This window comes from Dreissena polymorpha, chromosome 3 (genome assembly GCF_020536995.1).
Source record: "Dreissena polymorpha isolate Duluth1 chromosome 3, UMN_Dpol_1.0, whole genome shotgun sequence".
Taxonomy (NCBI): Eukaryota; Metazoa; Mollusca; class Bivalvia; order Myida; family Dreissenidae; genus Dreissena; species Dreissena polymorpha.
Window position 1 is genome coordinate 136565048 of NC_068357.1, and position 288358 is coordinate 136853405.

The 288358-nt window shown below is 35.5% G+C and overlaps 6 protein-coding genes and 3 long non-coding RNA genes across 17 annotated transcripts; 5 read left to right on the forward strand and 4 right to left on the reverse strand.

The window, feature by feature from the left end:
• Positions 1 to 4052: 4052 nt before the first annotated feature.
• LOC127871604 (uncharacterized) lies at positions 4053 to 5697 on the reverse strand. Its single transcript, XM_052414700.1, has one exon. It carries the CDS (start codon positions 5573 to 5575, stop codon positions 4337 to 4339), a length of 1239 nt encoding a protein of 412 aa, XP_052270660.1. The 5' UTR covers positions 5576 to 5697; the 3' UTR covers positions 4053 to 4336.
• Positions 5698 to 13504: 7807 nt separating this feature from the next.
• Positions 13505 to 183974, reverse strand: LOC127871600 (kinesin-like protein unc-104). 6 transcript variants are annotated; one of them, XM_052414691.1, is made up of 45 exons: positions 183888 to 183974; positions 137861 to 137962; positions 129319 to 129424; positions 128138 to 128229; positions 121805 to 121984; positions 121129 to 121191; positions 119984 to 120162; positions 119296 to 119407; positions 118534 to 118677; positions 116285 to 116305; positions 108215 to 108293; positions 107074 to 107152; positions 105874 to 106013; positions 102745 to 102913; positions 99334 to 99489; positions 96999 to 97090; positions 95942 to 96130; positions 95075 to 95226; positions 89921 to 90038; positions 87915 to 88066; positions 87450 to 87622; positions 79070 to 79210; positions 78070 to 78191; positions 76430 to 76518; positions 75552 to 75663; positions 74642 to 74819; positions 73305 to 73395; positions 72480 to 72607; positions 70349 to 70447; positions 69068 to 69130; positions 67182 to 67202; positions 66444 to 66515; positions 64636 to 64787; positions 62657 to 62774; positions 60944 to 61046; positions 59895 to 59980; positions 54982 to 55088; positions 51070 to 51215; positions 46256 to 46603; positions 30045 to 30154; positions 26579 to 26717; positions 26129 to 26245; positions 25489 to 25608; positions 20762 to 20880; positions 13505 to 20185 (listed from the first exon to the last, which is right to left on the reverse strand). In XM_052414691.1, exons 3-45 carry the CDS (start codon positions 129416 to 129418, stop codon positions 20149 to 20151), a joined length of 5208 nt encoding a protein of 1735 aa, XP_052270651.1. In that variant the 5' UTR covers positions 129419 to 129424; positions 137861 to 137962; positions 183888 to 183974; the 3' UTR covers positions 13505 to 20148. The 6 variants fall into 6 exon arrangements, with proteins under 6 accessions (XP_052270651.1, XP_052270649.1, XP_052270650.1 ...); XM_052414689.1 differs by having other exon boundaries at positions 54982 to 55100; XM_052414690.1 differs by lacking the exon at positions 183888 to 183974 and adding an exon at positions 165887 to 166038 and having other exon boundaries at positions 54982 to 55100.
• Positions 142677 to 147017, forward strand: LOC127871612 (uncharacterized). The gene is made up of 3 exons (XR_008045474.1): positions 142677 to 144214; positions 145190 to 145290; positions 145631 to 147017. It is a non-coding gene; the product is annotated as an uncharacterized LOC127871612 (long non-coding RNA).
• Positions 148934 to 151752, forward strand: LOC127871610 (uncharacterized). Of its 2 annotated transcripts, XR_008045472.1 has the most exons (3): positions 148934 to 150432; positions 150754 to 150944; positions 151281 to 151752. It is a non-coding gene; the product is annotated as an uncharacterized LOC127871610 (long non-coding RNA). The 2 variants fall into 2 exon arrangements; XR_008045471.1 differs by having other exon boundaries at positions 148934 to 150944.
• On the forward strand, positions 183801 to 208546 carry LOC127871606 (solute carrier family 25 member 35-like). Of its 2 annotated transcripts, none has more exons than XM_052414703.1 (8): positions 183801 to 183866; positions 188390 to 188499; positions 189479 to 189546; positions 192991 to 193141; positions 194483 to 194575; positions 196854 to 196968; positions 199852 to 199955; positions 202866 to 208546. In XM_052414703.1, exons 2-8 carry the CDS (start codon positions 188419 to 188421, stop codon positions 203184 to 203186), a joined length of 933 nt encoding a protein of 310 aa, XP_052270663.1. In that variant the 5' UTR covers positions 183801 to 183866; positions 188390 to 188418; the 3' UTR covers positions 203187 to 208546. The 2 variants fall into 2 exon arrangements, with proteins under 2 accessions (XP_052270663.1, XP_052270662.1); XM_052414702.1 differs by lacking the exon at positions 183801 to 183866 and adding an exon at positions 187724 to 187778.
• Positions 208547 to 209296: 750 nt separating this feature from the next.
• On the forward strand, positions 209297 to 228880 carry LOC127871608 (plasminogen-like). Its single transcript, XM_052414705.1, has 5 exons — positions 209297 to 209463; positions 213468 to 213621; positions 223415 to 223509; positions 225265 to 225364; positions 227953 to 228880. Exons 1-5 carry the CDS (start codon positions 209379 to 209381, stop codon positions 228209 to 228211), a joined length of 693 nt encoding a protein of 230 aa, XP_052270665.1. The 5' UTR covers positions 209297 to 209378; the 3' UTR covers positions 228212 to 228880.
• On the reverse strand, positions 210656 to 212693 carry LOC127871609 (uncharacterized). The gene is made up of 3 exons (XM_052414707.1): positions 212492 to 212693; positions 211728 to 211876; positions 210656 to 211531 (listed from the first exon to the last, which is right to left on the reverse strand). The coding sequence occupies exons 1-3, from the start codon at positions 212596 to 212598 to the stop codon at positions 211356 to 211358; spliced, it is 432 nt and encodes a 143-aa protein (XP_052270667.1). The 5' UTR covers positions 212599 to 212693; the 3' UTR covers positions 210656 to 211355.
• Positions 228881 to 257159: 28279 nt separating the features above from the next.
• LOC127871601 (C-type lectin domain family 4 member F-like) lies at positions 257160 to 259459 on the forward strand. Of its 2 annotated transcripts, XM_052414696.1 has the most exons (2): positions 257160 to 257843; positions 258072 to 259459. In XM_052414696.1, the coding sequence occupies exons 1-2, from the start codon at positions 257324 to 257326 to the stop codon at positions 259127 to 259129; spliced, it is 1578 nt and encodes a 525-aa protein (XP_052270656.1). In that variant the 5' UTR covers positions 257160 to 257323; the 3' UTR covers positions 259130 to 259459. The 2 variants fall into 2 exon arrangements, with proteins under 2 accessions (XP_052270656.1, XP_052270655.1); XM_052414695.1 differs by having other exon boundaries at positions 257160 to 259459.
• Positions 259460 to 273900: 14441 nt separating this feature from the next.
• Positions 273901 to 275269, reverse strand: LOC127871611 (uncharacterized). Its single transcript, XR_008045473.1, has 3 exons — positions 275157 to 275269; positions 274480 to 274620; positions 273901 to 274031 (listed from the first exon to the last, which is right to left on the reverse strand). It is a non-coding gene; the product is annotated as an uncharacterized LOC127871611 (long non-coding RNA).
• Positions 275270 to 288358: the final 13089 nt, after the last annotated feature.

Sequence of the window (288358 nt, forward strand, 5' to 3'; positions counted from 1 at the left end):
TGGCGATCGGATTGACATCTTAACACGATCTGTACCCGATCCGCTCGACCTCTACCCGAGTTATTTTAGATCGCAACACGATCCACTCGACCTCTATTCGATTTGATGTACAGATTTACTAGAATGCTTCCCGGCGGCTACTCGACCGTACACGATCATTTCCCGATTGCTATTCGACCATACACGAGCTCTGTACTGATCCGCTAGACCTCTACCCGAGTTATTTTAGATCGCTTTGTACGTCTGTAGTACGACCATTACGATCTGGTCGTGTGAAGATCTGGTGGCGATCGAGCTGAGGTCCACTTGGTCGAGCTTAGATCGTATAGGGATCGCATATAGGTCGAGATGATCGAGCGGAAATCGGAAGGATGGTTGAGTGGACGTCGTGAATGAGTCGTGTGGGGGTCGTGTGTTATCGACAAGAGGTCGAAAAGAAGTCGTGTATACCCTTTTTAGTCGAGCTTGGTCGGCTTTGGTCAGGAAATTTCGGTGATCGGGATGATCGACTTGATCGGATCGGCAGTGGGAACCCACCTTAAAGTGTTATCCCAGATTAGACTGTGCAGTCCGCACAGGCTAATCAGGGACGACACTTTCCGCCTAAATTGGATATTTGCTAAGAAGAGACTTCATTTAAACGAAAAATGTCATAATAGCGGAAAGTGTCGTCCCTGATTAGCCTGTGCGGACTGCACATTTACGCACATGCATTATGCCCAGTTTTCCCAGAACGCGACTCATTTAATCATTTTGGTAGAATTTACTTTATATAATATATTTAGAACATAGATATGTTGCAAAGAGATTGAGATGATAACCTTCGAGAAAATACTCATAAAAATGTGCCGTGCTCTGTGAAAAGGGGGTTTAATGCTTGTGCGTAATGTGTCACCTAAGATTAGCCTGTGTATTCTGCACAGGCTAATCAGGGACGACACTTTCCGCTTTAATGATATTGTTCGATTAAAGAAAGTCTGTTCTAAGAAAAAATGCAGTTAAGGCGGACAATGTCGTCCCTGATTAACCTGTGTAGATTGCACAGGCTTATCTGAGACGACACTTAAAGCACTGAAAATAACTTACATATTCCGTTAGATGTCCGACCTAAACCGAAAAGCGATGTAGGTCTTTTCGACAACTTATGCCTTTCCCAAAACTATTTTATTTCCTTTGCGTAATCAAGTGTGAAGCCCTCTTTGCACCTCTGGTGATGTATCGTTACGCATAAGCTCACACATTTTTTTTATAGAGAATATGCCACGTTTGATGTCAATGTTGGCCATTACCAAGCAACTAATTTATTACTAATGATGGTTAAAAAGATCAGGCCACACACTTTTGAAATAACACCATATAAAAAGGTTATATACGTTGTATCTCAAAATATTTTCCGGCAAAATAACACACCAGGTTTTGTCGGTTTGTTGTTGTTGTTGAGCATGAATAGGACAAAATATGTTAGGCAAAAAACACCACAGCAACAAAAAAGTGCCGATAAATGGCTGTTGTTCATACTTATAACCTATGTACCTATAATTTGAAAAAGTCATACCATTTAAACTGTATTTAAACAAGCATAACCGTATGGATTGTTTATTGACGCACAAATATATAAAAGGGCAATTATACCATATGTATGATGTGTAGTCTTTACATCGATTAAAGTTATATAGAGAATACTAGGTTAGCGTTGAATAGAGAGAAGTTTATGTTGCAAGGCTTAGAACGCCGGGAGCGCGAGCCTTGGCGAGCGCTTTCGGTGTTCGAGCCGAGCAACATAAAATTCTCTCTATTCAACGCTAATCCTAGTATTCTATTTATCACATCGCATTTTTACTAATCATGAAAAATAACAAACAAACTAGGCATGTTTGGAAAAAATATCGACCTAATTGAAGCGCATATCGCATGGCGTCATTTGAAGAGTGGTCCGTGCACGCGACAGGTCTATTCAACAAGGAGGGATAGAGTCTATTCCATGGTGTGTTATACCGTCAATGTCGCGGTGAAGACGGGATACAAATTTGTTCTAATTAATTGTTCTATTGTAATTGAGTATTAGGTAAAATTATTTTGCGCTTAATATACACCTCACGTTAACTTGCAATTAAGTACATCGGACCACATGTATTAAAGTAATATACACAGTGAAATATTGGTGATATATTGAATATATATTGGAAAACCACAATTGCTCAGCGGTTACATGTACACTGACTTACTTGTTCCGAAAATGTTATTTATGAAATGTTTTGAATTAAAATAATTTATTTAATGCTTTCCGGTGGTTTATAGAGAAATATCAGTGATTTAAAACTGATAATTTCACTGTTTCAAACAGTGAAAATTATCAGTGAGAATTATCGATAATTTTCATTGTTTACTGTGAAATGACGTCATTTTTTTGACGAAATGACGTCATTATCCCAGCAAAATTCGTTAGCTGAACTCTTGAACAATGTATATAAACTGTAAAAAATGCATTAAATAAAAAGAAAATTTGTTGGATTCGGTGGATTATCGATTTTCATTCACTCGTGATCAGAGAAAACAAATATGTTCACTCGTGGCTGCGCCACTCGTGAAAATATTATTTTCTATGATCACTCGTGAATTAAAATCGATAATCCACCGGATCCCACAAATATCCTCTATATGATTTTCATTGTGTTATTTAAATATGTATCTTTAATCATACCTGTGTATACGTTAGCGTCTCATGATATAACATCATGTTCAGTATGACGGGATTTTAGTTAATAACAGTTTTTTTATTTTATGCTTTCCGGTGGTTTATAGAGATATATCAGTGAATTAAAACTGATAATTTCACTGTTTCAAACAATGAAAATTATCAGTGAAAATTATCGATAATTTTCACTGCTTACTGTGAAATGACGTCATTTTTTACGAAATGACGTCATTATCCCAGCGAAATTCTTTAGTTTAATTCTTAAACAATGTATATAAACTGTTTAAAAAAAGCTTTAAATAAAAAGAAAATTTGTTGCATTGGGTGGAATATCGATTTAAAATCACTCGTGATCACAGAAAAAATATATTTTCTATGATCACTCGTGAATTAAAATCGATCATCCACCGAATCCAACAAATATCCTCTATGTTTTATATACTCTGAGTTAAGACAAAATTATTTCGGTCAATGTTTGGCTTTCTAGTTGTCATATCATGCAGATCCTTATCGTATTATGCAGTATGACAAATCGTTATCTGCAGTGTGAAATACCGTTAGGTTCAGTACGAAATATCTAAATCTGCAGTACGGAAAGCCGTTATATGCAGTACGAAATGCACCGGATAAGCGACATCTTCCTTTTATCAACGCGCTTGTGACAGGATTTTTTGTCAGCTTTAATTACTTTTAGACCGAACACAATTGCAAAATATAATGGTCAAAACAACAATGTTTCTAAACATGACAGTCAAAGCTCTATCTTGATATTCTTTTATCAAGACATATCAATATATATATATATTACCATTTTATTTGTATAATCAAAATGTTAACTTTGTACTATATTATTGAATCGTGCCTTCGGGTTCGTTAAAAAAGTGAGATATCTCGGTAATAAATAGTATTGGGATTGCTTTAGAATTGTGTTTTTTTTTCTCCATATAAATGAAATAAATGTATAATATAAAGGTTAAGTGTTTGCGTGTTGTATGTAAATAGATTTATCTTATGTATAAGGATAAACACGAATAAGAATTTCAGCATGATACTCGCTGATCTCCATAATTGTATACAAAGAATACACTTAGCGTTGTAAAACTTCTCGTACACAAAACAGAAAGTAGTCCTGAACCTGAACGCTGCATAGTAAAATATAGTTCACATTAAAATTGCACCTAGAAATATATGACCTTAGAAACTTAACACGGAATCATGGGCAGATATTCAAGACACGATCAACACTAAATGTGACATAACTATATATACAGTTCTCTGCATGCTCTGTCTACTGTGACAGAAATACCATTAGATAGTATCCAATAATATTTTTAAACAAATAAACAATTGAATCGTATAAACAAGATACATTTTAATGTTCATTAAGTCATTTATCAGATAAATACATGACAATAAGGTAGGTAATTCAATCAATTTTAAAGTTGCATGAATTGTCCTTCCTGTTCTCATAAAAATGTAAAGAGTTTGTGCCTTGTAGTACAAATCATTCTATATTCTACTAAGATTGAAAAGACAATAATGCGACCAACGAAAACCAAAATCACGTTTGAGTTTGAGTGATCTATACACTTATACATATTTATGTTTACGTTGTCATCCTGTCTTCGCATAACAGACATTTCAAATGTCTAATTCACACTCGAATTCACAAACAATAATCTTGGAACGTATACATTTTATATCATTCCAGCGATAATGATTACCCTTCTCTTGTATCTCTAAACAGTCCTCTCCATCATAATTATCGGTCGGATACTGACGCTTAAAATCGTTCGGTTCCTCATGATGCCAGTTTGTATACATGACAAACTGTCCACTGTGGTCCCATAGAAAATGTGATTTAAGCTTATGGTTAGTCGCACCAAGAAACATTTCTCCGTATTTGGAGAATGTGGATGTGAAGAAGTCATTTTCCCCCGAGCTGGTCACTTCTGGTAGGGTAGCGCCGTACTTTTGGCATTCTCTTCTTCCATCATAAAAGTCCATGCTGCTGTTCAGTTTAAAGTAGATTGAATTACCATATTTATGAGTTGTAAACGAAGCGAATTTGCTATTCGAAGTCTTGCAATCGTCGATCGATTTTAGAATTGGGGCTAGCTTTGCTTTATCAACTTTTGCTTCAATATCGTTTTTGTTTTTGTTGATTTCCGTATTTACTAACTGAAACTTTGCAAGTGCCTCGGATTTGATCATGAATCTTCCAACAATATCCGCTAGATCCTTCTTTACGTCGTTTACGTTTTTCATAACTTTTGCTTCAATATCGTTTTTGTTTTTGTTGATTTCCGCATTAATTAACTGTAACTGTGTCAGTGTCTCGGATTTGGTCATGACATTTCTCGCAATATCCGCTAGATCCTCCTTTACGTCTTCTAGTTGACTTTGTACATAAGACACGCTTTGTTCTATAATCGAGAAACTCTTCTTCAATGCCATTTTCTCCGAACTGAATCCACGTTGAATTACTTTATTCACATCTTCGGCTGCCTGAATCTTGCTTTTCGGATCTTCGCCCATAGTATTGGCTATTTGGAATGTGTTAATGTTACCGTTCGTACCCTGAAGTTCGCCAATTACACTCATGGTTACGTTTTTGACAACCATCGCAAGGTCTTGTTTAATCATCTCTATTTTAATGTCCATCATAACCTCAAGTGCGTCGATTTTCTTTTCCAAAGCATAAAATTGCCTTGATCCGACCGTAAAGGTTGCCAATAAAGTCATACTTAAAACGAACAGATTTAACACACACCCCATTCTGTTACTGGTGCTGAACGGCCTGAATAGAAAAAGTGTGTGAGAGCAAAATAAATTCCTGTACAAATATATACGGAACAATCGGCCCTTCAATGATGACATTCAACATTTTCCGATTGTAACGCCCATTTATAAATCACACTTTTATACTTGTTCGAAAATAATTTGGATTCGTCGGACAAAAAGCTTTCAGCCTTCAGATTAAGAGAAGGTATTAGATATTCATACATGATTGTATTGCCTTCAGATTAAGAGAAGGCGGAGTTCAAAATAGCCAATAACCAGCAAGACAAACTATATGTTAAAGACACACGAACATGTTTACTCAAGAGGGGAAGAACTCACACTGCATTGGCTAAATTAGGAACGATTTATCAAGAACGTTTAAGTGGATAAAGAAAATCACTGCGCGCACTCGTGTCTTAAGTTGTTTTGAATGTATGCGATATCGTTAAATGGTTCTTGCTATTTTACTTATAACAAGAGTACGTTCTACGAATTGTGGACGCTTGACTTTTTCCTACGTTTAAAAAGCCTTTGCCTTCATAGTGAAATACATGTAGCTTCATTGTAATGACAACTCAATACCGGTCACAGTTTCCAGTATTTGGTCTATAGCGATGTTGTGTATACAATGAAACAAAAACCATGTATTTAATCGTCCCAACTTTATTATTTTTGAGCTACGTTGAAATTGACCCTAACTTTACCCACTAATTATTAAATCTATGACGAGGTCAGAATATACAGTAACCATGTATTTTAATTCATGTACTATTACTACAACAATAACTGATACTGCTATTACTACTAATACTAATGCTATACATAGTACTGCTACTACTACAACAACTACTACTGTTATTATTACTACTACTGCTATTACTACTACTACTACTACTACTTCTACTACTACTACTACTACTACTACTACTACTACTACTACTACTACTACTACTACTACTACTACGACTACTACTACTACTACTACTACTACTACTACTACTACTACTACTACTACTACTACTACTACTACTACTACTACTACTACTACTACTACTACTACTACTACTACTACTACTACTACTACTACTACTACTACTACTACTACTTCTACTACTACTGCTGCTGCTGCTGCTGCTGCTACTACTACTTCTACTACTACTACTACTACTACTACTACTACTACTTCTACTACTACTACTACTACTACTACTACTTACTACTACTACTACTACTACTACTACTACTACTACTACTACTACTACTACTACTACTACTACTACTACTACTACTACTACTACTACTACTACTACTACTACTACTACTACTACTACTACTACTACTACTACTACTACTACTACTACTACTACTACTACTACTACTACTACTACTACTACTACTACTACTACTACTACTACTACTACTACTACTACTACTACTACTACTACTACTACTACTACTACTACTACTACTACTACTACTACTACTACTACTACTACTACTACTACTACTACTACTACTACTACTACTACTACTACTACTACTACTACTACTACTTCTACTACTACTGCTGCTGCTGCTGCTGCTGCTACTACTACTTCTACTACTACTACTACTACTTCTACTACTACTACTACTACTTCTACTACTACTACTACTACTACTACTACTACTACTACTTCTACTACTACTACTACTACTACTACTACTACTACTACTACTACTACTACTACTACTACTACTACTACTACTACTACTACTACTACTACTACTACTACTACTACTACTACTACTACTACTACTACTTCTACTACTACTAAATCTACTGCTTAATTGTATGTCTCACAAAATAGCATATGATAATTTAATTTCATATATAGAAGTATATAAAACTGATACAATGTAAATAATTAGAACTGAGTTAACGTTATCTACAGCCGGGTCATTAAACTGATCGGTTCTTATTTATAATTCCTTTCGCATTGTTTTCGGTCATATTTATTGGTGAAGTTAAACAAACATTATGCACGGTTTATATGGGTTTCATTAAAGGCATGCATGATATTATAAATGTATTTAAATTTTGATAATTATTGAAACTGTCAAATGACATTGCAGTTATTAAATTAGGACATCGCAACAGTTTTTATTACAAAATGTGTTTCTATTTGCCTTGAGTTAAATATTCTTTTTCCTTGTCAACAGGTATTTCCTCCACTCTTTGGTATGTCAAATGGTTTTGTGGAAAAACTTAAGTGCACACTTCCAGAGCTCAACAATTATTACACTTTGCCTTCAATACTTGAAATAGATACACGTACGTTGTTCGACAAACTGGCCGTGAGAAGTCCTCTCTAATGAGTAGCTTTTGAGAAGTCCTCTCTAATGAGTAGCTTTAAGTGTTTACGTGTCATCCACGTGCAACTGAACTTAGTAAAACGCTTAACGTTATTCTCTGACACTACCAAGATCCTTTAAGTATTTAAGTGTTCTATTTCTACATACTTTCTTCAGTATGTTGTTGAACGTTTCATAGAACAATTACACACTTCCTAACATAAATATTAATGAATCAAATATGAAATGGTATGATTTTATATGATAAATGAAGTGGGTATTATATTATAATTGTTATTATAATTAATGACGTTAACATTAGATTATAGATATTGTACGTATAATATTTTCACCATAAAATTAAATTGTATTAATCAAATGCATTTTGTTGTTTTGATAAATCCTAAAACCATTTTATTTAATACTTCTTTTTATGATGTTGAGATATACATTTTCCAATATTCTCTACTTCATTACAACTATAGGTGTCAATGCGATATTGAGCTTCCCCGTGTTTCCTTTTTTGCCTATTGATTAAAGGTGGCGCTAAGGGAAAAATGTGACTGTGTTATGATAGTGTTTCGTTTAAGCCGCTCGATGGTTCACACTTTCGACGTCTGCATTACAACCGCGATAACGCGATGCGATGAAACGAAATCACGATTCAAGGTAACCATTATGATAAGGCAAAGTATTTATATCGCAATCGTGCATCTTCATCTCGTGCCCTCACTATCGTATATTGAAACTGCCCCTTTTTAACTAAAAAGTTGGAATAACCGAAAAAAGCGAGATTGCAAACTTGAATCTGATATATAAAATTGCACGTTAACATCGTAGTTTTGTTGCAACATCGCATCGTCAGTTCTGACTTTCGACCGATGATTTGTAAGAACGCGAAATCGCTATGAGTTATGCCGAAGATTGCGTAATGATATATCGCGATATCGAGTCGTGTTTTACCGATTTTGTTTAAAACAGACTGGGAGACTTATTTCGCACTCTTGCATGTGGGTTAAAGTTGCACTGGTACACTTATGGATAACAGTATGCTACGGTATGTGGCATATTTGGTTTCCGCCCACTTTAAATCTTAGCCGTGGATTTCTTTTCAACGAAAAATGCAATGAAAGAGGAAACTTGCCACTTTGACGATTCTTAACACAAATGCATTAAATCCCGTTGTCGAGGAGCGAGGCTCATCCGCAAAATGCTACTTTCTGAACTGGGACACTTATGAGCCTGCAACGATAGTTGACACTTCAGATGGTGTATAGGAATAATGGGTCTAGAACCTGCATACTGTAAAAAAACAATCCAGATAGTGTATAGGAATAATGGGTCTAGAACCTGCATACTGTAAAATAACAAGCCAGATGGTGTATAAGAATAATGGTCTAGAACCTGCATACTGTAAAATAACAAGCCAGATAGTGTATAGGAATAATGGGTCTAGAACCTGCATACTGTAAAATCACAGTCCAGATGGTGTATAGGAATAATGGGTCTATGACCTGCATACTGTAAAGTCACAATCCAGATGGTGTATAAGAATAATGGTCTAGAACCTGCATACTGTAAAATCACGAACCAGATAGTGTAAAGGAATAATGGGTCTATGACCTGCATACTGTAAAATCACAATCCAGATGGTGTATATGAATAACGGGTCTAGAACCTACAAACTGTATAATAACAATCCAGATGGTGTATAGGAATAATGGTTCTAGAACCTGCATACTGTAAAATCACAATCCAGATGGTGCATAGGAATAATGGTTCTAGAACCTGCATACTGTAAAATCACAATCCAGATGGTGTATAGGAATAATGATTCTAGAACCTGCATACTGTAAAATCACAATCCGTATGGTGTATAGGAATACTGGTTCTAGAACCTGCATACTGTAAAATCACAATCCAGATGGTGTATAGGAATAATGGTTCTAGAACCTACATACTGTAAAATCACAATCCAGATGGTGTATAGGAATAATGGGTCTAGAACCTGCATACTGTAAAATCAAAATCCAGATGGAGTATAGTAATAATGGGTCTAGAACCTGCATACTGTAAAATCAAAATCCAGATTGTGTAAAGGAATAATTGGTCTAGAACCATCATACTGTAAAATCACAATCCAGATGGAGTATAGGAATAATGGGTCTAGAACCTGTATACTGTAAAATCACACTCCAGATATTGTATTGGAATAATGGGTCTAGAACCTGCATACTGTAAACTCCGAATCCAGATGGTGTACAGGAATAACGGATCTAGAACCTACATACTGTTAAATAACAATCCAGATGGTGTATAGGAATAATTGGTCTAGAACCTGTATACTGTAAAATCGCACTCCAGATAGTGTATTGGAATAATGGGTCTAGAAACTGCATACTGTAAAATCGCAATCCAGATGGTGTACAGGAATAACGGGTCTAGAACCTACATACTGTATAATAACAATCCAGATGGTGTATAGGAATAATTGGTCTAGAACCATCATACTGTAAAATCAAACTTCAGATGGTGTATAGAAATCATGTGTCTAGAACCTGTATACTGTAAAATCACAATCAAGATGGCGTTAAGGAATATTGGGTCTAGAACCTGCATACTGTAAAATCACAATCCAGGATGGTGTATAGGAATAATGGGTCTAGAACCTGCATATTGTAAAATCACAGTCCCGACGATGCATATGAATAATGGGTCTTGAACCTACATACTGTAAAATCACACTCCAGATGGTGTATAAGAATAATGGGTCTAGAATCTGCATACTGTAAAATCACAGTCCCGATGGTGTATAAGAATAATGGGTCTTCAACCTGCATACTGTAAAATCAAACTCAAGATAGTGTATATGAATAATTGGTCTAGAACCTGCATACTGTACAATCACAATCCAGATGGTGTATAGGAATAATGGGTCTAAAACCTGCATACTGTTAAACCACAACCCAGATGGTGTATAAAAATAATGGGTCTAGAACCTGAATACTGTACAATCAAAATCAAGATTGTGTATGAGAATAATGGGTGTAGGACCTGCATACTGTAATTTCACAATCCAGATGGTGTATAGGAATAATGAGTCTAAAACATACTGTAAAATCACACTCCAGATAGTGTATAGGAATAATGGGTCTAGAACCTGCATACTGTAAAATCACAGTCCAGATGGTGTATAGGAATAATGGGTCTAGAACCTGCATACTGTAAAATCACAATCCAGATGGTGTATAGGAATAATGGGTCTAGAACCTGCATACTGTAAAATCACAGTCCAGATGGTGTATAGGAATAATGGGTCTAGAACCTGCATACTGTAAAATCACAATCCAGATGGTGTATAGGAATAATGGGTCTAGAACCTGCATACTGTAAAATCACACTCCAGATGGTGTATAGGAATAATGGGTCTAGAACCTGCATACTGTAAAATCACAATCCATATGGTGTATAGGAATAATGGGTCTAGAACCTACATACTGTAAAATCACAGTCCAGATGGTGTATAGGAATAATGGGTCTAGAACCTGCATACTGTAAAATCACAATCCAAATAGTGTATAGGAATAATGGGTCTAGAACCTGCATATTTTAAAATCACAATCCAGATAGTGTATAGGAATAACGAGTTTAGAACCTACATACAAATGAAAAACCTAGAGGCGCAAGTCTCAAAAAATGCAATACATCAAGAGCGTGTAGAGTGGCAAAACAAAAGGTCAAACCTAAAGATATATAACATAGATCAATCCCCAAATGAGAGTGCTGATGAAACAGAAACAAAGGTAAAATCCTTCCTCACACGTGATCTTGGTATTCCGGAGTCGGAGATTAACATGGAGCGCGTTTACCGGCTTCCCTCACATAACTCGCCAAACCCCGTATTTATTGAACTCAGCAGTGCCAAAACAAGAGATAAAATTTTGAAAATCTTCAAAGATAAACGCAAATGCGGAGCAAACATATCGATCCGTGTCGGCGAGGACCTCCCACAGCGCATAGCCCAGGCGCGATCCGGCCTTTATCATCTAATGAAAGAGAGTATCGACAATCAAAAGCAGGCCTATTTCAAGTATGACTACCTTATTGTAAAAGGTAAAACGTACGTTTTTGATCCGTTACTCAAAATACCAGTACTCGTCCCGGAACCGCGAAAAGAGAGGACAGCGTTTATCGAACCGGGTTCGAATGCCGAAATTTCAAATGCATAGGGTGCCGGCCAACGTCCAAAATACAAGCTCGAACTGTGCTCCTTGAACATAAGAGGATTAAATAAATTTGTAAATAGTTACACCTTTGTATCATATTGTGAAGGCTTTGATATTATCACATTAAATGAAACTTGGCAAATCGAACGCAACAAATTCAAAGATTTGTTACCGGGGTTCGTTAACTTCGAAAGTATTAGACCGGCTGGTAAAGGATGCCGTGGTTCTGGAGGAATATGCGTGTTCGTTAAATCGTGGCTAGTTGAAAATAAACTTATAAAACAAATATACAGTGAATTCAAAGAATGTGTTGTATTACTTATAGACAAAACCCTTAACAATAACAAAACGGATATCGTACTATACGCCACATACATTGCTCCTGAAGGATCGCCGATATATGACTTCCGGAATGGAAACGGTATAAACATATTACAAGAGAAATTGACAGCTATTACATCTGACTTGCCAAATACGTCGTTTGTTATCGCGGGAGACTTAAATGCGCGCGTGAAGGATTTAGAGGACTATATTCCCTCTGATGATTTAGACTTTATTTTTAACGATTCCATTGATTATCCCAGTGATACTTTTCAAATTCCGAGAAAAAGCCGAGACACAGTGCTTAACAGTTTTGACCAGTCTTTAATTGAACTTTGCTGTACTCACGACGTTCATATAGTAAACGGCCGTACTAAAAGTGATCCGAACGGAGATTATACGTGTTCCGCCAATCAAGGGAATAGTGTTGTGGACTATTTTCTTATGTGTCTAGAACCTGCATACTGTAAAATCACAATCCAGATGGTGTATAGGAATAATGGGTCTAAAACCTACATACTGTAAACTCACAATCTAGATGGTGTATAGAAATAATGGGTCTAGAACCTGCATACTGTAAAATCACAATCTAGATGGTGTATAGAAATAATGGGTCTAGAACCTGCATACTGTAAAATCACAATCCAGATGGTGTTTAGGAATAACGGGTCTAGAACCTACATACTGTAAAATCACATTCCAGATGGTGTATAGGAATAATGGGCCTAGAACCTTCATACTGTAAGATCAAACTTCAGATGGTGTATAGGAATAATGGGTCTAGAACCTTCATACTGTAAGATCATTTATATTCGTCGGCATAAATTTCGAGTTTGAAAAATGACTTTTTTGTGAATACGGGGATTTCTGATATAGCAAAAAAGATGAGGAATTTTCGTTGGTCATTTTCCGATTTGTTTATGTTAAATTCGTTGAACGGTAAACACCCACGAATTAAACGACAAGTAATGGTCAAGAAATATTTATGATTTGACAGTAATTGCAGCTACGATTTAGAACCCCAGACATGGGGTGTAGCCGGTGTACACTTCAGAACACAATGCTGGTTCTAAAATACGTTTGATGAAACCACTGATGCGTTAACACGGAACATGATAGAGGGCATTAAAGAACAACCTTCAACACATTTTTGTTGTTTATTTTTTGTTTGCATGTTCTTGCGTTAACATTTTCACTAACAATGAAAACAGAGAGCTTTTACAACACGGCAACAATAACTAAGCAGCAAGTGTTAACTAGCCAAAAGTATGCTGGCAACAAATAAACATACATTTATCAATGTGGGTTTTACGATTTCCATACCACGACAAATGTGTATACATAATATACTTATTGTATTTTTAACAGCAAAAGTCATGTGAATGACCATTATTAGATAAGACACTGTTCATACTTAATCAATCTTTTTTAATAATGAACACTTTTCTTATCATATGAATGAACGTAATAACATATTAAATTTAAATATAATGGATTATAAAAAATGTACATACATGTATATGATTAATATTTATTACTTACTCTACTACCAATACCATGTATTATATGACGTTTAAGGATCTATATGGTATTTATGTTGTGTGTTCAACATTTTCTCAAGGAAGTTTTACATTGTAAACACACAGAAAAAATACAAATGTGAACATAGAAATGTTTATAAAACATTACGGAAAAACATCCAACTTCAATAAGTGACAAACATGGAAGGACACGATACGTATTCTGATTATGTCTTTTCAGAATGCAGATTTGATGTAAGCGTTCATATCATCATCTACTTTGAACTGAACTTCACTCCCTTACATTTTTGCCAAGAAGTTGGAACTATGCCAGATATTTGACACATTAATTATGACAATAGATCTTACAGGAACTGAAAGTTTAATACATTCCTGAGAGAACATTAAATATCCTATCTTTGTATCGAAACTGAAAGAAATAGGATATTTAAGATACCACCCTATCAGAGTACTCGTAATGTAGGATATATTTTTTATCACAAACTGCATTTTAAAAAGGAAAGTGTACAAAACATTTTAGTCCATCGGATTTCACAAGGATTTCAAGGAATCGTCTTGAAACGTTTCAACAATGCAAACAATTTTTTTAGATTTAAAAAAAACATAAAATGAGAAAGAACATATATGAAAGTGAAAATAAAAATAAATATCACAGACTTAGTACAAGTATACCAATAGTGTACAGGTTTTGACTTCAATACAAATCAACAGTGAGTGTAATACTATCTTATAATTAAAGTTACTTGTAAGGTTGTATTTTATACCAAGGATGATTTTCAACTTTCAATACATTATTGTAAACAATAGCAAACAATTAAACTCCAGAAGCTCTATCAGGGGAGGAATTTTTGTTTCTACATGGTGTATTAATTTATTTTATAACAGAACATAAAGTATAAAACAAAAATAATGAAAAATAGGATCAAAGCATTAAAATGGCCAATGCAAAGTATTATGGTTAAAACGGGTTTGAGGGCTTTGTGTCAGTAGAAAACGCGTCTATATGAATATATCTGATTCATAAATATGATGTATAAATAAATTTGTTCCAAACTTATACACATTGCTGGTTTCATAGCTGAACATCATATAAATAAATGCTGTTCAATTCAAATATAAACATTGATAGGTAAGTTTTACTTCTTTACTAAACGAAGAGATCTGTAAACAGTTCTGTGAAAACCAACCAACATCAAGCTTTGATCTTCTGTTTTGACTACCAATGGTCAGGTCTATACCAATCAGTGGAGAATCAGTACATATAACATAACGTAGAACAATTATATGCATAATACCAACATATTAATTTTTGTTGTTTAGTATCATTAAATAAGTCACATCTTGTAAATGAAAATGACTTTCAATTAAGCACAATTTATCTTATCTGGTTTTATTTTGTTCTGCAAGTATCCAGATCTTTTTGCCTTGCAAACTACAAATATATATATACTTTTATTTCATTTAAAAAAAAAATTTTTTTTCGATAAAATTCATCAAAAATGTTCAGTTAAGAAGAAAGTAAAACATAAAATTTTGAATTGATTAGATCATGAATACCATTGACAATAAATAGAAAAATATGTAAATGAAGTTTTGTCTATATTAAACATAAACGTGAAAAACAGGCCTAACAATAATAAATTTAATGACCTATCTAAAAGCTTACTATAAGGTAGTGTTTGAAACCTTTTGGTATCAACAAAATGACCTAGACGCAAGAATCCAGATGTTTAGGCCTTGCAATTGCTAAAATAATGTTCTACATTTCATCACTTGGAAATTTAACTGTAAAGTGTATATAGCACATGACATAACCACCTTTGGCTTACAAGTTTCTATCTAACATATGTTTGAGAGGCAGATATGTGATTGGAATCCAAGTCCTGCCATAGTTCTTGGAAGCTCTTAAGCCTGTTTTACCAAGATTAGCTAAATCTTAATATTTTCATATTGCAATTAAGTTTGCTATTATAATGATTCTAAGTGAAATGACATATGTAATGCAGAAACTGTTTGTCTGATAATCACACTTTCAGATATTTTGGGCCATTGACCTACAAATAAACTATTGCAATTGTCATACGTAGAGATACATTGTTTTGTAACAGAACATTTAATTTATTGATGAAACAAGACTATTGCCAAGCAATATAAGTCCCCTACCGGTGAAACTCCACCATTTCAGCAATATTTCTAGTCTATTTGTTGCCATAGCAACCAGAATTCTTGACGTAGGAACAAAATGAAATGACGTGCATAATCTCCATATTGCCATCTATCCATGTTTCAAGTTTCATCAAAATATATGACAAACTTTTAAAGTTAATGCAGGATCCACTATTTTTAGCAATATTTCTAGTCTATTTGTAAAATATTTCTAGTCTATTTGTTGCCATAGCGACCAGAATTCCAGACGTAGGAACAAAATGAAATGACGTGCATAATCTCCATATTACCATCTATCCATGATTCAAGTGTCATGAAAAAATATGAAGAACTGGTCATATCATCTCATCATTTCTGTGATGTTCAAGTTATGTTGGAGGTAAATATTCACCATTGCAGACTAAATAATTCCAGCCAATTAGGTTGTCTGAGACCATGTTGTACATGACATAAATAAACCACCATGTTACCCTTATCATAGATGTCTCAAATAAATTAACATGTGTGATTTATCACATTGTTCATTCATTGCCGATTCATGTCTATGATTACATGATATACTACCTAAATAATATTGCACAATTATGTTTTGAAACTTTTGACAACAAGCAAACTGACATATATATGAAAATAAATGTAATAAAATTGTCAAAAAGTCTTCAACAAGAACATATGTACACATTCAGTTAACAGTTCATTCTTCCAAGGAAATTTTGATAGATATATATTGCCATAAATGAGTGCCTTACGCAATATGAAATGACATATCCAGTCAAGAGACATGACTTTTCTAATACCGGGTACCTGCATTTTTGTTCAAGATGCAATTGCTTGAATTTGCGTACAACGAGCCTTTTTGAACTCAAGTTATGGTTTAAAATAATATACAACAAAATCAGGTTAAAATGAACCTTATTTGTGATGGAAGAACTTTAACATAGAGAATTGAATCGCTTCATATAAAATTTTCAGATTTTTTTAGCATGAAGCATTAAAATTGTTATTGAAGCCTGACACACCTTTGAAATGTTGTTATGTTTTGTTGTTGCCTAGAATTATTTATGAAATTCGAATCCATTTTTATGGCACGATAACTTGTTCATGTATTGCAAAGAAAATGAGGATGACCAAATGAAAAATGAATGGTTTTTACATGGAATGTTGAAGACTAATGCAAACACATAATTATGCGCAATTCAGCGAAATTTGGGTTTGATCAAATCACAAATAATATCAATATCCGGAAAACACAACATAAACAAGAGCTAAATGGTGATGGCATGGACAAAGAAATCATTTTTGAATCATAACAGTCCACTTACAGGTAAAGAACTTTAAAAAAACAAAAACATTAACACTCTGTCAACAACTCTCAGAAAAATTGATTGAAGTATTAAATGTAAATGTAGAGAAAAATAACATATTCCAGCAAATAGTCAAAGAAATGGGACATATCAACCCTTTTAAGAAATGCATGCACAAAAATGATCTCTTTATTTGCCTATGATTTTTTAAAGTGTATTTTTAGACAGTTCACTTAAAAAAGTTTTTTGAGACTGAATATTTTTTGTTGCGACTAAAATTAGTTTGTATGATTATATATACAATTTTGTTCAATAACCCATCTTTTTATTTTCAAGCAAGAAGGTGAAAAGTAATATTTTTCATGAAACCAAGTATCCTTCAAAAGCTGCATAACTATCACACATCAATTAATACATTGATTTAATGTATGAACATGAACAAGCTTAAAAAATGTATAAAAACAAATTCGAATAATTAACATGACAGTTTTAATTCATCAAAAACAAGCAACAATTATCATAGAAACCATCAGTAATAATTTGTAACACTAATATAATATAATTATAAATAAATAAATAATTAATAATTATCTTACACTGACTAAGTTACATAATGAAGTGTATATCATACAATACATTCATCGCTATAATAAGCAATCCATATATTAATTACATAATAATGAACATAAAACATGTTCTATTGCACACACATTTTGGAATGAAAGCTTAAAGGTCACATGACATATCATGATAGCTTAAAATACACCAATATTTTACCAATACACTGGCAAGCTATAAATAGCACACCCATTACAATGACACAATGCTTAATTATGACACTCACTTAAATGTCACAATTCACAACAAATTATGATTTCTAAGGTGATTGTATCATGAAAAAAAACACAAACTGGCATAATAAGTGCACAATCAGTAAATATATAGGACTGTACATAAGTTTGCTGCTTATAAGAATTAAGTAGTTTAGTTTGAACCTATTAATTTTAGGTTGACTGCATTTAAAGTACTTACTACTTATTGGAAACGCTCTCGAATCTGTTTCCTGGGCCTAGAACCAGTACTTAAGGGGAGATCTAGCGACTGCTCCCACAGTGGCAATGAACCAGTGACCTCCCGGTTGCTAGGCCGACATCATATCCATTGCGCCATGGCGACCTTCTTAAAGTAGTGTTTTGTACTCATTTTATGATTATTTATATAAGGGCAAGGCATTTTCCATACCATTTTAATGCCAAAATATAACATTTAATACCTTAACTACTCAAAATGTTGTTAAGTTTCAAAATAATCCTAGTTCAATAATTACTCAAATTAAACATTAATTATAATTGTGATAACACTGCTGACTCCAACATCAAAGGCATGATCTTAATGGGAGGTGACATGAAAGCTATTTATCTGCAAAATACCAGTAAAATACAGCAATATGCATATTAAACTTCCATGCAAGATGAAAACATTATTGTTTTTTAGGAAATTTTGTTAAAAATAAGCCTTCCATGATTTTACATTGATGATCTTTATCTGGCTTAAATTGTTCACAAAAGTTTTACAGATATTACACAAGTTTACATTAAGAAGACAATGCATACAATTATATTAAGTCACATATGACCATTTCTAATCAAAACAATACATACATACATAATTAAAGTAAAATAGCAGTCGTAAGTTGGTGTCAGCCTTTCAATGTATAATGTTTTTATTGAAATAAAAATGGTTAAAGAATTAGGCTTATATTTAGACAAACAATAAGTGTATGACTGTATGTATATTAACACCTTACAAACATTACTTTGCTACCTGCTAAACATCAAAACATTAATAGCTGTAATTAATTCAAATTTCAAGCACATTTAAACTTAGTCACAAAGTACTTCTGGATGAGAAAAATATGCTGAAAGCTGCTCTTTAAGCACTAAAGTTTGTTTTACCAATATTCAACATGACATCAAAATACAATTAAAGTTAAATAAAATATCATCTGTTTAAATTTTGCCACAAAGTTAATACAAAAGCATTTGCTACAATTCTTCTTAAATTAACCAGTTAACAAATGTAATCAGCCACCTGCAAAAATCATGACGGCATGTAATCACAAAAACCATTCAATTTGTTATTTTAATGCACACCAAAATGATCAGAAAATTTCTACAATCAGAATAATCTATACTGTACATGACAAATTGGTAAATCATGAGCATTCAAGATCAATGCATGTTCATGTTAATTAAAATGTATGTTAAATAGAAGCTTTGCCAAATAATCACCTCAAAAGTAAATTGATTAATCTTCTTACATTGGGCCTGAATGTCTAAAAAAAAGCTTTACACATGACATAAAAATATATTTAAATAGCTATGACCAGATTCCATTGCCTTTGACATACTTAAATGAACCAACTTCACAAGTGTTTTAAAAAAGAACTTACACATCAATAACAAGCAACACATGGGTGTGAGTGTCTATAAATAGCTTGACAGCTGTACTGAATGTCTTTAAATAGCTTCACCTATACACTGAATGTCTATAAATAGATTCACAAAGGAACTGTATGCACATACGGTAAGCAGCTTAACATATTTTCAGATTGACTAGCTCAACATTTGACCGTGTAATATCCATAAGCAATTTATTTAACAATATCTTAAGGTTATTTAAAGAACTTTACATCTGATGTACATAATCAACTTTGGACACGGAAGTAAAATCGTCTTCGGAAAATTTCAATGTCTTGAACTGATTATTTGTGTCATTTATATGGGAACCTGCTTCCTTCTTGCCAATTTTGATCTGAAAGAAAACACATTTTTTGTTAATAATATATATTATAATGAAAATCAATTTAAAATGCTGTCATTATAGAGGCATGATTATATAAATGGCTACGTACGCCAGAATATATAATACATTATATTATTACTAATAGGCTGTTGTATCAACACTTTTCCATCATTGTTTATTGTAATATTATGTGTTTAATAGTATGTTTTCTGTATATATTTTCCCTCAAACGAAATAAAGTTACTGTATGACATTAACTTCACTTCCTATGATTTTGTTTACATTGACACTACTGATAAAGGCTATGACAAAAACATGTTTAGTGGTATAAAAATAATTAATTAATAAACAAAAGTAACTTTTTTGCATGGATTATTTTATTTTATTGCCACTGTTATGGCAGCTTTCCTAGAAAGAATAATTTTGGAAGGGAAAACATACAAGTTTTATTTATATATTGAAGAAAAGAAATTTCAATGTTCTTGAAAAGCATAACTTGAGAATATATTGACCAAGTTAAAGCAGTGAAATTACTAAGAACAAGTAACTACTACTACAAATATAACAAACGACACCAATATGTACCTTATTTGTCCTGCTAGCAGTGGGTTGATGGCGTACAACCAATCATGGAATTCCTTGTCATCAGGTGTCTGCAGGAGGAAGCCACGGTAACGGGTCAGCACGGTGAATGTGTTGCGGGCCTGAAATCAATGTGATCAACTCTTAAAACTTTTTTCCCGCTCCAATATACATTTTGACCTGTTTATAGTCAGCAAGAAAATCTAGTTAACTTTTTCCCCCAAAGGAAGCAAAGTGAAAATGGCTTTAGCAACCAGCATAAAACCAGAACAGACTGCGAGTAACTCGCAGTCTGTTCAGGTTTAATGCTGTTTGCTGCTCATCAGTATCTAAGGGTTGGAAAAGAAGCCTTTAAAACTTTAATCTTGTAGGAAAGGTCTTCAATTAAATGTAACTTTTTAAGGGACTACAAACATGTCAAAATACGTATCTATGTTGTAAATGGTTAAATTAGAGACTTTTCTTAATAGATAACTTTTAAAGGCTTCATTTCAAACCATAGAATACTGATGAGCAGCAAAGAGAAACCTGAACAGGCTGTGAGTAATTTGCAAGCTGTTCTGGTCTGTGTTGGTTGCAAAAGCCATTTTCTGTTCGTTTCTGAGTGGGAAGGAGTTTATCAAAGAAGATCATCTGCCATGATTTACTCAAAATTTGTGAAATGTCATTATTTTGGTGTCATCACATAAAAGCCATGCAATGCTAGGTCGGCATCTAAGCTACCAATTCAGAATATTTCAGCACAACTTCCCAACCAAAACTCAAGTTTTTGAGCGGAAATATGGAACGCCGTCACTGACTTCATATGACTGTTGTCGTTGTTTGCAGTACATTAATCATTATTTTCAGTGGAATATACATTATGCTTTGTGCAATTTTCTTAACGTTCGGTACATTTGTCATTGTATGCAGTTAAAACATTACGCAAAGTAGTAACAACATTATGTTCTGTCCAAACTTCTTGACATAATGTGTAGTAGTTTTATCATTATGCGCTGTGCAAACGTCTTTACGTTCGGTACAATCGTCATTACGTGCAGCAGTTACATCATAATGTGCAGAAGTAACAACATTACGTGCTGTGCAAACTTCTTTCCGTTCAGTACATTCGTCATGACTCATTATGTGTAGTAGTTTTATCATGCTGCGCTGTGCAAACGTCTTTACGTTCGGTACATTCCTCATTACGTGCAGCAGTTACATCATTAAGTGCAGTAGTAACAACATTACGTGCTGTGCAAACTTCTTTCCGTTCCGTACATTCGGCACAAATGTACCGAACGTAAAGACGTTTGCACAGAACATAATGATAAAACTACTACACATAATGAGTCATGCCGAATGTACCGAACGGAACGAAGTTTGCACAGCACGTAATGTTGTTACTACTGCACATAATGATGTTACTGCTGCATGTAATGACAAATGTACCGAACGTAAAGACGTTTGCACAGCGCATAATGATAAAACTACCACACATAATGAGTAATGACGAATGTACCGAACGGAAAGAAGTTTGCACAGCACGTAATGTTGTTACTGCTGCACGTAATGACGAATGTACCGAACGTAAAGACGTTTGCACAGCGCATAATGATAAAACTACCACACATAATGAGTCATGACGAATGTACCAAACGGAAAGAAGTTTGCACAGCACGTAATGTTGTTACTACTGCACATAATGATGTTACTGCTGCATGTAATGACAAATGTACCGAACGTAAAGACGTTTGCACAGCGCATAATGATAAAACTACTACACATAATGTTGAATGTACAGAACGTCAAGAAATTTGGACAGAACATAATGTTGTTACTACTTCGCGTAATGCTTCAACTACTGCATACAATGACGAATGTACCGAACGTAAAGAAAATTGCACAAAGCATAATGTATATTTCACTGAAAATAATGATTAATGTACTGCAAACAACGACAACAGTCATATGAAGTCAGTAATGGCGTTCCATAGAAACCATTTTTCTATTATTAGTGACAGTGACCATGCCCAAATAGACCTTAATAGAATTCCAAACTTAAACTATTGAGCAAAAGCCGTGTTCCTAGTTTTATTGACAGTCACCATGACCCAACTGGCCCCAAATTCCATCACATACTATTTTAAATTATAAGCTTGTTATATCCAAAGTTTTGTTAGGTTGGCAAAAGCAAAATTAAATTATCTACCCAAAGCCATCTGTGCTGATTTTTATGTCCCCCACTATAGTAGTGGGGGACATATTGTTTTTGCCCTGTCTGTTGGTCTGTTGGTCTGTCTGTTGGTCTGTCTGTTGGTCTGTCTGTTTGCGCCAACTTTAACATTTTGCAATAACTTTTGCTATATTGAAGATAGCAACTTCATATTTGGCATGCATGTGTTTCTCATGACGCTGCACATTTTGAGTGGTGAAAGGTCAAGGTCATCCTTCAAGGTCAGAGGTCAAATATATGTGGCCAAAATCGCTCATTTTATGAATACTTTTGCAATATTGAAGATAGCAACTTGATATTTGGCATGCATGTGTATCTCATGGAGCTGCACATTTTGAGTGGTTAAAGGTCAAGGTCATCCTTCAAGGTCAGAGGTCAAATATATGTGGCCCAAATCGCTTATTTTATAAATACTTTTGCAATATTGAAGATAGCAACTTGATATTTGGCATGCATGTGCATCTCATGGAGTTGCACATTTTGAGTGGTGAAAGGTCAAGGTCATCCTTCAAGGTCAGAGGTCAAATATATGTGGCCCAAATCGCTTATTTATATGAATACTTTTGCAATATTGAAGATAGCAACTTGATATTTGGCATGCATGTGTATCTCATGGAGCTGCACATTTTGAGTGGTGAAAGGTCAAGGTCAAGGTCATCCTTCACAAGGTCAAGGTCATCCTACAAGGTCAAACATCATATAGGGGGACATTGTGTTTCACAAACACATCTTGTTTCCATTTTAAGCAACAGTTACCTTCACGTTTACACATCTAAACCCAAATGCAAAGTTAGGTCAGCATGAAAGTTACCTATAAACTCAAGTTAATGAGCGGAAACCATTTTTCCAATTTTAGTAACAGTGACCCTAACCTTTATCAGACGAGGCACATATACTATGCCAATCTAGGTCTCAATTGAAGCTTGCTTTATCCTTAGGTTCATCAACATTGGAAAATGCAAAGATAAGTATTGGCTAGAAACTTTAAACTGTTTGACCAACTAGCTAAACTTACGATATAATCTGATCTTATAAACCATGACTTTCAAAGTAATTGAAATCCTGATTAATAAAGATACCTAATGATAATCTACACACTAAATACTCTAAGAAAGCGGTCAGATATTTTTAAATTAAACAACACTTGTGGAGCCACAGTGATGAACACACATAATAACCCAATACAACAAGATGTGTTTGTGAAACACAATGTCCCCCTATATGACGTTTTACCTTGAAGGATGACCTTGACCTTTCACCACTCAAAATGTGCAGCTCCATGAGATACACATGCATGCCAAATATCAAGTTGCTATCTTCAATATTGCAAAAGTATTCATAAAATGAGCGATTTTGGCCACATACATTTGACCTCTGACCTTGAAGGACCTTGAAGGATGACCTTGACCTTGACCTTTTTCACCACTCAAAATGTGCAGATCCATGAGATACACATGCATGCCAAATATCAAGTTGTTATATTCAATATAGCAAAAGTTATTGCAAAATGTTAAAGTTGGCGCAAACCAACCGACCAACCAACCAACCAACAGACAGGGCAAAAACAATATGTCCCCCACCACTATAGTGGGGGACATAAAAATTATTCAAAGCAAATCCTGCTTCTTATATACCTGAGACCAAGAAAAAATATGCCAAAACTGCCTATATGAAACCTCCAATGTGAGCAAGCCAGTTAAATATTTACCATATCAGGGTTCCCAGCTTTTTGAATGAACAAAATTCCCTGACTTTTCCCTGATTTTTCCCTGATGAAAAATAAAAATTCCAGGATAATAATTTCGACCTATTTCTTGTTTTAGACACCCTCAATAAATAGCAGTTGCAGACAATAACATGTCTTATGTAATTTTATTGCAATGGCCTCCCATCTCCCCTCACAGCCATCCTAGAAGAAGTAGGTATTTACTAATAGTACACTAAGCTACATGTATACTACAAAGCCACCATGGCCATGCAGAGGAATCGATTTGCTGTTTTAATTGTATGGACTTTTCAACACAAGTCGAGAAAGTCTGACAGAACAAAATTCCCTGATTTTTCCCTGATATCAGAAACTTTTCCCAAATTCCCTGACTATTCCCTGACTGGAAAAAGGAAAAGTCTTTTTCCAGGTTTTCCCTGATTTCCAGGTTGGTTGGGAACCCTGCATATAAGGGAGTGCTGTATTGTGCTAATGAGCCTTGTGCTGGAAAAACTGGGCTTAAGACCTGTGTGTAAAGTGTTGTGTTCAAAGAGAGTTAATCCCATACGAAAATCCAGTCTAGGCTGGAAGTGTCATCCCTGATGAGCAAACTGCACAGGCTATTCTTAGAGGACACTTTACGCACATGCTTTGCATGCTGGCAGGCTTGTGCTTTCTATCACAAGAGACAATGTAGTACCTTCAACAAAACCCAGTTTACAAAAATGAGGACTCAATTCACCATTAAAGGGGTTGCGGACTTTTGAGCTAATTTCAATGACTATATATCAAAAGAGACATATGGCGTACCTTGAGGACTGACTGCTGGTCCTCGCTGTACTCTATCTGGGCGGTGGTGAGGTTGATGACTCCTCGCTCCATGGGGTCCCTCTCTGAGTTGTAGATGAACACAAACGGACGACGCACAACCTGAAGATATCATGAACATGAAAACTCTGGTAGTTTAACCCTTTATCACTTAGATACGCATTTTGACTCATGTGTGGTCCCTTAGAAAGTTAAATTTAATTAAAACCTTTCTTACTAGATTCTAGTTTTAAAGGCTTCATTTCTAACCCTTTGATTATGCTGAGCAGCAAACAGCATAAAACCTGAACAGACTTTGAGTTACTCGCAGACTGTTCAGGTTTTATGCTGGTTGCAAAAGCCATATTTACTTCCCTTTTTATGGGGGAAAGGGTTAAGGCTTGACATGTTCGTCCTACCAAAAAGTTAAAAATTGCTGTTGGCCCGAGTGCTTATGATTTTATGCTCCTTGTACACAATTTTAAGTTTTATGTCTTCTGAGTGTATTAAACACAAAAGGTTTCCTTACTTTTTCATAAAGTTTTTTTTTAGCATGTTTGCTTGAAATCATCAGTGCTTTTCACTTAACACAAACTTGCAAACCAATTAATCTAGTTAAAAAAAACTAGTATTTTTCACTAACCACAAACTTGCGGACCCATCCGTTAGACTTCTCGTCTAGAAAGTTCAGGTAACCTTTCCTGGCCACTACCGGACTCACACGGACCTCCTCAATGTCTGGCGCAAATATCAGCTTGTCCTGAAAACAGTTGTGTGACAAATGTGTATCCCTTCATTAGGTGTAAATTTCTTCAAATACTGTAAAATCAAAATTGTTCGTGTACAATAATTTTTGTTGATTTCGAGAGTTGAATCATCCACAAATTTAACACAAAACCATCACAAAATGACAGAAGCATTTTCCGATTTTTTGCCCAAAATCAGAAATCTACAAATTGACATATCATGAAAAAAAAGCACATCTTAAAAAAAGCTGTCACATGCAGTAGAATGATTCGTTACTGACTGTTTTGAAAAGGAAAATATTCAAATTTAATTCTTCCCCAGTTAATCAATATTATCTAGCTCTTACCTGGTCCGGTCGTATACTCTGCAAAGGGAGGGTCAACTTCCTGTCTGCTTTTCCTGGGGATGACCTGCCATTCTCTGACGTACTGGACAGATTGTCAGAGGACTTTGATTGCTTCACTTGGGCATCAGAACTCATCGACCTTAGGGGAAATTAGTTAAAGTTTGAACCCATTTATTTCAGCTCAATTTGATCAAAAGCCAAAGGCTTATTGAAAAGCTCTTGAGTCCATTGCCTGGGTTGAACTAGTACTTGAGTCCATTGCCAGGGTTGAACTAGTACTTGAGCCTATTGCCTGGGTTGAACTAGTACTTAAGTCCATTGCCTGGGTTGAACTAGTACTTGAGTCCATTGCCTGGTAGAACTAGTACTTGAGTCCATTGTCTGGGTTGAACTAGTACTTGAGTCCATTGCCTGGGTTGAACTAGTACTTGAGTCCATTGCCTGGGTTGAACTAGTACTTGAGTCCACTGCCTGGGTTGAACTAGTACTTAAGTTCATTGCCTGGGTTGAACTAGTACTTGAGTCCATTGCCTGGGTTGAACTACTACTTGAGTCCATTGCCTGGGTTGAACTAGTACTTGAGTCCATTGCCTGGGTTGAACTAGTACTTGAGTCCATTGCCTGGGTTGAACTAGTACTTGAGTCCATTGCCTGGGTTGAAATAGTACTTGAGTTCATTGCCTGGGTTGAACTTGTACTTGAGTCCATTGCCTGGGTTGAACTAGTACTTGAGTCCATTACCTGTGTTGAACTACTACTTGAGTCCATTGCCTGTGTTGAACTAGTACTTGAGTCCATTACCTCGGTTGAACTAGTACTTGAGTCCATTGCCTGGGTTGAACTAGTATGTGAGTCCATTGCCTGGGTTGAACTAGTACTTGGTGTCTTTGAACGAGACCAAAAGAACACTTAACTGGAGGAAATCAAAATTGGTGACTAAATGTACATGTGTTATATAAGCATGATTATTTGTGGGCATTTTCAAAAGAAATATCATTATATTTGATTTCATTTTGTAATTTTAAGTATTTGTTTTATAATGATGATACCAATATTAAACCATTCCCCACCCCCACTTACATAATTATTGCCATAGAAATATGTTGGTGTAAAATCTGTTTTTGATCAGAACTTGGGAATACATTGACGTTTGTGAATAAATGCATAGGCATATGCATTTTTAACCAAGTAGCTTTGGAAAGAAGAAAAATTTAGATATGAATTCATGAAGTTTTATTTTGTTTGTATCTACAATCTCTTTAAAGACATCCTTCCCACCTCACATAATTACTGCACAGAAATATGTGTGTACAAATGTTGTTCTCTTTTTCTCTTAAGAACTCACTGACCTTTGTATAATTGGTAGATTGAATTACAAATGCAGGCAATTTCTCATGGATGTTGTAAGAAATAATTATAATTCTATTTGAATTCATTGAGTATCTCTTTGTGTTTCTATCCGCAATATTGAAACTGGTATTCCCCCTAACATAATCATTGCAAAAAGAATTTGTGCACACTAATCTTTTTTTCTGTTTTTAAAGTAATAGTCACCAGTTTGGCTTTATTTTCTTTTTAATAGGCAGAAATCTTTTTGTGGAAAGCAAAATCAGGCTAAACCAATAACTCATTACTACAAAGAAAAACAAAGCAACACTATAATTGGCATTTACTTAAATTTCATTTAACATAATTGACATTTGATCACCGTGGTATCACTTGTGGTTGTAAAGCCTTACTGCGCAATAATCAGTATGCTTATAAATGAGCCTTGTTCTGAGAAAACTGGGCTTAATGCATGTTCGTAAAGTGTCATCCCAGATTAGCTTGTGCAGTCCACACAGGCTAATCATGGACGACACTTTCCGCCTTAACTTGATTTTCATTAAGAGGACTTTCTTGAAACTAAAAATACTATAAAAGCCGAAAGTGTCATCCCTGATTAGCTTGTGCGGACTGCACAGGTTAATCTGGGAAGACCTTTACGCACATGCATTAAACCCAGTTTTCTCAGAAGGCCGCTCAAATACAGCTGCTTTCTTAAATACAAATAACACATGTTCAGTCCACTTTAACCTCAATATATGGGCTTATAAAGCAACTTATTTGTTTAAAGAATGGTTTTGTATGACTTCACCCTTGCCTTCTCAGAAGCAAAGTGAAAATTTCTACACTGTAACTCCAATATAACGCGGATGACGGGGTCCAAGCCACGCAACAGCGTTATAAACGGACAGCGTTATAAAGTTTGAGCTTATTTATTTATATTGTCATGCTGTGTTGTCATCCGCAAATGCATGCATATAAATCGAATCGAATGATAACAGTATATATACCGCTTTTCTAATCTGCACATTTGTCCAATAATCCAATATAATTACAACATCACTTATACGAAAAAATAATGTTAAACATTTATTACAAGAAATATGTTTACGAATTTTGTTATCAAATTCATATGCCTACGCCATTTTTCAGAAAAAATAGTACAGTGCATTATGGGACACAGCTTTCATTGGACGAGCGAATTTAAATTTAGATTGAATGCTATACGATACATGTACAAAGTAATGTTTTATTGTGTCATACGCAGCATGTAAAAACGTGCTTTCCGTGGACTTTCTAATAACGGGCAAAAATTTAAGTGAATCTCTGTTAACAATTACACTGCGTTAGCATGTAAATAAATCTTCAGGATTTTTTAATTTACTTTTCGTATACGTACTGATACATTAAACATACACAAATCTTTTTATGTATCAAGCTTGTATAGCATATAATAAACGATAACACACTTACACAGCCATAGTTTATACAATGAAATACAATACACGATAAATATAAAACATAAACAGGTAATCGTTTTAAATAACTTTAATTTGATAATTATTACGCTTGCACTTACCTTATTGAAATTAGCGCACCGAACTGCTCTGATAGGGAATACATGTAATAAACACGGACTTGCGAGTTTTAACACCTTTATTGACATTACACAACAGATTAACACCAATTAGTTGTCGAGTGTCGTTTAACCTCTAATCGATTAAAATCAGTTAAATGAACGGATAAAGCAATCAAGCTGTGATCGCCGGCTTCTTTGAATTTTCTGAATATACAAGTAGTTGCATAACATGGATTTGAATCAGAAATGGAAGGTTGGAGAAAAAAAGGGATCCAAGCACCCCCCGCGTTATATTGGACACAGCGTTATAACGGACCGCACTATATTGAGGTTACAGTGTATATACAACCAGCATGAAACCAGAACAGCCCATGAGTAACTTGCAGTCTGTTCAGGTTTTATGCTGTTTGCTGCTGTATATACTGGTTGGAAATGACGCCATAAATCTTGAATTTTTAGTACGAAAGTTTTAATTTAATTTGACTCTTTAAAGGAACTACAAACAGTACCTCAAAGAATGTATGCGAGTAATAAAGAGTTGAATAATGAATCGAGACTCACTTGAACATGTCCGAGGTTGATGACATCATACTGGATCCCATGGACTCGGCGCTGGCTGCGTCACTGTCAGAGGACGACACCGAACTCACCACCGACTCTGTCATCGGTGTCTATAATGAGCGTAAACATAAAATGTTATTTTCAAACAGGCATTGTTGTCTTCAATAATCAATGCAATTATTTTCACTAAATGCTATAAAAATGTAGTTTCTTTTTTTATATGTATAATCAATTTTTAATTACAATTGATCTTTGATAATCAGTGCAAAAAATTGATTATATATATATAAACAAGAGCACCGCATAACGGGTGCAACGCTCGGCTGCGAAAGCTTTCAGATTTTTTTTTAAAGAGGTCACAGTGACCTTGACCTTTGACCCAAAAATGGGTGTGGCGTGTAGAACTCATCAAGATGCATCTACATATGAAGTTTGATAAGTTGTAGGTGGAAGCACTTTGATTTTAGAGGCTATATTAAAGTTTTATATTAGAGGTCACAGTGACCTTGACCTTTGACCTAGTGACCCAAAAATGGGTGTGGCGTGTACAACTCATCAAGGTGCATCTACATATGAAGTTTCAAAGTTGTAGGTGGAAGCACTTTGACTTTAGAGCCTATGTAAAAGTTTGATATTAGAGGTCACAGTGACCTTGACCGTTGACCTAGTGACACAAAAATGGGTGTATCGTGTACAACTCATCAAGGTGCATCTACATATGAAGTTTCAAAGTTGTAGGTGGAAGCACTTTGACTTTAGAGCCTATGTAAAAGTTTGATATTAGAGGTCACAGTGACCTTGACCGTTGACCTAGTGACACAAAAATGGGTGTATCGTGTACAACTCATCAAGGTGCATCTACATATGAAGTTTCAAAGTTGTAGGTGGAAGCACTTTGATTTTAGAGGCTATATTAAAGTTTGATATTAGAGGTCACAGTGACCTTGACCGTTGACCTAGTGACACAAAAATGGGTGTATCGTGTACAACTCATCAAGGTGCATCTACATATGAAGTTTCAAAGTTGTAGGTGGAAGCACTTTGATTTTAGAGGCTATATTAAAGTTTGATATTAGAGGTCACAGTGACCTTGACCTTTGACCTAGTGACCCAAAAATGGGTGTGGCATGTACAACTCATCAAGGTGCATCTACATATGAAGTTTCAAAGTTGTAGGTGGAAGCACTTTGACTTTAGAGCCTATGTAAAAGTTGATATTAGAGGTCACAGTGACCTTGACCTTTGACCTAGTGACCCAAAAATGGGTGTGGCGTGTAGAACTCATCAAGGTGCATCTTCATATGAAGCTTCAAAGTTGTAGGTGGAAGCACTTTGATTTTAGAGCCAATGTTAAGGTTTTAGCACGAGGCATGCGGCGGATGATCTGGCTACGACAATACCTCGGGTTTTCTCTAAAAACAGCTGAGCTTAAAACTACATTTTTTCAAAAATGTATATACAACTTTTATGAACATTTAACAAGTGTTCAACACACAAATATTGCTGGAATAATGATCTCAAGATGTGAAAAAAAGACTAAATATCATAGTAAACAAGAGAGCCAAGATGGGCCTGAATCGCTCACCTGATTAACCTTGCTATACAACTTAAATTCTATCAGACCCATATACAATCCCAAGCCAGATTTCATTAATAAATACATTCTGACAAAATTTCATTAAGACGTGATGAAAACTGTGACCTCTTGATTTGTTTCTCAAGAGTAACAAGAGATGTGTTTGTCAAAAACACAACGCCCCCTATTGCGCTGCTTTGAAGCCATGTATTTGACCTTGACCTTTCACCACTCAAAATGTGCAGCTTCATGAGTTTCTAGCAACCCCTTTTAAATTTTAAAATTTCTCATACACATGTTTTATTAATTTAGCTAGATAGATATTTCAAAAAGCTTTCCAAAACAGTTTTAATTGTTAAAATATCCCCTACCAAAAGAGAAGTTATGACAATTTTTGTCATTGAAATTTTGTCGATTTATTGGAAAATATTCGTACTTATTACTACATAGTAAATGCGTTAAATCACAGCACCTTCGCCTTATGTTATTACAGAGAAATTGACATAACTTTTGTTCTAAAGAAGATAGAGAGTTCAAATTTGGTAGTTTTATGTATTTTTTTGCATAGTATGAACTATAATGAAGATAATTACACATTAATATCACAAAAAAAATATTTTTATTTTTGACTTTTTTTCTCAAATAAAGACATCACAAAATACAACAAAACAACACAACATGTCACTAATATAAACAAGAGCAACGCATAACGAGTGCCACGCTCGGCTGCGAAAGCTTGTCAGAATTATTTTGTTTAGAGGTCACAGTGACCTTGACCTTGACAAGAGATGTGTTTGTCAGAAACACAATGCCCCCTACTGCGCCACTTTGAAATAAAATTTCTTCTATTTATCATTTGGCAGGTATAGACATCATCTCCCTTTAAAGCTTTATTACTTCCCTTGGATTTTGTCCAATCCGGGGGGGGGGGGGGGGGGGGGTCTGCAGACAGTCAAAAATGACCAAGTCAGACATCACTGACAATCAAGGCCTGTGGTTTATCAAAGAGATCATAGCCAGAGTTCATCATGTATGTATGGACATAAGTCCACTGGTATTTAATAAAAACTAGCATTCACAAATTATAACAGGTAAGAAATGATAATTATATCAAGAGATGTGTTCGTCAGAAACACAATGCCCCCTATTATCATTTGGCAGGTATAGAAATCATCTCCATTTAAAGCTTATTACCTCCCTTGAATTTTGTCCAATCCAACCGGGGGGGGGGGGGGGGGGGGGGGGGGGGGTCAGGAGGGTCTCACAGTCAGTTATGACCATGTCAGACATCACTGACAACCAAGGCCTGTGGTTTATCAAAGAGATCATAGCCAGGGTTGATCATGTATCTATGGACATAAGTCCACAGGTATGTACCGAACATCAAAGAAATTATAATTATATCATTTAAAAAAGATAATTAATTAAAGCAAAGTTAACAAGAGCACCGTCTTGCAGGTGCAGACCGCTCATCTATTTTCTTTTAAAGGTGAAGGGACTCTCAATTTCAATCACAAAAAGGGAGGGGTGGAGTGAAGAGGGGTGTAAAGTGTGGGGGTGTGGACATTTATTACATTATCTTCCAAAAATGCGAAACAAAAATGCCAAAAAAAAAAAAATCGGGGGTGGGTGGGGTGGGTGGAGGGGAGGGGATTCTTGGGTGCGATGGTTGGACGGTATTTCAAAAATAAAATAATAAAAATAAATATTTGTGTTTTTTAACCGTTTCAAAAAAAATTATTTGGGGGTGGGGTGGGGGTAAAGTGTGGTGAGGGTGTGGTGGTCATTTGTGAGATGATCTTAAAAAAAAAAAAAAAAAAAAACAGGGGGAGGGGGGGAGGATTTGGGGGGGGGAAGGGGGGGCACGGGGGATGGTTTGGGAGGAGGTTTGTCAGGCAAGAGTAGTTTTGTCAAAGTATCAATCAAATCTAATCATAAATAAAGAAGTTATGGCAATTTTAGCAAAATTTCATAATTTGACATGGAGAGTCAAGGTCATTCAAAGATCAAGGTAAAATTCAACTTGCCAGGTACAGTAACCTCATGATAGCATGAAAGTATTTGAAGTTTGAAAGCAATAGCCTTGATACTTTAGAAGTAAAGTGGATCGACACACAAAATTTAACCATATATTCAAAGTTACTAAGTCAAAAAAGGGCCATAATTCCGTAAAAATGACAACCAGAGTTATGTAACTTGTCCTTTTACTGTACCCTTACGATAGTTTGCGAGTGTTACAAGTATGAAAGCAATATCTATGATACTTTAGGGGTAAAGTGGACCAAAACACAAAACTTAACAAAATTTTCAATTTTCTAAGTATAAATGGCCCATAATTCCGTCCAAATGCCAGTCAGAGTTACATAACTTTGCCTGCACAGTCCCCTTATGATAGTTAAAAAGTGTTGCAAGTATGAAAGCAATAGCTTTGATACTGTAGGAATAAAGTGGACCTAAACACAAAACTTAACTAAATTTTCAATTTTCTAAGTATAAAAAGGGCACATAATTCTGTCAAAATGCCAGTCAGAGTTACATAACTTTGCCTGCACAGTCCCCTTATGATAGTTAGTAAGTGTTGCAAGTATAAAAGCAATAGCTTTGATACTTAAGGAATAAAATGGACCTAAACACAAAACTTAACCAAAATTTTTAATTTTCTAAGTATAAAAAGGGCACATAATTCTGTCAAAATGCACGCCAGAGTTATCTTACTTTGCCTGCCCAGTCCCCTCATGATAGTAAGTAAGTGTACCGAGTTTGAATGCAATAGTATTGATACTTTCTGAGAAAAGTGGACCTAAACGCAAAACTTAACCGGACGCCGACGCCAAGGTGATGACAATAGCTCATAATTTTTTTTCAAAAAATAGATGAGCTAAAAATGATTCTGTGAATTGCAGTGGAATTGTAAACTTGTTAAAATCCACTTTATACTGCAATTTGAACCAAAATGTTTGCTCATGCCATTTTAATAAGGCAAAAGGAAATGATTGCTTATATTGAGGTATAAAACCATTGAAAACAAATGATAAAAAATTTATATGCAGAAATATGCAAGTACTATACTGCCATAGATGATCTTGGAGATAACATAGCACATGTATGTATTCTATATGATTAAACTATATATGTCAGTCAATTACAAATAATTTGCAAAGTATCTTGTTGAGCTTGCTTAAAATTGTATAATAAGTGTACGAACTCAATGTTCTAAAAACAAACCTCTTTAACCATTGGTGGGTTTTCATTCTCAAGATACTTTTTCCAAGTATATAATCACAATGATGGTATTGTTAAGTTGAGTGTGTCTTTCAAAAATCACTTTAGGTTTCAATTAAGCATTTCTCATTATGAATATAATCTTCCTTGTTGAGGAGAACACTTCTAGTTATTAACTAGTGGTTGAAGTATGCATTCATGACTCTGTATTGAACCACTTGAGAACAATCTACCATTCATCCTCCTCAAGTCTGAATGTTAAATTATTAAAAGTGTTTTTGGAAGAGAGCAAAACAAAATTGCCAACTTATTTTTTTTTATAGATTAAACAATGTCTAGCATTAATATTTCATGTACAGTAAATTGTGGCCTTCAATTGTTTGCGTAAAATCTACTTAAGTTTACATGGAAGGTAGATTGTTTGCGTGAAATCTACTAATGTTCACATGGGAGGAAGATGCAAATAGCATGAACATACAAAAAACATGAACATGTGCGCAATTATATCTGCCATCAATTTTCTCGCTGCATACAAGTATGGAAAGGAATCTAGGTCAAAACCTCTGGATAAGACAGCTGCAGTAAATAAGAAGGTCAACACACACCCTTGTTGACTGTGAGTACTTAAATAGTGGACGGCTGGAAATAGCAATTAATAAAAATTGCATCCGTTTTCTGAATGAGTGGCTCTTGACTGACTTCATAGAAATATATGTTGAATGATATTAAGCACGAATCTTTCTCCACTGTCATGTCTTGATAAAGATACATAATTGTGTATATTGGGCACCTATTATACGTATTTCCATGTGAGCTGGTAGGGTGTTGATTGTGAAGACAGCATACTTTTCACATGAAACAGATTTTAAGATACGATGTTTAGATCAGGATTGTAAAGTTCGTAATTAGTCACTAGCCTTAAAGGGGCAGTCAACCAGATTGACGAAAAAAGAAAAGTTCTAAAATACCGTTCTAACTCTAACCCTGCGAGTAACTCGCAGACTGTTCAGGTTTTAATGCTGTTTGTTGCTAATCAGTATCTAAGGGTTGAAAATGAGGCCTTTACAACTTGCATCTTGTTAATTTGGAATTTAATTTAATAGTATTTTGTAAGAGACTACAAATGTGTACAAATATGTATCTAAGTGGAAAAGGGTAAAACAAGAGATTGGACTCTGCATTAGTCTGAACCAAATGTAGGTCAGCGTCAACAGCAACATGAGATAAGGTTAGAGTGGGTGTGTTGATTGTGTTCAAGGACAACATCCATGCAAGTAAGAAAACTTTGTAGGAAACATTATTGATATTCTATGGAATGTGCCATTTTGTGTTGACCATGTAGAGATGGAAGGATGAGTCAATCATTATATACCTCTCAGTCAGTCAATGCCGGGGCAAACACAATATTTTCGGATTGGGTCTACTTTTTAATATATTACTGTAAGTACCACATACAATTTGGTGTCACAATCAAGATCAACGGAAATAACTACTTGTGAGGAGCGGCAAGCAGATCTGGTAAACGAAAAGGCATACTTAAATGTTGACTGTGAAGGACCGATAGTTAAGTATTGCTATTATGAACATCATAGTTCATAGATACAATAACAACCAAATTAAACACAATAAGAGTTAACAACTTAACAGATATATCAGATAGTCACTAACAAATTGTCCTATGTATATTTCGCTCCGGATTCATACAAACATTGTTAATTTTGACCGGAAAACACTATTGGACTTCCACGATCATGCTGACAAGTAAAACTTAGAAAGGCAATATACATGTTATATTATTATCTGCAACATAGCACTTTTTTAAATTGCCATACCCTTAAGGATGTTTCCTATTGATTGTTTATATTTGTATGACACGGAAGTTTTGCCTAACTGCTCCAGATGTATTTTTGTTGTTGTTAAAAAACAATAAATCAAATAGAAATGTAATGAAATAGATTGTGGGTAAATGACATGTATTATTTTACAAAAATTAGGTCTAAGCCCTGCAATGTTGTTACCTTCTAGCACTTAAATAATATATCAGAGGAAGATAAAACGCTGCAATTTGAAAAACTCTGATATCAATAAGAAGAGCAAATGAACAAAAAATCAAATGCATACATTGTTGTAAAAACTAATTTCTTTGTCAAGGTATGAATGGCCATGATTTAGTTTTATTATGCAGAGAACACACTGACCTGATTGTTGTATAAAGCAGGGAGCACATTTACCTCAGTGTTGCATTACACAGATAACACATTGACCTGATTTTTGTATTATGCAGCCAACATATTAACCTGATTGCATTACGCAGGGAACACATTTATCTGATTTTTTGTATTATACAGCAAACATATTGACCTGAGTTCTTTGCATTTTGCAGCCAACGCATTGACCTGAGTGTTGCATTATGAAGCAAACACATTCACCTGATTTAGTTGTGTTATGCAATGACCACATTGACCTGATTTAGAAGTATTATGCAACAATTACATTGACCTGATTTAGTTGCATTTTGCTTCAAACACATTGAAGTGAGTGTTTAATTATGCAGCATTCACATTCAAGTGATTTAGTTGTTTAATGAAAAACAACACATTGACCTGATTGTTGTATTATGCAGTGAACACATTGACCTGTTTGATGCATTATGCAGTTAACACATTGACCTGATTGTTGTATTATGCAGTGAACACATTGACCTGTTTGTTGCATTATGCAGTGAACACATTGTCCTGATTGTTGTATTATGCAGTGAACATATTGACCTGTTTGTTGCATTATTCAGCAAACAAATTGACCTGATTGTTGCATTTTAATGCAACAAACACATATATATGAACGTTGCATTATGCAGCGAACACAATTTGATCTGATTGTTGTATTATGCACCAAACACATTGAACTGATTTAGTTGTTTTATGCAGTGTCCTGTTTGTTGCAATATGCAGCAAACACATTGACCTATTTGTTGCGTAATGCAGTGAAAACATTGACCTGTTTGTTGCATTATGCAGCGAACACATTGATCTGAATGTATTATGTAGTGAACACATTGACCTCATTATTGCATTACGCAGCAATTACAATTTGACACGATTTAGTTGTATTATGCGGTGAACACATTTACCTGATTTAGTTGCATTATGCAGTGAACATATTTACCTGATTGTTGTATTATGCAGCAAACATATTGACCTGATTTATTTGTATTATGCAGTGAACACATTGACCTGATTTGGTTGTATTATGCAGAAATCATATTCATGTGATTTAGTTGTTTTATGCAGCAAACACATTGATGTGATTTAGTTGTTTTACGCAGCGAACGAATTGACCTGGTTTAGTTGTATTATGCAGCAAACACATTGACCTGACTTAGTTTTATTGTGCAACAAACACATTGACCTGGTTTAATTGTTTTATGCAGCAAACCCCCCCCCCCCACCCCCGCCCACAGCATAAGACCACACCAAAATTGAATAACTTTCAGTAAAACCTAAATACATATGTAGCTGGAAACTGAAGCTTTAACATGTTACTATTTTTTTATACCAGACAATGGGTATACAATGTATTAAATATTATAGTCTGATTGGGATATATGTTCATCCAACCTCATTCATATTCACATAATTCAGGGATTGTTTTCAATATTTTACAATTGCCATTAACGGGGGATGTGCCAAGTCGTGTAAGGACAAACTCATCAAAGCGCAGAGCTATTTCCAGAGTATATCACTTAGATACGAAATGTGTTTGCAAAGCTTTCTTCCAGAAGACGTTAGCTATTGGTGGCAGAATGATAGATACAGCACTGAAATCACTATCTTCAGGAACATTTGCTTCCTTTGACAGGCGTGGAAAGCACACTCCCCATAACAAAACCCCAGATGCAATCATAGAAGATGTTCGTAATCATATAGAATCATTTCCTACTGTAGAAGCACATTACACATGCCAAGACACTTAAAGGCGTTTTCTACGATCTGATTTAAATATTAGTAAATTGTATTAATTATACAAAGAAAACTGTAAAGAAACGAGCAGGCAATAACATATCAAGTTCAATGTATCGTACAATTTTCTGTGAGGAGTTTAACTATTCATTCAATATAACCAAGAAGGACCAATTTCAGACGTGAGCTGTGTATAGAAATAAGGATATAGCAGGAGAGCTAACCACTGATTTGAAAATTGCTTTTGAATACCATATCAAAAGAAAAAACAGAGCTAGAGATAAAAAAAAAAGTTGGATAAGTCTCGTGCAAAACAAGACAAGTCATACCATGTTGCAACATTTGATCTAGAGGCTGTTTTACCGATTCCATGTTCTCTTGTGCGCAAAGTTTATTATAAAAGAAAGCTCAATTGTTACAATCTTTCCTTTTATTATTTACAAAACGCAAGTTCGACATGGTTTTTGAGGAATGAAACTGAAGGAAAACAGGGCTCTTGTGAAGAGGGAACTTGTCTTTTGACTTACATGAAATCTTCTCCTATCACAGTAGAGAATGTCTGTTTTTATTCTGACTGTTGTTGTGGTCAAAATCGAAATAGGGTTGTTACTGTTGCATTTATGCATGCTTAAGAGAAATGTAAAAACATAGAGACACTATTGAACAAAAGTATTTAGAAAGGGGACATACCCAGATGGAGTTGTGATAGTGTACATGCTTCCATAGAACGAGCAAAGAAACGTACATCGGTATATGTACCAAGCCAGTGAGAAAAATTGTGAAGGTTGCACGAAAAAGAAATCCGTATGTTGTAGTGCCGATGAAATACTATGACTTTAGATATCAAGCATGTAGTCAAATATGTGCTACCGTTTAACGTTGTAAATGTAAGTGGACAAAACGTTTTATGGACAAAAATAACATGGATAAAACTGCAAAAAAGTGATCCAATGCGTGTGTTTTTAAGAGCAGTTTTGATGACACCGGTTTTCAGTGTGTGCAACTTAAATCCTCAAGGAAAGGACCTTCTATAAAATGTGACTTAAAACCCTTGTATGATGCCAAACTTCCAATTACAGTAGCAAAGAAAAAAGACCTGCTATCACTATGCTCTGATGAATAATTCCTTCAGAATATGACCAGTATTTCAAGGATATTCCATCTGATAAGACAACTAGGGACAGTCTTCCAGAACCAGATACAATGGAAGAAAGTGAAGATTCAAATGTGGAATAGAAAATCTGAATCTTGACTTTCTTCCATTGTGAAGGTTGGAGACAAACAAGTGCATACTGATTGAAATATATGTATTGTTACATGTGTATGTCCTGTTAAAATCTAGAATGCAAAAGGAAATAATGATGTACTTCTGTATAATAATATCTTGTATTATGAATATTAATATGAACTTGTGTTAAGTGCACATGTTTCGTTCAGTCTCTCAAAACAGATGCATAGCACACGGCTGTTTGCCTTAAGGGCACTTAGACCTGTAAGGCATAGGAAAAGCAGGGTACTGTTCTTATGCTAAGTAGCACCAAGTGCACTTAACACAGTGGCACACAGAAAATATATATGTTTTACCTTTATGCCATAATGAAGTAAGTGCTATTTTGAATACAAAAGCATTAAATATTGTATGCATTTCTATGATATGTAAATAATGCCATAACAATACTTTTACCTAATATTGTAACATAATATTATGCTCATATTCATATTCAAATAAAAGTTGTAGTTTGTTAAACCTTTTGCGTTTTTCTCCACTATTTGAAAAATGGACTTATTACGTTCTGGCTCTAACCCCTCGATATGGGGGACATATTGTTTCACAAACACAACTTGTTTAAGACTCCTATAAAAGCTGAAATAGTTTCAACAATCTTAATGTACAGCACCGTTTCATTTGCAATCAATATTTAAATAATTCCAATTGTGTGCTTCATTTAATTACAGTGTATAATTCTTTTTGAAACAAAAATGATTTGTTGCCCACATTTTTTTATGATTTGATTAATTAAACGCTTATATTGTGATTCTCTCATGAACCTTTTATTATCGATTGTAGAATAAATAGAATACAATGTTAATGTCTGTCAGTGTTATACTAATTCCTAATCCGATTTCATTGATATTTTGATAACTTTTAATCTTATACCTGGGTCGAGTTCAACAATTGTTCCGTCCGCTTAAAACCATGGCCGTTAGGGGCAGGGCAGTTTTCCTTACATGGGTATAGTAAAATGTTTTTGCCACTCTAGAAATCACCTTTACTATCTATCCTTCAAGAAACTTGGTCAGGTCATTTGTTCTAACGATATCTTGGCTGATTTGTTTATGAATATTTATCTTCAAAACTAACATTGGGCATATAAATTAAGCATTTATGTTTCATAAAGTACTTTCATCTTTTAGCTCGGCTGTTTCCGGAGAGAACCCTAGGTATTGTCATAGCCAGCTCGTCGTGTCGTGTTTTTCTGCCGTCCGGAGTCCGCCATGCTAAAACCTTAACATTGGCTTTAAAATCAAAGTACTTCCACCTACAACTTTGAAACTTCATATGTAGATGCACCTTGATGAGTTCTACACGCCACACCCATTTTTTGGGTCACTAGGTCAAAGGTTAAGGTCATTATATGACCTCTTAAAAGAAATATTCTGACAAGCTTTCATTATTCAAAACTGCACCCGCAGCCGAGCATCGGAATCCGTTATGCAGTGCTCTTGTTGTGATAATAGCTTAGTTCCTTAGAGTCTCAGGTGAGTGCCTTTGGGCCCATTGTCCACTTGTTGGGATACTAACGCTGAATGGGTCAAGGTCCCCCCCAGATACTACTTCCCGTACCCCGGTTACTTTGAAGTATACTTCACCATACTCCAATTTTCAAATGATACTTTTGGGTACCCCGTTATACTTACAGGTACCCCATCTTTCCTTATAAAAAAAAATTGTACCCAAAATAGTTTGTACCCAATTTTTGTTCATAACCAATTGTTTTAGTACACACATTTTTTTTTTAACCAAAATTTTCGTACCCAATTTTGTTTTCCTACCCACATTTTTTATTACCCACAATTTTCATACCCACATTTTCTTTCGTACCCAAAATATTTTTGGCATCAATTGTTCGTACCCAAAATTTTCGTACCCACATTTTTTTCCGTACACATATTTTTCTTACCAAATTTTTTTTCCTACCCAATTTGTTTTGGGATTATTTTTTGAACCCAAAATTTTCGTAACCACATTTTTTTCCTATGAAATGAGTGATATATTGGACGTCATCTATTGATGACGTTCAATTGAATGAATGATAATGGCTACTAAAATTCGTTAAGCTCCTGGTTATAGCCGCCATTTGACTCTATTGGAAACTGGCTGATAACTTTTGCTGAAAATTGACATGTATATGGACCAGAATGCGATCTACACGATGGCATATTTGTCATTACTGGGAAAAATCTAGTTTTTGATAAAATGACAAAAAAGTGGTGTTTTTTATTGCGCAAACGCTATAAACACATGGCTTGGCCGGAAGTACATGTAGCATTAATAGCAACCCCAAGACAATTCACCCAATTCACGTGCTAGATAATTCAAATTTGATTTTAAATATTTTTTTTCATACCCAAAATATTTCATACCAATATTTTTTTCGTACCCAATTTGTTTTTCATAACCATTTTTTTGTACCCAAATGTGTTTCGTACCCAAATGTGTTCATACACTAATTTTTTTTGTACCCATTTTTTTCGTACAAAAATGTTTTTCGTACCCCTTTTTTTTTCGTACCCATTTTTGTTCGTACCCATATTTTTTGTACCCAATTTTTTCTTGTACCCAAATTTTTTTTTCGTACCCAATTTGTTCGTTCACAAATGTTTTTCATTCCCAATTTTTTTCGTACCCAAATTGTTTTTTGTACCCATTTTTTTCATACCCAAGTTTTTTCGTACCCAAATTTTTATTCGTATCCTTTTTTTCGTACCCAAATAGTTTTTCGTACCCTAATTTTTTTCGTTCCCTATATTTTTTCGTACTCTAATTTGTTTTTGTAATCAAATTTTCTTTGTCCTACCCACATTTTTTTCGTAACCAATTTTTTGGGGAAACAAATTTTTTCGTACCTAATTTTTTATTTGTACCCATTTTTTTCATACTCAACTAGTTTTTCGTACCCTTATTTTGTTCGTACCCTTTTTTTCGTACTCAAATTTGTTTTCGTACCCAAATTATTTTTTTTCGTACCCACATATTTTTTTGTACCAATTTTTTAAAGAAATAATTGATTTTCAATTTGATTTGATCTCTCCACTCATTCCTTCCAGCGAAACCCTTAAGGTGTCGCAACTCTAGTATGGTTTTAGTTTTCAATGTTTAATCACAGGAGTTTAAAATGCTATCCATAAAGCTTATCTTATGGCTAAATAAAAAAAATATATACCCCTATATAATATATAGACTATACTTTATAGGGGTATATTTTTTATTATTTAGCCATTAGATTGGCTTTATGGATAGAATTTCAAACTCATGTGGTTTGATGTAATATAAATACAAAATTCTAGGGTTTGTTAAATTAAATCCTTCAATGTAAACAATTATTTGTCTAAATTCCTTAACCACCAATTATCAGTTACAAATACTTTGAACACTGTAGTCAGTACTTATTCTGAATGTATTTTAAAAAAAACACAATTAAATTAAACTGTAACAAGGCATTATTCATTATTTAAAATAACGATTAACGTTGTTGTTTTTTTAATAAATATTTTCTAAAATAAAGAAAAAACTTTCGAGACTCAACAAATTAAACAATAAAAAAATTAACGAGAACAAAAACACAATGCCAGTCAATGTAACGAACATACTGAGTTCAAAATAAACTAATTAAATCAAGTATTTCATACGCATTAAACATTACAATTATAGGTCATTTTACAATAAATATATACTTAGAAACACATTAAAATACTTTGGTTGTGTTTATTTGCATTAGGTTTTACGTATTTTGCAACATAAATGCAATAAATAGAGGCATTTTGACAGCTGACTGTTGAAACTCGGTACAAATACCCACACGACCAATCTGAATGAAATTTGAGCGTCTGTTTTGTAATGAATAAAGGGAAATCAACATAAAAAATGATATAATTAAAATAAAAAATAACTTACCATTTGATTGCTATTGTTTTTCTAGGTTTATATCAAGTAATTTTTTTAAGAAATCAAGGTAATCGATCACGCTATCAGCTTAATCAAATTTTTCATTATGGCGCCGCTATTTCGACCTCTGGCCTCGTTGAAAATACCCGTGCTTTTTAATGATAAATGCGACGTACTTTATATCGTTTCCGATTTATAATTCTGGTACTAAAAGAAAGATCAGAGCTTATATTTTTTTGATTTTCTATGGGAAATCAAAAAAATAACATTACTTTTTGAAGAAACTTTCATAGACTTTTGAACTACTTTTTGTCGCGTAGACTTAACATAGCCCAATTTTGCAAATATCATCGGAAACGTTTTTTATTGGTGAACATAAATATATCAACATCATTTATATTCAAATAACCTTTTCAGGTCACAAATGTGTTGTAAACAACCGGGGGTCAGCGCAGATACTTGAAAATGCAGTAAACAAAGGAAATGGGACACAGACATTGTACTTGAATCCAATAAAAGTTGTTAAGCAGCGAATATAAATTAAAGATTATTCAAATTTATATCATATTAAAGAGAATTTATTTTTCTTTCAATCTGCATTTATATTAATTTGATTTTAATAAAGATGTTTTATTAAAATAACTTGTAATAGAACCACTATGCAGATAAGCTGATTTTCTTAGATCTTCCACTGATAAGATAAGATCTGCTGGGGTTGCTAGAGTTGCACATGTATGCCAAATATCAAGTTGCTATCTTCAATAATGCATAAGTTATTGCAAAACTTTAACCAAGGTTAAAGTTTTGGGACACACAATGAATGACAGACAGATAAGATTAAAACTATGACCTCTATTGTATACACAAGGTTTTTCTATTATTTGACTTATAGTGACCTAGTTTTTGACCCCAGATGACCCAAATACAATCCCAACCCAGATTTCATCAAGATAAACATTCTGACCAAATTTCATAAAGATTGGCTGAAAACTGTGACCTCTATTGTTTACACAAGATTTTTATATTATTTGACCTAGAGACCTAGTTTTTGACCCCAGATAACCCAAATACTATCCCAAACCAGATTTTATTAAAATAAACATTCTGACCAAATTTCATAAAGATTGGATGAAAACTGTGACCTCTTTAGTCTACACAAGCTTTTTCTATTATTTGACCTAGTGACCTAGTTTTTGACCCCAGATGACCCAAATACAATCTCAACCCAGATTTCATCAAGATAAACATTCTGACCAAATTTCATAAAGATTGGATGAAAACTGTGACCTCTATTGTCTACACAAGATTTTAAAATTATTTGACCTAGTGACCTAGTTTACCTATAAATAACAGAAAAGGATCAAATACAACCAATATCTTTACTGAATTTTTTTTTTAACTTTGACATAGTGACCTAGTTTCTGACCCTAGATGACCTAAATTCAATCCCATCCCAGCTTTTAACAAGACAAACATTCATGACCATATTTCATTAAGATCTGATGAAAACTGTGACCTCTATTGTCTACACAGGGTTTTTCTATTACTTGACCTAGTGACCTAGTTTCTGAACCCACATGACCCCAATACAATCCCAATCCAGATTTTATCAAGATAAACATTCTGATCAAATTTCATAAAGATTGGATGAAAACTGTGACCTCTATTGTCTACACAAGGCTTTTCTATTATTTGAAATAGTGACCTAGCTTTTGACCCCATATGACCCAAATACAATCCCAACCCAGATTTCATCAAGATAAACCAGGGCTCAACATTAACTTAAAAACCAACTTGTCCTACCGGGAAAGTACTTAGAAAATCTACTTGCCCTGAACCCAAAGCTACTTGCCCAAACATGAAAGATCACATTAACTGTAAACCTCATATTTTTTTATAAAGATCAAAATGATACACCACAAAACCTTTTTTATTTTTGCACATTTAACAAAATGATTACAGCAATTAAAGTCTAATCAAAGTCTAAATTTAATGCTCTTTGTTCTTTTTTGCACTTGCCTGGATGGACAACTAGATTATAAATAAATTGCCAACTTTTACTTGCCTGGGGCAATAGGACAACTGTTAATGTTGAGCCCTGTAAATATTTCGACCAAATTTCATTAAGATTGGATGAAAACTGTGACCTCTACTGTCTACACAAGCAAATTGTTGACAGACACACGCACACACGCATGCACAATGGACGCCAGACATCACACGGTCACATAAGCTCACCATGTCACTTTGTGACAGGTGAGCTAAAAAAAGAGCACATAGTTGTAACCTTGATCACGCTCATCTGCGCCACGGGCATACGGCCCTGCATTATCAGTCGTAAACACTTGGCCGCCAACATTTTCTCTGGTTCCCCATTCGTCTGCAGGTTATAGTAACTGTCGTCACGCAGGACTGAGAACCGTCCTTTCTCAGTTGTATCATCCTCTTTCTCTGTTATGCTCTCTTCAAGACGTTCTTTCGTGTTCGTCACATCTCTACTCGAGGTTTTTCGTCTCTCTGCCTGGGCTTTCTTCGACATGTTTGTGATTTCTTTGTCCATTTTGCTCAATTCCTGTGTTTTATTTTGTTCTGCTAGTTTTTCCCGTAAGAGTAAGACATGTCTGCAACGTTCCACCTACAAATAATAATGAGCCTTGCCCTAAGAATACAGGGTTTCATGCATTTTGTGCGTTAAGTACCTCCCAGAGTAGCCTGTGCAGTCTGCAAGCTCTAGCCTGTGCAGTCTGCAAGCTCTAGCCTGTGCAGTCTAAAAGCTCAAGCCTGTGCAGTCTGCAAACTCTAGCCTGTGCAGTCTGCAAGCTCTAGCCTGTACAGTCTGAAAGCTCAAGCCTGTGCAGTCTGCAAGCTCTAGCCTGTGCAGTCTGCAAGCTCTAGTCTGTGCAGTCTGCAAGCTCTAGCCTGTGCAGTCTGCAAGCTCTCTTAAAATACGTGAGGTCAAAATAGATCTTATAAAACTGGGGATCTTTTGAGCCTCCTACTGAGAAAACAGGGCTGAATAGATGTGCATAAAGTGTTGCCTCAGATTAGCCTCTGATAGGCAGTCCTCACTGGCTAATCAGGGACTGGACTGGATTAGCCTCTGATAGGCAGTCCTCACTGGCTAATCAGGGACTGGACTGGATTAGCCTCTGATAGGCAGTCCTCACTGGCTAATCAGGGACTGGACTGGATTAGCCTCTGATAGGCAGTCCTCACTGGCTAATCAGGGACTGGACTGGATTAGCCTCTGATAGGCAGTCCTCACTGGCTAATCAGCGACTGGACTAGATTAGCCTCTGATAGCCAGTCCTCACTGGCTAATCAGGGACTGGACTGGATTAGCATCTGATAGGCAGTCTTCACTGGCTAATCAGGGACTGGACTAGATTAGCCTCTGATAGGCAGTTCTCACTGGCTAATCAGGGACTGGACTGGATTAGCCTCTGATAGGCAGTCCTCACTGGCTAATCAGGGACTGGACTGCATTAGCCTCTGATAGGCAGTCCTCACTGGCTAATCAGGGACTGGACTGGATTAGCCTCTGATAGGCAGTCCTCACTGGCAAATCAGGGACTGGACTGGATTAGCGTCTGATAGGCAGTCCTCACTGGCTAATCAGGGACTGGACTGGATTAGCCTCTGATAGGCAGTCCTCACTGGCTAATCAGGGACTGGACTAGATGAGCCTCTGATAGGCAGTCCTCACTGGATAATTAGGGACTGGACTGGGTTAGCCTCTGATAGGCAGTCCTCACTGGCTAATCAGGGACTGGACTGGATTAGCCTCTGATAGGCAGTCCTCACTGGCTAATCAGGGACTGGACTGAATTAGCCTCTGATAGGCAGTCCTCACTGGCTAATCAGGGACTGGACTAGATTAGTCTCTGGTAGGCAGTCCTCACTGGCTAATTAGGGACTGGACTAGATTAGCCTCTGATAGGCAGTCCTCACTGGCTTATCAGGGACTGGACTAGATTAGCCTCTGATAGACAGTCCTCACTGGCTAATCAGGGACTGGACTGGATTAGCCTCTGATAGGCAGTCCTCACTGGCTAATTAGGGACTGGACTAGATTAGCCTCTGATAGGCAGTCCTAACTGGCTGATCAGGGACTGGACTAGATTAGCCTCTGATAGCCAGTCCTCACTAGCTAATCAGGGACTGGACTGGATTAGCCTCTGATAGGCAGTTCTCACTGGCTAATCAGGGACTGGACTGGATTAGCCTCTGATAAGCAGTCCTCACTGGCTAATCAGGGACTGGACTGGATTAGCCTCTGATAGGCAGTCCTCACTGGCTAATCAGGGACTGGACTGGATTAGCCTCTGATAGGCAGTCCTCACTGGCTAATTAGGGACTGGACTGGATTAGCCTCTGATAGGCAGTCCTCACTGGCTTATCAGGGACTGGACTGGATTAGCCTCTGTTAGGCAGTCCTCACTGGCTAATCAGGGACTGGACTAGATTAGCCTCTGATAGGCAGTCCTCACTGGCTAATCAGGGACTGGACTGGATTAGCGTCTGATAGGCAGTCCTGACTTGCTAATCAGGGACTTGACTAGATTAGCCTCTGATAAGCAGTCCTCACTGGCTAATCAGGGACTGGACTAGATTAGCCTCTGATAAGCAGTCCTCACTGGCTAATCAGGGACTGGACTAGATTAGCCTCTGATAAGCAGTCCTCACTGGCTCATCAGGGACTGGACTGGATTAGCCTCTGATAGGCAGTCCTCACTGGCTAATCAGGGACTGGACTGGATTAGCCTCTGATAGGCAGTCCTCACTGGCTAATCAGGGACTGGACTAGATTAGCCTCTGATAAGCAGTCCTCACTGGCTAATCAGGGACTGGACTGGATTAGCCTCTGATAAGCAGTCCTCACTGGCTAATCAGGGACTGGACTAGATTAGCCTCTGATAAGCAGTCCTCACTGGCTAATCAGGGACTGGACTGGATTAGCCTCTGATAGGCAGTCCTCACTGGCTAATCAGGGACTGGACTAGATTAGCCTCTGATAGGCAGTCCTTACTGGCTAATCAGGGACTGGACTGGATTAGCCTCTGATAGGCAGTCCTCACTGGCTAATCAGGGACTGGACTGGATTAGCCTCTGATAAGCAGTCCTCACTGGCTAATCAGGGACTGGACTGGATTAGCCTCTGATAGGCAGTCCTCACTGGCTAATCAGGGACTGGACTAGATTAGCCTCTGATAGGCAGTCCTCACTGGATAATCAGGGACTGGACTGGATTAACCTCTGATAGGCAGTCCTCACTGGCTTATCAGGGACTGGACTGGATTAGCCTCTGATAGGCAGTCCTCACTGGCTAATCAGGGACTGGACTAGATTAGCCTCTGATAGGCAGTCCTCACTGGCTAATCAGGGACTGGACTGGATTAGCCTCTGATAGGCAGTCCTCACTGGCTAATCAGCGACTGGACTAGATTAGCCTCTGATAGGCAGTCCTCACTTGCTAATCAGGGACTGGACTGGATTAGCATCTGATAGGCAGTCTTCACTGGCTAATCAGGGACTGGACTAGATTAGCCTCTGATAGGCAGTTCTCACTGGCTAATTAGGGACTGGACTAGATTAGCCTCTGATAGGCAGTCCTCACTGGCTAATCAGGGACTGGACTGGATTAGCCTCTAATAGGCAGTCCTCACTGGCTTATCAGGGACTGGACTGCATTAGCCTCTGATAGGCAGTCCTCACTGGCAAATCAGGGACTGGACTGGATTAGCGTCTGATAGGCAGTCCTCACTGGCTAATCAGGGACTGGACTGGATTAGCCTCTGATAGGCAGTCCTCACTGGCTAATCAGGGACTGGACTGGATTAGCCTCTGATAGGCAGTCCTCACTGGCTAATCAGGGACTGGACTGGATTAGCCTCTGATAGGCAGTCCTAACTGGCTAATCAGGGACTGGACTGGATTAGCCTCTGATAGGCAGTCCTCACTGGCTAATCAGGGACTGGACTAGATTAGTCTCTGGTAGGCAGTCCTCACTGGCTAATTAGGGACTGGACTGGATTAGCCTCTGATAGGCAGTCCTCACTGGCTAATCAGGGACTGGACTAGATGAGCCTCTGATAGGCAGTCCTCACTGGATAATTAGGGACTGGACTAGATTAGCCTCTGATAGGCAGTCCTCACTGGCTAATCAGGGACTGGACTGGATTAGCCTCTGATAGGCAGTCCTCACTGGCTAATCAGGGACTGGACTGGATTAGCCTCTGATAGGCAGTCCTCACTGGCTAATCAGGGACTGGACTAGATTAGTCTCTGGTAGGCAGTCCTCACTGGCTAATTAGGGACTGGACTGGGTTAGCCTCTGATAGGCAGTCCTCACTGGCTAATCAGGGACTGGACTAGATTAGTCTCTGGTAGGCAGTCCTCACTGGCTACTCAGGGACTGGACTAGATTAGCCTCTGATAGGCAGTTCTCACTGGCTAATCAGGGACTGGACTAGATTAGCCTCTGATAGGCAGTTCTCACTGGCTAATCAGGGACTGGACTAGATTAGCCTCTGATAGGCAGTCCTCACTGGCTAATCAGGGACTGGACTGGATTAGCCTCTGATAGGCAGTCCTCACTGGTTTATCAGGGACTGGACTGGATTAGCCTCTGATAGGCAGTCCTCACTGGCTAATCAGGGACTGGACTAGATTAGCCTCTGATAGGCAGTTCTCACTCGCTAATCAGGGACTGGACTGGATTTTCGTTTAGATGATACTCCCTTGAAACAAAAAGTCCATAAAGGCGGAAAGTGTCATCTCTGATTAGCGTGTGCAGACAGCGCAGGCTAATCAGGGACAACACTTTACCCACACGAATTTAAGCACAAATATTTCCAAAACAAAAACTCATTAGATCCACATTTTCATAACATCTATTCTTACCTCAGTCATTTCAAAGAGAAAAGATTTCGAGATTGTATCACAGTTTTGTTAGCTTATTGTGTTTCTTTTGACGGTATTCAACAACAAAAAACAGACACCCTTTAAAAGAATAGATTACATAATGCATATTTTAAATGTTCACACATATTTATACACATTTATAAGACTGCAAAATAAACTCTTTTAAATATAGCCTACCAGTTCAAGCCTGGTAAGTTTCTCCAGCTCCCATTGGTGGTCTATGAGCAGAGAGTCTCCGCGTGGCCGCCACCCATTGAGGTTCTCCTCCCCGCGCACGTATGTTGACGATGTGTCCAGCACCCGTCTCTGGCGTCTCTGAACTCCTGCAACAAAAATAAAACTGCCTTTTTCGGACTCTGAATTTTGGGCAATATTTTTAAGTATTTAATTTTTAGGTCAACAAATGTTTTTATTATTTTTAAGTGTCAGGAGTCATTACAGTACTCTGTTAATGAAATGCTTAAACATTTAATTCATATTACTATATTAAATGCTCAAATGTATGTACGTAATATTCAAAGGCGATATAACATGTTTAAGGCAGAAAAAGTCCTTTAAGTCTCAATGAATAAATTTAAACTTAAAAACAAGATGTGTTTGTGAATCACTATGTCCCCCCCCCATATATTTGACCTTTGACCTTGAAGAATGACCTTGACCTTTCACCACTCAAAATGTGCAGCTCCATGAGATACACATGCTTGCCAAACATCAAGTTGCTATCTTCAATATTGCAAAAGTTATGACCAATGTTAAAGTTTGACGCAAACAAACCAACAAACAAACCAACCCACAGACAGGGCCAAAACAATATGTTCCCCAGTAAAGACTGGGGGACATAAACATTAAAATAAATGGAAACAAGAAACCGTCGGAGACGGGTGATGCTCTCTAACGTTTTTTTTGTCACAATATTACACTATATATTCAGATGAAAGGAAGCGTCTTGAGGGGCATAACTTTGGACAAAATAATATGATGGATGGTTTAGCAACTTCAAAATTTCAAAGGGCCATAAGTCTGTGAAAAATCATCGGACCATAACTGGCTGATAATATGCACATCTCCTTTTGGTAGTGAAGCTTCCAATAAAGTTTCATTGAATTCTGGTCATTAGTTGCTGAGAAATAGCCCGGACAAGAAATGCACTATATGTACAGTTAATGGAAAATTTCAAAGGGTCATAGCTCTGTGAAAAATCATCTGACTAGAACCCGCTGATAATATGCACATGTCCTCTTGGTAGTGAAGCTTCCCATTAAGTTTCATTGAATTCCGGTGATTAGTTGCTGAGAAATAGCCCGGACAAGAATTGCACTATATGTACAGTTAATGGAAAATTTCAAAGGGCCATAACCATACATGCCATAATTTTTCAGACCAATTCCGGGACATTGAGTTAAATTGTCCGGGACTTTTGCCGATTTTCCGGGACATGTATAAAATATAGCGATATATATAGACATATGCATTTTTGGTACGTTTTTTTTTGTTTCGCATCGTTAATTGCAAAAGTTCGAAAGCCTATCCGAAATACACTTGATCTATTAACGTCAAATTAAACATTACTACTTCCGTTACTAGATACTAGCCACGTGTTTTCAGTGTAAGCGTTCTAAACATAGATGGTGACGTCACTGCGTTATTGTTATTAAGACAGGTGTGTAACGCATAGTTGTTGATACGCCTTTATTCATTTATAACATTTATATAATAAAAAATACAACAATACAGTACCGTTAGATCGTCAACTCAAATCAATTCAGTTTTTATATGCTTACTTTTTTACTCAACTTCTTTGTCGGTTAAACGTGTGAACTGCTTTTAATTTTTTACTCAGCGATGTTGGACTTCAGATGTGTGAACAATTATCCTTTGCCCTTACGCAGCAGGAAATAATGACGTAGTAGATTAAAGTCAATTAACAACCACATTAAACAATGCCGCCTTTTCGGTTTGACCGCGAACGTGAGACAATCAATATGATAACAGGACCCCTGTTAATTGATCGATTTTGACACGTAGCGTAGTCTGCCTATTCGGGTAGGCATTGTCATGGAGACGCTGCAGATATACACAGATTCGAGGTGCAATGAAGCCTAAGATAAGGTACATGTATATATGGATTTTGTAAATTCCGGGACATTTGACAGATTTCCGGGACAGCGGGACAAGTTCTTCATTTCCGGGACTGTCCCGGACAATCCGGGACGTATGGCATGTATGCCATAACTCTGTGAACAAGACTATAGTCAAGCAATATAGTCCCCTACCGGCTCCACCGTTGTCAGAAATTCCACCATTTTCAGATAATTTTTTTTATATATTTGTTGCCATAGCAACCAGAATTTTTGACGTAGGAACAAAATGAAATGACGTGCATAATGTCCATATTACCATCTTTCCATGTTTCAAGTTTCACGAAAAATATTAAGAACTTTATAAGTTATCGCAGGATCCAGAAAACCACCATTTCAACAGTATTTTAAGTCTATTTGTTGCCATAGCAACCATAATTTTTGACGTAGGAACGAAATGAAATGACATGCATAATGTCCATATTGACATCTATCCATGTTCCAAGTTTCATGAAAAAATATTCAGAACTTTTAAAGTTATCGCAGGATCCAGAAAAGTGTGACGGACGGACGGACTGACAGACGGAGCGCAGACCATAAGTCCCCTCCGCTGAAACCGGTAGGGGACTAAAAATCATCGGACCAGAACCGGCTGATAATATGCACATCTCCTCTTGGTAGTTAAGATTCCCATAAAGTTTTATTGAATTCCGGTCATTAATTGTTGAGAAATAGCCCGGACAAAAATTGTGCACGCACGGACACACGCACGGACAGACCAAGCGGCGACAATATGCTCCCCCCAAAAATTAAGGGGGAGCATAAAAAATAAATAAGATAAATTAAACATACATTCATTACTGCTAAATAACACAAAGTAATAGAGCATTTCATCGTTTAAAGTTAAGCAGTTTTTGACAAATTATGTTTCTTTAAGCATGCTACAGTCAAAAACTAATAATGCATGTGGCTTGCTATAAGCTTTACTTATTTGAATGTGCGACTAACTTTTCGGCAAGTGAGAAATGAGCAATAATTAACAAGCAGACTAATTAAATAAACAAATATGGTACATATGTACATAATAAGACCATTCAGTTTTTTTCTCTCGTTATTACATCGATCAAATTAAAATTTATACCAAATAAGAAAGGACTGACCACAAAACTGCCATTGCCATACATTGTATTTAAAGAGGTATTAATTGTCTACATTATATGAGCAGTTTTGTGATCAGGCCAGGCAATAGAAATGCCATGCTAAGCTGGCGACAAGAAACTGTGCAGGGCTCAGGAAAACACTGGAATGCTTAACTTTTTACCACTTAGAAACGCACTTTGACACATTTGTAGTCCCATCGAAAGTTAAATTCCTTTTTTACTAAATTCAAGTTTTAAAGGCATCATTTCCAACCCTTAGATTCTTATGAGCAGCACACAGCATAAAGCCTGAACAGACTGCGATTACTCACAAGCTGGTTTGGTTTTGTGCTGGTTGCAAAAGTCATTTTCACTTTGCTTCTCATGGGGGAAAGGGTTAAAGAAACTAGAGCAATGTCAAATTCTAAGAAATACTACTAATTAATGGTCACCTTACATGACCAATAGAGTAATGTTACAGTCAGGAAATATGAATGTTTCATAATGCATCAGCTGGGTCTAATACATTTCAAGAAGGAAAATCGCTCTACTGGGTCTTGCATTAACAATTTTTCTTGGAAGGGATGTGACCTTATCTAACCATTCTTGAAAAAGTGTTTTTAATGGGCATGAAAAGTGCATTTTATACATTGTACACTTTTTCTGTACTTTTTCGGCATTTGTTTACAAAAAAAAAGTGTATTATTACTCTTAAAATGCATTTAAGCATACTGATTTTGTTTTAAGACCATTTTTTTAACTCTGAAGAAATTCTGGAAAACACTCTAAAAACAGTCAAAGGATTTCTCAAGCCCTGGGTTTGGTGTACTTAAAGAAAACAATAAAGAAGCAAAAATGTTTCATTCACAAACCTGGACTACCTGACTCGTACATCTGTCGCAGGTACATCTCGTAAATGCCACTGACCCGGTTACAGTCTGAGGACTTGGAACTGCCCCCGAACAAGGAGCGCAGCGACCTGAAAGGACTACTGTCGTGGAAGACAAGAAAAAGGAAGCGATTAGTGTACAGTTTCATGACTGAAGGGAGCTAACTCTGATTGTATGCTCTCTTCAGTCTGAAGTTGTTGCCCTTTGATGATCGCTGATTTTTGTTGAAATTGCTTAACAATTCTCACCATGTCAAACACTTAAGATTGAACTGTGTAGAAAAAGTTTCAAAATTTTCTCCAAGGCTTGAGGCACAATTGAGCTTAAATAAATTAAGTAGGTTTAATGACATTGAAATTGTATCAGTGACTGGTGTTAGCATTTAAATGTTTGGATTTCCTTTCATTACAACACATTTTAAACATGTTATAATAACCAATATTTTACCAACATCATTTTTTTTTTCAATTATCTGCAACCCAGACATTTTTTTGCTATCCTTATATGTGCTTCATTGAAGGAATGACCAGGTTCTACCAATAAAGTGATTGCTAATAATATTACAAAGATTTCAACAGAACTGCCAATACAGACTTTTAACATTAAAGCATGCATGGGAAAAATAAAGACTAACATTAATACACCAACATAGGAACGCTTAAAAATAAAAATAAAATGTGGACAAGCATTGGATACATGGAAAAACTATTCAATCACAATGAGTGAAATGGTTTCTTGTAAGTTATAGATGAAAATTATTTGCCTAACATGAACTTTTTGTAAATACTCCAATTGTAAAAACATATGCATTTAAGAATAAGACATGAGGATTTGAACACAGTAGATTAATAGACCAACACCTATGATTTGGGAAGAAATAGTAAATGACCATTCATAATTGGTTTAGCAAATATACACCACAACTGGTGAAATAACAAACAGCCATTATTGGTAAAGTACCGTATTTTACCATGTATAGCGCGCTCCCATGTATAACGCGCATGCGATTTTTTAAAGCAAAAATGGAGAAAAAAAAGAATTCAAGATCAAAAACCTGAAAATTGGGCCGAAAATGGCCGCCATTCTTATATTGCGCAATCATTTAATCTGAGTTTTTCGGGTGCTTAATGTTTTGTTTTAAAGTAGGGAGCGTTTATACGATCAGGAGCATGGGTTGCAAAGCACTATATTTTCGACAATTTTTAAGATTATTCTCTCGAGAACACCGTATATGTCCTTATTGTCGCGCACTGCACGTGTTTTTTCAAGACCCCTGCGCGTTAAGTTCGAACCACTTTTACCTATTCCTCACATATGAACAGTGTAACATTTTCATTACCTGCCGCTCACAACATCGTATGACATAGTCTTCTGCAGACCCGCAACATCACAATGTCCAATTTTACGCAAATCGTCCGTGGATCCCATTTTATTTTTCATCGACTTAAATATTTCCCCATTAAGAGATGCTCCCGATTTAATCCAGTTTGACCCGGTATTTCGCGCCGTCACTGCGTCTAGTTGATCGGTATTTATAGTTAGTCAAACAATACACCCGAACGCTCAATTCCATACAGTTGGTGTTATCGGCGTAAAGCCATTAGACAAATATCATTTGTTTGTCTCTATTGAAAGAAACTAAAATGAGTCTATATCTCTATTGTTGGTTTGTAACCTACGTAGTATACTCGCACGGTAGCATATTAATGCAGATATCGGAAAATCATTGATAAATGTTTTCGTCGTTTCAATGCTTAGGGCCGAGAAATTTCGGCAAATCGGAACTCAACTAACGTATAACACTTGCTCAATTAACCGTTTAACTCCACCTCCGTTCTCTGCAAAAAGGTTCGAAGGCGGAGCTTTGCACGTGCTATTATTTAATTGGACGATTGCCATTGAGGAACAAACACACGATTGGTTCGGCATGTTGATTGCTAGACAAAGGAAGCCAATTTTGTCGGCGAGAAACTTGTCGCTTTATTGCTTCAGACAGGAAGCGGCTTTCCTTTGATGACGTCAAACTGTCAATTCACATAGAGTGCAAATTTTCGGAATTGCTAACATTAAAATTTGGATTAAATTATCAAAATAAAGCAAAAGCCAAGTTGAGAAATATGATTGAAATAATTAGCGTCAGTTCAAATAAGACGTTTTGCGTTGTAAATCAACAAGTTTTCATGACAACAAAAACTTAAACAAACAATACAGCGACGACGCGGGGATTGATATACCTCGATTTCTTTTAATGAACAATCAATAAAGAAGTGTTAAAACACCAACAAAGACATTTTTTCATCTTTTAATTTTTGTCAAAACTGTTACTACCCCGTTCATTCCTACCCTTTCCTGCTTTTTGTTGTTTCGACAACGGCCCTTTCAGTCTATAACATTATAGGGTGTAGTTTTCTGCAATAAAAAAATGGCGGCAATTGTGAAGATTTACGATTACGAAATGGATTTTTTGCAATTTAGCAACCAGGAAAGCGTTGTGTCAATGTATTACGCGCACTGAATTTTTATTTTAAAATTTGAAGGTAAAAAACTGCGCGCTATGCATGGTAAAATACGGTACCTGTAAATTAACACCCATAATTGGTGGAAGTAAATGATAACGAGGAATTCGTAAAGTATAAATACATCCATGATCCTTGAATGGCGAGGTAAATATACATACACAATCAGACAAGTATTTGAACACCCAAAATCTGAAGAAAATGAAATCCACAATTGAAGAATTAAAAGCAAATTATCAATTGATGAACTAAATGACCCCCTTAGCTGTGGAATTATACTTTAATTGAACAGTTTTGACTGTAACTGCAATAATTAATTGGTAATATAAGTCCCATGGTTGAATTAAAATAAAGAAATATCAAACAACTGAAATATACATGTAGTGGCCAGGCAGTGTACATAAACTACTCGTAAATTAAATGAACACAAAACCAAAAATCAAATTTAAAGATTTTTGTGTGAATAATTTATTAATATTGACATCAATAAATGAAATGGAATCACCATCTTGCATTGGGAATAACTGTTGGTAAATGATATCATAAATGCCCATACCCAAACAATTCCCATACACACAACATCTGTTTATGGCATAATGAAGCAATGGTGTCGTACACGTGAGGGGGTTGGGTATAATCAACACTGCTACACCAAAAGGCAAAACTTAAGACTTTAAGAAAGCATACATGACAATGTACATAAATACTACATTCATTTAATATCCATTGAGCTGCTTCGTACAAAAATGGGCCTTAAGACATATCGGAACAGTGTAACTCCAGCAATTCCTTTGCATCTGAATACTTTGATTAGACTTCATGACGTTTGCTACCAGACCACACAACTTTACGTGTCTATAGCACACAGGCTAGCCTACCAGACCACACAACTTTACGTGTCTATAGCACACAGGCTAGACCAGACCACACAACTTTACGTGACTATAGCACACATGCTAGCTCCTGAACAGACTGCGCAAATGCACAGGCTGGTCTGGAGCTATGGCACAGCATATGGCATAAATCCCATGGCTTAAGACCCATTTTCACATGACGCGGCTCATTTAATATTATTTATCTATACAGGAACATTTGCTACCAGACACATATAATTTATTTAATGTATTAAAAATAATATATAATAACATGAGAATCATCAAAGCTTATCTTATACTTAAATATAATACAAGTATAATGGATAGAAACTAGAATAGAGCAATGCAAAACAGTCCAATTAAGCACTCATTTTTTTAATGTAACAGTAGCTTTTTTTATCGTAATGAATTAACAGCTGTTATCACAAATACATGTTGCAATGAAGTGTTGACATTTGTCTTAAAATAATTGTTAGAGAATCTTACAGCAATTGAACATGTCATAATTGTCTATAAACATCTATGGATGAGTTAAGTTTCGAGGAAACACATAGCTTTAAATAGAAATGGAAGAACTTTGCTAAAAGGTAAATCATTGAAGCAACTCGTTGATATTGTTTGGAATGCTTAGGAATTTTGATGATGTATGAAATTTGCCAATGTAAAGTTTTGTAGTTTCTTTAACCAGTAACGTCTTAACATGCATTTAGTTTCTACAATACTGCACAAATATTCATAATTTTGAAACACCTTTAACATGACTGAATTGTACTTTTGCCCATTAAAATCAGAACTTTGAAATAAACACCATAGTGCAACAAATTGTCAATTAGAGTTCTGGTAAAACTGTCACAGATTCATCCTACAGTGAAATATAACATTTCACAATTTGGTTTATTAAGTCCCATTCTGCAAAACCTGGGCTTAGTGCATGAGTTTAAAATGTCATTCCAGATTAGCTTGTGCAGACCGCACAGGCTTATCAGGGGCGATACTTTCCACTTCAATAAATTTTGCCCTTTAAGCAGGTCTTTTTCAAGCAAAAATCTAGTCTAGGTGGAAAGTGTTATCCCTGAATAGCATGTGCTGACTGCACAGGCTAATCTTGAATGACAGTTAACGCACATTCATTGAGGCAAGTTTTCACAGATCACCACTAAAGTTAACCCTTTGCATTCTGGGAAATTTGTGGTCTGCTAAAATGTTGTCTGCTGAACTTCTCAAATAAGCATTTTCTTCATTTTTTTTCAACAAAATACTATTAAAATAGCAAATAGTTTGGATCCTGATGAGACGCCACGTTCTGTGGCGTCTCATCTGGATCCAAACTGTTTGCAAAGGCCTTTAAAATTCGGTTCCAGCACTGAAAGGGTTAATAGAGTTATAGACAGTTAAGAGTTATTTTTAGAACTATCTAAACTGCCACATGTCCACTGTACATTGTAACATTTCAAAATTTTGCATAAAAGAAGCACATTTATAGGGATGCCAACATGTGACCTACTTTGAGGCGGATATCCGTGTATCCCTCGAGTGCACCACCATACTCAGATCCTTGGTAATACACGCTGGCTGAGGACTGTTGTCCACCTGGCAACAAACACAGCATCACAGTATTACATTACCAACCTAAAGTGTTGTGAAGCGCCACTTTGCCCTTTTCGAAGGCAAAAGCCACCAGGCGCCCTTATTGATAACATCTTTTGTGCCCCTTGACAAAACATGTCCACCTAGATGTTGTCACACTCCGACTGTGCTAGATTTACTCCTGCATGTCTAATCGGTTTTGTCCAGATTTTCTGTTTAATCATCATACAGTGTGATCACTGTTTTATTAATGAAACTTTTAGCCCTATTTAAAAGATTTCAATGTCCTCTGTGCTACAAAGTTCATACAAAATCATTACACCTACGCTTCCCATGTGGATGATGTGTCCTTGTACATGTGCAGCATAGTTTTCACGCACTTTGTATCAGGACAAAGGATCAATACAAAATGCATGAGCACTATTTCATTGACACTTCAACTTGTTACTGTTATATATGTTGATAACATAAATGTAATTGTATAGGATATCTCTTCCAAACAATGTATTTAACCCTTTGCATGCTGGGAAATTTGTCGTCTGCTAAAATGTCGTCTGCAGAATTTTTAAAATAAGCATTTTCTTCTATTTTTTTTTCAAAGAATACTATTAGAATAGCAAACAGTTTGGATCCAGATGAGACACCACATTCTGTGGCGTCTCATCTGGATCTAAACTGTTTGCAAAGGCCTTTAAAATTTGGTTCCCGCACTGAAAGGGTTAATAGATGTACTCAGAGAAATTATCAGCTCTAGAAGCATTAAAAGTATGACTGGAATACTGTTAACCAGTATTGAATATGGCAGTCAGATAAAATATTGGACAAATTTGATCAGCATAGCTTGGATCAGTGAATATCCAAAATGTATCATGGTCTGAGTTTCTTATAGTTTAATATAATATCATAAATCTAACACTGACCTACATGTGTGCCCAATTTAGATAACAGGGAGTTAACTCTACCCACCTCAAGATAGGCCGACAGGGTGAGGTAGATTCTCTCCCCTGATGCAGTGACTCGGTTCAGTAGCGGGGAATTGTGTAATGAACTATCCCAGGCTGCCTCAAATCTATAAATAGAACACAGACTGAATGAAGGTTAGAAATTGCAACAAGGTAACTTCACACAAACACAACTATTTTACACATAAGCTGTTATTCTAATGGTGTAATTGTTTAGAATATGCTGTTCATGCATGTACAATGGCATGGGCACAAAATCAAATGAGTTAAATGCATTTGAGTTAAGTGTTGTCTCAGATTAGCCTGTGCCGTCTCCACAGGCTAATCAGGGACAACACTTCCCACTTTTATGATATTTTTCAAGAAAGACTCTTCTTAGCAAAAATCAAGTTTAAGTGGAAAGTGTCGTCCCTGATTAGGCTGTGCAGTCTGCACAGGCTAATCTGGGACGACACTTAATGCACATGCATTAAACCCCCTTTTCACAGAGCACTTTAATACATTACATGAGCAGCACTCTGGGGAAACTGGCTTAATGCATGTGTGAACAGGCTAATTAGGGACCACAGTTTCCACGGTTATGAACTCTTAATGCATGTGTGAACAGGCTAATTAGGGACCACAGTTTCCACAGTTATGAACTCTTAATGCATGTGTGAACAGGCTAATTAGGGACCACAGTTTCCACGGTTATGAACTCTTAATGCATGAGTGAACAGGCTAATTAGGGACCACAGTTTCCACGGTTATGAACTCTTAATGCATGTGTGAACAGGCTAATTAGGGACCACAGTTTTCACTGTTATGAACTTTTTTGTTCAAACGAAGTCTCTTCAAAACGAATATAAAGTCTAGGCAGAGAGCGTCATCCCTGATTAGCCTGATCAGACAGCATATGCTTATCTGTGAAGACAGTTAGCGCACATGCATACAGCCTAGATTTCCAAGGGTGCAATTCATATAATAACTAAACACATTAACTGGTTACTTAGGATTGCAATTGGCATCAGTTACAAGTTTAAGTTGTATCCAATATTTTACTCACTTCATTCCTGGACACATTTCCCAAATTTAATGAAAAGATAAGTTATTCATTAGGATATACTTGATATTTTATCTGATATAAGCATGAAAATTGATGTACCTAGTCATAACAGTATTTTAAAATATTCATGCATAAAAGACAAAGCCTCAGATCAATTTTGGCAATCTTTATATCAAACTTTAACACACACAAAAATAATGATTAGAGCCAGGTTTAAAAGCATTTGCATGAAAGCGTTGTCCAAGATTAGACTGTGCAGTCCACACAGGCTTATCAGAGACAACATTTTCTGCTTTTCTGGAATTTTTCGCTTAACTCTTTCAGTGCTGGAACTGAATTATAAAGGCCTTTGCAAACAGTTTGGATCCAGATGAGACGCCACAGAACGTGGCGTCTCATCAGGATCCAAACTGTTTGCTATTCTGATAGTATTATTTGAAAAAAATTGAAGAAAATGCTAATTTTAGAAATTTAGCAGACAACATTTTAGCAGAAGACAAATTTCCCAGCATGCAAAGGGTTAAAGGATGTCTCTTCTAAACAAAAATCCAGTGCAGATGAAAAGTGCCGTGCCTGATAAGCCTTTGCAGTCTGCACAGGCTAATCTAGGACGATAATTTATGCACATGCATTAAGCTCCACTTTCACAGAGCAAGGCTCATATTTCTTTACCTGAAGAAGACTCTGTCATCGCTGGGCTGCTGAATGTAGCATGCTGGGAACAGGCCAAGGGAGAGAACTGTGTGCTCTGTGTCGTAGTCACGGAAATCAGGGGTTGTCCTTATTCGACCTTTTATGATAGGAGACCACATTATAAGTTACAGAGAGCAAGAGTTGTCTCTATGCCACCTTTAATGATATCAGCAAAAAATTAGGAGTTGTCTTTATGCAGCCTTTAATAATAGGAGACATAGAAATGGTCATATAGTCATGGAAATCAAAAGCTGGCCTTAGGACCTTAAATGATACAGGACAAAGACATAGTCACAGAAGTCAGAAGTTGTCTAAATGTGACCGTTGATGATAGGGGACAAAATAATGGTCACACAAGTCAAAGTCACGGAAAAGGAGTTGTCCTTATGCGACATTGAATGATGGAAAACAAAGTCATAGTAATAGAAATCAGGATTTGTCCTAATGTGACCTTGGATGACAGCAAACAAAGTCATAGTAATAGAAATCAGGAGCTGTCCTTATGTGACCTCGAATGATAGCAAACAAAGTCATAGTAATAGAAATCAGGATTTGTCCTTATACGACCTTAAATGACAGGAGACAAAGAAATGGTCACATAGGTACTTTCATAGTCCTAGAAATAAGGAGTTGCCCTATGCTACCTTAATTGATAGGAGAAAAAGAATTGGTGACAGAAATCAGGAGTTGCCCTATGCTACCTTAATTGATAGGAGAAAAAGAATTGGTGACAGAAATCAGGAGTTGCCCTATGCTACCTTAATTGATAGGAGAAAAAGAATTGGTGACAGAAATCAGGAGTTGCCCTATGCTACCTTAATTGATAGGAGAAAAAGAATTGGTGACAGAAATCAGGAGTTGCCCTATGCGACCTTAATTGATAGGAGACAATAAATTGAAGATTTTGTTTAGGAGACTTGTGAATATGGGCCTAGTCAATACCTTGTCATGCAACACAAACATTACCAAATTTTGTATTGAGTTTATGTTTTAAAATTATACATATACAGTACATCACTTTTGTTAATTTAATTATATGAATTCGATGAAAATTAATTTCAAAAGATATAATTGGTGGCAGTCATTTTGCATATGGGTAAAAAATAAAATTTCTTAAGGATTAACTAATATAAGACATTTTAATGTAAGCATTACAATTAAACATCAACAAATTTTATACTGTGGTTTGGTAATGCTAAGAAACTTTCTGAAATGCTTGCCCAGAACTCCAACATTGATGATGCATTATGGATGTATAACAAACCTTTTTAAATAAATGTACATCAAAAAACTTTAATAAGAGTGCACTGTTGTTTTTACAAGATATCAATTATACGCTTTTTGAATGGCTTATTTCAATATCAATAGTTTTAAAGTTAGTTTCAGGGATGACACTTTCCGCTTTTTTGACATTTTTTATTTGAAGGAAGTCGCTTTTAAACAAAAACCCACCTATGCTGAAAGCACCCTGTCCTGACTGCAAAGGCTAATCTGAGACAACAATTCAGGCACATGCATTAAGCCCAGTTTATCCAGAGCACTACTGAAATGTAACCATTAACCTATCAAAGAAAAAAATCCTTCAAGGGGAAAGTGTCTTCCCTGATAAGCCTGAGCAGACTTCACCCGCTAATCTGGGACAACGCATCAGACACATGCATTAAGCCCAGTTTTCCCAGAAGCCGCTTCAAATTTGTACGCGTCTCATCAACAATAAACGACATGACAATTATACGATTTCTGAATGTTTAAGCACAATATCAATCGTGTTAGAGAATGATCAATAATACACAAAGTTTTATAGTGTGCATTCATTTCAACCTAAAGATATCCAGAAAAACAAGACCCAGCTTGATTCAGCTGTTTTAATGGCTAAACACAATTTCAATCAGATTTCATCATTATCCATTTATTCACAGAGTTTTAAAGTGTCCGAACATAATTTCTGTATAACTCACCAACAACGAGTTCTTTGACGTCTTTCCAGAAAAAGTCTGGCCCCTGCTCGTGTGTGATGGTGATGGCTAGCCTGCGCTGTATGCCCTGGTGCAACATGAACGTCCCGGAGCATGGCATGTCCTCACTATGGTCCACCACTGCTGGCACATACCTAAGGGAGGCAAATCTTGTTAGGATCGTTTACAAGGGGAAAACACTCTTGTTAGCATGGAGGCAACGCTGATTAAGATAAAGTAGTAATGTGACACTACTCTACCTACACTTGGGAAGCAAACTTTTGTTAGCAGTGTGTCCTATGGGACACAACTCTTGTTAGGATTGTGTAGCAAGGTAGACAACTCGTGTTATAATTGTGCCCCAGGGGACACAACTCTTGTGAGAATTGTGTTATAAGGGGACATAATTCTTGTACATAATAATTGAAGAAATAGGAATTATTATTTTTTAGTGACCAGACCTTTGACCTCTTGTAAACAAGAAACCGTCGGAGACGGGTGATGCTCCCCAAAGTTTTTTCTTGTCACAATATTGCACTATATATTCAGATAAAAGGAAACGTCTTAAGGGGAAAGTAGTTGGGGGGACAAGAAATTTTTTATAGAAAATTTCAAAGGGCCATAACTCTGTGAAAAATCATCCGACCAGAATCCGCTGATAATATGTACATTTCCTCTTGGTAGTGAAGCTACCCATAAAGTTTCATTTGCTGAGAAATAGCCCGGACAAAAATTGTGCAGGCACACATGGACAGACGAAGCGGTAACTATATGCTCCCCCCAAAATAAATTTTGGGAGAGCATAAAAAATGTGTGCATAATACCAAAATGCTTTTTTAAGAAACCAAGCACCCTAAATAAATTTGTAGACACCATAGTATCCATTCTGAGCACATGGGCGGACAGGGGGGGGGCAGATTTTGGGAAACCTTTAAATCCCCTCCGAGTGTTTTTTTCACCGTTTTGGGAATGGGGCCGGGTCCCTTTGGATTGGGAAAATTAACGACGTTTTGACTAAAATTGGGAAATTAATGATGTTGTTGTTTTGCTAAAAAAATGCTTCAAAATTGAGAATACAAGCGTGTCCAGTATTATATTTACTAAGAAAGAACTTATGGGAGACGAACATAATATCGAGATTTAAAAATGAAAAAAAAAAATTGGGGGAAACCTTCCATTGGGAATTTGAAGCTCCCATTTGGGAAAAATATATACTTTTTTCCATTTGGAATGGGTCCGATTACCAGACCCAATTTTGAATGAAATTAAAAACACTGCCTCCAGTGAAAGTATAAATGGCCTAAAATCAATAGAGTCGCGCTCAAGGAAAACATGCACTTTAAGCTTAATGCATGTGAGAAAAATGTCATTCCACTTTAGCCTGTGCAATCCTTACAGGCTTATCAGGGATGACACTTTCTGCTTTAATAGAATTTTTCTGTTAAAGGAAGTCTCTTCTTAAACAACAGAGCACCGCATAGCGGGTGCCAACGCTCGGCTGTGGGTGCAGTTTTAAATAAATGAAAGCTTGTAAGAAGTGACCTTGACCTTAGACCTAGTGACCCAAAAATGGGAGTGGCGTGTAGAACTCATCAAGGTGCATCTACATATGAAGTTTCAAAGTTGTATGTGGAAGCACTTTGATTTTAGAGCCTATGTTAAGGTTTTAGCACGACGCGGATGGCAGACGGGAGACGCCCGACGACAAGCTGGCATGACAATACCTAAGGTTTTTCTAATCTAGGATGACACTCAATGCACATGCATTTAATTTGTTGTCAATGTTGAAACCATGACAGTGCTATACTTACTCTCCATTAGGAGCCAGTTCACAAATCTCAAACCAGACCAGAAGGTCATAGCGCGAGTGTACTGTACTGGAACTGAAAATGAAGTAAGAAAACAAATATAAGAAAATTTGCATTTAATGATTATACAATTAGTCATAAAACATTGACTTCTTTTAATGCACTTGTAATGAAAGACAGCATTTGTTAGATAATATTCTTTTTTATGAAATGGAGGTCACCCCATGTACACAAATAAGTTTGCACCAGTTGGTAAATTGTTAAATTTATTTAATTAAAATATAATGCAAATCGTAACGAACATTCTTGTCATGTTAATAGACTTAACCCTAAATTCTTTAAAACTAAAAATACATTAGTCAGATATAGTGTATGCATATTAATATTAAATATTAAATCAATCCAATGAACTAACACTATAATGTACAATACAAAATGATACACATTTAATGGCAAGCACATCAATTACAAAGGTGAATACACAAGTGCAGGATAGTATTGGACAATACAAATACATTTAGATTGCTGCATGTTACTGTATCTAGGGTTTGTATCTGTTACACTAAGTAATTATCTGAATAACAATTCTAATTCAGTACTTTGTGAGAGATTTATTACTAAGCATGTTTATTGAAAAATGCAAAAATCAACAAAATCGCCAACTACACGAAAATGTCTTATTATTAAAGGAAAAAATGGTCAATAGGTAATGGAGAAAGGGAAATAAGTAAAAGTAATTACACATCTTCATCCAGTAAGGCACTGATAAAGCCAGTTATAAAGGAACAAAGTGAAACAATATACTTGAACCTAAAACATTTGGTCAGTTCATTATATACATATCTTCGCTGTCGTTCTCAAACCTCGTAGCTACAAAATGCCAACTTTTCAGGAGAGAGAAAAAACCGTCTCATTTTTTATAACAATGTTTTAGAAATTGAAATTCTGTAAAAATACCAAACAAATGAAGTTGCAAAATACGGTATAAGCCGTAGACGCGTAAGTCATACTGACAGTCAGACATGGTAGCTACGATATTTTGTCACCACAGTTTTGTCATTTTTACGAGGTACGACAATTTGTCCTGATAGGAAACCTCGTAGTTGCAAATAAAAAAATATATAAAAACGTTTTTGTCAAATTTGTCCAAACGAAACGACGTACCTATAGGTGGAAAACAACGTACCTATAGGTGAAATGGCGTCGCTACGACTTTTCGCCGGGAAAAAAAGCCAACAATAATTCAACAACATTTCGTCACGTGGCTTTTTCAAGGGCTCTGATTGGCGTAGAGCTACGAGATATAGCACAAAACACGCGCCAGACTTAATATATTCGGAAAAGACGAAAAAAATATTTTGAAAATTTTGGAGCTACGAGGTTTGAGAACGACAGCGACGATATGTACACTAATGGATGTTTAGATAATTTATAGAAGAAAACACAATTAAATGGAGTATAAGTCTTACATTTGCCAAATCAATATGATTTAATGACGGTAGTTTTAATGTATTAAAAAATGCAATTGGAGCCAATGCGTAGTTAAGCAAGTAAGTCCATAACATTCTTGCACAATTTTTCAGTAATGATAGATAGAAAAAACTACAGGTAATTGCCCTATTGTTATGTGATAAAGCCAAGCCATTTTTTAATCAACATGTTTATCATTCCTGTACTCCCCCATTTTTTAAGAAATAATAAAATATAATCTCGACAACTCTGCCTTTTTAGCCTGACTGAATACCCAGTATGCTGTCTGACATTTTACTTGTTTATAACGTCATGTGCACCTGCACTTAATATTGTTTTAATGTCATTTACTGTGTATGTTGCTATTTGTTTCTAAAATTTAATATAATTTGGTATTAAATAGTTTGTTTTGTAGAAACAGATTCATTTCTACTTAAATTGATGCTTGATTGAGAGTAATTTGCAGAGCCTTTGAACATTGATATAAACTCCTACTGAACTAACAAGACAAATAAATCAGCACCTATTAACCCTTTACCACTTAGATGTGTATTTGATGCATTTGTAGTCACTTTTAAAGTTAAATTTAATTAAATACCTCTCTTAATAAATTCAAGTTTTAAAGGCTTCATTTTCAACGCTAATTTACTGATGAGCAGCAAACAGAATAAAGCCTGAACAGACTGCGAGTTACTCGCAGGCTGTTCTGGTTTAATGCTGTCTGCACATAGCAATTTTTACTTTGTTTCTGAGTGGGAAAGCGTTAAAGTAACCGCTAGTAAGACGGGTTAAACAATGAGTAAGATGTATTACAAAAAGAATTAGCAAACAATTATAAAGTTACTGAGTTATGGATTTTTATTGTAAATAACTTTCACTTGATAAATTGAAGCATAGATATGTAAAATGTTTGTGCCGTTATCCAATCATGGATATGTAAAACATTCTTTGATTAATTAAAGCATGGATATGTAAAACATTTCCTGGTTTATTGAAGCATTGTAAAGTAAAACATTCCCTGGTTAATTCAAGCATGGATATGTAAAACATTTCCTGGTTTATTGAAGCATAGCTATGTCAAACATTCCCTGGTTAATTCAAGCATGGCTATGTTAAAAATTCCCAAGTAAATTCAATAGTGAACAAGTAACACTTACTCTTCTCCTTTTGCTTTGCTGATATCAATAATCAACTTGCTGGGACTTATAAACTCTGGTTTGCTGAGGAAATACACATATATTACTGATACAACATAGATGGGGAAAACATTTGAGTCGCGTTCTGAGAAAACTGGGCATAATGCAATCCGCACAGGCTAATCAGGGACAACACTTTCCGCTTTTATGACATTTTTCGTTTAAATGAAGTCTCTTCTTAGCAAAAATCCAATTTAGGTGGAAAGTGTCGTCCCTGATTAGCCTGTGGGGACAGCACAGTCTAATCTGGGAGGACACTTTACGCACATGCATTATGCCCAGTTTTCTCAGAATGTGACTCATATATAGATAGGAAACCAATAAAACAGTGTGAGTGTACAAATAAAAGATGAAATTGAGTAAACAAAAGATAAATCATGAACAAAATACAAATTACTACATACTGACATAAATATTAAATAATGAAGACAATACATCAGTACAATCAAACAATTCCCAATTTCTTGATATCTCTTGATATAGGGCTCAGATAAATAGATTGCAAAATTACACAACACACACTTCTGGTTTTGTACAAATCACAAGCTTATTAACAAATTCCCTTTAAGCAGGCATCATCATATTTAAATGATCCTGAAACATCTGTTGGTTTTAAAACAAAACTTAATTTTTAAATAAATATTTGTTGCATGATAAAATAAAAAGAAAGAGACAACATAAAACAATGGTGGAGTAGTGGAAAGTAAAGCCACAATAGGAAACAACAATCAAACATCAAAAGCTAATTGGTATTATTCCTTTCCCTCTGAGAAGCAAAGTGGGAATGGTGATATGCAACCAGCATAAAACCAGTACAACCTGCAAGTAACTGGTATGTTCAGGTTTTATGCTGTTTGCAGCTCATTAGTATTTAAGTGTTGGAAATGAAGGCTTTACAACTTTAATCTAGTGCAAACAATCTTAAATTTAGCTTGATTTTCTAATGGACTTCAAATGCACAAAGGTGGGCATCTGAGCAGGAAATGGTTAAACCTTTGCATGCTGGGAAATTTGTCATCTGCTAAAATGTCGTCTGCTGAATTTCTAAAATCATCATTTTCTTCACTTTTTTTCAAAGAATACTATCAGAATAGCAAACTGTTTGGATCCTGATGAGACGCCACGTTTTGTGGCGTCTCATCTGGATCCAAACTGTTTGCAAAGTCCTTCAAAATTCGGTTCCCGCACTGAAAGAGTTAAACCAATTTATGTTTATAAAGCCCTAACAATCACACAATATACCTGGTGATCTGGGGCGTAATCACTCCAAACTTGGGAGACGGGACTGGCTTCGAGATTGGCAACAGCATCGGGAACTTTTTACTGGAAGGTCTTCTAACTCTATAAGACAAATCAACACAGTTCTACATAAAGTCGGGTTCAAGGGAAATTAATATTGTACTCACTGAAAACGATTTTCAGACTGATTTGTTTTTTAATAAAGTGCTTCAGACAACCAACAGGAAATTATTATATGATCCACACTTATATCTGATAAGGAGAAGTTCAGTACTATACAAAGTCTTTGCATAGTTGAGTAATATGTTCAATTACAGCAAACATTCACAATTACTGTTTGTTTTGTACTTAGCCAGAGTTATTGAGAAGATCACCCTAAACCTTTCAAGATGGCGGCAACTATAATACAGTTACTTCGGAGACATATGATGAAAACCTTGATGGTATCCTCGTGGAAAGTGTGAATTTCATGCATAATTCATTTAAATCCAAACATTTATTTTTACGCATAATATGATTTAAAACAAACACACAAACTACTTGTATCGTTATCGTCTTTAAAATAATTAATAATTGAAGCAATAAAAGAACGCGGAAGATCGGCAATGTAAATATAACAATTTTCAGTTAGCCTGTGGTACGGAATTTTCCCCCTGATTTTTTTGCTTCAAAAAGTTTTTTCCCGATTTTTTAGCTTAAAAAAGTAGATGCGCGTTATACATAAATGCGCGTTATACACAGCGTTTTACGGTACTAAAATTGATTATGCTTGATAAAACGTGAAATAAAGAACATACTTTTGCTAAATAAGGCAAATATTAAAGAGGTTGTAGACTACAATTTGTCAAGCAATGTTTGTTTCATGTAACAGATGTGAAAGTTTTTATGAAGTATATAATCGTTAAACACTTTTATCATTTTTAGAACCATCATATCTCGTAACTCTTGTAGAGTTGTTTTGTACATATATATAATGAGTTTGTACTGCTTTACAGTGTTTTTATGTACAAAAGTGAGACGTTAATAAACTTTTCTGTCAGTCTGTCTGTAATAAAACATATAAATGTATTATAGTAATATAAATCTTTTATCACATGCCATACCCTGTTTCCTATGTAATATAACCATTACATATTTTTTTATATTACACATGTGTAATACAACATTTTAAGCGTTTTTATTGGCTAAGTTTTCGTTTATTGACCAATAGCATTTTGTTATTTTACTGAAATGACGTTGTGATGTCATTATTTATGCAAAAATAATCATTTATAAGCATAAAATAAAAAGATTTTTTGGGGGGATGTAGTGGAATATCAATTTTAATTCACTCTTCATCATAGAAAATTTTGATATTCACTCTTGGCTTTGCCACCAGTGAAAATATTATTTTCTATGATCACTTGAGAATTAAAATAGATATTCCAACAAATCCAACCAATATCCTTCAGGTACTGACAATCAAAGCCTGCCTTTTTGGTTTAGCAAACTACCTCCTGAGTGCACTTAATATAGATCAGAAGCTTTTGAAGCCAATCTACCATTCAGTTAGCAAATCGCAATCATTTGCCTTAACCCTACCCACTCCGAAGCAAAGTGAAAATGGTTATGTGCAAACAGCATAAAATAGGAACAGCCTGCAAGTTACTCGCAGTCTGTTAAGGTTTCATGCTGTTTGCTACTCATCAGTACCTCAGGGTTGGAAATGAAGCCTTTACAATTTGAATCTAGTAAGAAAGGTCTTTAATACAACTTTACTTTCTAAGGGACTACAAATGTGTCAAAATACGTATCTTAGTGGTAAAGGGTACGTATCTTAGTGGTAAAGGGTACGTATCTTAGTGGTAAAGGGTACGTATCTTAGTGGTAAAGGGTACGTATCTTAGTGGTAAAGGGTTAACTGGGGGCACTAATGGGGCACTTAAAAAGGTCTTTGTGGTGTTACGGATATGGTGTCCGCCTAACACTGGGAGGTCATGTGTTCGATCTCCAGCGAGGGAGCATTCCTTGGATCGCTCCCAAAGACACCAAGGTTCTAGGCCCAGGAAGCAAGCTCCAGAGTTTTTATTAAAGCCTTAGGTTTTCGATGCAATCAAGCTAAAATAAATATTTTTAATACTACTGTCGCACTTACATGGGCTGGTTTTTGGAGTCTTTGGCCTGCTCATGTAGAGGATGTTGTTGGTAGTGCCCAAACACTTCAAACACAAGGGGCTGGTTCTTGATGTAGTCGATGAACGACTTCGTGACCGTTACTGTGAACTGAAATATAAATCTGATACATTTCAAATACAATCTAATAATGCATCTTTTCTATGTGTTTGGAAATGAAGTTTCCACAATGCCAGCAAAATCAGCTGATGTCGTCCCTTGTGTCTCAATATTTTTGGACTATAAGAAGTATTTATTATTATGCTGTTAATAAGATTTTAATTTGCAATTAATGTTACATTCACTATATGCTGAGGATTCACAAGCAATCATACTGTTAAACAATTAAATATCTATGCGTTTCATAGACCGTGCAACAACAAAAGTTTGATCCATCCGCAATGCTTTGTTTACTGGCATGAAATTGGAGCCAAGCGAGTTCGAGCCATAAGTTTTCGACTGTATTGTGTTTTCTTTCCTTACTTATCTAGCCTTGACATATAGTGTTTTCTTCCTTACAAAACTAGCAATCTACAGAATTAAGCCAATGGTGTTACTTACATTATAACCTGAAGTTTTCACCCTTTTCTTATAAAATAACCTCATATATGTAGAAACATAACACTGATCCCTAGTAATACCACTATAATGAGTTTCTTCTATTTATTAGACAGGAGCAAGACATTTATCGCACAACATGGTAAAACACCAGACTAACATTCCCTATATTTTTGAACACCAGACTTACATTCTGTACATGGTAGAACACCAGACTTACATTTTGTACATGGTAGAACCCAAAACTTACATTCTGTACATGGTAGAAGCCCAGGGGTGGCCCCTTGCCTGAGTTCTTGAGGGGTTCAGTGGAAAATGCCTCATCATGGCGGTGTAGGAAGCTGAAAGATTAACATGCCCTGTGTAAAAATATTTTAGATAATGTTAATAATTGAGCCTGTTTCTAAGACAACACGACTTTATGCATGTGCGTAAAGTGTCGTCCCAGATTAGCCTAAGCAGTACGCTTCTTAAATCATAAACACTTTTTTGGGTGTAAATCTGATTTAATACTTTATGAACATACATGAAACTGTATTTTAATAACTGCTTCAGAAGATTTTCCCAATATAATAATGTTCAGCATCACCATCAAATTCCTTGTTTTTCTAAGACCTTTAACTTTCATTTTAAATTTCTGTAAAACACTGTTTCCAAAATTTGTAAAAAGGTAAGTACAGACAATTAAGCAGCCAATAACATGTCTGTTTATTCTGGAAATATTGCAGACATATGTTTCAGCATTCTAGGTTGCTTTCAAATAGAACAATCAATGTTCATTAAAAACCAAACACTTTTGGCAAGTTTTACGGGCAAATGTTACATTAAAGTTTGTGACATAAATGACAAATATTGAAACTTCCTGGCAACAGAAATTATTTTCTCATGATTTTAGAATATAAACTACATTTTAATCAAGATTTGAGCCATTTAGTCAAATATAAATCTTTTATAGCATATGGACTTAATGCATGCCATTTCTTAATTCTGGTTGTTTAAACAGTACCTTCTAAGAATCTGTAGTAAACACTACCATATTAAGAATGCTACAATACATTTTTTTGAGCAAACAAAAATGAAGGTACTATTCTCAGTTAGCAAGAAACATGTTAAGCATAAACATATTTTTCTAAGAAGGGGCTCACTTCACTGCTTGTTCAGTCCTTAATATGTTCCCTTTATTACTTAAAAAACAAATGTGACAGTTAATCAATAGCAAAAACTATGGAGCGTATAGATAACTGCCAGCAAACACATGATAAATACCCACTGAAACTGGCAAAAACAGTCAGTAATTTCAGAAAATACACAGAGGTACTTACTCAAAATGGGCAAATAAATGACCGCATATTCAGGGTAAATCCTTGAAGCCTGAGGTAACTTGAAACTGATAAAGATAACTACCACAAAACAAACTTTAAAATACTTGAACTGGCAAAAAATGTCAGCCTATTTTGTGGAAATCCCAGATGACCACTCTGGTAAGGATACAAAACTAACAGCAGACACATGAAAATACCTACTTGAACTGAAAATAAAAGTTTGCATATTCTGGATAAATACCAGAAACCCCCCAAAAATACTTACTTGAACTGGCAAAAAATGTCTGCGTATTCTGGGGAGATCCCTGAGGCCTGCAGTAGAGTGACCCGGAACTGGAAGGTGGCGCCGACCTTGAGGTGGGTGGGGAGGTCACTGACATCTATCTCTGTGAACCGATCAGTGTCTTCGTCCACTTTGTTTTGCTCAGCCAATTTATCATTATCTGCAAAATGCAATTCAAATCATTTCCAATTTTTTATTATCTGTAAAATGCAATACAATTACTTGTACATTTTTTATTTACTTCAAAATGCATACAATTAATGCGTTTCATCTGTAAAATGCAATTCAATTAATTTGCAAAATTGATTTTTCTTTATCTGTCAAATGCAATTCGATTTATTGCCATTTTTGTATTATCTTTAAAATGCAATGTAATTAATTGCTAGATGTATTCCTCATGTTAAGTATTCAAATTTGTCAAATTTATTGAAAACTATCCATTTTTTCAAACATTGTCAAATTTCTCTTCGTTTCCATTGATGCTATGTCCATTGTCTGTAAAAGGTCAAAATAATGGTAATAGGGTCCCAAATCTTCAGTTGAATTATACCCCACACTTAAAGCTTCTGTTAAACTACATATAACTGCGGACTGCCACAGGCTTATCAGGGACAACACTTTAAGTACATGCATTAAACCTTTACCACTGAAATACGTATTTTGATGCATTTGTTGTCTCTTAGTAAATTTAAATTTAACAAAAGACCTTTCTTACTAGATTTGATTTTATAAGGCTTCATTTCCAACCCTTAGATACTGATGAGCAGCAAACAGCATAAAACCTGAACAGACTGCGAGTTACTCGCAGGCTGTTCTGGTTTTATGCTGTTTGCACATAGCCATTTTCATTTTTCTTGTGAGTGGGAAAGGGTTCAGCCCATCAAGTTCCTACCTTTCTGGTCTGAATTATCAGGGGAAGTCCCCTCCCCCTCCACTATCCGCAGCTCCTCGGTGGATGAAACTGGTGTCTTCTTGACCGCAGTCTGGCCAGAGCGTAGCATCTTCTGAAAACATCCCATAAACTAGATAGTAGTTAATATAAGAATGCTTATCATCACTTTAAGCAGAAACTTAAATGCCACATTCCTTGCAATAATCAGCATTTAGGTCATGGACTAAGCCAAATTCCTTATCAGCATAAATGTCATGTACTTAAAAGCCAAATTCCTTATCAGCATAAATGTCATGTACTTAAAAGCCAAATTCCTTATCAGCATAAATGTCATGTACTTAAAAGCCAAATTCCTTATCAGCATAAATGTCATTTGCTTGAAAGCCAAATTCTTATCTACACTTGAAAGATTGGACCGTTGTTAAATATAAATGTAAAAGGGAATTTCAGAATTGAAAAGCTTAAACTAAGGACCAGTGCTGACAAATATCTAATACCAGACCTGAATATTGAGAAAGGCAAGCCTGTGCCTATCTGAATAAGTTTCACACGATTGAGCCCACTAATGCGAAAAAACGTAATGTTCCATTAGTGGCCAGCATAGCCCCAGACCAGGGTGCACATTCTCACAGACTGTTCCAGAGCCATCCAGTCCAATATGAAGAATGCAAGATTTTTTGGTCGCGTAAGCGGACACAATATCTCCTTATCAGACTGCCTGAATGCACAGGCTGGCCTGAAGCTACCCTGAATGGATATGGCATAAAATTCATTTTTGCAGCATGCTGCTTGATTATTTATTGGTTATTTTAATAAACAAGGACTAATCATCTGAAAACTAGTTGAATCATCCACTTTAATGTACGAGATAATCCTACCTTCTGGAAGTACTCCTCGTCATTGAATGTGATCTTAGCGTTACTCGACTGCCTTATTCCTGTTCCGAATTCTGGGGCTTCCTCTTTATCTAGATGGGAAATAGATGAACTGATACAATATCAAGGATCAAATGAATTTCATTACACTGGTAAATAGATGAGAGCTTGATTTTACAAAGATTAAAACAACTTCTCTTTTTGTTAAATTGAAATTAACCAAGAATGCTTGTTTAGATTCAAATTATTACTAAAACTAACTAAATGTTACTTTTAAATCAATATTTTCATACAATGACAAAGGCATACAAATTTGAAATCATATGTTGATTAAGCAGAACAAAATATTACTTTAATAATACTACAGCTGAGAGATATAATCAGCTAACTAATGTCCTTCAATACAAGTTATGAATAGAATTATTTATTTTACCCATCTTGTAAACAGCACAAGTGAAATCATACAAAAGTAACTGTATAAAGAGCACCAAACATAGCATGTACAACAAGAGATGTGTTTGTCAGAAACACTATGTCCCCTTCTGCGCCGCTTTGATTTAGTATTTTTGACCTTTGACCTTCAAGGATGACCTTAACCTTTCAACACTCAATATGTGAAGCTTCATGAGATACACATGCATGCCAAATATGAAGTTGCTATCATCAATATAGCAAAAGTTATTGCAAATGTTAAAGTTGGTGCAAACAAACCAACAGACAGGGCAAAAACAATATGTCCCCCGCTATAGTGGTGGGGGACATAAAAAGAATTATATTAGTCAATATAAGACTTCATTATCCCAGGGTCAAAATTAAGGACATACTACACTACTTAATTAAAACCCCACATCACTTTGTGAGCTATATTTAAGGAATAATCGACAGGTAACAGTTGGTTATTGCGGTAATAACCAACGGTTACCCATCGATTATTTCGATTCTAACACGATTTCATTAATAAGATATCCACAATTTAAAGGTTATAAATGAGAATTATATTAACCGGACGTCCTCAATTTTTTCCGCGAAAATGTGACGTCACCACAACAATGAAAATCAAATGACGTCGTCTTCATTCATAAACAGTGCACGGACAATCAAAGTGATGTCACTTCACACAAACGTTGGTATATCAAGGTAATAACCCACTGTAAGCTCCCTTCTCATTCTAATGTGCATGCCTGTGCAACTGTGGTAGAATTGAGGGTAATATAAATCAGAAATGTGTGAATTTCTGAAAGTGTCTTGCACCTGTAATTTCATATTGATGACATGCTTGAAATTTCACATAAGCTGTTAGCTCAACACACTTATGAAAACAGACCTAATGACCGAATAACCAACATAATGATGACAATTAACATCTCCTTTGAATGAACAATTCAAACTTATTTATTCAAAATTTAGCCTTGCGTTGGGAAAATAGGGCCTTATGCATGTGCCTAAAGTGACATCTCAGATAAGCCAGTGCAGTCCGCTTTTATGGTATTTTTAATTTAAAGAAAAATTTTCTTAGCAGTTCACACAGAAAGTGTAGTGACGGCCGTTTTCCCTAAATCCGGCACTACATTTTAGGCACATGCATTAAGCCCCCTTTTCACAGAGCAAGCATCATGTTTAAACAATTCTCAATCCCTGCCTACCTGATAGTATGGCCTGCACAGCGACCCTTAGGAATCCCTTTACCTCTCCCTTCTCACTCACCACGGCGACCCGATGAGTCAACGGCACCGGGTAGAACAGGTTACTTAGATACACAAACGTTCTGCAAGAGTTTAAATATACGGTGCTTAAACAAGATAAACATCCGGCTAAAATGTTAATTTATTTAAAATGTTGAGGTTTTTCTGGTGTGTGTTATTTTTTAACACAAAACCTGCATACCTGTTTAAATAATGTTAAAAGTTTGATTGAATATAATGTTTTTATGGTTAAATGTATTTATCCCCCCCTCCTTAATGCTGCTTTAAACAATAAGTGTCAACCAAAGTCAACAAAAGAGTCTGACCAAAACAAGCAATATGTTTGATTCTTTAAGTTTGATATCTTACAGTAAGTTCAATTGCTAAATCAAATTTGGAGACTGAGAGCTTTTATAAGAGCCTTGTTCTGAGGGAAAAAATGTGCTAAATGCATGTTCTTCCAGATAAGCCTGTGCAGTCTTCACAGGCTAATCAGGGACGACACTTTCCATTTAGACTGGATTTTTGTTTAAAAAAGACTTCCTTTAAATAAAAACATCCACAAAAGCAAAAGATGTCATCCCTGATTAGCCAGAGTGGATTACACAGGCTAATATGGGACATTACTTTAAGTTATGTTTTAAGCCCCATATTCCCAGATTGAGACTCGTATTCTTGAAGCCAGGAACTTTTCTACATATAACCCTTTCCCCCATAAAAAGCAAAATGAAAATGGCTTTTGCAACCAGAATAAACCAGAACAGACTGTGAGTAACTCAGTCTGTTCAGGTTTTATGCTGTTTGCTGCTCATCAGTATGTAAGGATTGAAAATGAAGCCTTTGAAACTTGAATTTAGTAAGAAAGGTATTTAATTGAATTTAACTTTCCATGGGACTAAAAATGCGTCAAAATATGTATCTAAGTGGTAAAGGAATAAGCAGCTAAAAACAAACAAACCACCTTCCAACAAGTCTGAACCATGGGAAGCGATCGTAAAATGGGTCTGTTCCGGTCATGGAATCAAGGTTCGGGTGTTCGGGAGAGGTGGGAGACAACTCTGCCTCATTCTGGTACATCTCACGCATCAGCTCAAGCCTTTGTCTGGAAAATGTGCATATTTGTGTGTGAAAATGTTTGTATTTGTGTGTGAAAATGTTTGAATTTGTGTGTGAAAATGCTTGTTTTTGCGTGTGAAAATGTCTGAATTTGTGTGTAAAAATGTTTGTATTTGTGTGTAAAAATGTTTATATTTTTGTCTCAAAATGTTTGTATTAATTTTGTGTCTGAAAATGTTTGAATTTGTGTGTGAACATTTGTGTGTTTGTGTCTGAAAATGTTTTTACTTGTGTCTGAAAATGTTTGCATGTATGTATGAAAATGTTTGTATTATGAAATATATTCATTTATGCTACCGCTATATGATTTTATGGAAGGAACTTTTACATGTCATGTAAATTTGTGCTTTACACGCCTAGTATGCTTCAGATGCCCACTTTATGTATATAGTGTTTTATTTTGTTTTCCGTTCAATAAAACATATCAATACTTGTACTTCAAAATCTCATCTATCAGCACAAGCCTTTGACTGGAAAATGTTGATATATGTGTCTGAAAATGTTCATATTTGTGCCGTAACATAACTGTATGTGTGCCTGAAAATGTTCATATTTGTAACTGAAAATGTAAATATTTTTTGTGACTGAAAATAATTGTATGTGTGTGTAAAAATGTTTGTATTTGTGTCTGAAAATGTTCATATTTGTGACTAAAAATGTTCATATTTGTGACTGAAAATGTTCATATTTGTGCCTGAAAATGTTCATATTTGTGCCTTAAAATAATTGTATGTGTGTATGAAAATGTTTGTATTTGTGTCTGAGTATGTTCATATTTGTGACTTAAAATGTTCGTATTTATGTCTGAAAATGTCATGTTTGTGACTGAAAATGTTCATATTTGTGTCAACATAGGTTTATGTTAATTTTGTGTCTGAAATATTCATGTTTGTGTCTGATTTTTTATATATGCGTCTGATATTGTTGTTATTTGTGTTTGAAAATGTTCATATTTGTTTCTGAAATAGTTTATATTTGTCTCTAAAAATGTAAACATTTGTGTCTGAAAATGTTCGTATTGTGTGTTTTAAAATGTTCATATTTGTGTTTGAACAATGTTTATCTTTATGTCCGAAAATGTTCATATTTAAGTCTGTAAATGTTCACATGTAAAACACCAACATTTTAACATAAAAATTTATACAATAAAATAGAACACATAAAAAAGAAAAAATCTGTGATGCATAATATGTATATATATAAAGTATTGGTATTTTTTTGCACAAAATATTAAGATGGATCTTTGTAAGCTTCTTTTGAAAATAACAAACAAGAAATAGATGTCAAAGGTCGCCGTGGTGTAATGGATATGGTGTCCGCCTAGCGACCGGGAGGTCACGGGTTCGATCCCCACTGTGGGAGCATTCTTTAGATCTCCCCAAAAGACACCAAGTACTGGTTCCCAGGAAACGGACTCGAGAGCGTTTATATAAGCCTTAGGCTTTCGATGCAATCAAGCTAAAATAAATAGGTTTAAACTAGAAATAGGTGTACTTTCCTTAATTAAATAATAAACAAGGGCTGTTTGTAAAACATGCATGCCCCCCATATGGGCTGTCCATTGTAGTGGCAGCCATTGTGTGAATACCATTTTTGTCAATGTGACCTTGACCTTTGACCTGCAGTGGCATAAAAATCAATAGGGGTCATCTGCGAGTCACGATCAATGTACCTATGAAGTGTCATGATCCTAGGCAAAAGCGTTCTTGAGTTATCATCCGAAAATCATTTTACTATTTCGGGTCACCGTGACCTTGACCTTTGACCTTGTGACCTCAAAATCAATAGAGGTCATCTGCAAGTCATGATCAATCTACCTATGAAGTTTCATGATCCTAGGCGTATGCGTTCTTGAGTTATCATCCGAAAACCATTTTACTATTTCGGGTCACCGTGACCTTGACCTTTGACCTAGTGACCTCAAAATCAATAGGGGTCATCTGCGAGTCATGATCAATCTACCCATGAAGTTTCATGATCCTTGGCGTATGCGTTCTCGAGTTATCATCCGGAAACCATTTTACTATTTCAGGTCACCGTGACCTTGACCTTTGACCTAGTGACCTCAAAATCAATAGGGGTCATCTGCGAGTCATGATCAATCTACCCATGAAGTTTCATGATCCTAGGTGTATGCGTTCTTGAGTTATCATCCGGAAACCATTTTACTATTTCTGGTCACCGTGACCTTGACCTTTGACCTAGTGACCTCAAAATAAATAGGGGTCATCTGCGAGTCATGATCAATGTACCTATGAAGTTTCATGATCCTAGGCCCAAGCGTTCTTGAGTTATCGTCTGACAACCACCTGGTGGACGGACCGACAGACCGACCGACATGAGCAAAGCAATGTACCCCCTCTTCTTCGAAGGGGGGCATAAATATAAGTGAAGTTTAATTTATGTTGAAATTTTGAAAAATATGGTATGCAGTTTTAATGAAAGACGCTTATTGGTTGTAAATGAAATCAAGAAAATAATAACATTTATATATATATATTATATAGAGGCTTGCGCAAATAAAAAATTAATAAGACTTTAGTGTCCCGATGATGATTTTGCTGACCAAAATGTATTTACATAAACAACAACAACAAATATTTAAAAATAAGAATACAAACCCTCATACTAGCAATTTTAAAAAGGTTAATATAAATTGTATAAAAATATTTGAAATAAAGAAAATTCTCAAAGGTTCAATAATGTCCTGTCCTTGGCAAACATACAATACTGTTCTGTGACTGAAAAACTCTTGGTGAAGAAACAAAATCAAATAATAATGCAATAAATAAACTAAACACAAACACAAAGATTGCACTGAAATAAAAAAAATCAAATAATAAGTAAAGACCTGTTCTGAAATAAACAAGACAAACCACATAATACTAAAAGCAACATGTATACTGTAATTTGTCCCAAAGCGAGCTTAACTAACCTTAAATGGCAAATAAGCAGTATTTCAAAAGACTCTTTTTTTAATCAAATGCCATAAAGGTCTCATGTTTCCATCAATAACTTGATATGTCTCATGTTTCAATCAAATACTTCATATGTCCTAGGTTTTAATCAAATACTACATATGTCCCAGGTTTAAATCACATACTTTATACGACTTAGGTTTTAATCAAATACTACATATGTCCGAGATTTAAATCACATACTTGATATGACTAAGGTTTCAATCACACACTTAATAGAACTCAGGTTTAAATCACATACTTTATAGGAGGCACGTATGAAACACATACTTAATATGACTTGGGTTCCAATCACATACTTAATATGACTTGGGTTCCAAACACATACTTAATATGACTCATGAGGTTCCAATCACATACTTAATATGACTCTGATTCTAATCACATGCTTAATAGGATTATGGTTTCAATCATATACCTAATATGATTAAAGCTTCAATAAATATTACATATTTAATATGACTTGGTTTTTCATAACCTACTTAATAGCACTGGGGTTAAAATCACATGCTTGATATGACTCGATAGGCCTCAGGTTTCAATCACATGCTTGATATGACTTGATAGGCCTTAGGTTTCAATCACATGCTTGATATGACTTGATAGGCCTCAGGTTTCAATCACATGCTTGATATGACTTGATATGCCTCAGGTTTCAATCACATGCTTGATATGACTTGATTAAGGCCTCAGGTTTCAATCACATGCTTGATATGACTTGATATGCCTCAGGTTTCAATTGCATGCTTGATATGACTTGATATGCCTCAGGTTTCAATCACATGCTTGATATGACTTGATTAAGGCCTCAGGTTTCAATCACATGCTTGATATGACTTGATAGGCCTCAGGTATCAATCACATGCTTGATATGACTTGATAGGCCTCAGGTTTCAATCACATGATGGCTATGACTTGATAGGCCTCAGGTTTCAATCACATGATGGTTATGACTTGAAAGGCCTCTGGTTTCAATCACATGCTTGATATGATTCAGGTTTCAATCACATAAATGTACTAAATAAGACTTATTTTTCCAATCTCATAGTTGATAGGATTCAAATTTCTTTTAACTTTTGTTTAGGAGACAGGTTTTGGAAACATGCTTGATTAGACTCAGAATCATTGCTTGATTAGACGCACATTGCAATTATATTATTGACATGACTTTAGATACAAATATGTTCTTTATTTTACACTTAATTAAATCATATGGGGACAAATCACAGTTAAGATGGACAAGGCCCAAAACCTAAAAGCTTCTTAGTAAAGACTGAAACTTATATGCAACACTAAATATGGTGATATAACAGTAATTGCATATAAAACACAATTTTTGAATGTAAACATAAATAATAAATAAACTGGGCTCAGGGAAAACGTGAGATAAGGCATGTCTGCACAGGCTAATCAGGGATGGCACTTTCCACATAAACTTGATTTTTGCTGTAAGAAAGACTACCTTGAAATGAAAAAACCCATACAAGCGGATAATGTCATCTTTGTTTAGCCTGTGCAGATTGCGCAGGCTTATTTGGACGACACTTTATGCAAATGCATTAAGCTCCATTTTGGCAGAGTGAGGCTTAATTTTTTTTTTTATCGTTCCATTTAACAGTCCAGTTTTTAATACGTGCAATCTCTGTTTCATCACCATTTTCCCAAAGCATGGCTTTTTTTATTTGAATCGTGTTCTGAGAAAACTGGGCATAATGCATGTGCATAAAGTGTCGTCCCAGATTGTGCAGTCCACACAGGCTAATCAGGGACGACACTTTCCGCTTTTATGACATTTTTCGTTAAAATGAAGTCTCTTCTTAGCAAAAACACAATAAAGGCGGATATGTCATCCCTGATTAGCCTGTGCAGACTGCACAGGCTAATCTGGGACGACACTTTACGCACATGCATTACGCCCAGTTTTCTCAGAACGCGACTTATTAAACCTCCAAGACAAAATTTCTTTCATTCCTTATGAGCTTTTGAGATCTGGGCCTAAGGCAGCAAAATAAAATTTAAAAAAAGTGTACGAGAAACATCCGACAACAGCCCACCACGAACCTAGGTCGCACCAACCTAGAGGGCATTAGGTTGACAAAATTGAAATAGCTCTGGTTGCCACAACCCGACAGACAGGAGATAAAGTCCTGCCTGGCCTCGGGTGTGTCTGGAGACAAGTCGTCATTGTAGATCGCTCGCATGAGTTCCAACCGATGTCTAAAAATAGCCCCCGGTTTACCGGGGGATAAAAATAGATTAGCATTTAAGTCTGTCTAAAAATAGCCCTGATTTTTCCTTGGAAAAAAAGTGTTAATATTTTAGTTATGAGTGAATGTTATTAAGTGTTGTTAATGGTAATTTTGAAATTCTGTTCTTCAACAACTTTTAAGACAATTTATCTTGTCAAGGTATCATTCATGAATGATAGAAACTAGAAGGAATACATGTACTTGAGGATAAAGATGTGTTGAAAGTGATTTACTGTAACTTAAAGTTTTACTGAATTATATAGGATACAATTTATTTCGATGATATAATTTATCTATTTTTTGCAAATATAAAACATTTATAAGTTTATGCTAATATATACTGAATTTAATTAAAAATAATGGGGTCATTTTTTTCAATGCAATCAATGTGTTTTAATTGAAAAAAAAAGCCTCTTTTTTAAGAAAGTCGTAATATTGAATCTAATAAAGTTAAAATACAAGCAAAATGTGTATTGCAGACTAAAGGAAATTAATAGGTTCAAATATAAAACACAGTAAATGCCAAAAAGTTGTTGAAGAATACATACTAGAATCATGTTAAAACAAGAATTAGACAAAGTTGGAACTCGTACAAACTATCAACAAATTAACCGTGTAATATTAATAAAACAATTTCTAAGAAATCAGTTCTAGTAACACTGAAAAATAATTTTTAGAAAATAAAAAATGAACCATTTCAATTTTGTCTACAACCTAAGTCAATGAATCCCAACTTTGCCTGGTAATTCCAAAAACAATTCAAACACACCCCATGCTAAAAACTAACCATTTATACCCTATGAGAACAACACATTTAAATTTTGAGCAATTGTGACAAAATTATGTATGAAACATTAATTTCATGTTACAGATCTTTACAGTTATGAATGAAACTTTCAATAATTGAACAAGCACTTGCTATCTTATAAAGTTTATTTGAAGATTTGTTGATAATTTCTGGTAAGTTTCAGTGCTTTAAATTAACAATACACATTTAAGAAGTGTATTTTTTAACACCTAACAAAAGCATGAAAATGTGCATGCCCTGAAACTTAAAATAAATGCAAGTGTTTCAAACTCAAAAAATGTGTTCCAACATCTTTTTTCACAGTCTGAATACGCCGAAAAAACTTCAGATATAAGGCCAACAAAACATGAAGGCTCCTACATTCCAATTCTGTCTAAAATCTCTAGCCATGTCAATAACAAGCTGTTTTATGGCTAAACTTAACCTTTGATATATGAGTGTGACCTTGACCTTTGTTGTAGAAAGAAGGGTATCACACAAAATATTGTCTTGTATACGTTTACATGTTGTCTTGTAAATGTTTACATTTGTGCCAAGTTATTCAAAAAGCCAATCATCAGCAAAGTTTAAGAAGAGACAGGAACTTTTATGCAGTTTTATTGCCAGATTTGACCTTTGGCCTCTTAATACCCCTTTGACCTTTGAGGAAAGGAGACAGTTGACACACACGAAACATCATCTCAAGATTGTTTACATGTGTGCAAGGTCATTTCAAAATCCATCAATATATGGCAATGTAATGCCCAAGATGTGAATTGTTGAACCGACATCTGTTCTGAGAAACTGGGCATAATGCATGTGCGTAAAGTGTCATCCAAGATTAGCCTGTGCAGTCTGCACAGGCTAATCAGTGATGACACTTTCTGCCAAAAGTGGATTTTTGCTAAGAAGAGACTTAATTTAAACAAAAATGTCATTAAAGCGGACAGTGTCATCCTTGATAAGCCTGTGCTGATTCCACATACTTATCTGGGACGACACTTTCCGCACATGCATTATGCCCAGTTTTCTCAGAACACGACTCATTTGGTGACAATCAGATGAAAACTGGTCATACAGACACAGACATGCTGACAGCAAAATGGACACTGCAGTAACTATATGCATCCCTTCAGCGCCAACAAAAACTGAAGGGCAAAAACCTTACTTTGAAGTTCCCTGTGTTCCTAAAAGCATGTTGTCTAATTTCTGCTTTTATCTATTTGAACAACAAAACCATGCTTATGCAAAAGCCAAGAAAGTTATATAAACAAGAACATGTGTTGATATATCCTGCGAAAAATAAATTGAGTGACAGACAGACTGACGGATGGACGGAAAACGCCAATTTCTATATCCCTCCGCCTTTGGCAAGGGATTAACACATGTTTTTCCAGACTCAAGATTTTTACCATTTTTTTTAGTTGTAAAGTTAATTGGCTAAAACACAAAGACAAACCCGACACTAAAGTTTATTGAAACTCCAATGTCACTTTGTAATCAATGTCAGTGAACATGCAGATAAAAACAAGAACATGGATGATTAACTCTTTCCCATCCAGAAGCTTAGTGAACATTGGTATGTGCAACAAGGATAAGACCAGCGAGTAATTCACAGTCTGGTCAGGTATTATGCTGTTTGCTGCTCATCAGTACCTTAAGAGTCGAAAATGGAGCCTTTTAAACACGAATATATTAAGAAATATCTTAGATTTAATTTGTTTTTCTCAGGGACTAAAAACAGATTAAAATCTGTATCTGAATGGTAAAGGGTTAACCCTTTGCATGCTGGGTAATTTGTCTTCTGCTAAAATGTCGTCTGCTGAATTTCTAAAATTAGCATTTTCTTCGATTTTTTTCAAAGAATACTATCAGAATAGCAAACTGTTTGGATCCTGATGAGAAGCCACGTTCTGTGGCGTCTCATCTGGATCCAAACTGTTTGCAAAGGCCTTTAAAATCCGGTTCCAGCGCTTAAAGGGTTAAGCTGAAAGCAGTACCGTACAGTTAAAAATGAAGCCTTTAAAACTTAAATCTAGTGAACAATATCTTAAATTTCATTTTTCTCTGTGCCAACAAACTCGTCAAAGTTTGTTTCTGAGTGGTAAATGTTGAAGAACTACCTTAGTTTTTCAAGACACAATACTTGTCCCGTGATCTTTGTTAGTAAACATGCAGATAAAAACAAGAACACAAATAATTAAGAAATACCTTAGTTTTTCTAGACTCCAGAAGTGGGTGGCCCCATTCTTTGTGTCCTGCACCTCTACGGCGACAACAGTACGAGGAAAAGGCCGGGCCAGGTCCCTCTCATGGGAGGGGACGAGGTCAGGGGGTAGGGGTGAATAGAGACTGTCAGTCAGCAGGATGAATTGGAACTGGACCTGAAAGAGGCACAATGAAATGTTGATTTTAAACAGAAAATGTTGTCCCTGATGACTAGCCTGTGCACACTGCACAGGCTAATCTGGGACAACACAAAACGCATATAAATTCGAACTGCACCTGAACAATCACAATGAAATGAGCCAATCAGCGATGACACTTTCTGCCTCAAGTGTTGTTTTTTTTCAAAAGACTATCTTAAACAAAATTATTTAATTTAAGCAAAAAGTGTCATCCCTGATAAGCCTTGTTTTTCCACAGCGAGGCTTTTTTCGATTCCCAGATCCAAACCTTTTTATTCAGTTCCACACTGATCGCATTAGCCTCCTTAAGAAAGATGGCATTTCCCCAGAGGTCATCACGTAGCGACGTGAACTGGTGGTACTTCCACTTACGGAAACCCCAGGCTGCCAGACCATAGTCACGATCAGTCCACACACACTCTGAAAACAGAGGCCTTGCATTTAATTTACATGAACCGCGCTCTTGGAAAAAGAGGTTTAATGCATGTGCGTAAAGTGTCATCGCAGATAAGCCTGTGCAGTCTGCACAGGCTAGTCAAGGACAACACTTACAGGCTTATCTGGAACAACACTTAACGCACAGGCATTAAGCCCAGTTTTCAGTATATAATCTCAATTTGTCAACACAATCTGAAAACAGAGGTGCTCATTTAATTTGAAATAATTTTGTTGATTCTCGGATCTGTTAGCAAAATGTTAGCAACATGTTTAATAACATAATTATCTTATTTAAAAACAAGAGCACCGCATAACGGGTGCCACGCTCGGCTGCGAAAGCTTGTCAGAATTATTATTTTTTATTTTTTTTAGAGGTCACAGTAACCTTGACCTTTGACCTAGTGACCCAACAAGAGATGTGTTCGTCAGAAACACAATGCCCCCTACTGCGCCACTTTGAAATAAAATTTCTATTTATCATTTGGCATCTCCGTTTAAAGCTGTCAACCAAGGCCTGTGGTTTATCAAAAAGATCATAGCCAGAGTTCATCATGTATCTATGGACATAAGTCCACAGGTATGTAATGAACACTACTATTAACAACTAAGTACATGAAAGAAATGATAATTATATCATTTAAAAAAAACCTTTGACAAATCAATCATTTGAGTTATAAATAATCAAAATAATAAATCTGTACAGTAACTGTGAAAAGAACTTCAATTCTTGGTAAGGAAATATATAATATGAGATTTATAATTATATAAATTACTTCCCTCTATTTTTAGTAGCAAATAATTAAAAGCCACAACCGTGACTGTAGATTCACCAATTAAAATGTGCAGCTCCATGAGATACACATGCATGCCAAATATATAAAGTGGCTATGTTCAATATTGAATAATTATCTCCCTTAAAAGCTTATTACTTCCCTTAAATGTGTATTTTTTACCGTAGACCTTGAAGAATGACCTTGACGTTGACCTTTTACCACAATGCTTTTGTCAGAAACACAATGCCGCCTACTGCGCCGCTTTGATTTATTGAACAAAAATATATACGTGGGCAGGTCAGTTAACTATGTCCATTTAAAGCTTATTACTTCCCTTGACTTTGTTTTTTCGACCCTAGACCTTGAAGGATGATGTTCACCTTGAAATTTTACCACTCAAAATGTGCAGCTTCGTGAGATACACATGCATGCCAAATATCAAGTTGCAATCTTCAATATTTAAAAAGTTATGGCCAATGTTAAGGTTTTAGCACGACGCCTACGGCGGACAGCGAACGGCAGACGGCGGACGACGAGCTGGCTATGACAATAGCTCAGCCGCCTAATAAAGCAATTTTTATGTTTTGGGCTATACCCTACTCTCCAGGTTAAACTCTAACTTACTGTTACAACCTCCACTCATGTAAGTTTGAATCCATTAATTTAACTTCTCTTTAATAAGAACCAAATATTACTTTTAGGCCTGCCACTTGAAAGTGAACACGAATGTTAAACTCTATCTTATGGACTAAAAGCATACACTTTTTATGGTAGCAAGTGTGATTTGTTATGCTATATCATAGGAACAAAATACTTCAAATCATGCTGTCAACATGCTTTACTCAACTTTGCAATCACCAAGGTTACACTCTACCTTTTGAACACCAAGTTAGCACTCTATCTAGTGACCACCAAATTAGCACTCTTTCTCGTGACCACCAGGGTTACAATCTATCTTGCCAGCACAAAGGTAACACTCTACCTTACTATTAACAATGTTATACTCCACACTGTGAACATCAAGATTACACGCTATCTTGCAAACACTAAGGCAACACTCTACCTTGCTGTTGTAGCATGGCCTCCTCCTCGGACACAAGGTCAGACACAGTGATCACGCTGGACATCATGGAGTGTCTTTCCACCTCCTCCTGAAGAGTCTTGATGCGGATCTCATAGTCCTGCAAAGAGTTGTGCCCCTTGAATGATTAAACCTTTACCACTTTCATGTAGATAAACTCTTTCGGGATTTTTTGTCAAATACAATTTAGGTTCAATCTCTCTAAATTTAAATTTTTCAAGCCTTAATTTCAAGACCTGAGATACTGATTAGACGCAAACAGCATAAAACCTGAACAGACACTAACTGAATAATTTGAGTTTTATGAACATTACCTTTATGTCAAAACTGAACTACATAAAGGCCACACTGCTAGGGGTAATAAGGGTTAATAATTGAACCATTTATGACTCCATAAAAGTTGTACATGTTTCACTCAAGAAAGTACACTCTTTTCAATTAAATGTTATCTCTGGCCGAGTCTCTCAGTAAAAGACAATAACTCAATAAAGTTTTATGAAAAGAAGTTTAATTTCTAAAAGGGAAACTGATAAGTTTATTGAGGGTTTAGCGTTGAACGATTGGATTGGCTGAACATTTCTTGTCATAACAACTACAATAACTTCTTGCCCATCATGAGAGTGAAATTAATGAAGGCACTGACATAAGTATATATATGAGCATCGTGCTGGGAAAACTGGGCTTAATTCATGCATGCTCCAACAGCTGGTCTACCCCATACCTTTCTCTGCTGTTCAAACAGCCAGTCTGCAGCCCTAACTGTCTATACTGTTGAAACAGCTGGTCTGCCCCTTACCTTTCTCTGCTGTTCAAACAGCTGGTCTATTTCCCTAACTATTTTTGCTGTTCCAGACAGCTGGTCTACCCCGTACCTTTCTCTGGTCTGCCCCCCTAACTTTCTCTGCTGTTCAAACAGCTGGTCTGCCCCCTACCTTTCTCTGCTGTTCAAACAGCCAGTCTGCCCCTACCTTTCTCTGCTGTTCAAACAGCCAGTCTGCCCCCTACCTTTCTCTGCTGTTCAAACAGCTGGTCTTCCCCTACCTTTCTCTGGTCTGCCCCTTTACCTTTCTCTGCTGTTCAAACAGCTGGTCTGCCCCCTACCTTTCTCTGCTGTTCAAACAGCTGGTCTGTCCCTACCTTTCTCTGCTGTTCAAACAGCCAGTCTGCCCCTACCTTTCTATGCTGTTCAAACAGCCAGTCTGCCCCCTATCTTTTCTGCTGTTCAAACAGCCAGTCTGCCCCCTACCTTTCTCTGCTCTTCAAACAGCCAGTCTGCCCCTACCTTTCTCTGCTGTTCAAACAGCCGGTCTTTCCCATACCTTTCTCTGCTGTTCAAACAGCTGGTCTGCTCCTAACTTTCTCTGATTTTCATACATGTACATCTTGTCTGCCCCTACCTTTCTCTGCTACTCAAACAGCTGACTCCCCCCACCCCCCCCCTCAAACTTTCTTCAGGGTTGCCACCAACCTGATGAAACAAAATTCCCTGATTTTCACTGACTTTTCCCTGACCAAATCTTGGTTTTCACTGACTAATTTCGCGACATATTGGGCATCCTCCTCCCCATACAGCCGACCAAATCCATCCATTTAATGTTTATTTTATTCTTTAACATGAAATAATTAACAAATAACAAAGCAGTACTACTTGTACAATAAATTATGCATGATGCAAGGCTATATAGTAAGTACCACAAAACCAAAGATAAACAAGAGGGGCAAGATGGCCCTAGTTCGCTCACCTGAAAGGAGTCGGTTCATTCAATCTTCAACTAATGTCAAACTTGACCTAGATATTGACCAGACAAACATCCTGGTCAAGTTTCATCATTATTGAACCAAAACTCTGGCGTAGGGAGTGTTTTTGTTTTTGTAAGATTTGAAATGGTGACCTATATTTTGAGATGACCCCCCTTACCAAACATCAAACTTTGCTTACAAGGATTTTGTAGCATATAATGAAAATTTTGACAATCTAAGGGTAATAATTATGGTATTAATTATGTAATTTTGCTCATCATCAAACTTGACTGAGATCTTTCAGCAACTTTGATAAAGAATGCTTGAGAAATGTGAATGCTAGAGTGTTTACAAACCAAATGTGGATGGACGGACAGCGGACAAAGACCAATCCTAAAACCTCACCTGAGCAATCAGGTGAGCTAAAGTGTGTTTCACCTATCTGAGCCATTTTCCAACTAGTCCAAGAACTCAATAAAACCAATGTATTGACTAAGTTTCACGATGATAAGGCAAAATATGTGACTTCTATAGTGTTCAAAACAAGGTTTCTCTATATAGTCACATAAGGAAAACTGCCCCAACCCCCTGGCAGCCATGTTTATTGACCCATCGGGACCATTTGCAAACTCAAAAATATATAAAACCAATCTTTTCACCAAGTTACATGACGATTGGGCAAAAAATGTGACTTCTAGAGTGTTCACAAGCTCTTTTTTACTATATAAATATAACTGCCCCCCACCCGGCAGCCATGTTATTCAACAGACCGAAACCATTTTCCAACTCAACTCTCGTATCAAGGAAACAAAAGTTCTGACCAAATTTCATGAAAATTGGGCAAAAAATGTGACTTCTATAGTGTTCACATGTTTTCACTATATACATGGAGAAAACTGCCCCGCCCACTGGCGGCCATGTTTTTCAATGGACCGGAACCACTTTTGAACTCAACCAACATATCATTAAGACAGACATTTAGAGAAAGTTACATGAAGATTGGGCATTAAATGTGACTTCTACAGTGTTTACAAGCTTTTTCTTTTTTTTTGACCTAGTGACCTAGTTTTTGACCCAGCATGACTCAGTTTTGAACTCGATCGAGATATCATTGGGCAAATCTTCTTACCAAGTTTTATGAAGATCGGACAATAAATGTGGCCTCTAGAGTGTTTACGAACAAATGTGGACGGACGGACGACAGACAAAGACCGGTTACAACAGCTCACCTGAGCAATCAGGTGTGCTAAAAAAACATCCAACCTCAAATAACAATTAACACATAAATGATACACCCAACTATTATTATTATTAAAATATTAATAATCAAAGGGGAGTAACTACAGTAAACTTAAATGCAATATTTAGAAGAGTTGTCTCACATGTTACATGACCTTAATTCATGATTGTTTAAAAGACTTTTTACTATATTAATATAAGGAAAACTGCCCCGTCCCCCTGACAACCATGTTTTTCAATGGACCGAAACCATTTTCAAACTTAACACGCGTATCTAGGAAACAAAAGTTCTGACAAAATTTCATGAAAATAGGGCCAAAAGTGTGACTTCTAGAGTGTTCCCATGTTTTCACTGTATACATATAGAGAAAAATGCCCCGCCCACTGGCAGCCATGTTTTTTTTACTGATCTGGACCATTTTCAACTCGTCCAAGAAATCAATAAAACCAATGTTTTGACCAACTTTCATGATGATTGGACAAAAATTGTGACTTCCAGAGTGTTTACAAGGTTTCTCTATAGCCAAATAAGGAAAACTGCCCTGCCCACTGGCGGCCTTGTTTTTCAATGTTTTTCAAAGCGAATATTTGAAAACTCTTCGCCAAAATTGCTTCGATTTAGCCAATTTTTATGACACTGATATTCAATGCGAAGAACTGTTTAATGAGATTCAGGACTGTAAAATGTTACTAACTCTGAGAGGTGATTCCTTACCATCAACATCTTTGGAACTTATATCTTTCATTATGTCGTATGGTGATGATGTATTTCCCAATTTGCGTATTGCTCTGCAAATCCTTTTAACAATTGCGGTGTCAATAGCCAGTTGCGAGCGTTCCTTCAGCAAGCTGAAGCTCATTCTCTCATACCTAAGGGCATCAATGGGACAAGATCGTCTCTGTGATCTTGCACTTCTCAGTATAGAGAAGGAAACGGTTGAAAAAATAGACTTTGATGCTTTCATTGACAAGTTTGCTGTCATGAAGGCTAGAAAAATTTAGTATGAAGAATTTTTGGAATGGGAGCATTGGGTGTTTGATGATAGTGGTATTATGTCATGTTGCTTATCGACTTATGTGCTCTTATTTTCAATTAGACCGAATACTGCACTCCAATGTTTCACAGGGAGAAGGGGTGCACAATTTATACATTGTCCCCGCGCCGAATAATGTTGCTACGCCTCTGACCACCACCACCACATATAAGACAGCGTGCTTTGTTTTCATTTTTAGAGTTTTTGCCAGCCCATGAGGAAAACTCAGGGTCTTTGAGCCAACAATCATTAAATAATGTCTGTTTACTCATGCTGGTAATATGTCTATGTGTACATTATATTTAAGCTGAAATTAGAAGAGCAAATCAATTTGTGATCTGTGATATATGGTAGGTTAATACATGAAAATCATGCAGTTAGGAGCAGAAGCAGGTCTTCTTGATAACTGAAATAAATAAGCAATTTAGTATAGCTCTTGCATGCTGTCATCTCTAATGATCATGCAAAGCATAAAATATAAAATTAATCAGCTATAGGGGCAAGGGTTGCAAAGCCTTTCATCCTTCAAGGATACAAAAAATTGATCAAAGATAAAAAAAAGATAAATTTACATTTTTGAACATGCTTTACACATGTTAATGTTTTATGTACATAGAAATAGTCAAAACGTTTCAAATAAAAAATATACTGTTGAATCTACTATTACAAATGATACCTGAAGACTGCCATAGCCATGAATAACTTATGCATTGACCCAAAAATTTATTTTCCCTGACTTTTCACTGACTTTTCTGAAATTTCATTTTTCACTGACCTTGAAAAACAATCAAATTTCCCTGACTTTTCAAGTTAAGTGGCAACCCTGTTCTTTTCTGTTCAAACTGCTGGTCTACCTCCCTTACTTTCTCTGCTGTTCAAACTGCAGGTCTGCCCCCTATCTTTCTCTGCTTTTCCAACAGCCAGTCTGCCGCCCTAACTTTCTTTGCAGTACCAACAGCCCGTCTGCCGCCCCAACTTTCTTCGCTATTAAATCAACTGGTCTGCCCCCTACCTTTCTCTGCTGTTCCAACAGCTAGTCTGCCCCCACCTTTCTCTGCTGTTTCAACAGCTGGCCTTCCCCCTGAACTTTCTCTGCTGTTCCAACAGCTGATCTGCCCCCTACCTTTCTCTGCTGTTCAAACAGCTGGTCCGCCTCCTCCTTCTCCTTTCTGTACTGTTCCTCCAGGGCCAGCAGCTTGGACTCCATCTCCTTACGAAGGTCCACACCCTGCTTTTCCAGAAGTTCCAGCTGGGCGTAGGTCCAGTCCACCGGCTCTGTAGAGACATATATACAGATCAAAGTTAATTTGAATACAGAGGGAAAAGATTATCCTGAAAGCCACTTCAGTACATTTCTGATGTATTAAATTCTTTCTCCGCAGAAAGTGCCGCCTCAAGACTCCACAAGCTAATCTGGGATGGCACTTTATGGCCATGCACTAAGGGTTGAGGCTACACACTACCGAGCTTTTCAGGTTTTATGCTGTTTGCAGTTGGAAATGAAGGCTTTAAAAAATGCAATAACTAAAAACGACCAAAGCATCTGAGCAGTAAAGGGTTTATAGGCCTAAATGTTTCAATGCAAGTATACAAACGTAAATTTGCATAGGTTTAACCTTAAGATAACTCAAGCCTGTTCCTACCTGTAGAAACATCTGACATGTCGGATAGTAAGACTCTACTCTGGCACGCCCATATCGGGTGGTTGAACCTAAACATGTGGTTCTTAACCCTTTACCACTTAAATATGTATTTTGACGAATTTGTAGTCCCTTAGAGAGTTAAATTGAATTAAACAACTTTCTTACCAGATACAAGTTTTAAAGGCTTCATTTCCAACCCATAGTTACTGATGAGCAGCAAACAGCATAAAACCTGAACAGACTGCGAGTTACTCGCAGGCTGTTCTGGTTTTATGCTGGTTGCAAAAGCCATTTTCACTTTGCTTCTGAGTGGAAAAAGTTTAACAAACACTAAAGAGCAATTCTACCTGTTGGTAGGTCGGACATGTCCGAGAGCAAGACGCGGCTCTGGCGGGCCTGTATAGGGTGGTTGAACCGGAACACGTGGTTCTTTCCCAGGATGACTCTTGCCCCAGTCTTCAGTTCCGTAGGTCCGCACAGCTTCACGCCGTTCACGTAAACGATGGCATCGCCACATGGGATGATGGTCACCTTGCCTGGGAAATATAGTTGAACAATTTCCAGTTCATAATTATAGAAACATCATAGAGAAACATTTACCCTAGATGATTTATAGTAACAAACACATTCATAACAGAGTAAAACATTTAGTACTTCTATATGTTTATCACAGCACATTTGAAACATGTCCGGTTTATAAGCACAGTCACAGGCTTATCTGGGACAACACTTAAAGTGCATGCATTAAGCCCAGTTTTCCCAAAACACAGCTCATATTTAATAGATGCATTAAGATCATTTAAAAAGCATTGACAGTTGATATATAAAATAAATAAACACAATCAGAACAATTTCAAAACATTTTATAAGGATTAGAATTTATTAATGGATTCACAGCACATTTGAAACATTTCCAATTTATGATTTTATAATCTTATACAATTTAATCAGAACAAAATCCAAACATTTACAGTTTAAAATTAATAAAATGTATAAAAAAATGCAAAATGAATTTGAAATATTAACCATTGAAAAAAAAAGACAAATGTAAGTCAATAATTTACCGTTTATAAATATTAGAACATATACCTGTAATAATTAATACTCAATGTAAAGCAAACTTTATTTTCTTTACAAAGAAATAATCTAAATCTAACAACACTTTAAAACTGCTTAGTTCAAAAAAAGCTTTTATAAAGTTTCTTTAGTTTTATAAAAACAGAAAGAAGCCATCAAACAAAAAAAGATCTGAACCAGTTCAACATATGAAAGCCACTTGTAGTGTTTTCAGAATCTGCCTTTACAGAAACACAATAAATAAAATATTACATGAATTAAACCATATAAATTCAAAGGAGACAAGGGTTGACCTTAATGTTGTAACTATTACACATCGAGTCTTACCATCTTCATTTTCAAACAGACAGTGCTCTTCCTTTATATATGTCCCATACAGTATCACATCTTGTTGATCTTTCCCTCCCTCACGACCGACCCTGCAATGAGTTCAAGGTAACAGCAATAGTGTTAGCAACAGTCACAATATCAAGGTGTTTTAATCAGTGTTGTTAATGTCATGCAATCAGGTAATTGTCATATCGTTAGTTTAAGCATCGGTCACAATATCAAGATCACAAAATCAGCCTTGAAAATGTCAGTTTTTACACTGGCTTTTTTAATTTAACTGATTTCAAGATGAGTTTGATAATGTGTGCATTGGGTTACATTTTGATGGATGTTGCTCATTTATTGCTTCCAGAAAAAAAAATGGAATTGTTAACATTTTTTTAATATTTGAGAACAATATTGTTTCAATCTTAAATTAAAATATCTTCTCATACAAATATTGGAAACTCACTTTTCATAATATGTGTCAGATCACACAAAAATATTTAATTACAACATTTTGGAAACATAATTTATAAGGACACTTTGATTAACATATTTTCATCATAAATAGTGTTGCAATCAACACTATGCTTTTTCATTATTTATTCTCCCTCATTCTCAAAATTGTTAAATCTGATTATAAACATGATTATAAACATAGAAATATTGTGCTTCAAACTGCTGGCTATTAAACAAGCCATTACTATCACAGCATTTCTCAGAAATCTATAAAGCTTCCATTAGACCATGCTTTATTTAAACACCTTTGTTCCTGAATAGTTGTCAATAATAAATGACAGACCTTGATTTTCTCTCCAATCCCTTTATAGAGTTCCTCATATAAACAATACATTCACAGTTTTTCTTTAACAACAATCCCTGGAACCTACTGCTGAGGAACTAGGAAATACTACTAGCATTGTAAGGTGATGATGTGTAACCTGATGACCTGTAACCTGAGGATGTGTAACCTGATGATGTGTAACCCAACTTAATTGATTAATTTATTTTAAACATGAACATGACCGGTTTAAAGACAGCATATTTGTTCTTTCATAAATCTTTGTCTGAATTATGGGCCATGGCTAGTTGCTTCCAATTAAACAATTCTAATAGTTCCAGCAAAGTCAGTGGTCATAAAAATCGGAATACCATGGATTTCATGGATGTCTTTGGGAACACTGGGATTTCATGGATGTCTTTGGGAACACTGGGGTTTCATGGATGTCTTTGGGAACACTGGGGTTTCATGGATATCTTTGGGAACACTGGGGTTTCATGGATGTCTTTGGGAACACTGGGGTTTCATGGATGTCTTTGGGAACACTGGGGTTTCATGGATGTCTTTGGGAACACTGGGGTTTCATGGATGTCTTTGGGAACACTGGGGTTTCATGGATGTCTTTGGGAACACTGGGGCTTCATGGATGTCTTTGGGAACACTGGGGTTTCATGGATGTCTTTGGGAACACTGGGGTTTCATGGATGTCTTTGGGAACACTGGGGTTTCATGGATGTCTTTGGGAACACTGGGGTTTCATGGATGTCTTTGGGAACACTGGGGTATCATGGATGTCTTTGGGAACACTGGGGTTTCATGGATGTCTTTGGGAACACTGGGGTATCATGGATGTCTTTGGGAACACTGGGGTTTCATGGATGTCTTTGGGAACACTGGGGTTTCATGGATGTCTTTGGGAACACTGGGGTTTCATGGATGTGTCTATTTAATCCCCACACTAGCCAGTACAGTCTGCTCAGGCTAAATCAGGGACCACACTTACTGCCTAAAGTGGATTGTTGATGAGACAAGACTTCCTTTAAATAAAAATTACTATAAAGCATTAACCCTTTGCATGCTGGGATATTTGTCTTCTGCTAAAATGTTGTCTGCTAAATTAAAAAAATTAGCATTTTCTTCGATTTTTTTCAAAGAATACTATCAGAATAGCAAACAGTTTGGATCCTGATGAGACGCCACGTTGTGTGGCGTCTCATCTGGATCCAAACTGTTTGCACAGGCCTTCAAAATTCGGTTCCCGCACTGAAAGGGTTAAATGAAAATTACTATAAAGCATTAAGTATCCTCCATGATAAGCATGTAAAGAATGTACAGGTTTACCTGGGACAACATTTTACAGAGATGCATTAAGCCCCATTTTCCGAAAGTGATGCTTATTTGTAATTTGGCGAAGTAAAGTCATTATAAATTTGGGAATAAAAATATTCATCTATTTTTCAAAACTTGATTTGTTATACCATCATTGTTGTAATAGAGATGACACATCAGTTATTTAGTTCTAAGTACTTTGTTACACAGTCTTTGATGTAAAAATTGCTCAGTACTCACTTTGTTATACCATCTTTGATGTAATATATCAGACACTCAGACATCAAGGGGTCCTCGTTCAGATTCACGAGGTGTGGCGTCTTCTTTGGAGAAAACACGCCAATTGTGCCGCCATCTTGTTTAATTGCCACGCCCATCTCTGCAAGCACTGCCTCTCTGTAAGCATACATCAATATTTTAATTGTTATTTTAACTTTATAAACATGGACTGGATTTATTTTCAGACTCAATTAAATTACAAAAAGTGGCATTGTTTAATTACCACAGTTCTATTTTCAAATGTTTTCATAAACTTATATACAGACTGGCACTTTATTAACCCTTTGCATGCTGGGAAATTTGTCGTCTGCTATACTGTCGTCTGCTGAATTTCTAAAATTAGCATTTTCTTCTATTTTTATCAAAGAATATTATCAGAATAGCAAACAGTTTGGATCCTGATGAGACGCCACGTTCTGTGGCGTCTCATCTGGATCCAAACTGTTTGCAAAGGCCTTCAAAATTTGGTTCCCGCACTGAAAGGGTTAAAATCTGGACAAGAAGCTTTATGACTTGAGCCCAGCATGAGCTACATCTCTTACTCAGCTATTTCAATTTCCTCAAACATTTGAGTCATGCTATTGAAAAGGGGCTGAAGACATGTGCATAAAGTGTCAACACTTTGAGTTTTATAGAAAAACAATCAATAAATGAAAGCTCTTTTAACAGAAATTCAATTCAAGGCAGAGAATGTTGTCATTGATACGCCAGTGCAAACTGCACAGGCTAGTCTGCAATTACACTTAAGGCACATGCATTATGAAAAGAAATTGTTCATCAATCATTCTCCAAAACAGCCCTAGAAGTCCCAGCAATAAACAAGGTTGTTTCAAAAGTTGGAATATTAAAACAAACAAGGTTTTTTCAAAGGTTGGAATATTAAAACAAACAAGGTTATGTCAGCCAAAAATCTGAAAATTCAGCCTTCTCGATAAATAAATGGTATATATCAGTTGAAAAGTGCTTAAACAAGAGCTGTCAGAGGACAGCGCGCTCAACTATTCGAGTGCTTGACAGTATAACGTAAGCCATCATGGGGAAATTGTTCATATTCAATAATTTATAAGACGATCTTTCAAAAAAAAAAATTGGGGGGGGGGGTTTAGAGGGGGTATAATGTGGGGTGTGGTCATTTATTAGACGATCTTTCAAAAATAAAAAAAGGAAAAAATAAAATTAAAAAAATTGGGGGGGGGAGTAGGGGGGGTAGGGGGGGGGGGGTTGAGAGGGGGGTATAATGTGGGGTGTGGTCATTTATTAGATGATGTTTAAAAAAAAAATGGGGGAGGTAGGGGGGGGTAGGGGGGGGGTAGGGGGGTGGGGGGGGTAGGGGGGGTGGGGGGTGAGAGGGGGGTATAATGTGGGGTGTGGTAATTTATTAGATGTTTAAAAAAAATGGGGGGGAGGATGGGGGGGGGAAGGGATTCTGGGTAGGGGCGTGGGGTATTGTTTGGGTGGAATCCATTGTGGTATTCAGGTAAGTGTTGTTTTGTCAAAGTAATAATAAAATGTGATCATAAATAAAGAAGTTATGGCAATTTAAGCAAAATGTTCATTTATCTAAGTGTAAAAGGGGCCATAATTATGTCAAAATGCTTGATACAGTGGTCTACTCTTGTTTATAGGTTAAGGTCATATTGGTAAACAAGTATGCAACATATAAAAGCAATATGTCAAAGGATATAGGAAAACTTTGGGGTAGTACACAAACTTTAACATAGATTTATCAATAATATGCATATTCTAAGTATAAAAGGGGCAATAATTATGACAAAATGCTTGATAGAGTTGTCTGCTTTTGTTTATAGGTTGGGGTGATGTATGCAAAATATGAAAGCAACATGTCAAGGGACGATGATGATAAATGGAGTAGTACGAAAACTTTAACATTTGCTGCATATTCTAAGTGGAAAAGGGGCCATAATTATGACAAAATGCTTGATAGAGTTGTCTGCTCTTGTTTATAGGTTGGGGTCATGTTGGTCAACAAGTATGCAAAATATGAAAGCAATATGTCAAGGGACAATGAAAATAATTTGGGTAGTACGAAAACTTTAACATTTGCACGCTAACGCTAACGGAAACGCCGACGCCGGGGTGAGTAGGGTAGCTCCACTTTATATATTTCATGTATAATAGTCGAGCTAAAAATATGATGATTCATCCCATTTGCGATCCAAAAGCACATTTTCTCTATGCCTCTATTACAAGCCTGTGAACAAATAAACATCAGGAAACCAATTGAATCTTTGATTAGCTGATTCGGTCAAGTTTGGAAGATTTTTTAAAATATCGGCAAATATAAATGAGGGCTAAAATGCATTAAAGAACATTATATTTTACTTGAATATGCTCGAGTTTTTGTTATACCGGTATTGTGTCTTAATCAAATTCTTTGAATATGGAAATATAAAAAAACATGTTTGTTATATTTTTTCTGTGTTTTAAAGATATAGTGGTTTTTAATAAAACTTGTTTAAATGTTTAGCAAAAACCAAATAATCATTTGTCATTAAGGTTAGTTTTGTGCTACATGTATTTGTTTTGAAAAAAATCTTGATTGTATCTGGTTTAATTAACTTTATGCACATGTATTTGTAGAGCCCATTTCTATCCCAGTTATAAATAATTTGAGGTTAAAAAAATAATATAAGACGCATTCTGAGAAAACGGGGCTTAATTTATGTGCATAAAGTGTTTCCCAGATTAGCCTGTGAAGTCTGTGGTGGAAGAAAAAGTTTTCCCTGATTAGATTGTGCAAACAACACTGGCTAATCTGAGAAAACATTTTACGCACATACATTGAGTCTAAATTCTGCAGAACACGGCAATAATAGACCCTCTAAAGCTGATCAATAACCAAATCTGCAGACACGCCAATGATACACCGTTCTAGATAGATTTTCTCTGTTAAAGAAGTAGGTACTACAAATTTTTGCTAACAAACTCCGCAAACATGACAATCATGCACTGCTCTCGCTTAATTTGAAAACCCTCAGCAGAAATTTATCTGGGGGCTAACATTACAGTGGATTATTAATCCATTAATTCCTCGTATTCTTTTGCACATTTTTGGGCGGATTCTTCAAATAACAAAATCTGTAAACATGAAAATCACACACAATTTTCTTGCATTATTTCCTCTGTCTTAGAAATAAACCCTATAGATTTTCACTAACAAACTCCACATAAATGTAAATCACACACTGTTCTCACTTGATATTAAAGAAATATACGATATTTTACAACCTTGGCTAACAAACTTCACAATTATGACAATCACATACTGTTCTGGTTTGATTTCAAAGAATTATACAATTATTTTTAAACCTATGTTCAACATTAAACTGCACAATTAAGAAAATCACGCACCGTTCACGCTTGATTTCCTCAGTCTTCCTCAGCTTCTCCTCCCAAGACTGGTTCAGCTCTGCAATGAGTTTCTCAGACAGCTGCAGTCTCTCAACCGCGTCTTGGCCCTCGATAGTGACCGAGGACTTCCGGGAACGACCAGAGGGTGCTGGAGGGATCCCATGCAGACCTGGAAACGTGAATTGTCTACCTTTCAAGTGAATTATCTCCCTAAAAATGTTAATTGTCTCCCTTGCAAGTGTGAATTATTTCTCTTTAAATGTTAATTGTCTCCCTTGAACGGTTAATCCAATAATTGTCTTTCTGAAACATTAATTGAATCCATTGAAACAGGCATTGTCTCCCTTGAAACAGGCAATTTTCTTCATTGACAATTTATGCTTTATTTAATCACACGAAAAATCTCAGATATTATTTTATTAAACCCTTAACCAGTCACATTTTGATGCCTTTGAAGTCGTTAATATAATCATATTATATTGATGACTTTTCTTACTAATATAAAGTTTAAAAGCCTTCATTTCCAACCCTATGATACTGATGATCGAGCAACAAACAGCATACAATCTGAAAAGACTGCAAGTTACAATGCTGGTTGCATTTAGCCATTTTCATTTTGCTTCTGATAAGGAAAGGGTTTAAGATGTGTTTTCTTATACAATAGTAACTGTTGTATACCGGTACTTTGTACTCAAAACAAAGTGTAAATATACAGTAGAAGTATAATGTTATGAATTGAGTTGGTTGTGTTAAGTTTTATTGTATTGCGTCTAAGAGGAAATGAACAAAAAAAACACCAGTACCTGCTTCTTTATTTCTTGCATAAGAATATTGAGGTCAATAATATGTTGGCAGAAACCAGGAAAGGTATATAATACAGTGAAGTGCAAAGGCCTCTGGTGAAACTGAGCTAAATAAAAGGTATATAATACAATGAAGTACATAGGCCTCTGGTGAAACTGAACTAAATGCATCTGTGTAAAGTATTGTCTAGACTTTCAGCCTTGACTAGATTTAAATTTAGTACAATCATCCTTTAACCCTTTACCTCTCAGAAGTAAAGTGGCAATGGCTATGTGCAAACAGCATAAAACCAGAACAGCCTGCGAGTAACTCACAGTCTGTTCATATTTTATGCTGCTTGCTCCTCATCAGTATGAAAGGGTTGGAAATAAAGCCTTATAAACTTGAATTTAGTAAGAAAGGTCTGTAATTAAATTTAACTTTCTAAAGGACAGCAAATGCATAAAAATATGTATCTTAGTGGTAAAGGGTTAAACAAAAAATTGTATACGGAATGTGTCGTTCCGGATAAGTCTTTGTGGACTTCACCGGCCACTCCGGGAGTAAAATTTAAGCACAAGTATAAAGCCTGGTTTTCCCAGGGCATGACTCATTCATTTCAGCACAAGGTCAGTGTTATAACTCAATAAATGTTTGATTTCTGTACAGCAAGTATTGAGTTACTGCTACATGTATAAGGGGACATCCTTAGTACCATGGCCAGACCTGCATAGAGAATTGTGATACTGATAATTGGCACCAATTTCTTTTGATATTTTAATTGTTTTATGTTTATATAATTAATTTATTAGATAAAAAATAGTAATTAATGTTTATAGTATAGATTTATTTGTCAAATAATTCTTAATTTCATTTTTCATTAGTATATTTCAGAATGGGCAAATTATCATTGATCAAACCAAAAAAGGAAGTTTAAGTTCTGAAAAGCATAATTTGTACATGTTTAGTTAAGCATTTCAAAGGAAAGTGCAGGTTAAAATAAAACCATATTTAGTTACTTTTCACAATAATTTGCAATTATACAGGACTGTGATCTTTCAGACATTTCACACATGCCGGTAGATAAAACAAGAGCATGTATAGGAAAATATTTCCAAGGCTTGCACATCTAGCATTGCAGGAAAAGTAGCTTTTTAACCCTTTCAGTGCAGGAACAGAATTTTGAAGGCCTTTGCAAACAGTTTGGATCCAGATGAGACGCCACAAAACGTGGCGTCTCATCAGGATCAAAACTGTTTGCTATTCTGATAGTATTCTTTGAAAAAAATCAAAGAAAATGCTAATTTTAGAAATTCAGCAGACGACATTTTAGCAGAAGACAAATTTCCCAGCATTCAAAGGGTTAACAGACTGTCAATATGAGCCTCACTCTGAGAAAAGGGGTTTAATACATGTGTGAAAAGTGTCGTCCCAGATAAGCATGTGCAGCCCGCACAGGGTAATCAGGGATGACACTTTCCGCTTTTATTGTATTTTATGTTTAAAGGAAGACCCTTCTTGATGTAAATCCAGTTTAGGCTGGAAGAGCAATCCCTGATTAGTCTGTGCAAACTGCACAGGCTAATCTGGGATGACACTTTCACACATGCATTAAGCTCCCTTTTCACAGAGCAAGGCGCAAATATAATTCCATATTTCACCATTTTCCAAAGTGAAGGTAAACCTTGAGGCATGCATATCTAACATAACAGGAAAACAGCCTATACATTATACTGGTTTTTCGGGAGTAAATGAAAACGCTTGTTGATTTTGAGGTCAACAGGGAATGGTGGGGTTGAATGGACTCACAAGAAAGGTGAAGGGAACTAAAACACGCAGTGACTTTTTTTTCTAAAATATTTTAAAGCCTGTGCCTTAAAGATTTGGAAAAATAGCACGAAAGCACATGAATTGATAAATAATAGTGTTCCAATTGTGAAGAAGTGCATGTTTTACTGCATTTATAATTTATTTTATAAAGTGATACAGAATTATATCACTGTATAATATAAACTAAACAAACAATTATTGACTTTATTAGAAAAGTTTGCCCATTTTTTTTGGGGGGGGGGGGGGGGGGTTTTGTCAGTTTTGTGGGAAAAGAAAAAAGTTACTTTTTGCCATTGGGCAATAGTCTGTTATTGGCTGCATTTATTTTGTGCAAAAAAAATCACTGACATGTTACTACATTTCCACTGTTTCCCCCCTCACTGACATGTGACTACATTTCCACTGTTTCCCCCCTCACTGACATGTGACTACATTTGCACTGTTTCCCCCCTCACTGACATGTTACTACATTTGCACTGTTTCCCCCATTGTAAGTACCTCTAAAGACCAGCATACCTTCCCCAATCATTATGCCCTCATGGGAGAGAAGTTCTCGTAACTTCACAACCTCCTCCTTTAGTTCTCGGATTATCTTTGCATTGGGATCCTCGTTAACAATGGCCTTGCACACGATCTGCTTGGCTCGGTCGGCGTATCTGAAGTATACCATTATCAATAGGTCATGTCTTATTGCTTAGCAATTGTAAATACAGTAGTTATTTCAACATTCTAAGCGCGAGAACTGTGCCAGAATTCACCAACCCATTGTTTGACTTAAGAAAAATACCCAGCCCCCAAATTTGTCCTGCCTATGTTCAACAAACAAAAGAAACAGTGCCTAACAGTGATAATGAATTTTACAAAATTACAGCCGGAATGTATGTTTTAATCCCATCTAAGTGTGCAGAGGGTTTCAACATAATGTTTAATACCCACTTAAGTGTGCAAAGGGTTTCATAATAGTATTTTAAACCTACCTAAATGTGCTGAGGGTTTCACCATGTGTGTTTTAAACCCACCTAAGTGTTTTAAGGGTTTCATCATAGTGTTTTAAACCCAACTTAAAGTGCTGTGGGTTACGTTTTAGTGTTTTAAACCCACCAAAGTGTGCTAAGGGTTTCATCATAGTGTTTTAAACCCACCTAAGTGTGCTAAGGGCTTAATCATGTGTGTTTTAAACCCACCTAGGTGTGCTAAGGGTTTCATCATAGTGTTTAAACCCACCTTAGTGTGTTAAGCGTTTCATCACAGTGTTTTAAACCCACCTAGGTGTGTTAAGGGTTTCATCATAGTGTTTAAACCCACCTAAGTGTGTTAAGGGTTTCATCATAGTGTTTAAACCCACTTAAGTGTGCTAAGGGTTTCATCATATGTGTATTAAACCCACCTAAGTGTGCTAAGGGTTTCATCATATGTGTATTAAACCCACCAGAGTGTGCTAAGGGTTTCATCATAGTGTTTTAAACCCACCTAAGTTTGCTAATGGTTTCATCATGTGTGTTTTTAACCCATCTAAATGTTCTTAGAGTTTCAACCTGTGTGTTTTAAACCCACCTTAGTATGCTAAGGGTTTCATCATAGTAGTTCAAACCCAACAAAGCGCTGAAGGTTTCATCATGTGTGTTTTAAACCCACCTAAGTGTGTTAAGTGTTTCATCATAGTGTTTAATTCCACCTATGTGTGTTAAGGGTTTCATCATAGTGATTTAAACCCACCTAAGTGTGCTGAGGGTTTCATCATAGTTAATGTCAGCAGGACTCAGTGCGGCCACCATAGCTGTCTTGGAGTTTCCACCTGTAAATGAAAAAAATACCTTTGTAAAGCCATCAATCAGATTTGTCAGTCTGACTTCAATATTGTAGATATATGTGTATTTACATCAAAATGAAAATAATAAGAACATTTAGCCTGTGAATTCTGATCTAGAACTTTGTTATCTCTAATTCACTTGTCAACTTTTAAATTATTCTACAACCTTCAGTAGCTTTTTTATTATCTAAACATGAAGAGGTTGTTGATTTATTCATGAAAGCACACATTTCATGAATAAACACGATATATGAATATGATAATAACAAAGCTGCTTTTCTTTCTGATAAGAATGCAAATCTGATGAAAATCTACCAATGAAAAGACATATTCAATTACGACTTTGGACCTATTTGATTTATGAATCTTTTTTTTTATTTACAAGGGAAATTAAACAAATGAGCCTAACTCTAGATAACCAGGATTTGATGCATGTGTGAGCATTGCTGTTCAACATTAGCCTGTGCAGTCTGCACAGGCTAATCAGGGACAACACTTTCTGCATTTAAGAAGCTTAAGGTCTCTTAAACAAAAAAATCCAGCCTTGCAAAAAGTGTTGTCCCTGATTAGCCCATGCAGACTGCACAGGCTAATCTTGAACTAAACTGTGTGAACATGCATTAAACCCTGTTTTCCTAGACCAAGCCTCAAATAGATGTCTCTATTGTTCAAATCATTTTCCTGTAGATTTTCATGTTATTGTGAAGTACTTCTATCAACTGAAAACTATTACCATGTTTGTTCATTTAGTGCTCAATCAGTGAAAGCCAATTAAATTAGCGAAGGAAATGACATGCAACTTGTTCCCATGGAAACCAATCAGATATCCACATTTAATAGCTTGTCAATTCATATTTGAGCATCGCTCAGGGAAAATGAGGTTCAATGGAAGTGCAAAAAGTGCCATCTCATATTAGCCTGTGCAGTCTGCACATACCCTAGTTCTCAAATTCACATTTCCGTTATCACGTACCCAAATTCTCAAATTCACATTACCATTATAATCCCCTTCCCAAGTTATCAAATTCACATTTAATTATCACTTACCCAAGTTCTCCCTCAGGAGCCAGGTAAGTACTGAGTCCCTGTAAGGGATAAAATCAGCCTTCTTCTTTTTCTTGGTTGCCTGAAACAACCAAGGAAATTCAATGCCAGTCTTTCCAGTGACCCACATCATGCGAAAAGTGTGTCTAATGCCATATGCTGCCAGAGTAGCTCCAAACCAGCCTGGGCCATCGTGCAGCCTGGTCAGGAGCTACCCTGTCTATTATAGTCATGCAAGGTAGCTTCACGCCCCACTGTGCAATCTTGCAGTCTGATCTAGGGCTGCATTGGCAACATATAGTGTAAGACCCATTTTTGCATGACACAGAAATATTGGCACAGAAAAATGTCAATTATTTTAGTGTATGCATAAGTTTAAGTTTATTAACCATAGAGCATTTTGCAAGGTAAGCTAGACTTTCATATCATTACTGAGGTATTTTATTTATTATTTTTTGCAAAAATAATGTCACTTAAAAAGTTGATAATGACAAAGTTGACAAACCTTTGGTCCCATCTTACATGTACCGGTAACAAGTTTAATTTTCAAGTCTTGAGAGAATGCAAGTTAAAAAAAATAAACTTCAAATACATCTTCGTGAATTATGAAATATTCAAGTTTGACTGTTGAAACTTGATAAGTGTAGAAGGGCTTCATTGGAAAACTCTAACTATTTATAGTCAGACATACATACTTCTGAATAGAAAGTGTGTTTTTTTCAACACTTTGGGAATGGATCCAGGGCCTTTAGGATTGGGAAAAAATCACTGTGTTTTGACTAAAATTTGGAAATTATTGTTGTTGATATTTTTTTTTATAAATGCCTCAAAAATGATAATAAGTGTTTTCGACATCATTAATTCACTTAGGTTCAACTTAAAGAGCTGGATAAGAAAAAAATATTAGGATAAAAAAAATATTTATATAAACAACAACCTTACACAGGGAATTTTTAGCTTTTATTTGGGAAAAATATATACTTTTAAGATGGGCGCTTTAGCGCCCGTCTAAAGTGCTTAGTGTGAAATTCAGGTCGATACGACTAGGTATGATTAACCCAATACCCGCTTGCGTATCCGCGCAAGAAAGAGTTGTATAATTTATGCAAGAGGTTTGAGTTCTCCAATTATGTGTATTCACAAATGGCAACATTATATTAATATCGTGTTACATTCAATATTTTCGAACGGTGTTTTATAGAAAAGAATCAATGAACAATGATCGTATTGTACGTGTCGCGGAGGAGATTGTTTATGAATGATTAAAATAGTCCACTTTCTGCTGCGTGTGCGTGACGTAGTATTTTCGCTCAGCTCATTCATAAATCTGAGGCTGGCGATAAACAAAGGGGAGTCTGTGTGAGAATAACGCAGTAGTATAAGGTTACGCTTGTTTATATTCACAGGTCTCAATTAATACAAATGTAATACGTTGACCACGAGTTCAACAATTATTACAGGGATACGATAGACAAGATAAAAAAATGTTTCATTATCGCTGAAACTGTTAAAAAAAACATTTAAATATAACAATAATATTCTCTAAAAAATGTAGTCTTGCTGTTTTGAAATAAGGTTTGGAATTTTGTTTTCTAAATAACTTAATTCAAAACAAAAGTTTAATTATAATGTTTTTTACTTGTTAGTCGCATATTTACCGCATTATAATGTGTGTTATAATAGGCAAACCACACATTATTAAAATTCAATCTGCCTTCGCACATAGAAGGAATGGGTCAATTAGGTGCTGCGTTTCCTTTGCTTACTTCAGTTAGAGGTCAATTATTTCAGTAATAGCAATCACAAGGCTCCGACTTCAAAGGAATTGCGGAGCTTTCTTACATAATAAAAGTCGTAGTCGCATGGTATTTGCGTTTTGCGTCCTATTTGGTCATGTGGTTCTTTTTCCCGGTTGTTTTGGCATTCATGATATATGAGGCTATTAATAGATGCGTCTGTCGATAAACAAAGGAAAGTTTACGGGTTATAACAACGCAATAGGTTACGCTCTCGCATACAACTCAATGACGTAGTACAGGTCGTAAAATGAGAGATTCGGGAAAAAGTTGACGCTTATTTATATCAAAGACCCATATTATCTATAGGTCTTTGTTAATATTCTCAATTTATAAAACGTTGAACATAAGTTCAACAATAACTTCAGCGATACGATAGACAAAAAAAAGTTTCATAGTTGCTAAACCCGAATATAACAAACAATTTATAATAATAATACGAATGCAATAGCAGAAGGTTAGTAGAAGGTTGAGCTTGTTTATATTAACAGTTCTCAATACATAGACAGTTGGATATGAGTTCATGAATTACTACAGGCATAATATAGGCAACCTCGAAAATGCTTTTTAATCGCTAAAACCGAAAACAACCTAATATATTATATTAAATATATTTATCACAATAAATGTCTTTTAAAAATGTAGTCGGCGTATACGCTGACTTTGAAATAAAATTAGCAATTTACTTTTCTAAATAATTAAATACAATTAAACAAAAGTGTAACTATTGTGTTGTGTTTTTCACTTGTAAGCTGCATATTCACCGCATGAAATGTGTGTTAGCATTGTCAAACCACACATTAGTGTGAGTAAAATAAAAAATATACTACGGGAGAGCACTTCATATGTGTCCTCATATGCCTTGTTATGAGTATCTTTCTTCACTATCAAAATATATTGTATGTTTATATTTGATTTAAACGCAGTTTTCTTTCAACACATTTAAATCACACGTCAATAGCACCGTCATGCGAAAATGGGTCTTATGCGTTTCGGCAAGCGTTTGTTAAACCCAACATGTGCTTTTGCGCAGTCAGGCCATAGGCGATGCTGTTCGCTTTAAAATCACTCAATATGTTATGTTTCTCCTTACCAGAAGGAGTGATAGCTGAGTGGGCTATTTATATGATGGGCGCATATGGAATAAGACCCATTTTCACATGACGAGGGTCATTACAAATCTCATTGCGAATTGAAAATGCCACATTTAAGAACAATGCTTTTTAATACAAAATTGATTTGAAAATAGCAGACTTGTTAATAATGGCAGCCTATCCACACATTAAGGAATGATTTCCAGACGTGCTGACCAAGTACGGCAAACATTGTGGTATGATAATTAAATGATTTTCTCTTATCGTGACACTATACTATTTCGCTAATGATTGTTTTCTCATCTTGGAGGCGAAAGTGAAATTCTGCGAGATGGATTGTAACGCGTAATTGTAACAGGGCCACAATTTGTGTCGTTTGAGCATACAGAGAGTAGTCCGGAATTCCTTACACTGAACAGTGCTACATCCTTTGAATTGAGCACATACGCAGTGATGTAGCAAAAATTCAGAGGTTGTATCTCGAATCAGCTTATTAAATATTCGAAAATATTCATGCTTGTCTGTTGGCGTTATGTAAAAGTCACTAAGATGAAAACTGAAACAGCTACGCCTAAAAGCGCATGAGTGCTCTATACCTATGTTTATGTTAGCGTTGTTGACACCGTGTGAACTGCTCGGGTAATAAGTAAAGCATAAACAGCAATGTTTATATACCTTTATTCCTCCATATACAAGATACGAAGATTGTTGTATATTTTGAATTGTATATGGTGTCAAAAATCAAAAGTTTTGTACACGGAACTTTCATTATGAATTTATATTCTTGGTGAGATAGTCATTTGATATAAGAAAAAAATATTCCTTTAATATGGTGACTGCAAATTTTCTTTATATTAAGTTATCATTACCATTTTCATAATACTTTCTATGCTTTCAGAACTTCCAAAAAGCATGTTGTTTTTATTTTGTCTTAGTTATTTCTATGAAATAATAAGGATGATAAAAAGTGCACACAAAACTCGACCCGTGCGCTATGACACACACTTTATAAAGTTGAATGGCGTGTGTTCATTTCAAACTTGCGATTGATTTTCAAAAATGAATTGCGTGTTGAATTATGCAAAAGCGAACATCTTCAGTGCCTTCAGCGCTTTGATTTCAATTGGGAAAGGGGCTGAATACTAGCTGCAAATTTAAACAAAAAAGGGGCAGATTACTGCACCCAATTTTGAATGAAAAAAAAACCACTGATACTGAATTGACAAAATTAACCCTTTGCATGCTGGGTAATTTGTCTTCTGCTAAAATGTCGTCTGCTGAATTTCTAAAATTAGCATTTTCTTCATTTTTTTTCCAGGAGTACTATCAAAATAGCAAACAGTTTGGATCCTGATGAGACGCCACAAAATGTTTGCAAAGGCCTTCAAAATTCGGTTCCCGCACTGAAAGGGTTAATGCAGTACTAAACCCTGTGGTACTGTATCCCCTTAACAGGTCTCATGAGCATTCAAACAGACAGACAGACACAAATTTTAATGTTGACAGAGATTCCAGTTTAACTTGTCACATGTATGAAACTATATAGGTCATTGCTTCCTATAACATGACAAAAAAATACTGTTAAAAAATATCAGAAAGAATAGTTTTGTATTTTATAACTCATAAAAAGTAAAGGTCAAATGTTCAACATCACCTAAATTATAGAAACCAAATTAAGCAGCCTTTCCTTAAATCTGTAAAATACAGGAGAAATCTTTATTAATGTGGAGATTAAATTACAATAGATTAACAGGTCAATAATGTATTCTGTCTTGTGGCAAAGATATTTATGCGTCTGTTTTTATACTCCTGTTATTTGTCAAGTTCAAAATGAATCAACAACATTGCCATTTTGAGAAGATAGCAGCTGATTCAGACAGTGTTGTCAGATACAACAGTTTACCACTTGATCTGTTTGCGTGACAAAACAGTGGGAAGCTACTTTATGAAGTACTTGAAAACGTCACTCGCTATTTTCAGATTTGAGTGAAAAAATGTCTCATGAAATATGATTCTGGTTTTGTAAGAAAAAAACAACACAATTCATGGAACAGTGTACCAAACATTTAGCGAGAAAAATCTAAATTGAACTTATATTGATTTTCTTTTGTATTACTAATAAATTCACTAACAATTATGACCATGTTGTGAATCATAAAGCTGCTAGCAGCTTTTAAATCATTACAGTAACTTTGTATAAATGGATGGAAAATGTGAGCGGTAAAGCAAATGAACAGAAAAAGGAATTCATAAACAAGCCACAAAACAAATGACTAATGAGACGCTTTCTGTGAAAACTGGGCTTATTGCATGTGATTTAAGTGCCATCCCAGGTTAGCCTCTGCAGTCTGCGCAGGCTGCCATCCCAGGGTAGCCTCTGCAGTCTGCGCAGGCTGCCATCCCAGGTTAGCCTCTGCAGTCTGCGCAGGCTGCCATCCCAGGTTAGCCTCTGCAGTCTGCGCAGGCTGCCATCCCAGGTTAGCCTCTGCAGTCTGCGCAGGCTGCCATCCCAGGTTAGCCTCTGCAGTCTGCGCAGGCTGCCATCCCAGGTTAGCCTCTGCAGTCTGTGCAGGCTGCCATCCCAGGTTAGCCTCTGCAGTCTGCGCAGGCTGCCATCCCAGGTTAGCCTCTGCAGTCTGCGCAGGCTAATCAAGGATGGCACTTTCAGCTTTTTAGGATTTTTTTTCGTCTTAATGAAAATCTTGTCTTGGCGGAAAGTATTGTGCCAAAGTAGCCTGGGTACACTTCAATCAGGGACGACACTTTGTACTCTTTATCATTAAGCCCAGTTTTCCCCCATAAGAAGGCACAAATGTATGCATCCATGAATTTAAAGCTGGAAAAAAGGTGTTTAAATATTTTTGTATGTATACAATTAAAGCATGTTCAGGTTACAAAATTAATGGCTAACTTAGCCATAACACAAGATAAATACATTGTATTTTTTCTATATAAAAAAGGTAATAATTGCCCCTTCCCCTATTTTTTTTAAATACCTAAAAATTAAATCCTACGTTGATGATTTAATTTACTTAAACAGTCAATTCAAATACATAAATAAGATAAATCTTAAACTAAAATGCTTGAATATGAGCTAATAAATGTCCCACTTCCCATCCCTAAGGAATATGTAATGTCTACAGGGGAGTTTATTTGAGAATAAATGGTAATCTGACCACACTAAAACAAATACAAAACCATGGGGACTTCATTTGTGGTTTCTAAAAGGCTTTAGGATCAATGTGACTGTTTGCAAGGTGTGTAGTTACATAATGTAGCCGTTTTACTAGCAATCTAAGAAAACTGACATTGGGTGTTTAAACTCTTTCAGTGCTGTAACCAAATTTTGAAGGCCTTTGCAAACAGTTTGGATCCATATGAGATGCCACAAAACGTGGCGTCTTATCAGGATCCAATCTGTTTGCTATTCTGATAGTATTCTTTGAAAAAAAATATAAAAAAATGCTTATTTTAGAAATTCAGCAGACAACATTTTAGCAGACAACAAATTTTCCAGCATGCAAAGGGTTAATGTATGACTCTGGTGTTCTGACATCACTGGTGATGTATTACATGAAACAGGGTAGTTATACAGAAATGTTTGCACAGCAATTTTAGGTGCAGTGTTGGGAGATTTAATATATTTCTTTATGTCAATAAAATTCTTGCCACAGTTTTTTTCTCCAACATGTTTTTCCCAGACATGTAAACAAATAAAGGTAAATTATAGTCGATCAGTATTATTTCAAATGGTTAATCCAAATTCCTCTTTCTTTCAGAGTAATTGTTTTCGGTCCCAATTATTTCCTTCTTAATTGAAATAGAAATTTTATGATTACAAGAGATGTGTTTGTCATTAACACAATGCCCTCTACTGCGCCGCTTTGAATAAAAAAAAAAAGATTTGTTATATCCCTTTAAAAAATATTACTTCCCTTGTGTAAAATGATCTCTACCTGCCAAATGATATCAAATATAAATTATCTCCCTTTAAAGCGTGTTACTTCCCTTGGATTTTGTTTTTTTTACCTTGAAGGATGACCTTGACCTTTCACCACTCAAAATGTGCAGCTCCATGAGATACACATGCATGCCAAATATCAAGTTGCTATCTTCAATATTGCAAAAGTTATAGCCAATACTAACGTTTTCGGACGGACGCACAGACGGACGGACAGTTCAACTGCTATAATGCCACCCTACCAAGAATTGTCTGTTTGGTCTATTGTTTACTTATATAATCATGCAGATGACATACACAACCACATGCTGAATACTAAATTGTACAACAAGATAAAAATATAGAATCAATAAATTCACCACAAGACAAAAAAATCATCTAAAGTATGTTCATAGAAGGAAATGAGGGAGGGGGATTATTTAAAATAAAACTTTTATTCAGACAAGTGTAAATACTAGTTTGTGTGCACGTTATTGTCATAAGTAAATTGCTTTGTTTATAATCAGGGATAAGTGCTTTATATTCAGTTTACAGTTCTGTTGAATGTCAAATTAATATCAGAATGACAAACATGTTAACTTTGTTCATAAACAACTGAGTTTTGTAAACAATAATTTATGTGATCTATTACCTTTGCAAATAATTGTTTATTTGCCAATGAACAACTTGTCAGGGAAAAATTTCTCAATTAACCCTTTCCCACTTGGAAGCAAAGTTAACATGACTATGTGCAATAGCATAAAACCAGAACAGCCTGTGAGTAACTCGCAGTCTGTTCAGGTTTTATGCTGTTGGCTGCTCATCAGTATGTAAGGATTGGAAATAAAGCCTTTAAAACTTGAATCTACTTTGAAAGGTCTTTGATCTAATTGAACTTTCTAAGGGACTACAAATGTGTCAAAATAAGTTTCTAAGGGGTAAAGGATTACAATACTAGTACACACAAAAAGAAAAAGGACAATATAGAAAAGAAGTAGTCAGGATATAAAAAAAAATGTTTTTGTTGCATATATTTGGTACATGGTCATTGTAATATGGCATAGGGTAATATGCATACATAATACTATCATAGACTTTGATAGAACCTTAATTTTGCTATAAAATTTCAGAATGTCTACCATATTAGGACAACAGTGGCAAACCAAGTGACTAATAGGGCAAATACTACATTCTAGGTAACAGAAATGGCGAATGGTGACATACAACACAGGGTTTTACTTACACTCACTTTATCCATGGCGCTCTTCAAATGCAATACAGTAATCATTTATTACAGACTAGTGATGCTGCTATATTTGAAGTTGATTAAAAACATGCCTTTAAAGAAAAATGCAAATGTATGGAAGTGCTCGGGAAATTTTTCACCATTTTGGGAATATGAACTATACGAATGAAATTGGATTTTTTGCTTCAATTTACTTAAAATTGTAGAAAAAAATATTGTTGTTTGATTTATAATTTTAGAATTATTATTGATAAAACTTACATACAACAGATGAAGCTAACCATAAAGATACCACTTAAATGGATCTTACAACTTCACACTTATTTGTTATTTGTATAAGTAACAGCACGATTCCCAAAAATCTGAAAGTGAAACAATCAATTTGGGAATTTAGAGAATTGATTTTGTTTTAAATTATACTTCTTTCCATTGGGCAATCTGACCTAATAATTGCGGTAGAATAAACCAAAAAAGCTGTGGTGGTTGATTTGTATGTGTAAAAAGAACATCCAATTTTTCAAATAAAACTATGAAGAACAACTGAAAAACGAGATGCTGCATAAAATAAATGCATATGCCCCCGCAGGAAGCCCTGTCAGCATTGATCAATTTTCCCATTCGATATGTCATTGCCGAAAAGAAGGTAAATGTTCTAGTCAACATAAGGTCAAGTAATGAAGGGAGGTTGAGTATCTATTGATAGCATCAATAAAAGTATCAATACTTTATAATAGAAACAGTATAATTGATAAAACAAGTAATGCGTCATTTTAGAGCACAGAATAGTAAAATACTGATTTTACTTCATTTGCTATAATTTAAAGACTTAACATGTCTATATATATTGTCCAATTAAAGACTAAAAGAATTAAGGTCTTGTTTCTTATTCAAAGGTCTGTAATGAATAGCGCTGTCTTCCTCAATAGACAGGTTTCGTAATACGCAGCCAATTCTGAAGTTTAGAGATTTACAAGACCACGCATGATTACATTTCTTCTACAAATTGACATTTCTATAGAATGCGCAGTAAATAGGGCCTTTTATCTATGACATCAAACACATACAAAAACCTGAATTTCTCTCCATTCTATGACAGAAATAACCAAATTGAGGAAGAATTCTTGGACGTCAGTGTTTTCCCATAATGGTGTTTTTTCGAAACAAGATATTATCAGATCAATAACGCTTACTTTAAAATCTGTTGCCTTGGCAACTAGAATGTAAAGCATGTCCCATTTGATACAGTGTGTCCGCCAGACCACGAAATGTAGGTAATGTAGATGTGTGACACTTAGGTTTTGATCACCATTTTACAATTTAACCCTTTTTCCTCATAAGAAGTAAAGTGAAAATGGCTTTTGCAACAAGCATAAAACAAGAACAGCCTGCGAGTAACTTATGCTGTTTGCTGCTCATCAGTAACTAAGGGTTGGAAATAAAGTCTTTAAAACTTGAATCTAGTAAGAAAGGTCTTTAATTAAATTTAACTTTCTGAAGGACTACACATGCGTAAAAATACGTATCTAAGTGGTAGATGGCTAACTGAAAACATTAAATAGAAATGAAAAATGATTCTTTTTCTGGAGAAATGACATCAACCGCAAAAGTAAAGTACATGTATGTTGCTGACACTTTAAAAACAAATAGTTGACAATAACAATGAAGATAGCTGATGATAATTTTGATTAATTGGTGAGGTATCTTTCCTAGACAATTCGTTAAGTTAAGAACAGAAATGTTTCTTGATAAAGAAGCTTGTTAACACTGAACAGTTGGTCCAACTACTTAAATAACAAACTTATATGGCCTTTCCCACCACTTGAAACAACCAATTTTCATGAATTAGAACCGCTGTCAATCAAAACAAAAGTTCTTGAAAACATAAATGAAATCAGTTTCAATGATGTAAAATTACATGTATTTAAATAAAACCTAATTGGTGTGAAAGAAATACATGCAATAATGTTTCTTTTTCATTAGTGTTCAGTCCCGATGGAATAGATACTTTACTGACCATTTGGTATAAACATAGTGTACCTTCTCAATTTACTCCAGACTGTTGCTTTAAGAATGAAAGAGTTGCACATAGGAAAATGGGGCTTAATGTCTGTGCATAAAGTGTCATCCCACATGAGCCTGTGCTGTTTGCACAGGCTCATCAGGGACAGCACTTTTTTATTATATGGTAATTTTTGTTCAAACTACTTTTTCAAAGAGTTTTTGAACAGATGATTGACCATACTTACCACTTCAGCAAGTGCTGAAATGACTTTTCCCAAAGTTGTCAAGGACTTGTTGATGTTGGCCCCTTCCTTAAGTCGCTTCCCTTGGGCCCCTGTTGAGTCGGCCCTTTCTGACCCTGCAAGGTCAACCAGGCTGATCTTGCTCACCTGGAAGGTCAATTTAGTTTTGATCAAAGGTTGAGTGAAAATACTGTAGAGACTCTTGTTAGATATTTTCTGGAGATTCTCACCCTTTTTTAATGTCATATAATCTATTTACTTACAAAAAAGAGATTTGGAATAATCTAAATTAGGTTAAATTCAGAAAAATGGTGAATGGAAATATAGTACATAGCAGCTCAAAGTCATTTTGCTTCTGTCACACTCTCAGAAAGATCAGTTTTGCATCAATATAGTAATCCGTCTGTGTTGAAATATTTTATTGTCCTATCACAAGGATTATGGAAAACTTGTCACTGCGATATCACACTCACTAATATGATATACAAAAATTGCCTAATCATCCCACTGCAATCGGATTGCAGTGATAAGTGCAAGAGGCGCAAATGAATTTGGGCAGTTCTGTATTCACCATTTTGCCGTGGCAGATATGTCATGGTGTCTGCCTAGCGATCGAGAGGTTACAGGTGGGAGTGTGCTTTATATCCCCCACATAGACACCAAGTACCTGTTCTACCAGAGAAATTGACTCCAGAGCATTTCAATAAGCCTACCGCTTTCTATGTATTCGAGGTACAATAAAAATGTTTAAACTAAATTATTCACCTTTTCGCCAGTCATGTTGGTCTGCTCGTCTTTACGACGCTGTGAAAACACTATGGTGAACACTGCGTGGGAACGGGAACTTGTAGCATTCATATTGGTGGAGGCCACAGTTCTGTAAGCATAAACCATACACAGAATGATACATAATGAATGAATAAGAATATCCACAGATCTGTAAGTATTAACCCTTTGCATGCTGGGAAATTTGTTGTCTGCTAAAATGTCGTCTGCAGAATTTTCAAAATTAGCATTTTCTTCCATTTTTTTCAATGAATACTATCAGAATAGCAAACAGTTTGGATCCAGATGAGACGCCACGTTCTGTGGTGTCTCATCTGGATCCAAACTGTTTGCAAAGGTCTTCAAAATTAGGTTCCCACACTGAAAGGGTTAAGCATTCAAAGCATGATATGAGAAGCTTTCTGGGAAATCAGGGTTTAATGCCGAAGCCTAAAGTCTTGTCCCAGATTAGCCTGCGCTGTCAGCACAAGCTAATCAGGGACGACACTTTCAGAATTTAAGGCATATTATGTTTAGGTTTGGTAAAAGGTGTCTCCTAGCAAACATCCATTTCAGTCGGAAATTGTCCCTCCTGTGAATTGCACAGGCTAATCTGGCATGAAACGTTGTGCTAAAGTCAGAGGAAATTCCATAATCAATACATGGCGATACACAAGCATTCACGTACCTGGCCTTGTTTCCCTCATCAATTAGGTTATTTATATCTTCAAACGACTGCACGGCAAGCTTTGACAGGTCCTCTACGTACGGACCCAGCAGCGGGTGTTCTCTTACTCGGAGGTTGTCCTTGTTACTGGGGTTCAAAAGGTCCTTCACCTTCTCGCAGTAGATCTCAAAGTAGCTCACCTGAAATAAGCGTGCTAATCCTTTACCACCGAGATAAACTTTTTGACGTGTTTGTAGTTGGTAAAAAAAATCAAATACAATTTATGACCTTTCTTACTAGATTCAAGTTTTAAAGGCATCATTTCAAACTCTAAGATACTGATGAGCAGCAAACAACATAAAACCTGAACTGACTACAAGTTACTCGCAGGCTGTTCTGGTTTTATGCTAGTTGCATATAGAAATTAATTTCTACTTTGATTCAGAGCAGGGCAGAGTTTAGTGTAGTAAGGGACTTGGAGTGGGGTCAACATGAAATAGTTATCAAATCTGTAATGGCAGAATATAATTGGTCTGTGCTCTGTGAAAAGGGGGTTTAATGCATATGCGTAGTGTTGTCCCAGATTAGCCTGTGCAGTTTGCACAGGCTAATCTGGGACAACATTTCCCGCCTCAACTGAATTTTTGCTTAGAAGAGACTATCTTTATACGAAAAAACTATAAAAGCGGAAAGTGTCATCCCTTGCAGTTCGCACAGGCTAATCTGGGACGACACTTTAGGCACATGCATTAAACTCCTTTTTCACAGAGCATGGCCCTATTATATTTAAAACTTTGTCTGGTTAAGCTTGTTCCGAAGTGCAAATAGTTCTGTCAGTAACTGACAACTTCCGTCACTGGAACAGAGGCAGGGGAAGAATGCCTATGGAATTATTTTCATGACAAATCAAAACACAAGTTATTTTGTAGGGTCACAAATCAAACTGTCCAACCACAGATTTGTAGTCCAGTTTTTTTTAACCCAATTGAGCTTGTTTCTGAAATGTCCTTGTATATGGACTGCACCCACAATTCACGACTTTTGCTCTGTCAATCATCCTAAGTCATACATTCTTTAGTTTATAAATACAAATTGTTTGAGGGGTTTTATTTTGACTTACTTACATCTGAAGCGTTTCAGGACTACAAAGTAAACTGTTACATTACCTCCACTGAGTATTCTATGTCTTTGCCTCTTTTGTGTATTCTATCAAACAGGTCTTCACATAACTGCAAAACAAAACAGTACAACACTATAATTCAGCTGTGAATATGTAAGAGTGTTTTTCAAAATTGACATGGTTTGGCATAAATTTGTGTTTGAAATGTGACTACACCAAACAACACTTCTAAATATGCAATTGAAATCATTGTCATATGTGCAAAATATATAAAGTGTATACAAAGTATATTCTTGTATACGATTCATTTAGCAAATTGTTAATATTTCCAGAAAAATTTGGGTAAATCACATCATTTAATTTACGTCATAAACAATGCAGTTCATGGCATTACAACACTAGTTATGCAGTGCACCTGCTTTCAGTGGTAAAAAAATAAATAAAGTGAGCCCGTTGTTCCGCTTGACTACCCTGGCAAAATAAAATTGTGTTTTATCCTTGGACTTGATAGATTCTGTGTGCAACAAATTTTTGTCAAATTTTACTAAGACAGAATCCAAATCATTATATATGAAATGGATGTGTACAAGTTTTGTTCAGAGTTTAGATAACTAGAAAGTGGTATCTTCCAATTATAAATATCAGTATAAAAAATACTTTAAACTTGAATGGTGATTCACGTTAATATCATATTGTTTCTTGCACATTTAGTGGTTTCTAACCTGTGGAATGATGCCCTCCTGCCCAGGCTCATTGCGACCCATCATGGTGTAACTTTTCCCGGAGCCCGTCTGCCCGTATGCAAATATGCACACATTATAGCCCTCAAAGGCGTGTTCTAACATCTCCAGCCCAATGTCATTGTAAACCATCTTCTGTGTGGAGAATTGTGGGTCTTCTTCCTATAAATAGAATTGAAAACAAATGAAAACTTGGGTCTTCTTGCTTTAAATAGAATAGAAAATATTGCCTTTTTCTCAGTTTTCAAATGCCTGAAAAGTATGTTTATGTATAAGCATTTTATAAATATCAAGGCAAATGTTGGTGCCGCACGACGCACAATGGACGACGGACTTTTTGCATTTTTCTATTTGCACATTTTGTACAATTGAAAGCCTTACCTTATCTCGTTCGAATCCCTTACTTAAAACATGTATTATGCAATTATATACCACAAATATTCCGAACACCTTTTGTTAAATAATTGACAGAGAGAAAAAAATATTGTCTGCAAATACCATAATACTGCAAGTACCTTTTGTTTAAGGTTTGGCAAAGAAAAAAAAAATGTGTACAAATACCATAATACGTTCTGCAAGGGTTGATACACTTTGCCCAAATCGGACAAACCAAAATTGCCATAATAAAAACTTATTAAGCAACAGTGAACTACAACTGTTCATACAATGCTGGAATGCAGAAAAATAGAAAAATGCTTTAAAATTCTTAAATTAAAAAAAAAATTGGCATTTTAAAGTACAAAATAGACCTTTGAATAATTTAGTGCCTTTTATTGATTGTATTAATGGTGAATCTGATATAATTCAATAGAGCTGTTATAACCTATGTTTCATTATCAATTTTTGCATATGATTTTAATTTCTGTAAGTGTTTTAGATTAGATTGTGGTAATTCTCTAGATGAAAAATACAAACTTGTATATTGTAATAGTCTCCAGACAAAAATAATTTTAAAAAATTCTTTAATCATGGAGACTTTTAACAAGTGTCATATTTAACAACATGCCTATTATGCAGTCATATAAAAGCTTGGATCCAAATCTGTGATAAAACTCTAATAAAGAAACTACAAGCAGATACACGGCTTTCATGACAATTGCTCAATTTCATGCCAGAAAACATATTTTATTACATTGTTTGTAATGTGGTCGATATTGGCCAGTGCTTTCATGCCAAGATGGCGGCTGGTATTGTGTTATTCACCACTGAGTGAGTCAGATATTTCATCAATAGCAATAGCTCCAGACCGGATCAATATGGCATCACTGAACAAACCTGTCAGCCATCAAAGACGATTTTCACTCGGGCATTCCTTTACATTGTCATTTGAATGCCGATTTTTACTTGGGCATTCCTTTACATTGTCATTTAAATGCCGGTCCAAAATGGTGGAATAATCTACCTGAGTATCTTAAGTGTTGTCAATTTGAAGCCAGTTTTAGGTCAAGTCTGAACACACATCTATATGGACTATTTTACAAACAATGAGTGTACTTGTCAGATTAATATGAAGTCTGCATTTTTATTAACTATAATAGTAAATTCATTGCAAAGCGAAATATAATATGTAAAGAATTTTTGCGCTATATAAATGCTTTGTATTTGTATTTGTAATGCAAAAAACAAGGACAATATTTTGCCTTCAATTATGAGCCAGTTCATTTCTATTGGATTGATTGTTACATGTAATAATCAGATTATTTATTTATGGCAAATTAGAAGCATTATGATTATTCAGTTGGCAGTAGTTTTTAAGTTTTTAACTTTGATTTCACTGTATCAATTGCCAATTGCATTTATTACGCTAAACAACATTTCTCTTAAGCAGTAAAGTGATTGTCATCAATTGAATGTTGGCAGAGTAAATAAGTGTGATAAGTAAATGAGTCCTATATTTTTTGCTTTAGTGGATTTTAATTTTAACCATGGAAACGAAAAACAAAGCTGAAACTTTTTTTTTTTTTTTAATTCCTCGGCTGGTTTTGGGCTACACTGGCAAAATTAGACATAAGACCCATTTTCCCATGCTGCTGCTGGTATTATCAAGCATAAAATAATGTGTGTCCAATAACCTGACTGCCCCTTGGTTTTTATAACAACCATTAACTGTCAGAAATCCTGGTGGACATCATTTGCATGCAAAAATTAGTGTTTTTCATAAAGTTATCTTTGCTGGATCACTATATACTGGATGAGTGAAGTATTACATTATATGAAGAAGAATGCTGCAATATAATGGCCCAAAACGCATGCAGTTGGACGTGGTAAAGGGCAAAAGTGTGGCACAAAACTATCGCCATGCAACTGAAATAACGTCAGGCTTACGAATTGAAACAATGTTAAAAAGAAACGGAACAACCATATACAACCAACTTCTAAAAAAGTATTTAAGTATATGACAAAATAGGCAGTTTAAATTTCAGAATAAAGTCAGTTTGAGTATAGGCAGTATAGGCATTTACAATTGCAGAATAAAGTTTGTTGAGGTTTTTTGATGTTGGATCATTGATATCATCAGCAATATATCCTTTCTACATGTACTAGCAGTAATTGTGATATATCCAAATTATTTCATCAAGCTGCCAGATTTTTTGACACATGTATTTGCTTGGCGCAGCTATTACCTCAGAAGATATAAAATAAGATGTATGATATCAATTATTCACGACCTACTACGCTTCTCCGCTGACTAATAAACTGATTATCCTGTGCCAATATTGGACAATAGTCTAGTATCGACTGGGAACAGAGAGAAACAAACAACACTTTTATGACCTCCATCACATATCAGCAATACATTTGTCGCAAGTCCACATTAGAGTGCAGATGATTTATTGATGCTTATTATTATTATCATTATTATACATTTGTAATTTTACTGATAATGGTTTTGCTGCTGCTACTGGTGATGATGATGGTGATGATTATTATATATTGATGATGATGAAAATGATAATGTTATTTGATGATGATTATGATAATCATGATTATGATGATAATGACGACGACAATGACGACGATGATGAAGATGATGAATAAAGCAACAGCCATCTCACCGAAATCATTAAATTATAAATTTCCAACAAAGCACTTTCCAGAAACTGTGTCTACAAAATACAAGTATGAACTTCGGGTTATTATGAAATCCAATAGAAATATGGATTTTGTCTGCAAAAATAATTGCCTGGAAACTTTATATTATAAAAATAGCACATCTCTTGAAAGCGCATGAAATATCATACAAAAGCAAATAATGTTTGAGACCTCTTAACATGTCAAGCCTTATACAAACTGACAAGTATAAACCTTTAGCCATTTGTAAATCAATCAAACAATAGATTGTGTCTGCACAAGTAATTACCTGGTAGTAAAAAATTATATAAAAATATCAGTTTAAATTTGAGACTTATTTGAGAATAATCTTTAAACTGATCTATTTAGAATTTGACTCTTTGAATATAACTTCTTCCTAAAAAGGCGCTTTCATAGAGGAAATTTCAAGTAAAACAACACATTTCATATTATATAATACTTTCATCAAATTTAATTTTAAATCAAACAAGAACATGTAGAATCCAAATGCAATTACAGTTGCAGGAAAATGTATTTCAATATAAGTTATAGGTTATATAGAATCTCAAAGAAGTGTTAAGCTATGCACCTTTATGTTTTTTATTGCTTTATTTTTACCCCAAATCAGTACAAAAAATATATCATTCAAAATTTTGAGCAAATATACATCATTAAAAGATTTTCTAGTACCATTTTCTGAATTATTGATCTCTGTCAACAAATGCTTTCAGATAAACCCATTAGGGTCAGACAATTACATTTGCTGGATATTAAATATTGAAACAATTCTGATCTGCAAACTTAATAACTGAAATATGATAGCAAATCAATTAGATACATCGTAGCTTGGTTAGCATGTAACAAGTGGAATTAGAGGAATAGTTCCAGACTGGACAAGTTGTTTATAGCTTTATCCATTCAAGTTAATTGTAACCTTGGATCAATACTTTTCTCATTTCTTCTTTGCTGTTGTTTTGTGTTCTATGGTGATCAGGTTTGTGTTTATGTCCAATGACACAAGTTGGTTATCACACTCACAAATAGTTATAAATTATTTGTACATGTAATTATTCTTAAAAGAAAGTAACAATATTAACCCTGTCAGTGCTGGAACCGAATTTTGAAGGCCTTTGCAAACAGTTTGGATCCAGATGAGACGCCACAGAATGTGGCGTCTCATCAGGATCCAAACTGTTTGCTATTCTGATAGTATTCTTTGAAAAAAAATCGAAGAAAATGCTAATTTTAGAAATTCAGCAGAAGACATTTGAAGACATTTGAGCAGACGACAAATTTCCCAGCATGCAAAGGGTCAATACCTATATGAGCTTCACTCTGGGAAAATGGGGCTTAATGCATCTAACTAAAGTGTCATCCCAGACTAGCTTGCTCAGTCTGCACAGGCTAATCAGGGACGACATTATTAAGTCTCCGCCTCAACTAGATATTTGCTATGAGAAGACTTTCTTTAACCCTTTACCACTTAGATACGTATTCTGACGCATTTGAAGTCCCTCAGAAACTTGAATTTAATTAAAGACCTTTCTTACTAGATCCAAATTTTAAAGGCTTCATTTCCAAACCTTAGATACTGATGAAGCAGCAAACAGCATACTAACTGAACAGACTGCGAGTTACTCAAAGGCTTTTCTTGTTTTATGCTGCTTGCACATAGCCACTTTTACTTTGCTTCTGAGTGGGAAAGGGTTAAAATAAAAATACAAACGGAAAGTGGCGTCCCTGATTCGCATGTGCATGGGACAACAGTTACTGCGCATGCATTAAGACCCATTTTTCCAGACACTGGCTCATATTTAATTAAATCAGGACCATGCTGTTTTCAATGGTTTTACTTACTTACTTTACTTAATAAATCATCTTTTTTTTTTAAATCATTTAATTATTTAAAACTGACAGACAAAACAGGTAACAACAAGGCTATTGTCAAGCAATATGGTCCCCTACCGGTGAAACACCACCATTGTCAGAATTTTTTATTTGTTGCCATAGCAACCAGAATTTTCGACGTAGGAACAAAATGAAATGACGTGCATAATCTCCATATTGCCATCTATCCATGTTTCAAGTTTCATTAAAAAATATAAAGAACTTTTAAAGTTATCCCAGGATCCAGAAAAGTGTAACGGACCGACAGACTGACTGACACACAGAGCGCAAACCATAAGTCCCCTCCGGTTTCACCGGACAATAAACACAACCTTGAACTCCCATACCCCGTTTTGGTTCTTCAATTAACTCAGGATGAAGGAGGTAAACTACTGTACTTCTTGAAGGAATTATAATTAGATACAACTGTTTGACCTCAGCCATTCAGATGTACTCGGATCAAGACCCATACAAGAATAGCAAGTTCATTAAATTGTCAATCATTTTCCGATTAATCCCTAGAATCGCCTTTGAATGCTGTTTCATCCCATTTGATGTTTTTCTCCTGGTCTGTAAAAATCAATGGCTGTTTATGGTGTTTTGCAACCAATAACGATAGCAGCCATGTTGGCAAAAATATCTGAAACACTTTAGAATGTTGTCGTTTTTTCAACACGTTTCTAGTTTAACCTTCTCATCCTACCCGCTCAAAAAGGTTCTGATTCATAAGGTCATTATCCTTACCCTATTTTTTCAATTCTTACTTAAATGCGAACAGTGCAAAATGTGTTATATGCAACATGCTTAAACCAAAAGGAAATGCTCTCTCTCTTCCTCAATGACCTGAATGTTTGCTAGGCATGCACTGTAGTCCAAAAAGTATGAAGTAAACAAAAATTCAGGTCGGTCCACAAGGCAAAATTTTAGCTGCTAAATTTGTAGATTTAGGGCTCTTCATAATGATAAAAAATAATTGCATGGGAAATTGGGTAGTCCCATTAGAAATGTAAAAATACTTTTAAGGGGTGTAAATTGAGCTGATAATTATCTGCTAAATTTGTGCATGGCGTTTTGATGTGACTTCAATAGCTATAATATATATCAGCTGGGTTTTATCAATGTCTGTTATGTGACGTCCCAGATTAGCCTGTGCAGTCGTGTTGTGGGAAGTCTCTTCTAAGCACAAATCCAGATTAGGCGGAGAGTGTCGTCCCTGATTAGCCCATGCGAACCGCACAGGCTAATCTGGGACGACACTTTATGCACATGCATCAAGCCCCGTTCGCCCAGAGCGAGACTCATATACTTACAGTAGTATGTGACCTATACTTACAGTGGTATGTGACCTATACTTACGGTGGTATGTGACCAGTATGAGTAGTCAAAGGAGAAGTTCTTGTATTGCTCTTTGGAATCCTTTGGTCCACATGGCTTTGGATTTTCAATAACTGAAAGAACAAGCATTTCTTTGTTCATATGGCAAATAATGAGCTTCGTAACTAATGAAGAAAGTTTTTTTAATCACAAATGTCTTTCATAATTCTAACTATTTCCCAAAAAATTGAAAAACATATTTGATCATCTTTGTAAATGTTGTTAATTCACAAATAATGACCAATGTCCCAGTTTGGCTTCCATGCCCTCTAAAATGCAGATGAAAACAATGTCCCTTTTTGTGTTACATAGAATACATAGATACATATAGGAATTTTTTAAGAATGAGTCAAATTATTATGAGCAGTGCTCAGTAAAAAGGGTGTTTAACCCTTAAAGCGCTGGAGCTGAATTTTAAAGGCCTTTGCAAACAGTTTGGATCCAGATGAGATGCCACAAAACGTGGCGTCTCATCAGGATCCAAACTGTTTGCTATTCTGATAGTATTCTTTGAAAAAAATCGAAGAAAATGCTAATTTTAGAAATTCTGCAGACGACATTTTAGCAGACGACAAATTTACCAGCATGCAAGGGTTAATGCATGGACTTAAAGTATCTTCCTAGGTTATCCTGTGACGTCCGCACAGGGTTTTAATGGATGACTAAACTAGCTTTATGCTAAGAAGTGAGCAGAAAGTGTCGTCCCTAATATGCTGCATAAAAAACCCTTTTCATAGAGAAAGGCTCTAATGTATGTTTTTTATGTGCATAAATGTATGACAAAAAGTCGCATATTGGAAACAAAATGCCCACAACCAATGGGGAATGGAAAAAGAGACCGCTGTTGTTTAAGATCTTTAATGGGAATTACCCATTATACAAACTTGTCTGACCTATCCCTCCCTACGAGAAATGCATAGCTCCTGGTAGCATTTATACTAAAGAAATTCTTCAGAAAAAATGTCTCTCAATAAAACTAGTCTACAAGACCCCACACACACCAAAAAAGGCGTTATTACTTCAGGTCTCACTGTACAGTATAATGGCTGCGTAAAACATATGCCTTAAACTTGTACAAATGTATCGCCCACAGAAGGTGTGCAATTGGGAATTATTTTACAGCATAAGGTCTATTTATAAGTGTAATGACCACTGATACGTACTGGTTTCATTGCCGTTCATAGATATGATGCACCTGGAGTTGGCGTTTATCTCCCGTGTGTTGAACGGCCGCACACGCACTGCCACCTTCACCGACGACATTGTGACCTTGATAATGGAATAGGAGAACAAAAATAGCATTACTTGTTGTTCATTCAATTTTATTAATTTTGAATAAAATCTTAATTTTAAAAAGACACTGTCACCAACAGCATCTTAACCTTAACAAAGGAAAAAAGGATTTACTACTTGAAATTGTTAGGACCCTCCTTGCAATGTACGAATGTTCAAATATTTATTTTCATACTGTTAAGTGTTTAAATTATATAAATTAACTATTACATTTAATTTAAAGTGGTTAATCAGAAATAAATTGATTACAGCTTGATAAATTATGCCTGAAAAAAAAAACTAAAACAGAACGTCCTTTTTCAATCCTTAGCGCTACTGTAAACGTATAGAAATTCGTCGGTATGAAATTTCGTGGTTTAAGAAAAAACAACTTATTCGTTGACACGTAATTTCGTGGATTTCAAATTTTTGGTGAAGACTAACAATCATAATAATTAAACTTTTATTAAAACAACCAGAGTAATAACGAAGCATAATCTGCTTATCTGTGTTCACAGCAAGACTTGAGGTTGATATGCACTGAAGCATGACATTGTTGCCAATAATTGTCGATAAGAGCGATAAAGCGGTGCACTCGTGGTCCCCGTTCGCTCATTGCCATCAATGTTGTTTTGACAATATTTGCAATTCTCTGCGCAATCGGTCCCCCAGTAGTAACAATTGAGTAATAAGGTCCCCAAAATACACGTGTGAAAACCATTATGTCTCTTTTAAGTTTAATTGGCACTAATTGACATATGTGATAAATCTGCAAACTGTTAATTTGACGACGTCACGTAAAAGAGAACAATCGTTGATATTCAGTTAAAATACTTTGCTTGATTTAAAGGGATCTTTTCACGTTTTGGTAAATTGACAAAATTGAAAAAAGTTGTTTCAGATTCGCAAATTTTCGTTTTAGTTATGATATTTGTGAGGAAACAGTAATACTGAACATTTACCATGGTCTAATATATCCATTATATGCATCTTTTGACGATTTAAAAACCTGAAAATTATAAAGCGTTGCAACGCGAAACGATTGAATAATTTGGAGAGTTCTGTTGTTGTCGTTTAATTTCGTGAAACTACGAAGATTGCTTATAAAGGTATAAAATATGTCACGTATAATTACTTGGCAGGATAGCCGAGCGGTCTAATTGGTTTTTACTCCAGGACTCTGGGAGTCACTGGTTCGAGCCCTGCTGCCGGCTGCTTTTTTTTCCTTTTTTTAAATTTTATTTTATATTTTTAACTGGAGCTATTTAGATCCAATGTTTACATTTATCAATATAAATCATTTAATGACAAACTTCAAAACATGCCAAAATCTGTGAAAAGGCCCCTTTAAAAAGTATTATTACTCAAACACTTATCAAGAAAACAACATATTGTATTAACTAGCATATCTCAATCAAAAATCGGAAATGACAGATTTTGGATTAAAAATGTATAAATAATCGTTGGTACTTGAATTCGTGGTTCAGCTGACCAACAAAATCCACGAAAATTCGTACCACACGAAATTTAATGGTTTTACAGTATTTTTTGTTATGTGGATGAAACATGCATTTATATTTTTCATACACAAACAATCAAAAAACTCTCTTCACGACCACCTGACGTAATTACAACCCACTCGCTAAGAAGACCAGCATTTTCAGTCCCAAATGTTTCTTTCTACATGTTGATGGTTATTACGCTCACTAATCCGACCAATCCGTTCATCTGCTATTAGGACCATCTTAGTCAGTACCGCCGTAGTAAATCAACAAAATTGCGATACATTTTCAGACCTTACTTGATTCAAGGATGTGGTTCGATAGGGTTTGTGTACAAAGCCATTGTGACCCAATTAAGAGTTAAGTTTAAAATAAAATATTGATTTAATCAATGCGAGTAATGGGAAATCTTAACAGGCATTTGGCCCATTTTTTCTGCATTTGAAAGATGGAGGTGTGTTAAATTTTGAATTTTTCCATCCTTCCAAAATGTTATTTGCTTGGCTCTGTTCTGTCAGCATTTCCTTTGTCAAACTTTGAAGTGATCAAAATCCGGTTATAACCCAGTTTTAAACCGGGTTAGACCATGCGGTATTGGCACCGAACTAAAAGTGAGTCTTTTAGACACACTTTTAGCTTACCGACTTGGTTTTTTAGCTTAAAACTTTTTTTTTTGTAATTTAAACTTTGGTTTAACTGCTTAAAGCCAACATAGTGGGTTTTTCAATCATCTTAAGTGGGTTCAAAGTGAGTTTTCTTCAACTGTGTTAATTTTTGCGGTATTGGTACAGTGCTAAAAGCGAGTTTTTCAGACACGCTTTTCACTTAAGATGATTAAAAAACCCACTATGTTGGCTTTAAGCTACTTAAACCAAGATTTAACTTTAAAACAAGAGGGCCTGAAAGGCCCAAAGTCGCTCACCTGAGATAACAAGATATTATTGGGACAAATCTTCTGACCAACTTTCACAAAGATCGGAAAATGAATGTGGCCTCTAGAGTGTTAACACGGTTTTACTATAGCCATATAAGAAAAAATGCCCCACCCCCTGGGGGCCATGTTTTTCAACCAACCGGCATCATTTTCGAACTCGTCTACGATATTATTGGGATGAATCTTCTTACTAAGTTTCATGAAGATTGGACAATAAATGTGGCCTCTAGAGTGTTAACAAGATTTTACTATAGCCATATTTAGCCATATAAGGAAAAATGCTCCGCCCCTTGGCAGCCATGTTTTTCAAGCAAAGGTTACCATTTTTTAACTTATCCAAGATATTATTGGGACAAATCTTCTGAGCAAGATTCATGAAGATCGGAAAATAAATGTGGCCTCTAGAGTGTTAACAATTAAGGTTTTACTATAGCCATTAAAGGAAAAATGCCCCGCCCCCTGGTGGCCATGTTTTTTAACCAACCGGCATCATTTTTGAACTCATCCAAGATATTATTGGGATGAATCTTCTGACCAAGTTTCATGAAGATCAGACAATAAATGTGGCCTCTAGAGTGTTAACAAGATTTTACTATAGCCATATATAGCCATATAAGGAAAAATGCACCGCCCCTTGGCGGCCATGTTTTTCAAGCAAACGTAACCATTTTCGAACTAATCCAAAATATCATTGAGACCAATATTCTGACATAATTTCATGAAGATTGGACAATAAATGTGGCCTCTAGAGAGTTAACAAGGCAAATGTTGACGGCGCACGACGCACGACAGACGACGCATGACACACGACGGACAAAAAGCGATCACAAAAGCTCACCATGAGCACGCTGTGCTCAGGTGAGCTAAAAAAACAAGTGGGTAAGCTAAAAAACCAAGTCGGTAAGCTAAGTCGGTAAGACTCGCTTTTAGCTCGATGCCAATACCGCAGGGTTAAACCCGGTTTAAACTGGCTTAAAATTTTGATCACTTTTTTGACGAGGTATAAGCCTTCACCAATGAAATCATTATAAACCTCTAATAAATGTTGAGGCAGTCAGTAAAAAACATTTGTACAATTTTTCCCAATTACTCAATATTATTTCCTCTTTTTCCATAGCTTACCAAACAAAAACTTAATTCATCAAGTCCTCACAAATATGCTGCCATTATATTTTTGGAACAACAAAATCCACTTGGACTTACAGAGAGCCCTAACAATGTTGTATTACAATATGCAAATACACTAACATCTGTCTAAGAAATGTTTGCATAATAATATAGTGCAGATTTATTGATTTGCATAAAACTATATATAAATCACCAGATAATTTGCCCCCCATTATGTTATTTCACATCAGAAGCGATGAAGAGCCAGTTCTTTCCATGATTTAGTACCGATAATTGGTCCAATAATTGAATTCAAGAATTAATAAGCATTGATTCCTTTACAAACAGAAGCTGTATGTTTGCTTTCCGATATTGAGGTAGGAAACTTTATTGTCTGAAGTGGTTACAATTATATACAATTTCAGTCTTACTCCTGTTTCTATTTACAATTATTTTTGAAATCTATAATCAATAAGTTTTCTTTCTGCTTGATAATAGCGACACATATATTACTGATCTTATTTTAGGGAATTTTACCCGCAGATACAAATTAAAACAAGCAAATTCGTTGAATTGATATCCTCCCCTAAATAAATTTTGTTCAATGCATGGTTCATACAGATTTTCTCTAATGAAATTCAAGCACTTTTTAAGCACTTTTCAAGGGAAAAAATCCAAATTCAAGCACTTTCTTAGTCCGACCTACTGAAATCTGTATATTATTATGTGTCCAATACTGACAACATTTTTGCTAAATTGGTCTTTTCTTGCTTCACATTCTATATGACTAATACAACAGTCTGCACTTACCCTGCTACAGTAACTGTTCAATCAAAAGTAAGATACTTCATTATGATTTAGTAATTGATCAAAGGCATTACACATACCAAAACAAAACCTATTACTTGAATTGAATATGTATTCTATACATGTATGTTTATTACATACATTCCAGTGGTATAATATAGCTTCTACAAAGTGTTTAAGATAATTATGCACCTGCTACAAATTAATTCTGAAGAAAAAATAGAAAACTAAAAATGTACAGAATCTTGCAACTGCCTTTAATTAAGTTAAGTTCAACCATAATATAAAATGCCATGTATGAATTGAAGCTTGTAAAAAGTATAAAAGTTTGGCACTCTTCTGGTGGCTTTTCAACGCCGATTCCTCCATTCTAGTGATCTCTATATCTGTTCTGCATGCTTTGACTTTAGAATTGGTGGTGTCAACAACCCAAGGGCACTTCAAAAGCCACCCTTTCTGAAAAATGCACTTATTCGCTGGCATATTTCAACTTGTCAGCACCATAATGGCATAATGTGTACAAAAAAACACCGAAGTAGACCAATTGGCGGAAGATTAGTAGTAGTTGCCTCCCTTATGTTCTAAAACCCTCACTGACCCGTACTAATCCAGTACTCGCCAGTATGAACAGATCGGAACCGTCATAAATCGTGAAAAACAAAAAATACTACTTCGGACTCATGGCAATGCTATGACATTATATATTTTTACCCTTAGTACGTTTTTCAAGCACTTTTGAAGCCCAAAATAAGCACTTTCTTAGCATTTTAAAGTTTTTATATGCAAATAAGCACTTTTTAAGCACTCCACAGCCTTTATAAGCACTTTTCAAGGAGAGCATTGAAATTCAAGCACTTTTCAAGGTCTGTGCTAACTCTGCAATGATGGGTGCAAATCCTATCTTAAAATGTTATTAAGTTTATGGCAATTGTTTTAATGCATTGCAAATCACCTCAGTGACATCGACACACCCATGAAGTTTCATGTTGAAATATATTGTAGCGTATCTGAAATATGGCCCTGAAAAGTAACATCATACAAAAACTATAAAGGGAAATAACTCTTAGTTTAGAAATTGAAGGGTTATTGTTCTTGCATACAACACATCTTCCTATTGATTTCTACACACCCATTAAGTTTCATGTTGTAATCTTGTAGCCTATCTGAGATTTGGCCCTTAAAAGGGAAATAACTCTCAGTAAATAAAGTGTAGGGTTATTGTTCTAGTGCACTGCACTTCTTCGAATTGATTTCTACACATGAAGTTTCATGTTGAAATCTTGTATCTGAGATATCGCCCTTAAAATACATAATACAAACACAACAAAACCCGGGGCAACAACTCTTATTTAAGAAAGTGTAGGGTCATGGTTCTTTTGCAAGGCACTTTGACTGCTTAATATCTATACACCTATGAAGTTTCATGTTGATATCTTATATAGTTGCAGTGATTTTTTGGCCCAAAATAACAGCCTTTAACAGGCTGTTTCCCAAGCAAAACTATACTATTTATTGAGTTAATTATACAGCAATTTAATTCCCTAGCACTTTATGATATCAATTTTAGAAAGCAGTTGAACATGCACTTATGGATATTTGGTATACTCTTATTAATAATTATATTATAAATGTTTAATTTTCACAATTTCCTGGTCTATCAGGCTTTTTTCCCCAATCAAAAATGGTACAGGCTGTAAAATATAAAGCATTATATATTACATACACATACTTACATCAATTATACGTTTATTAGAAATAAATTTGACAAATTCTTACATAAAATATATTTACAAAATGGCTTGAGACATTTTAACCCTTTCAGTGCCTGAACCGAATTTTGAAGGCCTTTGCAAACTGTTTGGATCAAGATGAGACGCCACAGGGCGTGGCGTCTCATCAGGATCCAAACTGTTTGATATTCTGATAGTATTCTTTGAAAAAAAAAAATGAAGAAAATGCTAATTTTAGAAATTCAGCAGACGACATTTTAGAAGATGACAAATTTCCCAGCTTGCAAAGGGTTAACATTCCACTTCTATGATAGGGCAACAATTTTCAGCGTAAAAATGTTTTCAACATAATCGTTTAGTATATTATAATATTATGCCTTAGATACTGACATTTGAACAATTTTCAACATGAACGCTTCATATGTTAGAACATTGAGTTTCACTTTAGGTTTGGCAGCAATCTTATTTGATTTAAAATAGGGAAAAAAACATGGACAAATATTTGTCAACACTTACATTTGGGCATTCACAAGGGTCCACAGGGGGTGACTAAAGTAAAATATTGCCCCAGTTAGCTAACTTCGTTTTTTTCAAAGACCTTGGAGAAATTTATTTTGGTCTAATTTTCAAATAAATTTATTTTAAAACAGTACAGCTGAACCACCTATTTACATTCCAGTAAACCTAATTTATTTCTGCACATCTGTTTAAAGACCAAAGCAGTAAATCTCTGATATTTTTCCCATCCTAAAGTATCCTCATCACGCTAATTACTTAATGCTCTATGGACAGTCAGTGTTTTTTTCACAAATAAGGGAATGGTGGCGGGGCCCGTCCAAAGGGGAAAAACGCGTCGTTTTTTAGGAAAAGGGGTAAATTAAAAATTCACTCTTTTATATTTTCTGAAATTTATTATATGAATACACATGTTTGTATGAATGTAATATTCACAGCTGAATTTCTCTGTCCTTTTTCTAAAATATATACCAATGATTTTTTCAACATTAGTTTCAGACAGTTAAGCCTTCATGCACAGTCTCAGTTTTCCTAGCCATTTTGAGTCTAATAGGGACTTTCTAATCGATAAAATGGCAAATGTTAGCATTTTTTTTTATCAATAAAATGGACCAAATTAAAATGTTTTTCATCAAATATTGACACAATATATATAGATACATCAGGGGTTTACCTGGCCATTTTGGGAAAAGCATGAAATTCATATGAAAAGTACACTGATTTGGGAATTACTAATTTAATGTAACTCTTTATAATAATTCAAAATCATATAATATTATTAATTTGTTATATACTTTGTTAGTTGTTATGAAATGAATATTTATCATAAGAGAGTTCTTTCTAAAAAAAAACAAAAAAAAAAAAAAAAAAATTTTTATTCTGGAGGGTTTTTTTTTATTTTAAATCGGGGAAAAATATATACTCTTTTTTTTAGCGGAATGGGGCCGAATATCGGCCCCGAAATTGCCATTAAAAAACACACTGACAGTGCATGTATTGGGGTCAATGACCTTTTCATTTTGTCAGTCCCACACAATTAATAAATGTAAACAAGAGATTGCCAAGCAATATTGTCCCTTACTGGTGAAACTCCACCATGGTCAGAATTTTTTTATTTGTTGCCATAGCAACCAGAATTCTTGATGTAGGAACAAAATGAAATGTCATGCATAATCTCCATATTGCCATCTGTCCATGTTTCAAGTTTCATGAAAAAATATGAAGAACTTTTAAAGTTATCCTACGATCCAGAAAAGTGTGACAGACAGACTGACTGACTGACAGTCGGTGTGCAAACCATATGTACCCTCCAGTTTCACCAGTAGGGGACAATAACAACTTGAAGATTTTTAGACAAAGGTTTATTAAAGATGTCACATGCTGTCATTCCTTATACTTGTGTGATTATAAAGGACTTGTGTTTTGAAAAGGTTTCATTGCTGTTTATTGAATATATGTTGTTTATGTTTAATGTTGACCATAAGCATTTTTAACCAACATGAATTGATTTTGAAGCACTTTTCAAGGGCTGTGCCCACCCTGAAAATAACATTTTGAAAAAAGGGTCTTTCAAAAATTGTAGGACCAATGGGCTAGTGGGCCCCTAATAATAATCCATCCCTGTGCACTGTAAATATTTTTGGTCTAAAGTAATTAAAAGTGTGATTCCAGTCTGTGTCATTTACATTGATAAAATATTATTTATTCACCACTTTAATTTGCTGATGTCCTTGCATTTATAGCATTCACAATACAGATGGAAGGATTACTTTATGAAGTAACTTTTCTTTCATTGTACCTTTTAAACCTATAATTAAATTCACAGTTCAAATCTTACCTCTTTAGTTTTCCAACTCAGTACGTTTTAAGTCCTTCTTGTTCAAATCAACTGAAGACAGGTTTTCATGGTCTCGTCCATGTTGAAAATGTCTTCAACATTCTGAAAATCATAACAGATGGTGATTTATTATTTGTTTGCACCTCTTAAAATCTAAAACTCAATCCCTTCAATTTTCTATTTTCTTATATCATGTATTTGAATTGGCACCATATGAACAGAATCTACAGGTTCTCACAATATTACGCTCTCATTTATGCAATCAAGAGGAAATGTTACACTCTTTACGTCTCTGAATAACTTATGAAGATATGCGCGTTAACACTGTCTTGTTACGTCACTGTGACGATATAAATAGGTCCTCAGACTTGAAAATGATTTTGATCCATCTTGAGAATAAACAAGCTATTTCTTTATGTAAACAGGAGTGTGTACAGAGACCATAATCCAACAAGTGCATGGTTAAAACAAGATACCTCAACTTATAATGAACATGTCAGACAAAAGGCAATCCCTAAAATAAAATAATATAATGCACATAACATTACATAACTTTAATATTAAATGAACCTCATACAGATTTTAATATTCACCGAAACTTGTCCACAAATCAGATAACTTATCCAATATTCCACCGCACCAAGTTAAAAAATTTACTCCCTCAAAGAATCGCGTAAGAAATGTTAATACCAAATCATAGAAATTTTAGATTCCTCCTATATGTTCTTTACACTTATCAAGTAACGAATGACCTCAAATGACTTCTGCAACCAGAAAATGACTCAATGCGAAAACACTGGAACCGAGAAGCCACCAATGAAAATCAACCAATGCAATAATCAATAATGCCCCCCCTCTCTCTCACTGGAGAGTCTTGAATTGATGAACATAATATCTGCAGATAGATTTCCCACATAAGGGAAGGACCTATCAACAGAAAATTTCTTCCAATATGGGATTTTTCCCTGGCACTAGTTTTGGGTAAGGCGGAATAAAAGCTCTTTCTCTCTTGCTTGCTCAGGATTTTTTGATGACTCATCGAAACAAGTTTATTGAGTAAATGTGTATTGACATTAATTGATTTTTCTGACTCCATAACAAACATAATGAAACTCACTAATAATTGATAAAGCCAGATTGTTAACTTAAATTTATTTGCCATAAATACTGCTGTTGGATAAAACTATAACAATAGTCTTATATACAATGCCACAATAAATCAGGATTTGCATCAACTGAATAATTTTCCCATTGGAGTAATTGTTTGTTTTCTTATCCTAATCTAAAAAGACTCACTTTCCGGCAAACAGGAACAGGTCACACAGAAAACAGTTTTTTTTTTATTTTTACTAACATAAATTGTTATTTTGAAAGTAACAAAAATGTATGTTACAAAATATCATTTTGGCAAATGTCAATTACGGTCTTCTGTTTAAAAGCAAATTTGTTAAAGGGCAATAACTCTGTTTACATTTGTTTTGCTGTGTCAACCTAAAATTATCTATTATATGACTTCTTTTGGTGGATAAATTACATTTTTGGTATTCAAAAAGGAGCCCCTTCACAGTTTGTTGCCAAATTGGCAGTGCCTTCTAAAATGTATTCAATGCGCAAATTTTAACCCTTTCAGTACGGGAACCGAATTTTAAAGGCCTTTGCAAACAGTTTGGATCCAGATGAGACGCCACAAAACGTGGCGTCTCATCAGGATCCAAACTGTTTGCTCTTCTGATAGTATTCTCTGAAAAAAGTCGAAGAAAATGATAATTTTAGAAATTCAGCAGACGACATTTTAGCAGACGACAAATTTCCCAGCATGCAAAGGGTTAATGAAGCAATAGTATTCATGGTATTACAATGTTTTCTGTGATTAAGAATTATGCATTAGTACATAAATTGTATTTTTACTATACATTTTCTACATTTTTTACAAACAAGTCAACTATTTCTTTGAAAATACACTACATTTAAAGTACACCAAAGTCAAGGCCATAAATCACAGTCGCCACCTCTTTTGGCGATGCGCGGCGCATTAATAAATAAGCCAATGCTACTTCTGAGGTGGCGCTAAGGTCCGGATGTTTTGAAATTTCAATGATGATTCGGGTTGAGAAGATTTTATATGTGTTTTCAACATATTTTGCATAAATTTAAAAAACAGACTATGAAGTGTGATTCAGCAAAGGTTAATTTATCCGCAATTGTACCGAAACATACAATAACAACCCCTTTAGAAACGTAATTAACCGCTGTGCAAGTGTCTCTTCTGATGGTATTGTGTATTTTTCCAAACAGAATAAATACATTTGAAATGCACAATAAGTGTGTTTTATCTGCATTTTCAATTTTATCAAATGACATTACATGCAAACATGGTGCTCAATGTAAAAGTATTGGCAACTGAGTACACCATTTTGTTTACTTAGTAAACCACAAACTATTACTCAATTTAGTTTTATGTACTGATCACAGAAGTGAATGCATTGAAAGGACAGCAAAACCAGTTGTAAGGTAAACAGTATACAAATGAAATATAAATACTACAATCATGGCAATAACATTTGACCAAGCATAAGTCTCAAGCAATCTAACAATTGAACACAAAACAATCAATATATTTCTGACTGAAGTAAAATGGCTAAGAAGGAGATCACAAGTTGTAAGACCCTGAATTTCAAGTGAAAGCAATTTTATTCATTATAAGCCTAGTGCAGTCCCTGATTAGCCCAGGGCCCTCGTTTTGCACTTTATACCGCCGAATATCGGTGGCTTACCCCATGAAAAAAGTATACTTTTTTCTCCTATTTCAGCTAAAAATTCCCTCCAAAAAAACATTTTATTTTTTTTACTTTAAAACCTATGTTGCCAGCTGGTATCGTGCTACTAACCCATGTAAATAAATGTATATGTAAATCACATTAAAATATTGTTACCACATCACAATACTTGCTCCTACAAATTGCTACATTCAGCCAGCAAACATATTGATTATGAGACAGCAATTGAATGAAAAACAGTAAGATATCTATTGGAGTTCATGTTTGCCATTTGAATGAACAATTGCTTATAGGGTTAGCATCAGGAGAAATTATTTTGTCAAATTACTTGTGTGGAATTTATTAAGACAATTTGATTTGGAATTGACAAAAGCAGATAAGCCTTCATATTAAAGTAAACCGGATAGTATCGTTTGTGTATCCTTTTCACAAATTGTGAGCCAAATTAAAACAAGAGCTGCCCGCATAACGGCTGCCACGCTCGGCTACGGGTGCAGTTTTTAAACAAGAGCACCGCATAACGGGTGGCACGCTCGGCTGCAAAAGCTTGTCAGAATTTTTTTTTTAAAGAGGTCACAGTGACCTTGACCTTTGACCTAGTGACCCAACAAGAGATGTGTTCGTCAGAAACACAATGCCCTCTACTGCGCCACTTTGAAATAAAATTTGTATTTATCATTTGGCAGGTTTAGAAATCATCTCCCTTTAAAGCTTATTACATGTACTTCCCTTGGATTTTGTCCAATCCAACCGGGAGGGGGTGTCTGCAGACAGTCAAAAATGACCAAGTCAGACATCATAGACAACCAAGGCCTGTGGTTTATCAAAGAGATCATAGCCAGAGTTCTTCATGTATCTATGGACATAAGTCCACAGGTATGTAATGAACACTACTATTAACAACTTAATACATGAAAGAAATGATAATTATATCATCCCTTTAAAGCTAATATTACTTCCCTTAAATGTTTATTTTTTACCGTAGACCTTGAAGGATGACCTTGACGTTGACCTTTTACCAAAATGTGTTTGTCAGAAACACAATGCCGCCTACTGCGCCGCTTCGATTTATTTAACAAAAATATATACCTGAGCAGGTCAGATAACTATGTCCATTTAAAGCTTATTACTTCCCTTGACTTTGTTTTTTCGACCCTAGACCTTGAAGTATGATGTTCAACTTGAAAATTTAACCACTCAAAATGTGCAGTTCCATGAGATAAACATGCATGCCAAATATTAAGTTGCTATCTTCAATATTTAAAAAGTTATGGCCAATGTTAAGGTTTTAGCACGACGCCTTAAGTGGACGTCGGACGGCAGACGGCGGATGGCCAGCTGGCTATGACAATAGCTCGGGTTTTCTCTGAAAACAGCCGAGCTAAAAATGAAAGCTTGTCAGAATTTTTTTTAATTGTTTTTTTTTATTAGGTCAAAGTGACCTTGACCTTTGACCTAGTGACCCCAAAATTGGTGTGGCGTGTAGAACTCATCAAGGTGCATATACATATGAAGTTTCAAAGTTGTAGGTGGAAGCACTTTGATTTTAGAGCCAAATTGTTAAGGTTTTAGCATGACGTGGACGGCGGATGGCAGACGGCGGTCAACGAGCTGGCTATGACAATTCCTTGGGTTCTCCGAAAACGCCGAGCTTAAAATTTAAGCCTCATAATTTCACATTTAGTTTAGGTTTTTGATTCCTATAATATTTCATTGATATGCAAAGAAAACTACATGAACCAATGAAATATTTGTAAACAACTGTGCCCATGTATTTGGGCCATGTGGTACTAAACAAAAAAAAACATATCTGTTATTAACTTATTTGTACCACTCATACAAAATTTTATGTGGATGCAACAATTAACAAGAGCTGTTTCCATCGGAAGACATATGTCCCCGAAAAACGCTTTTTCGAAACATAATCGCAGATTTCGAAACCTAAACGCGGACCCTCAGTTTGAGGTCAAGGGGGTCAAAATTTGTGTGCGTATGGAAAGGCCTTCAACCCGTCTGTAGATCTGCCATAGTCATTAGCACTTTTCTACGGAATTCTATAGAAAATATTATGGAATTATACGGAAATCGATGGAAATCCATGGAATTTGATGGAATTCCATCCACTTGCAAATTTTCCATCTGAAGCTGTTATGGAATTCCACGGAATCTCGACTAAAATTCCATGCATTTCCATGGAATGTATGGAAAACACCATGGAAAGTTGGACTTAGCCATTTTAATCAACGGAAATCGTTATGGAAAATAACTTATACATTTTTTTGGATGGAAATCAATGGAAAATAACTTAGAAAATTTTTCGCTGGTTGTCTGAAATGTATTTGTAGTTTAATACATGTATGAATTTATTTTCATCATGTATTTTGTATTTAAAAGAAAATGCAATAAAGATAATTATAAATTTGTTCTAGAAATTGGAACAGTTCTGGAACTGTTCCATATTTGTGTTCTAAAACGTATGTTCTGGAATTGTTCCAAAACAGTTTTTTAGAATAAATCCAGAACATTTGTGGAAAATGGCTTAGGACTTAAACTGTACCAATAATTTCAAGAACCTTTTTAGAACATTTCAAGGACAAAATATGGTCAAGAAATTTCTAAAAATGTTTTAAAATTTAGTTCTAGAACACATCTAGAATGCTTTAAGAACCAGTAAGTTCTACAAAAGTTCTAATGGGGAATAAGAACACATATAGAACACCTTACACTTACAAATAGCCAAATAGACTTCATAGTAGCGATAGCAGCAGCAGCAGTAGTAGTAGTAGTTGTAGATGTAGTAGCTATATTAGTAGTAGTAGTTGTTGTTGTTGTAGTAGGTGTTGTTGTTGTAGTAATTGATATAGTAGCAGTAAGTAGTAGTAGTAGAAGTAGTAGCATTAACAGTTTCTGTAGCAATAGTAGTAGCAATAGAAGTAGCAGTAGTAGCAGTTGTTGCAGTAGTAGCAGTTGTTGCTGCTGCTGTTGCTGCTGTTGTTGTTGCTGCTGTTGTTGTTGTTTCTGCTGTTGTTGCTGCTGTTATTGTTGCTGTTGTTGTTGGTGGTGGTGTTGTTGATGCTGTAGTAATTAAAGTAGTAGTTCTGCAGAAGTAGGAGTAGTTGTTACTTTCAAAGCAATTTCTACAAGTTTAAATTCCTTAACCCTGTCCATGTGGTATACACACTGTTTTCTCTCAATATCAAACTCAGCCAGTCCAGGTTGTCAAATAACAATCTATCTGATAAGCCCAGCTTGTGCAGTGAGTCAGATGTTGGGTATGTTTGCTGCAAATCTATTGGTTATAAGATATAACAGCCTTTTCTAATTGGCTTAATTCAAATACAGAAAGTTTACCTGTTAGATTGAAACATGAAACATGGTGGAAAATGTACTGGTTTAACTTGTTAAAATAAAGTTAAAGAAATTTAACAAACAGAAGAGTTCATTAGTTTTTCCATTAAAAACACTTTTTTAAAATACTTATGTATTTATATCATTTGGAAAGTGACATGAAATATTGTTAAAGAGTGATGCATACAGTGTTTGAGCAGTCTGTCTAGGAATAGAACAACAACTGAAGGTTTGTGATTTTTATTATTTATAAATATTCCTTTAAATTTAATCTTCTTATGACATTATTGTAGACCTTTTTATGTGATATTTGAGGTTTTAGTATGGCAAATATTAGTTTAAAAGCAGCTGTCACCCAGATTTTCATTTAGTGGAGTTTGCAGGTTGAAAAAGGAAGTAATAAGACCTATGTGGAGAAATTAATAACGTTGAATGTAGTATCGGAATTTTATCATGCAAGGTTAAAGAACTGAGGCTAAGGAAGTTTTGTACTGTGCATGTTGAGCACTCTATGCTCATTAATGGTGTTAATGTTTATTATTATCCCCCGTCCATAGCCATATCTTGGAAGTGCTTTGGCAGATTTCACTGAAACTTGGTGTGAGTATGTATATGGATAAGAGGATGATGCATGCCAAATGACATTGTACACCATTAGTTAATAACAGAGTTATGGCCCTTTGTATCTTGAAAAAATGCTTTTTTGTGTGTCCAATGCCATATCCTGGAAGTGCTTTGGCGGATTTCATTGAAACCTGGTTCGACTATATATATGGATAAGAGGATGATGCACGCCAAATGGCATTGTACACCATCTGTTAAAAACGGGGTTATGGCCCTTTGTATCTTTAAAAAATGCTTGTTTGAGTGTCAAATATAATACTTATGTGTCCAGAAGCATATTGGCGGGGGATATCAATTCAACGAATTTGCTTGTAAATAAAAAATTAAACCAATGGAATTGGTTTTTAGGTATCTGAGTGTGCATTTTCATACCAATAGAATTACACATCATTCTAATTATAGCAATAATAAATTTGTACTAATCATACCAACAAATTAAGTTATGCTTAGTGCTTTGCGATGTATTCACTTCGTTTTTAGTTCTCTTTCTATAGACCATTTAACAACTTAATATTTAAAACAATTCATGAATTACGTTCCCTATACATTTTCATTATGTGCTTTAATTACCATTGACCAGTTGATGGAAGATACTGCAGAGTTTGGCAGGGAAATAATCCAACAGCAAAGCCGCTCTTTAAGCGCATTCACCTAGAGGACTTACAGGGCCACACATTCATGGTAAATATTGTCATGCCCTGGGCTAGATAAGTTATTTAATGTTAACCACCTGAAAGTATTTTGTCTTACACTTTTCTGGATCCTGTGATAACTTTAAAAGTTCTAAGTATTTTTTCATGAAACTTGAAACATGAACAGATGACAATAAGGACATTTTGCACGTCATTTCATGTTGTTTATAATACAAGAATTCTGGTTGCTATGGCAACAAATATATTTAACAAACTTAAAATAGTGAAGTTTAACAGGTAGGGGACCATATTGCTTTGCAATCTCTTGTTATAGTTTGAATGTAAATAACTCTTTGCTTTAGACATTTTTATGATTTTTTATTCTGTAGAGCACATGTGAGCAGTATACAATGTACCTCATACCAAAAAGAAACCGGAGGCAGTGACTGGTGTTCAATATTCTCAGAAGAAAAGGAAAATGGCAGTGGAAGACTTGGACAAACATTTTTAAAAACAAGCCTCTGTGTTAAGCCTGGCAGTCTGTGGCTGGTGACATGTTTTATTTGGGTTACTTCTTGTATAAAAAAAGACCAGTTATTTATTTTGTGAATTATATTTTGTGTTTGTTTTTTGTCTTAATTTATTATATTTTTTTTAATTTAGGAATTTGAAACTTGGATAATTGAATAAAGTCCGTGTTCAACAGTACTGAGCATAGTATAATAAATAACAAATTTACAACAGTTGTTAATTTGTTATGTATTATTATTAACTATGCTCAGTACTTGAATACTGGCTGTCTGCACGGGAATTTGTTTTCTAGAAAGTTGGTTTCAGACTTAAATATTTGAAGTTAACCTTCGGAACTTTTCTAGAATTGTACTGGAACACATCAACTAAAACTGAACTTCTGTTATCATACTGAAAGTGTTCTAGAATTAATAAGGAACAGTTGTTGAACGTTAAAATGTATGAGAAAAAACTCGAGAACAATTCTGCGTGATGTGTGTGTGTGCATGTAATTGTGTGTGTTTATGAACATATGTGAGAAAGGATGTATACTTGTCATAAGATAAATGTAAAATTCTACTTCTATGTTTTATATTGTGCCTTTTATAAGTTTTTCTTTTCTCACCTGTATATGCGTGCATGTTTATGGATGTGTTTTTGAATGTGTGTGTGCATGCCTGTGGTTAAGAGAGTAGGTACTTTATGAAAATGTAAAACCACTCATTTTTGAATATGTACTGTGACTGCACGTGTGTGGTTAATGATTGATGCTATATCTTGTTCTTGTTTAACTTCTATGATGAAACCTTTAGTTACATTCACATTTGTTTTTCAAAATCAACAAAATGCCTTTAATCTATAATCTGTTTTTTTCTATTTTATTCCAGCTTTTTATTAAATTCCATAGCTTTTCACGGAATTCCACGGCATTCTATGGAATTCCACGGCATTCTATGGATTTCCACGGCGTTCTATGGAATTCCACGGCGTTCTATGGAATTCCACGGCATTCTATGGAATTCCACGGCATTCTATGGAATTCCACGGCATTCTATGGAATTCCATGGCATTCTATGGAATGCCACGGAATTCTATGGAATTCCACGGCATTTTATGGAATTCCATCCCATATCAAGTCCCTCTTCTGTTTTTTTTTCACTTTTCCATTGATTGCATGGAATCGGATGGAAAGTTAGTGCCAATACTCCACGGAATTCCATCTAACGATTTCCATAGAATTCCATATGATTCCGCGGCAGATCTACAGACGGGAATGTCCATATACACATGCATACCAAATATGAAGGTTACATCTGAAGCAACATAGAAGTTATGAGCATTTTTCGAGCGGAAACACAATTTTTTTATGATTTAAGGGCCGTAACTCAGAAGTGCCTTGGTAAATTTGGCTGATTATTAAACTTTTATAACCTAGATTTTATTGCATTACACATTTTTATGAAGTTTGGTGCAGATCCGATGACAATTGCTGGAGTTATTGTGCGGAAACTAGAAAAAACGCAATTTTTCGATGATTCAAGGGCCGTTACTCAGGAGTGTCTGCGTCAATTTGGCCGATTATGGAACTTGACCTAGATGTTATTGCCTTACACATTTTCATGAAGTTTGGTGAAGATCTGATGACAATTGGTCAAGTTATTAAGCGGAAACAAGAAAAAACGCAATTTTTCGATGATTCAAGGGCCGTTTCTCAGGAGTGTCTGGGTCAATTTTGCCGATTATCGAACTTGACCTAGATGTTATTGCCTTCCACATTTTCATGAAGTTTGGTGAAGATCCTATGGCATTTGCTCGAGTTATTCAGCGGAAACGAGAAAAACACAATTTTTCGATGATTCAAGGACGGTAACTTAGGAGTAAATGGGTCAAATTGGCCAATTATCGAACTTCACTTAGATGTTATTGCCTTACACATTTTCATGAAGTTTGGTAAAGATCTGATGACAATTGCTTAAGTTATTGAGCGAAAACGAGTACAAACCCAATTTTACGATGATTCAAGAGCCATAACTCAAGAGTGTCTGGGTTGATTTGGCCGATTATCGAACTTGATCTAGATGTTATTGCCTTACACATTTTCATGAAGTTTGGTGAAGATTTGATGACAATGGCTTGACTTGAGCGGAAACTAATCCGGATGGACGACTAACATTCCGATTTTAATATGCCCCCAGAACTTATGCATCTGAGAATGTCATATTATAGGCTTGTGTTTTCAGAACTTGAAACCAATGGGCAGTCCAGACAAAAAATTGCTTGTCATTTACATGTATGGAAAACACTAATTTTAAACAAAGCCTAGAGGTCAAGCAGTCTTATTTTTGGTAAAACTTGTATGGGAATATTAATATTATATAAACAAACCATATCTCCATCTTTAACCAATTAAAGCAGAAGGAGATAAATCTTACTTTCACTACAAGATCCTTTATTTGAATGACATGTGACCAATTGACCAACTACAAGATCCTTTATTTGAATGACATGTGACCAATTGACCAACACACCACACAAACCAAAGACAAGCACAAATCTTAAGTGTCACATACCTTTTAACAGTCACGGGAAAGCTATGGGGCTATATTAACTATTTCCCACTCAAAAGCAAAAGTTAAAATGTCTATGTGCAAACAGCATTAAACCAGAACAGACTGCAAGTAACTTGCAGTCTGTTCAGGTTTTATGCTGTTTGCTGCTCATCAGTATATAACGGTTGAAAATGAAGCCTTTAAAACTTGAATCTAGTAAAAAGGCCTTTAATTTAATTTACCCGTAACTGTTTAAGGGACAACAACTGTGTCAAAACACGTATCTAAGTGATAAAGGGTTACACCAAAAAGGTCAACGCTGCATGATATATGACATCTTTGTTTATAATGGAAGGTCCAGAACATTCAACGGCTCTTCAACACTGAACAGACTGCTATTCCTTGTACAGTAATCTTTGATCGGATTGTCGATTGTCGTATGTACCACATTGATGGACAGATTGGCATTCAAAGTGTTTGATTGGGTCATTAATGAACTCAACATGATGACAACATTCTCGTTAGCTCTGTCATTCAGTAATTTTCTGAAGAGAATCTGCGTAGGATGTTTCATGTTACAAGTACATAATTGTATAAACTATAACTGATTGATGTCCACCTTAGACTTGTTTGTTTCTTCCCTTGTCAAAAAATAACCCACTTTCATACCAAAACACACTTAAACCAACATAAAACTGTGTTTTTTCTGAGTTTTTCTTAGCGGAAGTTGGTTTTTGCTAATAAAAGTGAGTTTTATGTGCGCTAAACTGTGCTTAACTGAGTTTAAAGTTGGTTATTTTAAGAAGATGTGTGTTTAAGCGAGTTTTTTTCAGTAAGAAGTCGGTTTTTTGTGTGTCAAAAGTGAGCCTTTTTATTTATGAGTTGGTTTATGTGTGTTTAAGTGTGTCTTTTTGTTTTATAAGCGAGTCTTTTACAACAGAAGTTGGTCTTTTTTTAAACAGAAGTGGGTTTAAGCGAGTTTAACTTGGTCTTTTTGTAAATAAGTTGAGAGCTGCAACGAGGCTTAAAGACTCACTTTAACACACTTTTCAACAAGTTGGTCTTTTGTTTATTAATATAACTCATCAATGAAACAATAATTCTTCAACTGGGTCTTTGTTTGATGTTTATAGCCATAAATAAAACAAGTCAATTGTAAAGGGGCTTTTTTTACAGCTTGTTTGCCATTGTCCCTATTGTACATTTGTGTGCTCCCCATAATTTTTAGGGAATATTGGATGAAAATGGCTCTTTCAGAACATCACAGGTTCACAGATGGACAACAAGTATCACTGACAAAAACTAACAATGGTCAAGCTTAGTTTTATACATGAAAATGAAAGAGTTTGTGTTTCACTTTGAATTTTTTCTTTATGTTTGTTTTTATTATAAACAATATCCTATGATTGTTTTATGTCTTAATTTTTTATTTTTTTTTAAACAATCTCATATGATTGTTTATATTTGTTTAAAACAGTATTTACTTGTAAAATCTGCATATTTAAATAATTATGGTATTGGAAACATTATTTTGGAAATAATCTATTTATTTTTGTACATAAGTTATGCAAGATTTTGATATTTGCATATGATACCATCATATCAATTTTCTTAATTTGGAATAAAATAATAAAATGCCAAACATTACCTGTGTTACATAAACTGTCAACAAAATAACAAGACAATACCTTAAAACACCCTTATTTCACACCACTAACAATAAACAGATAACAATCTGTCAGGCATTCAGAGCTAAACAGGGTACTGATTATCTAGGGGTAGATAAGGCTACTGATGGGGTCCTAGAGATAAGGCTGTGTGGAATAAGATATAAGGCTTTTGATTGGCTATTGCACTGAGGAAGTTATCTTTTTGAAAACAACAACTTTTGAAAAACAAGCTGGTGTCAGCAACTGAATATTGAGCTAAATTTAATTCAGCAACATTAATATAAAGAAGTGAAAGACTTATAATGGTAGTGTAAAATGTCTTGAAATTCTGTCAGCATGAAGTATTGTGTGATGAAAACAATGTGTTTTTTACTGCAATGTGGAAATCAATAATAAGTTGGTTGGAAAGGAGGTTGAACTGCCTGTTGTTGTTTTTGGAATACTGAAGAACAGTTTTAACAGGTTTGTATTGTCATTTCTTCACCCCTTTTTTTATTTAGTTTATTGAATTAATTATGATCATTATCATATTTATGTATTGTCACTGGGAAATGTAAATGGATAAGTTATTGTATTGCAATTTAAAGGAAAAACAACACATTTTGAAGCAAAAATAGATAAACTTACACATGAAAAAGTGTAAATGTTGTGTACAGTGAATAATTATGGTTGTGTTTCATGGTTATTGTCATCTAAAATTTTATTTATATCTATTTCTGGTTATTACTGAACGGATTTCTTTCCCTCTTACTTAATTAGAACTTATATATTTTAATTTTGAAGGTTAAACTCTTGCCACAAGGCAAAATTGACATCGTTGGGAAGATCCTTTGGAAAGAATGTGCATCATCGCCTGCCTGATGTATGGACTTTTAAACCTGGTTTTTACCCTGCACAAGCTGGCAAACTTGAGGGGAACAAGAGTGGGAAAACCTCGCCCTGTCCTTGACCAAGAAAGCTCGATTTGTTGAGAGGTAAACTATACAGGTTATTGCATTTACAATGCCACCAGACCACACAGCCAAATAAGACTACGCATCTTGGTACATTTTCAAACTGCATTTTCTACCAAACGCAATTTCTTTTAATAATTGATGAAAAGTGCTAAGTCACATGTGATCACGGGATTAAAATTTCAAAAATAAACAAACAAAAACAACAAGCAAATAACTTAAATTTATTATTATTAAAGCAACAAGATTACCATAACAGCAATATTTCATAGTTAAGTGGAACAAAAACATAACCAATCAACATGTTTGAAGAATGCCTTGCCCTTTTGAAAGTGATATGGTATTAATCCTTTGCAGATCAACTGGCATAAGAGATGCTCAAGAGGAGAAGGACACAAGCAGCATCAATGGAACAACTACATGTCGCTCCAGCGCCCGCTTTCCAGGTCTCTACCAGCTGCTTTCCAGGTCCCTCCACCCGCCAAGATCAGGTCTAGGTCCCTGCACTGGCTGCTTTCCAGGTCCCCTAGCGGTCAAGGTCTCTCCAGTAGCTGCTGTGCAGGTCCCAACACCGTATGCCGTCAAGGTCCCTCCTTAAGCTGAAATCCAGGTTCCTCATTCCACTGCGGTTCAGGTACCTCCAACAGCTGAGATCCAGGTCTCTGCAGCAGCTGCGGTCTAAATACTCCACCCGCAGTGGTCCATTGCGGTCAAACTTTTGCTTTAAAATCTTCCATAAATGTCTATTATTTTATAATGTATTGTAAAAATAATCTGTTAGTATTAATTTGCGGTGTACTATTTTTGTCATATAAACATAATTTTCGTACACATTGTGTTTTTTTCCTTTTAACCACATTGGGCTTATAATGAACTGTTGTAATTGCTTCACAAAAACCATTTTTCTAGAACATATCAGTCCAAATTTTTTTTTTTCACACTGCAAAATCCCACAAAAGGCTCACAAAAAAACTACTTTCTTAAAAAAAACTCACTAAAACACTGTTAAAACCCACAAAAATCAACTTACCCAAACCCACAAATTGCTTTTGTTTTTTTCACAGATAAAATACTGTTAATAACTAGGTTTAAAGCGAGTTAAAAGCATGTTTTCACTGTGAAAAAAACTAACAAAGGCTTGCTTTCAGCTCACTTTTCGCTCACTTAAAAACCGTGTTTAGCCTGCTTATAGCTCACATAAAAAGCACACTTTTTACCCACTTAAAACCAACTCCACAGACAGAAGTTGGTCTAAGCATGTTTAAAAAACCTCAAAAAACCAACTTGTAGAAAATCATACTCACTTTAAACCCACTTAAGATGGTTAAAAAACCCACTATGTTGGTTTAAAGCGAGTTAAACCAAGATTTAACTCAGAAAAAACCAAGTCGGTAAGCTAAAAAACCCAGTCGGTAAGCTAAAAGCGTGTCTGAAAAACCCGCTTTTAGCACAGTGCAAATACCACAGAGTTAAACACAGATGCCTGAAAAAACTCACTTTAAACCCACTTAAGACGGTTAAAAAACCACTATGTTGGCTTTAAGCGAGTTAAACCAAGATTCAACTCAGATAAAACCAAGTCGGTAAGCAAAAAGTGTGTTTAAAAGACTCGCTTTTAGCTCGGTGCCAATACCGCAGGGTTAAACCCAGTTTAAAACTGGGTTATAACCGGATTTTGCTCACTTTTTTGACAAGGGTTTGGTGAACCCGACATAGTAAGATGTAGTTAAACTATTGGTTTGTAAATGAACTAGAAATTACTACAATTTACATTTAGAAGTTAAGCGTTTTATTTCACCAGGACTTCAGGTCAATCAAATTTAAACATATTATAGTTAAAACTTTTTAGCTGTTACACCATACACACAAGAATAATGGTCAAAGTTTTTTTCGGTTGCAGTAGCAGTTAATTGGTTAATAATTGTTTTGTTATTGTTGTTGTTATTTTTTCAATCAAATCTGTTTCTAAAAAAACCTTTTTGTGTTATTACAACATTTTTCATTCTTAGCATCATCCTATCAACTTGCATTCCAAAAATATATATAAAGTGACTTAAAGGAGGAAAACAACACCCAAATAACATTAAAATAAGGAGTCCAGATTGATATTGAAGACTCCTCCAGGAAGAGTTGCATCTCAATCAATGATGCTAATATTGATTTTTTACATCTCCTATCTTCATCTGCATCATCAATTAGCACTGGAGATGTCCATGTAAGTGGATAAGATCGACCTGGTCACCAATGATGTTAACTGACTGCAACAACATTCTGTTACTGGCCAGTGCATATTAATGGGACGAGTAAGTCACAGAAAATATGTGGGGGTTTTCACTATTTTAGGATTGGGATGGGTCCCTTTGGATTGGGAAAAATTGTGGCGTTTTGACTAAAATTGCTAAATTAATGCTGTTGTTGTTTTGCTTATAAATCTTCACACTTGAGAATAAACAAGTTTTTAATATTAAGATACAACTTTTAGAGCTGTATGGGAGATGAACTAAATGTTGGGATGAGACAACTCAAACTGAACTGATTGTTTATAATTAAACCCCTTTGTTTCAAAATAAATCTATTTTTAGTTGTGGTGATCTTGACCTTGGGGATATTGACGTAATTCTTTCATGCGACACACCGTCCAATAATGGTGAACAAATGTGCCAAATGATTTTTAAAATCTCACAATGAATGACATAGTTAAGGCCCAGACAAGCGCATTTATGGCCATTATTGACCTTTTAACTCAAAGTGTGACCTTGACCTTGGGGATATCGACATAATTCTTTCGCGTCACACACTGTCTAATGATAATGAACAAATGTGCCACGCGATTTTTAAATCTCACAATAAACAAAGTTATGGCCTGGACAAGCTTGTTCCGCCTGCCCGCAAGCCCGCCAGCCGCCCGACCGCCTGCCGACATTCGCCAATCTAATGCCGACATTCGCCAATCTAATAACCAGTTTAAAAATACTCACTATAATTAGTATGCAGTCTGCACAGGCTAATCTGCATGGACAACACTTTCCACCTAGATTGGATTTTTGTTTAGAAAAGATTTCTTTTAAATGAAAAAAAATGAGAAAAAGTGGTTTTCCCTGATAAGCCTTTGCATACCAGTACACAAATCTAGGCCGATACTTCACTGACTTGCAGAAAGCCCAATCAATCCCACAGCACGGCTCATTATCCTCTTTATTTTTTAAATCAGGTGCTTAGATAATGGAATCTGTTCACAAATTGATGAATTCACAAGTTTACAAAATTTGTTTTCCACCTTTTTAAATGGTATAAGAATGTTGTAAATGAATTGAATGAAACAAATAATAACATAATAATTATAACAAGAGCACCGCATAACGGGTGCCAGGCTCGGCTGTGAGTGCAGTTTTGAATTAATGAAAGCATTTTTTATATATTTTTTTTAGAGGTCACAGTGACCTTGACCTTTGACCTAGTGACCCAAAAATGGGTGTGGAATGTATAACTCATCAAGGTGCAGCTACATATGAAGTTTCAAAGTTGTAGATTGAAGCACTTTTATTTTAGAGCCAATGTTAAAAACCTTGACAAAATGTAAAGGTTTAAGCACAACGCGGAAGACACGACGAGCTGGCTAATTGACAATACCTCAGGTTTTCTTCGAAAACAGCAGAGCTCAAAACATATATAAAATATTTAGAAACTATTATACAGTTTTACTAAAATGAATCATCCTCTTAAATGAAATTGAGGGAATTGAAGTGTTTATAGCACAGCTGATGGGATGTCTCCCACAATGCAAAGTCGCCCATCAAAATAAATAACAAGATTGTGATTACTGTTTCACAAAGTATAAAGTAAGAATGCCAGGATTTACATCCTCAGAAATAACTTCTCCGGAAATCTTATTCTGCACTTTAATACAAGAACATGGGGGATGCATGGTTGAATCAATGAGCAATATATTAACCCTTTCCCACTCAGAGGCAATGTGAAAATGGCTATGTGCAAACAGCATAAAACCAGAACAGCCTGCGAGTAATTAACTCTCAGTCTGTTCAGTTCAGGTTTTATGCTGTTTGCTACTCAGCTGTATCTAAGGGTTGGAAATGAAGCCTAAAAAACCTGAATCTTGTAAGAAAGCTCTTAAATTAAATTTAAGTTTTTAAGGGACTACAAATGCGTGGAAATACGTATCTAAGCCATTCCAGAAATTTATGCACCATTTATACATCCACGTGTCTTTGTATGTCTCGACGGGGTTTTTTCAACAATAATGCAGAAAATTTAATTATTTAGTATTCGGTGCAAAGTTTGTACTATTACTCGTTATTTCAGATCATTTTAATGCACTTTTGAATTGAAAAAATGTTTATAATTGAATAGTGCAGTACAAATATTTCAGCAATTTGTGGGTCGCTTTGATGAGTAACATCGCGAATAAATAGTTTATGACAAATAGAATTGTCATCAATCATAAAATAAAACAAGTAACATAACATTGGATAGTATTTCTTGACTTTCAACACTTTAAATTGATTTATTCACACTATTTTATTTTTTTAGATATCAAGTTTGCATACATGCCATACGTCCCGGATTGTCCGGGACAGTCCCGGAAATGAATAACTTGTCCCGCTGTCCCGGAAATCTGTCAAATGTCCCGGAATTTACAAAATCCATATATACATGTATCTTATCTTAGGCTTAACTGCACCTCGAATCTGTGTATATCTGCAGCGTCTCCATGACAATGCCTACCCGAATAGGCAGACTACGCTACGTGTCAAAATCGATCAATTAACAGGGGTCCTGTTATCATATCGATTGTCTCACGTTCGCGGTCAAACCGAAAAGGCGGCATTGTTTAATGTGGTTGTTAATTGACTTTAATCTACTACGTCATTATTTCCCGCTGCGTAAGGGCAAAGGCTAGTTGTTCACACAACTGAAGTCCAACATCGCTGAGTAAAAAATTAAAAGCAGTTTATGTTCGCACTTTTAACCGACAAAGAAGTTGAGTAAAAAAGTAAGCATATAAAAACGTCATCCTCACTAGGTTTATTATTGTCTTGTTCTAAACCCCTAGTAAACATAACGTTAAAAACAATAAGTGAATTTGAATTGCGTTCGCCATGTCAAAACTTTTTATTTATAAATGTTATAAATGAATAAAGGCGTATCAACGCGTTACACACCGGTCTTAATAACAATAACGCAGTGACGTCACCATGTATGTTTAGAACGCTTACACTGAAAACACGTGGCTTGTATCTAGTAACGGAAGTAGTAATGTTTAATTTGACGTTAATAGATTAAGTGTATTTCGGATAGGCTTTCGAAATTATGCAATTAACGATGCGAAACAAAAAAACGTACCAAAAATGCATATGTCTATAAATATCGCTACATTTTATACATGTCCCGGAAAATCGGCAAAAGTCCCGGACAATTTAACTCAATGTCCCGGAATTGGTCTGAAAAATTATGGCATGTATGCAAGTTTGATTGTCACCAAAATGCTCTTAACTTCCGTTATCTGAATACTAAGCAATATCATGAACAAACTAGTGAGTTTATAAACGAAATAAAAACTGTATTTTGAAGTATTGTGATCAAATTTTACTTATCAGATAGATTTAAACTTGATTGTTATTACAAATACAATAATATTTCAGCTTTAAAAGACCAGATTAAATATGGATAAACAAGGGCTGTTTGTAAAACATGCATGCCCCCCCCATATGGGCTCTCAGTTGTAGTGACAGCCATTTTGTAAATATGTTTTTTTGTCACTGTGACCTTGATCTTGACCTAGTGACCTGAAAATCAATAGGGGTCATCTGTGAGTCATTTTCATGATCCTAGGCATAAGCGTTCTTGAGTTATCATCCGGTAACCATTTTACTATTTCGGGCCACCGTGACCTTGACCTTTGACCTAGTGACCTGAAAATCAATAGGGGTCATCTGCGAGTCATGATCAATCTACCTATCAAGTTTCATGCTCCTAGGCATAAGCGTTCTTGAGTTATCATCCGGAAACCATTTTACTATTTCGGGTCACAGTGACCTTGACCTTTGACCCAGTGACCTCAAAATCAATAGGGGTCATCTGCGAGTCATGATCAATGTACCTATCAAGTTTCATAATCCTAGGCATAAGCGTTCTTGAGTAATCATCCGGAAACCATTTTACTATTTCGGGTCACTGTGACCTTGACCTTTGACCTAGTGATCTGAAAATCAATAGGGGTCATCTGCGAGTCATGATCAATCTACCTATCATGATCAATCTACCTATCAAGTTTCATGATCCTAGGCATAAGCGTTCTTGAATTATCATCCGGAAACCATTTTACTATTTCGGGTCACAGTGACCTTGACCTTTGACCTAGTGACCTCAAAATCAGTAGGGGTCATCTGCGAGCCATGATCAATGTACCTATGAATTTTCATGATCCTAGGCCTGAGCATCTTGAGTTATCATCCGGAAACCACCTGGTGGACGGACCGACAGACCGACCAACATGTGCAAGGGGGGCATAAATATCAATTAACTGCCGTAACCGCATTTAACATGTGTTTTTACATATATCCCGGTTGCTATCTAATGTTTTATTACTGACATGACTGTCTTCTTGAAGAAAGAGACAGATTTGTCTTATTCAATATATCGATTTATGAGAAAAAGCTTAGTTAACCTCAATATTATTAACTTCCCTGAGTATTAACCTCCGTTATAAAATCGATAATTTGTTCTATGCAATAAAGCTCATAGCACTATTTGTTAACCCTGGTACATTGCTAACATCATGAAGTTTGAATTATGACGTAGTAGTTAATGGCGGTTGACATTGGAAAGGTTGTACGTTTGACATCGTTTCCACCTATTTAACTGAAGGTTAGTAAAATGTTTATTTTCTTTGCTTTATGTGTTGACTTTGTTGCTAAGCATTCTTGTTATATTTACAAATGAGTTTGATTACCATACTGTACAACCAAAACATATTCTAAATAAATATTTTCATATTTTTTTAGTGTGCAACAACAAATTCACGGCTCATAATTAAACGACTATGTAACGGAAGTTAATTAAAAACTGAAAGCACCTAATTGTATAAATAACTAAAGCTTTTGTATTAATTTTTAGTTTGACTCCATGATAATTGTTTGTATGCATACCCTTTCTTTAACAAGAGCACCGCCTTGCGGGTGCAGACCGCTCATCTATTTTCTTTTTAAAGGTGAAGGGACTCTCATTTTCAATCACAAAGGAGGGAGGGGTGGAGTGAAGAGGGGTGTATATCATGAGAATGTGGACATTTATTACATTATTTTCCAAAAATGGGAAAAAAAATGCTAAAAAAAAATAAACATCCGGGGGGGGGTGGTTAAACCATTAAAAAAAAATGAAATTTGGTGTGGAGGTGGGGTGGGGGGGTATAGTGTGAGGGTGTGGTGGTCATTTGTTAGATGATCTTAAAAAAAAAAAAAATTAGGGGGGGGGGGATTCGGGTGGGGGGACGGGGGGGTGGGGGGATTCTTGGGTGCGATGGTTGGTCGGTATTTCAAACATAAAATAAATATTTGTGTTTTTTATCGGTTTCAATAAAATAATTTCGGGGTGGGTTGGGGGTTACGATAGTGTGAGGGTGTGGTGGTCATTTGTGGGATGATCTTAAAAAAAAAAAAAAAATACAATAGGGGGGGGGGATTCAGGGGGGGGGGGGTAGGGGGGGAGGGCACGGGGGATGGTTTGGGTGGAGTCTATTGTGGTATATAAGGTAAGAGTAGTTTTGTCAAAGTAACAATCAAATCTAATCATAAATAAAGAAGTTATGGCAATTTAAGCAAAATTTAATAATTTGACCTTGAGAGTCAAGGTCATTCAAAGGTCAAGGTAAAATTCAACTTGCCAGGTACAGTAACCTCATGATAGCATGAAAGAATTTGAAGTTTGAAAGCAATAGCCTTGATAGTTAAGAAGTAAAGTGGATCGAAACACAAAATTTAACCATATATTCAAAGTTACTAAGTAAAAAAAGGGCCATAATTCCGTAAAAATGACAACCAGAGTTATGCAACTTGTCCTTTTACTGTACCCTTATGATAGTTTGCGAGTGTTCCAAGTATGAAAGCAATATCTATGATACTTTAGGGGTAAAGTGGACCAAAACACAAAACTTAACCAAATTTTCAATTTTCTAAGTATAAAGGGCCCATAATTCTGCCCAAATGCCAGTCAGAGTTACATAACTTTGCATGCACAGTCCCCTTATGATAGTTAATAAGTGTTGCAAGTATGAAAGCAATAGCTTTGATACTGTAGGAATAAAGTGGACCTAAACACAAAACTTAACTATATTTTTAATTTTCTAAGTATAAAAAGGGCCCATAATTCTGTCAAAATGCTAGTCAGAGTTACATTACTTTGCCTGCACAGTCCCCTTATGATAATTAGTAAGTGTTGCAAGTATGAAAGCAATAGCTTTGATACTTACGGAATAAAATGGACAAAACACAAAACTTAACCAAAATTTTCTAAGTATAAAAAGGGCACATAATTCTGTCAAAATGCACGCCAGAGTTAACTAACTTTGCCTGCCCAGTCCCCTCGTGATAGTAAGTAAGTGTTCCAAGTTTGAATGCAATAGCATTGATACTTTCTGAGAAAAGTGGACCTAAACGCAAAACTTAACCAAAATTTTCAATTTTCTAAGTATAAAAAGGGCACATAATTCTGTCAAATTGCACGCCAGAGTTATCTAACTTTGCCTGCCCAGTCCTCTCGTGATGGTAAGTAAGTGTACCAAGTTTGAATGCAATAGCATTGATACTTTCTGAGAAAAGTGGACCTAAACACAAAACTTAAGCGGACACCAACGCCGACGCCGACGCAGACGCCAAGGTGATGACAATAGCTCATAATTTTTTTTCAAAAAATAGATGAGCTAAAAACCTATGAACGTTTCCAGAAATCATTTTTTGATATTTTTATAAATTTCTAAATGTAACATAAGTTAAAAACAATTGCAAATTGTGGTCATTCTGAATTATTATACATGTGTCCTAGTTTTGTTTATCATTATAAATTTGCAGTAAGTAAATAGTAATGAAATAAGTATTCCAGGGTTGTATAACATTTTGACAATGTATAGATATGTAGCACAAAATGATTAAGTGAAATGTAATGGAAGTTAATTTTTAACCCCTTACCTCTTAAAAGTTTTACCTGTGTAAAATTGAGCTTGATTTCGCGCAATATATCTAAAAAATGTTCGTATATATATATATATATACTTGTAGGATGCCTCTGTTGAGGGCTGAAATACAGAAAAGATACAGAGAAAAAAGAAAAAAGAGTCTGGAAGTTATGCCAAGAAAGAAAGGGAGAGAAAACGAAAGTCATACATACCAGTAGCTCTTTTAAGTGACACAGAAGCCAAGAAAAGATGTAAAGAAACACTAAAAAGGGTAAAGAGACACAATGAAAACAAAAAGAAAGAACTAGATGCAGTTTAAAACACTGAGAATCAGTACAAACAAAAAGTAATGACAAAGGCACTCTAACAATCAAACTGGATTTAAAAAAAAGGGACTCTAAAGCTGGGAAGAGACTGATTTGCAATGAGTTAGAAAAAGCTGAAAAGCAGATTAAAGAACTTGAATTATTAAATGCACAATTAAAGACAGAGAAGAAACGTATACTTAAACGGTTAGAGAGAGCAATACAGACCAAAAACTAAACATCAGACACAAGACAGAGTACAAGAACATCTCACTGCAATGCAAGTGATAATGCTGATATGCAAAGTTGTTCCATTGATATTACAGACATTCCCAACCCTGCAACAAGCGAAACACCAAGGAAATATCCCAGTCAAATAACACTACATAAACGTTTACACCAAACACAAAGGCAAATATGGATTTAAGAGATTCAGGATTAACACCTTAAAGCCACACAAAACTAAAGAAAAAACTACTACAGTTTCATGTTTTAAACGAAGAAATCAAGACAACGAATGCTTTGAAAAACTGTAAACTGAAAATTGCGAAGAAATATAAATGTGTTCGAGCATTTGGGAAGATGTTGGGTATAAGTAGAAAGCTAAACGTAGCAGATCAAAACAAAAAAGAATCAAGTAGAAGTCAGCTTGTCAAGAGAAAAGTTCATGAATTCCTTCAACGTGAGGATAATTGTGTGACCATGCCCGGAAAAAAAGACCAGAAGCAGAAACACCAAAAGAGAATATTGACTGACTATCTGCACAATTTACATGCAAAGTTCAGTTAGAATACCCGGATATCAAAATTTCAAGGTCAACATTCAGTAGTTGGAGACCAAAACATGTTTTATTGGTAAATTTCTGCAGTCGAAATACATGTTTGTGCTCGCGTCATCAAAACATTTCATTGAAAATAAAGGCAGTTCAAGATGTAGCTTGAAGAAAAAACCCTGATAATTTTATACAGAAGAACACCGATGCAGACATACAGGAGAAGCTCAGACAAAAACATGGGTCCCATGTAACATTTACAGAGTGGAAACGAGTTGATAAATCTGGGAAAATGAGATGGAAGCAAGTCCAGACGAAAGTTACAAAGGTATAGTTCATTGACATGTTCACAAAGGACGTGAACGAATTCAGGGCTCATGTTGACCGAGTAAAAAATCAATATAGTCAAGTGCGACGTCTTCGTGAAAATCTAGAAAATGGCCATGTTCTTTTATGGATGGACTTTGCCAAAAACTTTACGTGCACCGAACTTGACGAAGTGCAATCAGCTTATTGGACAAGTGAACAAGTTACTCTGCATACCAGCGTTGCATATTTCCCAAAGACTCATGATAAAACGCATAAGAGTGTCGTAGGGATATCTGATCTCAACATACACAATGCAGGAATGGTTATTTCTATGGTGTCAAATCTAGTTCCAAAAGTTAAGTCTGAATATTTAAATTAGAAACACATACATTACCTTACTAATTCTCCCACATCCCAATATCGGAACAAGAGCATATTCGAATTCTTAACAAGACATGAAACATTATTTGGAGTGGAAGCTGGGATTACCTAGAGAACAGTCATGGGAAGGGCCCGTGTGATGGGTTGGGCGGTAGTGTTAAACGTTCAGCAGACATGGCTATAAAGCTATAAAGCATAGCAAAGTAGTAATCCAGAATGCACAGGATTTCTTCTCATGGCCAGCAAATCAGTCTGAAAATGAAACTGCAGTGACATAATATTATGTAACTCAAGAGATGTACGTAACATCGGCCGATGATCTAAAAACTAGAAATGAAAACATCAAAGCAGTAAAAGGGACTTTTAAACTTCATGCTGTTGTTCCAATTGGCAATACTTCAATAGGGACCAGAGAATTGTCATGCTCATGCACAGATTGCAAATCTGACATGGTTAATTCTGAATGCGGTGGTTGGACTGTTCATGAACTGTTGAAGACAAATAGTAAATCAGATCAGAAAGTCAAAGGCGCTCTTAAGGCTACAGCGACAATGACACCACCAGAAGAAGAGAGTAATAGTCCTCAAAATAAAGATGTAAACACAGATGAAACTGGGAAGAAATCGATTCATGTTGAAGAAGGTGATTTTTGTGCTGCAGTTTTTGAACAAGAATGGTACATTGGTTTGGTTAGTGAGATCGATTATTCAGAAGATCGATTTAAGATAAACTTTATGGAAGAGATAGGGACACGAGAAACCAGTTTCAGATGGCCAACAAAGGCAGATATAGCATGGATACCTGCCCAAGATATTTTGATGAAAGTACCGGAGCCGCATGCGTCTGGGTCAAGAAAACGACTTAACAAACTGGGCAATGAAATCACGGATTTGATTGAAGAGTTGTGCGAAAGGAATGTTTCTGCCTCTTTAGAAAAATAACTGAATTAAAAACAACCAAGTACATGAATTGGATTCTAATTGATTTTCCTTAAATTGATTCTATATTCCTATTGCAAAGGGCAAACGATTGATCAATATTTGTGCGAACTAAAAATGTCTGAATAATTAACGCCTGTAACTTAACTCCTGTTACATATTAACTGCGTAAAAACTGTCCATGTTATACAGTTTTGTACAATTTTGAACTTTTACAAAGATATGTATACATGCCATTTTGAGTGAAAATATTAGTGAAAACAATATTCATGCATGCAACTTAAATTTTATGTTTAAGTTGTTGCAATTATATTAAGTGAATTTGAGATGTATTTATAAGTATATGATAAATGTTAGTAACGCATATGAATCTCTTCATAAGACACTTGGATATTTTAGATATGATAATATTATAGTGTTATTACAGTTAAAATAACGTATTTTGTTTTTGGATTGTTTAAAAAGTGATTAAAAGTTAGCTAGCAAACCTTTAACTTCCGTTATTTTATACCAGTAGCACATTGTCTGACTTCAGAAAAAATCAGAAATGCTGATTCTCAGAAATTGTATTTGTGTCTCAAATGTTTGACACCTAGGTGTCTATGGATGGCCGAAATATATTTTTCTTAGTCATTTTCTAGATTTGACGAAAAAAAAGAAACATGTTTTTGTCGGAAAAAAAATTAATTGCTAATTTATCAATCTTGTAATCTTGCTAATTTCCAAATATTTACAAGAGTTGACTACGCAAACGCCGAACTGTTTCAGCTGTTGGCAAAATGCATGTTTTATTCAACAATTGGAAGTGTATAGTCTTTAAGTTCATCCTTAAAAGGTTACTTGGGTTTTCAACTGGACCAAGTCATTGTTTTAACCTCTGTTACTTCTAAATTTGGTAGTATAATTTACATGCAAATATGTCAGTACCGATACAACGTTTATGTACCAAATTTTAGAAACATGTTTGTGAAATGTTATTTTTACCAAAATTAAAACTACAAATGTTTATTGCAAACCTTCAAAAATCGTTAGTTTGTATAGCAAATGGCGCCTTTATAACTGGAATGGCTGATCTAAGTGGTACAGCTGTACAGGGTCAACCCTTAAAGCGCTGGAGCTGAATTTTAAAGGCCTTTGCAAACAGTTTGGATCCAGATGAGACGCCACAGAACGTGGCGTCTCATCTGGATCCAAACTGTTTGCTATTCTGATAGTATTCTTTGAAAAAAATTCGAAGAAAATGCTAATTTTAGAAATTCAACAGACGACATTTTAGCAGACGACAAATTTCCCAGCATGCAAAGGGTTAAAATGAATGAGATTTTAAATACCGAGGCATGCTCCATGACTGCAGGACTCTATTAGCAGCTGAATAGAGTTTCGTAGATGTTTAGGGTAATGTTATGAAAAATGCTGTACAGATAAATAATATTTTAAACCATACCAAAACATAATCTTTATGTTGTAAACTGTGAACTGGGATTATTACATGTATGTTTCTTTTTGTTTATGCTCTCTGAAGGCTGGGTACTTATGAGATCTTAACATTCAGTTGCCATGATGATCCAGCTCTATAAAACCTCTAGAACCTTATAGTAAATAAAATATTTAAAACTTTTTTGTTCTCAATAAATTATTTTAAAGCATTTGTTAGCAAAACAACAAAACTAATAATTTCGAACTTTAAGGCAAAACACCAAGATTTTTCCCAATCCCAACAGGGACCAGGAACAATTTCCAATATGGTGAATAAAAACACAGCATTTTAGTTGCTCATCTAAAATATATTTCACAGACATTCCATTTATACAGAAGATATAGTAATATATTTCCCTAATGCTTGCCACACAAATTTAAATATTATCTTTATAAGATTTTAATGTGTTTACGTCTAATGCAGCATGTGTACATGTACCTTACAGTCAATATATACAGTATAACACCAAAATCACTTCATGTTAGTCCATCGAGGCATATGCATGTGAATAATGTAACCAAGGCTGTGACTTAATATTCAGTTTGTTTGCAATCCCCTGAGAGTTGGAACATTGATTCAACAGTCTGCAAGCGTCTGTATGTCTGGTACACATGTAACCTGTATATTGAAATCTATGAACTTTGCTGATATGCTTTTAATAATAAGGGCTGTGCTCTGTGAAAAGGGGGTTTAATGCATGTGCGTAGTGTTTTCCCAGATCAGCCTGTGCAGTCCACACAGGCTATATAATCAGGGACATTTTTTCCTATAAAGAAAGTTTCTTCTTAGCGAAAATGCAGTTTAGGCATAAAGAGTCTAAAAAAAAAAGGTAAAATAAAACAAGATACTACTTTCAATGAATTAACCCTTAAAGCGCTGGAGCTGAATTTTAAAGGCCTTTGCAAACAGTTTGGATCCAGATGAGACGCCACAGAACGTGGCGTCTCATCTGGATTCAAACTGTTTGCTATTCTGATAGTATTCTTTGAAAAAAATCGATGAAAATGCTAATTTTAGAAATTCAACAGACGACATTTTAGCAGACGACAAATTTCCCAGCATGCAAAGGGTTAAACCTAATGCCCCCAGTAATCAGATTCTCAGTATTTATTAATTGACCCATTTAAACAAGTCTTAAGTAAGGTCGAAGTCAAAATATTAGGTCAGGTGATGATGTATTGATAGTGTTAAATGACATCATCAAGATTGGAAGCTTTGAAGCAAGGGGTATTCACATTAAAAAAAAACATGTCAATCTGGGTTTACCAAGAATAACTTTTTGCCCTTCTGAATAAGTCCGTATGCACCCAACAGTTGGTCAAAGTCAAGTTGTAATTTGCTTCTTTTTTAATTAAATGTTTTAATTATTTTTTATTCTACAATATTTTTTCTAAAAAGTGCCATTTTACCAAACTGGGAACAAATTCCTTTAATATCTTGCTTGACCAATGCAATTTTCTAACAAAACACTTTCAACAGAAAGTGTAGGAATAAAAAGGGCGACAAATATCATTCGTCTCTTTTATTTATATCTATAAAAATAAACATTACTGTCCAAAGTTCAGAGAATTGAGCCCAAGAAAACAGTACTTACCCTGAATATTGTACAACAGGTTACAGCTATTCCAGTTCTAAATGTCACAACTGTATTTCCCGTAAGGCAGTCCTCTTTTGAATGGTCCAATCAATACTCAGATACAGTCTTTAAAGCCAGGCCATGTAACCCACACAATTTTTCGTCTTAGAATTTCTGGTCTAAACAAGAATGCATGAACACCAACCTAAAAGCTTTGAGACAATTTAAGACCATAGATTTCAAATTATTTCTATCTTGATTTAAAACAGACTCTGAATACGTTGTGATTTGGAATAAGACATCAAACATGGAATCTACATCATTGGAGATTTTCTCAAACAAAATCGTTCATTTCATGTTCTCATGGATTTTTGCAACATTCTGTTAATTCTGTTCATATAATAAGCACTTTTACACAACGTTTTCATTGACAGTGATAGTATGATTTATCATTTTCACTGCTGTTTTCACCTGTGTTTACATACAATTATAAAATTTCATTGTTTGAGTATTTAAAAAATCCAACTAAACATTCAGTTTTGAGCAAAAAAAATCTATGTGATGCCATTATATATACAATGTCTATTTACTTATAATTTGTCAAATTGCATTAATAAAACAGGTTAAGCTGAATTAAAATAGATTGTTAGAACTAATTACAAATTCACATATTGGTGTAACCTTTCAGTTGACAAGCCAGACAGATGTTCCTAAAGCATATTACATGTATTATTATCAGATTTCTACAAAAAATACATGATTTTTTTCCTATTGATAGACTAGGTATAATGGTCTTAACCAATTATGGCTTATAATTGGTCCTTGTCGTCTCAGGTACTACTTAAATGCATCCCAGGTACTCTTAAGTATACTTACCGGTAAATGTACCCGATACGGAAAATAGACCGTACATTAGTACCCAGGAATTCTAACACTTCATCTTTTTGTTGTCAGCTTATTTTTAAAACTTAATTATACTCATATAAATGTCAATTTTTCTGTAAAATGGCCCGTATCAAAACTTCTACTCAAAACAGCAGGTTGAGACAGCTTTTTTTAAAGAGAATATTGTTTTGTATTCTGTAGCACATTTTACGTCATCCCATTTTGGGCTGAAATAAAAATCGGTCACAGTCTAAATTGGCTGGGTATGTGTAAGTATATTTTCCGTACCCAGGGTACATTGAAGTATACTTAAGAGTACCTGCGGTACATTTAAGTAGTACCATTAAGCCGACAATGACCAATCAAGCCCAATTATCTGCTCAGATATATATGTATGATAAGTTTTCTGCACTACTTAAGTTAAATTAAATAGCCGTAAAAACATATTCTAGTCACTTGTATTCTGGGACAGTCCTTATACATCTAGTCTATAATATTCAGGCACATCCTTTGTACATCTAGTCCAGGGGTGGCGAAATCAAATGTCCGAGTTGCCCGAGTCGTACATTTGCTTGTCTGGGCAACTGATTTTTTTTCAATTAAGTTGTCCGTGGACAACAAGTTTTTTAAAAGTCGGGTCCAGGTATACAAAAAAATACATTGTATTCAAGCCGTAATTAAGTTTTACAAAACCGGATGTTGACATGCGATTACATTGTCAGTGCTATTTGCGGAGCAATCAAGCTAAAATACGGGCACTCTCCTGCGCAGTGATCTCCCTTATTATATAAGAGACCAGGAGCATGCCGCATTTTAAACATTCGGCCCGACTGTTAGACAGTGTACAGACTGGTTTCTTTATTTTTACAATCAGACGGAAATAAAAAGTATCAAAGTAAGATAATCAAAACACGGTCTACCTTGTTATTTAAGACGACTTTAATGGTAAAAAATGGAACATTTAGTTATTTTAAATCTTCAACAACGGGGCAGAAACCCGAAGCTTTGAGCAGTCCACCTCCCAAAAAACTAAGAAAGATTATGATAAAAAATATGATCTAAGTAAATGCACCAGAACTTTTCAAGAAACTTGGCTCACAGATTTTCAATGGTTACCAGTTGATGATAATCAAATTGCTACCAGTAGCGGCACAGAGCCTCAGTCTGATGAGGTCGACATATTGGACTAGTTTAATTTGTTAAGATTACGATGTACTTATGTTCAACACATGTTTTAATAACACTAGCTTTGCAAGATTTAAAGTTTTAGAAAGTATTTATATTGTTTATAATATACTGCTATAATGAATGTACTATTGAAATACAACTATAAATAAAACTAGCAAATCAAACTTATTTTGGTATATTCCACATTGTTTTACATTAATCAATAAATGCGTTAAAAATTTATATAAACATTAACGGACAAGTGTAGTTAAGCAACGGACAAGTTAAATTTCCTAAATGGTTGTCCGTGGACAAGTATAGTTTTTTGAGATTTCGCCACCCCTGTAGTCTATGATATACTGGGACATCCCTTGTACATCTAGTCTATGATATACTGGGACATCCTTTGTACATCTAGTCTATGATATACTGGGACATCCCTTGTACACCTAGTCTATGATATACTGGGACGTCCCTTGTACATCTAGTCTATGATATACTGGGACATCCCTTGTACATCTAGTCTATGATACACAGGGACATCCCTTGTACATCTAGTCTATGATATACTGGGACATCCCTTGTACATCTAGTCTATGATACACTGGGACATCCCTTGTACATCTAGTCTATGATATACTGGAACATCCCATGTACATCTAGTCTATGATATACTGGGACATCCTTTGTACATCTAGTCTATGATATTCTGGAACATCCCATGTAATCTAGTCTATGATACACAGGGACATCCCTTGTACATCTAGTCTATGATATACTGGGACATCCCTTGTACATCTAGTCTATGATACACTGGGACATCCCTTGTACATCTAGTCTATGATATACTGGAACATCCCTTGTACATCTAGTCTATGATATACTGGGATATCCTTTGTACATCTAGTCTATGATACACTGGGACATCCCTTGTACATCTAGTCTATATTATACTGGGACATCCCTTGTACATCTAGTCTATGATATACTGGAACATCCCTTGTACATCTAGTCTATGATATACTGGGATATCCTTTGTACATCTAGTCTATGATACACTGGGACATCCCTTGTACATCTAGTCTATGATATACTGGAACATCCCTTGTACATCTAGTCTATGATATACTGGGACATCCTTTGTACATCTAGTCTATGATACACTGGGACATCCCTTGTACATCTAATCTATATTATACTGGGACATCCCTTGTACATTTAGTCTATGATATACTGGGACATCCCTTGTACATCTAGTCTATGATATTCTGGGACAGTCCTTTGTACATCTAGTCTATGATACACTGGGACATCCCTTGTACATCTAGTCTATGATATACTGGGACATTACTTGTACATCTAGTCTATGATATACTGGGACATCCCTTGTACATCTAGTCTATGATATACTGGGACATCCCTTGTACATCTAGTATATGATATACTGAGACATTACTTGTACATCTAGTCTATGATATACTGGGACATCCCATGTACATCTAGTCTATGATATTCTGGGACATCCCTTGTACATCTAGTCTATGATACACTGGGACATCCCTTGCACATCTAGTCTATGATATTCTGGGACAGTCCTTGTACATCTAGTCTATGATACACTGGGACATCCCTTGTATATCTAGTCTATGATATTCTGGGACAGTCCTTGTACATCCAGTCTATGATATACTGGGACATCCCTTGTACATCTAGTCTATGATATACAGGGACATTACTTGAACATCTAGTCTATGATATACTGGGACATCCCTTGTACATCTAGTCTATGATATTCTGGGACAGTCCTTGTACATCTAGTCTATGATATACTGGGACATCCCTTGTTCATTTAGTCTTTGATATACTGGGACATCCCTTGTACATCTAGTCTATGATATACTGGGACATCCCTTGTACATCTAGTCTATGATATACTGGGACATCCCTTGTACATCTAGTCTATGATATTCTGGGACAGTCCTTTTACATCTAGTCTATGATACACTGGGACATCCCTTGTACATCTAGTCTATGATATACTGGGACATCCCTTGTACATCTAGTCTATGATATACTGGGACATTACTTGTACATCTAGTCTATGATATACTGGAACATCCCTTGTACATCTAGTCTATGATACACTGGGACATCCCTTGTACATCTAGTCTATGATATACTGGAACATCCCTTGTACATCTAGTCTATGATATACTGGGACATCCTTTGTACATCTAGTCTATGATACACTGGGACATCCCTTGTACATCTAGTCTATGATATTCTGGGACCCATCTATCTAGTCTATGATACACTGGGACATCCTTTGTACATCTAGTCTATGATACACAGGGACATCCCTTGTACATCTAGTCTATGATATACTGGGACATCCTTTGTACATCTAGTCTATGATACACTGGGACATCCCTTGTACATCTAGTCTATGATATTCTGGGACCCATCTATCTAGTCTATGATATACTGGGACATCCCTTGTACATCTAGTCTATGATATTCTGGGACAGTTGTTTGTACATCTAGTCTATGATACACTGGGACATCCCTTGTACATCTAGTCTATGATATACTGGGACATCCCTTGTACATCTAGTCTATGATATACTGGGACATCCCTTGTACATCTAGTCTATGATATACTATGACATCTCTTGTACATCTAGTCTATGATCTACTGGGACATCCCTTGTACATTTAGTCTATGATATACTGGGACATTACTTGTACATCTAGTCTATGATATACTGGGACATCCCTTGTACATCCAGTCTATGATATTCTGGATCAGTCCTTGTACATCTAGTCGATGATACACTGGGACATCCCTTGTACATCTAGTCTATGATATACTGGGACATCCCTTGTACATCTAGTCTATGATATACTGGGACATCCCTTGTACATCTAGTCTATGATATACTGGGACATCCTTTGTACATCTAGTCTATGATATACTGGTACAGTCCTTGTACATCTTGTCTATGATATTCTGGGACAGTCCTTGTACATCTAGTCTATGATACACTGGGACATCCTTTGTACATCTAGTCTATGATAAACTGGAACATCCCTTGTACATCTAGTCTATGATATACTGGGACATCCCTTGTACATCTAGTCTATGATATACTATGACATCCCTTGTACATCTAGTCTATGATATACTGGAACATCCCTTGTACATCTAGTCTATGATATACTGGAACATCCCTTGTGCATCTAGTCTATGATATACTGGGACATTACTTGTACATCTAGTCTATGATATACTGGGACATTACTTGTACATCCAGCCTATGATATACTGGAACATCCCTTGTACATCTAGTCTATGATACACTGGGACATCCCTTGTACATCTAGTCTATGATATACTGGAACATCCCTTGTACATCTAGTCTATGATATACTGGGACATCCTTTGTACATCTAGTCTATGATACACTGGGACATCCCTTGTACATCTAGTCTATGATATTCTGGGACCCATCTATCTAGTCTATGATACACTGGGACATCCTTTGTACAACTAGTCTATGATATACTGAGACATCCCTTGTACATCTAGTCTATGATATACTGGGACATTACTTGTACATCTAGTCTATGATATACTGGGACATCCCTTGTACATCTAGTCTATGATATTCTGGGACAGTCCTTGTACATCTAGTCTATGATACACTGGGACATCCTTTGTACATCTAGTCTATGATAAACTGGGACATCCCTTGTACATCTAGTCTATGATATACTGAGACATTACTTGTACATCTAGTCTATGATATACTGGGACATCCCTTGTACATCTAGTCTTTGATATACTGGAACATCCCTTGTACATCTAGTCTATGATATACTGGGACATCCCTTGTACATCTAGTCTATGATATACTGGGACATCCCTTGTACATCTAGTCTATGATATTCTGGGACAGTCGTTTGTACATCTAGTCTATGATACACTGGGACATCCCTTGTACATCTAGTCTATGATATACTGGGACATCCCTTGTACATCTAGTCTATGATATACTGGGACATCCCTTGTACATCTAGTCTATGATATACTATGACATCTCTTGTACATCTAGTCTATGATCTACTGGGACATCCCTTGTACATTTAGTCTATGATATACTGGGACATTACTTGTACATCTAGTCTATGATATACTGGGACATCCCTTGTACATCCAGTCTATGATATTCTGGATCAGTCCTTGTACATCTAGTCGATGATACACTGGGACATCCCTTGTACATCTAGTCTATGATATACTGGGACATCCCTTGTACATCTAGTCTATGATATACTGGGACATCCCTTGTACATCTAGTCTATGATATACTGGGACATCCTTTGTACATCTAGTCTATGATATACTGGTACAGTCCTTGTACATCTTGTCTATGATATTCTGGGACAGTCCTTGTACATCTAGTCTATGATATACTGGGACATCCTTTGTATATCTAGTCATAACATGGCCAAGGCTCAAGAGAAAGTCATGTTTACTGAAGGACACCAGATACAGATCCAGTGATGTAACTCCTCCATTTCCACCATTAGACTATAGTACAAATCGTTGACGCTCTCAAATATTAAGCTACTTTTTATATTGGTAATATTTGGAGCGTACAACCTGGGAAGGACTCAAATACACTTCAACACCGTTATTTTGAACTTCGGATTAACGATAATTCTATAACATTTGACAGACAACTTCTTTGATTCTGTAATAATATAACGTTGTGGAATTCGCATGGTTCGGTTACACACTACTATTAATAATTGTTTTACTTAAAAACGTAAACAAGTCAGATTGCAAGAGATTTGTACTTGTAACCAGGGACCTATACAAACAAAATTTGTTTGTATAGGTCCCTGTTATAACAAAAGAAGGAATAAAACGATTCTTGTTCTTCTTTTTATGTTTTCTCTAAGTACATTTTCTGAAATGAATTAACATTTTTTGTTAATAAGACGCGATGTCTCTCTGAACACTGGCCTAAGCAGCACTAAACTGGACGCGTGTAGCATATTTCTCCAATTTGTCAAGGACATTGAAGAACTCACTTCCGCCCATTTTTTGCTCGCAGAAGGTAGAGTTTATATAAGATGAATTTCATTGGACCACATTTACTCTGACCTAACGTGACACGTTTTTTGTTACTAAAGAATGCAAAACTACATAAATAGTAATTATCGGCTTTTGACGACATTATAAAATTAACACGCTACGCGCAGACGACAAACGTGTTATTATCAGCTTTTGACGCAATTTGCCCAGACGACAAAGGTGTGAAATTATGCTCAGCGTTTTGCAGCTTTGACTTCGGTTTAAAGATTGTTGATTAGGTGCGAATTATAGTGTTGGGACGGTCCGACAGAATCACTTCAAATTAACAATTTTTTCGGTTTAACGAAGTTCTGATTAACATTGAAATTTTACATTAAACGAAGAAGAACCAAAATCGGGACCGTAAAAAAAGTTCTAAATAACAGTGACTTTGGATTATCGGTGTTCGAAATAACAGTGTTGAAGTGTAATGGTGGAATGTTTTCCTTTTTTGTCTATATTGTTGCGCAATGATTTGGAGCCCAACATTCAAGCCCCGATATTAGACACTTAATATCAACGGATTGCAATAATATTTACATACGTGTGTACATAATTCATTTCTCGATAATATTCCGTAAAAATTATGTAATGACACTTTGAATTTTGCACGCCTGAGCAATTTAAATCCAACCACTATTCAAATTTTTGAATATCTCTCGAATCGCTTGCTGTGTATATATAAATCGATAACACGGCCTCGATGTAAAGCATGTGGAAGAATAAATGGCGTAAAATATGGAACGCCTTGACTGTCTTATTATACTAATACTTGTGATATTACGTCAATCTGACTGTGCATGAATGCCTGTAACCATTATACATATGCATAATCACAATATATAAATACATTATTCAAATATATACTTATAAAGCATAAATATATAAAGATATAATTTTCTTATATATAGATAAAATGTAAACATATACAGATACGAATGTATTATATACAGATAATATTCCATTATATAAAGGCATTACTTCTTTATATGAAGGCAAAAGATCTTTATATGAATGCCTGAAACCATTATGTATATGCATAATAACAATATGTAAATACATATTTTGAATATATACTTATAAAGCATTAATATATAAAGATATAATTTTCTTATATATAGATATATAATCTTCCATTATATAAAGGCATTACTTCTTTATATGAAGGCAAAAGATCTTTATATGAATGCCTGTAACCATTATATATATTCATAATCACAATATATAAATACATAATTTCAATATATACAGGTAAAGCATTAATATATAATGATATAATTCTCTTATATATAGATATATTATCTTCCATTATATAAAGGCATTACTTCTTTATATGAAGGCAAAAGATCTTTATATGAACATAAGTTAGTATTATGCTACCACGGATTACTCCGTTAACAAACACATTCAACACGAAATTTCCTGATAGTTGTTTTGTCATTTACACCCAAGCAATTAAAGTCGTACAGTGACATAAGTGATATGATGCCCGGTGTTATCTTCTCTTGTCTGAAGCGCCGTATCACTCCTTCTTCCACTCCAATTCGCTCAAGTATCAAATCCATATCCATTGTTGTGAAATAATGCAAAAAAAAAATTTCTCCCGTGTGTAATAAAAGCTTCGTATATTTTTAATGTTATCTTTAAATCATTTAGATTATATATATTGCTTACGAAATTAGGTATTAATGTAATTTATTTCGATGTTCATAAGCATCTTAACTTTGTATGGATTTATGTAATAACGTAATTATCTTAATAAAACAACTATTTATGATCATACAAAACATTAAAATCTTTCTGTACTATAAATTTATCTTTACCTGTTGAAATAACATATTTACATAAATTAATTTAAGATTTTTAACGTATTTTTCAAATTTTATCTGCATATAAAGACGATATGGGTTTATATAATTATGATTTATGTTTATATAAAGGTATTTTGCCATTATATAAACAAGTTATGCCTATATATAATGAGAAAATATTCGTTATCATTATTACATAACGATTTATGTTCATATAAAGATATTTTGCCTTCATATAAAGCAGTAATGCCTTTATACAATGGAAGATTATCTGTGTATAATACATTCGTATCTATATATTTTTACATTTTATCTATATATAAGAAATTATGTCTTTATACATTAATGCTTTATCTGTATATATTCAAATTATGTATTTATATATTGTGATTATGCAAATATATAATGGTTACAGGCATTCATACACAGTCAGATTGACGTAATATCACAAGTTTTAGTATTATAAGACAGTGAAGGCGTTCCATAGTAAAATACAGTTTGCGTTAGTCTGTTGTGGTGCAGAGCCTTATATAGTAAACCGATGTTATCATACTTTTCGGGATTAATAAAGCATTGTTTTTTATCTAAAGTGAAATAAATAACATCTTTAATTTTTATACGGTACATAAAATAGTGACACAGATCGTACAGTATACCGTCCTATGTAACGTAGAATGTAAGAACATAAAACAACACAGACAGACGTGCCAAAAAGACATGCATAAAAAGTTGCTAAAAATTAGAAGAGTGAATATAAGAATCTGCACCATATCTGTTTTAAACATATGCTTATTAAATCGACTAAGATGAGCATACTAGATCTTCTTAGGTAAAAGTCAGTGTTAAAAGCTCATGTTAAATAGTCACAGTCAATTATGACCATGTCAGACATCACTGACAACCAAGGCCTGTGGTTTATCAAAGAGATCATAGCCAGAGTTGATCATGTATCTATGGACATAAGTCCACAGGTATGTAATGAACATCAAAGAAATGATAATTATATCATTTAAAAAAAAAAATTGATAAATCAATCAATTGGGTTATAAATAATCTAAATAATAAATCTGTACAGTAACTGTGAAAAGAACTTCAATTCATGTTAAGGAAATATATAATATGAGATTTATAATTATATAAATTACTTCCCTTGAAAATAATTGTCTGTAACAAATCTCTATTTTTAGTAGCAAATAATTAAAAGCAACTACCGTGACTGTAGATTCACCACTCAAAATGTTCAGCTCCATGAGAAACACATGCATGTCAAATATATGAAGTGGCTATGTTCCATATTGAATAATTATCTCCCTTTAAAGCTTATTACTTCCCTTAAATGTGTATTTTTTACCGTAGACCGTAAAGGATGACGTTGACCTTGACCTTTTACCACAATGTGTTTGCCAGAACCACAATGCCGCCTACTGCGCCGCTTTGATTTATTTAACAAAAATATATACTTTGGCAGGTCAGATAACTATGTCCATTTAAAGCTTATTACTACCCTTTACCTTGTTTTTTCGACCCTAGACCTTGAAGGATGATGTTCACCTTGTAATTTTACCACTCAAAATGTGCAGCTCCATGAGATACACATGCATGCCAAACATCAAGTTGAGTTGCTATCTTCAATATTTAAAAAGTTAGGGCCAAGTGTTAAGGTTTTAGCACGACGCCTACAGCGGACGGTGGACGCCAGACAAAGAGCTGGCTATGACAATAGCTCGGGTTTTCTTCGAAAACTGCCGAGCTAAAAAATTGCTGCCCATTTTCCTTACGAATTTATGGTCAAATTACCGCACCGGTTTCGGGAGCATAAATAATACCTTATTAAAGTAACATATAGGTTTGGATCACATTAAAATACGATAAATCATGTAATAAGTCCATTTAATTAAACAATAATAATAATAATAAATCACAAATAATTCAAAGCTCGTCTGAACAAAAAGAGATTTTTACAGATTTTCTTCGAATGGTTAGTATACCGATATGAAATGAACCGTTTTAGTTTGGGACGTGACTCCTGCATTTAACATCCTCTTTAACTAATCGCATACGAGGATTGTCACAGCAACAAGTTTCGCGAGATGATTCCACTTCGAACAAAAACAACAAGTGACAGAATTCTGGTGATTTAGATAACCAACTCGGATGATGATGATGATGATGATATTGACAACACGAAAATCGAAAAAGAAATCGAAAATAAGCTCCAATGCTACTCGCAAGAGTCTGACACTTGTGAAATGTAGAGCGAAATAGACTCTTTCAAGTAGAATTGGAGCATATTCAGAAGAAGCTGTCCCCGGCTCCTTTTCCGTTTCCCTTCTCTACCTTTGGATTATTTGTGGTTGATCAGTGTTTTTTTTCACTTATAGGGGAATGGTGGCGGGGCCCGTCCAAAGGGGAAAAAATGCATCGTTTGTTTTTTAGGAAAAGGGGTGTCCTTTTTCTTAAAATTAAAATATATATCAATGATTATTTCAACATAAGTTTCAGACAGTTAATTCAGCCTTCATGCACAGTCTAAGTTTTCTTAGCCATTTTGAGTGTAATTGGGATCTTTTAAATCGATAAAATGGCAAATTTGAGCATTTTTTATCAATAAAATGGACCAAATTGTTCTGATTTTATCAATAAATATTGACACAACCCTTGTCAAAAAAGTGAGCAAAATCCGGTTATAACCCAGTTTTAAACTGGGTTTAACCCTGCGGTATTGGCACCGAGCTAAAAGCGAGTCTTTTAAACACACTTTTTGCTTACCGACTTGGTTTTATCTGAGTTGAATCTTGGTTTAACTCGCTTAAAGCCAACATAGTGGTTTTTTAACCGTCTTAAGTGGGTTTAAAGTGAGTTTTTTCAGGCATCTGTGTTTAACTCTGTGGTATTTGCACTGTGCTAAAAGCGGGTTTTTCAGACACGCTTTTAGCTTACCGACTGGGTTTTTTAGCTTACCGACTTGGTTTTTTCTGAGTTAAATCTTGGTTTAACTCGCTTTAAACCAACATAGTGGGTTTTTTAACCATCTTAAGTGGGTTTAAAGTGAGTATGATTTTCTACAAGTTGGTTTTTTGAGGTTTTTTAAACATGCTTAGACCAACTTCTGTCTGTGGAGTTGGTTTTAAGTGGGTAAAAAGTGTGCTTTTTATGTGAGCTATAAGCAGGCTAAACACGGTTTTTAAGTGAGCGAAAAGTGAGCTGAAAGCAAGCCTTTGTTAGTTTTTTTCACAGTGAAAACATGCTTTTAACTCGCTTTAAACCTAGTTATTAACAGTATTTTATCTGTGAAAAAAACAAAAGCAATTTGTGGGTTTGGGTAAGTTGATTTTTGTGGGTTTTAACAGTGTTTTAGTGAGTTTTTTTTAAGAAAGTAGTTTTTTTGTGAGCCTTTTGTGGGATTTTGCAGTGTGAAAAAAAAAAATTTGGACTGATATGTTCTAGAAAAATGGTTTTTGTGAAGCAATTACAACAGTTCATTATAAGCCCAATGTGGTTAAAAGGAAAAAAACACAATGTGTACGAAAATTATGTTTATATGACAAAAATAGTACACCGCAAATTAATACTAACAGATTATTTTTACAATACATTATAAAATAATAGACATTTATGGAAGATTTTAAAGCAAAAGTTTGACCGCAATGGACCACTGCGGGTGGAGTATTTAGACCGCAGCTGCTGCAGAGACCTGGATCTCAGCTGTTGGAGGTACCTGAACCGCAGTGGAATGAGGAACCTGGATTTCAGCTTAAGGAGGGACCTTGACGGCATACGGTGTTGGGACCTGCACAGCAGCTACTGGAGAGACCTTGACCGCTAGGGGACCTGGAAAGCAGCCAGTGCAGGGACCTAGACCTGATCTTGGCGGGTGGAGGGACCTGGAAAGCAGCTGGTAGAGACCTGGAAAGCGGGCGCTGGAGCGACATGTAGTTGTTCCATTGATGCTGCTTGTGTCCTTCTCCTCTTGAGCATCTCTTATGCCAGTTGATCTGCAAAGGATTAATACCATATCACTTTCAAAAGGGCAAGGCATTCTTCAAACATGTTGATTGGTTATGTTTTTGTTCCACTTAACTATGAAATATTGCTGTTATGGTAATCTTGTTGCTTTAATAATAATAAATTTAAGTTATTTGCTTGTTGTTTTTGTTTGTTTATTTTTGAAATTTTAATCCCGTGATCACATGTGACTTAGCACTTTTCATCAATTATTAAAAGAAATTGCGTTTGGTAGAAAATGCAGTTTGAAAATGTACCAAGATGCGTAGTCTTATTTGGCTGTGTGGTCTGGTGGCATTGTAAATGCAATAACCTGTATAGTTTACCTCTCAACAAATCGAGCTTTCTTGGTCAAGGACAGGGCGAGGTTTTCCCACTCTTGTTCCCCTCAAGTTTGCCAGCTTGTGCAGGGTAAAAACCAGGTTTAAAAGTCCATACATCAGGCAGGCGATGATGCACATTCTTTCCAAAGGATCTTCCCAACGATGTCAATTTTGCCTTGTGGCAAGAGTTTAACCTTCAAAATTAAAATATATAAGTTCTAATTAAGTAAGAGGGAAAGAAATCCGTTCAGTAATAACCAGAAATAGATATAAATAAAATTTTAGATGACAATAACCATGAAACACAACCATAATTATTCACTGTACACAACATTTACACTTTTTCATGTGTAAGTTTATCTATTTTTGCTTCAAAATGTGTTGTTTTTCCTTTAAATTGCAATACAATAACTTATCCATTTACATTTCCCAGTGACAATACATAAATATGATAATGATCATAATTAATTCAATAAACTAAATAAAAAAAGGGGTGAAGAAATGACAATACAAACCTGTTAAAACTGTTCTTCAGTATTCCAAAAACAACAACAGGCAGTTCAACCTCCTTTCCAACCAACTTATTATTGATTTCCACATTGCAGTAAAAAACACATTGTTTTCATCACACAATACTTCATGCTGACAGAATTTCAAGACATTTTACACTACCATTATAAGTCTTTCACTTCTTTATATTAATGTTGCTGAATTAAATTTAGCTCAATATTCAGTTGCTGACACCAGCTTGTTTTTCAAAAGTTGTTGTTTTCAAAAAGATAACTTCCTCAGTGCAATAGCCAATCAAAAGCCTTATATCTTATTCCACACAGCCTTATCTCTAGGACCCCATCAGTAGCCTTATCTACCCCTAGATAATCAGTACCCTGTTTAGCTCTGAATGCCTGACAGATTGTTATCTGTTTATTGTTAGTGGTGTGAAATAAGGGTGTTTTAAGGTATTGTCTTGTTATTTTGTTGACAGTTTATGTAACACAGGTAATGTTTGGCATTTTATTATTTTATTCCAAATTAAGAAAATTGATATGATGGTATCATATGCAAATATCAAAATCTTGCATAACTTATGTACAAAAATAAATAGATTATTTCCAAAATAATGTTTCCAATACCATAATTATTTAAATATGCAGATTTTACAAGTAAATACTGTTTTAAACAAATATAAACAATCATATGAGATTGTTTAAAAAAAAATAAAAAATTAAGACATAAAACAATCATAGGATATTGTTTATAATAAAAACAAACATAAAGAAAAAATTCAAAGTGAAACACAAACTCTTTCATTTTCATGTATAAAACTAAGCTTGACCATTGTTAGTTTTTGTCAGTGATACTTGTTGTCCATCTGTGAACCTGTGATGTTCTGAAAGAGCCATTTTCATCCAATATTCCCTAAAAATTATGGGGAGCACACAAATGTACAATAGGGACAATGGCAAACAAGCTGTAAAAAAAGCCCCTTTACAATTGACTTGTTTTATTTATGGCTATAAACATCAAACAAAGACCCAGTTGAAGAATTATTGTTTCATTGATGAGTTATATTAATAAACAAAAGACCAACTTGTTGAAAAGTGTGTTAAAGTGAGTCTTTAAGCCTCGTTGCAGCTCTCAACTTATTTACAAAAAGACCAAGTTAAACTCGCTTAAACCCACTTCTGTTTAAAAAAAGACCAACTTCTGTTGTAAAAGACTCGCTTATAAAACAAAAAGACACACTTAAACACACATAAACCAACTCATAAATAAAAAGGCTCACTTTTGACACACAAAAAACCGACTTCTTACTGAAAAAAACTCGCTTAAACACACATCTTCTTAAAATAACCAACTTTAAACTCAGTTAAGCACAGTTTAGCGCACATAAAACTCACTTTTATTAGCAAAAACCAACTTCCGCTAAGAAAAACTCAGAAAAAACACAGTTTTATGTTGGTTTAAGTGTGTTTTGGTATGAAAGTGGGTTATTTTTTGACAAGGGAATATAGATACATCAGGCCTTTTCCTGGCCATTTTGGGAGAAAAATGCAATTAATGTGAAGTCAACTGATTTGGGAAAAACTATTTTAATATAACTCTTTATAATAATTCAAAATAATATAAATTAGTTTGTTAGTTGTTTATGAAATTAATTTTAGATATATTTATCATGATTATAAGACAGTTCTTTCAAAAAAAAATAAAAAATAAATAAATAAACTTGTGGAGGGGATATTTTTTTACAAAATGGGGGAAAAATGTATACTCTTTTTTGAGGGGAATGGGGCCAAATATCGACCCCGAAATTGCCATAAAAAAACACAGTTGATTACTTTTTATAACAACTGTTAACAATAATATATATTGACTTTCGACGTGTTTTATTGTATGTTAATGTGATCCATACCAATACACATCTAAAAGGTACTTTCTTGTGTTGTGTTTTGCTGTTATAGTTTAGTCGGACAGTGGGACTGACAGAAACTGATTCGGACTGACAAAAATTTCAAGTCTGTGATTCGAATGACTGACAGATTTTTCAAGTTTTGGCGAACCCTGGGTTACACCGTACTGCCTTCATCTGATTGGTACATATTTAAATCAGTTTCATGACATGGCGACAGGTCAGTGATTGTTTTGCGATTTAAGCAGAAGTTTAACTGAAGAATGTATGCCTTTCTAACTTCAATTCGAAAATATTTGAGATAAAAATGGACTTCTGAACTCAAACATTTTGAGTTGGTAATGTTATTTTGCAATTTTACGCAAATTGATGAAAATTTAAACTTTCTGGTGTCCACCACATAATTAACTTTTCCCGGATAAGACGTTCCAAAGAATTTAGTCCTTAAAAAAAGTATCTATAAATTCTTTGCGCGTCTTATAAATACAAACTTCCAGCACAGCTCATTTGAGTATTTCAATATTGGCCTGATCATAACCCCACTGTGTTTTATGTTTAACGTGAGTATTGAATTCAAAAAAGGCAGACCTTAATTATCAATTGGAAGGTCAGACTGACAGGGACTTGTACATTACACGACCACTTGCTCTGAACTCTCTGGGCCCCTGTTGAACCAGGAAAGTAGAAAAACTATGCCCTGTAGTACTCACTTTATAGTCCCGGGATGTTTCACTGTAAACACAGGTGCATGACACATTGACTTGACATTGAAGTATGAGTAAATTATTGGGAGAAGAAGTAAAGGTAACAGTGCCCCAGATAAGCTGCGTATCTGCGTCTTTCACCCTATTAAAATGTTTAAAAACGCAAAGAAATACAATATCATGCGTATTGAAAACGCACCCGATTTGCCTTTTACGCACATTCGTCTTATTTGATGCGTACGATACAATAGCTTTGATCGAAAAAACTTTGCTCATTTTCGGTATTTTTTGTGATTATTTTTGTTACGCGGCGACGCTTTTTATTCAGCAAGCGCCTGGATGACGGGGCAATAAAACAGTCAAAGCTATTCAAACGCTCTGCGGACTAGATTCCATAGTTAAATAAAGCGGCTGACAAAATTATTTACGACGACATAACTGTTACAAGCGTTTTCAATCTGACTTAATCCGTCGTTCATTGTGCAAATATTTGTTAAGTGTCTGTACTTTCAGTTTCTAATACGATGCGTAATAAAAATGTCTAAGAGAAAGACGTCCGCAATTGTTGCGCCAAAATATGTGTCGATCGCTAACTTTATCGAACCAAGAAAGCAAGAGTCAATAAGTGCCGAATCATTCGTGTTATCGATTTTTTTTAAGTTTAAAGTTTATATTATTGACAGTTTCAAGGATTAAAGATGTTATGAAACATCAGTTTATTAAAGATAATTATATTAGTTTACAGTTTTATTGAATCAATACAATTGTGTGCAGCTTCAACAGAAGTAAAGCAGCAATGGTTTTACTGTATGCATCTTATAACTCATTTCACCCTATTCCAAGAATGAAATCACCCTATTTTTCAAAATCAGTGGGTGAAAACCCTATTACCGAAATAATTATCTGGGGCACTGGGTAACTAGTCTATGAATTGCTTACAAACCTCGAAACACATTACACATAATGCAACAAAATGTAGGTAAATAACGTGCTTAATTACATTACAAGGAATGTCATGCATTCAGGATCAAATAAAAACAATACCACAACTTCAATCACATACTAATTAATCACCCAAACATTGCGAATATTAATGAACCAGAATCTGCAGACTTCAAGTTCAGATAATATCTGAAGACAGTGCCAGTTGTGCGGTACCCCCAGTTGTGTGAAAGACATGATGAGTGACTATTGTCATTGGAATATAACCATGCTAATTTTGATTTTTGTGAAAGACATGATGAGTGACTATTGTCATTGGAATATAACCATGCTAATTTTGATTTTTGTGGAAAATATCTGCTTATGACAAGTTAACACTACTCAAAAGATAAAGTTTTGCATTTCTCAACAGAGCGATTGTTAAAAAAGCGTCATGTGACAGGTGTAAGTCATCTACGTCTGATGAGGATGCGGATTGTTTTATCTCGGATTTGTTTACATCTTCACCATTATAATAAATTTATTTTGTAGCATCGGTATTTATCACTAAAGTCGCTTCATTATAAGATAATCTGTCTTTATTATTATGAAAGAAGCATACATAGCATGTAAATAATACTTTTGCTTACCTGATTAATTAATTTATAATACAAAATTAGTTTTCGCCTGAATGACTCTTTTTTTGGAGGCGTAAAACTTATAGTAATACGGCGGTGTGTAGAAATACCGAAATCCCCGTAATTACCGAAAATCCCCCGAAATCCCCAGAAATCCCCGAAATCCCCCGAAATCCCCCGAAATCCCCAATAATATTTATTATTTATCAAAATACTGCGGATATTAAGATAGAATATTGCAAAATACAATCAATTCACTGATGAAAAATTGTTATTATCCATGTTTGGAAGTGAAAAACTAAAATATATACACAATTTTTGAGATTCCGAGCCAGAAATCCCCAGAAATCCCCAATAATCCCCAATACTATTTATTAATTATCAAAATACTGCGGATATTAAGATAGAATATTGCAAAATACAATCAATTCACTGATGAAAAATTGTTTTTATCCATGTTTGGTAGTGAAAAACTAAAATATATACATAATTATTGGGATTCCGAGCCCGAAATCCCCAGAAATCCCCAGAAACCCCCAATAATATTTATTATTTATCAAAATACGGCGGATATTAAGATAGAATATTGCAAAATACAATCAATTCACTGATGAAAAATTGTTTTTATCCATTTTTGGTAGTGGAAAACTAAAATATATACATAATTATTGGGATTCCGAGTATGAATCCATAGTGCATGTTTTCACAAGCACGATCAGGAACAGAAATCCCCCCTGTAAAGCTCTTCAGGTGTCAAAAAATCATCTGGGTGGCTTTTTGATATTAGAAAGAAGAGGTACAGACAAAACTTAACAACAATATCTCACTTCTTTTAAAAAATATGGACTTGTAGCGGGGATTTCGGTAATTCTACATTCGCCCACAGAGTACCGAAATCCCCCATATTTACATCTGAAAGTGTCAAAAATATCATTTGTATTATTGGTTTTTGGCTTTGCTTGAATGTTTACGTGGAAAAAATAATATTTATGTTAATTATTAAGCACACTTGACAGCATAAGTTGCCGCTTAGGGGGGATTTCGGTAATTCTACATTTGCCCGCCGAGTACCGAAATCCCCCATATTCACGCCTTACAGGATCACTATGTCATCGGTATGATTGTTTCTTGCCATCGCATAACTGTTAATGTACAAATAATGATATTAATATGAATTTTTAAGCACTCTTGACACCGTACGCTGCCTCTTAGCGGGGATTTCGGTAATTCTACACAATAGCATAGACAGGCGCCGGTACCGAAATCCCCGCTGTACAAACCTGCAAGAGTCAAAAGAATCATTATATTGCTTACTTAGTGTAGAAATCAGTCAGAAAGACAAAAAACTATCAACAATATCCCCTTTGGTGACCTAGGTTGAAAAATTATCACTTAGGCCAGGGATTTCGGTAATTCTACATTCGCCCGCCGAGTACCGAAATCCCTCATATTCACGCCTTATATGGTCAATATGTCATTGGTATGATTGTTTCTTGGCATCGCATAACTGTTGATGTACAAATAATGATATTAATATTAATTTTTAAGCACTCTTGACACCATACGCTGCCTCGTAGCGGGGATTGCGGTAATTTTACATTTGCCCGCCGAGTACCGAAATCCCCCATATTCACGCCTTACAGGGTCAATATGTCATTGATATGATTGTTTCTTGGCATCGCATAACTGTTGATGTACAAATAATGATATTAATATGAATTTTTAAGCACTCTTGACACCGTACGCTGCCTCTTAGCGGGGATTTCGGTAATTCTACACAAGAGCATAGACACGTGCCGGTACCGAAATCCCCGCTGTACAAACCTGCAAGAGTCAAAAGAATCATTATATTGCTTACTTATTGTAGAAATCAGTCAGAAAGACAAAAACACTATCAACAATATCCCCTTTGGTGACCTAGGTTGAAAAAGTTATCACTTAGGCCAGGGATTTCGGTAATTCTACATTCGCCCGCCGAGTACCGAAATCCCCCATATTCACGCCTTATATGGTCAATATGTCATTGGTATGATTGTTTCTTGGCATCGCATAACTGTACAAATAATGATATTTATATTAATTTTTGAGCACTCCATACGCTGCCTCTTAGCGGAGTTTTTGTCTTTCTGACTGATTTCTACAATAAGTAAGCAATATAATGATTCTTTTGACTCTTGCAGGTTTGTACAGCGGGGATTTCGGTACCGGCGCGTGTCTATGCTCTTGTGTAGAATTACCGAAATCCCCGCTAAGAGGCAGCGTACGGTGTCAAGAGTGCTTAAAAATTAATATTAATATCATTATTTGTACATTAACAGTTATGCGATGGCAAGAAACAATGATACCGATGACATAGTGACCCTGTAAGGCGTGAATATGGGGGATTTCGGTACTCGGCGGGCAAATGTAGAATTACCGAAATCCCCGCTACGAGGCAGCGTATGGTGTCAAGAGTGCTTAAAAATTCATATTAATATCATTATTTGTACATCAACAGTTATGCGATGCCAAGAAACAATCATACCAATGACATATTGACCATATAAGGCGTGAGTATGGGGGATTTCGGTACTCGGCGGGCGAATGTAGAATTACCGAAATACCTGGCCTAAGTGATAATTTTTCAACCTAGGTCACCAAAGAGGGTTATTGTTGATAGTGTTTTTGTCTTTCTGACTGATTTCTACAATAAGTAAGCAATATAATGATTCTTTTGACTCTTGCAGGTTTGTACAGCGGGGATTTCGGTACCGGCGCGTGTCTATGCTCTTGTGTAGAATTACCGAAATCCCCGCTAAGAGGCAGCGTACGGTGTCAAGAGTGCTTAAAAATTAATATTAATATCTTTATTTGTACATCAACAGTTATGCGATGCCAAGAAACAATCATATCAATGACATATTGACCCTGTAAGGCGTGAATATGGGGGATTTCGGTACTCGGCGGGCAAATGTAGAATTACCGAAATCCCCGCTACGAGGCAGCGTATGGTGTCAAGAGTGCTTAAAAATTAATATTAATATCATTATTTGTACATCAACAGTTATGCGATGCCAAGAAACAATCATATCAATGACATATTGACCCTGTAAGGCGTGAATATGGGGGATTTCGGTACTCGGCGGGCAAATGTAGAATTACCGAAATCCCCGCTACGAGGCAGCGTATGGTGTCAAGATTGCTTAAAAATTAATATTAATATCATTATTTGTACATCAACAGTTATGCGATGGCAAGAAACAATCATACCGATGACATAGTGACCCTGAAAGTCGTGAATATGGGGGATTTCGGTACTCGGCGGGCAAATGTAGAATTACCGAAATCCCCCCTAAGCGGCAACTTATGCTGTCAAGTGTGCTTAATAATTAACATTAATATTATTTTTTGCACGTAAACATTCAAGCAAAGCCAAAAACCAAGAATACAAATGATATTTTTGACACTTTCAGATGTAAATATGGGGGATTTCGGTACTCTGTGGGCGAATGTAGAATTACCGAAATCCCCGCTACAATATTCTATCTTAATATCCGCAGTATTTTGATAATTAATAAATAGTATTGGGGATTTCTGGGGATTTCTGTGGATTTCTGGCTCGGAATCCCAATAATTATGTATATATTTTAGTTGTTCACTTCCAAACATGGATAATAACAATTTTTCATCAGTGAATTGATTGTTTTTTGCAATATTCTATCTTAATATCCGCAGTATTTTGATAAATAATAAACATTATTGTGGATTTCGGGGGTTTTCGGGGGATATCTGGGGGTTTTCGGGGGATATCTGGGGATTTCGGGGGATTTCGGTAATTACGGGGATTTCGGTATTTCTACACACCCGTAATACGGTGTAGTTGTAAACACAGCTGTTAACGTTGCATCCTAGTCATGACATCTGGTAAGATTAGACGTTCATTTGAGGTCCATCGTTGCATTTCTTTTTACGATCGGCAAGCTGCAAATTTGATTCGTGATTTAAAAACGAGTTCATGAATTTCTTTATTTGAAGTTTTAATGTTCGCATAGGGAATAATCAAAGTCATTGAAAAATAGTTTTTCATCTGAAATCTGGCTTCATCACGTTTTATTTATAATCAGCTGGGAATCAGCTTTAACAGAAAGTAATTGTATTGTTGTATGTTCTTTTTTCAAGGGTCTCCCTGACACACAGTTGCCACAAAATTGTTGCGTTTCAAACAGATTAGGTTACGCCCAAAATTTGGATACAATGACACATCATCACATATAGACATCTGTTTCAGTCGTCACAAAATTGCCTGTTCAGCAGTCCTGACAAGCAAAATTCAATTTGAAGTGGCATATTTCCTAAAAAAATCTTTGTCACAGACACGGGCAATAAATTTAAATGTTAACATGTCTCTTTTCAGTCCTGCAATTTTTTGTTTCAACTGACAGTTACATTTTGAAGAATGCCTGTCTGGATGACTGCCATAGTTAAGCCAGTTGCACAAAAACTGTATCAGCAAAGTATCTTTTAACATGCTTCAGTTCAAATTGAGCCCTGATGAGATTTGAAGATGAAGAAGAACAACTTGACAGAGTTCTGCCTTGGTGGCATGGCCGCATGCTGTGCGGGCCTCTTCACAAATCCCCTTGAGGTTTACCATATTTTACTATGAACAGCGCACTACCATGTTTAACATGCTACCAGTACCATTTATAACGCAATACCATGTATAATGCACTGCTGTGTATAACGCACAACCATGTATTGAGTGCGTCCTGAGTTTTTTAATGACATAATGGATTACTAGTGATTTCAAGACAAGAAAACTAGTTAATAGGACCGAAAACAGCCAGCCTATAAATATTTCTCAATCAAGTAATCTGGTTAATTGGAAAACTTAATTTTGTATTAAAAGAAGCTAGTCAGAACTTTTGCAGCATTTATCTTATGATTTTGGAATGGATAGGGTGACCTTCATACAATGTATGAGGTATTTTTATGCCCCTGGATCGAATCATCAGGTGTATATTGTTTTTGGCCTGTCTGTCATTGTATGTGTGTGTGTGTGTCTGTCCCAAAACTTTAACCTTGGTCATAACTTTTGCAATATTAATGTTAGCAACTTGATATTTTGCATGCATGTGTATCTCATGGAGCTGCACATTTTAAGTGGTGAAAGGTCAAGATCATCCTTCAAGGTCAAAGGTAAAAAATATGGCTTCAAAGCGGCGCAGTAGGGGGAATTGTGTTTTATGAACACAGCTCTTGTTAATAAAGAAATTGATGAGAATAAATTGTACTTGACTTTATATTGATGTTTTTAATTAAGTTTTCCCAATTTGTGATCACATATTTGAAATCCGAATTCCGTTCACATAATTATGAAGGAATGATTTTCACTCATGTCAATTAAGTGTACAAATTTACAATATTTTGCATGCACAGCCATGGACCCATCAGGAGACATCTAGAGCCATGCTCTATATTGTTTCTCGTCTCCTGCCCCTTTAGGTTTATTAACTAAAAACAACTGAAAATTTATTGAAATTTAATGTACTTATGCAATTATTTAATAGCAGCTGAATAGAATGATCTAAAACCTTAATTTCATGTGTTGGTTATTTATCCAGGTTGTGAAAACAAGAATGCAGCTTCAAGGTGAACTTCAAAAGAAAGGAGCATACATCATACACTACAGGTTAGCAACTTTAATACTCTTTATGGCATAATAATAAGCTCCAAGGGCAAGTGTTATGAACTGGGTATGCATAAACCTTTTTCATTGATTAGCCCCATATAAAGCTCCCTGCTTGGTTCTGAATTCAGGGCTTTTTCTCATAATTTTCATTCCCATGAAATTTGAAATTTTAGCATCAATTTTCTCTAAAAAGGGAAAAAAGTAATTAGTTTTTATATAAATTTCAACTATTGGTAATACAACTAAAATGAATCAGTAAATTACAAACATTAGTGAAATGCATATTACAATATAAACAACTCTTTATTTCTAGACAAATAATTTCTTTTACTGTACATCAAAAAGTTGAACGATCCATAGGGAATTTTTGACTGGATTTGTTGAAAAAATATACTTTAAGCAATTAGAAATATGACCAAATACAGGCTATAAAATCAGCTAAAGTAAAGCTCACAATGTTTTGATTCATGGATTCCTTAACACTTGACGCTGTATTTTGCTAAAAAAATACATGATTTGGTCTGCCCATGTATGGCGCAGATTGACCCAAAAATGTTACTAAAACATCATAATTAAGTATACAGACGGCCAGCAAACACCATTAGTCAAAGACCTACTAGATAATCATAGCAAGGCAATATTAGGTTATGCCAACACTGCTGTTTAAGTACAGTTATGTCTCCCATGCAATATCAAATGCTTCAAAATCATTTAAAACCATTATTCATATTTATTTTTGTACAATTATTTAATGTCTGAAATCTAAGCTCATTTTCGGATTGATTCTCTCGAATGTTGATTGACAAAATGCCTTCTGGGTTAATAGTCTATAATACTTGATCACGGAGGACTCCATTGATTCATCCCATAGATATTGATTGGTCACTGGTGAGACTGACACCTTGACAGACATGAATATAGCTGCTGGTCAATTAACCAGACACTGACGGCTATTTGGGAATATATTGCATGTCTATGTTTATCCATTATGCTGAATATGTTCGTCTCAGTACTGACATCAATTTAAGTTGATTAAAGTGTGTCCCAAAGGGAACTAACTATTGATAGTGTTATAAAGCAGGTGGAATAACTAAACAAATTTAATAAAGTATTAATAAAATGAAATTAGTCCAGCAAAAAAAATTGAGAGCATAAAACTGGACAGGCTGACCCTGGTTTGGTAAACTTGAACATTATATTGAAGCATCACGTTCAGCATTTATTCCATGAGGTCTGTTTCTTATGCATTTAAGCTTGTTTGCCCAAGCGAAAGACATTTAGATTTGCCTGTCTCGTTCATCCAGAATTCTCTGCGGTTGGTGCAGCTGAAGTTTCACTTTGTTTATATTTACATCATATTTATTATCATTACACTTCTTGATCTATATTTATGCCCCCCTTCGAAGAAGAGGGGGTATATTGCTTTGCACATGTCGGTCGGTCTGTCGGTCGGTACGTACACCAGGTGGTTTCCGGATGATAACTCAAAAACGCTTGGGCCTAGGATCATGAAACTTCATAGGTACATTGATCATGACTCGCAGATGACCCCTATTGATTCAGAGGTCACTAGGTCAAAGGTCAAGGTCACGGTGACCCGAAATAGTAAAATGGTTTCCGGATGATAACTCAAAAACGCTTAGGCCTAGGATCATGAAACTTGATATGTAGATTGATCATGAGTCGCAGATGACCCCTAAAGATTTTCAGGTCACTAGGTCAAAGGTCAAGGTCACAGTGACCCGAAATAGTAAAATGGTTTCCAGATGATAACTCAAGAACGCTTAGGCCTAGGATCATGAAACTTGATAGGTAGATTGATCATGATAGGTAGATGACCCCTATTGATTTTCAGGTCACTAGGTCAAAGGTCAAGGTCACAGTGACCCAAAATAGTAAAATGGTTTCCAGATGATAACTCAAGAACTCTTATGCCAAGGATCATGAAACTTGGTAGGTAGATTGATAATGGCTGGCAGATGACCCCTATTGATTCAGAGGTCACAAGGTCAAAGGTCAAGGTCACGGTGACCCGAAATAGTAAAATGGTTTCCGGATGATAACTCAAAAACGCTTAGGCCTAGGATCACGAAACTTGATAGGTAGATTGATCATGACTGGCAGATGATCCCTAAAAATTTTCAGGTCACTAGGTCAAAGGTCAAGGTCACAGTTACCCGAAATAGTAAAATGGTTTCCATATGATAACTCAAGAACGCTTAGGCCTAGGATCATGAAACTTGATAGGTAGATTGATCATGACTCGCAGATGACCCCTATTGATTTTCAGGTCACTAGGTCAAAGGTCAAGGTCACAGTGACCCAAAATAGTAAAATGGTTTCCAGATGATAACTCAAGAACTCTTATGCCTAGGATCATGAAACTTTGTAGGTAGATTGATAATGGCTGGCAGATGACCCCTTTTGATTTTCAGGTCACTAGGTCAAAGGTCAAGGTCACGTTGACCCGAAATAGTAAAATGGTTTTCGGATGATAACTCAAGAACGCTTATGCCTAGGATCATGAAACTTGATAGGTACATTGGTCATGACTCGCAGATGACCCCTATCAATTTTGAGGTCACTAGGTCAAAGGTCAAGGTCAGGTGACCCGAAATAGTAAAATGGTTTCCAGATGATAACTCAAGAAAGCTTATGCCTAGGATCATGAAACTTGATAGGTAGATTGATCATGACTCGCAGTTGACCCCTATTGATTTTCAGGTCACTATATCAAAGGTCAAGGTCACGGTGACCTGAAGTAGTAAAATGGTTTCCGGATGATAACTCAAGAACGCTAATGGCTACGATCATGAAACTTCATAGGTACATTGATAATGACTTGCAGATGACCCCTATTGATTTTCAGGTCACTAGGTCAAAGGTCAAGGTCATGTTGACTTTAAATAGTAAAATGGTTTCCGGATGATAACTCAAGAACGCTTATGCCTAGGATCATGAAACTTGATAGGTACATTGATCATGACTCGCAGATGACCCCTATTGATTTTGAGGTCACTAGGTCAAAGGTCAAGTTCACGGTGACCCGAAGTAGTAAAACGGTTTCCGGATGATAACTGAAGAAAGCTTTTTCCGAGGATCATGAAACTTGATAGGTAGATTGATCATGACTGGCAGATGACCCCTATGGATTTTCAGGTCACTAGGTCAAAGGTCAGGGTGATCCGAAATAGTTAAATGGTTTCCGGATGATAACTCAAGAATGCTTATGGCTAGGATCATGAAACTTCATAGGTACATTGATCATGACTGGCAGATGACCCCTATTGATTTTCAGGTCACTAGGTCAAAGGTCAAGGTCACAGTGACAAAAAACATATTCACACAATGGCTGTCACTACAACGGAGAGCCCATATGGGGGGCATGCATGTTTTACAAACAGCCCTTGTTTTAATTCTTATTTCCATTTCTGTTACCTCCAGGAACTCGTTCCACGCGTTCTACACGATAGGCAAGACAGACGGCCTGCTGGCCCTACAGAAGGGGCTAGTACCCGCCTTGTGGTACCAGTTCTTCATGAACGGGGTCCGGCTGGGTTCCTTCCAGATATTTGACAACCTGGGACTTACCAAGGTGGCCATGATTAAGATTCGGAGCTGACATTAAAGTGCAACAGCTTGTTACTCTCTCCCGCTCAGGAGCAAAGTAAAACTGGCTACATGCAACCATCATTAAACCAGAACAGCCTCTGAGTAACTCGCAGCCTGTTCAGGTTTTATGCTGTTTGCTGCTCACCTCTAAGTAACTTTCAGTCTGTACAGGTTTTGTGCTGTTTGCTGCTCACCTCTGAGTAACTTGCAGTCTGTACAGGTTTATGTTGTTTGCTGCTCACCTCTGAGTAACTTGCAGTCTGTACAGGTTTTATGCTGTTTGCTGCTCACCTCTGAGTAACTTGCAGTCTGTACAGGTTTTATGCTGTTTGCTGCTCACCTCTGAGTAACTTGCAGTCTGTACAGGTTTTGTGCTGTTTGCTGCTCACCTCTGAGTAACTTGCAGTCTGTACAGGTTTATGTTGTTTGCTGCTCACCTCTGAGTAACTTGCAGTCTGTACAGATTTTATGCTGTTTGCTGCTCACCTCTGAGTAACTTGCAGTCTGTACAGGTTTTATGCTGTTTGCTGCTCACCTCTGAGTAACTTGCAGTCTGTACAGGTTTTATGCTGTTTGCTGCTCACCTCTGAGTAACTTGCAGTCTGCATAGGTTATATGCTGTTTGCTGCTCACCTCTGAGTAACTTGCAGTATGGACAGGTTTTATGCTGTTTGCTGCTCATCTCTGAGTAACTTGCAGTCTGTTCAGGTTTTATGCTGTTTGTTGCTCATAAGTATCTCAAGGGTTGGAAATGAAGCCTTTAAAACTTGAATCTAGTTAGAAAGTTCTTTGATTTAATTAAATTTTATAAGGGACTACACACCTGTAAAAATGTGTATCTACGTTGTAAAGGCTTGATATTCCAAGCTTATCGCCAAAACTCGGCAGCTTTTAAAATTGATATTAATACACTGTAACTCTAATATCAAGCTTCTGACAGGGTCCAATCAACCAGTGTTATAAATGTTTATGTGCTGCCATATTGGAAGCTAATGTAATGTGAAAAGATCAAAAGAACCCTGGTCTTTTTTATTGACATTCCTCATTTTTATAAGTTTTTTAATGAATCATATTATGATATAATTTCAATAGCTTAAACACAACACACAGATTATTTTTAAAGTGCGTGTTAAAGAATTTTAAGTGTATTGCCTTGTTTTCTATGCATTTCTAAGGGTGTTATTGCAAAACCATTACACCATTTTATCATTTAAGACAGCATCACAATGTTTATCATAGACTTGATAATCTTTTATATTGAAGCTTGCTTCAGAATCACCTGTAAACGTCACTGCCTCTTTTAACTGCCCTTTTTTCTCTGCAGGATCATGATGGTCATGTGATCTGGGCTCGCACCGTGCTGGCAGGGGCCACAGCAGGGTGTCTAGGGGCTGCCATAGGTAGTCCACTATACATGGTACAGTACAGGTGATATCCTGGGGGACACTTGACATGATATTGATATGAGCTGCATTATGGGATAACTGGGCTAAATGCATGTGCGTAAAGACCTGTCGCAGATTAGCCTGTGTCTGGATTTTTGTTAAGAAGAGACTTCTTTTCAATGAAAAAGTACACAAAAGAGGAAAATGTGGTCCCTGATTAGCCTGTGCAGTCCGCACAGGCTAATCAGAGACAACACTTTCCGCCTAAATTAGACTTTTGCTAAGAAGAGACTTCATTTAAACGAAAAATGTCATAAAAGCGGAAATCAGTTACGACACTTAACTCGCATGCATTATGCTCAGTTTTCTCAGAACACCACTCATCTAATGAATCTTACAGTATATTTTTTTAATTCCTGTTACAACATGCAATTCATCCATGATTATTTTTATTTCCAGAATTTCAATCTGTACATGTTGAAACATATTTTCTTATTATGTTGTTTTTATGCCCCAGAAGGAGGGCATTTAGTGAACGCACTGTCCGCCTGTCCGTCCGTCGGTCCGTCACACTTTTGCATTTAGGTTTCGAAAAATGTTCATAACTTCTATGTCTCTTCAGATGTAACCTTCATATTTGGTATGCATGTGTATATGGACAAGGCCTTTCCATACGCACACAAAATTTGACCCCTTTGACCTTGACATTGAACTTAGGGTGCGCGTTTAGGTTTGAAAAGCTGGGTTTAGGTTTCGAAAAAGTGTTTTTCGGGGGCATATGTCTTCCGATTGAGACAGCTCTTGTTTGTATTTATTTTTTTATAACCTTTACATTTTTAAGAAACGTGTGTTTTTAGGTTAGGGCTCATGTCAGATTGTGGTTTGCACTCAATAATTTGAGAATAAGCTTAGATACTCTCATCAAACTTTTATGAAAATACTTCATTTCAAGACTTGGCTTTAGATTGCATATTGGATTGGTGTGGCCAATGTCATGGTCATAGTTACTAAAATTAAAAAATCTTTTCTGTTCAATAATTCAATAATAAATTAAAGTATTTTTGCCTAATGTCTATTATAGATACAATTTGTCAAAATTGCAATTTTGTTTGCATATAACATGGTTGAGGTCAAGGTCACAGTTATTTAAAAAATACAAAAACAAATTTCTATGAATTAATGAAAGAACAAATGAGGTTATTTTATTGACAAATGAATTGTTTCAATTGGGATTGTGTATTTGATATATTTGTGTCTTGTTCTGATAAAACTGGGCAGTCCGCACAGGCTAATCAGGGACGACACTTTCCGCCTAAACTTGATTTTTGGTAAGGAGAGACTTCCTTGAAACTAAAAATACCATAAAAGCAGAAAGTGTCGTCCCTGATTAGCCTGTGCAGACTGCACGGGCTTTTCTGGGACGACACTTTACGCACATAAATTAAGCCCAGTTTTCTCAGAACAAGACACATTTAGTCAAGGTCAAGTTCAACATTATTATTTTGTAATTGTTTAATACCTGGAGAGCAAATTGAGTGATGATAATGAAACTTAATAAATATGTAACTGTCATCAAGTAATTGCCTGTGGTGGCGTCGAGGTAACCTTTACTATGGATAGTAAAATGTTTTCTGCTCAGTTACACCAGAAAATATTGTACTATGACTTTATAAATTTAGATACCTTATATCTTGACCTGGCTTGTGAATTCCTAAGGGGTATATGGGGTCAGTGTAAAAGTCTAAATATAGAAATAAACAGTTTCTGCTTTACTCTGTTTACTCCATAATGAATTGAGCTGTGGCGGTGCAACATGTTTCATTAACACTCTGCTTATAGTTGCATGAAGTATAGTGGGGTTAAAACATACAAAGCAGGAGTATCATTTCTTCTTGATAACTGAACCACTTATTTAGGTTTAGAAAAAATTTCAGACTAAACATTTGATGTTGACAAATTATATAGATTAATGTAATAAATGAGCCAGGATGTTCTAGGAAACTGAGCTTATTTCAAATTATGACACTTTCCACTTGTATGGAATATCTGGGAAAACACTACGCACATGCATTAAGCCCAGTTTTCCCAGAAAGAGGCTGAATATAATGAATAAATCTGTTTTTTTAACACTTTAATGACCTCTCTGTATTTCTGCTTGTGTTGCCAGGAAAAGATACGATCATCACGACTATAATAATATAAAGAATATTGTTTATTTTTAGAATTAAATTCTAAGAATTGTTTGGTGAATTCAGGCCCTGTTGTTTTACCTATTGAATGTCTCCTCTCCATTGCTGCCTGTGTTGCCAGGTGAAGACCCAGCTCCAAGCGCGAGCCAATGCTGCCATTGCCGTGGGAACGCAGCACTCTCATGATAGTTTGTTCAAGGGTCTGTCTGTTGTATTCAAGGAACACGGAATAACAGGTAAGGTGAAAAACATCATACATGCCATAATATTTGAGGTCCAAAGCGGGACATTCCATAAAAAATTGTCGGGACATTTGACCAAAAAGCAGGACACCTAAAACCATCTATCATTCCACCTTTACTATTGTCAGTAAATAGTACTAACAAAAACTCTTGATACTTTTATTCAAGAAATAAAACATCTGATATGAAGCATGAAATCTAAAACATAACAATAACAGTTTTATTAAATAAGACAATAGCAAACAACGAAATAATATTCATCTTTTTAAGAGTATAAAATCTAGAACATTACGACAACAATACTCATTATATTAATTTCAATGGCAAACATTAACGCAGGGGAGGTTATCCAGTTGACTGAAAGTACGGGTTACAGTACACTATCTACCGAACCACTTTTACTGTTTGTTGCGATGTTTTTTTAAGCATGTATCCATGCGCAGTTTTTTACTTGTCAATTGTCGCGGCTTAATTGGAGTAGGGTCAAACTGCCATGCATAGCACTTCGTTGATTTTAGCTTAATTGAAGTAGGGTCAAACTGTCATGCATAGCACCTCGTTGTTTTTATTACAATTACACTAGACAGGATGGGTATCACTTATTGGACTGTTTGTTGCGATTTTGGTATATTGCACATTCGGATTATCCCGCTATATTGGAACTAAACATTGAATGTAAAAGACTCATTAATGACGTAGAGTTAATTTTACGAAACAATTGTTTTGTAAACCGTTTCAAACAAATACAAAAATAAACACATTTTCAACATTTATTTCATTATAATCGATAGCAATAATCGACCACTATTTTAAAGACCACCATGGTGTGAATGCCTGATGAAATCAATAATTAGCGGATAAATCGCTGATAAGGTGTCATAAACAACACTGGTACACACGATAAGTAGAATCGGATTGTTAATTGGGGGCAATAAAGGGATTAGCGGTGGTAAGTGTTAGCGAAACAGACCTTGAATAGCGAATTTTATTGGGAACCTATAGACCTTACATCGTTTTTTACGAATGTCGGGACAAATCGTCTCACGGCGGGACGGCGGGACAAAGGGTCCAAAAGCGGGACTGTCCCGCCGAGATCGGGACGTATGGCATGTATGAAACATACATGTCTTTTATATACAGGGATCACTGGATAACAGTTAGGAATGAAGACATTCAAGTCTGTTATATACAAGGAACACAGAATAATGGTTAGGATGTAAAACATTCATGTCTGTTATATACCAGAAACTTGGAATAATGGATAGGATGAAAAAATTTCATGTCTGTTATATACCAGAAACTTGGAATAATGGTTAGGATGGAAAACATTCATGTCTGTTATATACCAGAAACTTGGAATAATGGTTAGGATGGAAAGCATTCATGTCTGTTATATACCAGAAACTTGAAATAATGGACAGGATGAAAAACATTCATGTCTGTTATATACAAGGAACACAGAATAACAGATAGGATGGAAATATTGGACATAGTTTTGTTTCGTATTGAATCGGAGACCTTTTGTTAGTTACCACCCTGAATACTCACTAGAAACAAGTATTGTTATGGTAACGCAGAACACTCATCATAGTCTGTTCAGGGGGCTGTCTGCCATATACAAGGAATATCGAAAAAAGGTAGGATGGAAAACATTTCACATTAATTTGCTGTTGTATTTATTGGGAGACCGTTGTTAGTTACCTCCAATGATTTCTCACTAGAAATAGATGAAGAGAACATAAGGTCAGAGTATCGGTCTCCAAGCGTTTGCAGCCTTTTGGAGACGAGTTTTATTCAAAAAAATTATTTTTGTACCATAATTATTAAGGTTTAATAGTTAAAAAACAATTATAAAAACTCATGATTAAAGAAACTAAATTTAACCTTAACATGTTATATTGCGTCAGTTTTTTTAATTTTTGCCAATCAGATTTGTCCTTAATAATAGCTTGCAAAAGCAATGTAAAAAGTCAAAACCTCTCTAAATGCTTTGATTCTGCACTTCAGTTGTAGTAATCCATCTCCCATCTATATGAATCTGGGTGGTATATACTCATAAAAGCTCAATGCATTCGTAAATAAATAAAAAACACTTCATAATTAGTTTGATTATGATTTCAATGTCAACAGACGGTCTTTCTTGTTTGAGTTTACAGCCAGCTTTATGAGCAGGGCTCCCCCTAGGTATCAATTATTTTTCAAAATAGAAAAGTTATATTTAAAGGGACCTTTTCACAGAGTGTGGCATGAATTGAAGTTTGTCATTAAATGCTTTATATTGATAAATGTAAACGTTGGATCTTTAAAGCTCTAGTAAAAAAACAAGAATAAAATTAAAGAAAGAAAAATAAGTAACCCTCAACTGGGCTCGAACCACTGACCTGTGGAGTTAAAGTCTATCGCTTAAACCACTCGGCCATCCGTGCTCATTCTATGATTGTTGCATTTTATAATTTATATAAGCAATCAATGTAGTGTCACAAAATATAAATACAACAACAGAACTCTCCAAATTATTCAATCATTTCACATTGCAATGCTTTATAATTTTCAATCGTCAAATGATGTGTATAATGGATATTTTAGAGCATGGTAAATGTTCAGTATTACTGTTTCCTCACAAATATCAGGACTACAACGAAAATGTCCGAATCTGAAACAATTTTTGTTATTTGTCAATTTACCAAAACATGAAAAGGTCCCTATAAGTGGCAATTGCTAGATTTATTTTTTTGCATTCTATTGGTCAGTTTCATAGCACGATCTCGCAGTTTAAGCTTATGAACATGTTTCGAGTGAGTTCTGTTGGCAAAACTTATTGCATAGATGATAGCTTTTAACATTTTAAGCATGTTTCCTCTGTGTTCCATTGGTCAGGTTTATGGCGTGGTACAACAGCGGCCGTGTTTAGGGTCATGGTGGGGTCAGCTGCTCAACTTTCCACATTCGGTGCTGCAAAGAGATATGTTGTCAAACATAAGGTAAGAGCTGTACATTTTTACTATAGGGGTTTAATTTTTCTTTGGATCCATGGATTATAGCACATCCGAATGACCCAGGGGTCATTTGTGAGATTTGTGTACATTCTTGAAAAAAAATGTGGAGGAGGGTGACCCTCTAATTTTTGTTGAACATTTATTAGTTCTAAGTTATTTGTATTTTTCAATTCAAACAATTTACTTATACTTATAACAAATATATGACAAGATATAAGTGATAATTTATTTCGCCCTTCAAGATTGTATTGTTGTTCCATGGAAATGATCTGTTCAAACCTTTTGAAGGAACAATAGGCTAAGCATAGTGTCATCTAGCTAGGCCCTACACACAAATGTACATCAAACTGCTGCACTAAGGTCCTATCCTGCCCCCTCGGACCCCTGCCATGCCCTTATTTTGATCTGATCACATTATAATTTAGCAATTTGATTGGAAGTTTCTATAAATTAACTTAATTTTCGCAATGATTTTTTTTTTATTATTATGAAATATATATACATGCTATATTTAAAATAGGCCAAAGGGGTGCAATCATTGGGCAGACTATAGTACCCATTTGAGCACCCTACCCTTTTTAAATCTACCTGAAGACTGTCAGATTATCTTCTGAAAGGAGGACAGATGGAGATAGACAATACTTAATGCACTTCAATAAAGCTGGTTTAACCATGACGTGTCTGTTAACCCTTAAAGCGCTGGAGCTGAATTTTAAAGGCCTTTGCAAACAGTTTGGATCCAGATGAGACGCCACAGAACGTGGCGTCTCATCAGGATCCAAACTGTTTGCTATTCTGATAGTATTCTTTGAAAAAAATCGAAGAAAATGCTAATTTTAGAAATTCTGCAGACGACATTTTAGCAGACGACAAATTTCCCAGCATGCAAAGGGTTAATTGTGTTTGTCAGTGACTGACCAATGAAGGCATGGCTGTAAACCAAATGGCAATGACAGAAATCATAACCAAATCTAAGTCAACATGATGACTTTTTCAAGGAAACCCTCTGAAAAACTAAAAAAGGTTGAATCTGTAGTTGTTGTTATTTGTACAAGTTGTTAAGTATTAATCCTGTCCTGTTCAGATGCAAAGTGAAAATGTCTATATGCAACCATCATAAAACCATAACAGCTTGGAAGTAACTGGCAGTCTGGTCAGTTTTGATGCTCTTGCTGCTCATCAGGACCTTATGAGTTGAAATAAAGACCTTTTAAACTTGAATCTAGCAATAAAGATATTAAATGTTAGTGGTGGAAATGAAGCCTTAAAGCTTGAATCTAATATGAACTGTCTTGAATTTAATTTGATGTTATAAGTGACTACACACGTCAGAGGGCACATCTGGGTAGTAAAGGTTAAGCTTTTAAGATGATTTCCCCGTGACATGTTTCTTTTTATGCCCCCGGTAAGGTGGCATATAGCAGTTGAACTGTCTGTCAGTCAGTATGTGTGTATGTCAGTATGAGTGTATGTCAGTATGTGTGTATGCCAGTCTGTCCGTCCGTCTGAAAAAAACTTTAACGTTGGCCATAACTTTTGCATTATTGAAGATAAAAACTTGATATTTGGCATGCATGTACATCTCACTGAGCTGCACATTTTGAGTGGTGAAAGGTAAAGGTCAAGGATCCTTCGAGCTCAAATGTCACATATATGGCGTCTGCCCGTCTGTCCAAAAACTTTAACATTGACCATAATTTTTTCACTATTGAAGATAGCAACTTGATATTTAGCATGCATGTGTATCTCATGGAGCTGAACATTTTGAGTGGTGAAAGGTGAAGGTCAAGGTCATCTGTCAAGGTCAAATGACAAATATATGGCGTCTGTCCGTCCGAAAACTTTAACATTGGCCATAACTTTTTCAATATTGAAGATAGCAACTTTAAATTTGACCTGCATGTGCATCTCATGGAGCTGCACATTTTGATTGGTGAAAGGTGAAGGTCAAGGTCATCCTTCAAGGTCAAAGGTCAAAAAAACACTTCAAAGCGGCGTTCTCATGAAGCTGCACATTGTGAGTGGTGGAAGTTCAAGGTCAAGGTCATCCTTCAAGGTCAAAGGGTTAAAAAAATCAATTCAAAGCGGTGTTTTCATGAAGCTGCACATTTTGAGTTGTAGAAGTTCAAGGTCATCCTTCAAGGTCAAAGGTCAAACAAAAATAAAATAAAAAAATATTTAAAAGCGGCGCAATAGGGGGCATTGTGTTTCTGACGAACACATCTCTTGTTTTTTGTCAGAGACAAATAGAAGGCATGGCTATAAATATAATGGTGATGCAAACAAATAAAATTTAATCTTTAAAAAAAATCAATGCTTTTTTCGAGGAAAATATGAGAAACCAAGAAAAAGGTTGAAGCTGTAGATGTTGTCCAATCTTAGGGTAGAGAATGAAGCCTTTAAAACTTGAATCTAGTAAGATAGGTCTTAAATTTAATTTGATTTTCTTAGGGACTATCAAACGCATCAAGGTGGTGAGTGGTAATCTGAGTGGTAAAGTGTAAAGCTTGTTGACCCATGACATTTAACTCAATTGTATTTTTCAGTGACTGGCCCAAGAAGGCATGGTTATAAATTAAATGGCAATCAAAAAATTAAGTCAAGATGATAATTTTGGAAGGAAACGCTAAATTGCTGTTTTTAGTTTAAGTTGTTCAGGGTTTTGTCAGAATGTTGTGTTAACGTTGCGTAGTGGTTATAATGTCCACCTTACAACCAGGAGGTCATGGGACCAATACCCAATTTAGGAGCTGTGTTTACATCTCCCACAAAATCATCAATGACTTAGTCTTCTGTTTCAATAAGGCTTTCAGAAGCAAAGAGAGCGTTACAATAAACCTTAGGCATTGAATGCAATTCAGTGTAAATTAATTGGTTTAAATGTTGTGTTTGCAGGTATTTCCAGCAGACAGTGTACTCAACTCTTTCCTCCCCAGTGTATGTGCTGGGATGGTCGTGGTCGCATGTATGACACCCTTCGATGTCGTCTCCACACGTCTGTACAACCAACCAGTAGACAAAAATGGCGTCGGACTAATTTATCGGAATCTTGGTGACTGTTTTGTGAAGATCTTTAGCAGTGAAGGATTGTGGGGATTCTACAAGGGCTGGGGCCCGTCATTCTTCCGGCTGGTACCTCATTCCATTTTGAGTCTTGTTTTCTGGGATCAACTCAGACTGCTACATCATCGGGTGTTTCATGAACATAGTGATTGATGTTACAGGCAATCTAGATGATTTTTTAGTTAGTTGTTTTATGTTTATAGGCGTATTGTGAATTATTTATTCGCACACTTTCAGTTTGTTCAATTCGTAATATTTTTATACTGTAAGTCTCTTTTCTGTCAGTTATTAACAATGTCTGTCATTATTTGCTTTTTAAAGAAAGACTGTCGGTTCCGGTTTTTTTAAGTGCATTGGAAAAAAATCATCATTTTAAAAATACATGTTTTATTCACAAAGTATCTTGCTTCCTAAAAGTTCATTGACACATATGAGAAATAGACTTAATGTGTTGGAACATTTACAAAGCAGTGGTACATATGTACAGAATGCGTTAATCGATCACAATATATTTATTTCACAATTCTCATATCCTTGTCCAGTGACAAACAGGGTTTGTTTGGGGACAGGGCATCCTTGTCCAGTGACATACAGGGTATGTTTGGGGACGGGGCATCCTTGTCCAGTGACATACAGGGTTTGTTTGGGGACGGGCTTGTCCAGTGACATACAGGGTTTGTTTGGGGACGGGGCATCCATTAACTTTGGACACATTTCTTATGTTAACCTTTTTCATGGTTTGAAAAATATTTAATTTGAATGTCTTTTAATATTTATGTTTTTAATTGATTTATAAATCTAATGTTCATAAGCACGATATAAGAGGATTTCAAGCTTTTTATCTGATTTTAAAGTTTACTATTAATTACCTCCCTTTCATTATAATTGACAACCCATTCAAGCAGAAAGTTCAAGGCTTGATCCTTTGATACTGGAGTATATCTTTTTATCTCCAAAGTACTAGTTCTCACCCAAGAACCTGACTCAAGGATGTCCTTATTAGCCAATCAAGGTAAATAAATATGTTTAACTGATTGCTATTAAAATTGTTACCCCCAGAAAGGCTACTATAACTGTTTGTCACTCAGGTGCAATGGCCAAGTTGTTAACCTTGAGATTGCAAGGTTATGGTTTTGAACCATAACTTTAGAGAGTTTCAATTAGCGTTCTTAGGAGTGCTTGATTTTACCCATTAAACAGACTCAAGTGTGTATCCATTCTGTGAAGGAAGTCACTCTCAAGTTGTTGTGCATATTTTTTTGCTAAAAATGGTAAAATGAGGAAGGTGACTGTTATATAATATTTCTTTAAGATTTGTTTGGAAATATTTGCCAGCATTTTACACTGATGTACATACATATTTGATTGTTTTATTAATAGTGTAAAATATCCTTTGGTTTTATAAAGTTGAACTTTTGATGGGGGAATCTCAGTCTAATTGTATGTCTATGTTATCTGCAAGTTACCATTATTTGTTGTCTTTGTACATTTTGGAAGTACCGGTATAAGAAAACTGAAAATTACTCTTTAATATTGTTTGTTTAAATTATGTATTAAACTTATTTTCACTATTAAAGTCCATAACTGGTTTGTTAACACTGTCAATTTGTGATTTTATGTAGATCTACATTCTTGGTAAGATTTTGTCTGTTCTGTATTATGTGGAAGCATTGTTGTCTGATGATTACTAGATCTATTAGTCTCAGCATATTGCCAAATATGAGTCTTATATACGAAAGATAAGGATATGAGCTGCATCATGCGAAAATGAGTATTATACACTATGGAGTCTTGTTGGGAGCCACTCTCATCACTAGAAAGTCGCGCAAAGCTCCGTGGTTTCATATAAGGAAAGGGTAGCTCCTGCCTTACAAGCCTGTGCAATTGTGCAGGCTGGTTTGGAGTTATGCTGATTGCGTATGGCAGAAGACCCATTTCTCATGACATGGCTCAAATGGTTTTTCGTGTTTATCCTAATTATGGTTGACCACACTTGATGGTGCTAAAAATTGCAATCATTTTATGTCATTTAAACGGATGCAGATGTATATTTGGGTATATTTGCTGTAGTCGTATCTCTACTATTGTAGCCAATGTCGTAAAATATGTAGGCAGTTTATTGTAGAGTGATCATGTTTTAGTTATATATTTTCAACACCTATCAGAGTTAATCTCAAGTTGATGCACAAAAATAAATCAGCCTCCTGCTTGGAAAACGAGGCTTAGTGCATTTGTATAAAGTGTCGTCCCAGATTAGCCTATGCAATCCACTCAGGCTAATCAGGGATGACACTGTCCATTTTTATAAAAAAATTAGTTTAAAGGAAGTCGCTTCTAAACCAAAATCCAGTCTATGTGGAAAGTGTCCTATCTGAGTGGCCTGTGCAGACTTCACAGGCTAATCTGGGACTACACTTTGTGCAAATGCTTTAGGCCCTGTTTTCCTGGAGCACAGCTCATATGTGTTTATGATGAAAGAAATGCACAAAAGAGTTCTTTTACATATGATTCAAAATTGGGTATATGTTTCTGTTTTCACTGACACGTAAATTCAATCATGATTGTCTTTTATCATTTTCTAATGATTTTTTATGTACCCCAGTCTTTACTAAGGGACATATTGTTTTTGTCCTGTTTGTTTGTTGGTTTGTTTGTTGGTTTTATTGCGTCAAACTTGAACATTGGCCATAACTTTTCAATATTGAAGATAGCAACTTGATATTTGGCATGCATGTGTATCTCATGGAGCTGCACATTTTGAGTGGTGAAAGTGCAAGGTCATCTGTCAAGGTCAAAGGTCAAATGTCAAATATATTGGGGATCAAGGGACATAGTGTTTCACCAACACATCTTGTTTTTAATGCATTGGGGTTTTTTTGCAAAAAGGCTAAACTCCAATTTTCAGAAGCTGTTATTTAATTGACTGACTGGATAAGTTTATAATAAATATTCACAGTTTATTTTCTACATTTTCTGGCATCTTGGAATGACAACTTTTCGTTAATATGAGGATATCAATGTACAAGCATATACTTGATTACTAAATTTGCAAAACAGTAGTTTAGTCTGATACCGTTCAGAAGCATTTTGAGATGTATTGTGAACACTTGTTGGAAATGAGCACATGCATATTGATTTGTTCATGTTGAACATGCTTTAGCGTTCTGCAAAAGTTCTTGCAACCAATGTTTCATCTGGTTTTGTATGTGTGTTCAAGGAAAAGTTATCATATGAAAACAATGCTGATTAGGGAAATGCAGTATCATAGGGAAAAGTGCTAATATGCAGAGGGGCCTAAAGAAGGACAAAAATTGCTATTGCAGTTGAAATAATAATACTTGTCAGCTGGACTTTAAAAAAGGCAAGCTGTTCTGCTCATCCTGGCGTGCCGGGTGTACAAGCAAGGTTTTTGATAAGCTGGTTCATAAAGAATTGCTTGAGGGATTACATTTAGCCTAAGTATGTATTCACCAGTAGACAATTATCCCGTAAGCCAAGTTAACTCCCTTTTGTTTGAAATTTTATCAAAATAAGTGGCCATTTTACATTTAGAATGTCGCTTATGCCATCATATAGGCAGTTGAAGGTTTTTTGGTATGATGTTTTTTGGCAATGCCCTGATGGATTTCATATCAATTATAAATATGTATTTTTTTCCATATTAAATTGACATTTATCAAATTTAGGGTCCATTTGAACTTTTCACTTTAAACACTCTTGAAGAAAGTAAAAGAATTTTTGCTATATTAAAATTATCCCATAAACAATATTTGGTAAATCTAGTTTGCATTAAAAAAAGCCTTTTATACCTTGCATGTTTACAAAATGTTCAGGCTTATTTGTTTTGCTGCAGTAAGTAATAAGCAATGGGTGAAGGAATATTGTTCAAACTTATAACATTTAGCCCTCATATTGAAATGATCCCATAGGCAAAGTTTTGCATTTTCTAGTTTAAAATTAGGCATTATTAAGGGTGTTTGTACACCTTGAACTTTTACATATAAGCTATATAGATAGGCTACAGCTCATCCAACTTAGATATTGCAATCCAACTTCATAATTATGTAGATACCTTGTACCAGGAACGTTCTCTTGAGATTGTGGATCAGTGGGGTAAAGGTTATTTTTAATAAAAATACCAAATTGGATTCCACTTGCTATTTTACATTAAGGATTTGAGTTATTGGTACGAACCTCGGGTCATTAATACCTCATAGCCAGACTGAGATTTGGATTGCATACTCATGGTAGTGACAAGGTAAGATCACAACAAAAATCCGCTCAATAGTTATTTAATAATTTAGCCATTCTTATGAAACATAATATTTAAATACCTAATATCCAGACTGGCAAGGGTTGCATGTGATAGGCAAGAGGTAAATGTCAAGGGTTCTTTTTATAAAACTTGCACATTGTACAAACATTTTGGTTTAGAACAAAAGAAAAATCAATTACTGTCTTCTGGTAGCTTTTGCTGATCAGTCCAATGCATAGCAGGTAAGTTCAGTGTATATATTACTGCTGCTGATGAGTTTAACTGATGGTGCTATATTATAGTTTTCAGTAGATGAACATTGTGGATATGTTTGATTTGGTTCTGATAGATGAATGCAATCAAAGGTTTCTTATATGATCTTATGTGCCACACTAGAATAGAGATAACCGCTATTTAGAATAAAATAAGTGTACAAACTGTTTTCTGTTTTCAAATAATCTAATTGTGTTGTATAACAAATAAGTTTTAGTGACAAAACCTTTTCATATTTTCACATAATTTAACTGTGTTGTTTAAAAATAAGTGTTATGGAGAATCCTTTTCGAACATGAAAATTTGAGTATTGTTGTATGATATTATATGTATAAATAATGTCAACTTGTTTGAAATAAATATGTTTAAACTTAATAAGTGTTAATGACAAAACCTATTTTCTGTTTTCAAATATCTGTGTAGTATGGCCTCGGGTACCCTCATGTTGATGCTGGCATTAATGGTAAGCTGGTAATTGCACAACATTTTACAACTTAAATGGTGTAATAATTATTTAACTAATAGTACTATAAAACAGGGACCTATACAAACATAGGTCCCTGTATAAAAAGATAACTTTATTTAGTTATTTGCAGAAAATAAGTTTTTGTTAACGTGAAAATCTCATTATGTTACCAGTTATAATTACATTCAAATTACTCTTTACAAATATCATCCCTTGCAGTTTCTGTTCTAGAAATATATGTTCCTAACATTTTCATATGCATATTCCTTATTTGTTATCAAGAATTTGTATTATTCATTGGTTTGCTTCAAGGTTTATGTGACTTAATTTTAGTTCTTAATTTTTTTTAAAGTAGATTCTGAACAAGCTTTTATTTGGACGTATTTGATTTTAGTCCATTTTTGCATTTTGCAATACTTTTGTTTATCCAGGGTTTGATTTATTCCATTTTTACATTTTTAAAATACTATAGTTTATCCAGGGTATAGTAAATATAAAATAAATAAATTATTTAAAAATTGTGTTTTTCTTGTGATGTTATTATATGTTTACATATAACACATCAAGAACAAATCCCTACATTACTATCGGGATCAAACTCGGGACTTTTTGGTTCAGACATTCATGCTTTGTCAACTTAGAACGGAAATTAATATCAGATTTCTATTGTTCGTCATCAAAAAAATAATCTGTATTAGTAAGGATGGTTTACTTAAAATCATAAACGATACATTTCTCTTTGATCTTCTCGTTTGCCGCTACCTTTTGAGTCCAGATGTAAGGATGAAAGGGGCGGTCTTCTGTTAGCCCATACATGTCCTTACAGCTTTTCTTGCAGGCTCATGGGTAAGCCTCTAGTTGATAGGTTGCGTCATACTATATCTCTGCTGCCTTAATCAGAATAATTCTAAATCGTTGTTTATTTGTTGATAAACAACGTTTATTGGTTGAGAAACAACAATCAGTCGATACTTATTGTGGTTTTTTTTTTCAAGGATATTGAATAATAATAGATGTATGTAATTTTGGTCAAGCCACTAAATATGCTGGAAAGTAAATTGCAGCACAAGTTATATGCTGTGATATATTGTGATAATTCAGATAATTTATATTCCTGTTTATTATTGAGAGGAAATCGCCTCAATTTATTGAGATAATGTGAATTTTATTATCAAAACACGTAAACATGCGAGGCGATTGTTCTGCAAAATACGAGAACATAAGATAACAGTTATCACCCACCTGTGTGGTGTTATCTGACGACATTTCCAACGTAAATGAGTGACGTCATTTCTTTTGATAATGCGGGCGAAACCAAGAGACAATGAAACAATAATCGAATTCAACTAAAATGGATGGCTTTAAATTAGTGGTCGTAACCACAGTAATACTTTGTCTATACGCTGATGGGATATATGGACAATGCTTTTACACAGGTAAGTTACTTATGATACAATATTTATATCTGGGTATTGAAAAAAAGTTCTTAAATTGTATAAAAGAAATATATTGTTTCACCCGTTGTTAACTGATCGTTAACTGCTTGTGATAAATGTTGTCCATTAAGTGCCCATATTTATCAATGAATATGTACATACACAAACATGTTTTGTTCACGAACTGTTGGCGCAAATATTAGTGCACCGAAAGTTGTATAGGTTTTATAGAAGAATGTATTTTATGTTATACGACTTTCTGATCATTAAAGTTGAATTGCAATAACTTGTCAAATTGAACGCCACAATTATAACAAGCATTTTTAGAACTTAAAGATCAACGGACCCGATTAAAAAATCCTGAAATACACCAATATTATGGGAGATTATAACGTTTAAATGCATTTCCATATCATAATTCGATTAAAACCATCGTATTCAGCGAGTATACAGCCGATAACTATGCCGATTTTTCGCACTTCGTGATCGAGTCGACATTTTTGTTTCAACCGGAAGTGACGTATGAGTTCACCACTTGCTACGAGTTCATAACAAAGGAAACGGTATCAGCTTTTGTCTTTTAAAGTTCGTCATATAACGGGTTTTTTTTTTCATAGTACACATCCACAGGACATCGCATTTTGACTGTTTAAGTATTTAATTATAGTTTAATCAGGCAAATATAATTGACACATTGAAAAGATATAATTATTCCCTGAAACTGATCGACGTACGAATGCCAGTCCAAATTTACTAACCGTTCAAGTTCAACACTTCAACAACGTACTAGTTGAAATAAATAATGTTGATTTGAAATGAATAATTCTTACGTAAATGGTCGTGTCATTTAATACTAAATGACCGAGAATAGATGTTTTATTTCTTTTGCTAGTATCCTGACATGGCCATTTTGTTGAAACCCGATGTGTTCCCTGCACACGATTTTTTATTTATGGTAAATTGATCTCATTTATGTCGACATTCACTTCAAAGTTTGAATTATCTCATTTCTGTTGTTTTTTAATAAATATTTTTTAATAATTAGTCTTGATTTTATATAAATATGACGCAATTGAATTTTTCTAAACTCTCCACGAGCGAGGTGACTTAATATTATTAATGAGAAATAGCATGTCAAATTTTTACTCTCGATGTTTTTGAAATGGAGAAAACATTCCAACACAACAATATATATGTAGCATACAAGTTTATTGCAACATCTAAAAATATAAATTACCACAGACACAACAACAGAACAACTTGTAACCTGACAACAAGTTTTAGAAAACTGGACGGAATAAGTAAATGAGCTTTACTAGCACAATGTTGCAATACAACTTGTCATGGAGTCAAATTAAGTACCTTTAACAAAATGACTTTTAAAACATCTTTTACAGACCAATACTATCACACAAAAAACACTACATGGTCCCAACATTTAAAAATAAAGGTGTTGACATTAACATTTTTATACTAACAGTATAGCACACAATGGGAAAACTATTATTACAGCATATTTGTCAAAAAAATACATTCACATTTTTCAAAAAAATAATTGTAGTTGCTATGTTAATTTGAAACAATACGTGATCAGTGCTTCAGCTAGGTTCTAATTTGTCAAAAGGGCACATTTGTAGACATTGTCATATAAAACTTGGGGCATATCATGTTTTCACGTCGAGTCTGCACAGTCTTATCAGGGACACAGGCTAATATGGGACGAGATATTTTGCGCACGCTTTGTCCCATCTTTCCAGCGCGAGGATTTTTTTAATTAATTACAAACATATATGGCACAGGCTAATCTGGGATGACACCTTACGCATGTACACTAAACCCAGCTGGAGCAATACATGACAAATGGCATGCCAAGTTGTTTCCAATTACTGTAATTAATTAAACCTAGAGCGGTGCAACTGCACTGCTTCATTCTTTAAAATTTTCTTCGCAGATGATGCTAATGGTGGTGGAGAGAACAGAATGGAAGAAGATGCCTGCTTAGCAATCCGGGTGCTCTTGAACTGTTGTTTTAATTGCAGCAATTCAACCATGAGCTCTGTGACATAATCTGAAAAAAGCATCAACAATTTATTTTTTACTACTTGGTTAAACTATGCACATTGAACAAATAAATAAAAATACACATATTATGCATAAAAAAACAACAACAACAGTCAACTTAGTCAGTTTCACTGTTAGGTTTTTGTATATTACATGTATATATTAGAATGCCAATTTTCTATTTTGCTTAGAAGGACCATTACCATAATTGCAGGCCTCTTTGACAGGTTTCACGACATGGTGTCCCGCCTTGTACTTTGGATACGAAATCCTGTAGCGCTTTTCGCCGTTCTTCGTCTCTGCATGTTTCCTGTGCGCATTAGAAACGGAATGCAGGGCTGCCAGATGCAATCTGGATTACAAAAAATAGCCTTTAATCACAAATTATATCAACACTTACTATTTCATATAACAACAAGGCTTGTCACCATAGGATGACATATGCCCCCTTTTTCCAAATTTGTCTAAACCTAAACGCAAAGTGTTTTTCCACATTTTTCGAAACCTAAACGCAAAGTGTGACGGAATTTCAGACAGACAGACAGTTGGACAGTGCAATCACTATATGCCCAACTTCACGGGCATAAAAAGGAACTAAAATCATTTTCACAACTAATGCATATTTATTACGGACATATGCTCATGGGCACTTGATGGTTTATGAACTGCAAATGACAATGTTTATTAGTCAACTAGGATATTAATTTTACTCTAATTAAAGATCATATTTTTGGTTGTTAGAATTTCCGCAACCAATGCCGAATGTAAAAAAACCCAAACCGCATCATAATCAAATGTTGTTCTCATTAAACTTGCACAAATATTTATCAATCGTGTAGGAAATAAACTAATTTTTGCCTTAAAGTTGTAGTTTTATAAATTATTACCACTGGACTATGAAAGACAAAAACAACATGCCTGCGCTAGCTCTTCTGTAGATATAATATTAATCGATCACAACTCATACCTCTGTTTCATTGCTGCGTATGAAAAGCAGACAAATTTTGGCGCAAATTGGCAGACCGCCTTGTGTTGAGCCTCCAGCATCGAGGTCTGTTCAGCTGGTGACAGCATGCGAATGTCAGAGAGAAGACGCTTGCTTCCGATGACCAACAGTAATTCCTTGTGCGCCTTCGAGCCTAAAGACAAGTAATAGTCCAACTTTCATGGCAACACGTCATTGAACAAAATTTCATAATCATTTCATTTACATTAATCGGATGTTAAATATATAATCCGATAAATGTAAATGAAACAAGGGTTGTTTGTAAAACATGCATGCCCCCCATATGGGCTGCCCGTTGTAGTGGCAGCCATTGTGTGAATACGTTTTTTGTCACTGTGACCTTGACCTTTGACCTAGTGACCTGAAAATCAATAGGGGTCATCTGCGAGTCACGATCAATGTACCTATAAAGTGTCATGATCCTAGACAAAAGCGTTCTTGAGTTATCATCCGAAAATCATTTAACTATTTCGGGTCACCGTGACCTTGACCTTTGACCTTGTGACCTCAAAATCAATAGGGGTCATCTGCGAGTCGTTATCAATCTACCTATGAAGTTTCATGAGGCATATGCGTCCTTGAGTTATCATCCGAAAACCATTTTACTATTCCAGGTCACCATAACCTTGACCTTTGACCTAGTGACCTCAAAATCAATAGGGGTCATCTGCGAGTCGTTATCAATCTACCCATTAAGTTTCATGATCCTAGGCGTATGCCTCATTGTATTCGCGTAAATTAACCCACGGAGCGTATATTGTCTCATCTAGAGTCCGTGATTAATCTGATTGTACTGTTCTGACCGACGCAAATTTCTCTTTTTCCGAAGTCAGAAATCCATGCATTTACGTGCCCACGAAAAATCTTTTTTTTAAACCAAAAAAAAAATTATGCCGACGAAAATAAATGATTTTACAGAACCATCTTCGATTTGCAGGCCTGTGTTATACGGAGCACGACAAGGGCGTGTCCTATCGTGGTCACGTGGCCACGGGTGTGAACGGTAGCGCGTGCGTTCCGTGGAACCGGCACCTCCACCACGTTACCCCGGACAGGTTCCAGTTTGAAGGGTTGGAGGCCAACTATTGTAGGTAAATCGATGGCACGCAGCGCTTGTTACTATCAGCAGCCATTTCCGACCAAAACTTTACCATTCTTAAAGATACGACTTTGAGCAAAGCAAGCTAAGGGACCATTTCACGTTTTGGTAAATTGACAAAATTGAAAAAAAAAGTTTCAAATTCGCAAATTTTCTTTGTAGTTATGATATTTTCGAGGAAACAGTTATACCGAACATTTACCATGCTGTAAAATATCCACTATAAGCTACTTGTGACGATTAAAAAAAATTGAAAATTATATAAAAAAAACTTAACAAACGCGAAACGATTGAATAATTTGAAGAGATCTGTTATTATAGTTATATTTTGTTACATTACGATCATTGCTTATATAATATATAAAATACAAATAGCCGCGTGGTGTAAGTGCTGGACTTATACTCCAAGGGTCAGAGGTTCAAAATAAGTTATGATTCATTTTTTTGTTTTTGTTTTTACTGGAGCTTATTAGTTCAAATATTTACATTTATTCATTTTAGAGTACTTAAAGACAAACTTCAATAAATGACAAAAGCTGCGAAAAGGTCCCGTTAATATTGTAAACATATCTCTCCAATATTAATCTGGCAATGAACGTCATGCATAAATATACTACAATATAGTTGCCGGGTCTAGCTCGATAGCATTTATCTGGCACTCGTGAACTTCATTCGATTTAAATTTACGAATGGATTATTTCAGTTTAACTCATGAGACCATTTACGTTTATCCCATTTTCACCGCGACATTGACGGTATAACACGTTGTGGAATATACTTGCTTGTATTCAACACTGTGGAATATACCTGTCGCGTGCACGGACTACTTTTTAAATGACGTCATGCGATATGCGCTAAAATTAGGTCGAAATTGTTTGGTTCATTGATCGAATTTTAAGGTCACCCATGAAAAGAAAATGTGCATATTTTGCAGAAAAAAATATATATGATATATTCACCAAAAGAAATGTTGAAATAAAATATCAAATTACACGATTTTTGTTTTGTTATTTTTTTATGTATATTTACTTTACCACTGAATGATTTTTCATAAGAAACAAAGTCGACAAAACTTGAGCTTCAAAATTATACGACCTTCAACCTTTAAATCTAGTCATATGACATTATTTAGTGTAATGTGCATTGTTTATAACCAAAGCATATACTTTTGACATTTAACTTAAATATTAAGAATGTACAACAAGCCATACACATATCGCACAGTTCATGAATAATCTGCTATGTTTGCTTTCCTATTTAATTCACGTTAGGCATAGAGCTGTGTAAAGTATAAGATGGTAAAAATAGCACCACACTGGAATTGGGAACGTCCCATTTGTACACGGGTATTTTCTACTCATTCATCTGTTGTGTACTTGAATGTTTTCCATTCTTTGTGTATTTATATATTAGATTATTTTTTCGTACAATAAGGGCATTTACCTTAGATAAATAAAACATTGTGCAAGTTTAAACATAATTATGTTTATATGCAGAAATCTGCAAATGCAACCGAGTTTACCAACGGCTATTATTAGATAAACTGCTCCGGTTCATTTGAACAGCAGTAATGTAGAGTACATGACGTAGCGTGTGACGAAGAAGAAAGTTTATCGCGTTCATATACTCATTTGAATAAAGTGATAGAATGGCATAAGGGTCTTTATTTAACTATGCTAAAATAATTATTAAAGACCCTAGATGCAAAATCGTCAATAATTGAGTTAAATGGATTATTAGATGGATTTTAAAGGATAATTAAAGGTAAGATACTAGTTCTTACATGTTTTGATTTTTGATTGTACTTTTGTCGTTCCCTGATCTCGGGGAAATGATTTTAACATGGGCGCCATTGATGCATCGGATCACACACGGCATACCCATAACATTATATAAAAAACACGTTCTGCGCGTCCTGAAATTCGTCGTCCGAAGTCGGAAAACGTATTGCCCTGTATATTTTGTCAAATAAAGTGTCAGTCGCTGCAATTGTCTGTTTACTCGTCAAAATTGTCAAGGTCTTCGATAGCTAAAGAAACTTCAGCGTACAGTTTATTTAGTATTGACAGACCTGTACAAAGTCGCGCCAGTCAAAAATCATAAAAAGCGACATTTAAAGTAATGGTAGCCAGAACTAGGTCGTCGATGGTGTACATGTATGTTGACATCGACAGCATTTTGTCAGGAGTAATGGCCGCCAGATTGGATTTTGATCATTTTCTTTCGAAAATAAAATAAATTATAGTAAAGTAAAATCTTCTTTTCGCGGTCGTAATGTGTTAAAATTCGCATACTGCGTAAAATTGAATGTATGCATATGGTGATATTTTTACTTGTTTTACAGTTTGTGTGTAAATTTTTTAAAGACTATTTCGCGTACCAGAACAAATACATGTATATCACTACGCATGGTTACATTTGTTAGATTTTAAGCGCTTTAATGACGGAATTAAAATTATTGTTAAGGTTATTAGATCTATTTATGTTAAACGTCACGTTGAAAAAATCAAATGGGATAAATAGAATACTAGGATTAGCGTTGAATACAGAGAAGTTTATGTTGCTCGGCTCGAACACCGAAAGCGCTCGCCAAGGCTCGCGCTTCCGGCGTTCTAAGCCTCGCAACATAAACTTCTCTGTATTCAACGCTAACCTAGTATTCTCTATATATTTGGTTAGAAAGACTTCAATCGATTACAGTATAGTACGGAATACCGTTAAAGCCATCGCGGTTACAGATTAAAATCCAGAGGGCAACAATGCGATAGTACGATGGCGACAATGCGATAGTACGATGGCGACAACGCGATAGTACGATTGCGACAACGCGATAGTACGATGGCGACAATGCGATAGTTCGATGGCGACAGTGCGACAATACGATGCTGACAGTGCAATAGTACGATGGCGACAATGCGATAGTGTGATAAAACGATGCCGACAGTGCAACAATACTATGGCGACAGTGCGATAGTACGATGGCGACAATGCGATAGTGGGATAATAAGATGACGAAAGTGCGACAATATGATGGCGACAGTGCGATAGTACGATGGCGATAATGCAATAAAATGATGACGACAGTACGACAACGCGATAATACGATGACGACAGTGCGACAATATGAAGGCGACAATGCGATAGTACGATGGCGACAATGCGATAAACCGATGACGACAGTACGACAACGCGATAGTACGATGGCGACAGTGCGATATTACGATGGCGACATTGCGATGATACGAAGGCGAACGTACGATATGACTATCGCCTTGTCGCCATCGTACTATTGCGTTGTCGCATTGTCGCCATCGTCCTGTCGCATTTTCGCCATCGTACTATCGCGTTGTCGCATTGTCGCCATCGTACTATCGCATTGTCGCCATCGAACTATCGCATTGTCGCCATCGTACCATCGCACTATCGCATTTTCGCTCTCTGGATTTTAAAGTGTAAGAACGATGGCCCTAACGATATTTCGTAGTATTGTCATTTCTAATACTGAAATTTTATTCTTCGTATCTGTACTTCAATATATTCACGCATAATTGTTAGTGCCAGGTTAATACGACGAATACCGTACCTTCCGTACAGGAAGCAATTTTAATCGATTGAGTCGTACCTTACTATGTATACCGTTTTGGCCTAATTTATACACGTGCAAACCGTGCACAAACACAACACTATGGAAATATGGGAAGAGTATGATTTATTCTTATTGATGTTGCGATTGTTATGTAAATGTTGTCGAAAAATATAAAGACAATAGTATGTTTTTTTGTTCAATACAGATAAGTTTGTTAAGCGATGCTATGAAATCATGAACCAAACGCTTTGGAGAATTTCGATAACATAAGCCGTATAAATAATCTTATTTAATATGTGACGTTTTTTTGCTCTTGGCGTACGTTGTCTTTAATAAACTAAGGTTTGTGTCTTCATTCCTTGGATAAAGCTGTCAAGCACATTACAAATGCCGTCATTTTCTTAATTTTCATGACAATTGTTTACGTTTGTAATGTTTTCTGTGGCTGTTTTTTCTTGTCTTTTTTTTTGCTTTTTTGTTAAAAAAATACACACACATGAGGAATATTGGTATAAATATATGTCTAACACCATGCGTATGCCGGATACTGATGAGTTTATTTTTTCAGACACGTGATTCATTTTTGTCGTAAACACGCAAAATTATCGTCCCTGTATTCAGCACTTAACTACTAATCTCTGTATATTACAAATAATAAATATCTTTATTTGAGTCTCATCCTGGTTTCACATACATACAGCAATTTACAAACAGGGTTAACCATGCCATTCATTTTTGAATTATAAGAGACTATAATGTAAGCATTCAAATACATACAATAAAACGTATCATTAAAACTAGCATTTGCAGTGCTTTTACACTGTAAGTGCCCGTTTCTAACACTAAAACATCCTGTTAAAGCACATAAAATCGTTTAGTTAAATATAAAGCGAGTATATTTATACAGAGATAAAATAATATAAGACAAGCTAAGATATACCATGAAAAGAAAAGTTATATTCAACAAAAAAGTAAAATGTATATTAAAACTATCTGTACAGCTTTGCATTTCTACTTTTTAAAATTAAGAAGCAGGTTTTGGCAACATCTCGAACAATTGCATTGGTGGAGAATAAAAATCTAAATTTATCACAGTCTGCCAGTTGACTAAAGTTGCTATCATATGCATTGGCCTTCATAAATAGGGAGTTTCGTTCACTTATATATTCGGGACAGTGTATGATAACATGTGTTTCATTTTCTATTACATTGGCACAAAACGGACATGACCTTTCCTCCAGTGGCTGGCCAATTTATCTACCAGTTTCTATTTTAAGTGGAGCAACTCCACATCTGAATTTAGCAATTGCTGATCGGTGAGATAGAGGCATGTTTATAGTACAATAAAGTTCAGGCTCATAAAAACGTTTAATATGTCTATATGTTCTAAGTTTATTATGTCCATTGCCGGTTACACTATTTTCTCTGTCAATGGATAACTGCCAGTTGTACATGTGTCTCTTAGTTAGCTCATTTGACACTTCCCTTACCATGATTGCCTTGCTAACCGAGCTACAGTCCCTGCTGTACACGTCTACCTGTAGAGACCGAAACATGGTTGCAACAGAAAAACACCAATTTCTGCAGACAGTGCTTCTGCCCTTGCACCATTTGAAAACTTTGTAATTAACTCTTGCATTATCCATGTTCATTAATCGGTACCATTGCCGACTGACAGCCATCCATTGGCGAGTTTCGGGTTGTTGCCAGCCCATATCCCCAGAGACAGCGGCAGTGGGTGCATATTTACCAAGACCCACAAAGAATCTCATAGCTCTATTATGAACTGCGTTAATGCATGAAAACGTTTTATCTCCCCATACCGCTGCCCCATAGGCTATGACCGACCATACCATACTATCATATAATTTACTGTATACTCTATATGGCATTCCACCCATCGATTTATATTTTGCAATTAACAAACCTAGTGCTCTACTAGCACGTTGTGCAACCATTTTAACAGTTACATTGATATCTAAGTGCTCATTAAGGACTAAGCCAAGGTATTTATACTGCTCAACAAAGGATAACTTCTCATCGCCATACAAAAACTGATAATCTGTTCTAGCTTTTGCCTTTCGTCGGAAGTGTACAATGTTGCCTTTACTTATATTAACAGACATGCAATTTCTTACACACCAATCATACAATTTGTTTATCATACATTGTAAATCCTGTTCATTGTCTGCAAGCGGTACCATATCATCTGCATATAGCAATACACACTTTTTCATCCCCGACATCAACGCCCCTACCACAGGCTTTCATTTCCACGGCCAGGTCGTTGATGAAGAGGTTGAATAAGGTCGGCGAGCTTGAACATCCCTGACGTAAACCTGACGTAACGTTAAACCAGTCTGTGACGTTGCCATTGATACAAACACAGGAAGAAACTGAAGAATATAAAGACTTAAATGCATTCAATATAGGGCCATTAATACCAATGTGTTTCAGTTTATTCCATAGGATATCTCTATCAACAAAGTCATATGCCATTTTTAAATCAATAAATGCACAAAAAGACGATTGATTCAGTCTCTTCCTGGTATCTACAAGATTGGTAAAAGAAGAGAGATGATCTACTGTACTACGTTGTTTACGAAATCCATTCTGTTCGTCGACCACCTTATCATTATCTTCGACCCATTTGTATAGACGGTTGTTTAAAACAGAGCTGTACAATTTATACATAGTATTAGCAAGAGTTATGCCCCTGTATGATAAAGGATCTCTAGGGTCGGCTGTACACGCCTAAGGGATAGGGTTAATAATACCCTTTCCCCACTCGTGTGGAATCCTTCCTGTCCTAAAACACACGTTAAACAATGCGTGTAAGAAACCTATCGCTGTTCTATTGTTTAACACCTCGTATGGAATACCATCAGTACCAGCAGCCTTACCTCTGTTAGCATTTTTACAACTTTTATGATTTCCAATATGCTTATATGTTCATTCACACTAGAATCCATTGGCACAATATCATTATTATCGGTAACATTATTGTTTGCTGCAGAGGTAAAGCTGGCTTTATTATATACTTTCTGAAAGTCATTTTTCCATCTATTTAAAACAATTTTTTTATCTGAACATAATGAGCCATCATCCATACGAACTTCCATGGGATCTGCTTAGTTATACTTTGACCTACACCAACTTTACCAATATACCTCCAAAATGTTTGAGGGTCATTATCAAGGTTTGCTAACATATCATTCTGCATTTTGACCCAATGTTTCCGTTTGGCAGACTGAACAGCTCGGTCAACTCGCTTTCGACATTGAACATAATCAGACCTCAATAGAGCCCTATCCGATGCTGACTTACAGTTTAACCATTTACATTCGGATTCACAAACATAATTACATAAGGTGGTTAGGTCATCATTCCACCATGGCTTCCCGACCCTTCTTCGCTTTTTTGATTTTCCATGTTTCACATTTACCTTTCGTCTTGAAAGCTTCTCCGTCATTTCATTCCCAATGAGAGAGCAAAAGTCAGAGTATGCCCTATCTATATCACTCTGAAGTCTAAAGCCTGTCTCTAACTCAGTGATGACACGACTTATTTCATCTACTTTTGCTCCCTCACCGAGAAATAAATCAGGCACAGACGAAGTGTCATACCTATATAACACTTCATGTTCTGCCTCTCTCTCGTGCACCTCCGACGCAGTTGTACCAAAACCCTCTACCGAAATATGCCATAGTAAACATGAGTGGTCGGGAAGCGATGTTGGGACGAAGCTCCTTCCAACTGCTCCGCTAGCATTAAGCATATCATTGACCGTAAAACATGAAAATCCTGAAACATACTGAGATCCTCATGGTTAACAATACAGTAATCAACGACCGAGGTTCCTTTACTGGACACAGATGTAAAGTCATTCGTAACGGTATTTCGACCGTTCAAAATGCACATATTGCTGTTTATAAGGAACTCAATAAGAATGTGTCCGTAATTGTAAGTCTTATAATCTATAATATTTCTTTGTACAATATCATCTACTCCAACAATAAAGTCATCTTCGGATCCACAACGAATATTTAGATCTCCACAGATAAACAGTTTGCCAATGCTCTGAAAGTTATACACTCCTGTCAGAATGGTATCGAAGAAAGCATTAACGTCAACTTGTCTGGAGGAGTTTTCTGGTGGCAAATAGCAAACACACGCAATTAAATTGTAGCCAAGACACTTATGACTTAGTTTAAGCCACAAAATGTCTTCATTTGAATCGTCTAAAACAGTAACATTAAAATCAAACAATACATCATCCTTCACTAGAAACCCAACCCCGCCAGATCCGTTCCGCGCCCTTATATGTACCGTACTCATATTTCTCCCAAACCACTTGTACCCCTAAATATTGAGTGTCTGATCTCCCGTAAAATGCGTTTCAATAATACCTATGATGTCAAAATTTTGTTCTAAAATGCATGTTGATCGTACACCGTGATTTTCTGAGTTTCTATCAACACTCCACCCGTCGACATTCCAGCAAACCGCTACTACCTAACGACGCCACCGGTCGCCACGATCTTGGTTGCTAGCACGGTTGTTGTATCCCCTGGCACCGCCTCTGGCATCGACCCTGGCACCGCCCCGGGCACCGCCCCGAGCACTACCGCGGTCGCCAAAAATGGTCCTGTGTTCTATGTTTTCCGCAGTCTGCGAGCGCGCCCTATCTGATCTGTCCGTTCCAGGGTTGCGCGCACCTGCTCTCTCACTGTCTCCGCGATTTCTGTAAGATGATGGATCAACATTTATTGCATCGCTGGTCTGATGTCGTTCGTTCGCATTGTTGCTTCTCACAACTCGACCGCCACGGAATGCAATGCACCCATCCCCTCTGTTCACAGCGTCGACTACAGCACACAAGTTAGAATTCCACATCCGCTCAGCGTGTGACTGGTCCGGGTGGATGTAAACATTACTCAAACTAGAATTCCGGAGCAGGCTCTTAGCTTTCAGGACTTTTTCCTTGTCTTCAATTGTTTCAAGCGTGGCGATGATGACACCCGGTCTGGAATTTGTGCTCGTTTTTTGTATCGCCGAGTGCACCTGCACCCCTGAAAGTTTGAGTTGATCTCGAAAAATGTTGTTTATCTTTGTGCGAACGTTCTCTCCCGAGTGTTCCGGCATATCTCGAATAACTAAATTGCAGGAGTTCCCGCTTGTGCCGGAACGTTCTTTGCTCACCATGGATTCTTGTAGAGTTTCAAATGTCTTGCTCATGTCTTCAAGATCTTTCGTCACCTCGATCCTGAAGTCCCCGACTCTGTCGTCCACATCCTTCCGTAGCCGATTTAACTCAGCGGTGAGTCTTCTGTCAATCAATTGGGCAACTCTATCTGACAGTTTTTTCTCAAGACGTGTCTCCAACTGGTCTATTCGATCGCCCAATGCCTTCTGGTGGGTGTTTAATGTTTAAGATAGTATTTTGAGCCTTTTCAGGTGATACATGATCTTTGACTGAACAATAAAATGCCGCTGCGTTTGCAAAATGACGTCGTCACCGCCCAATGACGTCAGCAAATAACAAATATGATGTTTAAGCTTGTATTCCATAACTTGTTGTCGTTTAGCATGCGATTTCTTTTATAACTCGTTGCGTTTTAATAACATTTTCATTTATATTTAATGAAAACCTAGTATTGGAAATTCGTTAATCAACTACATGTATCCAAAGGCTTATGTATTAACAACATCACAATCAGGGCGCCGTGGCGTAAGGGATATGGTGTCCGCCTATCGATCGGGGGGTCACAGGTTCGATCCCCACTAGGGAGGGCCAAAGCCACCAAGTACAAGAGCGTTTAAATAAGCGGCCTTCGCTGCAAAAAGGTTTCAACTAAAATTCCAATCTCGTTCAATTTTATATGGAATGAATTGATAGCAATTTAGAGCCTATAGAGCCTTATTATTTATTTAATGAGCCGCGCTTTGGAAAATTGGATTGAATGCTGGTCCGTTAAGTGTCGACCCAGATTCAGGGTCTTGATCGACTCTGTTCGCTTTTTTTAGAATTACTGTTAACATGTATAGGAAGTCCCAACTCAACGATAATCAAATTAGGGCGTTAAGTGTCTTCCATTATTAGCCCGTGCGGACGACACTTTTAACACAGTAAGAGAAGCTTTCTCAGAACGGGGCTCTAATTATAAAAAAAAATCTCACCGAGATACACGTATTCTAGGAATCCCCGGGGCTCCAGGTCGGCCCCCTGGTGCTACACGGCAGCTAGCGGTAACGAGGAGGACAGTTGGCAACTCTGCAGCGTCCCACTGTGCGGTACGTTTGTGTTTATTTGTAGTTGTATTCTTAATTGAGTTTAATTTTAAATAATATTTAGACAGACAATAAAACATGTGTATATTTCAGGATGAATACCATCATTGTATAAGTCTGAAAGCACCGTCTTTCTGTCTATGTCTGGTCTACGTTCCACAAATCATATTTGTCATCCATATCCATCAGTAAGAATTATATCTTATCTGTCATCCTATTACTGAGCGGAATGCTGTAGACGAGACACGGTGTATGTGCGAAGGTCAACAAACAGTGATGATTTTATTGCGTACTGAATTTCTGTATACATGTATGGTCAAAAATGTTATCCGGATAGACTTCCCGTGTCAGCGCCTTACCAGACACACGCACATACTAACATATTTCACAGTATACGTTTTCGCGTTTTTTTAAAGTCTAAATTGTACAATATTAATAGTTTACGGACAACTTAACCCATTCATGCCTTGCGTCCTGAAAAAAGGACATTGCAAACAGCGTAGACCCAGATGAGACGCCGCATAAAGCGGCGTCTCATCTGGGTCTGCGCTGTTTGCTTAAATGAATTTCTTTATGAAATATTCTAAATATAGAAATAAATACACTTGACACCCCTAATTTTGGAAATAAATTGATCCAACTTAGAAGGATGGGAGAGTCCACTGGGCATGAATGGGTTAAAGTCATATGATCTTGTCAAGCTATATAACCTTGTCAATCATGTGTTGTCCTTTCATGTTACAGTTGAATTCCTGAGATTCATACATCACACATGCTGCCGTTGTTAGTCTAACCGATAAACAAAGATAATAAGAACATTAATTCTTTAAGAGTAATGGATGAACCAACGGTCTTCTGGTGCTAACAAAGCTCACAGCCTCCAGAATTGAAATCTTGAAGTTGAACTTGCATTTGTGCACCTTCTTTTTATATATGTACATGCATGTTATATTTGTACATGTCTCAAATATAAGAAGATGTACATGTAATTATTGTTCATTAACTATAGAAAGGTGCATAGCTACTTGCATGTATTATTAGCTCAGAACTCAAAAAAAGAAAGAAGTATATGTAACAAGACTATTGCCAAGCAATATATGTCCCCTATCGGTGAAACTCCATCATTTTAGATTTTTTTTTATTTGTTGCCATTGCAACCATAATTTTTGACGTAGTAACAAAATAAAATGACGTGCATAATCTCCATATTGCCATCTATCCATGTTTCAAGTTTTATGAAAAAATATGAAGAACTTTTAAAGTTATCGCAGGATCCAGAAAAGTGTGACGGACAGACTAACACACAGAGCGCAAACCATAAGTCCCCTCCGGTTTCACCGGTAGGGGACAATAATGTTTCATGACTTAGCTTAAGAAGTTTTTTTTAATATAAATGCACTAAATCTTTGTGCATGACTTCAATACAAAGCGTGAAAATCGGTGAAAAAAACTTCATGACTTCACTACAAAAGGGCGCATGCCTATCCGAATGTAATCTTTGTTCATGACACAACTAAAATGTGCTTCTCTGCGTTTATGTAATTTGTGGTCATGACACCACCACAGAAGCATTCGTGTCTATATGAATGTAATATTTGGCTTTGACTCCTTTAAGATCGATAAATATTCTAACAGCAGGGTACGCATCTTCCTGCATGTAGCCATTTATCCTTCACTCCACTAGAGATTGGCGCATTTTTGCGTTCATATAATCTTGATCATGACTCTATATACTATTTGTTTATGACTCCCACACAGAAGGCTGCATATTCCGCGGCGTGAATATGAAGGAGGGAGACAAGTTTCATGACGGATGCTCCGTGTGCGTCTGTCAAGCAAACGGTATCCGATGTCTAGAGTGAGTAGTTACACTTAGTAAATCTGATTTTGTAGAAAGAATTTTAACAGCTGGAAAAATTGCTGGAATATCTTTAAATATTCGTCTTTTTAGTGCATACTTGCAACTTGCCGGAATTTCTTTAAATAGTTGTCTTTTAAGTGAATAGTTGGAACTTTCTGCAATATGACTACGTAGTAACAGGTGTCGCCCTTAATTAATATGATTTTGAAGTAAGTGTTTCCGCCATAACTAAAAAGCAGACTATGCGGAAAGAGTATCCGCCCCTACTTTGTGGTAAGGGCATCCGTCCTTTCTAACGGTAAGAGTATCCGCCCCTACTTTGTGGTAAGAGTATCCGCCCCTATTTTGTGGTAAGAGTGTCCGCCCATACTTTGCGGTAAGAATATCCGCCCCTACTTTGTGGTAAGAGTATCTGCCCCTAGTTTGTGGTAAGAGTATCCGCCCCTATTTTGTGGTTAGAGTATCCGCACCTTCTTTGTTGTAAGAGTATCCGCCCCTTGTTTGTGGTAAGAGTATCCGCCACTATTTTGTGGTAAGAGTATCCGCCCTTAGTTTCTGGTAAGAAAATCCGCCCCTACTTTGTTGTCAGAGTGTTCGCCCCTACTTTGCGGTAAGGGTATCCGCCCATACATTGTGGTAAGAGTATCCGCCCCTAGTTTGTGGTGGGAGTATCCGCCCCTATTTTGTGGACATAGTATATTCCCCTACTTTGTGGGAAGACTATCCGAAACTAATTTATGGTAGGAGTATCCGCCCCTATTTGTGGACAGAGTATCCGCCCCTACTTTGTGATAAGAGTATCCGCCCCTACTTTGTGGTAAGAGTATCCGCCTCTACTTTGTGGTAAGAGTATCCGCCCCAACGTTGTGGTAAGAATATTCTCCCCTACTTTGTGGTGAAAGTATTCCCCCTACTTCGAGGTAAGAGTATCCGCCCCTATTTCGAAACTGAGTATCCGCTCCTACTTTGTGGTAAAAGTATCCGCCCCTTATTTGCGGTGAGAGTATCCGCCCCTATTATGTGGACAGAGTATCCACCCTTACTTTGTGGTAAGGGTATGCGCCCCAACTTTGTAGTAAGAGTATCCGCCCCTTTTTTGTGGACAGATTATCCGCCCCTTCTTTGCGGTAAGAGTATCCGCCCCTAATTTGCTGTAAAAGTATCCGCACCTACTTTGTGGTAATAGTATCCGACACTATTTTGTTGACACAGTACGGTCGTTTTTCCTGTTTTTGTCCTTATTTTGGTATATAGTTTTCTCTATACCAAAAACGGGTATGAATCATCGCCGTTTCATTTCGGCATTTAATTGCAAATAAATGGGTCGCATTTGCAGTTGAACGTAACAGAATTGTGTCGCCACTTTTTCTAGATGTTCATTATCATCCCATATCTTAACATAGTCATCCTATTATTGTATAAGTGCTCGAGTTCGAATAGATCTCCACACATGTTTGGAAATAGTGATTCGTTTACAGGATTAACGCATTTGGTGAAAGTATACGAGTTGCACCTAATTACGTTTACCGGTAATTGTATTACAAACATAAAATCATGTACTGTTTAAACTCAAACCTTTTACAAATAAATGGAGATAACCAGATCATCATCGATAGCATATGTCATTAAGAAATGTATTAATTGCATACAGATTTAACCGTTCCACGTTTAAGGAGTGCTTAAGATTTTCCAAGGGATATACAGTAATTTATTCCAGTAACAACTATTTACAAAAAAACACGATCTATTCGAACTCGAGCACTTATACAATAATTATGTCACTACGGAATACCGTAAGGGCCATCGTGGTTACACCTTAAAATCCAGATGCCGACAATGCGATAGTACGCTGGCGACAGTGAGACAGTACGCTGGCGACAGTGAGACTGTACGCTGGCGACAGTGAGACAGTACGATGGCGACAGTGAGACAGTACGATTGCGACAGTGAGACAGTACGATGACGACAGTGAGTGAGACAGTACGATGGCGACAGTGAGTGAGACAGAACGATGGCGACAGTGAGACAGTACGATGGCGACAGTGAGACAGTACGATGGCGACAGTGAGACAATGCGTTGGCGACAGTGAGACAGTACGATTGCGACAATGCGATAGTACGATGGCGACAGAGCGACAATACGATGGCGACAGTGAGACAGTACGATTGCGACAATGCGATAATACGATGACGACAGTGCAATAACGCGTTAGTGCGATGGCGACAATGCGATAATACGATTACGACAGTGCGACAATATGATGGCATCATATCACTGTATCGCATGACTATCGCATTGTCGCCATCGTACTAACGCACTGTCGCCATCGTATTGTCGCACTGTCGAATTGTCGTCATCATACTATCGCGTTGTCGCATTGTCACCATCGTAATTTCGCATTGTCGCCATCGTACAATCGCATTGTCGCAATCGTACTATCGCATTGTCGCCATCGTACTATCGCGCTATAGCATTGTCGCTCTCTGGATTTTAATGTGTAACCACGATGGCTCTAACGGTATTCCGCATTTGACAGATTTTAACTCTTCTAATTTAGCTAAACATTAATATTTCCGTATCCCAGCTGTCCGGGACCAGTGTTCACAAACACGATGGGTTGTTACGTGCGATACAACCAGACGGAACATTTCCCGCGCTGCTGTCCGAAGATCGTCTGCTACGCAAAGGACGCCGAGTTCAATCTGAACGAGTACTTCGACTACTTGAAGAAAGTGCTGCCCTCGCGCGTGGAGGGTCCTATGACGTCATCGGTGACGTCAGCACCACTTGCGCAGCAGACGCCCACGCCGCAAACATCGTCTGCTAACAACATTCTGCCGTAGAATGTAAAGAATTAACGGAACAAAGTTTATGTGAGTTGTTGAAAAAGTTGATTTTGTGATGGTAATGTGATTAAATAATTATTTTCGGAACACTTTCAAAACAAATGGTGCGACACAAAAGAGTTAGCCTATCGCTTCATGACTGTATTTTAATAACAGTCATGCAACTTGTTTTTGAAACATCACAAAACTTTATATTAATGCGCAGGGACTGCATGATTTGTTGAAAAATTGTTTTAATTTTTCAATTTTGTTTCTTATGAATTACAGTTTCATCGAAACGCTATTATCTTTCCAAAATCGTGAAACGATTATATATATTAAATACACACACAACCAACTGGAAGGAATTGCAAAATCAATTCTTAGACAATAAAACAACAACACTTAAACTGACGAAGATGAACGAATATTTTTTTCGTTTGCGAATGACACAAATTCATAATTATTTATGAATGCAGAATGTTTTTATTATGATTTGTGAATAAGAAACACACACCAAAGTAACATTGTTTTGTAGCATTCAATAGTTTAATGAATACCGATAGCTGTTATTCCTAAAACTTTACTCAATGAACAGGTTATAGGCGGTGACTTTGCAAAATGTTTTAGTCTAAATGCATTGAATACATTTTGTATTGAATCAAATAAAAAAAGTCAAATTTGGAATGTATCATTCACTGCCCAGCAATTTAATTCAATACAAATTGACATTGTCATTTTCTAGGATTTTCTTTAAAATTGCAAATCATTTCTGTTTTGCTTAATCAGCGATAAATCTGATTACTGACGACTGGTGAAACGATATTAAAACGATAGTAAATAATATAAGTCGTGTTCTGAGAAAACTGGGCATAATGCATGTGCGTAAAGTTTCGTCCCAGATTAGCCTTTGCAGTTCACCCAGACTAATCAGGGACGACACTTTCCGCCTAAATTGGATTTTTGCTAAAAAAACTTCATTTAAACGAAAAATGTAATAAAAGCGGAAAGTGTCGTCCCTTATTAGCCTGTGTGGATTGCACAGGCTAATCTGGGACGACACTTTACACATATGCATTATGCCGAGTTTTCTCAGAACACGACCCATATTATTTCGTCACGGTTTTGTGACATTAAGTTATACATGATGGAAAGAAATGACACTTTTACTAATTATGCCGAAACAATAAAATTCTAACAAAATAAGTGAGTTGTTAGGTCAAACTTTTTTCTTGTTAACTATTTTACTACACATACGTTATTTCCAAAATTTATAAGGATATCCATTCACAGACATTTTCCATATCTCCTTAAAACACACTTTACTTTATCCGCGACATGATCAAATGTAGCAAAACTTATCAAAAACTAAACATGAAAGACCAAAAACTAAATTTTAGGATCTGTATCAAAATTAAGTGTCGGTAGGATTATTGGTCTGGAAACAAACAACTTTTATTGAAGGCCTTATTTAACCTGTTTGTGTTAAGGAGCGGTATCGAGTGTTTTAACCCATTTATGCCCAGTGGACTTTCCCATCCTTCTAAATTGGATAAATTTATTTCCAAAATTAGGGGTGTCAAGTATATTTATTTCTATATTTATAATATTACTTACTGAAATTCCTTTAAGCAAACAGCGCAGACCCAGATGAGACGCCGCATCATGCGGCGTCTCATCTGGGTCTACGCTGTTTGCAATGTCCTTTTTTCAGGACGCTAGGCATGAATGGGTTAATGTTGTTTTTACAAAGACCGCGTGTTTAATGTATTGCACGTGCGTTCAGACAACACTTAAGGGTTGTTATGCTAGGTTTATAAATCGAGTACATATCGCCGTAAAATATTTATATTTTTATGTGAATATTAACTAATATTTAACTAATTTTTAAAGGGAACTTTATGGAATTTTTCTAAATATGCAGATTTATTTCTGAATGAAGAGTCATGGCAAAAGATTTTCTACATAGTTTATGATCGTCAAATTCATTTTAGATAAAATTGCAATGTAATATTGACAACTATTGGATGGAGTACTTTAATGACGCAAACATTTTTAGTTTTTTAGGAAGTTCGGGGTTTCGGAAATGTATCAAGTTTGTTTTAACCTAAAATAGTATTATATTTTCATTAACCGTGAATTATTTTTCGAAAATGTAGACTTTAGTCGGATAAATAGTTCATTTTTTCGTTGAATTCATTTTAAATATTGCTTTCTAATTGGACATATCAGTCGTATTTATTTTTGATCTGTTTTTAATTTTAAATATGTGGTTGAAAAGGTTTCTATCGCTTTTATTGCTCTTTGCTTTATTTCAATGTAAATTACTTTACCAAACCATACAGGTCACACATTTTGTTTCAGTTTAAAGCAAATAAGCATATTGCACAGTTACAAATAAATTCAAAACAATGCCTGTCTGCCAATTATATTTTTTTTTCATATGGATTTTATAATTATTATCTTAAAGTATTTTAAACAAATAAACAACCGCTGGCAGACAATTGACTAACCTTCAAATGTGTTAAGTTCTTAAATACTTGAGTTCTAGCACTTTATATGGCACTTCAGTATTGCCGTATTTGGTGCGGGAACCCTTTTGCGAAGGAAGTTTGTAATGACTTAAAGGTGTGCAAGTCGAGAATGCTTATCGTACTTAATTATTTCGTTGCGAACGCAAATTGTACTTTCTTATCAAAGAATTCATACTTTTTTACTTGAAAGATGACATAATACGTTATTCAAAGAAAAAAACATAATATTCTCGAGAAACTAGTGAATGTTATACGTTCGTAGTATTCTATAATATTTTATCGGAATACAGCTGGCAAGAAATTGCTCCAAACAGTTTGATATGCTTAATTTTACACTGATGCTAAACAAATATAACAACACATAAAACTAGAAGATCTTTCTCTGTAACTGCGGATTGCCCCGAAAGTAGTGTTTTGACCAAAAAGTGTGCACATAACTAAACATGTTCTGGAAGCCAGAAATGTATCGCTTGTATCAAAATGGCCTCTATCAATTTTTCATTATAAGCACTTGTATATGATATGAATGTTTTGAACAAGAAAAGTATAAGGGAGATTTTGTCCTAATTATTAATGAAATATTTACGTGATTTTAATGCGAACTTTCTCAGGAAGTTTGTAATCACCATTTAATTTTTACAGATAATTGAATTGTTATGGTTTGAGAACTCTGTAATATACTGATAACGAATTGAATAATAACAATTATAACCGGCAACTCCGGAATGCACCTCGCGTGAGACTCGACCTTGCGACCTTCTGCTCCTTAGGTGAACTTCACCGTGAAGGTTCTAACGACTAGGCCATATGTTGAAGATAATTTCAGAGTTTATATGAACATAAATGCTGTTATGAATGGAGATTTGTTTAAAGTAATAGTTCAACATGACATCAAATATCTCGTCAGTAGACGAGAGCATTTTATTTGATCAAATGAGTCGTGTTCTGAGAACACTGGGCTCAATGTATGTGCTTAAGGGACGACACTTTCCGCTTTTCTGACATTTTTCGTACAATTTTACGTAAAGAAACCAATTGACTGAAACAAAGCCCCATTGATGACATTATTTCGATCGTAGGCCATACTTACACTGGCGCGTGTCGACGGTCAAAGGTTGCGATATGACGTTTGGCCAGGTCATAACCTTTTCATGTTTGTCATCCACAATCCTCTTGATACATAATTTGCCAGTGAAATTTGCATACTCGCTTATTATTGAATAATAAACTGTAAGAAAGTTTAAGGTGCTTTATAAAATGCTTTGTGTCTTAAAATTGGTGTTAATTATAATGACTATGGCAATATACGTCGAGACGCTGCCTGTTAACATCTTAGACAAGAAGATAAACACGATCAAAGATATGTTGGAACTAGAAATACAACTGATGAGGTACGAATTAACACGATTGACTGTCAACTTTGATAACTATTTGCATGGACTAAATACAATGCCAGGTGGTGAAAGAACGGATGGGATAAAGACGACTCATGCTGATTTAGCAACGTTTAAAGATACCACAATAAGGAACGGTGATCTGTCTAATGTATTGGCACGGGCTTTTAATGCGGAGAAAATGGCTCTGAAAAAATCGACTGAAGATATGAAAGTACAATTGATCGAAACCGCAAAACATATGACCGAAAGGTCTTGTGTCGTCACATGAATCAGATATTGCAGGCATTGAAAACCAAATAAATAACATTCTTGAGATCGAGGATCGAAACAACATGGCCTTGATTCAAGTTCGGGGACAATTGCATACTTTCAACGAACAGTTAGATTCACTATCGAATAATGTAAGGGTCAATATGGAATATGTCAAGAATGAATTGAATACGTCATTTGCAAACGTCGACGAATTAAATTCTAAATTAGCAGAGAATAACATGACGATAGCAACATTAGAGACAAACTTACGAAGCGCATTGAATATGCACGAGAGAAAATTGACCATAATATCCGACATTTTGATTTCAAAATACAGAGAAGACGGTACCAACTGCCGACTATTGGGTTTGTCTCGGCCTGTTATGTATGAAAAATCGGAGTATATTGTCGTGAACACAAGTATGAATTTTCAAGATGCTACTGAATGCTGTAAACAGATGTCTGCCCACCTGCCTGAGGTACAAGACAGGGAAGAAAACGACTTTTTATGGAAGAGTTTTGGATATATTTTCCTTGGTGGAACAGATCTGGAAAGAGAAGGACTTTGGAAATGGGCACATAGTGGAACATCGATTCCGCTCAGAAGTCAAGCTGGGTTTCAAAACTGGCGTGATGGTGAGCCTAACAACGTAAAGGGTAACGAAAACTGCCTGGAACTATCTACATCAGGTTATTGGAATGACTTAAGCTGTGGCGTTCATATGCATAGGCATATGAAAGTCGTTTGTGAATTGTAAAAAACGCTTAATAGAACAGTCAAAGTCAAATTTGCGAAACATATTGATAACATGAACCCAACCATTTTGTGTATACTGAATCTGTATAGTGTGTATAAACAGCATCGAACTTTTTCTAGTGGTGCATACAAGCTAATGATTTTGAAGAAAACTCTATATGAATAGCTGTGAATGTCTGGCAAGCTGTTTTATTGAGCTCAGTTTGTGCAAATCTCAAGGTGTGTATTGACATACAAAGATGATGTATATATAATATAATCGCATTGTATTACAAATTAACGCATAGTTATCAACAGTTATACTTTAAAACGACTATTGATACGATATTTGAGTCATCTTAAAACTTAGTATTTTATTGCATATAAATCTGAACTGCAAACGCGCCTGTTTGTTTACATTTCGCTGGTTACCCGATAGTTGTCGATGAATGCCGGTGTCATCGGAACTTTCCGTGTCTGGCATACGTCTACGGATATATTTCCAGAGATACACGTCCAAGCGGGCGGTTGAAATGTAAAAAAGTTTAACTGGCACTTGTTTTCCTTCTTTTTTATTCGCTTTTTACAAAACTTGTCAATATTGGCGTTAGGGATTAATTCATACTTTATGGATTGTGAAACAGTGCTAAATACTATTTGATACGACATATATCAACTTATATCTGAAAATATACATTTTCCGCATAATAAGTAAAGCAGACATACTATGTTAAATAGACATACTATGTATTATACTAGTATACTAATTTTCAGTATTGTACCACGTGACAAAATTCTCTAAGTATTTGTTTTAGTGCGAGAGAACTCGGGAAATTCCATTTTACAATTGCATGAGACATTGTATTCGAGTTTTCGTTAATATTTTCTCACGGCAAAACGCAATTATTCCCGACTCAATCCTGTGTACAACTCATTTTAATTTTTCTTCGATCAATAACAATATTATGGCTTTAATTTTAAAACACGTAGAGAATTTAGAGCAGTAGTTTATCGCTAATATTTTTTTCCCCTTCCATGTATGTATATCCTGTATGTTGTTTGTTATGTCTGCAACACACTTTAAAAGAAAATACAAACAGTTGCACGTTGCTTCAACAAGCAAAAATACATCAATATTAATGTTGATATTTGGGGTGCGCAACAGGCGTTGGATTGGATATCGGAATAATTCATCTGAAACGTGTTGACGTATACTGGGTGTTAAAAGTTCAGCAAACCTAATCACCACCCCCGGAAACCCGATATGCTGTGAGAAGTTGGATGTGCTAGGAGAAGTTGCCGATAGATTTCGATGAATTTCGGTAGGGTAAGTAAATCCAGTTCTATAATTGTTTAAAAGCATTTTTGAATTAAAATATAGTTTGGTGTATGCAAAGGAGGTATTAACATGTATGTTAGAAAAATCCTGGTTATTAATATTCAGGATTTATTGAAATATGGCTATTTAAAGTCAACGATGCAGGGATTTGTCCCATATTTAGCACTTTATTTACATTTTTTTAAAGGTATGCCAGTGAAAATGTTTTTGCACCGACAATAATATAAACCAATGTCCCCGAGTAACATATCCGCCCGGGTTTCTTAAAAAAAATCGTATTGATGGAAAAATTCGACTTTACATTCAACATGTTGATGACAAAATGATATGACATGGTGCTGTACAAAGATGTCGAGATATGACATGAGTGCAGTTAATTTATAAACTTAAAAGCTCACTATTACAGCTGATTTATGCCCACTCTGATGCATTAGTTTAAACCTATTTATTTTAGCTCGATTGCATCGAAAGCCCAATGCTTATATAAATGCTCTCGAGTCCGTTTACTGGGCCTAGAACCAGTACTTGGTGTCTTTGGGGGGAGATCTAAAGAATGCTCCCACGGTGGGGATCGAACCCGTGACCTCCCGGTCGCTAGGCGTACACCGTATCCATTACACCACGGCGACCTATTTGACTCTGATGCATTGTAGATCATTATCATTGAACTTTGAGGTTTTATAATTATATCCGTTCTGAACCTAGGTTAATTTCCAGCTTATTTGTATCTTTTTTATTGTTTGAAAATCATTGTAAATGTAAAGCAATTGATTCATACAGGTAAAAATATACGTCCGGTAGGCAATCTTAACATTTATAATAATATTTTTGCCTTTAGTTCCAATTATGGGTAGACTTTCATAAATGTGAACTAAATTTGGATCTATTATACATGACTTCAAATTGACAGCTTTGCAAACATCTCCAACAATGCACGCGTGTAAATGTTTGTTTCTTTTTGTTCTTTTTGGTAATGATATATGCAAAATGTAAACATTTATTTTCAAAACCCAATCCGCCTCCTCTGTATGTGCATTTGCATAGATAACACGTATTTTTCATCTGATGAAGCCCCAAGCGTACAGAAAACCGGACATAAAACTAACCCTATTGTAGCTCTGGTATGTATTTATTTTAATAGTTTATTAACGTCTCTTCAATACACATATTTGACAGCTATATACACATACAAGTTATTCATAGATTACAAGTGTATTGCCACTCAGTACAGAGTTATAAGAGACAGCTCTCTATCTAAAACATAGGTATTTAATACTTGATACATAGAGAAATAGAAAAATAATAAAAATTAACTAAAAAAAACAAAAAAACATAAGCATAGCATAAAATAAAATCAACTTAACAACCAGATAGGTTATGAGCTCCAGTTGACAGATTAAAATACATGTAGTTTCTAAACAGCATGAGAGATAACATTTATATATATATATATATATATATATATATATATATATATATATATATATACACTATAAAATCAACTAGACACCCAGATACTAAGGTTATGAGCTCCAGTTGACAAATTTAAAACAGCATGAGAGATTACATATTATATATATATATATATATATATATATATATACATATACATACATATATATATATACACACACACATTATATATAGGATTTTTTTTAATTGAACTCATCAACAGATAATTTACAAATTTATATGTGAGCATCACTAAAATCTGATAAAACATAGGTCTTGCTAAAAGTTAAGAGAAGGCTTAAAATGCTATTTATACAAGAGTTGTGTTCGTGTAGTTAAGATCATATGGCAGGTCTTGGCACTGACTTTTACCATGTTTTCATTTGAAAGTACAAACACTAGTTTATCATTATCACAGAGCGAGTTAAAAGATCTGTTTATCTCATTAGCTTTAGAGATAAGGTCAATCCTAACACAGTTGTAGGCATCACAGTGAAACAAAACATGAGATTCATTTTCAATATCTAGCTTACATAAGGGACAGATACGCAGATTTTCGGGAATATTCTCATACCTTCCAGTCTCTAATCTAAGTGGAGCAGTTCCACATCTAAACTTAGCAAGAGCAGATCTATGTCTTAAGGGTAGTGTAGATGTAACATACGTTTCTACAGCAAATGTTTCTTTAAACTGTCTATACGTTCTAAGTTTATAACGCCCCCTACCAGATGGCCCAACTTCAGCATTAACATTATTTGTCCATATGCTAACATATTTATGCATGCTGTGGGACAACACTTGTTCACAGAAATCTCTCAGGTTTCTGTCTCTACAGTCATTCAATGGATTTAACAAACAGATATCATTAAAATGAGTTTTACATTCAAACTGCCAATTCTTACAAGTTCTGCTACTTTTGACGGAACAGAATAAAAATACTTTTTGATTCATTCTACCACTGTCCATATTAACATGTCTATACCAATGGTGTGCAATAGATTTCCACTGTTTAACATGTGGTGGTTGCCAGGCAGTGTCGCCATACAAAGCATTTATAGGTGTGTATCGGCCTGTACCAAGGAAGAATCGAATAGCTCGACTTTCTACTGCATTAATACACGAAAATGATTTAGTGCCCCAAATGGCCGCACCATATGAAATTATAGGCCAGACAGTCGTATCATATAATTTGGTAAATACTTTATATGGCAAACCGCCTGCTGGTTTACATTTAGCAATTAAAAGACCAAGCGCTCTGCCAGCACTTTGTGCCACACACTTAGCAGTGGTACCAAAATCTAGATGCTCATCCAATAGGATACCAAGGTACATGTACTTGTTCACAACTTGCAAATTGTAGTCACCACATGTAAATGAGATTGTTGTTCTATTTCTACAATTAGGTCTAAAATGCACTATGTGACTTTTATCATGATTCACAACCATACAATTGAAAGAACACCATGTATTTAAAACATTTAACATAGATTGTAGATCCTGCTCATTATCAGAGATAAGAACAATGTCGTCTGCATAAAGTAATATACACAGTTTTTCATTATCACTTATGGATATTCCTTTATCTAGGGCTTTAATTGCAACAGCTAGATCGTTAATAAACAGATTAAAAAGAAGCGGTGACAGGCCACAGCCTTGTCGAAGGCCACATTGAACCTCAAACTCTTCGGTATAAAGGCCATTAATTCGTACACATGATGTTACATTATTATATAACGATTTGATAGCTATGACAATTTTTCCATTAACACCTATCACTGAAGTCAACTTATTCCACAAAATGCCTCTTTCTACGAAATCATACGCCTTTTTAAAATCAATGAAGGCACAGAAAGTAGACTGCCTTAAACGCTTTCTTGTTTCAATAATATTAGTTAGAGACGACAAATGATCAATTGTACTTCTATTTTTCCGAAAGCCATTTTGCTCATCAACAATGACATCATTATCCTCAGACCATTGTGATATTCTGTCATTTAGAATGGAGCTATATAATTTATACATGGAACAGGATAATGCAATGCCTCTGTAGGACAGGGGGTCTCGTAAATCAGTTGTACTTGATTTAGGAATGGGACTTATAATTATTTTACCCCACTCAGATGGTACTATGCCAGAGTTAAAACAAACATTAAAAAGAATATGTAGAAAAGAAACACAGACATCATTTTTTAACACATCTACAGGTATTGAGTCATTACCACATGCTTTGCCACACTTTGCTTTAGTAATGGCCTTCCATACTTCAGATAGAGTAATATTTTCATTTAAACTTTCACAATTTAGATTGTTCCCAACATTGCTATTTCCTAACCATGTTTGATATTGAAAAGAATTGTTTCTGTTGCAAAACAGACTGCTAAAATCATTCTTCCATTTTGACAAAACTGTGTCAATATTATCTGAAGTAGAGCCATCATCACAGACCACTTCTAAAGGGATAGCTTTATTTTTGGATTGAGCAACACCAATTTTTCCAATGGATTTCCAAAACTCTACCTGATCCTCTTCACATTGAGAGGCGAGATTAGTTTGAAATGAAACCCAGTATGCCCGTTTACTTTTCTGAACTTCACGGTCAAAAGCACGTCTTGCCGTTACAAATAAGTATTTGAGATGATTTTTGGCATTGGCCTCTTTACAATTTAACCAATCCTTTTCTGCCTTACATTGGGAATTCCATAAGTAAGACAGTTGTTCATTCCACCACGGTTTGCCTATTCTTCTTTTCTTGTTATCTTTACTAAAAAGTATATTAACTTTTTTATATTCTAGTTTGCTATACATTTCTTTTCTAATAACAGTGCATATATCAATATAGGCTGAATCGACATCTGTTTGCAATCTGATACTCTGTTCTAATTTAAAAACAGTATCATGTAATGACTTGATCACACTGTCTGCCGTAAGAAATTCATTATTAATATTATCTACATTAAATCTATCATATGAGGCATTACGACCTGATTGATGGTCATCAGTGCAGCAATTATGTGCATAAAATTGATCCTGGCCTTTTAAAATATACGTCCATGACAAAATAGAATGATCAGGAACAGATGAGGGTAAAATACCAAATTGAGCATGTAGCTCATTTAAAATTTCCGTGCTTCGTGTGACTTTGAAATCTTGAAACAGATGAAGATTATCATGGTGAATAATGCAATAATCAACCACTGCACAGCCTTTTATAGACACCGAGGTAAAATCATTTTTAACAAAGTTGCGACCATTAAGAACACACATGTTACTGTCAATAAGAAAATCGATAAGTTTATCACCATAGGAATTTGTTGTAAAATCCACAACATCTCTCACAGCAATCTCATCAACACCAACAATATAATCCTCATTCTCCCCAATTCTACTGTTGAAGTCACCACATATGCAAACAGTGCCAGAGTTTTGATATTCATATACATTAGTAAGCAAAGTGTCATAAAAATCACAAACATCAACCTGTCTTGAGGAGTTATTTGGTGGCAAGTAACAAACACAAGCATAGAAAGTATAATTAGTACACTTATCAGAAAATTCTAACCATAAAATACCATCATAACTGTCATTTACGATATTAATAGAAAAATAATTAGCAATATGTTGTTTTACAAGAAATCCAACACCCCCAGACCCTGTCCTAGCATTGACATGCGTAAGTTTTCTATTATTACCAAACCATAAATAACCTGGTAAGTTTATAGCATTCTGTCCTGTAAGTTTAGTTTCACTGATGCCTATAATGTCAATGTCTAATTTATCAATACATGATTGGCGTATAATATAGTTATCACTTTTGAGGTCTGCACTAAAGCCATTAATGTTCCAGAACCCGCAGGTGACCTAACTTCTTCTGTAGCCGCCTCTTGGTCCTCTTGGTCTGAATCCACGCTGACTCTGTGCTCCACCTCGTTGACCTGTCTGTCTTAGACCACTAGGGCTGGGTTGAGTATTTGTGCCATTATTATGGGCACCATAGTTAACACTATTTGAACCATTGTGGGCGCCACTGTTTGCACTGTTTGTACCATTATTATGGGTACCACGATTCACTTGGTTTGTGTAGACACGGTTTCCTCGTATGGAAAGATGTTGGGTACGTACAGACAGACACTGACAGAGACAGACACAGAGGAGAGAAGCAGAGTGAGAGAGATTGACGACATGTATGCGCGAGCCGTTAGTTAATAATCTACCTTTAGTGGGTTACGCGACTTGCAAACAAACTGTAGGTCGTACTTAATATTCAATACGATAAATACCTTTTATCCATGACGTGAAACTTTAAATGACTTGTAAAGTAAAACACATACGATGACGTCATTTAATGAGTATAGCGATAAAAGACCAGAGCTATATAATTTAAATGCAATCTTGACGATTTGTCTCAATATGCGTTTTACTCCTAAATGGAAAGTACGCCCTAGTTTTAAATGTTATAATTTGCTGAAATCTGGCTGAATATATTCCTTCAAGGCTTGGGGCTTTATCAGTAAAAAAATGCGTGTTATCTATGCAAATACACATAAGAAGGAGGCGTGGATTGGGTTTTGAAAATAAATGTTTACATTTTTCACATATCATTACCAAAAGAACGAAAAGAAACAAACATTTACACGCGTGCATTGTCGGAGATGTTTGCAAAGCTGTCAACTTGAAGTCATGTATAATAGATCCAAATTTAGTTCACATTTATGAAAGTCTACCCATAATTGGAACTATAGGCAGAAAATATTATTATACATGTTTAGATTGCCTACCGGATGTATAGTTTTACCTGTATGAATCAATTGCTTTACATTTCCATTGATTTTCATACAATAAAAAAGATACAAATAAGCTAGAAATTACTAGTAACTTAGCTTCAGAACGGATATAATTATAAAACCTCAAAATTCAATGAAAATGATCTACAATGCAGTTGTAGAGTTGGCATAAATAAGCTGTAATAGTGAGCTTTTAAGTTTATAAATGAACTGCACTCATGTCATATCTCGACATCTTTGTACAGCACCATGTCATATCATGTTTTCATCATCATGTTGAATGTAAAGTCGAATTTTTCACCCAATACGAATTTTTAAAAGAAATTCTGGCGGATACGTTACTCGGGGACATTGGTTAATATAATTGTCGGTGCAAAAACTTTTTCACTGGCATACATTTAAAGAAATTTGTAAATAAAGTGGTAAATATGGGACAAATCCCTGCATCGTCGACTTTAAATAGCCATATTTCAATAAATCCTGATTATTAATAACCGGGATTTTTCAAACATACATGGTAATATCTCCTTTGCATACACCAAAATATATTTTAATTCAAAAATGCCTTTAAAAAATTATAGAACTGGATGTACTTACCCTACCGAAATTCATCGAAATCTATCGGCAACTTCTCATAGCACATCCAACTTCTCTCAGCATATCGGGTTTCCGTGGGTTGTCACACTTTCAGGCAAAACTTGTCGTGTTCCTCTAGTTGTGTCCAGTAAAATCATAATGATTAAGTACTGGAAAAAAAGTAAAGATTAATTAGATAGCAAACGAATAACAAATTAAAAGAGAACGCTTACCAAAATCAAAACTTTGGAAGTTACGCACACAACTGACAACATTTTCTGTGAATTCCGATAAGGATATATTGGTGATTTTATAAATCATAATTAAGTTGTGTTTTTTTCCTATAATTAAGTACACCTAAAAGAAATATTTTCTCATTAAAACAAAGATTTTTTATATGAGATCGACGCTTAAAATCCAATGTAATGCGTTGCTGCGCGCTTGTTCCAAACTTGATATAGAATGCTAATACAAGGAATTATTATTGTACATTTACCAATACCACTTCTGACCATTTCAGAAAATGATATGCCCTTAATCTAAAATGAATGAACTCTATTAGCATAAATGAGAACAGTCACTTTAATTCCTAGCGTTTTTTTTCAGAGTGCACGGGCAGTTCAGGTTTAAGAACTAATTTCCAAAAAATGCCATCTTCCTACAAATTAAGTTTCGTATTGATACCTTATATTAGTGTCGATATATTCCCTGTGAACATTTCTGTAATATAATGCGCAAGGGAAATAACTTGGAAATTATAAAAGAAAAGATTTCGGTTATTGTGTGCGGCACTAATATCTACCGATGAAAATGTAAGTTAACAACTTGTATAGTTTGCAGGATATGTACAATTTAAAATAAAATTAATAAAGGGCAAATACTATAGATATATGGAATAAACAGTCGTGTTTCATGTTGACTGCTATTCCCGCAATGCGATGTATCTACATTGTTTGAAGTGTGAAGATGATATCTCGAACAGTCTTCAAGATATGCTCTTAAAAATGTCTGACCGCAGGACCAGGACTAAAAGGAAAAACTGAAACAAGTCACATCGTTTCTAAACATATTGTTTTTCGGAGGTATAATTACACTCTCTTATTGTTTCTTGAATTTGTTATTGGTTTTATTTGAGCATGCGTTTTACGTGAGTAATGATGCAATGACACTAAGTTACAAAATAAATTATATTCAATTTCAATTTTGAATCAACGTTAATCAATCAAGTCATTACGAATACCCCCAGTTTTTATAACCTATCGGAATCAAATTCGGAATACTCATCCAAATATTACAATTATCCATTCACATAACGAAAAGTCCTTGTCAATTTTATACGAGTTTTCTTGAAAGCATTGTTAAGTCCGATGTTTTAAATTATTATTTCATTTCAAAATTGTTAATTCCCTGTATTTAACCACGCTAGTATTTATGATATTGCACACACGTAATTTGATCTCATTTATATTTGACTTACCATTTGTGACATAGAAACTTTGAAAGGACTTGTTCGCAGATTGGCGGAATTACAATATTCAAATCAAAATTAACGCCACAGATTTAAACAAGATGGCCATACTAGCCGTAAAGGGACCTTTTCACAGATTAGGGCATGTATTGAAGTTTGTCATTTAATGCTTTATATTGATGAATGTCAACATTGGATCTAAAAAGCTCCAGTAAAATACAAGAATAAAATTAATAAAAGTATAAAAGTAACTATCAACTGGTCACTAACAAATGACCCCTTGTGTAAAAGACTATCGCTTAGACCACTAGGTCCTCCATGCTCATACAACAAGTGATGTATTTTATACTTTATATACGCAATCCTCGAAGTATCACAAACTATAACGACAACAACAGAACTTTCCAAATTATTCAATCGTTTCACGTTGCATCGCTTTATAATTTTCAGGTTTTTAAATCGTCAAATGATGCATAATATAATGGATAATTAAGAGCATGGAACATGTTAAGTATTACTGTTCCCTCAAAGAGATCATAACTAGAGTGGTATCAAGGCTTTTCGTTCAAGAGTGGTATTGAGTTTTTCTTATTAGGTTCGGACAGGTGACTTTGTTTTTTGACACATGCTACTCAGATTCATGAAATGGCCGAGGTATTGCAGTGGAAATATTGTTAAACAGTTTTATTGAGTCATGAGTGGCATTGTGAGTGGTACATAGCTGTCTGAATGGTAACAAGCTTTTTCTATGATTGACTGTGTGACTTAGTTTTTGGACGAAGGTTACTCTAACTAGACCTAAATAATTTCCAAATCAATATTCTGACCTAATTTCATGATTGATTTGAAAAAATATTGCTTCTATAGTGCTTATGACTTAAAAGTTGACACTGCTTGATACAGGACGAAGTTGATACCTATAAGCCTCACATTTCTTAAAAATAAAACTAGTTTAAGCAATTTTGACAGTTTAGGCTACCTTGTTATACATTTTGTGACAACCTAGGACATGTGTATTTTCTTTACAAACAAAACATTTACGTCAGATATAAATACATTTGTATTGATTGTTAATTTTTCTTAAAAAAACAATTGTTAATCAAGCTTATAGTTTTAGAGCAAGCACATCAGGAACAACTCTCGCGTTAGATTTGACGTTGAGTAATTGCAAGATCCAGTGATAGCAGAGGTATTTAAATCACAGAATGGTGGCAAGTTTGCATCCCTGAACATGTTAGACAATGACATCGACACCATAACCAACGACATAAAGGATGCCCATTTTTCATGTGCTTGACAGCGAGAGAATTAAGAACAAGCCATGGGTGATGATCGAAATCATGGACCTACGTGACAAGAGAAGAGGGCTGAGGCATTATAAGCACACCTGACTGGACAAATTACCAGAAATTGAACAGGGAGGTGAGGAAGAAGATGAAAAATGCCGAGTAAGAATGGATTGAGGAAAAATGTATCATCATCGACGAAGAGATGACCGCAGGCAGCAGTAAGAAGGCCTACAGCACCCGCAAGACCCGTACGAAGACCCATTAGCCCGAGTCCAGTGTTACCTCAGACGCTGACGGGAATCTCCATGCCGAGAGTGCCGCATTCCTAAACAGATGGACTGAATACCGAAGTGACCTCTACAACTACTCGTTTAAACCAGACTCCAGTCTCATCCAGAACGAATCCAGACCAGAAGCGGACGACGAAAGTCCGTCCATTCTTAAGGTCGCAGAGGTGGAGGATGCAGTGCGTAGTCTTAAGGCATGAAAATCTCCGGGTGTGGGAATCATCTCTTCCAAGCTGATTATGCACGGGAGAGATGGAACGACTGCTGCAATAACGGCACCATGCAAACATATCTGGGAGGAGCAGAAGTGACCCAAGGAGTGGACCCAGTCAGTGGTCATACCCCTACCGAACAAGAGAAATCTCAAGTTCTGCTAGAATTAACGCACCATCAGCCTCATCAGTCATCCCAGCAAAGTCATGCTACGCATCATTCTACTCGATTGAAAAGTAAGACCGAGGAACTGCTGGCAGAAAAGCATGCATGATTCGGAGCTGGGCGGAGCTCAATGGAACAGATCTTTGACTGCAGAAACATGATTGACAAACACCTCCAACACCAACGTGAGGTCTTCAACAACTTCATTGACTTTACGAAAGCTTTAGATCGCGTGTGGCATGATTGCCTATGGCATGTTATGAGAGAATTCTACATCGACGAAGAGCCGGCGCAACTCATTCAAGAACTTTACGGGAACGCCAACAGCGCAGTACTTTTCAAAGGTAAGCAGGGGGATATCTTCAGGGCATCAGTGGGCGTCCGTCAGGGATATCTACTTTCCCCCATCCTGTTCAACCTTTTCATTTAGAAGATAATGCAGGATACTCTTCATGACCATCACGTCCCTATCTCCATCGTTGGAGGATCCATCTCCAACTTGGGATTCGCTGATTACATTGACCTCATTGGTGGCACTTTTAATGAACTTCAAGATCTCACCAAGAGACTTATGAAAGAGCATGAGAATACAGGATGGAGGTCAGCAAGGAGAAATCGAAGATCTTGGTGAACAGCACAACCAACACCATTGCAGACATCACCACACACGGCGAGAAGCTAAAAGTGACCAGCTTCATATACATTGGCGAAACCATGCCCAAGGATGGCACCAGTACCGCTGAGGTCCGAATAAGAATTGCCATGTCGACCGCAGCGATGGCCAGACTGAGTGAGTAGGTTGTGATCAGCAGTTCCATCAGCTTCCCCACCATGTACAGGCTCTACAAGTCCCTCGTAGTCTCCATCCTACTCTACGGCTACGAGACCATGACGCTTCACGCGGACACAAAGCAGGCTACATGCATTTGAACTTAAATGTCTCCAAAGACTACTCCGCATCTCTTACACGTAGCACAAGACTAACGAGTACGCCTGGAACATTACTGCAACACGTGTTGGTCCACAAGAGCCCTACTGGCGACCGTAAACAGTCGAAAGCTGACTTGGTTTGGACACGACACCCGGCACGACTCTGTGCGGACGACTGTTCTCCAGGGTACGCTTGAGGGAGGTCGACTCCGAGAAGAAAAGCTGTATGGACAACGTCAAAAAGTGGACATCCCTTCCCATGGATGAATAACTCTCAGCAGCCAAAACCAGACCTAACTGGAGGAGGATTTTTGTATTGTCGTCCTTTATTTCCTCTTCAACGGCAAAACCGGTCAAATGAATGATGATAATGATGATGATGATGTTATTTCATAATGCTTGTTTTGACTATAAATGTAATTTCATAAACATCCGCCTGATTCAAATATTTTCGAAGTGATGACTTTGATTTGTGTTACCAATAGACGTAATATAATTAAATGCGACATTGTATGCAATATACATATTACAGAGGATTTCAACAGCATAACATCTATTAAACTAGATTTAACACTATCTGATAAATATTAAGATCAATTGCAGCTTCTGTTTGAAATGATTATTTAAAAAAATTGTAAACAATTACCATGTGCTGAACGATTGTGTGCGGCTACTTTTGACAGACTGTCAAGCCACACCTCTTATCTTCTTAAAGCCAATTGAAGGTTCGGAAAAATGTTATAAATTAAGTTTTTTACGCCCCATAATTCAGTTCATAACATAATGAAATCTTATCGCAAATGTTTTCACAATTTTGTTATGAAACTGACGCTAAAGATCCACTGTAACGCTTTGAGTGCGCTTATTAGTATACATGTAGTCCTTTTTTTAAATTTGGATTCGTGTTTTCGGTAAACTTCTCAATTTTTTCATAACGGATGACGTCATATCCTGAGCGTAATGGTTAAACAAAATCAACAATCCTACCGCATATCCAGACATGGCTTATGCGGAATACCTTATTAAGATTATATAAAGAAAAATCAAATCTAGCAAGCTACATCTGAATTAAGAACCTTGACTCATCATGGTTCTAATCGAAATAGGTCGCTATGATAAAACCGCACGAAAGATGAGAACATGTTCACCGTATAGCATGAATCAAGAAGAATCGGAATGTCTTTCTTTATAACTTTGTCCAAAACACATGAAACACACAACATATATGAACATATATTATTATCACTGACAGCAATTAAATGAATTTGAAACTAACATCCATAAATGTTGCAAACAATATTTACAATTCCAATAAATTGAGAGATTCATACACTTTTGTATATTAATGGTATTAAATTATTAATACTACCGTCTTTTATCTCTGAAGTATATCAATTATGCAAGTAGTTACTTCCATATCCTTGTATGAGTAATGCAAGTGTTAAATTGAAAAGGTGATAATAGGCGTTTAAGATCCTTTTTATGACTGCTTTTACACTTGGCTCTGCAACAACAGAACATAATATTTTATTCATTTCAGCATATAAATGCCCATTGTCTTTGCAAGTTCGTAAAAGACAGAAGTGCATGAAAATAATTAAAATATTGCGTTCGTGGGTGTGCGTGCGTGCTTGTGTGTGTGAAACTGTGATAGTCTGGCTGCCTTTTTGGATGGTAACGCCTGTTAATGTTTTGGATCAACCAAAATAGAGAAATCTTTTTAAATTGCATATCAAATCGTAACCGCTTCTTTAGAGATGTACATGTACACTAATTTGCACTAATAAATACATGTGGTTATTGCTAAATCAATCTGCTTTTTGACACGGTCATTCCATTCCACTAAATTCATTAGAACACTTAGTAGTTCAAGCCACTCCACAAAGAAAAAAACCTTAAATAGCTAACATTTTTGATCCAGTATAAATGGTATTACTACAATATTCGCAATAACGAGAAAATGTAAGCTTTCCGACATGACGTAATAAACGATACAGTAAGATTTTTACAATTGACAATTTTACTAATTAAACTGAAAAAAAATCAAAACGAAACAAGTCCGCATAAAGACAAACAAATCTTATTAACGTTTTCAACTATACACATATTATTTACAACGTCTTTAAATAGTTCATATGCAAACGTTCATTTTGCGACTGTGACCAAAATTAGTAAAACTGATCGAAAACTCACCCCGAAAGCCCGAAAAATTTACACTTGTAAAGATTATGTCAACAATGCCAGTATATTGGACCCATTCCGTGCACATTGCAGCATTTTAAATCAGAGCTTTAAACAAGTAATTATTGTCTTTTTTTCAATTAATAATTTAATAATGACAGCGAACACATCCAGATAAGATTTGCGTCCAATATGCAAGTAGTAGATTGGGATTTACAAGCATAACTGGGTTGCTATTCAGATTTGGCCGATTGCCAAAACAGTACAAACAGCACAAAACAGCACAATACAAAACAACATAAACACATATAAGAATAAAGCTGGAGTCACCGCCTTGGAACGGTCAATGCAAAGCATTGGGGGTTAAAACAGGTTTTAGAGCGCTCAACCTCACACTTGGCCTAGCTATATTCATGATACATTTATGTGTAAATAAAAATTAACCTCATAGCATTGTAACTCAAATTAAACAATAATAAAAGGGAATTAAAACGTATTCAATTTAATTACCATTTAATTACTCAATGGTAGAAAAGATACCAGAGCAAGAGAGTTACAACTTTTTGAGAAACGATGAAATAAAACTACGAACAAGTGTCAACTACATTCCTTCTTTATAGAAAAAGATTTAAAAATATAGCGTCATGAAGTTAATATTTCAGATCATCATCGCGCAAATACAGGAAGAAGCAGCAATAATGGGTGTAAAAGGTCCATATTACATAGCTTGGTTGTTTATGTGACTGCTAAATAATAAATCAAACAAGAAACGCCTGTCAGAGAGAAAACACAATAAAAATTGAACGCTTTAAACTGAATGATCTATGCATGTACATTAAAAAAGTGAAAGAATGAAGCGATGACGTCAAAAAAATTCTATGTTGGCGGGAAAAGAGAAAGAATATCGTATGACGTAATTGACAAGCGAAGACACGATGACATAAACAAACTCCAGGGGCAGTGCTGTAACATAAAATAAAAATATTAAAGAGGCGGTACTGTAAAATTGAATTAATAATAAAGCCAGCTTAGGTAATTAAATATTTAAGAATCAAACGTTTAAAATGGTAATTCCATTAATGATTCCAAATTTTAAGAGAAGAAAGATATAGAGAATCGAAAACCAACAAACACGTGTTTTTAAGTAAGGCAATCAAGTGGATTCATAAATACTGTATACTATGTGGTTGTAAGGTTGAATTGGACAAAGGGCATTTTAGCTTGGTACGTACTGACCAATTTGTGGGTACTATTTTAGAGGTCTGTGATTTTCGTTCAGATGAGTGGGGACTTACTGTTAAAGGCCGGATTGAATGCTATTTTCGAGATTTACATGCAGCAGACGGACTTTATCATCATTCATGAAGTCGAAATTTTCTGTCCAATAAATCTGCCTCGATATCAAACGCAGAAAATCTGGTCGTCCTGAAGCTAACGATAAGTATCAAGCATTTCAGAAAACGTGTTCTTACCTAGAAATACAAAGTGAAGAACAACTAACTATTACGTCTTTGAGAGAAATAATGCGAGAGTACTTCAGAACTATATGACAATTACATTTTTTTTGAGAAAGCATCTTAAAACACGCTTTAATGACACTATTAACTTTTCCGAAGGACAAGGTTTGGGCGATATTGTTACGCTGAGAAAACAAACATCGAAAATATTGAGATCATGTTACAAGCAAAAGTGTTAGGAATAAGATGAAGAGTCCCTGAAACGTGCTATCCTTGAAACTGCTTCTAGATTAATCAAAAGTGATATTAAGTCTGAGGATATTTACCTTGACGAATCGGTATCCGAGTAGTAAGGATTTAAAGCTTGAGTAAGCTCTATCATTCCTGCCGACTAGTCTCCGGAAACTACTGGAGAAATTATTCTATAAAAAACAACACGAGGCGGAAGGTTGCGGCAGTGGGGCATGCTATTATTCAAGCAGTTCGTCCACGAGCTGTCATTGCAACACTACAAGTTGGACTTACTGTACAAATCCATCATCTATATCGGTCAAAGTTCTCTGTCGATACCCGTCACGAAATGGGATTTTGTTGTTCATATACTGATGTTATGAGATTTGAAAAATGTGCAGCGGATGTTATAAACCTGATGTCCTGGGTAATGATAGAGATTTGTTGGAGATGTCTGTTCTCTTTTTCGCCGATAAAGTTGACCACAATATTGTCAACCTTGACAGCAAAGGTACTTTCATGGGATGGGTATTATTGCATCTATCACCGTGGAACACGGATAAACTTTCTGATTGCGCGAAAAGAATCATTAGAGCTGAACACAAAAATAAGACAACAATTCCTATCGTGGGGTTCCGGTTACTAAGACATGCTTGTCATGAGTAAGTATTCGAGGATATTCCGCGATTTCCGGATTATGACAAGAGGGTCGATATAGTGTGGGAAGTTTCCTTCAGCTTCAGGAAGGCAACACCGAATTGACAGGGAATGATGAATATTTTGCATCAGGGAGCCAGCATCCTGGGTAGTCGTACGTCAAATTATTGCCTATGATCAATATGCACTCTGGGAACAAATCGTGAATTCTGTCAACATTAGACTTTGTTTGCAAACCGTGCCATGAAGCAAAAACTTCCCACCATTGTAACGTTTGACCAACCCTTGTATGAGAATGCTGTCGAAATAATCATTGATGCGCCACGAAGAAGTTGCCTAAAAAACATTGTTATGATGTGGGTGTGTTTACATACACTCATGAGCTTCCTGGGGGCCATATGCTCCCTTACGGAAGGAACCGGTCTCAAAAACATAACTTAGACTGTCTATGGGAAAATGCAATTTTGCACATTATGACAGGGAAGGCTGTCCAGGGGGTCTTGTTGACAAGTGCCTTCACAGCCAGCTCATATCCGACATGACCTAGGAAGATCCCGAAATTCAAAGCTTCTGGATCAGGCCGAGGAGTCATACTCTTTTCTATATATGGACGAGACGACGCTAGCAGATGCTACATGTTCTGATATTTTTTTATCAAACTTAAGACGGCTACAGTGAAGAAGAAACATAAACTTGCAGATACAGATTTGTTGATGTTGCTCCTGCATAAGTCCGAAAGGTAAAAGAAGACCATCATCATCCGCTCTGATATAAACAAGCAGTCAAAGTGTATATTAATATGTTAAAAAACTTTTAGAAGATGAATTGTGCAATTAGTTGCTCTTTCTTCATGCTTACATAGGCTTTGATACAACTTCAATGATTTTTGGCATCGATAAAAGGTATCGGATATTAATAAAACCTGTACCTATCATGAAGTTATGCGTTAGTTCATTCCTCCTTCCAAACAAGTCTAGAGAAAAAATATCAAATCTTGGCAAATGTTTGATGGTCGGACTGTTTGGATGAAAGTCCAATGATTCCTTAGAATTACTGAGCCATAATATTGTCACAAAGAAAGTGGCTACTGCCGAAACATTCGTCACTCCTGAGCGACTTCACCCAACATCACATCCTCTCGATGCAGCTGCGGTCGCTATGGACACTCCTGCACTGCTGTATGTGACCCTTGCAAAACTGAAAACTGAAAATCCAAACAATTCACAAGAGGTCTGTACTGAAGACGAGGACGACACGGGCAGTTTAAAGCTCTGAGACAAAATTTACAGAAAAAGGTTATTGTGTATCAGATGAAAGTGGACAGCAGAATGTCATAAATTGTATTTCATGATTATTCAACTGCTTAATTGTATAAACAATTCAATCAAAGTGTTCTTTGTCTCCAAAATTATGGCGTTTGACATAAAACAAATCATCAACATTAAGTCAAACGTTACGTACTTGTGATCCTTCTTATTGTGGTGGTGCCTATATTTGGACAATGTTAGATTTCTGTGTAACATAATAAACTTACACAATGTCTGGTGATCTTAAAGTGTTCTTTGACCCCCGAAACCTAGGTGTAGACAAAAAATCATCACATTTGAGAGGATTGTTTATGATATGATCAGAAATAGGTTTGGGCGGCAATCTTGGTGACCATCTTGATTTTTTCCGGAAGTCCGATTTTGGTAAACGTTTAATATGTTATTAAGTACCTTCTTCCCTACCAGGATCAGTAACATACCATACATATTTTTAGCAATTGGTTGGGTGTCGAAGTATATATTGAGCTTACTAAGTCTGTGATGGAAACAAACAACTCTTTATTTTAACCCTTGATAAACTGGTTGTGTCAAGGAGTTTTGATAAGTGTTTCAATGTTGTTTTCTCAACGACCGCTTTTAGATGTATTGTTGGTGTTTTCAGAAAACATTTTAGGAGAGTTGCGCAAGATTTATTAATTGAGTACAAAACATCAATATCGCATTGAAATATTAATATTTTTGCGGATATTGTACTGTTTTATTTCTTGTTTTAGTGATTTCTGTTTGTTTTTACATAGTTGCAAATTTAGCAGTTTTAAAGCAAACGAGCATTTTGCAAATTTACAAATACAACCAAAACAAGTTTGGTCACCCAAGGATATTTTGTTTCATTTTCATATAGTATTTGTAGGTATTATCTTAAAACAATTAATCAAAAGAATCTAACATTGGGTAAACATCATCAAAACCGTTGAAAATCACTTACATCTGCGTCTTTTAAAAACCATATGCTGACAATTGACTAACCTTCAACTATTTACAAGTACATAAAGTCTTGAGTTAGAGCACTGAAGGTGACATCTCGGTATTGCTTCATCAAGTGCGTTAACGCTTTTGCGAAGGAAATCTCCAATGCATGCAGATGTTCAAGTGGAGAATCCTTCACCGCACTTAATTATTTTTTTTCCAACGCAAATTGACCTTTCTTATCAAGATTGCATACTTCTTAAAGTGGCCGAGGACATAAGATAATTTAAACTGTTTAAACGATAATACATTCTTGAATGCGAATCTATTATTCAAGTGAGACCGTTTTGTTTATTTTAAAACTAGCACAAATGTCATTTGCTTGAGACTCCGTTTCTCGTTTAAAAAAAGCTGATGATCACAATAATAAATAGTAAGGCAACTTAAAAGTTATCCATTTGTGAGAATAGTCTCCTTTAGATACGAACGACTGATATCTCAAATCCCAAAAAACACTGGGAGGAGTGACTGGTTCTGCGTTTACTGTAATTAGTAGACTTCTAAGCATGTGGACAGTCCGAACGAATATTAATATCGGTACGATTCTTCTACGCGGAAAGGAGAAGAGTTGTAATAATAATTTGTTTCTACTACCTATGCATCGTTCTCATGAAGATATAATAATCACATATGTTTAACGCATTTTCAAAATACAGAGGTCGTCGCACTGCTTCCTTGCACAATCAACTGTTGAACAACAATCTCGGAAGAAATTAGATTACTTCTTTTGAAGAGAGACTCTATTTAGTAAGTTTTTACATGTAATGTATTGACGAGCGCGAAGTAGACTTATAGAGATGCTCATATACGACTTTTCATTCAATTTACATCTTCTTTTCAACCCCCGGAAAGATTTTAACACAATTTGATATAAATGATTAATGACCCACTTTCAAAGTTGTTTTACTCGTTCCGATCCGCTACACATGCTATATTAAAGGCAAAAAAAGCTAAACAAATAGACTATTAGAATTACTTTTTCAAAGTTTCCTTCTCTGACACCACAAGGGTCAGGAATTGGGTAGTTGATGTGTTGCATTCGTTAGTGGTCATCTACTATGTTTGTTCAAATCATGCCTCTGGGGTGAAAACTGTTACGCCCTAATGGTCTCATGATTTATATCGACTTGTTGAGTAGGGGTTAGGGATTTAAAGTAACATAAATTATCAAATCAACGAATTGTCCGCAAAATATTGCGTTAAATAAAGTTTACCCATAAAAAAATCAGTGTTCCTTAAAGCCATAGCCAAACTTTCAACGCTAGATGTGGTATGGTAAAATAGATCCAACGAGATACAAAATGCTCATTTTTTGTTGCATAATGTATTCCATTTTAAATTCCCGCGATGATATCTATTCATACGACACACGAACGTATGGTAACGTATATGGTACATGAACATGTGTTGAATATATTGTCACAAAACATAGCATTTTGTATCTTGTTTAATCTATATTACCAGACCACATCTAGCGTTGAAATTGTGGCTATTGCTATAAAGTGACATTGATTTTTTATGTATTAACTTTATTTTTCGAAGTATATTTTGAATGTTCATGGGCTTTTAATATTTGGTTTGTAACATAACATAGTGGCATTCTACCAAGTTTGTTTAATTCATGCCTCCGGGGTCAAAATTGTCTCAACAATGACTTGTTTTCCGTATATGCTTAGAGTGCAAACTTTTCACAAATGTTCTCTTCAAAAATCACAGGGCCAAGTGCCAAGTCTTAGCGTTAACTTGTTTTCATAACATGTTTTAAGTGAAAAACTCTGAAACTGCAAAGCCAACAGGTTTGGTATTTGTCATGTAATATCGATTGGTGGTCATTCCCCTGGGGTTTAAATTGGGCCCATTCTTGGGGTTTCTTTTTCCCTTGTATTTATATAGTGCAAATTGTTGACGTCTTCTTTTGTTAAACTGCGAGACCCAGATATTAAGTATTTGGCATGTAACATTAGTGCTCTTTAAGTTTTTTTTCAAATCATGCCACTGTTGTTAAAACTGGTCACGCCAAATGTTTTTATGCCTTAAAAAGATGAAACCATTTTACAAACTCTTCTTCCCTGAAGCAACAAGACCATGAGGTGTAATATGACCCTAGAGTCACAAATGGCTCTTTCCTGGGCTGTGGGGGTGAAATGTTTAACATTTAATGATATCGCTTTTGTTTTGTTATGTGACATAGGAATCTGGTTCTTTTCAAAGTTTATTCCAATCTTGCCACTTAGTTCGAAGCTGGCAACGACCCAGTACATATGTGAGTTATCTATTGCCATCTTTACCCTCTTTCTGCGTCGTTTACAAGTGTTATACTGTTTATTTAATTATGAATGATACGAAAGAATCAAATAGGTCGAATAAGCAGTACACATAGTCTTATAGAATCGAAAGCAATAAATAGTTAAGGTTGAATACGACTACTCACATAACAAATCTGCATAATCATTTTCCCACTTTGCACAACATAGTTTCATTAATATGATATTATATACTTACCATAAAGATATTATATATTATGATTAAAAGCGAACCTCTTGAAAATAATATTATTATTATAAGTTCATTACTACGTATATCAATCAATTATCGGGTCGGACACTGGGCGTACCTTTTCTGGCAAAAAAATAAATACAATTGCGTTCGTTTTAATACGCATTTAGAATAATGATGATGATGATAATGATGATGATGATGATGATGATGATGATGATGATGATGATGATGATGATGATGATGATGATGACGATGATGATGATGACGATGATGATGATAATGATGATGATGATGAGGAGGAGGACAACGATGATGATGATGATGATGATGATGATAATGATGATGATGATGATGATGATGATGATGATGATGATGATGATGATGATGATGATGATGATGATGATGATGATGATGATGATGATGATGATGATGATGTTGATGATGATGACGATAATGATGACGATAATGATGATTATGGGGATGATTATGACGGTGATGATTGTTCTTTTTGACGATATATATTAACCACTAAAACAAGATCCTCCAATTCAGAATATGAATCATTTTCAATCATTAACGTATCACAAAGTGCACGTGTTACTTAAGTGCCTTTATGCAGCCAAGAAGTGCTGACAGCCGAAAGCCACTTAAGCAAACTAACGTCAACAAAACACTCGACCAAAATGAAAAATGTTTAGCCTAGGCAAAGCTTACTCCTCGCGCGGGCACTTTAAGGGAATGCGATAAGTCATTTTGTTCAAATCAGGTTTTGACCTTTGTTGATTTTTATGAACAGCCAATAAAGTGTTGGAGAAATTTCCCGCCAGTAGGCCCTAATGAATGACTTTAATGTACGTGGATTGAAACATACAATTCGTAGACACCGGTTTTGTTTCTGCAATTAAAAGAGTATTTAAAGAGTATTTTTGTCGGTGCTAATAATAACTTACTTGTGTCGAAATGTCAATATTAAAAACAATATGGTGTTGCTGCGAGTTCGAAAATATAAAACGCATTCTAAGTAAAACTTTTCATTTGCAAATTAAAGACCCACACCATTTTCATCGCGAAGCTTGTTTTCACCAACACTTGTATTAGTTGGGCGTTTACATTCTCAAAAGCTTAAAGATTAATCAATAATATAAATAGTTGACTCCTTTACAAAACTATCAAAACAAGAGTTTAAACTTTTTATTTCTTACCCATTGCAATAACATTTCGATTTCTACCATGCTTGATCACCTAAACATCGACCATATCAGTATTGTTTTCTATATAACTTCACCGGAGCCCGGACGCTTTGGGCTCTTACTGGCATTGCAAATGCATGCGTAGTAGTCACGCAATTGAAATTCAAATGCACGAGTTATATAGATTGATTGGAACGGAAGGATGGGAGGACCAGCGCAGAACATGGTGGAATCAAATCTGTGCAAATGACGACTATGCATAGCCAAAATTGGGGCGAATTAAGTGGTATACTCAGCAGCTTCGACAAATAATGACAGAGCAATAAAATAACTTTAACATTGTGAAATTATCGAAGCTCCTCTCACAAGCCATCTACACACGTAATTGGATTACGGATAGTTACGGAAGCTTGGACGATTTTACTTTTATTTGTTTTGAATAAATAATATATGGGATTTTGTAGTTATAGACATAACAAATCGAACGATGTACGCTTTACATTAGCGAATATTATAATTTTCGTTTTGTTTACGTTAAAACGCAATTCATAGGAGTAAAAATGAATGTTGAATCGTTTAGAAATGATGTAGTGGAGTCGATATATTTTCGAGTATATCGTATAGAAAAAGAGATTTTTGATGCTTCTTGCCGGGTCACCTTGCTTGACTCTAATGATGCAGTGATTGGGGATATCGTTCAACAAATTCATTAAGATCTTGTTCAAATCTGGTGGTGACTTGTCAAAATACAGTCTTATTATGTCAAACCGTCGTGTTATCTCGTCCAAAAGTGATGTTGACTTGTCAAAACACAGTCCTATTATGACAAACAGTCGTGTTATCTTGTCCAAATCTGGTGCTGACTTGTCAAAATACATTCCTATTATGTCGAACCGTCGTGTTATCTTGTCCAAATGTGAGGCTGACTTGTCAAAATACAGTGTCTTAAAGAAGACAGAAAGAACTGTAACAAAGTAAGACAGCTATGGCGTTCCATACAGGTCTGTTAAACACACACTCTAAATATCGGGCACATACTAGTGGATCAGCCGGAATACTTATTGTGATTGTATCATATGCAAATGCACATGAAGTGGCTGCAAGCTTGTAAATTGAAATGCATATTCCTAATTGACGCAAATTGCATTATTTGTGATTGTGTGACTTTTACATAGATTTAAACCGTAACGTTTAGCGCAAATATGGCGTACGTTGTCAAATTAACGGTAATCAGTTTACTTATTGCCGTCGTGTGCAGCTCAGGACTTGTAAATGTGCTGGATAGAAAGATAAACGCTATAAAAGACGGCATGGAGGCAGAAATTGCATTACTTCGCCATGATATTGGAAACTTTTCCAGCCAGTTGGCACACCTCTTGCATGGAACGGATGGCTTTTCCAGTAAAATTCAAAACGTCAGCCAATGCGGATATGAAAAAGCCGAAAAAGGACCGACAAGCGATCAATTTGTCTTCAATCAAGTTATTAGAAAAGGGTTCGAGTCTGAGAAAAAGTCGATGAAAAATGACTTTGAAATGATACACAGATATGTCAATTCTACAATCAATGATGTTGATAGGATGGGCCAGAGTCTTACATCGTACAAGGTCAATCTAATCGAAACGAAATCACACGTTAAACGTATTAATGACATAACAGTCGATCAAAGTCGAGAGATACTTGCAATTAAAGAACAAATGGAAAGTGTCATGACAAGAAAAGGTTTTGAGTCTGAGAAAAAGTCGCTGGAAAATGACGTGAAAAGGATACACAGCTATGTCAATTCTACAATGAATGATGTTGATAGGATTGACCGGAGTATGGCATCTTATAAGGTAGATATCAGCGAAACGAAATCACACGTTAAACGTATTGATGACATAACAGTCGATCAAAGTCGAGAGATACTTGACATGAAACAACAAATGGAAAATGTCATGACTAGAAAAGGTTTTGAGTCTGAGAAAAAGTCGCTGAAAAACGACGTGGAAACGATACACAGCTTTGTCAATTCTACATTGAATGATGTTCATAGGACAACTCAACGTATTAATGACATAACAGTCTATCAAAGTCGAGAGATACGTGCAATTAAAGAACAAATGGAAAGTGTCATGACAAGAAAAGGTTTTGAGTCTGAGAAAAAATCGATGAAAAATGACGTCGAAAGGATACACGGCAATGTCAATTCTACAATGAATGATGTTGATAGGATGAACCGGAGTATGGCATCTTACATAGTAGATAACAGCGAATTGAAATCACACGTTAAACGTATTGATGACATAACAGTCATTCAAAGTAGAGAGATACTTGCAATAAAACAACAAATGGAAAGTGTCATGACTAAATTGGATTCTCTGAATGAAACATTCAAACGCAGATTAGAAGGAGTAGAGCGTCACATATCGGCTTTGTATGGTTTCGATGCGATGATAAACAAATTAGATACAGATTTTAACCGGAGATTAGAAGGAGTAAAGCGTGAGACATCGGCTCTGCCTGATTTCGAGGCGATGATAAATAAATTAGAGGCGGATTTCAATAAGCCTTCACGTTTTCAAGCGTTGAGCGCGTCGTCTAGTTCAGTTCGCTTGCATGATACGTCTATCTATGTTCTTGGAAAGAAGCGTACGGATTATCACTCGGCATCTAAAGTCTGCTCTGATGTCGGTGGGTACCTAGTAGAGATTAACAGTGAGGAAGAGAATGCGATCATTATGGAGATGTCAGATAAAAGCTCTGTCAGTGGTTGTTACCTTGGTGGCAGTGACAGAGTTACCGAAGGAAACTGGAAATGGGAACATAGCGGAGATTCTATTCCGATGCGCAATCAGGGAAAATTCCAGAAGTGGGCCGAAAATCAACCAAATACCGGTACTCATGTTTCAGATGAGCATTGTTTGGTTATGCACACGGACAGTGGAGAGTGGCATGATTACAACTGCCGCGGAGAATGGGCGTATGTTTGTGAGGTGGGCCTGGTTAACATACTAGCTTACTGGTAGCCCTGGTTTATCCATTCCAAGGAAACTCGTATCATTACACGTGCAGTCTCAAGAGATTGCAGATAATTTGGGTGATCCATATTTCATATAGAAACATTTTATGGAACTTTGAATCAGAATAACCTATGTTATTTTAGTGAGGAAATAAAACATATACTGAACAAACATGCATGTTTTGACGAATGGAAATGCAATATGAAAACTTAGACAATTATTATGTTAATGGAATATTTCCGACTTTGAGTTCATATTTTATTTTTCAATTGTCTAAATGAATGTCAACCACAGACATACTTTTTGCAATATTTTCCAATAAATGTCAAAGCAGTAGCGCTAGTTATACAAATGTATATATTAAACACACGCATGACATTTTGTTCAAATGACAGACAAACACGAGGTGAGTGCTGAATTACTTACATACTCATACATGCAGTAACTTAGTCTCTTCAAGAGTATTCAGGTCAAAGAGTTGTAACAAGAAACTTTACATGAGTTATTACCAATGTTCAGATTGACGTTCTGTTTAGTAATACTATAAAACTATTTTCTAGACCCCCATTCAATAATACACTGTTAGTAATTACCAAAGGCAAACGAGGTATTTAAATATCATCTAAATGAACATATCAGCATCTTTGTTACGTTATTGCCTTTCGTTTGAATTGGGTTTACACCAGAAGTGTTGCTTCGTTGCTGCATTTGACAAGACAATAGAACTGTGAAATATGTAGGTTTATAGTTTATTTTATCACTATACGATTTGAACAAAAGCTTCATCAACCTGATACCCTTCTCATAAAAAGTACAATGTACTCACGCTACATTCTTGTAACTTAAATGTTGTTTTTTTTTTACAGATTTACGCATGTTTTAAAAAACATATACATGTAAATATACCGAATAACAAATCAATTGTAATAAGAATTGTCTTAACATTAATTTTCGCAAGGAAAAGGTGAACAAAAACACAAGAACATTTAATTTCACCGAGAGTCGAAATACATAAATAATATGAATATTGAATATGCGACTTAAGCTACATTCATTTAACAAATTGTGTTTTGTTTGACGTGTTTTCTTTCTTGTATAATATTAGCAGACGGAAAAAAGTAATACTCAATTGATAAGTGTCTAGAATTAAGCTATTGCTGTAATTTAAATTATTAAGGTCATTTTTGTACGCATAATAAGGATATGCCATTGTACTTCGTCGATGTCGAACCTTTCGCAATAAAAAGGTGAACCAAAAAAACACAAGAACATTATATTTCACCGAGAGTCAAAATACATAAATAGTATGGATCTCTGCTATCATATCAACAACTGTATTTATTCTTCAATATTTTCTTTTCTATTCAATCGAGGTTAGCAAGTGTTGCTTGGAATGTAATAAAAACTATCGCTTTTCGCCATTCCGGTCAATGGTGTCCAGAGAGAGGGGCCACATCAAACGTCTGGACACTGCATCCTTGATGTAGGCGTTAGGACTTTCGATTGAATCGCCGGTCATGCTATACCAGAAATTCAAACAAAAATCTCGTGACCATGTACTGTCGATTTTGGGGCTTTGCAGAATGGCATTGACACCTTGCAAAGCAGGCGCGCTTGATTTAAGGACTATATAAGCCCCTATTATGCACACGTTTGTTAAACTGTTCATTCTAGCTTGAACTTGTCTATTTAGATTTCGAAATCTAATTTAGTTAATTTGCGTTAGTCGTTTCATGTGTCTTTTATTGGCTTAAAAAACGCCTTGACATTGTGTTCAATCGTCAACTACCAATTCATCGAAACAATCCATGTAACGAGATTCGTTAGTTTATTGTGAGGCAAACGCCCTTTAGTCTATGTTATTTCATGTACTTAAAGACTTCGCCTCGCTCTGGGGAAACGGGGCTTAATGCACTGCACATACGCTGAGGCTACTCACGATGACCTTCTCCGCTTTTGTGGAAATTTTCGTTTCTATGAAGTCTCTTCCTAAGGAAAAGCAAGCCTTGTCGGAACGTTTCGTCTCTGCACAGGCTAATCTGGGACGACACATGCATTTAGCCCCATTTTCACAGAGCGAAGCATATATATTTTTACCCTTATTCAGAGTTCTAACATAAGAGTAGGCTGTTATTCTTTGAAAATGTAAACATTGACATCTCATTCTTCAAATACAACATTCGTTGTATTGGAAAACGTCTGACCACATATATTAAATAATATACTTTGAATAACATAAAGGAATAATAAGAAAATCAAGAAACATCAGAATACACATTTGTCTTACTTTAAGCTAATACTGTATGAGACAGGAAAATTAAATGGGCTTACTTACTTGGAATGGTCAATTCAAAGAATTAGGGGTTTACCATGGATAACTTGCCTCCATATTCGCACATGTTCCCGTACCAACCAGACAAACACTCACCTCTGTTGATGCCTGAAAACGAACCGTTCGATGTCAGTGTTCCATGAAAGCGTATGTGTATACATATTTGAATACTTTGCTGTGATGCCTCAATTGGAGTGATATAATGGAATCAAATTCATTTTCAAATGACTTTTTATCAAGGTTATGTTGTTTTATACGTGATACTTTTCGTAAATGCTATTCCTTATTTTTTGTTTTATATCATCGTAATAAATAAATGCAAATACATTTTTATGAACAAGATATAGTTTGATAAATCTTATGGCGTGTGTGCGTTTAACACAAATAGGATTATGTTAGACTGTGGTGTCATTTGCTTTTAGGAAATCGTTTGTCAACAATAAAAGAAAGTGACCTGTCTATTTCGTTTAAAGCATGTGAAAACAAATATTTGAACTAGTTGTCATATCATTCTAGCAGCGTCATGCGATATGGGTATTGTGCCTTATGCAGTCATATAAAATCGCTCAGATAGGTCAGGAGCAACACTGGTTGCTATACAAGTAACATAAGGTTTTGCGGTCTAAATAGCGGAACGGGTAGCTCTATACCAGACTGCGCTGGGCTTGAGTTACGCTAGCATTATATGGTATAATACCAATTTTCGCCTGACGCGGGAATTTCTACACTTCAGTAAAGTTTGTTCAGTAGAGCCGTTAATAGGCCTCCTATTTCTTAACTCGTTTATTTAAAATAACGTATTCAACTACAGCTCTTGCCAGATTCTATAAACAAAAATTAATAAATGAATACCAATGTTGGATTGTTTCAAGTACATCATACCAGGTTCGTTTACAGTGTTCGCGGTTAGCGCAGTGTTTAGTATACCATCGGAGCTCTACTCTTGTGGACTGCACTTTTCCGCTATGCGATCTATCTACCTTTTTAAGTTTGAAGTTTACACCTCTAACCGTATTCGAGATATGCTCTTAAAAGAAATCTATCAGCAGGACCAATTAAGGAAACAAAAACTTGAAACAAGTAACTTTGTTTCTTATCATTTTGTTGTGCAGGGTATAATAACACTCTCTTATTGTTTCCTGTATTTGATTTTGGTTTTTTATTTGTGTGTGCGTTTAACACGTATATTGATGGCATAACATTACATTTCACTTCAATAAATTACATTCAATTTAAATTTTGAATCAACGCAAATCAGTAAAGGCATATAGAATACCCAAGGATTTATAACGCATGGGAATCAAATTTGGAATGATCAGCCAAATGTAACAATTACCAATTAGCGATACTAAAAGTCAAGGTCAATTTGAGACGAGTTTTCACAAAAGCATTGTTTGGTTCGATGTTTTTAATTATTATTTTATGAAACTGTTGTTTATTGACTGCATTCATTCACTTTCATTTCCGATATGGCACACAATTTTTTTTATCTCGTTTATATTTGCCTCACCATATATGACATAGCAAACTTAATTGTAAACTCTGCATGCACTTTTATATACATATAATGTTTTCATATAGTATAATATTTTTGTCTTGTTTATTACAGCTATAAAAAAATGACTGCCTTTTCGTATCGTTGTGAGTAATTAATTATAAGACAAAGGATGTTTAATAAATAGTTTTTCGAGCACAAACAGAATAATGCTTAGCGTACAAAATAGATATATGAACATCCGAATATGTTCATTGAATGATCCCGAATTTGTAAAAGTAAGTCTGTATGAAAAATACGGCATACACATGGGGTACTTTGACAAATGGGTGTAATTTGAACATGATGGCACTAGACGTCTCTTCTGCATTGTTTTTAGAACATGTTTCAAAGTAGTTTTGCTTATGAAGTCAGAATGAACTATATGCTTAAAGCAAAAGATCAGTTTTAACCCCTAGAGGCATCTGAAAAAACGCTATTTACATTACAAATACATTATTTATCGGATATGTATAATAACAGAACAAATTGATTTTGCAATACCAGATTTAATTAGTAATATGACCAACGGGCCTAGGCCACCTTTACCAAAGTGGCATCAGGGTTATTAGAAAAAATGACATATTAACTTTAAACTGTGTTGTTTCAGCACATGTTTAATATATTGCGTTAATAAAGTTTATATATCAATTTGTCTACTATGGTACTGTTTTATAACAAGTTGCATGATATAAAGATTTTTTAAGGTTTAATTTAAACAAATCTGTATCTCTGATGAACAATTTAAGCAGCTTACTGGTACGTTTTGAAAGAGGGTCACCCAATTATCATACCAAATAAGAGAATATTTTAACGGTCTTTTTGTGTTACAAATCATGTTTCATCCAGTTCGTGACCAGCTTTTATCACTGGGTTCGAATTTCAACGATTGACGTAGTGAATCACTATACATTAAGGCTGTAAGGCATCAATTTACAAAACATAAGGACAAAGATATTTCAGAGGAGATATTTAATCACTTTGTTATTTAAGTATTACAAGCATGCGATCCCTGTAGTGTATAAAGTTTAGACTTGGACATAATTAGAGCAAGGTAATCACCAAAATATCAAACATATTGGCCGTGTAGTGAAGGGAATGGTGTTCAATGTGATGTTGGTTATTTAAAGGCTATTTAAACTATGAGACCACAATGGCATGTTCAGTTTTCAACCAAGGAGCTTAAGTTGAAAATGGACTAAACACGGCCATACTTGCCATCCAATATGAAATTCAAAATTTTAAAGTCTAAACAATTCTAAATTATACAAACGATGATTGAAACCAGTATAACAACTCATAGTTTTAACTGAGGTACTAACATGCCTTCAGTTAAACTTATTGTTTACATGAGGCCTCGATGGCATTGACGCACTAACCAGAGTTCAAGGTATAGCCAAAGATTTGAGTTCGGTGACGTTGTTTTTGCAAAATGAGACCCAGACTAAAAACAGCCTAGATGTTGTAACAATCTGTTAATGAAGATTTATAGTGCGTTAAGCCTTATCTAAGACTTAACCTGGTAAGATTGGGTAATACAGATAGCTATTATTTTGTTAACACATTTTGTTAAAGCTTTAACATGGTGACCAGGTTTTGTACCCCACATGAAAACATGTTATTATTTCCTCTTTCTTAAAGATTTCATTAGGAGTGGTTCATGTATCACTAGTATATTTTATTGAGTTTTTAAACCAGGAAAAACAGGTAATCTCAAATAAAGACCAGTTTGCTCGATCATTGTTTTGGAAACTTATATAAAATCCATGATATAGAAAACAATATGTTTTCACCAATAAAACAACGGATCACCGATAACTACAATTAGACAAGGCACGCCAAAATTTAACTATTTGTTACGCCTACAAATTTAAAATGTATCGATATAATAAGACTAAGTGAGCGTTTCAGTCAGGTCATTTATATATACATGTACTTATTTTCTTGCTCCGTTAAAAATATGCATTATAACGAGAAAAATCACAGCTTCTCTACATAATGTTAATTACAACTGAATGGTTTAACTAATTAAGCGAATAAAAACATTCTAAAAAACTAAGGTAAGTACTTTTATTTGATAATGATATGCAGAAATCTGCCGAATCTTTGTGTAAAATACCTTACATTTACATGTAGAGTCGGCATAAAAAATTATGGTCGGCTGGGTTATTGGAAATATTTTTCTAAACCTTACTAGTATAGGTCTTATGTTGTTTTAAGGAGTTTCGTAAGTGTTTAACCGTTGTGTTTACAATGATCACCAGTACTTATATTGCATAACACTTACGATATATTGCGCCATATTTATTATCGACTATAGCTTAACCTTTCACCATAAAATATACTATTATGTGATTATTGTGACGTTCAACTAGCTGTTTAAAAGAAAATTCCTCAACTGTCTTGCACATGCAGATTTATTTTAAAAGAAAAGGTATTCACATAAAAACTGATGTTTATGGTTTAAAAGCATTAGCTGAAACTATAAAATGAAGAAACAAACCAACATTTTCAATTATTTGATAAAATAATCATAGCACGAACACATTATTTGCGACACACTATCTTTGTAGAAACGTCAGTATTGTGGCTGGGGATCAAGTTGTTATGTTATTTTAAATATAATGATATTTATATTAACTGTAACAATTAATTTGCAAAAACTTTCGCTAAAGGCGGCTGCATTTTTGAATGTTGTAAATTAATTGCGGGTACTGCTTAATATTTATATTTTTATTACATAAAAAATCGCTGACCTTTATTTTTAAATATTGTTAATGATGAGAGCATATATAGAAATACATTAAAGAAAGTTTGCGAAATTGCATAATTTAAAACTTTTTAAAATCTGAAATATGTTGCTAAAATGGTAAGATTTGATTCGGTTTTATCGGGCGAATAAACTCGGTGTCTTGTCATTGTTCAAATTTAACGCATTTTATTGTTGCTTTTTGCTTTCATCAAATGTAAACGGTTTTACTAATGCTTTCAAATAACTTATTTTTTTATCATTCAAAACTTGTATCCGTGTTTTATTAGTTTCTACGAAAATGGAACATTTTAAAAGCACAGGCGCATTTTGCACCATTGCAGACAAACGATATCCGGCTACCCTTTATTTCATTTTTCATTTATTGTTACATCTTAAGAATTTTTTATCAAAAACATCAATCGTGTGGGAAAACTATCATAATCAAAGTACTGAAAGTACTGGTGTGACGATGCTTTTGAGAGGATGGATATAAAAGCATCAAGTTAAGTTTATCTAAATCACCACAATCACCACAATTGTGTATGTTGGTACGAAAAAAAATTTGGTACACACATTTTGAGAGAAAAATTTGGGTATGAAAACAAATTTGGGTACGAAAAAATATTTGGAAACCCAAAAAATTGGGATCGAAAAAAATTTGGGTACGAACAAAAAAGTGGGTACGAACAATTTTAGGTACGGACAAAAATTGGGGGAACTGCAAAGTATTACCTGTGGGGAACTTCAGGATGACCTTGACCTTTCACCACTCAAAATGTGCAGCTCCATGACATACACATGCATGCCGAATATGGAGTTGCTATCTTCAATATTGCAAAATTTGACCTTTGACCTTGACCTTGAAGGATGACCTTGACCTTTCACCAATCAATATGTGCAGCTCTATGAGATACGCATGCACGCCAATATTGAAAAAGTTATGGCCAATGTTAAAGTTTTTGGACAGACAGACAGACACTTTATATTTGACATTTGACCTTGAAGGATGACCTTCACCTTTCACAACTGCAAATGTGCAGCTCCATGAGATGCACATGTATGCCAAATATCAAGCTGCTATGTTCAATATTAAAAAAGTTATGGCCATTAAAGTTTTCGGACGGACGGACAGACTGACACACTGACTGACTGACTGACAGTTCAACTGATATAGGCCACTCTACCGGGGGCATAAAAAGCAATGGCGATATTTTTCTCAGCCACATTATTGTTAATAGTTTGATATCACAAAATGAAAGTGAAAGTAGAACTGTCAAAAATGACAACCTGTCAACGTGTTGTTTTTGCTGGCACGAGAGGTTACACTCAATGTGTTCACATTTTGACCATAGGCTTTGTCAATGACCTTTATAGTATGGGTAGCTTTGATATTATTTATTGCTATCATGTAACTGCATGATTGTGTATATGTTTACAATACACAAAGCATAAATAATGATATAAATATACTGATTGAGCTTATAATAATCTGATATTTATAGCCAGGTCAATTAAGGACTTAAAATACAATTTTGTGTCCTGATTTCATGAAGAAATGACCATGCATGTCCTAGATTTTAAATGCAAGGCCTTGTTGTGACACATTGGTAGAATTTACCGTTAAACTGTTACCATGCTTATGAAATTAGTATTTATTGCACTATCTAAGGAAATCTAAATCAGGCACTGATTTTTCTTTTTTTAATACAGTCATAGATCAGTTGTGGCCTCTGGGTAATGACCAATTTTTGCTTACTTGTCACACCTTTAAACATTTTCACACGTCTATAATAGCAAATCTGGATTTAGGTGATCTTCAATGGTACATTTAAACTTTAGCTCTGTTACAAGAGTGCTGGTAAAGTCCAGTCACATATTTAAATCTAGGCCATGTCAAAATCAAAGTGTCAAAGACAAATGAAAGATGCGTTCATTAATTATTGTCCAGTTGTTTACTACTGCTGTAAGGTTTTATATAATATGACTGATGAACATCATGTGAGAGAAAATTCACATTATTATTGAATATCAGGTTTAGCAGCCTTTTAGATAACAAAGTATGCTAGTTTTCAATGTCGCTTCTGGGGATCAAACCCGTAGGGCTTTAAGGAAGATTCTGAAATTTTCGATCCCTCGAGAGCAACCAAACCAAAAATTAAGTCAAATATTGCCGACTCGGTTTTTTGAGTCGGTTCATGAGGGATAATGGAGCTCGATTGGAAATTGTCGGCTCTGGAACTACTTACATGTACTCCGGGTAATCTTAAGTATACTTACATGTACCCTGGGTACTCTAAGTAAACTTACATGTACCCCAGGCATGGTAAATAAACGTAATTGTACTCGGTCCATATTAGACTGTACCCGAGTTGTATTCGCGCCCAAAATCCGATGTCGTAAAACGCGCAACCAATTATCTTAAACACGCTTCTCTTCAAAAAACACTGCATCAACATGCTTTTTGAGTATGTGTTCCGATAATATAGAGGCCATACTACAGAAAATTGACATAAATGTGCAGGGCTTAACACTAAGGCACGTCTGAACGACATTCACTGCCCGTACCTTGGTCCGGGCTAGCCAATGTCCCAGGAACATGCCCGACCGGTCGTGTGTATTTTGGGCGGGATTATATGTTCTATATCAATAAACTGCGTTTTAAATAAGCTTTTCAAAGATGCAAAAATCTTAATACAGTACGATCAGATGACAATTAAATCCCAGAGTGAGTTTGGAGACAACAAACGGATCGTATCTCGCAATAGATTCGGAACCCCCTGATTGCAATCAAAAAGAGGCCGACAATTCAGAAAATCCCCGGCGGTTTTCCTGGTAAAACACGTCAGTACCTATTTTTAAACGGAATGCCGCTAGACACGGTTTTTGATTGGTTTCCTCGAAGTGACGTGTTTTCTCAATGAAAATACGTTTGAAACTAAAAGCCGGGATCGTCCAGGATCGTCCGAAATGATGAAGGTATAAAACTCGACATTTACACAAAGTTACTATAAAATTAATAGTTATTTATCAATTTTAAATAATTTTAATTTGTTGTCATTATGGAAAAGTTATATTATCCTTTAGACGATTAATAAATCCATTTAGAGGAAGATAGAGACTTTATTTAGATAAGAAGTGTTTTGACAATATTTTTTACGCAATTCAATTAGCAAAACTAATAATAATGGTCGATCCCGGCTTTTAGTAGAGAGTTAACCCTGTACAATTGTTACAACTACCCTAACACGTTATTTTGCTAAGATTCACTTACCATTTCTTGTAAGACGGTAACCCGGCAATCTATGTAAAAAAAGGTTTTAACGTTCATGTCGTTGTTTAAGTTTGGCTTTACGGGTGGGGGTGTGGGTTCCTCGGATACGAAAAAAAGGGAAGGAGGAAAGTTAGAGAAAGTAGGAGGAAATAAAAAAAACAAGAAAGTTTCTCCAGAAATGGCGTGAAGATTACAAATAGATGTCTTAAATAGATGAATATTGAATTCAAAAGCATTAGTAAGGCTAGCTAATAAGAATGATTTAATCATAATTGCGCATCTCCAAGCACGAGAAAATACAAGTTGAATGATAAATATAAAGCTTTTTTATAATACTTGGGTCAGGGCACATGAAAGATTGGTCAGGGCTAGTAGGTTCTGCATTTACTAGCCCGAACGGGCTAGTTGAAAAAAAGCTAGCGTTAAGCCCTGATGTGTATATATAATTATTACAAAAAAATAGTCGACAACGACGGATTTAGGGTTAAATTTCCCGGGTACATTTTAGTATATTTACCGTACCCGGGATACATGTAAGTATACTTAAGAGAACACGGGGTACATGTACGTAGTACCCGAGCCGACAATGAACAATCGAGCGATACTGGAAGGTGCAACATCTCTCACGCCCCCTAGCATCGCCTTTAGCAGTATTCAATTCTCAACAGGAAAGTGCTGGAGTCATTGATCCCGAGGGACAAGAAAAGCAATTGATTAATGTTCGAAATAAATAATTTGATTAATGACAATTCTATTATTTGAGCCAGGTCACAGGAAAAGAGCAGTCAAATCAGTATCCAATTAAATTATTTGTTATTGTCAGAAAAACGCTTTTAAGGATGTTCGATCGTTTTGTGAAAATTTTCAAAATATCCGGAATGCTATAATTTTTTGTATGGTGATTAATGAATCTGTATCTGAAATTAATATAAAATAAAAAAGAGAGGTCACCGTGAATAATTTTGAGATAACGAAGGTTTTTAAATGCCATGTGCGTTTGAAAAAAGGTCATTTTTGCGGGGCATAAATTTGGGGGTACGGTAAAAAGTTTTTGTGTAATACATTTAAAATGGCATAATAGTATTGAGATTGCATTAGATTAGCAACTGTAACATGTGTATTATCATAGTGAACAGTTTTAAAACCAAAAATTATGGAAATCGTAAAAAATAATGAGAAATAAGTATGACTAGTTTTTTGTTTGTTTTGAATTTTTTATTGCACAGTTCAAAATAGATAACATGCAACACAGATACATATTTCTGTTGATGTAATATTCATATTCATTTGAAGTTCTCAATAATTAAAGTAAACTAGCTAAGCATTAAAATGAAGTAAAGAAATTGATAGGTCACCGTGGATTTTTTTTTGCTATAGACATTTTAATATGGACGTAATTTCAAAAATACAATGACTAACATTGTAATAGTAATTAAAACATATCTATATAATAACTGCTCCATAACAATCAAATTATCAACTGAAATGTGATACACGTAGAAATATTTATAATGTATATTGTTATGAAAATATTTCAGATGTAACAACTGTAAAAACAATGTTGATGTTCAAATAAACATCTTAAATTACCCCACCCACCTGTTACCCATGTTGTTTGTTGTAAATTGAACATATGTATTAGGTATTTTAAAATTATTTTTTGAACTGTGTGATGTATATTAAAAGACAAGAGGCCATGATGGCCCTGTATCGCTCCACTGCTGAAAAAAAGACTGAAACAAATATTCTCCGCATGTGCAGATACTTAAATATAGGCCCTTTTTAAGCACATGTACAATTTTGTGACCACCTGGGCTGGGTCAAATTTAACCCCAGGGGCATAATTTGAGCAAACTTTGTAGAGGACTACTATATCTCACTCCATACAAAATGTGGTGGCCCTAAGTCTTAGATGTAGAGTTAAGGACAAGAATATTTTTAAAGTTTTCATAAAATAAGCAAGATACAAGCGTATATAATGTTCAATTTTGTGACCCGCGGGTCAGGGTCAAATTTGACCCGAAGTAACAAACTTGGTAGATGACTATAAGATGTTCCTGCATACCAAATTTGGTAGCCATAGTCAGAATGGTTTTCGACAAGATTTTTAAAGATTTCACAAAATAGGCGCTTTATAAGCGTTTATTAAATTTTGTGACCCCCCGCGGCAGGGTCAAAGTTGACCCCAGAGGCATTATTTGAACAAATTTGGTAGAGGTTTATAAGATGTCACTACATACCAAATTTGGTAGCCCTAGGCTTTTTTTCACAAATTAAGCACTTTATAAGCATATGTTCAGTTTTGTGACCCCCGGGGCAGTTTCAAATTTAACCCAAGGGGCATAATTTGAACAAACTTGGTAGAGAACTATTACATGTCACTACATACCAAATTTGGTAGCCCTATGCCATACTAATATGAACAAGAAGATTTTTAAAGTTTTCACAAAAAATGCCTAATATAAGCATATGTTCAATTTTGTGACCCTCAGGGCAGGGTCAAACTTGACCCTAGGGGCATAATTTGAACAAACTTGGTAGAGGACTATAAGATGCCACTACATACCAAATTTGGAAGCCCAAGGCCCAATGGTTATGGACGAAAAAATATGTGAAGTTTTCACAAAATAGACCCTATATAAGCATATGTTCAATTTTGTGACCCAGGGGCAGGGTCAAATTTGACCCCAGGGGCATAATTTGAACAACGTTGAAAGAGGAACATTCCTGAGAAATTTTATCACAATTGGACCAGTAGTTTAGAAGAAGAAGATGTTTAAAGGAAACGTTCAGGCACGCACGCACAACGGACACAGAATCATAACATAAGCCCCGCTGGCCTTTGGCCAGTGAAGCTTAAAACAACAAAGAATACAATAAGCTGGGCAATTATGTTTCACACACCATCTGTGGTTTAATGCACTGCCAAACATATCTTACAACTTAGGTGAAACATGAGAAACACAACTGACATAAGAATCACAACTATGTTCGTCATCGAGAAGGAAAAACAATGATGTAACAGCTATAAGATTTCATAGCTTATCTATATACAAGATGCAAATTACAATTGGTTAGATGTCAGGCAACAAATAACTCCCTATTGCACGTATTATTTTCTCTGATTTTGTTACTCTGATTTGTCCGTTTGTAACCTCTGAAAGGGGGCTCCTCAAACCACTCAGTCCGTTTCTTTTTGATACAGGACTCAAATGTTTAAGTTGAAATCCACTTCCTGCAACTTTCCTTGCAACACCTTGATTTATAACTTTTGTATCAATTATGGTTTGTAAAGATTTGATGTTGGAAGCAACATTTAGTTACACATTGTATGTTAACACTGCTCGGTAAAAGCTGAATGAATATTTGTTAACAATTTTTGGTCAAGAGGAACAGAGTTCACTAACTTTTTTAAAGCTAAAATATCCTGTATAGCGCCATGTGCCATGTATAATTCACCAATGACGTCTTAAACTAAATGTTCCCGCTTATATGATTTCATATTTGGTAATATTTCCTTTAACATTTTTAAGTATCTAAAAAGCCACAAATATTTTGCTGAAACTCAAACATTTTTCAACAAGTATGGATAGCACGGAGCAACACTTTACAATCAAAAGACTCTATATTATGCCCAACTAAAATAATTGGTGAACATTTCTGTAAGAATGTTATAAAACTTGTCAATGCAGATTTGATGGGGACAGCTGTTACTGTTTGTCTCTTGACAAGCATAGAGTCGCTAACAACTGTCACTCCAGTTATTTCTGACGCTTGCAAGGGAATCTTCTGACCAGTTGAATGCACTGCAGCTATCTGAATTATGTGAGAAGTGTGCTCTGAAAAAACAAAACAAAATTTTTAAATAGAAATTGCACAAAATCCATTTTAGCCCCGTTAATCACAGAGCCCTGGGTCGCTCCCCCAAGTACAATGTAAACTTCTTAAAATACATTTGAAGTGTTTACATTAAATATAAAAGGGAAAAACATTGCCCCCCACCAGGACAGGACTTTTTTTGAAGCTTAATGTGAACAATCGTAGAAGAGGTTCCTTCACATTCATTCTCTATGCATTGTGGTTTAAGAGAATTTTCAGTTGAACTTCAACTTGAAGGGTTATTGATCGGAAACAATTTTCACACTTATTGTGACCTTTGACTTAGTGACCATAATTTAAATGGGGGTTATATACTGTCCAATCCCTATGCACATGGAGAGTAAAAAGCCAATCAGTGAAAAAGTTGACAAATTATTGATCGGAAACTTAATGATCTACCCACAGACAAACATCCAGCAAAACAATATTAACTCTCTCTTCCAAGGGGGGCATAATAACTGTTATTATGAAAATTGAAACGCTCTTTTCTTCCATTCATGGATATATCAAAGTAAGTTGTAGGCATCTAATGATCTTATGTATTCATAAATCTGAAGAAGCGAAGAGAGTAGTATTTAAATTCTTAAACGATGCACAATAATATACTAAAGCCAGTTGTGGGTAATGTAACATTGCATCATCTAAGTGGTATTTACTATCATTTTATCAATAAAGATTAAGAATGATGTATTATATGAAAGCAAAATGAGAAATTAGTCTGAACATAACTCTTGTTGCAATTCAATCATATGCTAGGTTGACCAACAATTCACACGATATCTCTGACACATTGAGTTACTCAGCAGTAGCAGGTTGAATTATGTTATACATGTAAGTAAATATGTATATTTTTTAAAAGAAGTTCAACTTTGGAGATTTAGAGTACCTAAATACCTGAATTGGACCAAGATAAACTTCTGTATGTGCAACACTGTGAATAAGGAATATGTTAAAAATAAACTTTACCTAACCCTTTTGTTTCCAAATCAAAGAAAACAAATTCCTTCCCGGTAGTGTCTAGCCCTGCTGGACCAGGCTTGGGTATAGGTGGGGGTATAGTTGTAACATCAACGTCTTGGTCCTCTATGTTTGAACTGTATGTTGGTCCCGCTCGTACTTCTTGCACTGTCCTTTGAATGCCTGAACAGAAAAACAGAATTTCAAATTGGAAAATTTGCTTGCACCTTCATGGGTTATCTCCGATTTTTATTTAAAGAAATGATTACACTGCACATTAATGCTTTTACAATAATCAATTTACAAACATTAGCATATGCTTTTAAATGTTACTACTACTTTGCATATATAATTGATGGATCTATTGATACAATCTACAACAAGAAATGTGTCCACACGACACGAATGCCCCAAACTCCAACTTTGTAACTATATAAAAAAATAATCCATACAATTGTAAGAAACCCAGTTTGGTGAAGATCGGATGAAAACTACTTGAATTAGAGAGCAGGCACGAAAAGTGTGAGGGACTGACTGACCCACGGACAGTGCGAAAACTATGTCGCCAATTGGGGGCAGACAAATGAAGAATACTGTGTTTTAAATATAAAATGCCCATAATTAAAAATACCGTTCGAGTTTTAAGTCTTATGCGTCACTGTTTTGCTGCACGAGTAACAGTTATAGCCTTTCTTTTTTTGTGCTGAAGGTCATGGAGAAGGGCCAGTTTCGATGTGAAAGTCCCAGGTGAAACACCCAGTTTTTGATTTACCTGAAACAGATTGCAGTAAATGACAGAACAGTTGACAATGCACAATGCTAGAATATGCTTATGCGGAATAAAATAATATGAAATAATGTCACTAATTTACAAAAGTTACAACATTTTATAAGACCTAGTGATCTACATACACACAAATAATAATTAATTCAAGCCCTTTATTTTCAAAACCAATACGTATTTGACAAATTGAGAATATTTATGTTTTGTAAACTTGTAAAATTTCATATTTATTACCGGTATTAATAACTAGGACTGCAGGAAGAAAATAAACTTATGTCACTTTAAAATATACATGTTTAACTAAGGACAACCATTCACATTCTACTGTAATTGTGTTTACTGGCAGTAAATCAGACAAAATATGAAGGAAAAAAATAGCAAGTACAATATAAAAAATGTATGCATGTAGACTACACGTGAATTACTTAGAGATAACTATCTGAATGTATTCAAAAGTATCAGTAATTTAGACAATAACTCATGATATAATGCACCAATGTACCAAAAAGACAAAGAATTCTTACCCAAATGCAAGCTTTGTGATCATGTCATAAACTCTGCCATGTTTCCGTCCAGTAGCCACATTATTTACTGCACCACAATTGCTAAACTGTATGTCCAAAACACATGCCTGTCCAAAATCCCTGCTTTCTACAGTGTTAAGTAAATTCATGGGCACTTGACAAGCACTGCATGCTAAAAGCGATTCGGTCAATGTGTCGAGTTCAACGACACGTCTACCAATTTTATATCCAACTAGCATCGCTGTTGTCACATGTGGTCACGCTTACCGACGAACCGATAGAAAAATCGTCAAAATAACAGTGGTCATACCGGAAATCCTGATTGTCGGTGGAAATAGTCTTTCTATTGAAATCCACATTGTTCTTTTGAACGTTGTTGTTTACAATACCTTTTAAGTTTCGTTTTGTATTCCGAATTACATCCAAATTAGACATTTTAAATGAAAATTATTAAGCCAAGTATCTGATTCTCATTGTTGACAAATTATCGTTTTCGTTATCAATAGACGCTTGTATTTGCACAGAAAATAACATCTACAGCGTAAGCAAGCGTTTCATCGATGTCGATCACGAAGTGACGTCAAGCAATCGAACGCTTGGTTTCAATGCAGTAAATCTCGAAAATATGTAAATGCCGAAAATTTAAAGGCGCATAATCAAAACAGTAAAACTAGAATTTACACTCGTTTATTCCAACCTAATATTTTGAAACCGTGAAAATATATAAAGGTTTTTAATTTTCACGATATAGTGAATCAATTACCGTAAAGTGGAAACGATCGAACATCCTTAAGCAAACAGCTTTCAAGCGACTGCAGGCTGATCTAGATCCAAACTGGCCACAATCGCCTTAATGTCTCTTTTACTGTGACACAGTTCATTTAACTTTAATATGATAAAATGTACTAACACTAAGAAAGAGTATACAAACCAGTAAAGAGTTTGAAATCAATGTTGAATTTCAGGACAGCTTGGTGATCTGCAAATCCCCGATGAAATGTTGATATCGGGTATCATAGTCATTCAATAAGTCGCAAAATGCTCGAATACAATTTATAAAGCACAATGTGACTTATATTGATAACTAAAAATACCAGTAATGCAGTATGCCAGTTTTGCCGTGTCAAGCTGTTACGATAAAAAAAGTCCTTCATTCACATCGAGTATATGTCCTTCGAATTCCAACTATTGTTGTCATAAGCGGAGAATTTAGTGAATAAATAATTCATATATCCTAAATGACAGCTTCTAAATAGCGAACCAAGCCAATTTATGCAGTAAAAAAGTTTTGAATCAAGACTCCCATGGTGGCGGCCATTGTTGAATGTTGAAACACGAACGACAACTCTGCTAGGAGAATGTTATCAATAAAGAGCAATCTCCTACGCAGTGGCGAATGAAAAAGGGAAGTAACTGAAAAATCGAGTTATCTCAATCGGACTGGCTCGGTCTTTTACATAGGTCGCCGATGTGAAAAAATAGCACTTACATTTGCGTTTATTAAACAACCACCTGCTGGCAATTGACTAACCATCAACTTTTGTAAGTACTTAATGGTTCTAGCACTTTATATGGCACTTCAGTATTGTCATAGTGCAGCATGCTTACAGTACGTAATTATTTCTTTGCGATCCCTAATTGTTCTTTCTTATCTAAGAATGCACACTTCTTTAATTGCAAGAGCACTTAAGATGTTTTAAAGGGGCCTTTTCACAGATGTTGGCATTGTTTAAAGTTTGTCATCAAATGCTTTATATTGATAAATGTAAACATTGGATATAACAGGCTCCAGTATAAAAATCTAGAATAAAATTAAAAAAAGAAAAAAAGGTAACCATCAGCAGGGCTCGAACCACTGACTCCTGGAGTCATGGAGTAAAAAGTCTACCACTTAGAACACTCGACCATCCTTCCGGATGCTATTCGAGATGTATTTTATACTTTATATAGGCAATCCTCGCTGTTTCACAAAATATAACGACAACAACAGAAGTCTCCTCCAAATTATTAAATCGTTTCGCGTTGCAACGCTTTATAATTTTCGGGTTTATAAATCGTCAAAAGATGCATATAATTGCTATATTAGAGCATGGTAAATGTTCAGTATTACTGTTTCCTCACAAATATCATATCTAAAACGAAAATTTGCGAATCTGAAGCAACTTTTTTCAATTTTATCAATTTACCCAAACGTAAAAAGGCCCCTTTAAACCTTTTGAAAGAAAACTAAGTATAGCAAAGTAATCTTGACAAATGATATTCGAATGACTCTTGTAACGTTCGTAGCATTCCAAGATTTTATCGGAAAACAGCTGGCAAGTAATCGCTTGCAACAGTTCAATGTGTTCAATGCTTTTATGATGGTGCTGTAAAAATAGATATTTTGAAAGAAACAGATATTACACAACAAATTGCTATGCAATTTTTACTTTGCACTTCCGGAAAGTCAATCACTATATGAAGTTTATTTGAATCCCGTTAATGCTTTATCTGAACAATAAAATGACACCTTGCAATTGTGCATAAAGTTTTATTTTAATCCGTTTAAAACTTGGTTTGTTATTATTTGAACAACACAATTACTCTATTCAAATGCGCTCACTACAAGTAGATAAAATACCTATAGTTATACACCAAAAAACATTTCAAAGAGAATTATTGTTCGTGCACATTTTACATAAAAGTATGAATACAGCTAGGGGAACCGCTTTGGAACGGTATATGCAAAGATAAACAACAACAGCATAACGTTGTACTGACAGAAAAAAGAACATGTGATATATAAACAAAGGTGTAATCCATATATATATTCGAAAATGAACGTTGTTGTATATTGGAAACACTTTAAATTATAACATCAATAACCGATTCTCTCCGAAATGCAACCCGTGTGAGACTAGAACTTTCAACCCTCTGCTCCTTAAGTGAAAGTTCTATCGACTAGGCCATATGTTGAAGTTAATTTCAGAGTTTATATGAACATTAATGGTTTTATGAATGAAGATTTGCTTAATATAAAAGTTGAACATTGAATGAAATATCTAAACAGGAAGCGAGAACCATGTTTATTTGATCAAATAACGAAACTTTTCTGTAAAGCATATTCTTCAATTTAGAGGTCCTTTATGTTCTTTATTCCAGCCATGTGTTGATCGATTTGTGGTTAATTCAAGTAAAAATTTGCATAATTGGCTAACAAAACTATTACGCATAAACAAATGTTAAAAAAACTGAACAAATCAGCATACTTTTAATACAGGCCTAAAATCATATATTTCTAGCTATGCAAAAAAAGCAGATTTAAATTATTGCAACAGTTGGTTGAAATCAAAAGTCTTGCTAAAGAAATTATACTGACCTCAATAAAGCCCTGCCTACAAACAACATTGTCTCGAAAATATGGACTGCTCACTTTTAAATGACGAAACATTACTTCGTGCATGACTATGATACCTATTTGTACATGATGTAATCAAGCGAAACATTATTTTGTCGTGAGTTCTGAAAACAACATTTAAAATAAATTTGCCAATACTCAATCAATTATCAAAATAACAAGTAACGCTTCCTAAAATATATAAACTTCATTGTTATGGGTTACTCATAAATTTCAAGCATTTTGTTTGCAATTGATGATTGTTTAACGAGACAGTTATTTGAATCAGTGTGTGTAGCTATAATGTTGTTTTGCTTATGTTCCGACTATGTACTCATTGCTTTTCAATCCTTGAGAAACAAAGAGACATTGGTTACACTCTCAATCAGTGAACATGTTCTTTGAATAAACAGCAACATTTACATCTTAATCCTCTCGTTCATACTATAATTTATAAGTGGCTTTGTGTGCAGAAAGGACAAAGTACTGACAGCTGAACTATATTATCACAAACTTACATTAACAAACCACTTGAACTAAACAAAGCACCATTGATGTAATTGATTTGATCGTGGTAAATGCTTTCGCTTGCGCGTTTACTTTCCGTTGACTTTGCAACCTGCAAATGGCCATTTCTTATCAAGATAGCATACTTCTTAAAATGGCCGAGGACATAAGATAATTTTAACTGTTTCGCAGATAATATATTATTTTATTTGCAATGACTATTAATATAAGACCCTTTAATTTAAAAGTAGCTAAAATGTTATTTGTATTCATATCGGGTCTCAATTTAGAAAGGCAGCTCATTATAACGAATATATATCGTAAGGCGATGTGGAAGTCACCCATTTTTGAAAATAGTCTCCATCAGAAACGAATAGAGGTAATTCTTATATAAATGTTTAAAATCCTAAAGTGCAACTGGGAACAACTAGTTTGCATGGACTGTTATAAGGTCAGACTAGTAGACTGCACGGCAGTTACCTTTTGACTAACAAATAATAAAATCTACACGTATTTAATAAAAGTTAATATTGGCAAGCCTTTTTCCCAAAATGTGTCGCTCTGAATAGCATGTGTTTCCTTTTTCTTGCAACCTTCAAAGACGAATGTAAGAGTTAATGTAAACATGTTAATTTCTCTCTTATACTGTACACATTAAAGGCTACACAACATCATAAGTACATGACTTCTGTCGACATGAAGTTGACAAAACTGTAGTTGCATATTTAGCATTTTTTCAATTTCACTGAATTTACACCCATGATTTTATTCCATTATTAAATTTAAAGTTTGTTAGGATACATGTCCATGAAACTAGAATTAATTTGGAGGAGGTTAAAATTAAATATATAGTTTTTAGCTGACTTCTTAACAAATATATAAACATAGACTTTGGCTTTTTAATGTCTTATAAATTGTCATATCATTTGGATTCATACCATGCTTTGTCGTTTACACATCGACCTGCTGTACTTTGTCCATAATAGTGTGACAAGTCATCCTTTACAATCGTTTCAAGCAACATTTTATTTTAAATGTCATACAAAAATAAGGACCTGACTGTTGCCGGGGAAAAAAGTATAGTTCGACAGATTTTTTATAGACTTGGTCTCGGACTTAACGTTTTTGTCGCACACTGAAATTGTAGATATAGGCTCACTAGTCATGTTATGTAAAATTAAGTTTGCAATGTATGTGGACAGGGGCACGTCTATATTTCCCGCTATGAAAACGGGGGTATCAAATCTGGGTTGATTGACGAAGCTGCTGATCGGGAAACAAGGTCAACACTGGGATGAATTAAGTGCTATATTCAACAGCTCTGACAAAACAAAACGAGCAGAAAAATAACGTTTATATCGTGTGTTTTTACGCACACCACAGCAATCAAAACTATCGAGGCTTCTCTCATACGCAGAGACGAATTATTCCATTTTGATAAATATGACTGTAGCACTTATAAGTGTGGTATGATTGGATAGAAATCCCATCCCTACTTGTAAATGGAAGTGCCTTTTCTTGATTGGATGTAGCGGCTTAATAACTATTTTTCCGAAAATGTTTTCATTGTCAGAAAATAGTTTAAGTTTAACATAGTTGAATCATCCGAATAAACATTGGTATAAATAAGCAAATTAAATAATTTGCCATTTTGTGACTTTTACATAGAATTAAATCGTAAATTTCAGCAAAACTATGGCGTACGTTTTCAGACTAACAGTAATTAGTTTACTAGTTACCCTCGTGTATAGTCAACAGTTTGTTTGACCGCTACATGTGTAGCGTTATTCGATCTGAACAATGACGCTAACACATAGACAAATTTTCCATTTTTATTTATTTTGCTCCTTGAATCTTTACACTAATACTTTCCAAAGTCCAGTAATATTATAATCAACAAGATACTAGCGAAACCGTTAACGGGCTTCGCCCGTGATAATTAGACATTATGAAGCTACATCAATGCTTGTTTAGTGTGTACTGCCAATTAATGGAAAAAGTGACAGTTTATATACCCATTTTACACTAGACGCTAGTATGTTATATAAGGAAAAGTCCAGCCTATTAAGGAAAGAGTTTGATTAATACATGACATTATGGCCTAAGCAATTGACAACATGGGGAAGATAGCTGGGTACATTAATACGTAACTTGTAATAAGGCCGGCCACACCATGAAATAGTTTAGTTTGTAAATAAATGACCATCTCAAATGTTAGTAGGTTTAGGCTATTACGTCACACATGAAAAGCTAAACAAAATCATACATATCATGGAGACATCAAATGCATTACATCGCCATGATGTTGCTAGGATGGACCAAAGTACAGGGTAGATCTAGGCGAACTGAAAAAACAAATGAGCAGTTTAGTGACTAAATTGGTTTCTCTGAATGAGGTATTTAACCGGCGATTAGAAGGAGTAAAGCTCCACATATTGGCTCTGCCTGATTTCGCGGCGAAGATAAATAAATCAGAAGCAGATTTTGATAAGCGCTCACGTTCCAATGCGTTGAGCGTGTCTAGTTTGGTTGGCAATCACGGCAAAAGTATCAATATTACCCCAGGTAACGCTATGGATTATAACTTGGCAACTAAAGTCTGCTCTGATATCGGTGGGTACCTAGTAGAGATCAACAGTGAGGAAGAAAACGAATTCATAAAGAATACATTTTATAAAAATTGGGATATTTATATTGGTGGCAGTGACGGAATTATCGAAGGAAACTGGGAATGGGCACATAGCGGTGATCGTATTCCGATGCGGAATCAGGAAGGATTATAAGAAGTGGGCCAGAAATAAACCGAATAACGATGGTTCAAATGAGCATTGCTTGATAATGAATATAGATGGAGAGTGGAATGATGACGTTTGCCAAAAAAGATTTAAGTATGTTTGTGAGAACACGCATATATATTCATAAAATACTCGAACGTTTTTAGATGAACTTGATTGTAAAGATTCCAGTTTGTTAATTCAAACGTTATATATGAACTTTTTTTGGTGAAAATTGATAGATTAACGTTTGTGGTTTTATTACCATGTCTGATCTTTGATACAGAACGTGTACATTTAGAATTAGTGTTTCGCCGGTACGGAATAACACATGCGGAGAACAATTAGCCTTATGACTATTTTCTCGGAGTGTCGTGTAAAAAAGTGACACTGTTGTTCACAGTCATGATATAAACACTAGTTACAAAACAATATTCCACATGTAAAATTGTGCTTTTTTAGACGCATTTCTTGTTTTGATAATTTAACTGACCTTTATACAATTTTGTTTTTAAACTGTATGCTATATAGTTATATATGTATATAGCCGTATTTGCGTACATACTGCTGACTAAGATATTGATATGTTATATTAATGTATTCCTTAATTTTGATAAAGACTATTCAAATCAAAAGAAGTCGATTTCTCATATATTCTTTTGAAGTAAATAAATCAATAACAAACAATAAAATAACATTTATACTTTTCACTCAAGTTTTAGGCAATATACCATGTTAAGTTTACAACCAATATTTACAGTCAATGGTTTCCCTCCTTATGTAAAATATCATATCGCATCGTTTATTAAATGTGGTGTATTAAAACAGAGTTTTTTAATAAAATAAGACGTTAGCGGGAGTTACAGACGAAAATACCGCTACAAAAATACATATATATTTTTTTTAAGAGAATGTGCTGTTAGAAAAATTACAAAAAAAACGTTCTTGCATATTCTAATATGATTTTGAAACAATATGTATCTAATTTGGACTTCCAACATACGAATATTTAACAAGAAATATACGATAGATGCCATCGTCGAACCAGTACATAACAACAAATACTTTATCAAACAATACATTCATAAACAGCCGATGCTAATGGTGATGCGCATTTTGCTTATCAACATGTTTTTTTTTTAATTAGTTAACATATTAGCTTACTCGTAGCATTGGTTGATGCGTACTCTTGTTTCACGCAACAAAATTTATCAGTAAGTCTAAAGGAAATTCAAATAGTGTTCGATATCTCATATCATGTATGTCATATCACAAAATGGCAATAAAAATCGAAATGAGGATGACCTATGATGTTTCAGTGAAATAAAATAAGTTACAACTTTGCTGGCCCAACATTTTGCCACATATGGCTATGCTATATGAAATCATTTGAATGTATAATGTTGCTGATTGTCAATACAAAAGGGGCTATTTGGCGAAATTTAGTTTTTTAAATCTTCAATTTCCGCAAAGCATGTCAAAGCACATCAAAGATTTAGTTTTTGCAATTTAAGTCCAATTAAGGTAACACGGCGGTCTTATTAATATCCATTCAACACAAAAGTTACAGTTTGCACAAGTGACTGACAAGAGCGAGGTGAGTGTTTTGTTACCTACATAAGCATTATGCAAGTAGAAATATAAGTCATTTCTAGTATTATTGCTTTTTGACGATGCTGGAACATCGTCCAAGGTATGATAACCATAAAAAATCACAATGGCGACCTATGTAAAAGACCGAGCCAGTCCGATTGAGATAACTCGATTTTTCAGTTACTTACCTTTTGCATTCGCCACTGCGTAGGAGATTGCTCGTCATTGATAACATTCTCCTAGCAGAGTTGTCGTTCCTGTTTCAACATTCAACAATCGCCTCCATGAGAGTCTCGATTCAAAACTTTCTTACTGCATAAATTGGCTTGTTTCGCTATTTAGAAGCTGTCATTTAGGATATATGAATTATTTATTCACTAAATCTCCGCTTATTACAACAATAGTTGGAATTCGAAGGATGCATACTCGATTTGAATGAAGGACTTTCTGGATCGTAACAGCTTGACACGGCAAAACTGGCATACTGGTATTTTTAGTTATAAATATAAGTCACATTGTGCTCTATAAATTGTATTCGAGCATTTTGCGACTTATTGAATGACTATGATACCCGATATCAACATTTCATCGGGGATTTGCAGATCACCAAGCTGTCCTGAAATTCAACATTGATTTCAAACTCTTTACTGGTTTGTATACTCTTTCTTAGTGTTAGTACTTTTTATCATTTTAAAGTTAAATGAACTGTGTCACAGTAAAAGAGACATTAAGGCGATTGTGGCCAGTTTGGATCTAGATCAGCCTGCAGTCGCTTGAAAGCTGTTCGCTTAAAAGAGTTTTTATGACAATAACAAATAATTTAATTGGATACTGATTTGACTGCGCTTTTCCTGTGACCTGGCTCAAATAATAGAATTGTCATTAATCGAATTATTTATTTCGAACATTAATCAATTGTTTTTCTTGTCCCTCGGGATCAATGACTCCAGCACTTTCCTGTTGAGAATTGAATACTGTTAAAGGCGATGCTTGATGGCGTGAGAGATGTTGCACCTTCAAGTATCGCTCGATTGTTCATTGTCGGCTCGGGTACTACGTACATGTACCCCGGGTACTCTTAAGTATACTTACATGTATCCCGGGTACGGTAAATATACTCAAATGTACCCTGGAAATTTAACCCTAAATCAATCGTTGTCGACTATTTTTTTGTAATAATTATATATACACATTTATGTCAATTTTCTGTAGAATGGCCTCTATATTATCGGAACACATATTAAAAGCATGTTAATGCAGTGTTTTTTGAAGAGAAGTGTGATTAAGATAATCTGTTGCGCGTTTTACGACATCGGATTTTGGGCGCGAATACAACTCGGGTACAGTCTAATATGGACCGAGTACAATTACGTTTATTTACCGTACCTGGGGTACATGTAAGTATACTTTGAGTACCCAGGGTACATGCAAGTATACTTAAGAGTACCCGGGGTACAAGTAAGTAGTACCAGAGCCGTCAATGACCAATCAAGCTCCATTATCCCTCTTGAACCGACTCAAAAAAACGAGTCGGCAATATTTGACTTAATTTTTGGTTTGGTTGCTCTCGAGGGATCGAACATTTAAGAATCTTCCTAAAAGCCCTACGGGTTTGATCCCCAGAAGCGACATTGAAAACTATCATACTTTGTTATCTAAAAGGCTGCTAAACCTGATATACAATGATAATGTGAATTTTCTCTCACACGATGTTCATCAGTCATATTATATAAAAACTTACAGCAGTAGTAAACAACTGGACAATAGTTAATGAATATTTCATTTGTCTTTGACACTTTGATTTTGACATGGCCTAGATTTAAATATGTGACTGGACTTTACCAGCACTCTTGTAACAGAGCTAAAGTTAACATGTACCATTGAAGATCAATTCAATCCAGATTTGCTATTATAGACGTGTGGCAAGTTTTAAGGGTGTGACAAATAAGCAAAAATTGGTCATTACCCAGAGGCCACAACTGATCTTTGACTGTATTAAAACAAGAAAAATCAGTGCCTGATTTAGATTTCCTTAGAAAGTTCAATAAAAACTAATTTCATAAGCCTGGTAACAGTTTAACGATTATGCTACCAATGTGTCACACCAGGGCCTTGAATTTGAAATCTAGGACATCCATGGTCATTTCTTCATGATATCAGGACACAAAATTGTATTTTAAGTCCTTAATTGACCTGGCTATAGTTCTCAGATTATTATAAGCTCAATCAGTATATTTATATCATTATTTATGCTTTGTGTATTGTAAACATATTCACAATCATGCAGTTATATGATAGCAATAAATAATATCAAAGCTACCCATACTATAAAGGTCATTGACAAAGCCTATAGTCAAAATGTGAACACATTGAGTGTAATCGCCCTCTCGTGCCAGCAAAAACAACACGTTGACAGGTTGTCATTTTTGACAGTTCTACTTTCACTTTCATTTTGTGATATCAAACTATTAACAATTATGTGGCTGAGAAAAATATCGCCATTGCTTTTTATGCCCCCGGTAGGGTGGCCTATATCAGTTGAACTGTCAGTCAGTCAGTCAGTGTGTCAGTCTGTCCGTCCGTCCGAAAACTTTAACGGCCATAACTTTTTTAATATTGAACATAGCAACTTGATATTTGGCATACATGTGCATCTCATGGAGCTGCACATTTTCAGCTGTGAAAGGTGAAGGTAAAGGTCATCCTTCAAGGTCAAATGTCAAATATTAAGCGTCTGTCTGTCTGTCCGAAAACTTTAACATTGGCCATAACTTTTTCAATATTGGCGTGCATGCGTATCTCACAGAGCTGCACATATTGATTGGTGAAAGGTCAAGGTCATCCTTCAAGGTCAAGGACAAAGGTCAAATTTTGCAATATTAAAGATAGCAACTCCATATTCGGCATGCATGTGTATGTCATGGAGCTGCACATTTTGAGTGGTGAAAGGTCAAGGTCATCCTTTAAGGTCAAAGGTAAAATATATGGCTTCAAAGCTGCGCAGCAGGGGTCATTGTATTTCACAAACACAGCTCTTGTTTAATATATTTTCTGCACATTTCTTCAAAAAACTTACATCAATACACGATTTTCTTCGTTAATTCAATCATTCCTGACAGACTTGTGTACATATTTCGCTTACATTTTGACGCGCGTTGGTAGGACCGCATTACCGCTTCCGAAATGGTATTCATCCTATTGCCTTCGAGGAACTTATCTGATGTTTGACGGAAAGGGCCGAAAATGTGCGAGTGTGGGTGAAGTTCCCCACAGGTACTACTTTCCCGTTCCCCCAATTTTTGTCCGTACCTAAAAATTGTCGTACCCAATTTTTTTTCGTACCCATTTTTTTTTCATCCCCAATTTTTTGTTCGTACCCAAATTTCTTTCGGTCCCAATTTTTTTGTTTCCAAATATTTTTTCGTACCCAAATTTGTTTTCATACCCAAATTTGTTTTCATACCCAATTTTTTTTCGCACAATTTGTGTACCAATTTTTTTTTTCGTACCAACATACACAATTGTGGTGATTGTGGTGATGAAGATAAACTTAACTCTATGCTTTTATATCCATCCTCTCAAAAGCATCGTCACACCAGTACTGTCAGTACTTTGATTATATTTGTAAATCCTCCCTTTAGGCTATTCCATCGGTCAAGATAGGACATTTGATCAAGTGTAAGATTGTTTTTAGTGCATATTAACTTCATTTAGGCATGTTCGACGGAGCGTATATAGTTTTAAAGTTTAAGATAGATTCGGTGTCCTTTGGTAGATTTCAAAAGTAATGTTATTTTTTTAAAACAAACTGAAACAGCAATAATTGCAATAATCATATTTAATATGAAAACAGCTCGATAACAAAAACACAATAAACACAATTAAAACTTAGTAAACCAATAACAAAAAACTGAGCTCATATATAAAAAAATTTGCACTCGCGTACTGTCAAGTTAAGATGACTTACAAACGTACAATTTTCCGAAGCCATTTTGTTTCAACCAAACTAGTTCTTACAAGTGAGATGCAACATCAACTGCATGATATAAAACCTTGATTAATTATCGAATAGAGATCTACTAAGACAATACAAAAACGCATGACAAAACATTTAGAACACGTTATTTATTTCTCATTTGTTGATGTTATGCCATGCCTTTGGAAATGTTTTTAGTCTTAATATTCCAAAAAATCTTAAATTGCCCCTTATTAAAAACATTTTTGGACATGTACCACATTAAACAAAACATTTAATAGCATTCTATGTTTGAAAGTTAACAAACATCCGCAGATGAACAATTGCTTATTACTTTTATGTCGAAGTTCTGTAGTAGTTTAAGTATGAACAGTGTGTTACTAAAACAAATTTTCGGACTTGTGTCCATGAAACTCATTAAAAAGATATAAATCAGCATAAAAGCTTTATCGTCCGAGCGTGCAAGTGCAAATTTTTTCGACTTCAACAGCGTTATGACCATCTTTTTTATTAAATTAAACAATAGCTTTGGATATGAGTCACAGATACATCACAGACTCTACGTTCAAATGATAGAGGTATGATTCTTCATGAAGTTAACGTTTATGTTTTGTTTAAATAACTTTGATATTGATTCAAAAAGTGTGAATTAATTTAAGAAAGTGTGCGTTGTATTCAACGGAATCGTGATATTTTGTAAATATGAGTTGTGGGAAGTGCTAAAATTCCATTTCTATTAAAATCGGATATTTCGGGTACCCGTTGCAGCCCTTATGCTACTGATTATTCGAATGTAGGCTAAATTGTTTCACATATATGAATAGTTCGCTGACGAATAACATAATGTTTGCAAAACATAATTATTTTGAGCCAGATTAAAACGCGTTAACTGTATTAATAAATGAGTCGCGTCGTGCAAAAATGGGTCTTATGTCAAATGCGGCTGCGGATGCATTGGCTGGTCTGGAGCAACGCT

Excerpts from the sequence above, each read along its gene's own strand:
- LOC127871604 (XM_052414700.1), bottom strand. The coding sequence starts at position 5,575 with ATGTCATCATTGAAGGGCCGATTGTTCCGTATATATTTGTACAGGAAT.
- LOC127871600 (XM_052414689.1), bottom strand. The coding sequence starts at position 129,418 with ATGTCGTCGGTGAAGGTGGCAGTGCGTGTGCGGCCGTTCAACACACGG. Across the intron at positions 118,678-119,295 it reads CCAACATGACTGGCGAAAAG|GTGAGCAAGATCAGCCTGGT; the intron begins GTGAATAATTTA and ends TTGACCTTCCAG. Across the intron at positions 46,604-51,069 it reads AACTTACCAGGCTTGAACTG|GTGGAACGTTGCAGACATGT; the intron begins GTAGGCTATATT and ends TATTATTTGTAG.
- LOC127871606 (XM_052414703.1), top strand. The coding sequence starts at position 188,419 with ATGAAGAAGAACAACTTGACAGAGTTCTGCCTTGGTGGCATGGCCGCA. Across the intron at positions 189,547-192,990 it reads GCATACATCATACACTACAG|GAACTCGTTCCACGCGTTCT; the intron begins GTTAGCAACTTT and ends TGTTACCTCCAG. Across the intron at positions 196,969-199,851 it reads CAAGGAACACGGAATAACAG|GTTTATGGCGTGGTACAACA; the intron begins GTAAGGTGAAAA and ends TCCATTGGTCAG.
- LOC127871608 (XM_052414705.1), top strand. The coding sequence starts at position 209,379 with ATGGATGGCTTTAAATTAGTGGTCGTAACCACAGTAATACTTTGTCTA. Across the intron at positions 213,622-223,414 it reads TTGGAGGCCAACTATTGTAG|GAATCCCCGGGGCTCCAGGT; the intron begins GTAAATCGATGG and ends CACGTATTCTAG. Across the intron at positions 223,510-225,264 it reads CTGCAGCGTCCCACTGTGCG|AAGGCTGCATATTCCGCGGC; the intron begins GTACGTTTGTGT and ends ACTCCCACACAG.
- LOC127871609 (XM_052414707.1), bottom strand. The coding sequence starts at position 212,598 with ATGCTGTCACCAGCTGAACAGACCTCGATGCTGGAGGCTCAACACAAG. Across the intron at positions 211,877-212,491 it reads TACGCAGCAATGAAACAGAG|ATTGCATCTGGCAGCCCTGC; the intron begins GTATGAGTTGTG and ends TTTGTAATCCAG. Across the intron at positions 211,532-211,727 it reads CAAAGAGGCCTGCAATTATG|ATTATGTCACAGAGCTCATG; the intron begins GTAATGGTCCTT and ends TGCTTTTTTCAG.
- LOC127871601 (XM_052414695.1), top strand. The coding sequence starts at position 257,324 with ATGGCGTACGTTGTCAAATTAACGGTAATCAGTTTACTTATTGCCGTC.